The sequence below is a fragment of the Carassius auratus genome, chromosome 40, assembly GCF_003368295.1.
Source record: "Carassius auratus strain Wakin chromosome 40, ASM336829v1, whole genome shotgun sequence".
Taxonomy (NCBI): Eukaryota; Metazoa; Chordata; class Actinopteri; order Cypriniformes; family Cyprinidae; genus Carassius; species Carassius auratus.
In genome coordinates this window covers 6,971,927-7,200,200 of record NC_039282.1, presented here as the reverse complement: position 1 = coordinate 7,200,200, position 228,274 = coordinate 6,971,927, and the positions used below count along the sequence as shown (strand labels likewise).

The 228,274-nt window shown below is 37.4% G+C and overlaps 7 protein-coding genes, 1 long non-coding RNA gene and 3 pseudogenes across 15 annotated transcripts; 7 read left to right on the top strand and 4 right to left on the bottom strand.

Moving 5' to 3' along the window:
* Positions 1–19,080: 19,080 nt before the first annotated feature.
* LOC113058430 (sodium channel subunit beta-3-like) lies at positions 19,081–33,205 on the top strand. 3 transcript variants are annotated; one of them, XM_026226328.1, is made up of 7 exons: positions 19,083–19,400; positions 19,701–19,808; positions 21,231–21,394; positions 21,477–21,711; positions 23,513–23,651; positions 25,348–25,431; positions 26,458–26,900. In XM_026226328.1, the coding sequence occupies exons 2-6, from the start codon at positions 19,754–19,756 to the stop codon at positions 25,409–25,411; spliced, it is 657 nt and encodes a 218-aa protein (XP_026082113.1). In that variant the 5' UTR covers positions 19,083–19,400; positions 19,701–19,753; the 3' UTR covers positions 25,412–25,431; positions 26,458–26,900. The 3 variants fall into 3 exon arrangements, with proteins under 3 accessions (XP_026082114.1, XP_026082113.1, XP_026082112.1); XM_026226327.1 differs by lacking the exon at positions 26,458–26,900 and adding an exon at positions 32,056–33,205 and having other exon boundaries at positions 19,084–19,400; XM_026226329.1 differs by lacking the exons at positions 25,348–25,431; positions 26,458–26,900 and adding an exon at positions 32,056–33,205 and having other exon boundaries at positions 19,081–19,400.
* A 15,000-nt stretch (positions 33,206–48,205) lies between these two features.
* On the top strand, positions 48,206–60,129 carry LOC113058429 (D(2)-like dopamine receptor). The gene is made up of 8 exons (XM_026226325.1): positions 48,206–48,570; positions 51,013–51,317; positions 53,302–53,411; positions 53,870–54,006; positions 56,161–56,360; positions 57,383–57,466; positions 57,724–58,072; positions 58,824–60,129. The coding sequence occupies exons 2-8, from the start codon at positions 51,039–51,041 to the stop codon at positions 59,009–59,011; spliced, it is 1,347 nt and encodes a 448-aa protein (XP_026082110.1). The 5' UTR covers positions 48,206–48,570; positions 51,013–51,038; the 3' UTR covers positions 59,012–60,129.
* Positions 60,130–68,215: 8,086 nt separating this feature from the next.
* Positions 68,216–69,948, bottom strand: LOC113058904 (ankyrin repeat and protein kinase domain-containing protein 1 pseudogene; annotated as a pseudogene).
* A 1,023-nt stretch (positions 69,949–70,971) lies between these two features.
* On the bottom strand, positions 70,972–83,323 carry LOC113058427 (uncharacterized). Of its 2 annotated transcripts, XR_003277967.1 has the most exons (4): positions 80,028–83,323; positions 77,258–77,493; positions 76,144–76,301; positions 70,972–71,286 (listed from the first exon to the last, which is right to left on the bottom strand). It is a non-coding gene; the product is annotated as an uncharacterized LOC113058427 (long non-coding RNA). The 2 variants fall into 2 exon arrangements; XR_003277966.1 differs by lacking the exon at positions 80,028–83,323 and having other exon boundaries at positions 77,258–77,741.
* A 2,225-nt stretch (positions 83,324–85,548) lies between these two features.
* Positions 85,549–98,529, bottom strand: ttc12 (tetratricopeptide repeat domain 12). Its single transcript, XM_026226323.1, has 21 exons — positions 98,314–98,529; positions 97,959–98,122; positions 97,722–97,752; positions 97,426–97,503; positions 97,201–97,322; positions 97,029–97,088; positions 96,367–96,438; positions 96,192–96,252; positions 95,627–95,815; positions 93,620–93,689; positions 93,056–93,144; positions 92,499–92,667; positions 91,824–91,913; positions 91,150–91,213; positions 89,890–90,024; positions 89,561–89,653; positions 89,300–89,368; positions 88,561–88,662; positions 87,176–87,275; positions 86,834–87,059; positions 85,549–86,096 (listed from the first exon to the last, which is right to left on the bottom strand). The coding sequence occupies exons 1-21, from the start codon at positions 98,369–98,371 to the stop codon at positions 86,027–86,029; spliced, it is 2,112 nt and encodes a 703-aa protein (XP_026082108.1). The 5' UTR covers positions 98,372–98,529; the 3' UTR covers positions 85,549–86,026.
* A 926-nt stretch (positions 98,530–99,455) lies between these two features.
* Positions 99,456–119,694, bottom strand: LOC113058425 (uncharacterized). 5 transcript variants are annotated; one of them, XM_026226319.1, is made up of 32 exons: positions 118,983–119,693; positions 117,988–118,211; positions 117,602–117,757; positions 117,095–117,283; positions 115,235–115,352; positions 115,036–115,146; positions 114,786–114,957; positions 114,532–114,694; positions 113,328–113,516; positions 113,073–113,247; positions 111,437–111,576; positions 110,846–111,147; positions 109,644–109,801; positions 109,134–109,373; positions 107,648–107,983; positions 107,201–107,575; positions 105,644–105,814; positions 105,406–105,563; positions 105,176–105,313; positions 104,884–105,031; positions 104,175–104,308; positions 103,796–103,921; positions 103,468–103,657; positions 103,323–103,388; positions 103,087–103,230; positions 102,947–103,006; positions 101,973–102,089; positions 101,525–101,676; positions 100,873–100,959; positions 100,475–100,621; positions 100,212–100,370; positions 99,456–100,048 (listed from the first exon to the last, which is right to left on the bottom strand). In XM_026226319.1, exons 1-32 carry the CDS (start codon positions 119,188–119,190, stop codon positions 99,893–99,895), a joined length of 5,409 nt encoding a protein of 1,802 aa, XP_026082104.1. In that variant the 5' UTR covers positions 119,191–119,693; the 3' UTR covers positions 99,456–99,892. The 5 variants fall into 5 exon arrangements, with proteins under 5 accessions (XP_026082104.1, XP_026082103.1, XP_026082105.1 ...); XM_026226318.1 differs by having other exon boundaries at positions 99,456–100,051; positions 118,983–119,692; XM_026226320.1 differs by having other exon boundaries at positions 99,456–100,051; positions 109,146–109,373; positions 118,983–119,692.
* A 1,798-nt stretch (positions 119,695–121,492) lies between these two features.
* Positions 121,493–123,862, top strand: LOC113058424 (apolipoprotein A-IV-like; annotated as a pseudogene).
* Positions 123,863–131,947: 8,085 nt separating this feature from the next.
* LOC113058902 (layilin-like) lies at positions 131,948–135,763 on the top strand (annotated as a pseudogene).
* A 491-nt stretch (positions 135,764–136,254) lies between these two features.
* Positions 136,255–174,287, top strand: LOC113058423 (serine/threonine-protein kinase SIK2-like). The gene is made up of 15 exons (XM_026226316.1): positions 136,255–136,697; positions 139,473–139,589; positions 143,633–143,696; positions 150,194–150,355; positions 154,213–154,337; positions 154,809–154,932; positions 161,029–161,249; positions 161,352–161,504; positions 161,606–161,764; positions 167,853–168,084; positions 168,206–168,481; positions 169,465–169,625; positions 170,601–170,711; positions 171,193–171,284; positions 171,371–174,287. Exons 1-15 carry the CDS (start codon positions 136,560–136,562, stop codon positions 171,918–171,920), a joined length of 2,685 nt encoding a protein of 894 aa, XP_026082101.1. The 5' UTR covers positions 136,255–136,559; the 3' UTR covers positions 171,921–174,287.
* Positions 174,288–210,427: 36,140 nt separating this feature from the next.
* LOC113058421 (L-amino-acid oxidase-like) lies at positions 210,428–215,894 on the top strand. The gene is made up of 8 exons (XM_026226314.1): positions 210,428–210,792; positions 211,378–211,477; positions 212,395–212,606; positions 213,290–213,399; positions 213,630–213,831; positions 214,062–214,130; positions 214,250–214,386; positions 214,625–215,894. Exons 2-8 carry the CDS (start codon positions 211,447–211,449, stop codon positions 215,388–215,390), a joined length of 1,527 nt encoding a protein of 508 aa, XP_026082099.1. The 5' UTR covers positions 210,428–210,792; positions 211,378–211,446; the 3' UTR covers positions 215,391–215,894.
* Positions 215,895–216,298: 404 nt separating this feature from the next.
* On the top strand, positions 216,299–221,271 carry LOC113058422 (succinate dehydrogenase [ubiquinone] cytochrome b small subunit B, mitochondrial). Its single transcript, XM_026226315.1, has 4 exons — positions 216,299–216,428; positions 216,912–217,022; positions 217,735–217,885; positions 220,387–221,271. The coding sequence occupies exons 1-4, from the start codon at positions 216,323–216,325 to the stop codon at positions 220,550–220,552; spliced, it is 534 nt and encodes a 177-aa protein (XP_026082100.1). The 5' UTR covers positions 216,299–216,322; the 3' UTR covers positions 220,553–221,271.
* Positions 221,272–228,274: the final 7,003 nt, after the last annotated feature.

Here is a 228,274-nt window from a genome sequence, read left to right as displayed (position 1 = left end):
TGGATATTTTTTGTGCCGGTTCAGGCACAGTAACGCAGTCTATGCTGCTCAGTGTTCCTGTATACTACACTGAGCAGCACAGAGCGCCCTCTCGCGGCTGTAGACGGTTATGTTTTCTCTTGGTGTTTGGTTCTAAATAAATGCGACTTATAGTCCAGTGCGACTTATATATGTTTTTTTCCTTATCATGGTGTATTTTTGGACTGATGCGACTTATACTAAGGTGCGACTAATAGTCCGAAAAATACGGTATCCCTTGCCCCCCTGGTAAATACTGCAGCTCCTCTGGGCTGGACACCCCAATGGGCAACTCTTCTCCAGGGTGAGCAAGCAGATTAGCCAGCTCATTTCCTGCAAAGTCTACTCAAATGTCCATTTGAATAATATTTGCCTGTTTCTCATGCTAATCTCTCGGATTTTGCAGTTACAGTACGTGTGCAGCCAAGATGCTTCACTCTCCGAGCCAATTGGAGATGCCACGGGAGGCAGATGCACAGCTGGTTTCTAGTGCCCAGCGGGTGCCAGCCATATGAAGCCCTGTCCTCTGGGCACATTGGGCTCATTAGAAGGTCTTGTTCCAACATATGTAGCAGAGTCGCACTGTTAAATACAGATGAATGAAACTAATATTGTGGGTGTTTGAATAGGAGCAACATCTGTAGAGATGAGTCATTCGTGCACACCAGGACAATACTGTGCAGAACCTGGGATGAGTTCATGCTCTGGACACTGAGGTACAGGATACTATTGTATTCAAGGATCACACACCCCTTCGCCTCAGTATTACAACAGCACAGGTCATTTTCTCCACCTACTGTGGTTCCTGAACATGGCAATTAGTACAAGCAGTGTAACGTTAATTTATTGTTTTTTTTTTTTGATTGTGAAGAACCTGGGACTCAGTCAATTGGGGATGTCTGTCTGCCAGGCATAGTTTGAATCAAGTATTTACCCCAAAATGAAAATTCTGACATTACTTACTAACCCTCATGTCATTTTAAACCTGCATTGTTATCTTTCTTTGATAAGACAATAAAGGAGATGTGTAGCAGAGTGATCACACTGCTCTTTTCCAAACAATACTGCATTATTATAAAGTTGACGATGGGTTTTCAAACTCCAAAATATAACTTAAAGACTTTCAGTGAATAATTGATTTTGGTCTGCTCTTCACACAAATCTATCACATGACTTCAGAGGATTTGGAATATAACACACAAGTAGTACAGTATGTACTAGTTTTATTATTCTTTTTGGAGCTTGAACATACTCTACTGTTCTAAATTTTGAGATCAGTAAGATTTATTTATTTTATTTATTGAATCTCAGTTACAACAAATAATCAGCACAACTGTTTTCAACATTGATGATAATAGGAAATGTTTATTGAGCACTAAATCAGCATAAAATGCTTTCTGAAAGATCATGTGACAATGAAGACTGGAGTAATGGCTGCTTAAATTCAGCTTTGCCATCACAGGAATAAATGACATTTTAAAATGTATTCAAATAGCTACAGTCTGAAAACCGTTTCAACAAACCCAGATTTATTCGAAACATCTCCTTTTGTTAACGCTAAAAAAAGAAACTCATACAGGTTTGAAAGCCATGAGGGTGAATAAAAGAAGACATTATTTAACCATTTCACTTTTCCTTGGGCTTTGTAGCAAATCTTGTAATGTTTTGAAAAAATATTACTGTGTCACCTCCAGTTCGATTTACATAAGTATAACTAGCGTTCAGCCTCACAGTATTTTGTTAATGTATAAAGATAATCTTGTGTCTGTTTCTCATTGCTGTTTACCCAAATAATCTCTGATTGCTCTGTATTACAGGCTCTTTCCTGAGCCACCGTTGTGCTGTTTCTGAGACAGACTGTCATCTATGTACCTCTGGATTCTACTGTCCAGACTGGGGTCAGAGCTCTGCAGAGCTCCGCTGTCCTGGGGCAGTTTCTGTCTGGCAGGTTCTGTGGCAGGACATCAATCCGGTAGGATGTTATGGTGATGAGGCAGAAATCCATATTGTCCGCTGGGCATCAGTTAAACTGGGGAACTGGATGTACAGAGCACTGAGCGGGTTTCATAAATAGAGCGAGACGGTGTCTACTTCCTCTTGTCATTTATCTTCGTGACTAACCATGGCATCTCTACAGGGTTGCCCTAGTGCTGTCTGAATTATTTAGTACTGTTGCCATGAGATGTCTAGACATCTTCTATTTATATACTGCCAGTCTCTTACCTTTATGATCTGTCTGTTTAGACCGTCAGTGTCCGTCTGGTCACTTGTGTCCTGCCATCTGTCTGCCTGGTACTTATCAGCCTCTGCCATCCCAGTCTTTCCTGTCCACCTTGCCCAGCAGGAAAATAGTACATGGATACTTGTGAGTCTCTCAAAGCCGGTTAAGGAATGTCGGGGTCATATTTCGCTGCAAAATCATGAAGAAAAATAAAATAAAATTAATTTATAAATTTAATTGTCAAAAGTTTGCATTATTTTTTGGACAAATACACATTTCACCATACTTTTTCTAGCTGTCCTGACTATCTTGACATTTAACTTCTACTATTCCTATTGTTTTCAGTAATTACTCTCATTGCTGTGAAGCAGAATATTTTTTTTATTTTTTATTACAGTAAAACAATTCTGGATTGCAATGATTTATTTATCTTTATATGCGTCCAAAAAAAAAAATTCCTTTCCTAAAAAAAAAAACTATTTCCTTTGATTTTGGAGTGAAATATAACCCAGAAATTTTCTTGACAGATTCCCTCTGAAATATGTCTGGATCATATTTCTTTCCAAATACACCATAAAGGCATATATATTTCAGAAAATTAAGCTTACATCTACATTTGACTATTCACATGGCAAATTATGGTTTTCATTGCCATAATAAAACATTTTCTAACACCATTTTCCTTTAAGATTTTTTGGCTTAAAATCAGTATATTTATTTATTTATTTTTAAATCTTAACGTTCCCAAAATAATAATAATACTAGTAATAATATGCTTTTTCTTTTAATTTTGGAGTGTTATATAACCTAAACATTTTTTTGACAGTTAAAAAACATCTGGGTCATATTTGTCCCCAAATTCAAATGCATTTCATAAAGTAAATTAAATTCACTTATGTTTTGCATTGACGTTATTTTAAGGACCACTATGTCATTGATTTTCAATGATTTCTTTTCACTTTAAAGTAATACAGTGATGGTTTTGAAAATTAATGGTTTTAATTATTAAACAAGGGGATTGTATTACTTATGTTTTTTCTTCTACTAGGTTTCTATTGTTTGGAGGAGTTGCACCACCCCACTTCCCTGTGCTTCAGTCACTGTGAGTATAATTGAGGGGTTGCAATCTCAGCTGGATTGCTCTCCATGTCCTCCCAGATTCTACTGTAACACCAGCGCACTAATCAGCCCCACCGGACCCTGCTCTGCAGGTCAATGCCAACAAAATTCCCATTAGAGCCGGTTCTGCTAATGTGTATCTTAACATCTCGTTCTCCCTCCATAAAAGGTCATTTCTGTTCAACTGGAGCCACAGAGTCTGCCCCAGTCTCCGAGACATATGGAGATATACAGTACTGTGCAAAAGTCTTAGGCCACTAGTATTTTCACCAACAAAAAATGGTTTTAAGTCAGTTATTTCTATCTTTTGCTGTAGTGTGTCAGTGGTAAATATCAGTTTACATTTCCAAACATTATTTTTCCCATTAATTGTTATAATCCAGTGAGATTTTTGTTTGCGCAAGGAGTCTGAAAGCAGCCAGTGCTCCTCACAGAGATCTGATCTCACCCTCATCCAGTCTGTCTGGAATAACATGAAGAAACAGAACAAACTGAGACAGACTAAATCCAGAAGAACGGTGGCAATGTCTCCAAAATGCTTCAAGAAACCTACCTGCAAAGCTACCTGAAAAACAATGCGCAAGTACATCTAGGACAAATGCTTTTGAATAGTGTGGTCACATCAAATGTTGATTTATTTTAGTTAAGTTAATAGAAGTTAATTCATAAAATCTATTTATGACATTATTTTCACAGCATCCTCACTTTACAGCATTTTTATACAAGTGCCTAAATCTTTGCACAGTACTGTAGCTATCCAGGTTTAGATTTACATATCCTGGTGTGGATGTCTTGCAGAGAGGGGAGAGATATTCCAGATATACTGTATCTATATTGATCACATTAATTTATCATATAATACAATTTTGTCATTGTCTTAGCACCCTGATCTGATTTTTATCCTTTTTACAGACCCCTGGTTGAAAACCATAACAATACCACTAAAGCACTGATATTATGGCAGAGTTTGGAGTGGGATGATGCAACCATGAGTCATATTCTATTATTGTCTAATTCAATTGTCCCATGCAGGGGAGTGTTCTGCAGGCTACTACTGTGGCTGAGGCTCCTGCAGTCCGGAGCAGAGTCTCTGTCCTGCAGGTTTCTATTGCCTTGCAGGCACACACAGGCCCCTGGCCTGCACTGCAGACACTTACAGTTCCGTCATGGACAACGGTAACTGAGAAAATTGTTAGCCATCCCCATTAAGCTTCTACTGTCAGGCTGCGTTATTTATTCTTTCTACAATAATTTGTTTTTCTCTCAACTGTCTAGTGCTCTTATAAGTCCATTACAATAGATCATATTGCATTACAATGCAGGAGAAGCAGTAGCAGAGCCTCTTCCATGTCCCCACAGGCACATCACAGGGCACTCAGTTCCCCTGTCCTCCAGGAACAGTGCAGCCACAGTCTGGGACAGCCAGTATAGATGAATGTCTACAATGTCCTGCAGGTCAGACTGAAAACAGTACACCCACACCCACTTGAGTTGAACCAGCCAGGTGCACTCATGCATTGCTAATAGCTGGATTTCAGAAGTTAAAGACTTATTTTCCATTATTAGTGTGTAGAAACTGTTACTGATATTCTCTGTTACTGAAATGTAATGTAAAGTGCAGAAAATGGTTTCAAAAGATAACTTATTTAAATGAGACTGTGGATCCAGTTTCTATCCGATTGTGGTTGGGTTGAAAACAGATACAGTGGAGAGGCAGTTAAGTGCTTAAGTGCAATTGGCTTGTCGAGAAGGGTCATTCATCAGGCATCTATATCCTGGTGTACACAAGAAAAAATATGACTGCCTCATTTCTCCCTCACAGATATGTGTGTATCAACAGCAGTCGTAGTGCTCGACCAGTAGATGGACTGCAGGGTTATATTTGTCTGAGTGGACACATTGGTACTCCATTGGAATTGCCTTGTGAGCCTGGCACATACAGCAGTACTCCTGGCGCCGCCCACTGTCTCCCATGCCCAGCTGGCACTGCTGTATGTGGCACACAGGAGCAGTCTCCATGTCCCATGGGTGAGTCATGTGCTGAGATTATAGTGATGGCTGAATTACGTTTTTCTATTCTACAAATCTTTTTTTTCCAACATACACTGCCATTCAAAATTTGCAGTCAGTAAGAATTTTTTTATGTTTTTTTTTTTTTTTTTTTTTTTGGAGGGTCTCCAAATCCTGCTGATTGCAGCTGACTACCTCAGGAATGCCTCTGCCTTGCCCAGCTGGCAGCATTCGTAACCTCACTGGTGTGTACAGAGCCTTATGTTTATTTGAATATAATCTATAAAACATTTAGAGCCTCTAAGGAAAACATATTAAAGCAGTTCAAAAGGGCAGTTATAGTACACGCATTGAAAAACCACAAGAGGAGCATTATCTGAATAATTTACTAGGGATAGCACATTAAAATAAATTAGCTATCAAAAACAATAGGCTGTGTGGCTTAAAAGCACCGATGCGTAAATAATATTGCACAGATTCAACTTTAGTTCCTGTTATAAATTCACTCTAGCAGTATACTTTTAAATAATTCATATGCTTCTAAATGTTGCCCTTTTGTATATTCTCTGGATCCTTTTGCACATTAATATTTTATTTACCTTTGTTTACTAACATACATTGTTTTGTGTTCAAAATATTGATCGGCCCACAGGGGGTTACTCCACAGAAAGCGGTCTTCCCTGCCCAGCTGGGCATTATTGTGCCAGCGAGGGCCTGGATGCTCCAGCTGAACCCTGTGCTGCAGGCTTCTGCTGCCCCATAGATTTCTCCTCCACCATCCCGCATGCCTTCCTCTGCCCTAAAGTTTTTTTGGCCTCCTTCATACCCTTCTATCTCTTTTTAATCTGAGCTCAGCTGCCTGACTTGCAGATTTTGCTCTCTCAGGGTCATTACTGACAATTAAGCTCACCCCTGGCCTTGCCCTGCCCCACAGGACAGTAACAGCAAAATCCAGGTTCAGATAACTGCATCCCCTGCTTTCCAGGCTATTACTGTGAAGAGGCAATTATCTGAGACCCCCGGCCTTGCCCGCTACACTCCTATTGCCCTGCAGGTAACCCTGCTGCTGTAACTCTCTATATTATATCTGTAGTATCATCAGTACTTGCACATTGTCAGATTTTGCTTGTAATTGCAGCCACAACAGTTCCTTGGCCCTGTCCCAATGGCACATACACCCCACCTGAGGGTCTGCAAGAAGAGAGAGAGTGTTTGCCGTGTCCACCAGGAAAGTTCTGCAAGTATGTTCACAGATCATATAAGGGTGCTTCTTCAACCATGGGCACTTATGACCTTGTGGGCCTTCAGGAAATAAACTTAAAACGAACTTTGCTCGCTCTCTTATTTTATTATTTACTATTCAGAAATGTGAGGTCGGTGGGGACGATTTTTTTATGTGTTTGAAAGAGATCTCTTATTCTTACCATGTCTGCTTTTATTTAATAAAAATACAGTGAAACAGTAATAGTATGAAATATTAACTGTTTTTGTCACGAACGCACACACAAACAGAGAGATCCAGATGCAGTGTTTTAGGGGAATCCAAAAATCTAAATCCAGTTAGGCAAAAAGTCAATATCCAGAAGGGCAGTCCAAAACAAGAAACACGATAAACACTAGGGAACACGAAAAAGCAGGGTGACATAAACCAAGGACTCAATGAAAATGATAGAAACAAACAGGGTATATATGGACGGGTTAAAACGATGAAAGTGGGAACAGCTGAGTGAAATTAACAGGTGTGCAATTAACAGTGATGAAACCAGACAAAGGCTTGTGGGAAATGTAGTACCTGCAGTGGGGTGACTATATGGGGAAGTGAGAACACTAGTGGACACCCAGGGATACACAGACCAGACACTGTGACAGTTTTAATATGCTTAAAAAATCTATTCCTGTGATGTCAGTGTTTAATTTTCAGCAGTCATTACTCCAGTCATCATTCTAATTTGGTGATTTGATGCTCAGAAAACATTTCTTATTACAATGAATGTTGAAAAAAAAGTTAATTTTTGTGTTTAAAATGTGATCGATTCTTTCTTTGATACATACAGACAGTGCTATGTGCTCAATCCATTTTGCTGTTCTTTAAACTGTTTTTTTCGCTTGGAAATTGCTGATCACAGATTTGCAATGCTTTTTGGATGAAGAAAAAGCATGCCACAAGTGTAAGCTCACAAAAAATGGAATTCGTTAGCATGAAGCTTCAGTTTCACAATACATGACTTACACGTATAAAAAACATGCTGCAAATGCTTTTTTTTAATTGCGCTTGAAATGCATTTTACACCATTACAAATCATCTGTTGAACTTGCACATATACACTTCCACAAATCTTGCCCTGTGCATGCAAATCTTTTATGCATAATTTTAAATTTTATTATAAAAACGGATTATGTACTTCTCACTCGCATCAAAAAGGACTTTTCGAACTCTGCTCCACTGTGCTTCACTGAAACCTGGCTGAGGGAAGCCATTCTGGATGTCACGCTTTATCTGCTGGGCTTCCAGCTGTTCAGAGCGGATCGTATTGCAGAGGTAACAGGGAAAACAAGAGGTGTTTTGTGTTTCTTCTCCAATAAAAGCTTGTTGTGCCAAAGAGGATGCTTACAGAAGTGGGGATAAAATCTTGTATATCCTGCCTTTTTAAAAGTCTGCACTGACCAATTGGGCTTCATCTTTGCACAGATCTTCAGCTGAAGCTGTGTGAAGTTTCCTGCTGCTTCAAATGCTCCATTATCATTCCGGTCCACAAAAAAAGCGCAAAAACTCTGGATTTAAGGACTACAGACATGTTGCTCTCATATCTGTGGTCTTTAAGTAGTTTGAGAGGCTGGTGTTGGCCCATTTGAAAGAAATCACTGGACATTTGCTGGATCATCTTTAGCACAGAGCAAACAGTTCTGTGGATGATGCAGTCAGCATGGGACTGCATTATATTCTGCAACATCTACTGTACTCTCTCTTTCAGCAGTTGCCCTCTGGTCAGCCCTCCAAAAGAACTGACCACCAGAACAGCCAGACCATTTTTCCCCCACAGGCTATATACAGCCTTTTAAAAAAATATATTAACTATGTATTGTCCATTATAACTGACACACATAGAATTTGAAAAATAATACACATAACATAAATAACATATCTGTACATTCACTAAAAAAATATTATTCTTAACAATATATTTTATTGGTGTCATATTTTATCTCTATATTTAATATCTTATTTCATCTCTATTGTGTAATGTCTATGTATGTCTCTACTATCATGCATATTTGTACTATATCTGAATTTTTTTCTGCACTGGAAGCTGTGTGTGTAAACTTCTCTAACTTCTGATTTCCTTTTATTTCTAATGCATCCTTGCTGAATTAAACTATTAATTCCCTTAAAAATCCTGCTGCACCCAAACATTTAAACATCAGTGTAGACGCACCACATTTTTTTCTGAAGATGAAATTATTGGGGTTTAGTGTCTGATTATTTCTCAGGGCTGGCCAGGTGAAAGACCTGTGTGCTGCTGGATTCCTGTGCATCTCTGGCAGTTGAGAGGTCAGCCCCCAGGATGCTTTTCTGCTCAACAGAGACCAGTGTGAGTGGGGAGCACAGTGTGCTGGGCCGTGTCCTGTACATTATTCATCTTCCTATAAACACTATAAATAAAGTGATCAAGGATCTGTTTTATATTATCTGAATTTCAAAAGATGTTGAAGATGGTGTACATTGTAGCTGTCCAGAGTGTGTATTTACCCCTGGTCCTATTTTTGGACAGGCTTTTATTGCCCTGAAGGTACAGATGAAACTTTATCTTGTCCTGCCAAGACTATAAGAGAAACCACTAGAGCAAGTATTATACATGACTGTCTGCCTTGTACTCCAAGACACGAATGCCAAGAGGGTACGTCAGTTTGAAATACTGGAATATTCTTGTGCAGTTGTACTTTAAATCTAACAGTTAATTCCTGACAGATGTCCCTATATTAGTGTATACTTAGTACTGTACAGTAGCTTGCTTCATCTACATGAATGAAAAACTAAGCTTTCTGTCTTCTGACATGTATTCCCATGCCATGCATGTGTCCATCAGGCTGCTACTGTGATGGCATAGTTGATTATGAGTCTGAGGGGTGGCTGGAGCCTAGAGAATGTCCCCTGTTTACATACAGGCCCACATCTGGTGCAGGAGGCAAAGTAAACTGTCACACCTGCCCTCCTGGCACTTTTTGTAACCCCACAGGTCTGACATGCCATGTATAACATACTATAGTATATACAATCAATACAATATATACTATAATCATATAATCATTTATGTAAAGTGCTAAAAGTTCTGGTCAGTAAGATTTTTTTTTAAATTTAGCATTAAATATAGTTATATTTTGCAGTGAAATAAATCAGGCAGTTGACATTTGCAATATAGTATAAATCACTGTACGTGAGTGTTCTGTATGGATAAGGAGCAATTATATCCTACTTTATATGCCTTTGTGTGAGTATACTGTATGTGAACAAAGTAGGATTAACTATATATTTAACTTTTAATATATAGTGCTATAATAAATTGCATATATTGGAACTTTTAATATGGGGATAATAAAATTAATATTTTTCGGTGACATAATAAAATATTTGAGACTAGTATAGTACATGCCACTTAGTGTGAGTGTACTAGATGTATCTGGGTGAGGTTGGACATATTTATAGTATAGTTGTATAATTTCATATGAATTATTATGTTATGAATAATTTAAATAGAAATAGGATTAAGACAGAATTGTTTATCTCTTTTTGCAGATGTACTATTCCACATTACCACCCAGCTGACAGCTCTGTCGTGCTGTCCTGTTCAGGTGGCTGGAAGCCACCGAACACCAGTGGGTTGAGGAAGTCTCAGGAGAGCACCTGTGTGCTGTGTGGGGCCGGCACTTATCGGCCCATTGGCTCCCCACAACTCTAGTGACATCACTGGCCTCCGGGTCAGTACTGAAGAGCTCCCGTAGTACAAACAGTTGAAGCACTTATTGATAATGTTTACTAATTAAAAAATCTGATTACTAGGTCCACACCATTAGTGATCAACCCTGTCCAGTAGGGTACTTTTGTCCTCAAGGCAGCTCTGATCCTGCTCCCTGTCCACCTGACACATAGAAACCGCACAGGTGCTGAATCATTTGAGGAATGCCACAAATGCCGGCCAGGCACCTGCAATCGCTTGCATGCCCAGAGAGCCTGTTTTCCCTGTGGAAGTTCATCCACCTCAAATGCAGGTCAAAGCATGTTGTAGAAATTTAAAGGACACTTTCTCAAAATCACAAGCTCTCGAGACAAGTTTTTTAAAATAGTTTAACATATTTTAACTAAAGAACTGCATTTTAAGAATAGCGTTTCATGTGTAAGACGCTGCAAAATATGTAAGATGCTTTGCAAAGGTCAAACACATCTGTCTTTATTTTCTTGTTTTGTTTACATAGAAAACAATGGAAAAGCAGTGCAGTGGAATGCAAAAACACATTCTGTCAATGGTCCTTTACAACTGCAAAATGTAGTGTGCATGTGCAGTCATAAGAGGGAGTCTCAGGTTTATATGGGAACCAGAGCTTCTAACGGAGTGAACTGTCTTTGTATATTTATAGTCTTTGATCTAATATGGATGCATCAGCTTACAGGTGAGTACATTATGACAGATTTATTAATTTTCTTTGGTGAACTATCCTATTAAGTATTTCTTTAATGTTTTACAATTTTCCCCTGCAGACATGTCAGATATAGAGGCAGCTTCCTCAGATCCAGGTTCGACCTTGTTAAAATCCAGTTTGTATTCTTTGACCCAAGGCTCCTGCTGTGCTAACAGTACATGCTCTCATCTGTCAGGTCAACAGTGGAGCACTATCCCTGGCGTCAGTGAAGATGAACCGGCCAAGTTTATGTCTCTGACACCTCTGTCCAAAACACTGCAGGAGATAAAGGAATCACTCCAGATTCTCGCCCACACACCCAAGACAGAGGACGGTCAATACACAATTGTGCATTTGGATTCAGTGAGCTTAAGTAGAAATGCACTTTTAAGTTCATACATAACAATTACAAATATAATATACAATATTATTTATATTTTTCTATTTTATCATTTTGTGTGCCATGTAATGTCTTCTGATTGTATCCGAGTTTTGTAATGACCCACATCCACTTTTCTTCTCCTTCAGTAATTATCAGCCCAGCAGAGAGTGAACAGTTGCACCCGAACCCTGTTGCCCTTAACCTTTCGTTCCACAGGATTTTGCTGTCTTCCTGTTTGGCTGCCATGTTGTGTGTTTACTGAACAGAGCTTGTTCCTTCCCCCCGTCATGCTGCTATTGGCCAGGACGGTGCATGTCTCTCACTGTGATAACCTGCTGGCCTACTGCCATAATGACTTTTATTATGACACAGCCAATCAAATTCTGTACATCCTAGAGAAGAAGCTTTACAACACTGGCCAGTTCATCTCCATTCTCTTACACTCAATGGCCTGTGTAACCTCAAGCAAGAGAGATTGCTCTAGCCTTCCACAAATAGTTGTTTACTGTAGTCAACTTTTCATCATATAACAGGGCAAGTCACTTAAGGACTCTCTTAAAGTCTCTTACGCTCACATGGCTGCTTTTATTTGATAAAAATACAATAAAAAGGAAAAAACACCTGAAGCCTTTAGTAGAGGGCTTCTTCAGTGTAAAAATACCTACTGAAACTCATTTTGCTGAGCACCTGCTGGCAGAGAGGTTAGAATCTAATCTAAGGTGTTTTTGACATTAAGAATATATTAAAAGAACAATTAACTTCCATTGATTTTAGACTTCAAGTGTATAAAACAGCTCCTCCAGGAATTAAAACCAACTCTGAAAGACATACATGGAGATGGTAAGAGATTTTAGAGCAGTTTTTAACAGAAAATATTCTTAGCCTAGCAAGCAACTGAGCACTGTTACCATTTTGGGGTATTTTGTGTATATTGTTGCAGGACAAGGGCAAACTGGCCTAAAGACTCAAGTCCCAGTGAGTGAAAGTTGTGTGTTGCTTTTTGTGTTGTGTTTTATTTATTCTGAAGAGTGTACACCTATGGAAATATCACCTCTTTTTTTCGTCTACCTGTGCTTCAGGTGATGTGTGTGGATAGAGAAATAAACAAACTTGAAGTTTACCAGCAGCTCTCCTCTGAACTCCACAGGGCAACAGAGATACACAGCGTCCACCAGAGAAGAAAGAGTCTAGGTCTGACAGACCGCTCCAGGTAACAGCCAGTCAGACTCACCTTATGCAGGTGTACATGAGACCCCATACAGCCCCCACAATATTTACGGGAGGGCCCAATGCATCAATTGTAAAATGTATTTCTCATTCTTTCTGTCTTCGTCTCTCATGCTCCCCATGCTTGCAGGAACAGCAGATGATGCTGGAGCTGCAGAAGTGTACGGTAGATAAGAGACTGAAGGAGATGAGAGACAGACTTTCTAAACTGAGCTCAAGCCAGCGAGCGGGTCCTAATGAAGTCAGACCAGCTCACGGCACAGTCCTGGCTCAGGAAGACAGCCAGACACCCAGCAAACGCAAACCAGACAGCGGAGAACAAGAGAAACAGACACCTGCTGCAGGACAATTTTCAAGAATGCTTATATTTATACTTCTGTTTAAACATTTAGGGTTGATAAGATTCTTATGAAATGAATAGTTCAAGAGAACATTCATTAATTGAAATAGAAGTCTATTGTAGTATCCTCCAGTGCTTTTTCCTTCAATAATCTAACAGTTCATGCATGCTCATGCTCAGAGCTGAGCTAAACTCTGTTCCTCCTGGGGGAACAGACTGTGAATAGATCGGGAGGGAGGGTGAGCGATGGCTGTCATCACCCGCTATCAGTGTTACAACTCCATGTCTTTGAGCTGATATGCTCAAGAAAGTTCCACTGACTGTGTGCCGTCTGCCTTTATTGCTTTAGATTAAACAGTGTATCCAGGCAGCATCCAGGGACCAGGGTGGACTTTCCACTTAACATACCTGTCAGCCTCAGTGTACTGCTGCTGAAGTAGATGCAGTGTTTGCAAGGCCCTCATACAGAATAATACTCTCACATTCAGACTTTGTTTTGTTGATGTTTCGATTTTTTTCCCTAAATGTGCCATCCATTTTTAATGCATATGTACTTTATGCTTTTGAGAAAGGTAGCATTTATAGTTTTAAAATCCTCTACTGACACTGATGTAATATCATTTCCATTTTTGACTAATAATAATAATAATAATAATTAATTAACTATTATTTTTATCACTACAACTAATATAAACAACAAAATCATAAAAATAACAATTATTGTTGTTGTTGGTGGTGGTGTTGTAGTGATAACTTGTTTTTAATAAAAAAAAAATGTGTTATTATTATTGTAGTGACTGAAGCTTTCTTGATATAGTCACTCTGTTGAAAAAAAAAAGTTTTGAACTTAAAGGCAATCTTTGTGTCTATTTTGCATTTTCTATGTAATTTAATTTAGTTTTTACATTACAAATTACATTATCATAATAGTTTGAGTTTGCATTTGAAAGTACAGTTACAAAGGAATAACAATATTATACGATTTTGTCTGAAGATTTAAAATTTTAAGATTCGGAAATGTGCTTATTTAATAGTGACCTAAAATGTATAGTTTATAAGTTTTTATTTGTCATTATTTAATGAAATTATTATTATATTAATAATAATTTATTAGTATTATTATCTTTACAACTAATAGCTACAACAACAATAGTAAATAAACAATGAAATAATAATAATTACAATAACTATTATTGTTATTATTATTATTATTATTATTATTATAGTGACAATAGCAATAATGGTAATTGTTGATGTTATTATTATGTTATTATTATCCATGCAACTAATATAACACAATGCACATTATTTTCATTGTTTTTAGTAAAAAATAATAGTAATTATTATTGTTTTAGTGACGACAGCAACAATAATAATTTGTTTTTGCTTTTGTTCTGAATGATTGTTTAATATACATTTTTTATGAACAGTTTGTCATGCTGTATTTCTGGAGGAGGTAGATATGATCATGCCTATTTCTGTCCTGGCTCTCTTCATTGCAAATGGACAGCTGCAATACCTGAGAGGACTCCACTTGAGTAATGAACTCATAGTCAGAGCTCTGGTCCACAGTCCAGTGTCACTTATTACAGAAGCCACTGTTTTCAGAAATATTGCCCTCTATTATAGGGCTGAAGATCCATTGATACAGGTATGTCTATAATGGGAGCATCCTGTGTTGTCATTTATTATTTATGGCATATAAATGATTTAAATAGAAAGTCTGTCCATTTGTAGATCTTCTTCAAAGATCTGTTGATAATGCCTTTTAGTAAAGAGCAGGTATGACATCTGTCTACATTTAAGCTGGCAGAGAAAAAAAATAACTATATGTTATAGTTTATGTACATTTCTCAAGTGTATTTCTTAAGCGTATTTCGTAGAATCACCATTGGATAACATTTCTACTGAAACGCATTAGACAAAGTTGGATTGGTAAAATGAAACTCCATTTTCAGAGGAAAACTAAAAAACTAAAATTAATGCATAGAACAGGGTGCCATATTTCACTTGCCTGTAGTTTAATAGACTAAACAAAAAATCATGCAGTAAATTTAAATTGCTCTTGAAATTTTCCTCATTTTATGTTAAAACCAGTACATGTATATAAAGGCCAAAAATCCTTCAGAGCAAAGGGATTTCATCTGAAAGTTGACTTCCTTTAGTGCTTGACATGCATTTCTGTTTTCAAGTCCAGTGATGTGTGAGAATTGCTTGTGCATTCTCACTCCTGGTTGTTATTTAGTGATAACAAATGTGAACTCATGCAGTATGTATAAATTATCTTAAAACATGATTATTTATTTTGTGTGCATCATTATATAAATTGCCATGAAATGGGAAACACTGTCACACACACAACAGAGCATAAATAAGACTAGTTGGTCACCAAAAGTGTGTCTACTAAAACTTTGTTGTGATAATTTCATCAACATTATTTGATAACAAGACTAGTTGGGTGAATTGCAACTACAAATAGATTTGAAAAAATGTTTGGTTGTCTGTTGTCTGTAGGGTGGTTTTCAAATCTGATGCAGCAGAGCCACTGGTCAAGAACTGATTTATGAGGTGAGATTGATGGGAGAAGGTCAGAAGAGATATTCTGGAGGTTTGTATTGAGAGGTGGTGTAAAAAGCTGGGGTGTTTCCCTCGTAGGAGATGATTTCAAACAGAGATGGAGGATGTGGATGTATGATGTGGCACATGTTCCCTGGAAACAATTTACAAGATGAATGTTCCAGGTTTAGACTGTGATTTCATTTAAACTTGAAAGCGTAAGCCTGGTGGAGATGTAATATCCTCAGTAGAAAGTTAAAGAGAATTTATTTTATTTATTTATTTATCTTTATCTGGTGTCTCTAAAGAACATGTATCTCATTTCAATATTAAGAGGCCTGGATTGGCACTGTCAGAAAACCTGTTCTAAAAAACTTGAAAATAATTCTTTCACTGGTAAATACTTAAGCAGCGCACAAAGAGACCGCTGTGCCTGCTCAGTTTCAGCAGACTCACGTAATAGCCTCAGTGTTTCTTGATCTACTCAATATGCAGAGCGTTTCAGACGGGTCTTTTTCTGAGAATCATGCAGGTCATGACTCTGAAGTGGAGAAACTGAGATCATCACACTATGATCTTTGCAAAAGAGGTTTTGGGCTTGAAGGCAGTCTTTGTATGAATCAAATTGACAGCTAGTGAAAACGTGTCTATTTTACATGCTGTTATTTAAATGTATTTAATTAAATTTATGAAAAAATAATAATTTAAGTTTATTTATTTCAAATGACATTCTCATTTGGGTGAAAGTTCAATTACACAATAGTAACACAATAGTTCAAGAGGACATTGGATGCCCATTTTCCACAAGGTGGTATGACTCTTAGGGTCTTCATACAATGCCAGCAACAAACTTTGGTTAAAATTCCTGAAATTGATCATGCAAAACATCCTTTTTCAAAAACAGCAGACTCAGACAGACCATAATGAACGGGCTGCACATTTTCTTTTCAGCACAGCTGGCAGACACGGCAGAAACCTAACTAAATGCAAATATACATTTGCATTTAGTTTCATCCAATGTCCCCTTTTAAAAGTGTAAGATTCAGAAATTAGCCTATGTGATTGGTGACCTAGAATTTATTTATTCTTCATTTTATGATATACCATTTTGTCAATTACTGTATATTAGATTAGATAAAAAACTATGTACTGAAACTAATAAATATACTAACAGGGTTTCATCCTCCATGGCTGGATGAAAGCATTACACTGGCCTGCTCTTTCCACACTGTCCTTTTGCATTGCTGTTGCCATGGTTTCCCTGCATCATGGGTATAGTTACAAGCAGACCTGCCATTTTTAGTCTGTGCTGATACCAAGCCTGCTGGCAACATCTCCACCGATAAGCACTTCTGCTATTGTATTACAGCTCTTATAATTGTTTCATTGAGAGTCAGAATAGAAAGCACTGGAAAGCATCTGGCACGACTGCACTAGTGGAAACAAATGGTCTCTGTGCTGTGTAGAGATAATTTCTAGGTCTGTGAGCCATGTGTTCTTCTCTTCCTGTGCGGTCGTCATAATAAAGCAGCCATAATCCCAATGATGAAATCTGTAATCCTTAACTCTGAGCTTCACTGGGTTTCCATACTATTTTAGCAAGATTAAATCATCGACTTTCTCATTGCAAGATTAGACACAAATCTTACATTTGTTTTAACAAATCATTCCTCTCAGTGGTACCATATGGAAGAAGAATCCATTTGATCTGTATAGAAAAGCAAGATGGGTGTACATGCACACTGTTGCATATGGCTAAACCATTGTGAGCATAAGCATCTACTGTAGCATTTGAATATGCATTTCAAACCAGATCGATTACTGGAGTGTTGTAAAAATGTTTATTTTAATTCTCAGATGTTTTCCATTAGGTGTTTGTCCTTATGTGCACTATTTAGATATGCTGCTAGTTATGTGACTGAAAGCATTTTAACTTAAAAGAATAGTTCACCTGAAAATGAAAATTTGCTGCAAATGTATTCTCTCGGGCCATCCAAGATCTAGATGAGTTTGTTTCTTTTGGAGAAATTTAGCATTTGCTCACCAATTGATCCTGAGCAGTGAATGGGTCGATATGCAATATCTGTGTATATTTCTCCCATGATTTAGACGAGAATTCTTTTTCACTTTAAGCAATATTATAGATATAGGACTTTACTGAAAGCAATGATTTGAAGTAAAGAATGTCTAAATGATGGATTTGTTTCTTAAAAACACGCAGCTTTTTTTGTGGATTGTTTTGATGTTTTTATAAGCTGTTTGGACTCATTCTGACTCATTCACTGCAGAGCATGCATTTGTGAGCATGTGATGTAATCCTAAGGAAACAAACTCATCTCCATCCTGGATGTCCTGAGGGTGAGTACATTTTCATTTTTGGTTGAACTATTCTTTTAAAACCCATGCAATATACATATGTTTTGCATAATTTTTTGGTCTTATTTGAACATATGCCACAATTTTGTTTTTATTTTAGTTCAAAATGCTATTTTGCAGTTGTCAGGTTCTTCAACAGTTATCATCCATGTGGTGACTGCAAACTGGAAAGGTTGGATTCAGTGTGACTCATGTAATAATTGCAGTAATTGCGATGAAGCTGCTTCCCTTACCACACATATGTTAAGGTGGACCAATGTGTGGGTTTGAATGATGAAATGCAGTTCTCGAGCGGAGACAATTGAAGCATACAGATGCACACAGCACATGATGTACAGCTCGCTGGGGTTGATGGATGTTGTTTATGAGGGAAGAAGAGACAATAACTGATGACTGAAGGATGGATGATAGTGTACATCTCTGATCTGTGTTAAATATGTGGGCTCCGATGAAACTTTGGTTTCATATTTGTCTCGTTCTATTGCGTAAGTTGCCAGGACATAAGGACTCCACTGCCACCTATAATCAAATCACTTATTAGGCATCTGCCTTGAATTGAACTATTTAGTATAGGGGAGATTGGGCTAATCACACTTTTTAGATCAGTTAATACTTTTTATGGTGGGTTTTAAAATTTTACATTTTTTGTGTAGACCAAATAATTGACTACAGTACTTAACATTTCAACAGACTAGTCCAGAGAAAAAAATTACAGTTCAATGTAAAATCTTTTTTTTTTTTTTTTTTTTTTTTTCATAGCTGGGGAATGTTGTAATACTGTCTGGGCAAAGTTGTCACCATGAAAACTGCTATTAAACATCCTATATTAACATCCTTTTTAGCAACATCCTCTCTTTTTAAGCAGAAAAACTATTAAATGATACACAAAAAGTTAACATGCAAAAACATGTAATCATGTTTTTGGCCATCAAATATTGTAATTAATAAGTTGAATAAAACTGTAATATAAAATTATTAAAACATTTTAAACACGTGACAATTTCAACCTAACGTTTATGAAAAGCATCCTTAAAATATCGCCTTTTTGTCAATGTTTTAATTCACAGTGATTATTTTTTAGTTGTTTTAAGACTCGCTTATTCAGTGAAGAAATTCACTTCTAAGCACCGTTTGTAGAAGTAATGGTTGAAAGTAGACCAAGCAGCGCATGCGCACTGATCAATGTCTATCATGAGTAAGTGGCTATTAGGAAGAAAACAAAGGCAGGCGTCTCTTATTCTACAGCGGCAGAGGTTTGACGATGGAGCATCCTTACTGCTTATGTGGATGTAAAAGGAAACAAAAGGAAACGGTAATCCTTCTCTGTCACTGACATCTTCTCTATCAGCTCGTTGTGAAAGCGCTGGATTTCTTCGTTCCGCGCGAATTTTCTACAGGAATCATTAAAAACCACAGGTCTTCAGATTCAAGTATCGAAATGGAACAGCGGCGTCCACTTCTAGTTTAAAACGTTCACGGTAAGAAAGCTCAAACTTTCTCTTGAAAAACACGACAACGTTCAACGTTCATTCAGTCCCGTAGCCCTGCATGAAACGTCAGCTCCAAGTTGTTTCATAAAAGTATCAAATGTAAGAAATTAAGATTGGGCGCTGTCCGTGGTGCTGAACTATTTTTCTATACGAGTTATATATGTGTGTGTGTGTGTGTGTGTGTGTATATATATATATATATATGTGTGTGTGTGTGTGTGTGTGTGTGTGTAACCTCTTTAACCTCTGCGAAATCAAGTCAGTGTCGACTTTTCTTTTTTCTTGAAGCACTTAGAGGAACACTCTACCTGAGAAGCCACTCTGTTGTTAGATCTCCCAGCATGGCATCTCACATGAGGCTTGTGCTGCATTTTCTATTGCTGTTCATATTTGCTGGTAAGTATTTTGACATTTTAAAAGTAGCATTAGAACAATAAAAAAAATTTGTGCAAGACACCATTTTGTTATGTACAAAGTATGGAAAGAAAATGCTAGAACAATAATAGTAATATTAATAGTGGGTAGTGTAAAATCTTGTCTTCATTTTTCAGAAATGCAATTGCATTTAAATGTGTTAAACTGACCATATGACTTTTTTGTAATTAAAAGTAATTTCTAAATTATTTGTGGTTGTGATATTTGCAGTACATGAAATTAGCATATCAGAACCTAAATAATATATAATAGATAATTTTATGAAAACCCTGTTTACTATTTTTTTTTCTCAAAATTATTTTCACTAACTCCCTCCCACAGCTTCTTAAATGTCTGTATATCCTAGTAGATAAATCAGTAAATTATACATCAGAACATTAGTACAGACAGTACATCTCACATCTGTAAAAAAGAAAAAAAAAATATATATATATATATATATATATATATATATATACAATCCCAGACAAAGATGGCATTGATTCAGCTCTAAACAGTACCATAAGTGTCAAGGACTCACACTGCTTCACTGACTGTGGCAGTCTGGTGTCATCAGAACAGATTTAAAATAGAATTTAATCTACCTTTAAGATTGCATTCTTTGACTCGTAGTGAAATATGTCACAACTGTCATCTTTATACATTGTCCGTATTTTTGGAATGGACAGCTACATTTGGCATTTCCATTGGCCCATATGACCCTTCAAACAGAAAAGGCACGTTCAGTGTTGGCAGCTTGGGCTGGAGGCTATGAGTTATGTAAGATGGCCTCAATTTCAACAATGGCAGAGAGGTTATGTTCACAGTCGAGTGAACGCTCCAGAAAAATCTTCACATGACTGAGGCCTCATCCCGGCCCGGCCCCTGCTTAATGAGGCATTCTGTGCCGCCAATACTGAACATATGTCTGCAGAAATCATTGTGCTATAAGGTATGTTTTTGTCTGAGCAGAAGTGATCTGGCTGTGAGCTCTTTCTGGAATTGGAGCTTGTAATGAATAATGATCTCTCTCTCTGTCTCTCTTTCTTATTCTCTGGTGCTCCCTTGAGAAATCTCTGCCTTAGATTTAATTGACCTCCTTAAGTATATGCAGACTGAAGCTATGCTTTTAGGAAAGTGTTAACTTTTCACGCCAAAGGGCATGACTGTATGTCCTACATGTTGATGAAAGGTGCAGAGATGGATGGATAGACTGACAGATGGAATAGACAGACAGATAGACAGATAGATAGATAGATAGATAGATAGATAGATAGATAGATAGATAGATAGATAGATAGATAGATAGATAGATAGATAGATAGATAGACAGACAGACAGATGGATAGACAGATAGCTAGATTTACACAGTGTGTGTGTGGTAATACTCTGTATTTTCTGCAGTGCAGGAGGTCAGGCTGGTGTGTGTGGAAGTAGCATCAGACACAGAGGCCATCATAGGCCGTGTTATGAAGTTAACCTGCAGCTACTGCATGAAACGAGAGGAGATCCCTGCCGAGACCAAAGTGGACTGGTTCTTCACTGGAGAAGATAAAAGAAAAGTGCTTGTGAGATCATCTCTTAGTTTTTTTTTTTACGTATTAAAAAAATAATAATAATATCTGACACAAAATAATTTCCCCTGTACAGATCTATCAGTATGATCGTGAGCCACAGGAGCCAAAGGATGTAGAAATGTACTGGAAGGGCCGTCTGACATGGAACGGCAGCAAGGACCTGCAGGACGTCTCAATTAGCATCCTAAACGTTACCCTAAAAGACTCTGGCACATACGAATGTGAGGTGTCACGCTTCTTTGAGTTCGATTCATACAAGCATTCCACCACCAAGAAAACCACAATCAATCTTAGGGTAAAAATGAAAGGTAAGTGAGAGAACACACCACTAGACTGGTGGTGGACATACAGTACTTGTCTAGATATATCCAATCTGATTACCTCATCTCTGCAGTGTGATTTGGATGGTTGTGCTGCAGGCAGTTTCCAAACATGCTGTACCCGAAAACCAGATATTATTGACCTCAGCAGTGTCCTTCCTTTAGTGTGGTTGAACTGTATCCTGATGTGTTGTGTTGTTCTAGTAATCCTGTGCTCTGTTGTGTTTTTATTGTAATTTAAGCCTACTTATTGGAAGGCAGGAAGTTGTTTTCAGGGCTTTATCTAAGCAGCCACTTACCTCTCTATCTGTTGTAATGGGTAATGTAAAGATTCTGGTTTGTATGCTATTCTCTGGATGCCTAAGATGCCTGCTGAATGCAGAGTACTTCCTCTCACTTCAATCGAATATACTTTACCTAATGTATATTTGTCTGTATTTAATCATGCAACCGCAATGCATCATCTCTATCTGCGACTGTGTCTCAGTTCACAGATAGACATTGACCGTGTTGTATTTAAGTGGTGGCTTTCGAAGATATTTTGAATATTGCAAGCAGCCTCCCAGAACCACAAACTTACAGTACAACTCTGGTTTTACATTCCATGCCATTTTAGATCTATTCACTGCAGTGCATGAGACATAAATACTATTTATAATGTGATCACAGGTCCTTTTTGACAACTGTAAGAGATTTTGTAGAATTGTACAAACGTTTTTTTTTTTCTTTCTATTAAATGTCACATGCTCTGCACTCTTGTTGATGTATACAGTCTTTCAGTCAGTCATATGACCTTTGAGTCTCATCGTCCTCCAAAGGAAAGTTAAAATGAAGTAGTTTCAGAGCATGTTTGTTTCATTGTGTGGTTTTGTGTTTGCATGCTAATGATTTGCCATAATTTGTTTTCTAAGGTTCAGACAGAAAAAAATATTAATCCATTTCGACCCAATGAACACCTAAATGAATTAACTTAAAATGATAGTTCACCCAAAAATGTAGTCATCATCAACTTATCCTCATGTCTTTCCAGACATGTCTTCCTTCTTAAGAAAACAAAAGAAGATATTTTGATGAATGTTGGTAACCAAACAGTTCTGGTTCCCATTTACTTCCATTGCATGACTACAGCTAAAGTAAAAAAGTAACTGAAAATTGTTTGGTTACCAACATTCTTATTTATTTATTTTTTTAATGTTCCAAAAAAAGAAAGTCATACAGATTCAGAAAGACAAGAGGGTGAGTAAATGATGACTAATATTTCATTCTAGGGCAAACTATCCCTTTAATGAAAATCAGCTTAAATAAAAATGATTCATATGATAAAAATGATTCATATGAATTCTTGCCAGCATTTGATTCATTCTGATTATCACAGAACTTCCATGCATACCTTGTTTTTATACATATAACAATAAAAAAGAAAAAAAAATCCTCAAAAAAGGGGTTGAATTTTTTTTACAGTATATGAAGCCACTCACTCACAAATGTACCACCTGGATGCAAAGCATGACATCTCTGAGGCGACTTATAGTTGCACTTGGTTATAGTTCCTGATGACCTGAAATAGCTTTATTAACTCTCCTAGTGCATTACATCAGTGCAGCTATATTTTGACTTGTCCACTCATGCATTCTGCACTTTTGTCCTCATTTTCACTTGAGTTACTTTCTGGATGAATTCATCACAACAACATCCTAAGTGGCACAGTATATCAGTCTTAACAGACTTCCATTGATTGCTTAATTAGTTGTATAAAATTCCATCTGATCGCATATTTTCATTTTCTCAGCGAGTGAAGACACCGCAGCGCTGTACTCAGAGATCATGATGTATGTGCTGCTGGTGTTCCTCACATTCTGGTTGCTGATGGAGATGATCTACTGCTACAGGAAGATCTCCAAATCTGAGGAGCAAATGCAGGACACTGCGTGAGTATTAAATTATCATGTGTCTCCAGTTACAGTCTTTAAGTGACTTTAAGTGACACTTACAAGTTTAAGTGGTCCAATTAAAGGAATAGTTGACCCAAAAATTTAAATTTGCTAAAAATATACTCACTCTCAGGCCATCTTCTTTTGTCCTCTCACATTAAAATCCAGTGAGATATTAGTTTTCACTTGAACATATTTCTCTCCTGATTCAAACGCGAATTGACTTTTTCACTGGAGAAATCAATATTATGGATAAAGGATGATATATTTTAGGTAGAAACAATGGTTTTAAGTTAAAACATCTTGATGTTTGTTGCTCACAAACACACAGCTTTTCCTGTCACAAGATGTTAATTGATGGGCTAATCGAAGTTTCAATCATTAGTGATGATTTTAACGCTGTATTCTGGAGACTACTGATTGTTTGGAGGCACAATAGACTACCATGACACACAAACGCAGCCATACACACATACATATGAGTAATGTGTGTGTAAGTGCTTTAAAAGCATGCATTAGTGCGACTCAGTCCCATCAGTCATGCAGAGTGTATGGAAAATAAAGTGGTGGCCCGTCAGCCTTACCTGTTGTAATCAGGCAGGGAATCCACCAAAGCTCCGCGGGATGAGTCAGTTAATATATATGTGTATGTATTGGCACGATTGTTCAATTAATTTCATTCATCATTATAAGTAGTAATAGGCTGAACTGCAAATAGGTAGCCTAATTCTAATACATGCAATGACTATCCATCATTACATTTTTATATTTATGTATACAAAATAATATTGTTTTAAACTGTAATCCTTTTGTTTAAATATTTGGCATGTTTGTGTGATGCATAACTGTGTGTAATAAGCAAAGTCAACGTGCACTGTGGACCCACCCAGAGGCGCATTTTCTACCAAGGCAATCTGTAAAAACTAAAAAATATTGCGACCAGGTTTGACCAGGTTTGAGTTGGTCTCTGGCGCAGTCTATTTTCAGCTCCTTAAAATAGCAATGCGCCAGCACTGCGCCTGAACACATCTCTTTTTTTAGACCAGCATGCCCATAGGTGCACAAACGGGCGCAAATGCATTTGCTAATTAAAAAGACGTGACACTGGACGGGAAAATGAAACGAACTGAAACTCGCAAACACACTTGCATCACATTGCGCCAGAGTCACTGAGTATTATAGAAATAAGCCAGCCAAAAAAATAAAATAAAATGTCATTGTTACTTAACATCATGATTCCATACCTCTATGGAAAAAAAAGAAAAGAAACCAAAAAACCTTGTAGGATTCATTACACAGCTTGACATTCAATGACCACTAGTGAGTATTAGGTAATACATTTGGACTTAAACTGTAGTTTTTGTTGTTGTTTTAATCATTGTTAACGGTCTATTTGTTTATTTTTGAGCCCTTGGTCACTATGAACTGCTGTTATATGACACTGAAAAAAAGAATGACACACACACACACACCACTGAAAAAAGAATGATGTGATGATAAGTAACAGACACACACACACACACACACACACACACACACACACACACACACACACACACACACACACATATATATATATACAATTTATTGTTTATTATTTTTTTCAGGTATGCTATTCCTGACTAAGTTGGTGCAGCAGTGCACCCTCAACTCTTAGTTTTTGCGTTTTTCTTTTGTACCCATGTGTCTACAGGACAGACTACTTAGCCATTCCCTCTGAAAATAAAGAAAACCCAGACCCTGCTGTAACGGAATAAAAGTCTCACACCATATAACGGTATTTTTTAATGTACCTCTCAGTTAGAAACATCAACATTTCTCCGCTCATCCCAAGTAGCTGACTAGAACCCTTCCACCATCGCTGTCTGTTTCTCTCATTTCTTGTCCACATCCTCTCTTAACATTACCGGATCTTCATTCCTATCCACTCCTCTGTTCATTGCCATATATGTCCAGTAATTACTAACATCAGCTGATCTCTCACGATAATTTAATAAGAGGTAAAGTACAGCAGCGGTAATGCTAAGGTCAGGGCTTGTTCTCTTTGTAAACTTCTTGATCAATGATTTTGCATTGTTTAAAGTCATTTGAAATATGAGAATTGTGATTGGATACATTTATTCTTAATTACCCTGCTTGTTTTTTTTATGTATTTCTTTTATTATTATTATTTTATTTCTATACAGCTTCCTGCGGTGACATCTGATATGTTTTACCAGAACTGAAGTGATTTGTAATTTGAGGAGGACTTTTTGTTGTTGGTGGGGGTTATGTAACTTCTGATGGAAAATAGTGTTGAAAGTTCTAGAAACACAACATTATTTGTGGAAGTGCAGATGTTTATTAATTACTAAAAACGCGTTCTACTACTAATTGTAATTATTATATATATATATATATATATATATATATATATATATATATATATATATATATATATATATATATATATATATAATCAAATAAGTTAACATTATTCCACATGATTAACTTTCCACATTATTCATTAACATGGAACATGACTGCAATTTTTATTCCAACATTTTATTTTTATATTGATATTTATTTTTAAATGTATTCATTTGGCATATTTCTTAATAGATTCATGTATAATTAGATATGTATAACTTAAATGCATACATGTGTGCACTGTACATATATATGTATTTGTGTTTTTTTTTTTATGAAAACCGAAACATTCAATCTCTCTCTCTCTCTCTCTCTCTCTCTCTCTCTCTCTCTCTCTCTCTCTCTCTCTCTCTCTCTATATATATATATATATGTCACGGTGGACTGGCACAAGGTGCCTGAGGTGGGTCTCGAACCCGGGTCTCCCAGTCAGGGTAAGTTAGTTCTCTACCTCTGGTCTACTGGGAAAAACAGTTTCTTAGAAGACCCATGTGCAGAAGGAAGGGCAAACTCAGAGGCTCAGGTAACCCAAAGGCAGGCAGTCTTTACTTGATCTCAGTAGTAAAATATAAACAGAATATCAGTTACAGCTTTACAGCACCAAACAGAAGGTAATCCAATAAGCAACTGGAAAATGAAACTTAACAGGTCTACAACACAGGTAGTACATACTGGGTAGGCTCAAGACTGAACACAGCACAATGAAACTGCCAAACTTAAATAGGTCAAAGAACAGGTGGAAAACATTAACTTAATGAGCAGTCTTAATTAAAGAGTTCACGGCCGTTAGTGCCACCTAGTGGCCTGGAAGGTTCTCATTAAGGTGCAGGGGGGTGCCCACCAATGGTTGGGAGAGTAATTACATGTGGTAGCAGACAGCGCTCCCTAGTGGCTTGGAGAGTAATTACAAGAGGAGTCTTACAGGAGCCCCTCTCTCAGGAACGGCTCCTGACGTTCCGTTGGCTCTGGTTGGAGTCATGGCGGTGGAACTCTCTGATCAGGTTTGGATCTAGGATGTCTTTAGCTGGCACCCAGGACCGCTCTTCTGGGCCATAACCCTCCCAGTCCACTAGGTATTGCACACTCCCACGGACTCGACGTGAATCTAGCAGTCGACGGACTGTATACACTGGCTGCCCACCCACGACTTGGGGTAATGGAGGGGGCTTCTTGGCTGTGGACAGAGGAGAACAGACAACCGGTTTCAAACGTGAAATGTGAAAAGTGGGGTGGATGCGCATAGACCTTGGTAAGAGTAGCTGGTAGGACACAGGGTTGATCTTCCTAAGGATCTTAAAAGGACCAATGAATCGGGGTGCCAGTTTCCGAGACTCTAGATGAAGTGGAAGATCTTTAGTTGACAACCACACCCTCTGACCTTGACGTAGTGATGGCCCAATTCTACGGTGCTTGTTGGCCTGTTTCTGCTGCTGTTGTGATGCTCTCAGTAAGGCTGTACGTGCTCTCCGCCAGGCCTGACGACACCGCTTGACTAGTTGAGTTGCAGCAGGTACCTGGACCTCCAGTTCCTGCTCAGAAAACAAAACTGGGGGAAACCCAAATTGACATTCGAATGGAGTCATGCCCAAGGATGAATGGTGTAGGGTGTTATGAGCAAATTCAGCCCAGATCAGACGGGAGCTCCAGGTGCTTTGATTATTGGACACCAGGCACCTGAGGGTCTTCTCAATCTCTTGGTTGACCCGTTCTGTCTGCCCATTAGACTGAGGGTGGAAACCAGAAGACAGACTGATGGATGCTCCAATTAGACGGCCAAAAGCTTTCCAAAATCGAGAAGTAAATTGTGACCCCCGATCAGAGACCATGTCTTGAGGAAACCCGTGGATCCTGAAGACGTGCTGCATCATGAGGTCTGCGGTCTGACAAGCTGTGGGGATCTTAGGCAGAGGTATCAGGTGACATGCTTTTGAGAATCTGTCTACTACCACCAAGATGACTGTGTTACCTTGTGATTTAGGAAGTCCAGTAACAAAGTCCAGGGAGATATGGGACCATGGACGTCTTGGGATGGGTAAAGGATGGAGTAGCCCTTGAGGGTGGGTCTTAGACTCTTTATTCTGGGCGCATACAGAACAGCCAGACACAAATCTTCGGACATCCACCTGCATACTGGGCCACCAAAACCGTGTCTGGATGCGCTTCAAAGTTCTTGCAACTCCAGGGTGACCCGAAAGAAGAGATGCATGTCCCCACTGCAACACATCAGAGCGTACAACATTAGGAACAAAAAGGCGGCCTGGGGGGCCATTACCTGGGTCAGGCTGTTGTCGTTGAGCCTTCTTTACTGCCACTTCTATTCCCCACTGAACCCCTGCCACCACCTTGGAGCTGGGAATGATGGGCTCAGGTCTGTCCTCCACATCTGGCATGTCGAACTGTCGCGAAAGGGCATCAGGTTTTGAGTTCTTTGAGCCAGGTCGATAAGAGAGAATGAACTCAAAGCGGTTAAAAAAGAGAGCCCATCGGGCCTGGCGTGGATTCAGCCTCTTAGCCTCCCGGATGTATGTGAGGTTCCGGTGATCGGTCCAAATGACAAATGGGTGTTTGGCCCCCTCTAGCCAGTGTCTCCATTCCTGTAGTGCCAGCTTCACCGCCAGTAACTCTCGGTTACCTATATCATAGTTCTTTTCTGCTTGGGTGAGTCGACGTGAAAAAAAGGCACAAGGATGAAGCTTATTGTCCCTCTTGGCCCGTTGAGACAAAACAGCTCCCACGCCGACATCTGATGCATCCACTTCTACTACAAAAGGCAAATCTGGATCAGGGAGGGTCAGGATGGGTGCAGAGGTGAAGCGGTGCTTGAGCAGCTCAAATGCCTGATTAGCCCCTTCAGTCCACTGAAATGGCTTTGAGGTCTTCTTGGTAAGGGCTGTAAGGGGTTCTGCAATAGAGCTGAAATTTCTTATAAACCTCCTATAAAAATTTGCAAACCCAAGGAAGCGCTGTACCTGTTTGACAGAGCAAGGCTGAGGCCAGTTCAGAACTGCTTGGGTTTTGCTAGGATCCATCTGAATGCTGCCGTTGGAGACAATGAACCCAAGGAAGGAGACAGTTGATACATGGAACTCACTTTTCTCAATCTTCACAAAGAGCTTGTTTCTTAACAGTTGAGACAAAACCTGCCGGACATGCTGGACATGATCTTGGTAACAGCGGGAGAAGATTAAGATGTCATCCAGATAAACAAATACAAATTTGTTTAGCATCTCTCGTAGAACATCATTAATGAATGCCTGGAAGATGGCTGGGGCATTGACTAGACCAAAGGGCATTACCTGATACTCATAATGGCCAGTTGGGGTGTTGAACGCCGTCTTCCACTCATCCCCGGCACGGATCCTGACCAGGTGGTAGGCGTTCCTAAGATCCAGTTTGGTGAATATTGTGGCACCTTGTAGAAGTTCAAAGGCGGAGGTCATCAATGGCAGTGGGTAACGATTCTTTACAGTGATACGATTTAAACCCCGGTAGTCAATACATGGACGGAGACTGCCATCCTTCTTTCCCACAAAGAAAAACCCAGCACCTGCTGGTGAGGTTGAAGGGCGGATGAATCCACTGTCAACAGCCTTGTTGATATATTCCTCCATAGCAGCTCTTTCTGGGGCAGACAGAGAGAATAGCCTCCCTCGAGGTGGACAGGTGCCAGGATGCAGTTCAATGGCACAATCATAAGGTCTATGGGGAGGAAGAGAGGCAGCACGTTCCTTGCTGAACACTTCACAGAGGTCTGCATACTCTTGGGGGACACGGGATAACTCGGGAGAGGTAGAGAGATCTGTGGAAGCCACTTGTCTCATTCCAGATATAGCCAGGCTCTCCTTGGATGGGAAGGTTGCCTGTGGCTCAAGAGAATGACAGAGAGACAAACCAGACACACAGCAATTAGGCCCCCACCCACTTATCTGGTTGGAAGACCAGTCAATTCTTGGATTATGCAGAGCTAGCCAAGGGTACCCAAGGATCAAAGGGAACTCGGGAGAATTAATTAAAAAAAACTGTATCTCTTCTCTATGAGAACCTACTTGAAAATGGAGCAATGTGGTGCACTGGCTTACCTGGCCAGAACCTAGGGGCCTTCCATCCAATGCGGTAACAGTTAAGGGATCATGGAGAATGATGGGCTGGATCTTTAACTGTGTTGCCAATGCGGAATCCATGAAGTTTCCGGCAGCACCAGAGTCTATGAAAGCCATGAGCTCGTGACGTTCATTGCCCCAGGAAATTGAAACATCAATCAAAAGGCCCGAAGCTGCTGGTCGGGGGTAAGTAATTACTCTCGTCCCAGGCCCCCTCGTCTTGGGCGAGAGCTGCCTTTTCCCGCCAGTTCAGGACAATTGGACCGAAAGTGACCGGACTCACCACAGTACAGGCAACACTTATCTCTCATTCGTCTCTCCCTCTCAGCCTGTGATAACCGGGTTCTTCCCAGTTGCATTGGCTCCTCAGGACACCCAATCAGTGAGGAAGGTTCCACAAAACCAGTGGGGGTGTGGATCGCGGGTAGTCGAGTCTCATGACAACGTTCACTTTGACGATCTCGAATGCGGTTGTCCAGTCTGATGGCAACATCAATTAGAGACTCCAAATCAGGGGCTGGGTCTCTGTAGGCCAGCTCATCCTTTAACTCACGTGATAGAGCACGATGGAATGCAGCTTTCAGGGCTCGTTGATCCCACTCACTTTCGGTAGCCAGGGTGCGGAACTCGATAGCAAACTCTGCAACACTGCGGGTTCCTTGTGCAAGTTGAAGAAGTCGATGATCAACCTCTGCTCCACTAACAGGGTGGTGGAAGACCTTCCTCATCTCAGCTATGAAGAGATCACTGTTGGACGTGAGAGGAGACCTCTTCTCCCAGAGAGCTGTAGCCCAATCCAGTGCTTTTCCCACAAGAAGGGTTGTCATATAAGCCACTCTGCTGCTCTCTGTAGGGAAACTGTTAGGCTGCAGTTGGAAAGCAAGGGTACACTGGGTAATGAATCCTCGACACCTCTCTGGGTTCCCATCATACCTCTCAGGGGCTGGAAGTCTAGGCTCAAGCAGGAGACCAGGTGGTGGAGCAGTACCTTGGGACAGGACTGGCAGAACTGGAGTAAGTTGAGGTATGGACTGGGTTTGTTGGTCTGTAGAGGCTTGAGATACAGATTGAAGTCTCAGACGCTGCAGAATCTCAGTCAGGATTTGTTCATGTTTATGAATGGCCGCAGCTTGACTAGAGAGCTCAGATAGTATCCGTTCCACATTGGAGGGAGGAGTCTGTTCCTCTGCTGGGTCTACTTCCATGGTTCAGTCTTGCTGTCACGGTGGACTGGCACAAGGTGCCTGAGGTGGGTCTCGAACCCGGGTCTCCCAGTCAGGGTAAGTTAGTTCTCTACCTCTGGTCTACTGGGAAAAACAGTTTCTTAGAAGACCCATGTGCAGAAGGAAGGGCAAACTCAGAGGCTCAGGTAACCCAAAGGCAGGCAGTCTTTACTTGATCTCAGTAGTAAAATATAAACAGAATATCAGTTACAGCTTTACAGCACCAAACAGAAGGTAATCCAATAAGCAACTGGAAAATGAAACTTAACAGGTCTACAACACAGGTAGTACATACTGGGTAGGCTCAAGACTGAACACAGCACAATGAAACTGCCAAACTTAAATAGGTCAAAGAACAGGTGGAAAACATTAACTTAATGAGCAGTCTTAATTAAAGAGTTCACGGCCGTTAGTGCCACCTAGTGGCCTGGAAGGTTCTCATTAAGGTGCAGGGGGGTGCCCACCAATGGTTGGGAGAGTAATTACATGTGGTAGCAGACAGCGCTCCCTAGTGGCTTGGAGAGTAATTACAAGAGGAGTCTTACAATATATATATATATATATATATATATACATACACACACACACACACACACACACACGCACACATACATATACAAATACAATATATCTAAACTAGGCAAATCTGCACATTGCTTTCTGTTTCAGGTACTGATGATTCTGAATAGCAACCGGTTTAAAATGGAGGACTGGCAGTGATCTTGTTCTGACACTCCTGGAGCTGCTCCGAGAAACCAGGAAACCTGCTAAATCAAATCCCTCTTGTCTTGATAATGTGATGTGTGGAAGAAACTCTCAGCTGGTTCATTATCTCCCACTGTCTCAATGGAGGTCAGCAGTAACAAACGTCTAATGTCAGACTGATGAGGATCTCTATGTGTCTGTCCTCGACTTTTGCCTTAGTAGAGACACAAATACAGTAGCTCGGAGCTGAAGAGTGATCATACTCCCTATACATGCACTTTTCTAATCCAAACGTCAGTCATTATTGTCAGAATACATGTCAGCCTTTCCCTCTTTGGCATATGCTGTTACTCTTTTGATAGAAATTGTTGAAGATAAGCCTAGATTCCAATTAGACTTGGTTTTTATCATCATATTTTCTATACAATGAATCATATGATAATTTATTTATTTATTTATTGCTTTTAATTTTAAAAGAAACTTTCAAGTCACTAAGCTTTGCCACTTTGTAATGAATAATCAGAGCAACGGTGGCAGGTAAACATCTGTAATGAGGAAATGTTGCGTACAGCAGCTTAATTGAACACATGTTGCCATTTGTGTTTACACTGGTCATTGCATTCAGTTCTGAATGATCTTGCAGCATTAAAGCAAGTTCTTGGGATTAATACTAGCACTAGATTGAAGTACATACATTATTCCAACAATGGTAGTTTGAACTGAGGCAACATTGCAACATGATGTTAATGTTCAGTGATGTTTAGCAGCATCTGTATACTTTAAACATTTGCAGATTGACTGTCCATAGTTGGTTGGAAGTAGTAACAATTTCTTCAGCTGTGATATAAAACTCAACTTTGTATGCATTTCCTTTTTTCACTTTTGGTGTTATGAATTTATACATACAATTTATCTATTTTTTTTTTATTTTTTTTTATTGGTGCCGGCTTGTCTCTGTTAACTTTTGCATTGTTTTATATATGTCATTGTTACCACCGCAGAAATATTCCGCTTGCTCTGCCATGTTATAATGGAGCTGCTCATCACATGTCAAAACTTGTCATGTATATTAAAACAGGTCATGCATTTCAAAAAATGTCTGACTGCTTAGTGCTCATTACAAAAGCCCCCACCACCAGAGATTTTTAACGCATGTATGTAATTATATAGTGTGCACATAGTATAGGATGTACTTTACAAGATTGCATTAGGATAATGTATTAGCCTACATGCAAATATTAATTGTCCTTAAAACAATAATCGTGTTTCCTAAAAAATTTAGATGGTATGCATGATCACATAGACTGTGAACAAATATTCTAGAGTTACATAATGAACGTAATTCTGTTAATGAACAAAGGGGCGTGTTGTATTGTCAACAACGGTCTTTGTCTCCCTCTGTAGTTCATACAGTATTACTGCAGTTGACTCAAGTAGTACGGTAGACGTTTTTCATTGGCAAGGCATACTTATTAAAATAATCAACGTTTTGGGATATTTCAAAACACATACAGTAACACCACAGACAAATCTAGACTTTCTTCAAGTAGGAGCTGCCATCATGATAGTTCAAGATGCAACACATTGTTTTTTGTTACACGAAAAATTCAATTTTAGTTACAGTTTTTATTTTATTTTTTAGTTATTTTAGTAGGCTACATTAAGTTAAAATAAATAAGAAATGTTTAATAAGTTAGTCTTAAGTATATATATAATTTTAGTTAACATTTAATTTAAAGTAATACATTTCTTTATATGGTTTCAGTTATAACTATAACCCTGTGTCGACATACTCATGGCATTTTATGACTCCCAGAAAAGAAAAAAAAACATCCAATAGACTCATTCCACACATACAAAGACCAAGTCCTGTCATATGTTTTGGCCTCAGGGCTGACATTTGTAAAGTGGTCCCTGGAAGCAACATCTGAAAACAAAGGTGCTACGGGTGTCTCTTACCTCGCTCAGTGTTGTAGCCTACATTTGATCCTGCCTGTGTCAACATCCTTAGATGTGTGCTTCTGGGGCTCCTTATGACAATATGTGCAGGAGAGTTGTGCTTCTCAGTATGCTCTACTTAAATTAAAAAGGACTGTTTGTTTTGTCTGGTAATTGCCTCTCAAAGTTGAGAGATTAGGGACAGAAGAAAGGCAAATAGAGTCCTGCTGATAAAAGTGCTCTCAGAGAATTCCTTAAAAAGCATGAATCCCTACTGAACTTATTTTAAGACACGGTACAGTGCAATGTATTTTCAACTCGGAGATCTGTAAGATTGAATAATGGCAGAGAATAAGAAAGAGGCAGAAATCTATTTCTTAGAAATTGAGAAAATCTATCACGACCGAAATCCAGAGGGGGTGTAGATTATCTTTGGCACTGCAGACCAGGGGAAAAAAACAATGCACCACAGTGTCTGATTTGACATGGAGTCTCAATAAGGTTTTTTCTTCTTTTTCTCTCTCTCACAGCAGAAGCACTAGGCCTACAGTATAAAAGGACATCATTAGGTTTTTGGAGGGGAAAATACCTTCTCACCACTTTAATTATTTTCTCACCTATTTCCTAACTTTCTCCGTTGACTTCATGGAAACACTGTCCACTCTTCACTGTAAATGAAACCAGCGCTACTTTCATAATTCGCATCACTCCATGTCCTCCTTTCATACAAACACAACTGCCCCATTTTAGGATCTTAAATATCAATTAAAGTGAAAATTCAGAGCACTTTAACATTATTAATTTGTAATTTAATTGCATATTTTCTTGTTGTTAACACAATTGTTTTTTTACATTGCAGTGGACTATATATATATATATATATATATATATATATATATATATATATATATATATATATATATATATATATATATATATATATATATATATATATATATATATATATATATATGCAAAAAAAATACACATATTTTATATATTTATACACATATATATATTATATTTGAGTCTTTAACAATTAAACAGTTGTAGGGCAAAACAAAAACATTTCTCTAAATATCTTCTTTTATATTCCAAAGAAAAAAGGAATTCATACAGGCTAGTAACTACACAATGATGAGTTATAATATGAAAGAAGTGAACAGTTCCATTTACTTATGAATAATAAATAAAAATCCCATAAAATAAAGTTTCTGAAAGGTTTCAACAGCGATGCCATAGAAGAGTTTTTTTTTTGTTTTTTTTTTTTCAGACTGAAGATTTCATAAGGCTATAAAAATGTATTTGTGCAAAAGTTTCTTCATGGAACCATAACGCAAAAAAAGAACCTTTTTATTTTTTATTTTTTTCTTCATTTTTTAAGTGCTGTCACAACACATTATCCTGTGATAGGAAAAATTGTATAATTTTTTTTTTTTTTGACGGTGGAAGCCTGCATGAAAGAAAGAGTTTGTCTACAAGAATAACAATTTATTGTCAGGCTTAAAAATATGCAATACACACTGACACTTGCACAGGTTCTTTAAAATCAAATGTAAAAATTATAATTAATTAACTGCAAAGGGAATTTCATCCAGTACCTTACCCTATCAATTTATAATTTCAATAAAAAATGAATTACATACTGCCCGAGGTCAATGTCAGGTTTTCAGCAAACGAAGCAATGGGCTTCAAGTCTTCGAGTAATTGGAGCTCAACGTCATGGTGATTGCCCTTGGGCCCCAGTTTCACATAAACATAAACAGTTTTACATGCAGTCATCGCAAACCATAAAACATAAAATGAGACATTCATCTAAAACACGCCTCCGCTTCTCACGCGAACAGACTCTTCAGAGAGTGCGCTGAATTAAGTTTACAGCCTCAGCGTTGAATTAATCTCATTTGAATCTACGCTAATAAGAATATTGCAGTGAGAGACAACAGAGTTCTTGCTTTATTTAATTAGGACAAGAAATGAATCCATAAGAGGACTTTTCCCAGTTCTCTGAGAAGCGTTATCATTTTAAAAACCACCTTCCACAGAATCGCATTGTTAATATGGAATCACGTCAGATCCTTTTAGAAAAATGCTTTTCACTCAAACGCTCGTCTAAGATGTTGCTTTAGTTCTCTGTTCCACACTCTATCGATTTCACAGAAAGTTAGTAACGGTCTCTCATACTGTCCTCCGCTTGTACACAAAGATTATTTTCAAGCTTTGTTGTGTCACTCTGTTTTTGAATAATGACTGTCAATGTGTCACCACGGACAGGGGTCATCGTGAGCAGCTTGCTTAAGCCCGCCACAGTGGTGTATTTTTCTATTTGTATTTACTTTCACCTGCTTTCACCTCTATATGAGCGTGTTCTACATACTAATATCTCAGAGTGGGAAAACAACAATGGTCTGGGCAATCTGTTATGTTGCTCTGTTTCTGTGGACGCCTCAAGGAGATTGTGACTCTGGAATACTTTTGGAATTTGTTGGTCTGCACAGTGTGTTGTGTATGTAAATTGTTTTGTTGCAAGGTAATAGTGAGTCAGAAAGCATGGATCCTCCGAACACACACATACAAATCAGCCTTTGCCTTTCTCTAATTTATTTAATCTGTATTTAAAATCCAGCCCAGCATTGCCTTAAACAAAAAGAGCATTAACAACCCAGGCTGCCTTGGTAATGAGTGTCACAGATGCAGCGTGGACTACAGCACACGGTGACGTATCTGCTCTATTGTTAGTGTAATGAACACCTGGACATCAGTGTAGTGCTAAATCACTTACGGGGAAGCAGCCACTCTTCACATCTGTAGCACTGAAACGCAAGACGTTTCGCTTTTAAAAAGAAATCCTTGTAGTTAGGAAAGCTGTGAGACATCAGCAATACTGATAATGTATTTTATGCTAACTGTGTAGCTCACACTGTACACTATAAGTAGCTATGGAATCATTTTAATTAGTCACTTATGTTCAACAAGGCTGGATTTATTTGATGAAAACATTTTATGGAGCATATCATTACAATTTAAAACAGTTTTCTATTTCAATATATTTTAAATGCAATTTGCTCCTGTGATGGAAAATCAGAATTTTCAGCATCATTACTCCAGTCTTCAGTGTCACATGATCCTTCAGAAATCATTTTAATATGCTGTAATATATCTAATATGCAAGTATATGCAGCTTTGATGAGCACATACAAAATTCTGTATTATTTTAAGCTTTTGACTGGTAATGTAGTGTACACCATATACACAACAGGAAGATGTCTGAACCGTAAAACATGCAGTGCATCTTTATCATAATACAATCACTATGAGCAAGCTGTAGGTTTACTTATGAGTACAAATGCAGTTTCAAAATGTTAGCAGTTGTTGGAAAAGTAATTATCTTTGTAGTTTTGTTTGGTGTCACCAGAATCACAGTAATTATATAGACCATCTTTGTGTGGACATATGACAGGCAGTTTGTGGACAAACAAGACTGAGACTTCTCCATCATTAGAGACTTACTTACACCAACAAAGAACAAAATGGTTAGAAATTTCATCAGTCACATTCAAAATCAAGAATACCCCTCTCTTACTAAACTACACAGCAAAGGAGAGCGTATGCATAACTTATCATACCAGGATTTCATGATGCCATGATTAAAAATAACAAGCCTTCCTTGAGGGAAACTGATTTTTCTCTCAATAACAAATTTTCATTCATTGCCGCTAAGGTATTCAGATAAAGCAGTGGTCAGTATGTGGTCCATTCCAGCGCACTGGGTAAAGGTTTTTACTATTTGAGTGTAACTAAAGCCAACTAAAGCCAAGAGACCAATTAAATTCTATAAAAGAATATGAGACTTTCAGACAGTTACACCTTCACTTTCTCAGAAAACCATGATATCACAGCAGGAGTGAAAGCAGGAAAGGTTCCTTCTTTGATGATTATTTTATTATACTTATTATAGTAGAGCCTAGCAGTGGTCTTCAGTATCCCCCAAATCTGGCTCATGATATTTTTATATTATATTTTTATATGCCAAAGGTGATACAATACATATTATATACTATACAGTGTGTTTTTTGTGTTGTATTTTTTTTTTCTTATGCTCACCAAGGCTGCATTTACTGAATCAAAAACACAGTTAAAAGCCTTTAAAAACTCCTCTTTTCTATTTAACAATTTTTTGTAGATAATATATATATATTTATTATGTATATAATATATATATATTATTTCACAGTATTGTTCACGGTATTATTTGATGAAAAGAACATTCAACATTCAACAGAACAGCATTAAATCTCTCTCTCTCTATCTCTCTACAGATTACATAAAACATGTATTATTATTATTATTATTATTATTATTATTATTAAGCAATTTATATTGTATTCTTTAATATTCTGTAGCTTTTCAAATCTGCAGTGGGATTGAAGCAGTGGCTTTTACATGTGTATATGAAAACTTCTGAATATGTTAGCCAACAGCTTTAATGAGGAAGAAATGAGTTAATAATGATCACATCTGTCAGACAACACTAGCTAGCTTTAGGGGTGCCTTTGAAGTGCTGTTCTGTGTAGTGCTCTCTTTTAATGGGGTTGTCATCCAAATAGCATGCAAAATTGTGAAAAATGGGATTTGAGAGGACAAGATGTTCAAACCAAGAGCTTGCATTATCACTTCTCAGCTTATCTTAAGCATATTAGATCAGTTTGTGAATGGGCCACTAACCCGGTGAACATCAGCTCTTTTTTTGGGCTGTGATGGTTTGAGATGTCTTTACTTCAACAGTTTGATGCAGATGAAAGTATTATTATTATTATTTTATATTTTTTTGTATTGAAAGTAATATTTGCTTTTGTAAATCACCTGTTGAGTGTGTTTATGACTATTGCACTGATGACTTGGTTTTTCTTTTAGAACATGTTTTTGTAGCATATGCTTCTAGAATCATAATGCGTCGCTATCCAAAAGCCAAACAAATGACTATAGAAGAATACAAATATGCAAATGAGTTCATTTATTAGCATTTCAAAAAAAGCATTTCTCTCCACTGAGACATTGCGATTTCACCAAATTCCCACTACAAAAACCAATCCTTTCAGAGAAAAAAAGAAAAACATTACATAGATTATAAGTGGCTCACTAATACATCAACCAAAATGAGTTGGTAAAAAAATAAAAATAATTCCCGCACTGTGACCAGTGATTGTGAAACCAGTTTGAAACGATCAGTGTTGAGAGATTAAATCTGGCTAACATAAAAATGCTGGATTTCAATCCATTCAAAGGAATACAAGCAATTTAAACACTTGGCATGCATGCTTTGCTTCGCCTCTGATTCCCCTGTGGTGCTAAACTATAGTTTTGAATATTGGCAGGGAGGAAACTTGCTGTTCACTTGTTGACTAAATCTGTCAACATCTTGAATGAGTTTCATATTATAGATCAAGAGTGTCCAATATGCTTATTAAGTGAGTTATTGAATTTCTATTGGATTTTTACAAATATTTATAAAAACTGAACAAGGATCAAGCCCTCTCTGAGGAAAGGTTATCCCTGTTTCAGAGCTGAAGTCCTGTAATTGTAGTATACAGTAAGGTATTATAAGATAAGATTCCATCAGAGGATGTGACCTTTAGCTCCATTAAACATTCAGTCAGTCACCCTGTGTTCAGATACCTCTAATTAGACCAAAGTGCTCTAAAAATCATCACACTGGATATCCTAGCCCAGAATGTACAATCAATTTGTTGCTAACCTGTGCACTTGGAGGATTTACGGAAATCCCTTGTGTATATGAGTTACAGTCATGAGGACATAAAATTATACAGTTTAGGGGGTCAAATGGATTGGTTTGCATAATTGCCTCTTGCTGGTAGATGTTGTAACTATGGAAACCTGTTTCCATCATGGAATAAAGAAATAAAAAGGGTAACTGCAAGTTTTTTTTTTCCCTCACAATTTAGACTTTGTTTTTCACAATTCAGAAATGCAAGATATAAAATCAGAATTGTCAGATATAAGATCAGAATATTGACTTTTATTCTCTGAATTCTGAATTTTATCTTGCAATAGCCAATTTTATATTTTACATTTAATTTATTCACCTTGGAAATAGGCTTACATATGTAAAAAAAAAAAAGTGAATCTTTCTTTATAGTATAGTGGATATTTCACCAGGGCCAATTTCTCATTGCATAATTCTGGATGGTGCTACTGCAGATTAACTGAATGCTACAGATAGCATTTTTTTTTACCTACTTTAAGCATTCAGGAAGGAACTGAAACTTTTACATCATGCAACACAAACCCTAATCTCACCACAGAACTGATTTCCAGACCTCACAGTCTGCTTTCCTGAAAAATATATTCAAGTACATCTCCAAGCCCAATATGTTTAACACGATCTTAACTGCCCAGCATTTCTCAGACAGAGCTGAGTCAATGCTTTCTGCCCTGCTCCTTACAGCAGTTCATTTCACTATTCATTAATTACTGGGTTCAATGAACTATGAAAAGTGTGATTCAACTCAAACAGCAGTAGATGAACACATCACATCATAGAGCGCCTTCATCTGGCTCCCAATTACACAGAGGCGTTAAGTGTTGAGCACAACCAGCATTCACGACGTTGAAGGTCATGGAGTCCCCAAACTCTGCCCTCTAACTCCCATCTGCCAGCATCCCACTGATAGATTCTAAATGTGCAACACACCTGCCAGACATCGCCCACGCGTGTGGAAACTCATGGAGCATCAATATCATCAGCTGGACCACAGGCTGTTATGTTTTTAGTTTCACCTTCAACCATTCACCTTCAACCAAAGTTCAACCAGACTTATGTAAACAATATAATAAATACATTTACCTGAGAAACAAAATTAGAAAAAATTGATAACTAGTTTTTTGTCTTTTTAAATCATAAATCTCACTACATTTTGTTACACACATACATAAATAATTGTTTATAAATTCAAGGTTCAAGGTTTTAAGGTTTACTTTATCAAAACAAGTCTTTATAGACTACCTTTTGCAATCTTGATTTAAAATGTATCTCCAGATGGCAATAGAAGAGAAAGTGCCTGAGCCTGAATCCTTTTATGAATTCCGCCCCACTTCAGAGCCCCCTAAAAAAATAAAAATGAGACTGGAGGAAAATATATATATTTCAATGCGCTTGCATTCAAATATTGCGTTCTCTTGCAAAATGATTTTGCTCCTCAGAGAAACTTTGTGTTTTGTAAAACCATTACATTTTGCAAGCAAACACAAATATTGTCTGGGGAATGCAAAACTTTTGCATGCAAATACAAAAGCATTGAATATTGCATAAAAGCAATATAATTTTTGAATATAATGTTTTTACCCCCATCTCATTTTACCATCACCATGACAGTGAGTGTATGTGTGTGTGTGTGTGTGTATGTCCAAAAGAAATAACTAACCGTAATCAGAACTAAATCAGTGTGTTAAATTTTACCATGGTATACATTGTACATGGTATATTTTTGCAAACAGTAAATGCTGAAAAGCTGTTTTTAACTGAAGAGGAATTCTTGAAGTACAATGTAGTAGAGTGACTTCTTATAAATTAAAATATAAAAGAAGATTTTATTCTTTAAGATATATAAGGAACTTCTTTACTGGAGTGCATGATTAATCTCACATTAGTAATATTCCGCTGTTGTAGTTGTTTTACTAAAGAAACAACTACAAAAAAAAGTTTTCTCCTCTTCTGTCAAAACTAAAGATTTATGTCATCAGTTCTCCTGCTGACACACAAACCATTAAATGCTCTGCGGGACGCTGAGAAAGATGAAATAAGTTAATGTATGGGAAGAGTTATTCAACAGAGCAGTCTGTCTGATTTGTTATAAAAATGGATGACAACACTTGTCAGTCACCCATAGCCATCCGGTGGAGGGGAATAGTGAGTCAGTCAATTGTGAATTTTATAATGACATTCTAGGAGGAGGTTGGATTTTACATTGTGGCAGAGAGAGAGTTTTCAGACTTATAGAAACAAGTAAATTGTCAGTGCAGATACATCACTTTGGGCCTGGTTTATCACACTCACCCTGTTTGCATGCATTAATGTTCCTCTATCAACAGAAAATAGACATTCAGGTTGATCTAGATCAGTGGTTACCAAACTTTTTCTGCGGGGGGCCCCCGTTTTGTAGAGAAAAATATTATCAAGCCCCCTCTTCCTCTTTTCTCTCTTTTTCAAAATTAAAAAAAAAAAAAAAACAATTTTTAATGTCTCTTATGCTAACTAAAGCTACATTTATTTATTAAAAATACATTAAACACTGTAATATTGTGAAATATTATACAACTAGAATATCTATTTGAATGGTTTTAGCATATTCAAAAGATTTGAAATGCTGTTCTTCTGAACTTTCTATTTATCAAAGAAACCTGAAAAAAAAAACTATATTAATAATAATATATTACTTTAGGAGAAGCAAATCAGATTTCTCCTATTTCTAGCTTTTAATTTGCTAAAAAAAATCTGAAATCACTGCTGGATAATAACCAATAATAATGATTTGTTAATATTCTACAAACACTTTTTTTTTTTTTATCACACAATAAGGCAGAATAGTTTTTATACTGTAATTATGCTAATTAGCACTACATTGTTCATATACTGTACTTTGTTTATTAAAACTCCTTGAAAACACAAATAAAACATATTATCGCAGTCGTATGTTTAATGTCTTGATGTTTCCAAACGTTTCTGTTTTTTATTTAATTTATACAGCCATAGCTGGATGCTTTTTTCCATATTAGGGATTTCCTAGTATAAGCTTTTCTGTGCAAAAGCACCTTCCGGCTTCTAGTATGAATAAAACACACTGCATGGAGTGTTTAGCGCTTTTTTGCATATCACATCATTCTGGCTACAAAATCACATGCACAGACTGTCTTGTCTGTGTGAAACTAAATCTATAAGCTATTTATTTACACCAGTTCTTGAAAACCTCTATGTGAACACACAGCTGAAAAAGTGCGGGGGGACAAATTTACGTGGTATTAAAAGTAGGAGGGACACATGATATACGCCCATGAATATGCTGACTGTACACTCAGCCTTATTGCACCTCCCAGTTTGGGAACCACTGATCTAGATAAAAAAATTAAAAAAGCCCATCCTCCATCTTCACTTTTTAAAGAACTGTGCTGTCTTCGATTCATTCTTGCATATAAGAGAAAATAAGACGTGTAAGTGTTTCCTCGGTTCAGTTTTATCTAACTCTTACTTATCGTTTAGCAGCAGCAGGCTCACAGCCTTGACAACACAGCACAGCTTAACAGGCTTAAAAAGGCAGATGCACGGTCAGAGCCAGATCACCACGTTCTGGGTCAAAGACCTGGATGCAATGAGGCCTGGCAGATGTTCTCTTATCAAAAACTCAGCCATGATCTCCCTTTGAAAGCCATCCTAGCAAATTAATGCTGTTTAGTGTTGGATGAGAGACCATTAGGAATATGGCTGTTTAGTTAATGAATAATTTAGTATTGATTGATTGATTGATTGATTGAGTGTTTGATGGATGGATTGATGTCTCTTGCTTAAAAAAAAAAAAAAAGATGGAAGTCTTTGACCACTGCACATGTATGCATTTTCACATGCACACTCGCTTTAACCCCGTTTCGAACAAGATATGGCATTTTAAAAATTGTGCCACCCTTCTTGAATTGGGACCTTGCATTTTTCATACAGAATGCATTTAATGTTTCAAAACATGAAGCGTAGGACAGTGGAATAAAACACACAAACAGAAGTCTAAAGTGTCACGTTTTGTGTTCAGAGACTCTTACTTTAAAATGTATTTAGTTCCATTCTTCCTGCTTTCCCTTTTCCTGTGTTTAGTTCCTGTTTTGTTGGTTCCTAGGTTTCTAAGTATGTTTTCATTTGTCGTTATTGTTACCAATTTAGTTCACCTGTATATTGTTTAGTTGCTTGTTTATTCCTGTACACTTACAGTATAGTCCTCAGTGTCATTTGTTAATATTTTGTTTTTGTTCATGTGAGAGTTTGTTTGCTAATCTCCTACATTTTTTTGGTGCTCCTCAGTACTTTGGTTTGGATTAATAAGGGTATCACATGTATGTCGATTTTTATCAATTTACTCCAATGTATGTGAGTGGGGAACTCTTTTAAATCCAGGTATGCCAAAATCATTGAAAAAAAAATCAAGAGGCTAATAAGGATATCACATGGATGTAGATTTTCACCTCACCTGTTTTCCCTCTGGCAGACAACCCATGACATAATGATGCATTTAAATATTTTTTGACACCACCTACTTGCATTAGAATGTAATCTGCAGCTAGAGTCAAATCATTACCATGTTATACGTATGTATAACCTTGTTATATAGATATTTCCAATCTATATTTTTCATTGTAACACTAAAGGTTCAGCCTTGGGTACATTAGCAGATTTTTTTCTAATACAAAGTGTATATTGGTTTACTGTATATTTAATAAATAACCAGTCACAGCACAATGCAGTGCAAGCTTGACCTTTTGAAGGATAAAACTTGATGTTTCTCTGTTGCTATTGAGATGTAAAATTCTCAAGGTAAAAGTCATCTTTAATGCATTTTTGTAATCTTCATTTATTTTTAATGGCTTACTCAATTTGCATTAAATGATCAAATATATTCCCCCAGCTATCAACCAGTCCATCAAAAGCTAAATCTGTGGATGTGAAAAAGCAAGAAGAAAACAAAGAAATCAATATTCTCTTAAATCATATCCTCTTAATTCTGCTTCTAATCTCATCCTATATCAGTACTTCAATTTTATTCTCTTCTGTCAGCACAATGATTTATTGACAGGAACAGTATTTACATTATATCAGCCTATGCCTTCCTCAGGTGTCTTCTTATAACCTCTTTGTTTTCATTATGAAATATGAGCATTTATAATGATAAATCATTTCCTGCAAGAAGATAGCAATATTCATGTTCAGCTAAATACTGAAGGTCACCATAGCCCTGTCACACCTCAACCTTTTGTAGTGACCAGTTTCTTTATGAAGATGAGTAATGTTGGCTCAAACATTCATTTAAGTCCATTTGGATCCAAACACTGGAATTATTCTAATTTACAGAATGTCATTCATCTCTATTACACTATCAAGGGCCAATTATTCCAGAAAAACAGGCTAAATGTGTTTTCATTTATATTTGTATTATCACAAAAAGTTTGATAGAGTGAAATATGCATGATTTATTGCCATATCAGTTTATAAAGGGTTGAAAACAACATGGTGCAAATCGATGTCAATCAAACAACGCTTGTTCAGCATTGTTGGCTAAATATGCTCAAAATATTTAATACTTTTGATGAATGAAATTGATGGATTTGCATTTTCTGTGCATCTTGTTTTGGTTTTAAAGGGACAGCTAAAAAAAAGTAAAGTAAATACATATTTTAACAGGATAAAGACTCTTGTATTTCTATAACTAAAAGGCTTGGAAAGACTGTTTGGTTTAAGCATGATGATCACCTGTGTTATGTTTGATTTTATATAGATGTATGTATAGACTAATGTATTATCTGTTTATTTGTAAAGGTATACGTTTATGTTATATTTCATTTATTATGTGCATTTGTATGATTAGGATTTAATTATTATTATTATAAATATTTGTGTAATTTAATCATTAATTCTGGTGCAAAGGGTTGATGTGGAGGAAAAACATTTAATTGCTTTTGCAGGTTTGGCACAGAGTTGACTGAACCACATAATGGTGCTTTAAAGTTCCATTCACAGATAAACTAGAAGTAGAGTTAGCTCAAAGACAGGTGGGGAAAGCATTTACGCTTCAGTGCACCTTTTCCAAAGACGTCTTGGCCGAAAAGCTCATTGCATCAACTCGCCAGACAGACAGCTCTCAAGTTCTGCATGTGCCATTGTCAAGTCTTCACATCCACTGAGTCAGAAAAAGAACATTTTTTTTCTACCATCTGTTCTGAGAACTTCAGCCTAATGCAGCCAGACTCCCTTCTCATAGTTTTTCACCATCATGAACAAACAGCATCAACACAAGTCTGCGTATTAAAGAAGTCTTTTCATAGTGCTCACTGGCTGTCAATAGTTCAACATAGAGTTTAAAGTCACATTACATAGTGGCTGCTAGTGAAGTCGGTGTGATTTGTTTTGGATTCTACATAAGGCTAGTCATCAGCAGGAGTTAATAGAGGCCATTCAGTGTGAGCTGGGTTATAATGGTAGCCCTGTGGCTCTCTCTCTTTCCCACTTGCTAGAACCCAGGGTCAGCTATTTAAATAGAGAAGTTTCATTGTTATGATACAGCCCCTTAAAGTGGAGGAAATGTTCCTGATCAGACTGTACTGTATTCTCCTGAGGGATGGCAGCCAATAATTTGGCTTTGTGTTGTGCATGGTGATTTATCATCATTGTGGGATAGCATTTTCAGATTTGAGTCCCCAAAACAATCCATTGGAAAGTTTTTAAACAAGCTGACCTTTAAAAATGACCCCAGAATACACTGATGCGTTTGTGATGGAGCTCTGCATATCCAGTTGAATTTCTTTACATATATCAGCATAAAAAAAGCTATATTTTCATGACCAGTGTTTAAGTTCTAAACTCTTCTGTAGAAAGCACAAAAGAAGATATTTAGAAAAATGCCTGAGCTGATCTTTTGCATAAAATAATTGTTGATTGGGGCAAGGGAATGTCTAACTTTAATAAACACACACACACACAAGACACACAAAGGTATCATAAAATAACCAAGAAAGTAATTTGTATTCGTATAACTTGCATTAAAAATGACAGGGTGAGTACTGTAAATGTTGGCATCAGGTGAATGTTGTGACATTTTGGCCTTACAAGAAACGTCCTTTCATTTACAACGTAAATTTATGCATTGAGTTCCAAGTAAGCAAATCAAAAAGGAGGATTTTCCTTCACACCTGCTCCATATACTTGAATAAGTGACAGATTTATAGTCTGAATCACCTTGTTGGAAGGAAAGAGCGCGCCGACGGCAGAGAACAGAAGTCACTTTCACATTTGACTTTCAGAGCCAAATTAATGCTGACTCCTATATTTTCCACCGGAATATTTGAGCGCTGAACTTTTCAACTTGAAAGCTGTAAGCTGCTTCTGAATAGTTTACGATGTAGGGCTTTGGTATAAACAAACTGTAACCAGAGTGCTAGTTGAACTGCTTTTTTTTCTTTCACTGTGTAAAGGGAAACTTCACCCCAAAAAAAAGACCATCCTGTCAGTGTCATCATTTAATCACCTTTGTGTCATTCCAAACCTTCATGAGCTTATTCCTTCTGCAGAACCAAAAAATAGTTAACAATTATTTTTGAGAAAGAATGTTTTTTATTTGTCCATACACTGAAAGTCAGTGGGGTCCACAAGAAAGTAAGTAAGGTTTGGAACATATATATATCATATATATATATATATATATATATATATATATATATATATATATATATATATATATATATATATATATATATATATGAAATTGTCTATGTTGTCAAATCAGTCTCAGGTTTTGAACTTAGAACCTCTCCAGGGTTTCATTGCATTGGCCTTATAATCTCACAGCCCTAGTACGACGCCTGGCACCAAATCCATTTTTCTGTCTAACACGTCTAAAGTCCATGCACTCAGATCCAGTCCTCAAAGCTGCTTTCTGTTGCTGTAGGGGAAGTGGGGGCTTGTTTTCTGTGTCCAAAGTCACGAAGACCATTTGAAAGCACCTAAATCAATCCTCGCCCCCGAGACAAGACGCACAACTAATCTGTGGGTATCAGTAATGTTTGTTTAGCTTTAATGTGCCATGTAATGCAGTTTTAGAAAAATGATCACCCAACAGCTGTTAAGAATCAGGAGACATATTTTATTATCTATTGTGACGTATATCTCAGCAAAATGGGAAATAATTGTAGTGTGGAATCGAATTTGTACATCATTTCTTAAAAAAGGGGGTGGGGGATCAATACTATCAATTACGGGGTTTTGAAAAGAAACAAATTGTGATTAGAAAGGCAGCACTTGTACTTTATTCGTACTGATGTTTATGTAAGAGCACCGCCTTGTTTCCAACCTTCTCAACCTCTGTTGGAGCAAGGGACTGAGATTGTCCCTCAGTGGATGCTGAAGGTTACCGCGTGCGTAAAGCGCGCGCTCAGATGCTGCGTTCACACGCGCGCGTTGCTCACACGCCACTTGGATTCAAACGGATATGGGTTGCTCCTGCTAAGTGCAGTTTAACACGTCCACAAAACCAGGAAAAGCATATTTACATCATGATCACATTCTTTTAATCCACAAAATGTAATTTCCTCGTGGAAGTTGCCGCGTTTGCCGGTTTACAGTGGTTGTATCCACCCGAGGAGCTGTAATTGAGACAGAAGAGGAATACAGTTACAGTCGCTCGGATGGACAAGTGCATACGGCGAAAAGTGGATTTAAATTCTAAGAAACGGGATACTTCTTCCGCTCCTTGGACGAAAGTTGCGGTTTTGAAGGTACAGCACTGCATTTTCTCTCGTTTGTGAACTAGTTATTTCTGCTCGTGAATAATTAGGAAGATAATTAGATATTCGCTTATGCTGACACTTTCAGAGAAACTTTATTCTACTACGTGAAGAAAACAAGCATTTGTTTTACACGACAATATTTGTGTACTGCACAACCGCTGGTTGTAATCTTTTCCAGTTAATTCAGCCGCTTTTCAAAGTGACAAATTGTTGTATAAATTGCGTACGATGTTGTGTGAGCGTGTTTGACATAGAGCGAACGAGAGAGAAAGAGAGAGAGAGAGAGAGAGAGAGACGGGGGGGGGGGTGTAACCAATGTCTTTTGTTTATATTTTGTCAATAAGCTGAATTTAGAAAAAGTTCAATTTGGTGGATAATATCAGTGTACTGTTTATTTGGAGTCCCACAGTGATCCAAACCATAATGTTAACCCTCAACTTTGCAGCAGATGCAAATCTCAAAGAGTTTCACATAACAGCATGTATGTACACAATAATTACATTATCAAATGCTTTTACATGTTAATATAAACAGGACACCTAACATTATGTGAAGTGTGACCTGTGTTTCTTCCTGTAGACAGTTTTGTTTCTTCTGATGAACAAAAACAAAACTGGTGCATGGATCGAAGCTTACAGGAATGACTGAGAGACTTTCTCCTAGGCTTGATTCCATTGTTAATGTACACATATCTACAGACGTGTACAGATTCGGAATTGTTCTGATTCAAAATCCCATTACAAAGTTAATACACAAATGCAATCACAAGTTATTGATATGAGAAACAATGAAAAAAAGCATTTTGTTGAGCTGTGCTGCATATTTATTCCTCTGCAGGGAGTGTCATCTTTGAGACAGCCTTTACGATCAAAACTGACACTGAGAAGGCTAAAGAGGCAATTACGTGGAAATATACAACAATAAGTGCATTCCCTTTACACAGTGGGTTATATCTGTGGTGATGGTGCTTTGTATGGGTTCTTCTGCCGACAGAATGCATTTTTACTATCATATAGAACGGTTTAAGTGATGACATATTGCCATCACACATTTGTTCGTTTACATTGCACATCTGCCGACACGGCGCTGCTCAGACCCTGAGTGATGTTACATTCGAGGTGTGGCAAGGTTCAAGTGTTATTTCCCCTTACATATCTTTTCTGATTTACATAACATAAGTCAAGGCAGTGAGCAATGTGATGTGTTCAAATGGAATTTGCAACATGGTATAATTTTATATATAGCCAGGCATTTATAAAACTTTGACGGTATATATAGTCTTACGCCAAAATGAAAAATCTGTCATCTCTAAGATGTCATTCCAAACCCCTATGACTTTTTCATAAGTGGAAGACAAAATAAGTTATTTCAGAAAAAAATAAAAATAATAATAATCTCAGTGCTTTTTTCCTTGCAGTGAAAGTCAGTGGGGTCCAGTGTTGTTTTGGAACCGATTTACATCTATAGCATGGGGGAACAAAATAGAAATGCTTTGAACTTGAAGAGATAGAGATAAGAGAAAGAGATACTGTAGTTAGAGATAGAGATAGTTAAGTTCAATATGATTAACTATTTCTTTAAATATGTTTTGTGTGTGTGTTCACAGTGTGTGTGTGTTCACTGCTGTGTTTGTGCACTTTGGATGGGTTAAATGTAGAGCACGAATTCCGAGTATGGGCTGTATGTATGTCACGTCACTTTAAGATTTACCTTGTCCCTTCCAACTCAACACCATAAGAAATGATCTAGTCATGAAATATGACACACAAACTTGAGAAGACAAGTAGACCTTTATTCTGAGTTTGATACCATTTCATTTTGCCACGAAATATAAATTAATCTAATCAATTTCCACATTAGAGATATAATAAATTTAGTCCTGAGCTCGCAAAAACTTTGCAAAATCGGCCAAATATGGAATGAAAAAAACAACTGCTCACTGTGCAATTTCCTTTTTTTCTAAATTTGCATACACAGTATATATACAGTACAAGCCTGTTTGTTGTAATATTTCTACCTCCCCGTGTCCACTTATTATTTAGCTGATACTGCTTATCTTTCTGTCTGTTTTCTTGGACATCGTACAAGGGAAACAGTAGGGAGGGAGGAGACTTCTGTCCTTGTTAGTCACATCCAGAGTTCAAACACAGGCTTTTCAGCACAGCTATGCGAATGATCACCCATAAACAAAGAATAGACTTTATACAGTGTACCACGCAGCACAAGGCCATAGCTATGTGCTTTTTAGTGAAAGCTTCTGCTCAGGTATTCCAATAAGAAATTGATTTTTTTAATGCCAAAACTTAGTGGCACATGCTGTGCGATCTAGATGATATGATAAGACACACACTGGGGTACAAAACTTGTGACTTGAAAAAAAAAGTACATTCTGGATTTCTTTCATAAAAAGTCTCTTTTCTTTGGTTCTAGGGTCTCGGTTTGGCTTCAACCATCTGATGGAAGTCTTCACAGAGTATGCCTATAATGAAAGCTTCTTTGAAAATGGGTCCCGGGGCTTCAATGGCACGGAACAAGGGGGGCGGCACCAGTACAACTATTACGCCATGCTTCTCACACTGCTTATTTTCGTCATTGTCTTCGGCAACGTGCTGGTGTGTATGGCCGTCTCGAGAGAGAAAGCCCTGCAGACCACTACCAACTACCTGATAGTCAGCCTGGCTGTGGCTGATCTGCTAGTTGCTACACTTGTAATGCCATGGGTGGTTTACCTTGAGGTAGGTCTCAAAACGTGATATTGTTAGGGATGCTAAAATGATTTAACAGTAAAACATCTGTGGTTTACATTAATGCAAGGACAGTTTATTAAATTACTCTCACATGATTAGATTGTGATTTCTTGTGCCATCTTTTTCATAACTCATTAGAGTCCATCTGGGCAAGAATTAATTAAGAAGAGCCACAGGCACCATTTTAAACCTTATTCTAGCCAATCAAATTGCAGTAGCCACCAGCATGTCTAATTCTAGAAAATCTGATCCTAGCCATGGGTTAGTAGTTATTTTCAACCGAGAGAAGGCTCCTTGGTGTAAGTCACTGAGACATACATATTAGCATAGATATCAGATAGCAAGCAAAATCCATAGGTTCGAATGTACATGCAGACCATTATTCTTGACTCCTGTTCATAAGTGAATAATGCAAGCAGGTTGATTGTGTGATTTTAAACTGAGCTCTGAACAATGGGTCAAAAGTGACAGTTCTTATGCAGCGCATCCAATTTACAGCATTATTATAGTGATAACTTTTGATGTGTTGTTTTTCTCCTAAAGGGCATCACTGAGTAACTGCATTGTAAGTCAATCATTTATGATTTATTTAAGTCAATGATGAGTCAAGTGCGTTTGAATCATTTAGACACATGAACAGAACATTAAGGAGAGCTATTGTGAGATGGTTGAAATGTGTATTGGCCAAGTAAAAATAGCTGGTTTTGCACTGCACTATGAAAGTCCTCAATATTATTATTAGGGCCGATGGGATCATCATTCCAAAAGACGATTTCCATAAACAACTTCAGAACACAAATGAAAATGAGTCATGAAAATAGTCTAATTATACTTGCAAGAAATACCAATAAAATCAAATGCTTTAGCTTAGCTGCAGGCTTGGGCCAATTCAAATTCAATTAAAACATTTTGTCACATGCACAGAATACTATACTACTTGCAGTGAAACATAGTTCCTTCATACAGCAGAGAATACATTTCCATCCATCCATTCTTCACATCGCTTGTCCTCTGAATACATTTCATTCTATTTAAATGTTTTCCTTCATTCAGGAATCATATTAAATTAATTCTCAATTCAGTTCTGAATGTCACACAGCTCTGATTTATGGTAGCCTTTTTCTGTAAAAAAAAAAAAGTGAGTTAATGTCTCACAATTCTGACTTTTCTTCTCTGAATTGTGAAAAACAGATATAAACTGCGAGAAAAAGGTCAGAATTGTGAAAAAAAGTTGTATTATTTTATCCACGGTGAAAAGAAGCTTCCATACTGATTAGCTTTTCCATGCGCAGCAATTGAAAAAGTTTCTATTTCTCTTCACACTACATGCTTGTTCTACGGACCTTTCTCTCCTTCTCATTCTCTCCTTCTATTACTGCAAAGGCATGTTTTGATCACTAGTGACACCTGAGAATGATAGGGGTGAGGCTCATTTCATTTGAGTTTAGAGATATGGTGATGCACTGATTCCGGCGGCTCACGGCCACTTTCATTAGAGGTGTCAAATAATTCTTTAATCAATGACAGCGATGTAAACTCCAGAGGAAGGGACCTAAGATCATCAAGAGGTTTCTGAGTCCCTCGGCTTGCCTGAGGACACACATTAATCAGAGGCAGCTCAGAAATCTCTACCAGCCAACTCAGAAGATGCGAACTGTGAATGAGGCTGACCTGTGCTATATTGCTTATTTTCTGCCGGTTTTATCACATAAACCACAGAAAATGCCAGTATCTTATTGGTTTAAACATTATTATAGTGGCTAAAGCTGGTGCAAATCGACTCCCACAGACTTGCCGATGAGAAAAACTCATATTTAGAATCTGGAGATATTAGTAATATGCAATACTTGCCAGAGTGCTTCTGGAAATTAACTAACTATTGCACATTTGCAAGTAATAAATGTAGGGTTGCATTCAGACGTATTGTTCTACAATTAGCAGAGTGTTTAGTTGTTCATGTCTGTCCTCCCAGGTGGTGGGAGAGTGGCGGTTCAGCACAATCCATTGTGACATCTTTGTCACCCTGGACGTGATGATGTGTACAGCGAGTATACTCAATCTATGTGCCATCAGTATCGACAGGTAGGTGTTTCTGCACTGCCATTATACAAACAGTCTAATGCTGACCCAGACATAATTTGGTTGCTTAGCTCAAAAGAGGGACCAGCTCAGCTTCTGCACACCTGAAAATAAACCACATATGGTGCTGAGGTTGTTGTTATATATAGACGACAATAACTTCATTGTACATTGTCACCTGTAATGTCACATGAGCTCAGAATAATAAGAAATACTTGTGAGATCAGTAGCAGTTCATACTAAACATCTCCTCTATTTATATATTATGTAATCAGATACTAGAAGAAAAGACTTAGAAATGATTACAGAGGTCATGGGAAGCACTGATATGTGGTTCTATACAACACAGGTCACATGATTACAAGTATATTTGTAAAGTTGTGTGCAGAGCAATAAGGGGATATGATACGGATAATATGTAAGTTAACAACATATCCATTTTTGTCTTGTATCTCCCACAGGTACACAGCTGTAGCCATGCCTATGTTGTACAACACACGCTACAGCTCCAAGAGGAGAGTCACAGTCATGATTTCTGTCGTCTGGATTCTGTCTTTTGCTATATCATGTCCACTGCTGTTTGGACTCAATAATACTGGTACATATGTGGGTGGGGGGGATCACTAACTAGACTGCCAGTCCATCACCATTCAAGAGTTCAGACTTAGTATGAATTTTATTTATTTTATTTTAAAGGAATGGCTACTTCTGTTCAGCAAACATGTATTAAATTGTTCAAAAGTGACAGTAAAGATTTCTATTTCAAATGAATGCTATTCTTTTAAACTTTAAAAAAGTGTAATTGTTTCTACAAATATTTTAAACATTTTCAAACATTTTCAACATTGATTAAAAAAAATTAGCAAATTAGCATATTAGAACGTTTTCTGTGACTATAAAGACTGGAGTAATTTTGCTTTGCCGTCACAGGAATAAACTACATTTTAAAACATTTTCAAATAGAAAATCATTATATTAAATTGTACAAATATTTTAGAATATTACCGTTTTACTGAAGCCTTGCTGAGCATAAGAGACTCCTTTCAAAAAATAAAATAAAAATAAAAATAAAAAAATCTTACAGACCCCAAACATTTAACCGTCAGTGTACATGTTTTTATTAGGGTTGTCAATTTATAAAATATTTTCATCTAATAATATTCTGATTAATCAATCAAATCAAATTAAATACAATTCATTGCATGCATTTGTGGAGAAATTATTTTAAATAAAAATAAATGACAGACATAGACATGTAAAGAAGCTTTGAAATCCAATACACTGTTTTATATCTGTAAGCTTGTCTCTGACCTACTGTCCACTTTGGCTCATTTAAATGCATTATTCTGCATGTGAATTAATAACCATAAGGAATATAATAGCTAGACTCTGTGTTAGTGGATCTCCTTGTCCTACAAGCTTCTGCTTAGAAAAATTATTATGGAACAAAAGCTTGCACTTAAGAGCTGAATTTACAGAGTATTAGTGTCATTATCTTGTGTGCACACTGGTGTTAGGGGCAGCTAAATTTAAGTTAGGTCACCATAGTTATAATAGAGGAAGTCATTTAATCAGCATTCTTCTGCTTGAATTCTCATGCTGGGAGGATGGGAGTCAGGGACTTGTGGGCATGAACAAAACAAATCATAATGTAAGAGACTGGGAAGTTTCTGTCACACTTGCCTACTGTGAAGGAACGAGGAGCGAAGGAACGAGGAGGCGTAGGAGTTTTCACACAGAACAATCTTTAATCACTGGAAGGAAGACGCACACATTGCACAAGGAGTTGACGTTTAATACCAGAGAGCGAAACATAGGGCAGATAACTATAAATACACAACTAACAAGGGAGGAAACCAGACCTGGAAGCAATAAACACAATTACCAGGAGGGAGAACCTATAGGACCTAGGTCATGGAGCACGTGGGGGATGAAATAAAACACAAAACAGTCAATGGGCCTGCCATGAGCATTATACTCTGCAGGATTAAATACAAGTATTATGTCTGTTGCTGATTTGATAACTTTATGCTTTCTCTCTGTTATTTCTTTTTATATATTGGTATGTATTTAATAGAGGTTTATATTTCATTATTGAAAAACTAATTAAAAATGCACATATACAGTGACTTAAATACACTTCTATGATGAGCATGTTTTTCATTTATGGATTAATTTAGATTTATTTATTTTTTCAAAATTTTCAAAATTCAAAAATGTAGAAATCATAGGAAACCTTATTAAAAATATATTAACTGCTAATTAAATTTTGAATACTTTTGTCCCCTGGGTCATGTGGTATGACCAATATTCAATAAATAAAACAAACAAACATAAATCAGTAAATGATATCAGAACGAGGACCCCTGCATAATTTATTTATTTATTGAAAAATAATACTTTTTGCTTGGGTATATGACTTGACATTCTATTTATTTATTTTTTATTTTCTTTCTTAAAAAAAAAGAAAAAAAAATAAATAAATAAAAAAAAATAAAAAAAAAAAAAAAATAAAAAAAAAAAAATATATATATATATATATATATATATATATATATATATATATATATATATATATATATAATCCAAAACCATATAAAACCCAACATCAATACAAAATATATTTTTAAGAATTTGGAATACAATTTAAAGTAGATTTCCCCCCTTCTTTCTCGTAGTTAGTAAAATCTTTTTATTTAGATCATGCATAATGCATCACTTCATCTAATTTTTACACTGTGTTCTATTGCAGTCACCCATGATGATGCTCTGTGCGTGATCGCAAACCCTGCCTTTGTAGTGTACTCCTCCATTGTGTCCTTCTACGTTCCCTTCATCATAACACTACTAGTATATGTGCAGATCTACGTGGTACTGCGAAAGAGACGGAAACGTGTCAACACCAAACGCACATTCCCAGTTACAGACATGGATTTGAGCTCAACTTTAAAGGTGAGAACAGCTGCTTGATGACGAGTTGTTAAAGTTTCTACTTTGGCACTCCACTAGAGTTTAGTGAATTGGGATTGTTAAGAAATTGCAGTGTCAATGAATTTCCAACTAATTCATCACCACTGCAATTCCCATTAGCAGTATATGAGTAATGACCAGTTGGATAGTAGGGAATAGCAGTACATGCTTTAGATCAGTGATCATAGCGTAGAATGACTTCCTCTTTTTTTGCTTGTATTGATTCTACTGACACAGCAAATAAATGTGTGCCATGCAGGAAATGGCCACTGCTTCATTTCATTATTATAATACACAGCTAGTCTTTGCATTGTTTTACACAGAGCAACATCACCCAGGCTTCTCTATGGAGATCATAGTGCAGCAGAATAAATTCAATATAGCATTATCAAAGAAACTGATAGCTTATCTACCCATCCTAAGCTTCTGCAAGGGCATCGGTGCATTATTGAGAGCCGTTTGTGGTTAGGGAGTTCTCATACTGTGTCCTGACGGCATAAGTAAACATAGCATCTGCTATCAGTGGTTTCTGTCAATGCTGTGTCTCCTCCAAAATATTCTGAGTGTGAAAACCGGCTTGGATCAACATCATGTTTATTTCAGGAGCACTTTCATTTTGAAGTGCAAAACTCATCCTTATCCTTCTATATAGCAAGTGACTTGTTTTCAAAATGCTGAACTTTTTGATTTAGTTCTGAAATGATCTGTAGATTGACCACATCTGCATCCAAAATGTATGCTTTGTAGATTGAGAATGCAAAGGTTCAGCAATCATCATGCCGTGCAGCTAATTTAAAATGATTTGGAAACTTTTCCTAGCGCATAACCTATAAACACAATCTATAAGCTGACATTTACAAAAAATAGCACAGTGACTGAACGAATTACCAACCTTCCAGTTGCATGTTTCAATAATTGCAAACAAATTTAAACTGAAACAACTAATTCCTTTTTGGTCTAAATCTGTCAAAACACTCTGGTGTTTTCTCCCATGTGTGTTTCAGAAATGCACCCACCCTGCTGATGTGAAACTGTGCACTGTGATCGTCAAGTCCAGAGGGAATTTTGCTGTAAACAGCAAAAACGTGGTACAGCCAATTTCACATTTCCTTTCCAAATATCACTCTTGACAAGATTTTTGCTTCTAAGTGTTTGTCAATTGCAGCAGATGTAATAACGACAGATGACATTTGACAAATGACACTGTTTATATTGGCTGAAACAATACACTGTTGTTATGAAATGAGCTGTTTGATAGCGTAAACCAATTTTTGTAGTGAATTGATTTATTATCAAGTATTGAGCACTTCAGCACTACTTCTTTTTATCTTTTTTTTTTTGGTAGATCTTCATAAAGGAGGTGGTAAACCATGGTGATGACATCCAAATGGAGGAAATCACAAACTTAAACCCTCCGAGACAGAGGAAGCAGGATCAGTCTGGTGCAAGTCAACAACACAGCAGGCTGGTTAACTCTAATCTAAGAGAGACTGACATGTCACCCCCATCGCCTGAAGCTGGTGTCAAACCTGAAAGAAATGGTAACACCAGCAATATCACAAAAGTGGCAAAAGCATTTGAGATCCAGGTCTCCCCCACCGGCAAAATACAGACATCGGTCAAGACTCTTAACAAACGTAAAATCTCCCAGCAGAAGGAGAAGAAGGCCACTCAAATGCTAGCTATTGTTCTTGGTAAGTTTGGTTTTACAGTACCTTTAGGTGAAGTGTGTGATTTTTTCGATGTTAAAATACTTTAAGTAAAACATTTTCTGGTTGATTTGTTTATAAAGTGTAAACAATGTGGAAATTTCAAAGTCACACCCAAACTCCCGCAGACCCAATCGCAAGCACACAATCATGACACCATACTCCATCTTAATGGCATCACAAAACTAACTAAAAGCAAAGTTATTAGAAACAAACACATGAACATACAAGTTCAAGTTGCAAACAAGAGCAGTTTGACCAATAACATGCAGCTATTGTACGTAATCGACCAATCGTGGGGCTGTGTGAGAAGGTGAGATCTAGAGGAAACGATGAAAGTAATACAAATATGCGCATGTGTTTGTTCGTTCGTTTGACTTGAAACGTCGCTACCTACAAATAAAAAAACAAAGTGCGCCACAATACTTCATGTCAAACGAACGAACATACATGTGAAAGCGATTCGAAAGCATAAGGAGCCGTCTGCTCTGCTCTTTATAGCTCTCATGAATGTTACACAACTATCAACCTAAAACAGTTCAAATAGCCAAAACCTGGATATTTTAGGCATTATTAAAATCCTGGCTGGGACGTGTCCCATATGAACATTGCATATGGCCACCCTAGTATGTACCCATAAATAAAATATTTTATATAGGTTTTCAACTCTAGAGTACAGTTTTCTAACACTGCCAACCCAAACCTGATTTATTACCTCTGCGTGCTTTATTTTCAGGTGTATTTATCATCTGCTGGCTGCCGTTCTTCATCACGCACATTGTGAACACTTACTGCCAAGTCCCTCCTGAACTCTACACTGCCTTTACGTGGCTGGGCTATGTGAACAGTGCTGTAAATCCCATCATATACACCACTTTCAACATTGAGTTTCGCAAAGCTTTCATTAAGATTTTACACTGTTGAGAGAGAACTAACTTCCCGGAGCTGAAGGGATAGAAATGATAACTCATCTGCAGTGGACTACTGTAAGACTTTATATAAAGAATCTAAATGGGATACCATGTGGACTATGGCCTAGGGGCTACATCTCTTGCATTTCACCGAGATTAAAGCTTAAGGAATGTATATAAATTGTCTCTATTATAAAAATGATTTTGTTCCAAGATCATATCGCCCAAAAAAGAAAAGAAAATCCTGGGGGAGATTGGGCTTAAAGAAGTATCATCAACATACAAAAACGCTTGTATGGACTAATATTTCATGCAATGCCTTTGCTTATCTGTTTGTCAGTATTATTTTTTTCTTGATTTTGATTCCCGGTATTTGCTCAAAACCTAAATGTAACAGCATTTTAAATCATAGTAGTACATACTGTGATATAATCAGATGCTTCGTAGTAAGCAATAGGTCATGCATTGCATGGAAGCTGGAATTATTATTTTTAATATTATTATTATTTTTTTGGAAAAGCTTATTTATGCCATTCAAGTCTGAAATGTTGTGTCCCACGTTTATAATGTCTGTTAGATGTTCTCAGCAACTAACAGCAGGACGAAACCTTAAATAATACATTCAGCAAAATCAAACTGTAATCACCTGTCATTTCTGTAAGAAGATCAAAACATTTGTGCCTCGTTTAAAGCAGAGTGGATTTAACATTTAAAAAAGCAAAGAAAATAAATACTATTTCAGTAAATTGCTGGGATTTTCAAGCAAAATAACCTTGACCTTCTTTTGTCAGCCTTCCCGATGGAAGCATTAACCATTTCAGCATCTTGTTTAGGCCTTGTGGAGGTGGAGATAATACTGATGGAGTGTAAGGGGATGATACGGATAAACTACATGCAGTCCCTGAGGAGTGGATTGTGGATTGACAAAAGCATCAGTCAAGGGTGCAAAAACGTTTTATGAAATGAGTGTACATTTAATTTAAGGTTACTTTTTACTGTCTATTGTTGATATACATAGCTTTCATGCTTTATATGACACACTTTGAATGTGATGGGCCTGTTTTTGCATTGTAATGCATGTTCTCATGAGATGTATATTGCACAATGGTATAAGCTTATGAATAAAGTAATTGTGCACTGGTGGTTTGCTGACAGATGTGTTTAATGATACAGAGCTAAAATATCCGAAATCTACACCGTAAACCAGGGGTCTCCAAACTCTGTCCTGGAGGGCCGGTATCAAACAGAGTTAAGCTCCAACCCTAATTAAATACATCTGAATCAGCTAATTATTATCTTAGTAGGCAATCTAGGAAATTCCAAGCAGGTGTTTTGAGGAAACTTGGAGTTAAACTCTGCTACTCAGGACTGAGTTTGGAGATCCCTGCTGCAATCCTTGTAAGAACTCTAGGGACAGACTTTCCTGCAAACTTTATGGAGTAAAAGAACATTGCAGCCACAAAAAGAAGTTCCTCTCCAGCCTGAGGGTTAACTTAACTGATGTGGCGCAGAATGTTTGATATGAATGCATGTTCTGTGGACGCCACAAACTACTGCAGACACCACCACACTGCTGAACTCTTGGCTACACAAACTTTGTGTAGTTTAAATGTACATTTTCTTCTCAGAATCCATAGAAAAATTCAAAATGCCTGGAAACCATCTATAAGGATAGTTCACACAAAAATAATTTACTCACATTCATGCTGTCCCAGACACAATGATATTTTTCTTCAGATGAAAAAAATTTTTTTTTGGAAAATAATCCATCTCTGTGAATCCTTATGATACAAGTGTATGGGACTAAAAAGTGGAAGCTTCAAAAACCACACAGAGTGAACATGACAGCAAATCAATGTCCTCTAATGTTAAATGATAGGTGTGTGATAAAAACTACTAATGATTTACACCTTTTAAAGTATCACTGGTTTTTAGTTTAAAAAGTTTGAAATATTAGTATTTTTATATTCTTGACTCATCAGCTGTTGTCATAAGGATTACCGTTGTGTTTGTTCTTTGGAGATATTTTTTGTAGGCTTTTTGTTTTGTTTATGTTCATCTGAGTAAAGAAAGTCATATATATAGGATGGCATAAATGATGATAAATTATAATAATAATAATAATTTTTGTGTGGAGTATCCCTTTAAGATTCCATGCTTTTAACTGGCCCACAACTATTCTGAGTCATAACATTAAAAGACAGCAGAAAAGCGGAAAATATCCAAAATGTTCTCTCATCAGAATACACTGCTCCTTATGAATGGTTGTTAATAGAGAAATATTATGGTGCAGTTACAGTATCTACTAGCAGGGCCTTATATATATATATATATGCATTTGCATGTGTAAGCTACAGTGACACATTTTAAATAAAACACAAGCATTGATTGTAAAGCACAGATCACTGTCAGAACTGTCAGAGGGCCATCCACACAGACATGCATTGATGTTCTTAAAATGAGATTAAACCTGTGGTGTTTGACCCTAGACACCAGGGACATGTAAAGCCATAGTCATTAAAATCACATTTGTAAATAAAACCTGACAAGAACATTCTTTCACAACTTGTCTGCATTGCAGTCACAAATGATATGAATAATGATTTTGCTCTAACAGAATTAGAAACATTTGAGCAAAGTAAACTCTGCACTTGGCTTTCCAACAGAAACAGATTAAGAACTTAAAATTCTTCAAGCTTCCTTAGCTGACTAAATCACCTGTTAAAAATAACTGAGCAGCTTGGTAATTTGCACTAAATATTCCCGGAATGGAAATACAACATTCCAGGTAAAAAAAAAACATCATGAATTTGGACAGTTTGTAATTAAATCAATTGTTCATTTGATACCCAGCAATCAGGGCTGTTGTCTTGTAAGTCGATGAAAGGAGAAATGCGATGGCAGGTTTTATTGTCAGCAACCCTTGAATGCTGTCGCCACTTAACAGTATTTTAAAGGGGTCACTTGGGTGGGATATTGAGTCATTTTGGAGATGTGACATGGCAGAATGTATTAGAGAGGAAGGGTAATATTAACAAAACATTTAAGGCTTTTCGTGTTTAAAACAGCAGAAATGTCACCTTTAGTCGTTCACTTATTCAAGCATTAGCTTGTTTTGGACTGTTTTTTTCTCTGAGAATGAACTGTGCAGGCAAGAAGAGAGAGAGAGAGAGGAAGGGAGGAAGGGAGGGTGTGAGGACTCCCACAGCACTAAAGCTATAATCACTTGCTTGGCACGTTTACCCCCCTCCTATGAGCCCAACTAAAGAGAATTAAGCTGGGCCAGCTGAGCCACAGGCAGGTGCTGTGTTTGTTTTTCTGATGTGTTAATAAGAGCACTCCTGCTGCCCACTGGACCATCCTCCACACACCCCACTCAGTCAAATCACACAGAACTGATTCATTTAACAGGGCAGTGCTGTCAGCAATTGCAAATAGAAGACATTTGTCTACACAATCATGTAATTATTTGAGGAAATAGCATTGAACTGTGGCTCTCCTATCCCTTCGGCTCAAAACTTAAGCCGTGTTTTGATTTGAAATGAATTTTGATTTACTAGGTCTGCCACTTATACATTTATTTTCAAAGTAAACACTTCTGCTTAAGCAGGAATATCCAATTCTTAAGAACAATGTGCATAATGTACCATATTTAGATATACGTTTAGCATGGAAAGGGTGATGATGCATCAGCCAATGAGTTAATAATGGAAATAAATAGAAACATTTGCTAACTTAGTTGTCATAAAATAAAATGTAAAATGATCCCACTACTGGCTTCATACCTTGTGCAAGAAGAGCAATCTGCTAAAGTTTTGCAGAATGTATGAATTACGTGTGTTATCATTATCATTTATCTTTTTTGTGTGTGTCATTCTATTAAAATACTTAAACAACTATCCTATTGAATAATCAGTAAGAGAAGAATCCCTTTTAAAATAAATTTATCTGAAAGGTAAGTTTATCAATTACTTATATATAGCCCTATGAATATTTTCAGATTCAGTTGCTATTTCATTGAAGGTATGTCTTTAGAGCAACACTATGCATTCAAATTGAATTATTTTACTAAATGAATAGTGAAGATATGTGAAATGTATATATATAACTCGTGGAATTACTGAATAATAACACCATGAATTATATTAAGTATGAAATAAAATGTAGTTACACCAGCAACAACGTGTGAGTCAAGGCCTTCTGTGCCAATTTTTATTGTCCATAAATCCCCCATTAACAAACAGATACAAAATCCTTAAATATTCGGCATAATACAATGTCACAGTCACTATTTTACAGACACTAAACCTTGCAAATCTTAATATTCAGATGAAATGACAAAATTAAGAAAATTATAGCCATTTATTAAATGTGCTGATATATATATATATATATAATTTAGTCATTCACCTTACTAAACTTGAATTTGAGCTATGTTGTGTTTTGTTATTTTTAATAAAAGTAAGGTTCAGCTTTTATATTTTATTAATGAAATATTTTATTTATGAAATTCCAAAACAATGTAAAAATTATACGTATCATACACCCAGACAGATGTGAGTAAACCAGTTCAAAGTGAACTACAGAATTTATTGAATCAATATTAGACGTGATATTTAAAAATTGAGTGAATGAAAATCTAATTTCCATTTTGTGCAGCATGTGACCAGATCAGTGGATACCAGTTGTTTGGGGAAACTGCTTAATGTTTTATACCTCAGGAAGTGACAACTGTGTGACGTTCAACCAAGATAAAAAGAGGCTTAGTGATGAAAGTCTCGTACTGACGACCCGTCAAGGTTCAGTTTGAGGAGGCATGTACAGTTTGCTGATGTCACAATGACACACTGAGAATTTTCTGATTTCAGGTGAAAATAGAGTGAGAGCTCTAGAGAGGTAAGAATGATGTTATCAAGAAGCTTGATGAAGACGAATATCACTGGCTAGAATGCAGACGCCTGTAAACCATTTAAAAAAAGAAAAAAAGAAATGTGCCTTATTCTATCATATTTCAGTGTTACTTCAATGGCATAAAATTACTATTTTTGACTATCTCTAAGGAATCCTTAATCATATCCAACAGTTTCTGCATTATTCTTGCCCAAGGCCCTTCACAAAGCCAGTTTTAATCAACATGATGAATGATCTATAAAACATTATTTCAAATGACCACAACATTTGAGACTGCATCCCACATCAGCACCTTTTGTTGCCAATATGCTCCTATAAAGGTGATTCCAAGGTTTTTTGGATGGCAGTCTTAGGTAGAAACAAAAGACTACTTAAATGTTCTTTGAAGCATCTAGATTCTAGGCAACAAAAAGGATCATTAATAAAACATGAAACAAGATCAATTTTCCTTTGGCACTGAATTTAATTATGTGTTTATAAAATAATAAATAATTTCATGCCTATATTACACTGTGAGATTATTCCTTTCAACAAAGTCTTGAGAAAGCTTATAATTTTTATTGGTATTGGTTTTCCTTAGGTAAGTACATTTTCAACACGCCAGCGGGAGCTCACTGGGATATGCTAATCAGTCAAACCATGACACTTTATTTGCATGAGGTATTCCAGGGATTCTCATTCTAGAAAGCGTTTGATTGGACAAAAATCTGTGTAGTGCAGGATGAGTCATCAGTATTGTTGGTCGGTTTGTCTGGAGGAGAAAGAGTGTATATTTGAAATATATGATATCTAAATGCTATTTTGCCAACTTTTAGTAGGATGTCAGAATATAGATGACCAAAATTCAGGAAAATTGCACTCTTGGTGACATTAAACAGTGGTGTCCTCTCGCTATAGCAATTATGTAAACAAAATAATTGTAATGGTCTATTTTAGCAACCGCTAATGTGTTGACAGTGAAATCAGGGTGTCATTCTCTGGAAGAGGGTTTGGTGCATGCTGGGTAAAACTTAATCAAGCACTCATTAGTCGGGCTTTCCATGTGCTTGCCTAAAGGACCCAAAAGTAATGAAATGAAATACTGACAGAGCAATAATTGGTCATGCTTCACTAGCAGTCTTCTTTCGGAGATGGTACTGTATTCTTTAGCACATTTCTTTGGATGTGCAGTCTTGTGTATAAATGCATTTTTATCAAATTTGCCATGGAGATTTAAACTTAATCCGCATATATGATGCTCTTTGGTGCGTTAACAAGTCCACAGGGAATATTTTGGGCTGTGGTATTATGAATGTTTTGAAGCTTTGAAGAAAAATGTTCCGTCGCAAATTCAACTCCGGATCTAAACACTATCAATTATTTAATTATATAAAAATGAGGATATCCGACAAGTGTAAATCACGCAGAAGAAAGCCTTCTCTTAATCTGCCTTTGTTTTATTGTGTAAACATGAACACACAAGCACACACTGAGCAGAATTATTCTTCTTTTCCTTACTTGGAATTAGACATATGACAGGAAATGATCTGATCCATGCATTTTCTAAACTTTCTAATCTCACATAAGGTCCCTCTGCATGGGAAAAACACCTAAGGAGCATGCTGTTACATAAAACTTCATTTAATTTCATATCAATACATATGAATGAGGATTGCATCTATTTGTGCTGTAGACGGTTTTGTTATTATGCAGACTTGAGATATTTAAAGTGTCATGCACATTACAGTAGAGAAGCTCAGAGCAGAGCAGTCTGTGATTATGGGCTGCATGTGTTCAGATTCTTTCACAAGGCATTGATGTTTTATTAACATATTCACGCCAGAACCTTGCAAAAAAAAGTGATTCTGATATTCTGACATTTGTTTCAGAAGCTCTGAATCCTCATTACAGCTTTCTAAAACACTGAAATAAACATTGTACTTATACATTGAATGAAAACACCCTGAAACGAAAGATTGACTCGTTCTCGAGTCAAGAACCGGTTTGCAGTGCTTTTGACCGTTTGCTGTTGTGGCCACAACTTCTTATGTTGAGGGAACTACATGTTTTTCTAGTGGCCATGAATCTAATGCGTAAACAAACCTGTGTGACCATAGCAACCCTGGATAATCAGAGATGTATTAATTTATATTTTATTTTGAATTAATGAAATATTATATTATTTATTATAGAAAATATTTTATTATAAAATTATTATTATATTAACCATATGCCTTGGTTACCGGACTTTATTACATGCCAGTGGTATAGCCCCATCAGAAATTGATTAGCCCTGGCACAAAATGTAGTTTCATTTGTAAAAACACAACAGGCTCATTTATCATTTATCTGACAATTATGTGCTGATTGTGCTGTTGAGCACTCCGCTCATAACTTTAGCACAGAATCAGTTCAAAATCAATCACCAAAAGAACCAGGGCCGGGTTTCCCAATAACAATTGATCTTAGAGCTTAAAAGCGTTTTCTACGAGTAATTTTGCAATTGTTTGTTATTGTTTCACGTGAACAATGCACTTAACACTTTCTGCCCTTTTTAATTATTTCATTTATAAATTAATGAAACAAAAATAAGAAAACGAGTCATAAAGTGTACAATGAAGCACAATCAAATCCTTATATTATAATCACATTGCGCTTGAATAAAGTTAAAGGTGTAATCTGCCGATTGTCCTGCAGGTGACCATATAAACCTGTTTTCTTACGATGCACTTAGGGCTTAACTAATACTCCAGAGGGTTGCTGTGATTTTTCCAAGTAAGACATGTTCCTGTCATGATCCTGCCCTCGTGTCCTTGATTTTTCCTAGTCTTGAGGCAGGATCATGACAGACCCATGTTTTGTGTACAAGCGCATGGCCTTGTCTTTGGGCCATGTGCTTGTGTTGTCTCGTTCCCTTGCCCCGCCCCCCTTGTTAACCTAGTCGTGTCTTGATTGTCCCATCTGTAACACCTGTCGTGTCTTGATTAGTACCCCTATTTAGATCTCCTAGTGTGCTCTGTCTTGCGTCGGTTCATTGTCATTGTGATTGTACCTGTGATTGTGATTGTTCCACTCTGTGATTGTTCCTTAAAGAAGTGTTTGTATTACCGTGAGTGTTTGTTTATAGTTAGTATTTAGAGTCCTTGTTTATCTTGTTAGTCCAGTCCTGTTTTAGTTATTTAGTCTTTACCTTGCTCCGTGTTTTCCCCCTCGTGGGTTTTGTTTTCCCCTTTTTGTAATAAACCCTTTGTTTGAGAATCCCTGTCTGCACCTGAGTTCCTCCCTTACCAATACCTGACAGTTCCTGGATCAACATCTTCTGATGATCCTGGATCAACATTATTGTCCAAAAATATAGACTTAACCCAATCCCTACCCCTAAACCTAACCTTAATTTATTATAAAATCAGTGGGAAATAATAGCTGATTAAAAAGGGTGTAGAAGCACCTAAATCTGATTGTAAGCCTAAAACAGATATTTTCTGAAAAGTTATATCTCAGTTCTGATTGGTTGATTGGAATGTTGATCCAGGAACATGTTGTACTTGGTGAAATCACGCTCGCCTACTCCAGAGCACTCGTAGATCTACGATGATTTTCAAGTGAAACAGACTGTAATATTAAGATCAGTCATATGATAATTTGAACGAACTTCTTAGGCTTACGAAGTTTTTGGGAAATTCAGCCCAGTTCGGTTCAGATGCGCGGTGTGTCAGTCTGGTTCTCGGTTCAGTGTACTGCTGATCCGAATACCGATGCAACCGGCTCTTGACTCGAGAACGAATCAGTCTGTTGTTCGTTATATGGCTTGGCTCAGTGTTCATCTTCAGTTCTCTCTTCACAGCAGTTCAGTCAGTGTACTGTTTAAGTAAATGAATTACTCCAGGATATTGGTTTATTCTGACTCAGAGGGAGTGTCAGCCACATTAAAAAAGTTAACAGCTTAAGTCATTTGTGGATTAATGCGTAATGGAGACACGAACCGTTTCAAACAATTCAGTTCGATTTAGTGAACTGGTTCAAGAATAAGTTGTAACTTTTGTTATTTTGAACCAAAATGTATTTTCGATGCTTCAACAAATTCTAACCAACCCTCTGATGTCACATGGACTACTTTGATGATATTTTTATTACCTTTCTGGACATGGACAGTATACCGTACACACAGTTTCAATGGAGGGACAGAAAGCTCTCGGACTAAATCTAAAATATCTGTGTTCCGAAGATGAACAGATGAACGGAGGTCTTACGGGTTTGGAATGACATGAGGGTGAGTTATTAATGACATAATTTACATTTTTGGGTGAACTTACCCTTTAATGTTCCACAGAAGAAATAAAGTCATACAGGTTTGGAACAACATGAGTATGAATAAATGATGACAGAATTTTTTAATTTATGGATAAATTATCCCTTTAACATTATTCCATAGCTTGTGCAACCTAAGTGTCTAAACAGATATAGAAAGATATTTCAGTGTTGGAGCACATTTTGATTAAATATTGCAAAAACAAACAATTGTCTTTTTAGGAATAAAATGCCCTGATGAATCATTCAAAATAAATAAACAGACTGAATTTAGATTTTATGTTTAGTTCCACTACACAATGCTAATTGTTAAATCCTTCATTCATATCTCTTCCATTCAGAGAACACACCTGAGCTCTTAACCAAACCCAGACAACGGTGTTAAATTCTAGGAATCTAAAACAACAACAGCAAGACTGTTTATAAGAACAGGCTTTGCAGGAGAGAGGAAATCGATGGCAGAAATCAATGCTGCACTCCCTCTAATGGTGGAGTTGTCTGTCACCAAACACGGCTCGCTTTCTGCCAAGATCTCAACCAGTGTGCTAACTGTTTAGTAGCTCCACAGTTTCTGTATAGTTGCAACTTTGAGCTATGGTTAAAGTGGTACATCCTTTCTAGTCCTGAATATCCTGCTGTGCATTATTCATCAGCAGGGCTTTGATGATTGGGATGTTGCTGAGCTGGTCAGTTAAATGCAGTGGTGTTGACTAGCTGTTGTTCTGGGCATTCACACTGAAATTATGAGATATCAGCTGCAGAACGCTAGGGAAGCAGCTACTATTACAGGCTAAATTGAGTGGTGTCCAGCCATTATCTTCAGCCAGGTTAGGGTTGGCAACTGCTGTTAGCAGCACCATCACCACCTCCGCCTGCCCATGATGGCAGGCAAGGTGCAGAGGAGTCCAGTCGTGGTGTTCCTCCAACATGAGGACAGTCTCCGGATGGCCTTTCAGGGCTGCCATGTGTATGGGTGTCCAATTCTGATAAGTTCTGATGTTGGGGTCAACTCCTTTACTCAAAAGGAGTCTGCAGATACCTGTGTAACCCTTCAGAGCGGCAAAATGTAGGGGACTGTAGCTTTGCTCATTCATATCAGCCCCATTATTAACCAGAAAATGGACCACCCTGAAGTGCCCCTCATCTGCCGCCAAGTGTAGAGAAGTGGATTGAAGATTATCTGGTTTATTAACGTCAGCTCCATTTTTGAGCAAGAGTTTGACTATGTTCACATAACCATAAATGCAAGCCACGTGAAGACTGCTGCTCCACGGCATCCAGACATCGGAGCAAGATTCTCACAATGTGCTTGTGGCCGTTCTGAGCAGCTAGATGCAAATTGATCCACCTGTCCTTCTCCTTAGCATCCGCTTTCATCTTAATGTCTAACAAAAGGCGAAGGGATCTGTCGTCGCCAGCCTTTACGGCAAAATGCAGCGCGATCCACTGGTCGCCATCGTTGAGGTTGACGTCAGCTCCACAGTCTGCCAGCAAGCTGCAGATCTCGTAACATTTGTGCAGAACCGCGACGATGAGTGGGGTGTAGCCTTTTACACTCTGGCAGTTCACTGAGGCTTTCAGATTCAAGACCATCTGCACTCTTTTCCCGCTTGCCACGGCATGATGACGGAGAGAGTTGTTGTCTTGGAAGTGCATAAACACATGCTCTTTTCGCAAAACTTTTTTAAAATTCTCAGTGTCTTTCTTTACAAGGAGAGAGTTAATGCTAGAATCATCTGTAGGATTTTGTTTTTATATACTGTAGTAATAGTATGAACGAAGAGAGTTTCTACAGACAAATTTGGTCAAAATACTTGCCTAAGGAGTCAGCTGTTTTCTTTGGATAATGGAAAGAAAACAAAATTGAATGAATGTTATTTCTATTATGTGACTTCAGAAAGTGGTAAAAAATGAAGGTGTTATTGTTATGAATTTTAAAATGTTTGTGTGCCTTTTTTGTTTATGTTGTGCTGGTCAATATGGCAGTTACCTTATAGTATGTTTACATAATTTACAGCATTTTGCATAGACACGCTAAACTGTAACTCTAAAACCACTATACATGTCATCACTGATTTTTGGTGCAAGTGGACAAAAACAATTACATTTTACACATCAACAAAGTACAGATGACAACATTGTCAAACAGTTCCCTCTTCATACGAAGCCACAAAAATTAATATATTATTCATGCAAGGCCAGTCGTCAGTCACTTTGTAAGGAATCACTACGTGTCTGCGGACATAGCTATAGATTGAACACGTAGAGACACATTTGCATGATTTTGATGTTTTCACAAATTTGCATTTTTGCAGATTAAACGGAGACAATAACCGTATCATTTTCCAAAACTGGCACTTTGAAATCTGTTATCCCAACGTTTTTGCATTTTCAGGCCTCCGAAATGCTGTTGTCATGTAAATGAAAGAACAAAACACATGAAAAGATTTCAATTTTTACTTGAAAACTGTCATGTAAATGCCCCCTGAGGCTAAATGAATTCTGATTAATGTATGAATGTTGGATGGAGCTAAACTGCAATCACATTATCTAGGTCTGTTAGTTCGACTTTGCAGAAAGTGGACTGGTCCAACTTTTAAGTGCTTATAATCAAGCACTATTGTAGTCTTCATTGAACAGAAACATGAACCAAAATGAGGTTTGTTAATCTTCTTGTCTAAAATCACATTGCACATTATCAATGACCAAGAACGCAATACTGATACCAATTTTAGTTTGATTACAAGTCTAAATACTGGACAAAGCTAGGCTCCAATGGATTTTAAACCAAATGGTTCAATTACAAGTGTTTATGACATTCAAAAATGATGAATTATCTCGTTTAAATCATTCCTTAACATTCTGCAAGGTTTCCTTCCCAAAGTTAGATAAGAAAATGTGTTCACAGATCCCTAAGTATTACTCAAACTAACACCTTATGTGATGACTATATGACGTGGTCTAAAGATGCACTAGAAGAGTCACTTACATTCCATACCTGTTCAGGCAGACACTTTCTTATCTCACCCTTTGCATTCATGTCTGGGATTTTTAGGACTTCGCTAAGGACTCCAGTCAACCGAGCAGTCTCTGCAGAGAAATGGAGATGATACAGTTGAATGTCACTTTGGGAGCAATTTTGCTCTAGCTCTTTTTCAGTCCTTCTTACACAAGAGTGAACATTTGAGTAAAAAAAATGTGCAAACGGCCAGCCAATGATTGACAGCCTTTTAACGGCCTAATTGGGCAGTGTATCATGTGAGATAAAATCGTAATGCAGGGGATATAACGGTGCTAATCACACTGCATTTTTAGTAATCTGTTGTACAAGATTAATTGTATTCAACTCATTATACAATATGACACTGCAACAGAATGATCAGAAGCTTATTAAACTACTTTAATGCTTTTAACACAAACACTGAATAATAAAATTAATTATTGCAGTCCCTAAATCAAATAATTTAATTACTAAACGTGACCTGAGGAAGAAACAGTCACAGAAGAACTGGGAGGCTCATAAAAGATGCAACAATGTTGGTTGTTTGCTCATTGTTATTTCAGAAGAGTAAGACAACTCAGTAAACGTCTGCTGGGACATTTGGAATGCATTTTGTCTGTATATAATCAAGCACTTATTATAGTCTTCATTAAACATAAACCAGAACAAAAATCAGGTTTGTTACTAGAGAAGGCTGGTCGTCTGGTGCAATCTTGGTGACAGCATTTCTGAATGACACCAATCATGTTCTTGCACTTAGGGGATTTTTATTTCAGGGATCTTCTCTACAAGCAGGCCTTTTGCTAGATGACACTCTGATAAATATTTCTGTCATATTCAGACCTGTGACAAGGAGAATAGAACAAATAGCTTGGAGTGTTTTCTATTTTGTTCTATACAATCTCCAAATAATGCACTTTTAAACAAACACTTGATCCCCCTTCAGAAACTCAAACTGCATCAAAACGCTATGGGAATGCCTTCAGCGTGACCACGCTCTGAATCTTGTGTGTATTCAGACTGATGGATGGGAAAGACGTCACGGGTGGGTGACGTAGAGACCAGGAAGCTATAAAAGCACATGCGGTGGAACCCGTGTCAGCTTTCTGTAATTCAGCAAGCACTCTGTGTGTGTGTCAGTCAACTCTTTGTTGTGAGTCATATTTTGTGTTGTTAGTCCCAATCATTTAGCTCCATTATGTCAAAACCCGAGGCTAAGACAAAGCATTTGAAGAGCTAGAGCACACCGTGTCATAGGCTTTGTTCCTCCCTGTCCACATTATTTTACGGATTGGGATAGACACTGTCTGTGCTTTGTCTTCTTGGAAGCAAAGCACGTAGAGTCTGCTCTCAAAGGAGTGTCTAAAAGAAGTAGACACTCTCTTGAGGAAGGAGGCCATTGAGGTGATCCCTCCTCACGAAAGAGAGTCAGTATTCTACAGTTGGTACTACATCATTCTCAAAAGGGTTGGAAACATTTCCTATTTTAGATCTGCGTCAGTTGATCTACTCAGTCATGCGACTGAAGTCAAGATGCTCATCAAGCAAGCTGTGTCTCAGATCACATCCAAGGATTGGTTTGTCCCGATTGATCTGAAAGATGCATACCTCCATATCTCAATCCTTCCTCATCACAGGAAGGTCCTGAGGTGTGCTTTTTTTTTGGGGGGGGGGGGGGGGGGGGGGTTAACAGCAAAATAGTTTTAGTCTTCCATTCTCATGTGTACCTGTAATCATTGGTCGTTGCCTTTAGGGCTCATTTCCAGCCAGACTTTAACCTTCTCCTTATAGACTTGATGAAACTTGGGCCAAGCCAGTTTCTCCCAGTGACTTTCAAACTCATCTGTTTTCAAATGATTAAATCTCTCCAGGCTACCATCTCTGAAAGAATCCTGCACACTGGAATTAGCTGCTGGCATTTTGCTTTCCAGGCTCAGGAAATTAAGACGTTGCTCTTCAACATTTCTTCTTGGCACACAGAAACCAGGTCAAAGAAACACATAATAAACAAAAGCTCTGCTGGTTTTGGTAGGAGGAGTCACACTCCTGATTATTAGAATAGAAATTTAACACAGCCAGTTTTTAATGAGTTCCACAGGTGAGGCTTTGAGATTTGTACGGGACACCTGATAATATAGCAGCTTCATGTAATCAAATAATAGCATTGCTGTACGTTTGTGGTTTGTTGCTAAGGAAGACGTTTCATTTTATGATTAATTGTCTTACAGTTCAAAACGTAAATAAAGTACATGTCACATTTTCAATATAATTACTATTGTTCTCTAGAAGTTCTCCCGTTGTTCATTAATCACTCAAGCACTACATCTTGAATTTCTTGGCACATGAGCAAAAACCTGTGGAGTGAATGTTATTCTAAGTCAAAGTGTGTTGTAAATTACTGTAACCTTCGATGACAGGCTTTCAAAAAATTAAGTATTAATACTAACAACAGTAATTAACAACCAAGCTGGGAGCAGCACTCTTATACTCTTCAGCGCTCTTGCAACACTTTGAAGGAGAGACTTGGCATTCAGCTGCTGCGACTAAGTCTTTGTCGGCCATCCAAAGAGACACTTCATCCTATAAGAAGTGCACAAAGAGCCAGCCACTGCATTTCAACATGAATACAGGATCTGCTGACTTTCTACTTGGGCATATATTGATGCAAGGACCAGACTCAAAGTCAAAACATGTCACAATGTTCTGCTTTGTAATGATGCAGCAAAGGTGACTATAATTTTCAGTGTGAATGAATAAGCTAATTACCTTAATTACTGAGGAAGTACTTATGCAACAAGCTTCCACAACTGTTTCGAATGGTCTATTTCTCTACTTTCAAAGATTTAACATCAAAGTTTGTTTCTTTTCATTTCTGTAACATATTCGCATCATTTTCCATGGGGTCTATATTGGTTGTACTTTCAATTACAATAAGTCATTATGTTTTTTATTAAGTGATCTTACATTTACATTTAGTCATTTAGCAGACGATTTTATCCAAAGGGGCTTACAAATGAGGACAATAAAAGCAGTCAAAACTAACAAAAGAGCAACAATATTCAAGCCAGTAAGTCTGCTGTGCCCCTAGGTTGTCCCAACCTGGCAGAGGGATTTACATAGAGATGCATCTCAAAGGCAATCTCTACTTGTTACTACTTAATTGCTTTTCTTTTTTTTCCTCCAGTGGCAATTATTTGAAAGGGAAACACATAACGTGAATCCTAATACACAGCTGAAGAACATGACTAATTTTTGAGAACGCTGGGGTAATGATACATACAGAGAAGCATTCATGTATATCTTTGACATCAGTATGTCCTACATTGAAGACTGGTAAATCTTAAAGCGGCAAAGAAACTAGGCAGTGTTAGGATGAGCAACCCAACAGCGGCTTCAAGTAAACCCAAAATGGAAAATTCTGTCATAATTTATTAACTGTCATGTTATTCTAAACCTGGATTACTTTAAAAAAAAAAAAAGAAGATATTTTTTTCTTTTTTGTCCATACATGAATCTTGTTTTGGATAACATTAACCTTCACAAATATTCTTCAAAATATCTTTGGTCTTAAATTGTGTCACACAGTAAATTGTCAATATTGTAGCAATCTATGAAGGAGGTAATTTTCACACCAATCAGCTATTTGTTGGACAGTCTGAGAAATCTGCATGGGGGAAAATCATGTGGATTCCTACAGAAATTATTGAATATTTTAGTAATAATTTAGTAGAAACAGAAGATTCAAGGTAAATCTGACTGCACTTTTATGAAGAGAAAAAATAAAAAAGGTTTTGGAACAACTATATGACCTATCACTTTAAATAGCTGTCTGTTTACATTATTTTTATTTTATTTTATTAGTTTATTTGACAGGGGCCGTGCACAGTTCAAGACCTGTACCAGAGTTAGCTGTAAAGCTAATTTACATCTGTGGTCCCTGGGCAATTCTCTTGGTATTCACTCATTTACTTAGCATGTATAAGTGTTCACAACGAAATGGTTGACTGGCTTGCAATTTTTACATCTATATTGTAATATTAAAAAGCATGGCACTATGAAACAGAATAAGCGTGTTTCCAAGAGCAATTTGGGCCTCTTTTAACAGTGTTAATAGTTTCATCAATCTCCTAGTGCAGCAACTAAACATAATGATGAGCAATTCAAAAACTGTCAGATAATGATTGAATTCTCAATGCAGATTTTAGTCTGGTTGGCTGGTTTGCAGTGAGCTCTGTTCTGTTAGCATTCACAGAAGGCCCTTGACCAGCAGTAGGCAGACCTTTGCAGACAACATCTGTTTGCCACCCAGACAAGAAAGAGAGCCAAACACACCAGGAAACAGCTGGTCACTGAGCTGATTATCACTACCACGATTTCAGTGTCATCTACACAGCATTAACAGACCAAATCAGACCGGCAGTTTGGCTATGAATGTTTTATTATTCCACCAGAAAAAAAACTTGGTAATAAGTCACCTGCTGTTTCAGGGAATGATGAATTGTCTGCTTTTTTCAAAACAAGGCTGAAAGTAATGCAGTTATCCGTGCTGCTAAGATGACCCCTGCTTCCTCTCTGAAATGTGCATTTTGACACTTTGACATGCACTGCTGAGATGAGAAATGGATAACCAATAATGTCATCATCCTGAAATCAAGCCATTACACGGAGCTAAAATAAATCCCCTAAACTTCTGCATACTTGAAACTTGTTTTCAGCCTCAATTAGTTATTCTGTTAGCCTACAAACTGCCGACCACTTCACTTTCTGTCTTGCAGTGACAGACTAATAAGCTCAGGGAAGATCATTTGTTTAGAAACTGCAGATGCTGTCATCAAAACAGGGAGAGTAATGAAAAGGAGAAAATCTTTCAACAGAAATATTGAGACCTCTTCAACAGTGATAAATGATCGGCAAGTTTTCATCTGTGAGGCCGGGTTCAGTCTCACCTTCTCGCACTGTGAATGGTTCCTCAAACACACGCTCAGGTCACAGTGCAGGTAAGCCGTGGCGTAATTGATCATCTGGAAAAAGACTGATGGCGAAGCTGGCCCTCTTTGACAGGATGCTAGGAAGTAGTCTAATGTCATGAGGGTCTATAGGCAGCCTGAGGGAGTTCACATCAAAGAGACGCGTTAGCTCTGGGAGCAAACAAAACTAAAATAATGAACTTGCCGGGTGATGCAATAAGAGGTGAAATGTCTGGCGCTAAAAAGCATGACAATTAAATCCTGTGGATGGATGTGGATGCTATATGCAAATATCTGGTGTTTTTGTAATAACAATGGTAGAAGTAGTTCAATTTAGTCCAATGTGAGATGGTAATTTAACATCATTTAACAATTATTTTAACATAATCTATCTAACACTGTCAATGGCATACACAATTTAGTATATTTTGTAAATTGCTATATATCAGTGTCATCATAACTCTTATTTTCTAAATAAATCGTATTGATGTTTTTGTGAACGATTCGGCCATGCATGCATTTCATTTAAAATAAAAGTGTAAAAAATTGAGCTTAAAATATCTCAAATGACAGAAATTTCTGTGGTGATGACATATGGTGGATTATTACTGCACAAAAAAGGAAAACACTTTCACACAGCTTAAGTAACTACAATAATACATGAAAGAACATTAGTACATTTAGTACATAAATCTACTGAGTGTAGTAAGCTGTCTCTGGATATTTGTGGCAATGTGCTATTGGCAACAGAGCTGAGAAAGTGAATACTTCACATACCAGCAGGGACACAGAAATCAGCAGTTTACTGTACTGCTCTAGCAACAAAACTTTCAGCTAAATATAGGGACATGCTTTGCCCAGGATAGCTTTCTCATGTTAAACAGTTTGAGGGAATGTAATCATATAATCATATAAACAGGAACGAATGCTTATGTATTAAACTTTCACCTAAAAACGAGGGAGAATGAATCCCTATAATCCAGCCATGCTCGGAACATGTAGTTGATCTGGCAACATAATGTGAAATGTGGCCTGGTTCAAGGACACCATGTGATTTCAGTTAATCTAAAATAACTTGAGAGGTGCACATTACCTGCAAAAAATGCAGCAGGTGGTGTTAAATTCATCAAGTCTGGCGGTGGGAGAGAGGCAGCAGGATTTTATCTCTAGGTTCACCTGGCTGTTATTTGTTTTCAGGCTGATGACGACACGTAGATTTCCGAGGGCAGGGATGAGATCTCCAGGCATGATATCTCTCTCCAAGTTCAGAGACTCATCTCTGTTGTGTACTTGCCAGTGCCGCAGATATCATCTGAGATTTGCGCCGGACTGGAAGAAGACAATCAGACGGTCAAAATCCAATACAGTGCAGTGAAAATTAATCAAGTAGACTACAGTTCATCCCCCCGCTGGCATCTCTATAGATCGTATCTGTACTTGTGAAGTTAAAGTTTATTCAGTAACATGAAGTAAATATTGGGTTATTTTGCCCTGAAAAACCATTTGTTTGGAGCTCACTCATAGCTGTGGGCATACATTGGACTTGATTTTATTTTTTGGTTTTCCTAAAGCTCCCTTTTTTATTCAAAATATTATAGAAGGCTGTTAATCATCATCTTGTCATACTACGCTGCCGGAAGGAACACAGAGCCGAGGATAATCGAAATAGTCTTTATTTATTCCAACAGGGAGACCAGGAGGAAGACGCACGTATGGAACTGGTAGACCCAACAAAACTGAACAGAAAGGATACTGGCTTATAAAGGCTGGATAACGAGGAACAGACATGTGCAGGGAATCAGTTATGATCAAACTAAACAAGGACAGGAAACTGACCAAATAAGGAAAAACAGGAACTGACACACATGACAACAGGTCAAATCCTGACATTTTGGCCCCCTCCCGGAAGTTTCGTCCTTGCACCGTAGGCAACAACAGGATGAGGCATAGGTGGGAGCTTGGGAGGATGCTCCGGTGGAGGACGGACCCCCAGGAGGGGGCCGGCAGACAGATACGATGGAGGGAGGAACCAGGGAGGAGACAGGAGGAGCTTGGAGCAGTGGGAGTCCCCAACTACAGGGGGCCAACCAATGGCGATGGAGCAGGAGCTTGAGATGGAGGCGGAGATCCAGAGATCCACGGCGTAGCCAGAGTGACTGAGGACCAAGGTAGAGCTGGCGGGAAGAGGGAGCCCAATGGAGCTGGTGGAACGGAGTGACTAGCCACAGCCAGTGGAGAGGAGTCCAGAGATGATGGCGGGTAAATGCCTGACCAAGGCGGAGCCGGAGAGATGAGGGAGCCCAGTACAGCTGATGGATCAATGGTTGACGGTGGAGGCTAAGGAGCTAGGAGCCGAGGTGGAGCGACTGGGACTACAGGCAGAGGCGGAGTCCGGGCCTCAAAGGCTGGAGGCAGAGGTGAGGGAGACTCTGACCACACATGACAACAGGTCCAATCCTGACATAACTCATCTCATTCTTAAATTAATATTCAGTTCTGGATCAATTTCAGTCTGGTTTTAAATCAAAACATAGTACAAAGACCGCCCTTTAAAAAGTACACAATGTCTTGATGCTTGATCTTGATGAACGAGTCAGTCTGTTGTTCGTTATCTGACTCGGCTCGGTGTTCATCTTCGTACTGTTTGAGTAAATGAATTACTCCGGGATATTGGTTTGTTTGAACTCAGAAGGAGTGTCAGCCACATTAAAAAAGTTAACAGCTTAAGTCATTTGTGGATTAATGCATATTGGAGACGTGAACCATTTCAAACGATTCAGTTCGATTTGGTGAACTGGTTCAAGAAGATCCGGTTACATCGAATGGTTCGTTCGCAAACCGGACGGGATATGACAAACTGCTTTGTTTTGAACTCTCTCTCACAACAGACACAGAAGAGAAGGCAATGCTGAATAAAGTCATCGTTTTTGCTATTTTTGGACCAAAATGTATTTTCGATGCTTCAGAAAAATTCTAACTGACCCTCTGATGTCACATGGACAACTTCGAAGATATTTTTCTTACCTTTCGGGACATGGACAGTAGACCGTACACACAGCTTCAATGGAGGGACTGAGAGCTCTCGGACTAAATCTAAAATATCTTAAACTGTGTTTCAAAAATAAATGGAGGTCTCACAGGTTTGGAAGAAGATGAGGGTGAGTTATTAATGACATAATTTTGCTATTTGGGTGAACTATCCCTTTAAGGTTTTACTTTTTTTTTAAAGACATGCATGTTCTAGCACCTGCATGTATTTCGGACATAATCCAGTTTTACTCTCCGAGATGGCTATGAGGTAATCTAAAAAAAAATCTATTAAAGGTCCCTATAAAATCCAAAGGAGACCATACCTTTTTGATTGCAGCACCTTGTCTCTGGAATGACCTGCCACTGGAAATTAGATGTTGTACATCCTTACAAAACACTTTTAAGAGGGGACTTTTTTGCCTGTGCATTTGATGTGAGATAACTGGTGTATATCTGATGGTCTTGTTTGCTGATGTCATGTTGTTTTATTGGAAAGCACTTTGGCCAACATGAGTTGCTTTTAAATGTAGTATACAAATAATAAACAAACAAACAAAGTAACTTAAAGCTAAAGTATCATTCCATCCACAACAGCAGCAGATATAGCCTATTTCTTTTTTTATATATCACTAAAATGAAATATCTATCTATCTATCTATCTATCTATCTATCTATCTATCTATCTATCTATCTATCTATCTATCTATCTATCTATCTATCTATCTATCTATCTATCTATCTATCCCATGCTGCTGACTGATGTAGCACTACACACATGCTAATAAAATAGCTTGTTTTCCACATAAAAAATGATTTAAGTTCTGTGTCATTACCCGCTGGGAGAATCGGGTGATATAAGCCTCCTCTTCTTGTTTATCTCTGGCAGGTCTGACACAAACCCAGCAGATACCCCTGAGTCACTTTCAACAAATGGAGTGGTACCATGAGAAATATCTTCACTCCCTTCCCTGGACTGTAATGAACCTTTGGGGAGCGATTGTGTCTCTGTACTTCAGAAACTCAAATCTGTGTGGACAACAGGAGAGAACTTTTTCCCAGTAACAGCAGGCTGCGCAGTCCGCCCAAGGTGTTTTTGTACATCTTCTGCTGCGCCTGGGCTGGACATTTCATCAGAAGGAAAGTTTGATTGTGTCGTTCGTGAATGCTCATTTAGAGTTGAGAAAAATTCAGTCTAGTTTTCAGTTAAGGTCACATGCTCTTTATGCAACACATTCTGCATTTGAATAAGATGCTAAATGAAAGTTGCTGAAGTTGTTCCAGTGAATGACTTGGTCCCTTCTGGTCGTGCTGCAGCTGTTGTGTGCCTACTGATGCCAGAAATTGGGCTGGATCTCATGTTCCAAGGATGCAATTTAACATCTGATACATTAACAAACATATGCAGTGAATCTTTGTGGATGTCAAGTCCAATTTTCTGTGTCAGTGTTCACTCAATAGATAATGACAGGTCAAATGTATTTTAAACTCTGTATTTAAGAGAGCAACAGGGGAAACAGTAGTGTGATTTGGGATTGAAACAAATCTTTTTTTAAATTGACATGAACGAGGTATGATTCATGCCTACAACTGAATGACTTCTCTGATCATGGTGTTTCAGAGATGTTGGTTTAACTGTGCCATCTCTCTTCTTTAAGTATGACTCAATCTGAAGTCCAGATGTTGATTGTGGTGTTTCTGTGAGGAATTCCTGATCTTCAACGAGCTGCTGGACTGATGGGATACTGCTAACTGTATAGCTGCAAAAAAATAAAAAATAAATCTCAGTCCCTCTCGAGTTTATAAGAAATTGTTGTTTGTTGTCTAATGGCAAACCAATCTTTCCAGTTGTCGTCAAGTGATTTAATAAGGCGTTCTCACTAATACTTTTCTTAGAAATAGACAAAAGTTTTTTAAGAACTCTGCCATCTGTTGTCACTGTATTTTGTGACTTACAGAAAGTTGTTGGCAGCAGCAAGGACTTCTTTTGTTGAACTGCATGAGAGAACAAGGAGATATTGGCAAAAGGCACCTGGGATTTTTATTTGTTGTAATGAAGGTCTTTATTGTGGATATGTAGCTGTTAGAAGTTTGATGTGTTGGGGAATGCTAAATTGTGACATGCTTTAGTTGACTGTGGCTGTATTTACTATTTTGTGTCTTGTTAATCTGCTTGAGTTCATGTTTGGCCTCTTGGATATGATGGATGGTGCTTTTTGTGATGCACCGTGCTCTTGGTTATGGTTTGTAGAGTCAAATTTAGAAAAGTCTTCTATATTTGTGAATCTCTTCACATTTGTATATGTAAACAAAGTGGGAATCGATTCAGGAGCTTGAACTGATACAAAGGCTTTTATCTCTCTGAGGGAAAATTATTTAGAGGCTGCCGAGGCTGATGAACGTTCACTTTGAAGACATAAAACACATTCTTTGTCAGAGGCAGAAGAGGCGCCGCTGTAGATAATTCGTCAAACTGATTGAGGTGTTTTGAAGTATCTCCTTGACGTAAAATGGTCCAGGGAGCCGCAAGTAAACTTTGAGTCTGTTTTATGAACACTGGTTTATTACTTGCTGTAGTTGATTTCTTAGCATTGGTTAACGAGGCAGTACTAAAGGCCATCAATTCACTTAGCCAAACTGGAAAATGATCCATTCTGTTACGTTTCTTCATCACAGAAATATTAGATGTTTTGGCTTCCTTTGGTATACGAAGATGGGAAGGTTTTAGAAAAGATTCAAATGTTTGAACAGCCAAAGAAAAGTCACTTTTATTCTGACGATGAAGGAAGTTTGTTGGTGAGGTTTGGAGTGTTGGTTAAATTTGACGCTCTTTACTTGATTTGGTGTGAAAAATCGATTTGCTTTTTAGCCTGTCCCTTGCTGAGACAATTCTTTGCACGGAGTCAGATATCAACCAGGAGGCCACAAATTGTTTTGTCACGTGTATTTTGCCAGCAGCAGTTACCATGTTTGAAAAATAATTCAGCGTGGTTGCGTCTGGAATCTTAGCAGGGATCACTCTGAAGAGGAGAATAAAACATTGAGTCTTGGTGCTTTAGTGACACCCTGAATGATGTTGGTTCATTGGTCCTAGGGTTTTGCTGCTTTCTGCCATTTTATTAACTATTACTTGGCTGGTTGATTTCACTTGTAATGGAGTATTAAGGATCAGTGAACTTTGTGAAAGCTGATTCTTCTGGTCTTTTGGCTAATGCTCAGATCCATTTCTTGGATTTTTACCAAGATCACTGGTTAAAAGCCCTGTACCCCGCAAAACTGTAAAATGCATAATGGTTGAATGGTTCTTCTTCAAAGAAACCTCTTCAGTACGATTCAGAGGGTCATCAGCTCCAAACGACTCTAGAGTCCAATTTACAGTCTTGTTTTCGCCCCTTCTTTCCACGCTCTCGCTTGACTCCCCAAGGTTATCAATTACTGCTGGATCAGAGGCCGATGCCATGGGAATGCCATTTGCGGGTGACGGAGTAATAGACTCCAAGACTCTTTGATTCTTGCTTTCAAGCAAAGCGTGAAAAAACGCAGAGATCTTTTGCCTGCCTCTGGACAGACGAGAGGCAGGCATCATGATGTCATTCATCATCATCTCAAATTCAGCCTCAACAGATGGATGAAGTCTCTCCTCATCATTGGAGATCAATGAGAGGTCTCCATCAGAATGAAACAGTTTTGCAGCAATGCTATCCTCACCTGTTGAACGTGAACCTGTACCATAAGCTAAGATAAATCTCAGCACATTTGAGGTAATTGCATCTTAATGGGTGGTTGTGGTTGCATTTACTGTACTTGAGTGCTGCATCTGATGTGGCGTATGGAACAAATCTGTCCCTGGAGAACTGATTACAGCTATAGCCAGGAGAGTAGGGCTTTCAGTGGAAATTTTTTCACCGTTGTCACTGGAGCTGTTTAGCTCTTCTAATGGCATAATTGTTATGAAGGTTGCTCTCTCGGTTTGCAGGGACTGTAAGACTTGCAGATTCTCCTCCTTAGCGCTCACTGAAAAAAGCAGAGTTGCAATTTGGCTTGGGAGATGCCTCATAAAACACACATAAATGTCTCTAGTATATAATTCGAGAGCCATTAAAACAAAACAAAAAATAGATGGTTGCAGTAAAAATTATTGGATGCATAACGATTGTTCCATATCATAATACAGCTAAGCGAGTTGCAACATTTGCCATAATTAATAATTTAGTCCTTTTTACAAACACAAATGTGTAATATGTTGCACCCTCTCAGAGAAAAAATAAATAAATAAAGTTGCTAACACTGAACAGAACATTTCTACAGAACTGCACCCATAAGGACAGGCCTATAACACCTAATTACTAATTACCAATTACTTATCAATAGTGCTCTTATATCACAATTAAATACATTAGTATGATGTATTTAATATATTATTATAATATAAATATATTCTTTTATTTTTTGAAAGATTGTATGTTGGTGGGTGACATGTCTCAAAATTAAACGATGATATATTTTTGAAATATCAAAAACAAAAAAATATATATAAAATTATAAATTGCATAATGTATAATTATATACAGAATTAACTATATTATATAACTTTTAAATTCTAATTTAATTAATTTAAAATGTATATTATAATTTGGATAATGCTTTCATTACTTAAAATGAATTATGAAATAATTAAGTTATAATTTTGTAATATATATTTGTGGTACTACATGTATTATATATTTAATTAATACGCTAATTTAATAATAATAATAATAATAAGCACATTAAATATTTAATTAACAATACTTAATACAAAACTTAGTGTACATACCTTGAGTCCAAAAATGAAAAATATTAAACCAATCCACATAATTAATCTTCTCTCTTGGTTTCTTATAAGCTACACATACATAAAAAACCATAATGAATTTCTACTGAGATGCACTACACAGGATACGATCCAACAGAGCTCACACTACACTCTCTGCAGGAGCCTTCTGTGAGCTTTACCTTGCTCTCTAGTCATTTATAAGTAGATTAGATTACTGACACGTGAACAAAAGCAAGCTAAGAAAAATAAAACAGATTTCTGTGTCAGTAGAATCCCTCATCACCCTCATCATGTTTGACTGCGTACAATTTTTCATGCTCACCTCGGCATGCGTGAGCTGCTATGAGAAGGTAGTATTCAAGTCATCCATTATTAAACAGATTCAGATAAGACTTAAATACAGCATAGAAAGTAGAAAGAGTTTGTACTTTTTTTTTTTCCCATGTCAATTCATCTTCAGGTGAGTTACACAATTTCTCTCACAGAAAGATTAAAGCTTAGACTAATCCACTCATGGTCAATAACGTATATGTGTGCCAAGAACAACGTTGGGTAGAAATTGTATTTATCTGCACCACTGTACAATTGCTGGAAAGTTCAAAGGCAAATGTCTTTGGGGGGATGGTTCTGTCTTTACTATAAGAATATATGAAAGTTATTTATGTGCCTAAAAACAGATTTCTTCTGTGAGCACTTGACCATATCCTGCTTACTCTTTAAAAAAAAAGTATGGTTTCACTATTTCTTAAAACCCTGCCTGTTCTACAAACTACTACTCTAGACAATGTTTGAAGCTTTGTATTGTTAGCACTGCTCGTGTTTTTGCTCCTTATGATGAATTGATTTGATGTCTTACTTAGTAAGTTGCTTTGGATAAAAGAGTCTGCTAAATGAATACATTTTAAATGTACCGTAAAAAGGCACTGTAAGCGATTCTTTACATTTTTCCTACTACATGGCAGATATCACTGAAAAAAGGTCTCTTGAGAAATCACTTGGCTCTATAAACAGCAGTTTATAATACCATCTATGCACATGGTCACTTGGGTCTCAATTCAATTGTTTTTGAACCAGTCAACAGTCTTAAATGCCATGTGACTAATTAGTCTGAAATCACATGGAAATGTAATGCAAGATCTTATTCCCTAGAATAATGTCATCTCGCACAGAGCAGTTTGGGATATATTTAATCAACATATTTTGCTCTAATCTAATCAAAAGAGCCTTTCTTAACCAGTTATCATGATGCTAAGGTAGTAGGCTATGCTGCTAGCTTGCTAACAAAAAGCTACAACGTGATGTGTCATTTATATGATATGAATTTACATTCTCTAGCCATTTCTAATATATATATATATATATATATATATATATATATATAACACCAAACAGAGTGACCAATGGAACAATAGTTTTAGGCAATGGAATCACTTCAAAGACACACTTCTAAAATAAAATATTTGTGAAATTCTGTCCCAAACCCTGGGTTACACTGTTAGACTCACATCTGCTAAACTCTTTTGAATTGTAATAATATTTATGTTTCTTATTACATCATAAAATATTTTGTAAAGCTCTCAAGTCTGCAAAGATGAGCGGGCTTTAACTATAATTATTTTCAAATGCAGTTTTATTAATCTTTTTTTATTTAACACATGAAAGCTAATATTAATCCATCAAACAGAAAGCAAAATTTAATCAAGACAACACACTCCCAATGAGTGGGATGAAAGGAAATTTAAATGTTTCGAATATCGTCCCAGGGCAACATGTTCTCAAAAACAGCAGATAACACAGTCACATGTCAGTGTGAATTCTCTCTAATGAAAACGAACACAGGAAACAGCTGCCTAATCAAGATAGGCCTTAAGGCATGACAGTAATTTGTGACCTCACTTAAGAGCGTCTTTTGCTGTAACGCAAAGGACAGTATTCATCTGTGCGTGTGTGTGTGTGTATATGTGTGCGGGTTCTGAGTTATGATTTCATTTACTGAGGAACTGAATGACTGGTAGCGGCTCACGTGATCAATCTTACACAGGAGTGAAGGATTTCTAAACCATGGAGCTCCCTGAGTTTCTCCATGTGCCTGAAAAAAAATCAAAACAGAGATCTATCAAACCAATAGAATTAGGTTCTTTTTCACTTCGACTGTGTCGAATAAAGTGTCTGTTTTCTGTCTAAAATGTATTTTTAAGGCTGTACTCTGAAAACTAAGGTTTGAAATCTCACTGTGAAGACTCGTGCTCTGAGCAGCGTTACCTCTAAAAAGTTGAAAGCTCATCAAAGATGAATGACGTAAGATTTTGACTTTTTGTTGGAGTGTCTTTTTTAGATGCTGACTTGGAGAACAAGACACTTCAAGAACACACAACTTACAGAGCTGCTACTTTTCTCAGACCTGAGCTTGTGGGCACTTTATAAATTAAAGATGAAGGGGTAAAAAACTCAAGAGTTCTTTAGGTCATTAAAAGGATAAAGGCCCTATTGGTAAATATTTAAAGAGACTCTTACATCTCTAAAAGTGCTCATTAACAGTCCAAAAACGACACAAGAATATAAAATAATTTCAGATTCAACTAACAAAAATGTTTATATCTGAATCAGTTCATTGACGATGCCTTGTTTATGTCCTTAAATTGTCGATCTGAGGTGTTTTAATTCATTATGCATTCAAGAAGTTCATCATCTTGTTATGGTCAATTATAGGGAGACATTATCTTTTCACCTTCGTGTTTCCCGAAGTATCACTGCTGTGTACATCAGCATGAATGTTAATGAGTATAATACAGGGGACTGCAAAAGGCAAGTCAAACCTAATTTTACCTGGGCTCTATTTTGCACAGCTTCCCAAGAGTAATGGCTGCATTCTGCTGAATGGCTGCTCGTTTGGCATCTCTGGCAGCGTGGTGTAGCAGCAACTGCACGCAGTCTGTGCCTAGGAGGCTAACGGCAGCTCCATCCACTTCTAAGCAATGGCCCATACACAACGCTGCGTTCCCCACCACCAACTCGTCAATACTGCCCAGGAGTTTTCTCAAAGTGTGCAGCCCTGAATGAATAAATGTGCGTAGCGCCCAGAAACTTTCACAAAGTCACCTAAAAGCCACAGAACTTAAGAAACGTTATTAAATCCAATCCTCTACCTCCCTAACTCTCAGAACTCACGTTTGTCAAGCTTTACCAGCTCTTCACAGGCCTGTGGGATTGAGGCAGTACAGAATGTCAGGGCTTTAATGGAGTATCTGGAGCTCATCTCTCCTCCTACCTGGCAGGACAGAAGGACAGACACAGGCAAATTTCAATTAAACTTCTACGATTGCACATGTAATACTCTCCTGAGAAATAAAACAATATACCTGGTCACCAAAATACAATAATTTGTAATGGTGTTAAACTTCTTCTCCTATAAAGCCTGAAATTTTTAACAATATTTAGAAATAAATAATGAATATTAAAATATGTATCGCAATTACGTTTTATGAACTATATTTGATACAGGATTTGGTTGGATATGATCAGGGTATTAATTTACGGATCACATAAAAATGCATTTTAAAAAAGTAAACATATCTATTGATCTAATTTCATAAAGGCTTTTTGTTTTGATTTGTGGTTTTGAAATACAGAGTTTCAATGGCACCAAATGATAGACAGATACATTATTTTTCTAAATATTATTTAATATGCCAGGCTCTACAGGGTTAAAGCATTTAACTTTGGTGGCGCCACCATTACACATTGTCTGTTTGTTCACCAGAATACAGCAGACAAACAGCCAGCCAGACAGGTAGATAATAATAAATACAGTAAATAAATAATGGTAGCAAACAATCCAAAAAAAAAAAAAAGAGATAATCTAGGTAGTTTATTAATAATTAAGACAGGTTAAGGAAGGTCTAACACACAGGATAACATCAACATAAAACAAAAAAATTAACATCCGACAACCGAAGGAACTCGAAGGAGGAAACTTAAATACACAGACAAGAAAGGAACTAAATGACTTCATTAACAGGACACAGGTGAGCAGAATAAACTAATCAAGGAAACTAAGGAAAACTGGGTAAAGGAACAACACTATACAGTCTATGTAAAAAGAACATATGTGACAGAAGTAAAATTATATATATGGTTTTAAATGGCTTTAATTGGCAACAAAAGATGAAAAATAATAATAATAAACAAACAAACATGGCATTCAGGTCCAGCAAAGGATAAAACAAGGTCATAAATAAATATTTAAATGAATAAACACAAATAAATAAAGGTAGTTTTACACCACTTTCAATGGAAATTGAAATATGGGTTCTGGGCTAATTTAAGACTGTAAAAAATTATAATACCCTGGTTATGAAATATACAGTAGTAAAAGTGTAATGTGTCAACAAGGTTGAACTTTCAACTAGGCTAAGACGGTCTTTTCAGTAGTGACTTTTCACCATTTTAAAGGTCATAATCCCTACCATTTAAAATATATTTTGTCTAATTTAATTTGACTTTATTTCCTTAAAGACACTATACTGAATTCTAAAACCTTACAGAGGCTCTACCTTCAGAATCTTCAGCAACTTCTTCACTATTCCATTTCGCACAACTTCTTGCGTGGCATCAGGAGACATCGGGAAGAGAACGCTCAGCAAACCTGCAGCTCTCTGAAGCCAAAACAAAACAAGATAACATGTTTGATACCATAACACGATGGATAGGTCATTTAAAAAAGATTGGGCGTTACTCCAGTGTATTTTGTGGCGGCTTGTCAAAATTGCAGTTCAAGCAGTATCACAGCACTAAAAGTCCACCACGAGGTAGAAGGAATCAGTTCCATTATACTGTATATAAAGGGAGACAAAGACAAAGTTCCTTCACCTTAATAGTACTGACTGAAGAGATATGAAGTGCCAAGGCAGCAAAACCAAGCAAGCAACCTACAGTAGAACCAACCTAGATTTACATAGACTCCAGGCTAGGGCCTGCGGCTGCCATGGTAATCATTATGTAAATACTTCTGTGCATGAAAAATCCTTCTCTTGGGGATGTTAGCCATCTAAGGACATCCATATATTTATACTCTGAACTTCCATTTTTGATCCTGTAGAAGGCATGTGTAAATGTTTTGTAGAGATGCTCTAGAGATGCTAATATGTGGGCGCCACAACAACCCACATCCAGTAGGATGAACATTTCAATAATTAATGTGCAGAAATCTCCAGTTCAAACATTCCGCCGGCTCCATTCATCAGAGGTTGGGTTAAAGCTTGCTTTGGCCTTGCTTAAACGAATTCAACTCACTGTGATGACGCCTCCAGAGGAATCGCTCAGCAGGTCCAAGCACCTGCTGCTGACCAGAACAGCGTGCTCCTGTATGTTAAAAGAGAGCCAAAAAAAACATTCTCTCCAATTTTCCTTTGGTGTTTCAGACATGATTTCAACATATGGAGAGGAAAGTGCTAACAGAACTTTCTGCCTATCCAGGGCCTTTTGGCTACAAAGGTGCTTGATGTTTCCGATGAGGGCTGGCCTAGAGCCTGCTATATTAAACTCCTGCTTTACCTGGACAACCTGAGAGGGATCTGAGGCTAAGTTGATCATCAAGCCCAAGAGGGGGTAGAGGACACTTTTACATTCACGGCCGATGCACTGCTTCTGCAACCAAAACAAAGCTTTATCTTGACAGTGCCGGAAATTTAATTAATGTCCTTTTGCAGTTTTAGCATCTGTGGGAAATGGCTCTTTCACAGTTAATGCAACAAGATAGGAAAAATGGAGCTTAGAAACAAACCCTCAGAATCAAAATTCAGAGTGCAAGACATCATACATAATTCAACAATGTTCAAGGACAGAGTATTTGGGAGCTTGGTTGTTATTGTCTACAAGCCTACCATAGTTTGGAGAGAGCATTTCCAAAATCCGCTATGTCCTGCCAGCTTTTTACTGATGACATCATCTCGAGCCATGGTCCCGACCACAGAAATCACAGAAGCCAGTGTCTTGTGGTCGGTTGTCATGATATTTGACTACAAGTGCATTGGAAAAACAGCATTAGTTGAAAGGTGGACGATTTTAATTATATACACTACTATTGAAAAGTTTGGGGTCAATTTATCAAAAGTGGCAAGACTTTTATAACGATACAAAAATTTATATTTCAAATTAATGCTTTATATTCATCAAAGGACCCTGGAAAATGCTTCATCGTTTACACAAAAATATTAAGCAGCACAATCGTTTTGACATTGATAATAATAAAAAAAAAAGTTGTTATTTTCAGCACCAAATCAGCGTAATAGAATGAATTTTGAAGGATCGTTTGACACTGAAGACTGGAATAAAAAAAAAAAGCTTTGTCATCCCAGCCATAAATTACACTTGAAAGTATATTATAATAGAAAAGTTATTGAAATTTTAATGATATTACATACTATTGCTTTTTTACTTTATTTTTGATCAAATAAATGCAGTCTTGGAGAGCGACTTCATTCAGAAACATTTTTTTATTTGACCAACCCCAATCTTTTAAATGGTAGTGCAAGTTAATTATGTAAAGCTAATTATGTCATTTTAATAATTATGAATTCTAATTATAACTACATGTGTACACCCTCCTCTTACTATTCATAATAAGACATAATAAGCTCTCATCATACTAGTAACAATATGATAGGTACAATTACTAATCTTTTGATTTAAATGGATTTCTACATAGACTGTAATCTATGTTGCACTGAAATGCAACAACATATTTGCTTTCTCTGAAGACTGGGATCTTTTGCTGCCAGAAGACTAAATTGTTATTATTTTATCATGCAGTATAGAAAAATAATAAAATCTAAATTAAACACTCCTTAGCATGCAGGGTCTCAGTCCTAACGATCACAATGACAGTATACATGTGCCACACTGTGAGTACTGAAATAGGATGCTGAAATACAGAATGACAAAATTCAGATGCTAAAATGCATTAAGGATCTTGAATCAACAAGAAAAGGTTTATTTTATAATATATTTATAATTGTTTTGCTGATAATATCTGAGACATCATACAATAAAGTATTATTGTTTTGAATATTACACACTATAATGCTTTAAATTATTATAATTATTAAAAGGAGGACTATGAATGATGTTTCATAATACATCACCAGCAGATGTTCAAGAGGAAAGGCAAACACTGCTGTGAAGTTCTCCCTTGACTGAATCTTAAATCTGAAAAAGACAAACAGCAACAACAAATTATTAAATAAAGAAACTAACCACTAACTTAAAAAAACTCAGCAGACTTAAATCCTCAGATAACCCTCTCACAGTAATGCACAAACAGCTAGAGGGGCAAAAGATAAAAAGGCGTTATAATGCAGTGGTCGCTGATCCAAACAGAACTATAAGGTTTCAAATCACATGTAGCTGACACCCAGCGTACAACTCTAGACAAGACCAATATGCCTATACCCATCCTTATCTAGAAACAAGACAGCGGCTTGAATTCACTGAACACTTGTCATTGACTATCTATCAAACTGTTACGCCATCCTCATTTCTTTCTGTGCATGAAGTGGCTGTTTAATTCCATCTCCTGGTCAACGAGAGCACCTTATTCTATCTGTAAGGTGTTGAATGACTAGAAACGACGAGAGGCTGATCTCTTTCACAGAGATAAATGGAGGGATTTGTGAATGTGATGGATAGTTTTTTTCTTAAATGTGTTGACTTTGCGTTCTCAAGGGACCTGGGCTGTTGAGTTGAATGAATTTGAATGTGTCTTACATGAAAACAGGGCATGGTTTATGGTAAGGGCAAATATATTGATTGTGCATACTTATTTTCTGCAGCCAGGTTCTCCAGAACTGTAAGCGCCAATGCAGGGCTCATATCGCGGCAAACACAGCTCATCAGGTTCTCTGCCATTCTACAGTGGACAGATCGCATTCATTATAGGCTCGTTAAAAGGACTTTAATAAAACATGCTATAACAGCAGGAGGTGTCTGCATGCTAGATCTAATGAGATGAATCACAGATATCATAGGAACACCACATTTAAATCTATCTCCTGCTCAGCTTTGGAAAAAGCATAGAAGGTTAATATAAAATTGACATCAAAGTGGGTTTAAATAAATATACGTAAATATTTAAAAAATAATTAAGCAATGCAAACAATTACTTTTCATACAAAACACATTACATTTTAAGAGATTTGTCAATATAGGCATGGATCATCTTTAAAGTGTCTAAATGCTGAGCAATTAATGAAATGTAGATTTATTAGTATTATTAGTTATGCTTTAAGCATATACTTTTATCTTTAATCTTGATCCAAAAATGATCAAATTAACATGACAGTATGTCTTAGCATAAGTGGCATGACCATCTATTTTGTTTCACATAATTAGTCATGTCTAAATGACTCCTCGTGTGTTATGTTGTAAATTATCAATTCACATCATTTTGTAAACTACGATGCAATGCATTCAACATGACACAAAAATTACATACTGGTTTGAATTCAGGTTGTCGATGAGCACGTCTCGTCCGTGCTGAGTTTGTGAGTACATGCTGAGCAATTCCAGGCTTTCCCTCTGTATTTCACATACCGGTGAAGCCAACAGCTGGACCATGTGTTCTCTAGTACCGGGACTCTCCATCAACAGCTGTTGGTTATGCTCTGGAAGGAACACAATTATGGAGAAGGTTTAATAAAGACAAATGCAGATTTAGTTGACCAGTTAATACGATTATAACTGAAGGGCACAAACTACTTACTAAAGAGACTTTTAATGTGGGAGGCAATAACAATTTTACTGCTAGCAGGCAAGAACAGGATAAATTGATATCGACTTGGACTTTTTTACGAATGCTCATTACTTTAAAATAAATCTAGGAAAGCAGAGCCATATTAAATGGTGTCAATACATTTAAAGTTTTCCAAAGAGAGACTTTTTAAGAGTATAAAAAAAGGAATGTGCAAATGGGATTAGTATGTTTTCCTCAGTAATAGCATCTTTTATTTTCAAGGTCTTTGAATAAGATTCACATGCTGCATTTCATCTTACCATTTCCACTGCAAACTGTCCTCCACAGTTTGACGATGGCCAAGCATAAATCAACCGCATATGGATCTTTTGAATTCTGTGAGAGACAGCTAAATACAGAAGAGGAAAAAAACTGAGATACAGTAAATACATTTCAGTCATGCATAGATAAAATGTTAAAGTGATAGTTCACCCAAAAACAGAACAATCTTTTGGATCCTTTTTGAAGCTTGAAAGCTCCATTCCTCATTCAGCATAAATGCATTAAAAAAAGAGCAACCAGCACATTCTTAAATCCCAACATATGACATGATTATACAGCATGATTATTTACATGCATTCACATTAGTCAATTCATTTTTAATAGCATATTTGCTTGGAGAAAGACAAACGATAAGAGACGAGAGAAAGTTAAGATGCAAATAATCATACGTGGATTATGCATGCACACTTTATGATACTACAGTAAGATCTTCCCAAAATTAAACACATCTTCTAGAGACCTTTACACCACATCAGCCATTTTAAATGTGAAAAGTACATTCTGACCACAAACTGTCCGGTTGTCTTCTTTAGCAACCTTACCTTCTTAAAGTGTTATTGCCATTAATGATACTGAAGCCATTGTTTAATCTGAAAAATGTCTGCCCAGTACCTGTGAGGGACAACAGATAAGGTCAGTGTTAGTAGGTGTGTAGTGAGAGCAATATATCAACACTACATCACAGTAGCCAGACTCAGACACACAATACACTCCGTTCAAGGACAAAAGAGAGTACAGGGAGAATAAACAAAACCTCATCAAGAATAAGAGAGTGCTGCCTTATCTATACAAAGGCAGTGTTTATTCTGTGGAAATAATAGAAATTAGTTTACAAAGAGCTATCCAGGTATCTTACCTGCACAAACATTTGGCAAAAAGCTTTCTGTCTTGGAGTGCTTTCAAGTTTATGTTGCACAATGTGCAGACCCATATTTTACCTTTGTAGAATACTTCTGATACTTTAAACTGTTTTTTATAGAAGATATCTTCTGGAAAGGACTGCAGTACAGTACATAAAGTAGGAAGTCAAATTCAAAGTTAAAAGTTTGATTTAGCATGTAGTTTTTTATCAAGTTACCTTGATATGAATGTATATTTATATCAATATGAAGTACAGTATAAACAAAAACATGGTGCCTATATATTATATCTCAGTATAGCTGTAAGGAATCGAGTCAAAACTCATTAAATAAATGGGTTTTCTCTAGCAATAGTTTTTTGGTTTCTAGTTTGAAATAAAGTAAAAGAAAAGTGAAATATCAAAATGATTTTTTTAATATCTTTTGTGTAAACAAGTGAACGCAATATCATCACATTCATATAAATAACAAATCAAATGTTTTGAGCCGATAAAAGGATGAATTCAGTTGATCAAAAATGCCAGTAAAAATGTATAATCTTACAAAAGATTATTTTTTTATTATTTTTTATAGTTGCTGTTCTTTGGGCATTTCTATTTATTAAAGAATCCTGAAAAATATGTATCAAGGATTTTACAAAAATATAAAGCAACAACGTTTTTCAACATTGATAAGAAAAAGAATGTTTCTTGCTCCCAATCTGCATAGAATGGTTTCTGAAGGATTGTGTGACACTGAAGACTGTAATTCAGCTTTGCCATCACAGAAATACATTTTAAAATATATTAAAATAGAAACAGAACATCAAATTCTGTTTTTAGAAGAGGCTTCTTTCATAAACAGTAAAAAGTCTTACAGACCCAAACTTTTGAATACTGGTGTACATTCAGAAAAGAGTCAATTACTGTATATAATAAGGGTAGAATTTAATAGAAATTGAATAGAATTAATTTAATAATAATTAGTGTGTGTGTGTGTCACATAAGGGCAAGTGGACGTGTTTTATAAATGTATAAATAAATGTATTACTAAACAACAGTTAAATACTTTGAGCAACCTTTTAAATTTTATTTCATTCTAAATATATCGTTAAAATTTTCCTGTAGGCAGTACTTTTAAGGTTTGTGTTCATATGAAATTGAGTTTCAAACATAAACTCACCCCCCTGAGAAATATTCACCAGAGTAAAGGGAATTTTGTGATTTATGGCAACAAGCTCAGGTTGTCCCTTATATATATTATATTTTATCAATTTATATTGACACAGGATCATATTTATGCAAAAACAAAATAAAAGGTAATGCACGCATTCACTAACAAAGTGAAAAAGCCTTGAGCTTGTGCTTGCTATAGGACTGTCTGTCCTCTGTGGCTGATCATGAGGATTAGTTTCCTCATCATGAACTGCAAATGAGCCACAGAGCAGAATCAATGAGCCCTCAGCACAAAATTCCTCACTTCTCTCCTCTCTGCATCGATCCCTAGTGCAAGAAATATCGCCTTGGTTTCTGGAACAACACTGGGTAAACCGAAGGCATATTTCACACTGATCTGAGGGTTAAGGATGGCATAAACATTTGTTCATCCTACCAAAACCGGCTGGAGTTCAGTGACAATTAATAAATGTATAAGTATTTATATATATGATTCAAATAAACAAAGGACTCTGAATTAATCATGTGAACTTACAGTCTTTTATAGCCTGTGAGAGCAGCTCCAATCCACCACAGTAGTAAAGACTGATCTCATTGGGTCTGTCAAGCTTCTTCAGCAGATCTGGTACTGTCCTGGCCTGCTCTGTTCCCTCCTGTAGCTCTTCCCAAGCTGCCTTTTCCTGGAGAGATGCCTTCTCTTCCATATCCACTTGTCTCAGATAAGCTAGTGTAATGCAAGGTAATGTGATCGCTTCATGAACATATTTCTTTTTTGCAAATTCATGTGGAAATATTCTATTAAAATGCATAGAATGGAAATGCACAATGCCATTATTCCGCGTGAAAAGTTTAAAATCAATTTAAATGAGCGACAAATGTTATAAAAATGCATGTGACGAGAAAGAAGGAATGTGTGAGAGAGACTCATGTAAAACTACAAGCAAATTCAGTTTATTCTGAGAGATGCTTGACTAGAAAGCAGATATACAGCCAGAGTGGATGCTGAAATAAAAACAATGCTAATCCTACTCCGGTGCTAAAGCGTGGATCTAAAGTATATTGACCCCGCTTCAGATCCTCACAGCATTTCTGGATCATACCTTTGACCATGGTCTCACGCTGCGGCTCTATCTCCAAAATTTTTTGATAGCAAATCTTGGACTGAAAAGTGAAGCAAAAGTAACAGGTCAGAGAGGTCAGATAAAGTGAGAAATATAAATGTAATCCAGCTTTAGACGTAAAAAGACAGAAGGACTTCTCCAGAATGATACTTACCTGTTTGAAATCCTTGAGTGCTAGGTGAGATTTTCCCATGTGTACATACGCTTTAATACACTTCTCATTGCACTGTGAATAAAAGTTTTACATATTCACTGGCCACTTGAAAACAACAGAGAACTGCATTAAAGTAATAAACTAGAACCAGTAATGTGATTTATTTGGTCCCAATCTAGAATAAATTATTATTTTACCCAATATATTACAACTTTTCTATAATGAAACATTTATCATCTAAATTAAAGCTCATTTTGATATATTTTGGAGGGCATAACAATTATTTATTTGTACTTATTTGTTGTACTTATTGTACAGACTGGCATTTTAACAGATTTTTCCTTTTCTTTATCCTTATTTCTCACTGGCCCAATAGACAATATATTGGATTTTCCATTAGACCATATGGATATATTTATTTATAAATAAATAACTCTTATTTAACTTTCTAAATGCTTTCCAAAAGTAAAGACTATTTGGAACAGCTCAGAAGGAACTTCAACCCAATTTTCCAATGCTGCACAACTATCCAGTTCAATAGACACTGTACTATGCAGTCTGCTGTTCTCACCAAAAAAAGTTCGGATGAGAAACTTTTGCTTCGGCTGACACTGAAAAATGAGAGAGCAATTCTCTGACCTCTTTCACAGTGTTTTACTCACCCTCAGAGCCCACTCACAGTCACTTATGGCCTCCTTATATCTCTTCAACTTGATAAAGGCCTACATAATACATGAACGTAAGAGACCATAAAATCACAAGAGGAGTAGTCTCACAGGAATAGCAGTTATGATACGGACTTTTCAGATTATTGTACAAGAAACGCGGACGTACCTGTGCTCTGTTTGTGTAGAGAGCCTGCATGTCACGCAGCTGCTCCAAGCCTTCAGTATAAAACCTGACAGCCGTTTCGTAGTCACCTTGAGTGAAAGCCTCATTCCCCTTCTCCCTTAACGCTGCGGGTCAAACGAGGACAAAGCAAATCTAGACGTCACAAACTGACAAAGCACACAGAAAACAGAAACTGCCCATTTCGCTCTCAGGCTTCAGCGTACCCACCATTGGCTTTTTCTTCCTTCATCTTTCTTCTCAGTCTTCTCTCCTCTGCATCTTTTTCTAATATCCTCAAGAAATTCTCTGACGAATCGAAGGGTACAACAAACCGTTGCAAGATTTATAATAAAAAGACAAGAAGTGAAGATGAAGGTAAGCTAGTTTGTATTGATTTATAAATCGTTTGCAAGACTTCAAGGGCAGACATCCAAGTTTTTTGCTTGAAAGCAAATTATTCAACAGACAGAAGTCTTGTCAACTCCTGAACCAAGAACAAATAAGAGACTCCAACACAAACCTACCTGGATTTTGACCAGATTCATACTGGATGTTCTAAAAAGAGGAAAACAACTGTAGTTGTAACAACTTATTCAGATTTGAAAAAAAAGCATGCTTTTTTAAATATTAGGTATTAACATAAAGCATGTAACTAATTTTCATTTATTACAGATATAATCGTGAACTCTAACATTTAATTTAAAATTTACTCATTCATTCATATTTTATTTCCAGTACAGACTACAAATACTGTAAGTTACCGCTGGACAATTTTCAGATGAAGGACTTTTGTTTATAACAGTTTTATTGATTTTGGTTTGACACGGTTCCTTCTGCTCCAGGGAAGAGATGAATTGATCTGCCTTCGCAATTGCTTTCTCCTGGCGAGACACATCGCTGCAATTGAACTCTTTTACTAACTCATCTGCAATCAGAAAGCAAAAAATATTTATATTTTTTAACTCCCAAATTACATTTACCTCATGATTCAAAGAAACGTGTGATCTGTTCATTCCAGTAACGTTACATTACACTGAAAGAGTCCCGTCTGTCCGCACTGACGTCAGACGACGTTTTATTATCAAGAAACATAAGTTGTAAACAAACGGCACTTACTCATTTGGTCAACATTCCTCAAAAACCTTTCGAGGTCGTCGTTATCTTGCAAATTCATGCTTAAAAAAAAACGAGTTTACAAAGCCCACCGAAAGAGAAGTTCAACCGGAGAGAAGCGAGGCAGTTTTGTTTGCGGAAGCGTACCTGTAACCATAGCAACAGCGGCCACGTGCAAGAAGATTTGTTTCTCCTGCTGGTAGATACTTGCAACTACGTCATTACACGGTCAAAAAAAAAAAAAAAAAACTGTTTTATTTTTATCGTATTTATATCCGTTTTCTTCTCTACAGCAAGCTGCAAGGACACAGCCACACTCATTCTTTCAGAAAACATAACTTTGAATTACTGTTGAAATGTACTAGATAAAGCCAGAGCTCTTGGGTGTACGCGATGATGAAGGTGCTCCAATGTATTCATAAATATGAACAACGACTGAGATGTAATCCAAAAGCAGATACACTTAAACAGATAAAAGTGTTTTATTGTTTTAGATAAACAAACTATTGATCCCTAGAGGGACATTCAGGCACAAACTAGCAGCTGTATCAAATGTGAATAGCAGAAAAACACCACTATACATAAATAAAATGCAATCAAACAAGACAGTGCAAGACAAAACAATGAGTTATGCCTATAAGTATTTGGTAAACAAGACTGTTAAAGTTCCATTCTGAGACACGAGAAGTGTAAATGGACTATCATAGTAAACAGATCAAGAAGACAGAGATAGTTTATACATTGCTACTTTAAAATGTAATCTTTATAATTTTGCCCTGAGCATTCTGCTTTGTTAAATCTATTTTAAACTCAACGCTCAGACCATTATTTTGCTATATTTTTTCTGCAAATGCTTGTCTTTTTCTTTTTCTTTTAGTCATAATCTAATACAATGAGTCTTAACTACTGTGTCATGAACATACAATTGGTTGTTGGTCTGTTTTAATGGTTTTGATACAAACGTTGACAACAGAAAATGATGGTTCTAAACAAATAAATTAAATGAGTCATATAATCATATTGCCCCATTACACAGAAATATAGCAAGGCTTTATATGTGTGTGTGTGTGTGTGTATATATATATATATATATATATATATATATATATATATATATATATATATATATATATATATATAAAATGTAATATATGTGTGTGCATGTTAAATTTTGTTTAAGTCCAAACAAACTGTATGATATTTTGGTACAAATTTGTGTCATTTGGTAGAAGCTAGTCAGAATAGGTAGAAACCAACATGATCAAATTCTGTAACATGGCTTTATTCTCGAAATCGACATAAAAAATGGATTCAATAAAGTTTCGCTTGTTGGGTCTATGCAGATGAAAATATTGCTCATTTTCAGGTTTTTTTTCTTAGGGCCATTTTTTCAACTTCTGTACAAGAAAGTAGCTGTGCTAGGTCACCACTAGAAGCAAAACTAGATGATCTAACCTGGTCCAGGGGCCTTTACCACCCAAGACGATAAGGCCATCAGCTGCCTCACAGCACATAACATGCCTTTGAAAGCTGGATTCATCACTGTCGGGAAGGCAGCGCTGTTCAAAGTTAAAATATCAGTTCATGCAGGAGCAGCATCTTGGTTTTCTGGGTCGTCATTGAGTGATGGGTCAGTGTTGAGGCGGTTGATCTCCAGGCTCTTAGGAGACTCTTTTAGAAGACTCTCGACCTGGCGTAACACTGAAGCCTCTCTGTATTTGCGCAGACGTTCCAAAACCTCCTGCCCAGAAAACAGCACACATCCGAAATCTCACACTACGACGAGTATTGCTTCTGCCACATCTGTCTGATCCTACGGCATCTGCTACATCCCTGTGAATTACTTGGCAACAGCTACTGAAAACACGAGGGGCGAATATGTCTAAATAAATCAAACTTACATGCTCTGAAAAAACTCCAGGACTTGGCTTCTGGACTCTTTCCAGCAGAAGACCATCGAGAGCTGCATCAGATGCCAAATCTTTCGTCCTCTCGTCGTCTGGACTATCAGTTTGTCCCAGTCTGGCATGGAACAGCTCGCTTAGGCCCACCTGTAAAACCTGGAAATGGGGACAGGACATTATGTCAATAAGAAAGACTCTATAGCACATTCCATTCTTGGTTTGTTCAAGCTGTGCTGGAGTGGAGTGGTTACTTATAGCACCTTGAAGAAGGCTCTTTGAAAGGCAGGAATGGTGTCGGTCCTCATCTGGCCGGTGGAAATGTGTGCAGCACAGTGCATTAGCAGCAGAGAGAGACCACCCACCGAATGCAATCTCTGACTGCGAACAAACAGAGTCTTCTGTTCCTCCTGAAAACATAAGAACTGCTAAGTGCACATGGGTTTGTATGACAGAGCACTAAGTAGGAATTAATTATCACTTATCCAGTGACTGACAATCAAGGGCATTTAACCTTAGTGCAACCGAAATAGCCATGAGACCGATTTTATCACAGAGAAAGTGGTGCTAATTATCACTTCTCAAAGTCTGGTAAATTATTAATAACTTTTCTTTCTTTTTATAGCTGGTTCAGTACATACATGCCTAAGCGCCTAGATACCTGATAATAGAAAGAGTTGCGGAAAGCATTGTTATGGTAGTCGTTGAAAGGAAGAGTAGAAGCCAGTCGAAGGGTTATTGCTGGTATCTAGAATGAAGAAATCAAAGCTGTCAATAAACTTAAGGCTGTTTGCATGTAAGTTTGGAGTATGTAAGATTGTTAAGAAATTCATACTTTTGTTCAGCAAGCACACATTACACTGATCAAAAATAACAATAAAGACAAGTGACATATTTATATTGACACTGACATTTATTATTTATTAAATACAAAAAAAAAAACACACCCTAATTTATATAAATTATATAAATAAATAATTTGATCAACATTAATTAACTAAATATTAGATTGTTTTGTATAACAGTTGTAAAAAAAATGCTTTAGATAATATTATTTTGTATATCCCTTTAGAAAAATAAATTGTAAAATGTCAGAACTATAAATGCGGGTACTCATAAGATTTTTTTTTTCAACTGGTACATTTAAATTATCTAACCAATTAAAACTAAGCTGCATATGCAACCCATCACCTTGTTAAAATATCTTTTTTTTATCATGCTACTTTGTAGTTGTAGTTACATTTCATTAGTTACTCCCAACACTGTCTATGAGAACATAATAACAAGGGAGAAAATGACAGACGGATCCGGACCATTTTATGTAAGTGAAGGTGCTGGAGCAGAAACTGTCCATGCTGGTAGAGCAGAAGCTGTCGTGGGTTGAGGGTTTCAGAGCTCACTTGAATCAGCTCTCCCTCACACTCCCACTGGGCATCCATGAAATCCATGAATGACTGGCCTGCACCTGAATGCATGTACAAACTCACACCATTTAATGAGTCAGACTTTGATCACTCAGCATCTTTGCGAACTTTAACAAAAAATAAAGCTGTTAATTAATTACATCATCACATGAGTAATAAGTTATAACACAGCCCCTTAACCTTATGAAGCTGCTAAATATAAAGCTCAAGTTATATTCACACAGTGACATGTACATGATGTTTTTCATGGCTTTAAGTCATCTTTTGCTATACTAATGACTTTGCAGCTCTGATGAGTTCAGATTGCACGTTTCAGTGGTGATAATTAGAGCCTTACCCGGAGGCTGGATCTTGAGAAGGCCTCTATCTCTGGCACTATCCCGGAGCTGTTGCTCCACTTCCTTCATCAGCTGGAATAGAGGAGATAGTGCTACTAGTCTGGACCAGTCTTCCTCTGCAACACCATAAAACAAATACAGAACACCAGTACAGGAAAATAACATAAATGCATGTTTCTTAGCATTTACTTGTACTTAGATTTTAGGTTCTTTCCAGCTCAAAATATGTCATCACAATGCTAAATTACTAAAATGTGGTTCCTAAAACGTTCGGAGTGGTTTTTAGTATGTTGCCCATACTCTAATACTAATACTCTGGTCCTAAAATTACTCATTTTTTCAATGTTTGTTTTGGAGGTCATTTTTCTGCACTCAAAAATTGGAATTCACAGCAAAAGGTAAATTGTCTATTGTCAATAGTGCAGTTTATATACAAACAGAGTTTAACCAGAAACCAGCTTTCTTTTGGTCAACATGGTGAATCAGTGTGAATAACCTGAACACACGAAATCTGCATGGGGAAAACTTTCACCCTGGATTACTACTGAAATTATTGGATTTTACATCTTAATACTGGCCGAAGAACAGAACATATGACCACACCTTAGGTCTGAATGCTTTGAAAAAGTAAGAACGCACTGCTCCCCAATGAACAGCATGGTTTAAGGTATAATTCATGACTGTTAAAAGAAATGGAAGCATTGCAGTATTACAACACTGACAAATGTTGCAATAACTGAAGTTTAATACCTAGTATTAGGGATGTGAACATACTCTAAGTGTAAGCAAGTATAGGAAACAACACCCCAATAATAGCCATAATAGTCATAGTAGTAATAGTCATGTGCAATGTAACAATGTTTTTGCATCAGTGTTCTCTTGTGGTTCAAATGTGACCTTCAAAGTTAAAATAACCTATGAGTCTTTAAGATATACTGGTTCAGCTCAAAGCTCTCAAGTAAAACGCTCTGACCTGCTAGCTGTGGGATACTGATGTGTGCAGACAGACCAGGCTCCTGGAGAGATTGGACATCTGAATGGAACAAGAGAGAACATCATGTTGTGATCTGAAATGAGGATGCTGGTAAGATCTCTGACTTAAGACACCCTCACCCTGGCTGTGGTTCAGCTGTGTTTTTTCCTGGCTTTTCTGAGTGTAAGATGGGTTTGACAGAGGAAGAGAGGGCACCAAGAGGGCATTCTGTTCACCTGCAGGTTGAGCCTTCATTTGATCTTTAAAGGACTGAGTTGAGACACCTGGAGCAGCAGGAGACACAAACACAGCTGTGAAATTCTACAGGCTGACAACCAGAATCTCACTATTTATTGTTTTGTGCATTGAAAAATACCTTTCACAACCGGCACAGATTCGGTCCACGCTCTAGAAGCGCTGTCTCGGCCGAACGCCTGCTTCCCTTTTGAGAAACATTTTGCAACTGAAACAAAAAGCATGATTAACTTTCAAGTAATAAGGCATAAATTAGGTTATTGTACCAGAGCTTTGCCGCCGCTGTGCTCTGGTCGACTGGCCAAGTGCTTTGGTTTCCTCCAGCAGCTGAATAAGTCGTTCAAGCCGAGGGAGGATTTTCTGCTGAGTCATAGCTATTACTTTCAAAGGGTTCCTCACACCCTTGGGCTGCAGCATGCCAAAATCCTTATACCAGAATGTGCCAGAAACCAATGACTAGAGGAAAAGAATCAATTCAGTAGACTGTCAGAGGTAAAGGTGGAATAAAGTCTGCTAAAGCGTTCCTAATTGTCCCAAACAGATACCAAACAGCTCTAAGATAAACCTGCACAATTGGCCTCCGGCACGTGTTACCTGCGCAATGTCAGCACGCAGCTGGCAGACCTGCCGAGCACAGTGGAGAGAGGAAAGCGCAGCATCCAGCTCTGCTTGTCTCTGCATTAATTGCTCCCACAGATCCTGCTCCCTCAGTTTTCCATTCTGTCATAATCAAAAAGACACTGTGTTATTCATCCCAGACCACACTCCATCAAACAAATGGACAGTACAAAGCCAGAATATTGTCGATCGCACCAATAGTCATGTGAAGGATATCAAGCTTCCAGTGTATTGATCTGCTCATTCATCTTTTCAACGAAGTAGTAATGAGCTCAACAGACCGTTGTCAGCATTGTATCTTTCTCTCTGAGGGTGAGAGTGTGTTTTTATGTTTTAATGTAAAAAACAAGCTGACCAGATGCTGTGTTTCCTGTGCCGACAGCTGATCCCGGTCCTTCTGCAGTCTCTCCATGGACACACTCACTCGGTTCAGCACGGCCTTGAGCTCAGTGTGCCAGTGACACTGCTGCTCCCACTCCTCCTCGTCTCCTTAAAGGAAGAATTCACACATAGATCAAAACTTTGCCATTACTTATTCATAATCTTGTAATTCCAAACCCTAAACCTGTTATCTGAAACAAAATTGAGGACAAAACATTTTTCCAAACAATGATAGTTAATAGTCACCTTTGTTAAGCCAACAAACTTGCAATGCAATATGTAACTATGTTATATTTTGGAAATCTGATGGCTAATTCATATGAATGTGTACGATCTCATTAGTACGTTTTCTTAAGTTCTAATTAGGAACTAGTGATAGATAGGTTTAGAGGTTCATGTTTTTTTTTTTTTTTTTGTAACAATTGTACATACGAATTGCATCCTAACATAGTTACGTTTTCCAATGAGATTGGGCTGGTTAAGCTCCAAACATTTGCTCCAAATGAAATTGGCCCATGTGACTCACATGCAATATTATCAAGTCTTTGTGAGCATCAGAGACTTCATTCTTTCTAAAACTTAACAAAAAAATCATACCAACCTCAAATCATGAGTTTTATGTATTGAATCTTTAAAGCATAGTGGTTTGTGCTCTCAGTGGGAGTATGAATGTGAGGACTGACCTCCTGTGAGAGCGTGTAACACATGGGCTTGTAGGAGCAGCGATAACTCTGAGTTCTGGAGAGCTTTTCTCTGGGCCTCACACTGAGCGCTTTCCTGAATCTCAGCGGCGGTCTCCCTGAGCTGCCTGTCTGTGTCCATCCAGTCTATCTGTTTCACGCACACACATGAACATGCAGAAATCACATTCAGGATGCAGGTATGGTAGAAACGCCTCCCATCACACTGACACTCACAAAAATAAAAACAGACACTTGGTCCAAAGACTTGCATTTTAAATAGGCCACAACTCACACAGTCAGACTCCTGTATGGATGTGGACAGATAGTGTTTAATGGCTCTGTCAAAGTCTCCCACCATCTCCTCTTCCTTCAGTGTCTGCTCACGCCAGTAAGTGCCCTGTACACTGCTCTCCTTCTGGAGGGCTTCCACCTGAGGCGAACAAACACACATTTGCACATATATAAACACCCTCAAGCCAAATGAGCTTTTATGCTGCTGTGATTTCGTTCAACTTCGCTCACCGTGAGACTGTCTGGGTTATCTCCTAACAGGAGAATCTGGGACACAGTTACAGGAACCACAGTCCGTTTCCAAACATCCAGACTGGCTCCCACAACTGGAGCCAACACCCCTGTCACTGGGTCCACCGTCTGCGCTCCAAAATGCATGGGAACTAGCCCTGAGAGTCAAAATATACTCTAGGTTAACATTTAGAGATTAATGTAACTGGATTTGAACATTACTTGTAACTTCCATTACCTTTACCATCTGCATCCTCCATGGTTCCTGCCAGGGGCACAATAGATCCTGACACCCAGTCCAACTGAGCTCCCAGAACTGGGACATGCAAACCCGAGCCTCCAGGGTCAGGATACTCCAACCCGGGGAGAGCTGGCAAGGAGAGCTCAATCCCAGGAAGCTTGATTTCCCCTAAAGGAAGGGAAGAAAGCAAGGAGGCAAAATGAGCTTTAGCAAAAAATTCAACTTTAATAAAATGACGGTAAATGTTAAACTTAAAAAATAAAACCTACATTTGATACAAATAAAAACATTTTATAAATATGCAAAATGCAAAAAAGAAAAAGTTAAAATAAATATTTAACAAATGTATAATTAAAATAAAAATAAATATTAAAAAATGTGCACTGCCTATCAAATGTTTGGGATCAGTATGTTGCTGTTTTTTTCCAGCAAGGATGCATTTAATAGATCAAAAGTGACTATTTCAATACTATTTCAAATAAATCCTGTTCTTTTGAACCATTTTTCATCAAAGAAAAAAAAATAGTATCATGGTTTGCATAAAAATATTAAGCACCATTTTTAAAGGATCATGATTTTAAAGGATCATGTTGACACTAAGTTCTGCAGTAATAGCCTGCTGAAAATTTAGCTTACCGTCATCGGAATAAATTATATTGAAAAATATATTAAAATGATAAATGATATTTAACATTTTAATAGCTTTTCACAATAGTGCTGTTATCACTGCATTTTTGATCAAATAAATGCAGCCTTAGTGAGAATCTGAGACTTTTGAATTGTACCAAATAGCATATACTTACATTAATCTCACTTACCTACATAACCTACTGTTAGTGATATCACTACAAAGCTTTTATTTGGTATTAAACACCACTGTTATCATAAAGGAAAAATAATCAAACTGATAAACACTGTCTGAATCCCGTATTAAATGACCCTTCACTACGCTCCACTCACCATTGGCTACTGTTGCCAACTCACTCAGACAAGCCTTATAGAACATCACATAAGAATGAACTGGAAATGTCTATGAACAGTATGGTTTTTAGAAAAATCTGCTCATAAAATGGTAAAAAAGTGATTTGATATTAATATTACATGGACTGGAATGAATTGTGACACTGCAAAGTATTTTTCTTAAAAGAAATTGTTAAATTATGCAGTGGGTTGATCAAAACCTGCAGAGACAGTCAATCAGAAAGGAGGGAAATATTTCAACACATTCACAGCCAACAGAAAATGAAAAAGCCTCATTTGAATGGGATTAATAAGTGAACTTTTTAGTTACTATCCACATGAATTTTTTTATAATTTCCAAAAAACTATCCAAGCACACAAATTCTCCATAAACTTTAGAAAAGAAAATGGTAGACAACAGTTGGCAATCTACATCTGGCAACTTTTATAGCTATTAAGGCAGAATTGTACCAAAGTATCAATAACTGTGATAGCAATTTTGTTAGAATGGTATATTTTTGCAATAACCTAACTTATATTAATGTGCAGCTCATGCGATGTATAGATGTTTTGTACCAAGGAGCTCCTACCCACCCACACTACCGCCATTCTCCGCCACACCCCTGGCCTGTTCCTGCACAGCTTCCAGGCGAATCAGCAGCTGTAACATGCAGTGTTGGCTGCTTTTCCAGGCCTTCCCCAGCTCAGATGTTGCTGCCGAGAGTCTGTCCAGGTCACCTTGTGGATCTGCAGCTGCTGAGCTCCACTCCTCACTGAATCCTTGCAGGAGCTCTGCCACTCGCAAGCAAGCACCCAGAGCCTGGCTGTCCAGCAGAGCCTGGAAACCCCCAGCATGAGGCACCACCTTTCCTCCTCGCACGCTGCCTCCACCAACCCGCACCATCCGTCCGCTCAAGGGCTCGATGAAGGACTCGCCTAGGTGAAGCCCCCCAACTGGAAGTACAGCCCCTGAACAGAGACACTCATCAATCGGGCTGTTTGAACATGCGGAGACATTTTTTCAACAATCAAAAAACGGACCTGTATGGGGATCAAGACTGATGCCTGTGATGAGCACTAGGTCACCTGTACGTGGGTCCAGCATGGGACAGCCTATTTGAATAGGCTGCTTCAGGCGCAAGATGGGACATGTGTACACTCCTCCCAAAGGATAAACCAAACCAGTGTGTGGATGGATGGTGACTGCCAGAATAGGCACCAAAACACCAGTGTCACAGTCACACATGGGTCCTCCGAGCACCAGCCTTTGGCCTGAACGAAGCCCCCGGAGTTTGGAAGTAGCATGGATTTCAGCGTGGCGGGATGGAGGGTACGGAATGAAAGGAAGCAGGGGTGATTCCCATTTTCCCACCTCACCTAAGAAAGAAAATGCTGGGTTCAATAACATTTCAATCAGCATTAATACATTTAAAATAAACATGGATGGGGCCAATAATGTTAACATATATGTTAAAAATGATAATGAATGTTTTTTGTTTGTTTGCTTTTTTACAGTATAGGCACAAGATGTGAACAGTGTGTGTGTGTTAACATGATTTGAATATAAAAAAATAATTAGCATTTTTAGCATCAGTGTGACCATTAAAATGGCTAGTACTTTTCAGCTTATATAATACACATATAATAATCATAATAATAATAATAATGTACTTAAGAAAATTTTAAAGTTTCACATTTTCACTTTTAAGCACTCCAAAAATGACTTCTATTGAAAGTACTGTACACTTGATGAATTGGCAAAAATCTATACAAAAAGTTTTACGTTTTTAAATTATACAAACAAATATTTCATAAATGAAAATAAAAAAATAAAAATAAACAAAATATTTTAAACATATATCATTATAATATTTATAACACTTGTGACGAGTGGGGCAGGGCCGAGAACAATAACCTTTTACTTACCTTTTATTAATAATACAATAAATCTGATAATTGGTATTAATCACCATTGTGATTGTATAAGAAAAATGTATCTAAATGATGAATGTTCTGAAAGCTCTTACACTGTTGCAGTGAGATCCCATATTAAATGACCCTTGGTTGCTGATGCTAACTGATTCAGGTAAGTTTTACAGACCATCAAATAGGGAAAAACTGGAGACTGGGAATTTCATTAAAAGACATTTGTGGCACAATGTTGATTACCACTTATCCCTCCTTTACCTCTTCTACTTTTAAAAAGCAAAAATCTGGGTTACAGCTTCACTGCAATGACAATTTAAAATCTAAAACGCCAATAAAAATGACAGAAATAACTCTACAGTTCAGACTTTAAAAAAAAGTACTTTTTTTTTTAATAAAAAGCTGCACATCCTTCAAAAATTGGCCCCTTAGACTTACTTCCTAAGCACCTCACTGTAACTTCAGATTTTTATTTATTTATTTACTTATTTTTAATGATCGAGTCTGAATTATTTTTGCTGTAATCAACATTAAGCGCTGCTGACTGATCTTAATTTAAACTGAACTCAGAATATTCTTTTAAATGTACAAACGAGCATACCTAATGACTCACCCACACAAGCATCAGCTGTACAGACAAGGCTGGAGGAAGCAGGATCAAAGCCCACGTTTCCAGCCACAGGCAGTAGTTTGCCAGTCTGGGAGTGCAGGAAGAAGTCCGGGGGAACTGGCATGCTGTGTCCACTGGCCAGTAACATATGGGCGTTAGAGTTGGGCTGAATGAGGCCTGTGAGGGGGTTTACATGAACAGCATCACAAGCTCTAAGAGATCCATCAGGAGCTGAGGAGGGAAAAAAGAGTGAAATCTTTCTGTGTTCCTACACACTTTAATCAATCAGTCATGCAACAGACATGCCAAGTTGAGCCTCAGAAACTATTTGTCAGGATTTGACCAGCAATACGTGGGCAATGTTGTAAAATACCTCCACCTAGTGGTGTAGCCAGGCTTTTCGAGTATGGCTATTTTCTATAACTGTTCGCAAAGCCACTGACTGAAAACAATGACAACATTAGGTCTGAATTACATGGTTAATATCTGAAAAGGTCTCACAGATGATGTCTTCCCTACTGAGGACTGATCCAGTAGCAGGGCATAATAGCTGTGCTCCAGTGCCCTCTTTAAGCACAACCCAGGCCCCCAGCCTCTGGCTCTCCACTGATATCTTCTCAGTCATCTCATCAGCCAGCACAGCCAACAGCTCCAGAACACTGCAATGCACAACATATACAGTAAGTTATGACTCATGGATTAACAGAACATTTAAATAACAGTGCCAACAAAACTATTTATATAAATTAAAGTTTTGAGTTTTTTTAATGAAATAGTTATTTATTATGAGTTTACTATGGTATTGACAAAAAACTAAGGTTAAGGAATGCCAACACATTGGGATGAGTGGATGATTTGGGCTTTGAAGTGTCAAATCAGAAAGAGGTTCTGAGGGAGGTGAAGGGCAGGCTGTGCAGAGGCTGGGTAGATCCAGAGGCATGAAGTCAGGCAGACATTGGTTTTACAGTGGACTGTCTGTGTCGTGCCCTTCCTGGGCGCCAAGGGCACCTTGCTGATGCCTCTGATGCTTATTTTATCAGATGTGGTGTGCGTTGAGCAATGACATCATAGATATGAGGAGAAGCAAAATGTCTAGTTTTTCACAATGAAACCTACTTTCATCATATTATGCTAAGGCTTAAATTATACTGCATCCGGGCAGACACATCGGATAAAAACAGCACTTTCTAAACAAATATGAATAATTTGTGGGTTCCCCGGTAAAAAAAAAAAAAAAAAATCCTCTGGTAAAATTCACATTCCAGGTTCCAAATATCATGTTATTGGGGTTACTTCAACCCGCGAACATGAAAAACAACGTTAAAAACACTGTTAAACCAGCCTTTAAAACTTTTTGAATGTGGTCTCCTAGAAATCTCTCACCAATGTTATTACAAATTTAGGTGAATACTGTATTTAAGAATACAGTAAAAATTGTAATGCTGTGAAAAGTTATTATAATGTAAATGACCTGTTTTCTATTTGAATATATAATTAAAAATGTAATTTAATTCTGTGATGGTGAATTTTCAGCACATTGTCACATGATCCTTCAGAAGCCATTCTGATTAATTCGATTATTTTAATAGTATTAATTTGATAATATATGTTTAATCAGCTTTTTGTAGTTGAGGATTTGAAGTTTCGAACACACATCTAAACATGAATAAACAAGCAGAGATAAAACAGACTCCATGACATACTGGTGCTTGATGTGTGTATCCCAGAGCGAGGTCTGACCCTCAGCCAGCAGTCTCAGAAGCCTCGTGCTCTCTCTCAGTCGCGCTCTGAAGGTCTTCTGCATGGCCTGCTGTGCTCTCATCTCCACCCGCAGGATCTGGAGCTGGCTGTCCAGTAGCTGTGTCAGCTGATTGCCCAGTGCTCTTCGTCTCACCATCTCCTGCTCCACCTGCCTCTCCAGACCTTCGGTTTTCCCTCCAAACATCCTCCAGCCAGGGTGAAGCTCTCTCAACTTCCCCAGCACCCCCTGATAAAGCTGCTTCACCTAGACAGGGCACATGTTTCCATCAATGAAACAAGCCGACAAAAGAATGCTATGCTTACAACTCATTTTACAAGTTGATCCACACACTTCGCCCCAGTGAAGTAAGAATTCACTGCTGTATCCCACATGGTCTCATAGTAAACCGTGACAAAGGAGAGACTGTTAATTACAACTGAGCATCTCAGTGATGTTATTTAATAAGGGTAAATATATATGAACTTTACGACGGTGATATTTGAAGCTCATAGGGGCAGGAAATGCCTATGTTGTTCTTCATAAAGAGTCTCACCTCTCCTCTGAGCTGCCCGAGACGTATTGTGACAGACACGCTGTGCTTGAGTAGGATGTCGTAGAAGGTGCTGGAGCTGAATGCTTCGAGATCCACTTGCTCTTCATAGTCCCAGAATTCACTTGACACCAGAGCCACCGCTGCAGACAATGTGAGAACAGTCTGTGGGAATACTAGTTCTGGATAGAGGCAATGCAATAACATAGAACTGCCAAAAGTGTAACACACAATACACCTCCTGACAATTGTTGCATTGAAAGCGAAGAGTAATCTTTGGTAACTGTGTATGATACTGTCTAGGACTCTATGTGTTTGTCAAACAGAGATATGGTTCTGCCAAAACGTCAGGGCTATCCTAAAAACTTGTACTTAAAATAAATCCGTTTTCTACAGCCATGATGAATGAGGCCTGATATCACGGTTATCTTAAGCAGACAAGGAATCTTGGCAATGGATGTTCAAATGCTATTGGAGAAAATAATAAAAACAAGCTTTCGAGATCTTGGGGAAACTGTTCTCTCTTTCATTGTGAAGTTCAGAGGGATTCCTTGTAATTTGATAATGTCTAAAATCATGTTTGCTCATTTCAAAGCATCTATAGATATTTTTCTATCTTTAGGAAAAAAGTAGCTTTAATTGATCAATGTTTTCCTTTTTTTCAGCCATTAGATATTTTATAAATGTATACATAATGTATATACTAAATATAATCATATTTGGATAACGTTTTACAGTATGGTTACAGTACATTAATGTTTAACAATTTTTTGGTCTAAGTTTGAACTATCACCGTTTCCACAAAATATTAAGCAGCACAACTGTTATCAGTACTGATAATAATAAGGAATATTTACTCAGCAGCCAATCAGCATATTGTCAGCAGATTTCTGAAGGATCATGCGATACTGAAGACTGAAGTAATGCTGCTGAAAATTCAGCTTTTCCATCACAGAAGAAAGTTATATTTAAGAATATATTAAAATAGTTGTTTTTAATTACCGTATTTTCCGGACTATAAGTCACACTTTTTTTCATATTTTGGCTGGTCCTGCGACTTATAGTCAGGTGCGACTTATTCCTCAAAATTAATTTTACATGAACCAAGAGAAATGAACTAAGACAAATTAACCAAGAGAAAACATTACCATCTACAGCCACGAGAGGGCGCTCTATGCTGCTCAGTGCTCCTGTCTACCACTGAGCAGCATTGAGCGCCCTCTCGTGGCTGTAGACGGTAATGTTTTCTCTTGGATCTTGGGTCTAAATAAATGCGCCTTATAGTCCAGTGCACCTTATATATGTTTTTTTCCTCATCATGACGTATTTTTTGACTGATGCGACTTATACTCAGGTGCGACTTATAGTCTGGAAAATACAGTAATTTAATAAAATAAATATTACAGTTTTATTAAAATGTGTAATTTTACTGTAATTTTAAATATGTAATCTCATACTGAATACATACATACAAACTCATGTTGAATTTGGCTGTACATAAGCATTATGGTCAAGGGGATGAACCAGGGACACGCAGGGATCTTGTGTAAGGTAGGGCTAACTGTGTAAGAAGGTAGCATATGTAGCCCCTGTTAGTACAAAAAAGGTTGTGTCTGTGGTTTTTGACGTTAGTAGTTACCTCTCTGCGTTGAATCCTCAGTCAACCCCACCTGCAGGTTTCTATGTGTTTTTTTCACAGCCACCACCCTGGAGCCCTTCGATGAATAGTCGTCCATGTTGTACCTTAGCTGCAGATCACGGTACCTGACCTGAGCTGCCAGTTTCTCAGGCCAGCCGTACTCCCTGAACAAGATCTGTGAGGACACAGTGTTCACTCACTTCAATAAGCCAAGTTAACCCCAAGGTTTTTGTTAAAGCCTTCCTTATCACTTACCAATATAATGACACACAAGCACAGGATTACCACAGCTCCTACTAAAAGCCCACCGATCATCAGCCAGTCAGGGCGGAGCAGCAGTTGGCGTCTCTGTGCGATGCCCATGCGAGTCAAATGATGTGGGTCAGAAGGGAAGAAGGGTCCAGAGTCATAGCACTCTCCACCTGCAGGCACTACCCTCACATACTGAAGGGACCAAACAATTACATCAAAGAATAACAATGGACATAGTGCTTGATTTTTTTACTACAACTAACAGTTTTACATTTTTTTCATTTTTTATATGTGAAAGCCTTGAAAACTGTTTATCATATCTTGATTTTTTATTTTTATTTTTTATTTTTATGTTTAATTATGTTTAATGTTTTTTGGTTTAGTTTTTTCCTTGTCTCAGACCATTCATTTCAATCTTCAAATATGAATAATTCTTAACTATTTAAAATTAAAATGAATGCATCTCGTTTCCTTCTGGAGCATCAGTGAATGTTTGAATCTTTTTAAATAGTTGTGTTTGAGTCCCTCAAATGTCCTCAGTCTGAAAAGATGTATCTCAAAATCATGCAGTCACTGCTGGAAAGGGTTCAAATATGCAAAAATGCTGGAAAACTGAAGAATCTGCAGGACCTTAAAGATTTTTCTGAAGAACGCTGCTCAGTTTAACTGTTCAGAACAAAAAAGGTGCTCATGCACAACCATCACAAAACAGAAAGACAGTCGAGGATCATCAGGTAACAGAACACAGTATTAAGAACCAAGGGTTCACAAACTTTTGAGGGGGTTATTTTAATAATTTCAGCAATTCTTTTGTCTTGTGGACTAAATGTTAATATTATGTACAATATCTTACTCAGGACAGTACTAAATAAAAAATAACATGCATTTAGTATGATCTCTCTTATTTTTTGAAAACTACTCATATTTTCACAGATTCTGCAAGGGGTATATATATATATATATATATATATATATATATATATATATATATATATATATATATATATATATATATATATATATATATATATATATATATATATATATATATATATAATATTACTGTTTTTAATGTATTAATATATGTAAAGCACAATTTATTAACATTTTTAGTATTTTAGTTTTTAATTTATTTAGTATTTAGTAATACAGAATTGTAATAACTTTTAACAGTTATACGCCATAACGTGAAAATGGATCATAATACCATGTGCCTATGCTGGTGGCTGCTGAGTTTGAAGGCGTACACCCCAGGCTCATGGAGACTTATGGAAAAAAGGGAGTGGGTAGTTCGTGCCAGCTCTTGGTCCTTTGCCAGTAATCTGAAGGGTCCCCAGTCAAACCCATTATTAGTGTTGTACAAGCTGTCTCTGTGAAAAAAGCAGGATTCCCTCTGTGACACTCTGGGACAGTAAAAAAGTGAATGGGCTGCAGATGAATCACATATCAGCATGTACTTACACATCATACTGAGGATAGTGCTGTTGGGTCACAGTAAAGAGAAGAATGTCTCCCGGATGTAAGCATGCTGTTGGGTTCAAGACTCCTCTAGGCCTCATGTCAGACGTACCGAACGCTGATGATTTACTGGACCAGTGAGAGTTCCAATATTCCTCTTTGTCTTTGATGTTTCCTAACAAAACATATCTCATTAAACATGTCTAATACACTGGTTGTGTGTATATATAAGACATGTTGGTGTATAAGATACCTCTGTCTTTATCTAGGGGGTCAAAGTGGCTGTTGGTTTGCTGGCTGTGGGCCAGAATCAACCTCCTGACCTCCACAGAGACGGCATTAAGCAGACCAAAGAAGCCCGTTTCTGCACAATGGCAAACAGAGAGCAGGCTGCTGATAAACCGTGGACATGAAACCCTCTGTTCTTCCTGCCCTTGTCTCTGTCAACTCACCCCCTGTTTCAACTGTGTACACAGGCCTGGAGAAGTTGAGCTGCACATTGCATTCTAAGCTCCCACGGGAGTCCCAGTGTTTGAGGACGCTCTCCAGCATGCTTCCAGACATGCTCACCTTTTAAGAAAAACACAAGGGTAGTTTAATAACACATAGGGCAGAGTGTAATCCTATTGCTGTTTGTGCTAAGCTCTCACTTGTGTGTAAACAGGGCTGTATTACACTCTCAATGTCTTGTGCAAGTCCCTCACATTGTGTACTTTGTTGTAATGCTATCCAGTCATACTGTGTTTCCTTTATTTTTTGCAGTTAATAAATGCAGGAATAAAAAACTGAAAGTTTTTGCTTGTTGTTAGAGTATCTTTAAACAAGCATATCAAAACTATGACACTACTTACATTTCCATTGAGTTACTCATTACCAAAGAAAAACAAATCATTCTACACTTTAATTAATTTTTGTTATTTAAAGTACCCCATTATGCCATTTCGAATATTGCCTTTCATGCAGTGTGTAATACTAAAAAGCTGAAAGTGCACGATAAATAAAATGATTGAAGAATAGACTCTGAACAGCCAAATGAATCATCAGTAACTTGATCCACACTCAAGCACTTTATCTTATTCATGTGGAGAGGAAAAGTAAATTTGTTTTATTTTCACATCACAAAGATGAGGTTGCAAAGAATCAGCAGGTAAAAAAAAAAAAAAATTGTTGTACCACAGCCTAACCACCATGGGAACACAGCAAGGCCGGTGGAGTGAAAGATAATGAGAGACCCTTGCCCACTCACCGGTCTCGAGTCCCACGGAGGAGCTCCAGAAGGATAAAAGGAGGAGTAATGACAGTGAAGGACAAGAGAGGACAGGCCTGGACTATTTATATCGTTTTGTTTCTGTTTGTGCACGCCAGTCGTCCGTGAGGGGCTGTCACACTATTTTCAGTTTTGTGTTTATTTTGTTATTAAAATTATGTTTAAATTACTTTTAAATAACAGTTTCTTTCCCCAGGCAATCTACTGTACCTCATGAACAGTTAAATGTTCCCCACTTATTATTGCAAAATATTACAACAAAAATGTGCAATATCCTTATATTTATTTGTTAAAACCTCCATCCTATTACAATTTTTATTTTTATTTTATTTTTACATTTATTTTTAGATTTATTTTGCAATATTTGTCTTATATTTACATTTTATTTATCACCTGTGTGTTGTTGTTGTATCTGTGTACTGGAAGCTTATGTCACTAAAACAAATTCCTTGTATGCGCAAGCATATTTAGCAATAAAGCTCTTTCTGATTCTAATTCTTCTCAAATGTTCGCCGGTTCCCATCTCCTTCTTCCTGTTGCTCTCAGCTCTGCCCCACTCGTCACAAAATCTAAGGCATTATTAAGGTTCATCATTATTGAATGCTAAAAATGTCCTGTTTCAACCCCTGGCTCTTAATGCATCGTGTTTTCTTCTGGAGCATCAGTGAATGTTTGAAGCTTTCTGAATAGTTGTTTTTGAGTCCCTCAATTGTCCTCAGTGTGAAAAGAAGGGTATGTGTAGTGGTGTATTTTTTTTTTTATCAAGACTTTGAAAGGCTACAATGTTTAAATGCATGCATTTAAATATACCCCTGTTACTCCTATCAAAGCGAGAGGTAATAAATTGAAAAGTTAGGCATGTAGTTTTATGAGGATGTTATGAAATCAATTACATGCATTTTTACTTTCTGGGGGAAACATTCATTTGGCACATTGCTTGTAATGTGTTACCCCAAAACTAGACTACTATATGAGGTATCATAGTCATTATGTTTTGTGTCTCCTTCCTAACACCATATTATGATGTGAATGCACTAGGCCTGACCTGTTGATTAGACTCAGTGTAGAGCAGGTAAATGCTTCCAGTGCAAACCAGCTGCAGAATTGGACTCAGGATATTCCGGCACCAGCCCACACACTCAGCCCTGTCTGGCTCAGGCCTGGACAGCCCTCTGCAAGCACACAGGCCCAGGGAACCATCATAGCCCTCATACAGCTCAGGAGATGGACACACCTGGTTGGTAAAACATTTGACATATTGCTCAATGAGAAAACTGCGTCACTGGGTCATAGGGTTCAGCATGTGGCCCCTTTATGTGTGCACTAAAAGTTCATGGAGAAATGTATTTTACTTTACAGGTCACTGACTTGCAGGTCAACCATTCACAAAAAAACTTTGAAGATTGGATGTCTTTCATGAGCAAAACAAGCAAGTTATGACGCACCATTCATAAAAGTTTGAATGGTGAGTATGTCATCATCACTGTACAAACAGCACAACTGTAATGCAGGTTCCTATTACCCCGGTTTCCTCTTCCCTTTGGGTGCTCACCTGCTGGGAGCAATGCTGCTTCCATTGCTTGTGGTCCAGACATTCTCCATGCTGGTTTCGTGCTCTTCCATCCTTGCAGATCTCATAGACCTTCAACACACAGGCTTCTCCTTTCTGTGTGTATCCCAATGTACATGGACACTGTCCGTCACTGGCCTACATTCAGGATTGGGAAGACAGTAGCCATTAGAGACAATAAATCCAGACTGTTTTCCCTAGTGACTAGTAACTGATGAAAAGAGCATTCAGCAGTCAGTGAGAGTGGTAACCAGACTCCCACTGGGCTGAAACATGAGCATCTGTCTGAGCAGAGGTCTGCAGATTGCTTCTCTACAATAAACTACAAATACACAAGAAATGATGTAAACAATGCAATAAGTTGTAACCTGGAAGACTTGACCCTCTCGCAGACATGTACAGCTGTCCTGTCCAAGCAGAGGCTGCTGTGACCAAGGCCCACAGGGCAGGCAATTGCTCATGCCTTCTCTAGGTCCATAGTGATGTGGCGGGCAGCTGATGCAGTCATTTACAGACTGGGCCCAAAAACTTGGTCCATATGTTCCTCTTGGACACGGAACTGGACCCTCACCTCCCTCTGGGCAGTAAAAACCTTCAGAGTGCACAAAATTAGAAGGTTAATCTTGCTCCAATAATCAAACTCAATTTTATTCTAGGAACAGTTCACCCAAAAATGTGCAGAAAATTTACATACAAGATGCAGATAAGTTAGTTTCTTTATCAGAACACTTTTTGAGAAATTTTGCATTACATCACTTGTTCACCAATGGATTCTCTGCAGTGAATGGGAATGAGAAGAGAAACCAAACAGCTGATGAAAACATCACAATTATCCACACAACTCCAGTTCATAAATTAATGTCTCTTGAGTTAAAAAGCTGCATGTTTGTCTGTCATCAAATCTATAAAACAAATCAAAACTTTTAATAAAGCAATTTAACTATAAATTACCAGAAATATTGGTCTTAAATATGACTTTAATGATGAAAAATCTTGATGAATATACAAACACGCAACCTTACACTTTGCAAGACTTTAACTGATGGAGCTATTTGGACTCTCATTTTGATGGCACCCATTCACTGCTTGCAATTTAGTTATCACAATTGACAATACTTTTAACAATATCAAAAACGATTAATGCGCTTTTTAGATCATTGCAATCTAAAATAATGAGTATAATGCATTTTCAGAGTTTTATAGAACAGGTGTAAAATAAAATTATTTTTATTATACATATAAAAACACACATAAAAGTAGACATAAAAATATGATCAATGCATGGTAAAGAGTTTAAGACAGTTGTCTTGTTCACATTGTAATAAAAATTAACCCCTGAGACTAATAAACACCCACCAGTTACCTTGTTTGCAGGAAGATCTCTCAGGAAGTCTTAGTGTTATGTTTGATCCAACAGCAGTGCTCAGTCTTGGGGCAAAGAACCAGCAAAGTAGGGTAAGCCAGCAGAGGCAACGCCAGAACGAGCACATCATGTCAGTTTGCAGCCCAGGGCTCAGAGGAAGCTCAAAGGCATACAAGAAGTGCTTTCCCTGCCATACTGAATGATTCATGAACAGTCTAGAGATAAAGTATCACACATGCCAATAGGTAGAAAGTTGCAACCCGATGCTCTCAGTTTAGATTACAGGCCACAGTCAAACCATGAAACTGATTAATAATTTTAGCCGTGCTTTAAATGTCTTTCAGCACATCTGAAAAACTTCAAATCAGTCACAAGTTGCCATTTTATGAGAAAAAGTCCAGACAGATCAGAAATGTCACACTTGTGTACGCTTTCTCAAACACTTTGGCAGGAGAAGAGAACATTCCAGGCACTCTCTATTCAAACAAGCAATGGGATGCTGAAACAACAAACCCTGTTTTTCACATCCCTTGGCTTCATTCGTTTTGATGCACCCAGTAAGCGACAAGGTCATGGTCAGCCTAGTAAACTGATTGCAATATCTGGGTTAAAGTTGAATCTGGATCCAGAGCTATAGCAGTATAAACAAGTTCGAATTATCATCAAACACTTACATAAGCAAAAATCGTTACACTCTTTAAACTTAGCAAGGGACTCTAGTATTGACAATGCAAATCAGACATGTAATACGTAGAGTTAAAAACATTGTTTAAAAATTGTATGTATCTGTATGCCAGTTAAACACTATGCTGCTTACTGCTTATTATGACTATATCATTTTTGATGTAATGTGATTAAAATCATTGTACTTGGACCCTGAATTAATTTAGCTGAGTTTGTGTGGACTATGACCTAATGGGGACTTCAATTACGCAATACATTTTCACATTTCACACACTTTTAGCCCTACATAAGAATGAACTCATCTGACAAGGTAGCTTTACTGCTGAAGTTATAACTTATCTGATAAAACTGATAATATATGTTATAGTTAGCCTATTTATAAATTGATATCCATTCCCACAAAACAACTTGTTGCACAATTTGTTATTGCGAAGTTAAACTCAGTTCATGGAGAGTCCTCCTGCAGTCTCCTCCTAGATAACAACTGTGTCCGTATTTAAAGATCTCACTAGTGACGCATTTGTAAATGTGACCCTGGACTACATCCTAAGTCTTAAGTCGTTGGGATATATTTGTAGCAATAGCCAAAAATACATTGTATGGATCAGAATTATTGATTTTGCTTTTATGCCAAAAATCATTAGGATATTGAGCAAACATCATGTTCCATGAAGATATTTTGTAACTTTCCTACTGTAAATACATTAAAACACAATTTTTGATTAGTAATATGCATGGCTAAGAACTTCATTCGGACAACTTTAAAGACAATTTTCTCAATATTTCGATTTTTTACACCCTCAGATTCCAGATTTTCAAATAGTTGTATCTCGGTCAAATATTGTCCTATCCATACATCGATGGAAAGTTTATTTATTCAGCTTTCAGATGATGTTTGAATCAGGAACAGAATCCTTTAGGATTCAGTAGTAGTAGTAGTAGTAGGAAAAGAAGAAGGATATGAATATTTACCTGAAACAAACCCTGCAAAATGAATATTAACGCTTGGCAGCGATTAAGAATTTTTAATAAATTTTAAGTGTGTCACGTACCTGAATTAGTATTTCATAGGCCAAAGAATGTTACAGTACATTTGTGAATGAATATAGTGGGATTGATCCAGTTCTGCTGAAGTGTATACAGTCTGTTAAGTTTCCATTCGTTTTTTGGGGTCAGTGATAAGATATATGGCTTAACATCCAACCTTTTTTTTTTCTTCAGAAATTTAACCAGTGATACACTGATAATATTTAGGAAAAGGTAAAAGTGATGCTCACATTGTCACCATAATTGAACGATTGTATAAATATATGATTGGAGATAAACATGTCATTGCCTGGACAGCAAAATAAATGGAGCAAATTACAATTACGTAATGCTTTAGATTTACACAACACACTACCCTGGACAAACAGTATGTTTGATAACTAAAACTATGGCAGATAATGCAGCAAGCACAGGCCTCGTTGGTTCATTCTCTGTGACTTATTTCTGTGTCATTGCTGTGGGAAAGCTAAGTAGGACTCAACGTGACTGATAAAACTAAGCCAAATTTCATGCAGTTGAGTTCACATCCAACATAAGCCCTGCAGGACAGAGCACCGTGAAGCCCATGTCGTAAATGTTATGTACTCAAACCTGTTCACTATAAGAGCCAAACACCTAGTAGTAAACATTCCAATAACAATGACCTCGCATTAATTGGAATTGCGTCAATATTGGCCTTGATGTGACATCACTGGGGCTACTCTGAATCTGTGTTGTTGGAAGAGAGCAGCTTTGAAGAGGTCACTCTGCAAAATATCTTTAGGTTCCGCCTATCGTTATCAGACTGCCCCTCTACGTGGTTTGTGTTGACACAGATGAAGAGCAGGACAACCTCTGATAAGGGAATGCTTTAAATGTGGACCCCGAGAAGAAATTCTCATCTTCACATCAACAGGTAAGGGCCAAATATCCACTTGTAGACTAATTGATTCATGATATTTGAATGCTTCTCTTTAATATATTGGCAGTCAATAACATTTAAATAAATGAATCTAATTACATAAATCTTGTTTCTTTCTTTCTTTCTTTCTTTTAGAATAACCTGCAACACTACAAAAATATGAACATGCAGTTTGTTGCATTGGCTTTGGCTTTAACTGCTACAACAGGTGTGTTGCTTCTTCAGTTTTGTATATTATCAATTTCCATTCCCTCTAAAATGGAGATTTTTACATTCCTTATTTATTTTTTGTCTTTTCACCTGCCCATTGCCTGTATGGTGACTGCAAGATCTGTCTTTTTTTTCTTATCTTATGCAACCATACTCCCTTTCAGCATTTCCACTCAATGATGAGATCAGTCGAGACACATGGAGTTTACAGAGAGACAATCAGGCCATTGACAAGAAACATTTAGCAAAAGACTTAAAGTAAGTTTACTCTCATATTAGAAGAATTGACAGTACAGTACAATGACATAATGCTTATTTATTTTGTCTATTTTCATGCTGTTTTTAATTTCTTAAATAAGATGTATTTTGATATTTTTTGAGGGACAGGAAGTGAAAATGTCAATTTGCAATACATCTGTAGTGATATCATAATGAACAAAATGGCTCATAAAAAATAATTAAATTCTCGAATGGAAGACCTTATTATTAGTTATAATATTGTATTATTATTTCATAATCAAAAAATCAAAAAATCTGTTTACAATTAATATTTGTAAAACTTTCGTAACACCATGAGGTGCAACCAACCAATAGAGTAAAGATATTAATGAATTGATGATTCATATAAAAAAATAAAAATAAACATTTAAAAATGTTTTTGAAAATAATGAGGAGAGTGTTAAATGTTTTCAAGGTGTATGGAAAATGTTATTAGTTTTTACTCTTTTTATTGTATAAGAGTTTCTTAAACCATATGAACCGACAAGAATACAAAAAGTACATTTTGGACAGCTAGTTAGATTTTTTCCTTCTCTTTATCATGGACATTCTTGTCCACATACAAGTCATTGTCCAAATCACTGACCCCTGATCCTATTTTGCAGTGGTGTGTGGAAGAACCATGTTGTGAGCAGTGACCTTTACTCCCAAGACTCTTACAACCCCATGGCAGCTGAACTGAGTCGCAAACTGAGTATGGAGTCTGAGCGCCTGAGGGCTCGTCTCAAGCAGGAGCTTGCTGAACTGAGGCAGAGACTCTCTCCTTACCCCAGCCACCCGAAACACACTATGGCCAATGTCAAGGAGTTCCTTTCCCCCTTCACTAAGCAGCTCCAGACAGCTCTCCAATCCAACACTCAGGACCTCTGTGAGAATCTCAATCTGAACCTCCAGGACCTGAACCCAGAGGAAGCCACACTCTACCAGGAGGCAGTGCAGAGGATAATGCTAGCTTTAGAGGTAAGCCACCAGAAGAGGACAGCAGCCTTTGAGGACTTTAAAACAAAAGCATTTGAGGCTGTAGAGGAGGAACGAGACAGTAGTGGAAAGGATCTTTGGGAGGAAGTTACCGCCAGGCTGGGACAGGAAGTGTGTACCTTCAGTTTAGAGGTACAAGGTCAGGTCGCGGCACTCAAGATAGCTTTGGCAGGCCATCTGGCCTCGACACAGCCTCCAAGGGATGTGATGGCTTCAAAAGTGGAACAGTTCTGCCAGAATTCCTCAGCTCGGAATCAACAGTTTATTTCCAACTTAGACCAACAGATGACTGCCCTGCAAGAAAACCAGAGTCATGGTGAGTCAGCTGGTTTCCATCAGACAAACATAGAGTCTATACAGGAGGATTTCTCGACTCACAGCCCTATTACAAGACATCGTTCACACTCTAAATTAAACAACACACCTCCATTCCTATCAGAAATGCAACTGTGATGTACTGTAAATAACAGCTCTTATGTTTGGATTGCACATTGTGACTTGTCACTTTTGTAGAACAATGTTGTTGTTTGTACAGTTTTCAGAAAGATCCTTATGTAAAGTCCAGCGAAATCCATTGAATTGAAAGACAACAGAAAACCTTTCTTCCGTTTGCTGTGATAGATATTCTGTGTAATGTGTGGGTATACTGTTTCATAAACATGTAAATAAAGACAGGTTCAATTTGTACATTTTTTAAAATGAATATATGTTGTCCAGTGAATATTGTCTCAACCACAGTATATGAATAAAAGTTATTTCTAAATAAATCACATCTAAACAATTGTGATGTCATATTAATAGCAAATCATTGGCTCATACAGAGGTTTTCAAACAGGTCCATGGAAAAATTATTTTTATACTAAATTCATATTCACCTAATAGTTGGCAGAAAACTTTCCAGATATTATTTGAATAATTTACTTTGCTTTTGGTACAGTTAAACTAAAAGCCAATTATTTAATATAGAAATGTTACGTTTGGGAACCCAAGGAAACACAGGAGACAAGAGATCCAAATGCAGTGTGGGTTTTAATGGGAAATCCAAATCAGAATCCAACAAGCAGGGGTCAAAACCAAAAATAAATCCAAACAAACAAAGAAACAGGGAATGGAACAGGAACAGGAATAGGAACAAGAAACTCAGGAAACTGGGTAATGGAAAGAAAGGACTCCATGAAAATAAACAGAAAAAGACTGGTTAATATAGGCAGGGTAATGACTATCAAGTGAAGACACCTGAGTGCAATTAACAGGAGTGCAATCCGAGTCCACCCGAACCCAAGAAGAGACCAAGAACACAGAGACCAGGAGGGAGGTGGAGCGGTGGAGGACCAGGTAATATAGGGAAACAGAGACAAGAAGTCGAAGGACCAGGGGAGGGACGGAGGGCCAGGTAATAGGGTAAACAGAGACAAGAAATGCAAAAAAAACAACAAACAAACAAGGAGCCCAGGAGGGAGGTGGACCGGCGGAGGATCAAGGGGAGGGACATCCGTGCGGTCGAGACAGAAGCCCACCAGGGCGGCGCAGAACACCACCACATTCGTGCGGTCAAGACAGAAGCCCACCAGGGCGGCGGAGAAGACCACCACAGTGGGATCGATGACACAGGAGAGCAATTCTGGTTAGGCAAGTCTGAAACAGAGAACATGAACAAGTTAAGGGTGGCCTCCATGGGCACGACAGGATCAGTCGAGTGCTCAGAGATTTCGGCTGAGACGTGACGAGACTCTGGAAGTTCCACAGAGACGTGGAGAGGCTCTGGTAGTTCAGCCGAGACGTGGAGAAGCTCTGGTAGTGCAGCAGAGATGTGGAGAGACTCTGGTAGTCCAGCAGAGACGTGGAGAGGCTCTGGTAGTTCAGCCAAGACGTGGAGAAGCTCTGGTAGTGCAGCAGAGATGTGGAGAGACTCTGGTAGTTCAACAGAGACGTGGAGAGGCTCTGGTAGTTCAACAGAGACGTGGAGAGGCTCTGGTAGTTCAGCCGAGACGTGGAGAGGCTCTGGTAGTGCAACAGAGATGTGGAGAGACTCTGGTAGTTCAACAGAGACATGGAGAGGCTCTGGTATTTCAGCCGAGACATGGAGAGGCTCTGGTAGTGCAGCAGAGATGTGGAGAGGCTCTGGTAGTTCAGCCGAGACGTGGAGAGGCTCTGGTAGTTCAACAGAGATGTGGAGAGGCTCTGGTAGTGCAATAGAGATGTGGAGAGACTCTGGTAGTTCAACAGAGACGTGGAGAGGCTCTGGTATTTCAGCCGAGACATGGAGAGGCTCTGGTAGTGCAGCAGAGATGTGGAGAGGCTCTGGTAGTTCAGCCGAGATGTGGAGAGGCTCTGGTAGTTCAACAGAGACGTGGAGAGGCTCTGGTAGTGCAATAGAGATGTGGAGAGACTCTGGTAGTTCAACAGAGACGTGGAGAGGCTCTGGTATTTCAGCCGAGACATGGAGAGGCTCTGGTAGTGCAGCAGAGATGTGGAGAGGCTCTGGTAGTTCAGCCGAGATGTGGAGAGGCTCTGGTAGTTCAACAGAGACGTGGAGAGGCTCTGGTAGTGCAATAGAGATGTGGAGAGACTCTGGTAGTTCAACAGAGACGTGGAGAGGCTCTGGTAGTTCAGCCGAGACGTGGAGAGGCTCTGGTAATTCAGCAGAGACGTGGAGAGGCTCTGGTAGTTCAACAGAGATGTGGAGAGACTCTGGTAATTCTGCGGTGTTTAGACTGGATTCAGGAAGATCAATGGTGACTTGACTCTGCTCATGAAGATCATTGGTGACTTGACTCTGCTCATGAAGATCAATGGTGACTTGCATTTGTTCATGAAGAACACTGGTGACTTGAATTTGCCCATGAAGATCAATGGTGACTTGCATTTCCCCATGAAGAAAACTGGTGACTTGACTTTGCCAATGAAGATCACCTAGGCACCTGACTCAACTCCAGAGGGTCAACGGGAACCTGACTTGACTCCAGAGGGTCAATGGGAACCTGACTCGACTCCAGAGGGTCAATGGGAACCTGACTCGACTCCAGAGGGTCAACTGTGGCTTTCATCTTGTGAAGAGGCGCTGGACAAGCGGCCATCTTGTGCCATGACTCTGGACCAGCGGCCAACTGTGGCCCTGGGCTTGCAACCACCTTGTGCTGTGGCGCTGGTCTGGCGACCATACTGTGCAGTGGTGCTGGGCTGGCGGTCCTCCTGTTAGTAGACCCCGGTCTAGAATCGGCCATCCCACCGGGAGAGACAGGTGTGGTTGGGGAATCCCACGGAGATGGATGTTGTAGGTAAAACACAAATTCCCAGAAATCAAAAGCCCCAACTGATCCATCTCCATTCTTGGCATCCAGACCGGTGTTGAAAATGTCCTTTAGGGCCGCATCATTATATCCCATACCATCCGCCAGGGTCCAGAACACTTGAGCCATACCACCCACCTCATTGCCCTCTTGGTGGAGGGTGGTTAATTTTATGAATCTTGCCCTTCGCTCCACCATACTGGCTGGAGAACGGGTGTGAAGTCCCACACCGCTGGATCTCGACATGATGGAGTCCTTCTGGTTTGGGAACCCATGGAAACACAGGAGACAAGAGATCCAAACGCAGTGTGAGTTTTAATGGGTAATCCAAATCAGAATCCAACAAGCAGGGGTCAAAACCGAAAATCAATCCAAACAAACAAAGAAACAAACAGGGAATGGAACAGGAACAGGAATAGGAACAAGAAACTCAAAAGGCGAGGAAACTGGGTGATGGAAAGAAAGGACTCCATGAAAACAAACAGAAAAAGACTGGTTAATATAGGCAGGGTAATGACTATCAAGAGAAGACACCTGAGTGCAATTAACAGGAGTGCAATTACTGTGATGAAGGGACAAGGCTTTGTGGGAATAGTAGTGCCTGCGGTGAGGTGCTTATGGGGAAGTGAGACCACTAGTGGAGGCCCAGGGAAACAGAGACCAGACAGCATAACAAGAAAACAACATATTGTCTTTATAATAGCATATGATATTTTAAAAGATTTGTTGCACAGTTTGTTGCTCTCAATAATGCAGCTAGGCCTGCATCCATCTTACACGTCTTATTCAGATAACAAACATCTAAAAGATATCGAACAATGCCAATAGCAGTATTTGCATTTACTGTACATTAGAGAATGAAGCATTTGGTTTTTCTTCCAAGCGCATGGTGACTGGACTACACAGTGCTGTCTAGATAGATTAAAATATGCTAAATAGGCATTATGCAAACCGGTTCTTTGCTGGTTTGTGCAGATGCTGTGATGTGATCGGAGGTCTTATCGGCATATCAAATTAAGCTTCATTCAACACAAAACAGATGGCAAGTTGATGGATTTCTTAGTGGAAAGCCCGGGGAAGAGCAGCAGCCGCAGCAAAACTTTTTCAACACAAACCATCCAGCCATAACCAGCAACACAGCACCGCCAGTTGCAAAAATGACCCGCACCACCACTCCTTCCATGTACATATTGTCCCTGTTTAATGGTTCACTGCCTCCTGATTCACAAGACAAACAATCAGCTGCTGTCAACACATGGCACTGTGCTCTTAGTGTCTACAGTACAATAGTAGAACAGTACTAGAACAATACTACCACCTGCTGGTTCAATACATTACAAATTGCATCACCAAAAGTATTGCCAGTGAATTAGCAATGACATCTTAATACAACAACAGTAGCCTGAATCCCTCACAGCCTAGTGTTCATTCCCATCAAAATGAATTGGCACTTCCCTGACCAAATCTATTATCTAGTTTATTGCTATTATTTTACAAATCCAGTAGTTCAATCCGTTCAATATCTGTCTATGATGTCACTGAAAGCAGTGGCAGTGGATCTGGTGTCTTCTCAAACTCCTCTCTTAGTCGTTACAAGAGTCAGCCTGTACTTTTTAAGTACTCATATCTGGCTGCTGCAATATTATACCTTCCTGCATCCAGGTAATAGTAAATTCACAGCATTCAGTGAGATAAACTTTAATGTCCATTCTATATGCATGTGCAATAAATATGCAAGCTGCAGCATCCGCACAAACTGAACACACCTAAACAAACTGTACAAGCTGCATGTTACTGTAGATTATTTGAAATAAGCACAACCTAAAATGCCAGGAAGGCATTCTCTGAAAATAGTAATTTTATGCAGGTACACACAACAGCTAGTTCCTGTCCCCGAGTCAGAATGGTTTTAGGAGCGCTGACATACAGGAAGCATTGTTACGCAAGTCTTTATGAACGAGGCATTCAATCATTCATTCAAAAACGCTGATTCTGGAATAACATACTTTTTATTTCTCTAATATCTTTATATGACAGAAATAGTGAGAGCAGTATCAGCCTCTGCTAATGAGTAAGTCATTGAATTATTCACTCAAACAAATAATTAAAAGTTTTATCTAGGAAGGAAATGCCACTAATGTGTATCGCTTGGAGACATGCTGGTGTATAATGCGAATTCTGCAATATTAACGTAATAGATAGAATAATAGAACAATGTAAATAATGTAAACGCCTAATGATGTAAACAGAATAAAGGAAAAACACTCACAATAGTGCTGTTTTTCAAAAGATTTCAATACTAACGTCAAGGACACATTCAGAAGTCAGTGCTCCTCAAAAGAAGTGACTTGAGTCTAATAAAAGGGACGTGACAGACTACATTCAGTTAGGAGGGGCAATGAGTCTGGGCGCCTGCCAGAGATCAGTACAAACAAACTACACATGCCATGCCACTGGCCTGATGGCCTCACCCTTATTTCTCCAAAAGCCCATGACATCTGCAGGATCAATTCATAATACACTACAAAGATTTCACTGCATATGATTACACAGTAACACTGTAGGAGGTTGCCTCTACCGAGAATTTAACTAGGCCTCTTGTAACTGTCATGCACATCAGTTTTTATTCCCAGCTTAAGTTGTTTAATGAATTTATTTTCTTTTTTGGGTAAAGGAGGAAATGAAAAAGGACCAAAAAAAAAAAAAAACACACACACACACAAAAAACACAAAGATGAAGAGGAAACAGACTGTTGAAAAACTGTGTGCTTCCTATTCCGGAGGATAGTGTGTGGCTGACTGTGAGCTGCAGGTTAATATCAGTGACTGAGCTCCTTTGACTTGCTCAGACCAGTCAACTTCATAGAAAATAATCGTATTTCCTCTGTTTACCAGTGAGCCAAACAAAATTGGTCCCTTTGCACTCATGTGTCTGAACAGATTTTATATGAACAGTAGAAACCACATGATTGCACAGTTATTGATGTTTAGTAATGTGTTAGTGATACAGGAAAAGCACAAAACATTGCTAAAACTTGATGCACATAGTTACTTATAACTTATAATATCCTGCAAAACATTTAACATACAAAAATCTAAGCGCTACAAAATTAAAATAAAACAACAATTTGGCAATTCAACAACTTAAAGATTTTGCTGAAAAAAACATGTATTCACCCTCAGGCCATACAAAACGTGGATGAGTTTGTTTCTTCGTCAGAACAGATTTGGAGAAATGAAGCATTGCATCACTTGCTCACCAGTGGATCCTCTTCAGTGAATGGGTGCCGTCAGAATGAGATTTCAAACAGTTAATAAAAACATCACATTAATCCACATGTAGCATGCTCCATGACTCCAGTTCATCAATTAACGTATTGTGAAGCAAAAAGATGCATGTTTGTAATAAACAAATCATAAAAACTTTTTTTCTTTCACTTCAAACCGTTGCTAAAATCGTGATATTGCTATGAAGTGAAAGTGTCGTTTCCTCTGAATCAGGAGAGAATACTGTAGCCTGTAGATCAAGCACTGTTCATATGCCAAAACAGTTATAAACAAATATTTGGTCAGTTTTTGGTAAATTTTGATGTAAGAGGACAACAGGGTGGACTTTTTCCCCAGATTAAACGTTATTATGGATTATGGACTCTAAACTTTGTCCAGAATCAATAGTCTGACGTTAAAACACCTTAATGATCGATTTGTTTTACACACAAGAAGCTTTTCACTTCACAATAGTCATGGATTATATTTGTGGACAACTGTGATGCTTTTATCAGCTGTTTGTTCTCTCATTCTGACGGCACCCATTCACTACATAGTGAGTGATGCTAAACCTCCAAAGAGAGGTAAATAAAAAAGCAGAGGTTGTAAAAAAAAATGTAAAAAAAAAAACGCACATAACCTACGTCTGTGTAATCTTTTAAAAATATGTTAGCTAAGTTATTATTAGATTGTTTATTTAAAAATAGCCTACCGAACAAAACAAAAAAAAACATGCATTGTAGAAAGAAAAAAACTACTATTTCAGGACACTTGTAAAATTCACACACGTGAGTGGGAGCACAAAAACATCGCTAGCAGACACTTTCATTCGGAGACTCGAGCAAACTTTGTGGAGCCTGAGCGAAAACTAGCCTAAGTTGGTTTCGTCTGCAGCGGGACGTTTTGCCAGCATCTAGAAACAGTCGTGTGGTGTGAAACTATAGAGATGGAGTTCATGAAACTGATCGGAACTAGAGTTGTGACGTTCGCGAACGAACCGATTCTTTTGAACGGCTCATAAACATGAACGATGGGAGCCGAGTCGCGACTGGAGAGGAGCCGTTCTTTCTATCGTTCTTTTTTCCTATGCGTGTTTCACACAGATTCATACAAATGAGCTCCGCCAGGAGACAGAACAGTTATAGGGGGTGGGGCGCACCCAGCGCAGGCCAACCCTTTATAGCGTGATGATATTAGTTATTAGTTGTGCATGCATTTACATTGCATTTTGTGTTCATTTAAAACTTATTTTAAAATCATTAAAAATGTTCTTTTGTGATACTCTACTTGTATAGAAATGTTTCACTAAAAGCTGTTTTCCACAGACATTCATTGCAGCCCACTTTGTTATTGTTCATTGACTTGAAGGGGCTGATGTCCTATTTGCAAAGTTTGCAGTAGTAATAGTATGTAGTATGTAGACATTTCCATTTTATTTATTCTAATTTTATCTACTTAAAAAAAAATTAGTTTTCTATCAAAATGTTCTTGTGTGATAACAATGTTCTTGTGTGGAAGTGTTTGTAGTAAAAGCTGTTTTGCACAGAAATTCATTGCAGCCGGCTTTGTTTTTTATGTTTATTTGTGAGTAGGTATTGTATGAATAACATAAGTCAATGTAGTTTTACACACACACACACACACACACACACACACACACACTTTGTACTAAAGGTAAATCAAAATAATGATGTCACTGTCTAAGCAGAGGGATTTGTGCAACCCTATGGAATATAGTCCACACATGAGAAATGAGGTAATAATCAATATTTCAGAATAATTCAAACTCAGATATTGGTGTGTGATATCTGAGCTTTAATTATTTGACTACAAATCTCACCTCATAATACCTCCCAGTGATTATTTCCAGGATAAACTGAGATGCTCCCAAGCTGGCTTCTTAAAACTGACTAAATATTTAAAAAGAGCCAAAAGAGCCATTCTTTTGAACGGCTCTTTGAAAGGAACGGATCGCGAAGATCCGGATCCCCTCAAAGAGCCATAAATCCCATCACTAATCGGAACTGTTTTGGCAGTTTGTTTTTAGTCAGGGGGATATGGCTGTTCCGGCTGACAGTTTGTGGAAGTTCTGGTTTCTTCCTCTCTTTGCTCGCAGATGTCCCTGTGCCAGCTTTCCTATAACGTGTCCTGCAATATTTAGTACTTCAGGTTCAACACTAACATCAGTGTTTTTTGGTGATGTGGTTTGCAGATCACAGCAGGATATGCCGGAGAGGGACAGAGAAGCCCTGCTATAAAATCACAAGCTTCCAGGACACTGGGCTCAGAGCAAGCTTCGAGGAGGGAGGATGATGGAGAACTTCAGTGTTGAGATCGAGAATGAGCAGCGTCTGGTGAAGAAAATTTAAGTTGTAGTATTAAAATTTATAAAATGGGGGGGGGGGGATTAAAGCTATATAGAAATCTTTTTAAAAATTACGAAAGCACATAACAAAAATTAAAATGAAAACTCTACATGTAAAAATCAAAGCTATTTGAAAATAAAAAAATAAACACTATAATAGTATATAAATATAATTCTGTGTTCTTTTAATGTATTCTATATTTTAAGTCTTCTGAATCATAATGGTGAGTAAATGATGACAATTGTAATTTTTGGTGATCTATTCTTTTCAGTGAAAGCAAAATACTAAAATGTGATATAGAATAGAAATATTTGAACATTTTCAAAAGCACATAACTAAATTACTAAAACTTCAACTAAAATTAAAATGAAAACTGACAGTGTGAAATAAAAGCTAATTGAAGATAAAAAAAAATGCTAAATAATATAGTGTATAAAATAAGATTTTTTTTTTCAATTAATATATCCTATATTCTAAATTAGGAAATAAAGTAAGTAAATGATGACAGAATTTTATTTTTTTTGGTGAACTGTTCCTTTAATTGAAAGCAGAATTGTAATCTGATATAGAATTTTCATTGAGTCTGGGATTTTCCAGGAACTGGCTGGTGACAGAGCCCTAGTGTGGCCTTGAACAGTGTGTGGCGTTATTCTACAGGCCTTCATCTTCTTCTGGCCAGAAGGAGCACAACCTTTTCAAGTGGACTGATGACAACTGCAATTCCAAGAATAATTTCATCTGCAAGTACTCAAATGGTAGGCTTTTGCTTATGTTAAAGTTAGCTGTCACATTAACATATTTAACAGGCAACAAATCTGAGACAAGCATCTTTAGTGTTAACATATTATGTAAGAGGACTTCAGAAGTAAACTCTGCTGCCTCCTGTATGTGTTTAGAGAAGCATCCTGTCCCGACTCCAGCAGGAAATATCACAACACTCACAGGTAAACAATTCCTGAACTTTTCTCTGGTGCATTTGACTTTTTTCTGACACAATAATGATTTCTAATAATATTCGGTTTTACTTTACTGTACTTCCTTTTACTACCTTTAGGTTTTAATTTATTTATTGATAGTACCTTAAATTTCAGATTTAACTAAATTATATCCAACATAACTTGAAGATTAAAGAGATAGTTCCCAAAATTGTCTGATCATTTACCAGTGTTATAATCATCAAATAAATATTAGATAAAAATTGAAATGCTTCCTTGCTAAATTGAGATACATAAGTGCAAGCTGAAATACTAAAATTACTGCTATAAAACAAAATTAAAGCTAAATAGAAATGTTAAAATAAAAATCAATAGAAAACAAAAGCATACAACAAAATTGCTGAAACTTAAAATTACAACTGAATATATTAAAATAAAAGATCATGCAATATATTAATATGTAATATAATAGTATATAAATTCTAACTCAAAAAATAAAATAATAATTTACTCTCCTGTTCACATTTAATCAGACGGAAAAGCAATAACAAAGTGTTTGAGTAAAAACAATTCTATAGGTTTAAAAGGACAGGAGGATGTGTAAACGAGGACATAATAAAAGGACAGAATTTTTAATATTGAGGTGAAATATTACTTTGAAAAAATAATAATGCTTATGATGACCTCTAGTGGTGGAAGTGGAATTTTACTTTGGCTTACAGTAGTCAGGCTCGAAATCCATAGTAGGTCATTCATCAAGACCAAACACTTTTCTGGATATATATATATTTTTTAATATAATGATGGACTTTCTCTTAGTTTCTATTTCAGATGACACTAATATGTACTACTTCCTCCTCACCACACTGCCTGTAATGCTGCTGTTGATATTGGATGTGTCGGGGGTGTTCTGCTTCAGAGTCATGTCAAGGAGGTACAGTATGTAAAGGACTATTAACATTTTTATCATTTCTTCGTTTGTCATTTTCTATGAACTAATTTGCCTGTCACCCTGCTATATAATATACTCCCTAACTGTGTCTTTGCAGGAGAAAAGAACAGAATGAAATCTATGCTGTGCCAGGACAGTGGGTGCGTCCCGTAGCTCCAAAATGTCAGAAGGATTATAACGCACTGACAAATTCAACCAGTCTGGAGCTCATCTGGAGTACATGAGCTCTGAAATTAACAGTATGACGTCTGCAAAGAGTCAGTTTGAGGACTATGAGAGCAACCAGAGCCGGCCCACACAGTGCGGTTTTGTCACAAATTACCTCTACGAGAGCTGCCGGGGGTCCTCGGCAGTGGAGTTCGGATGGGTGGACAATGACATCTATGGATACTAAAACATTATACAGTGTATACTGACTGGTCACGTCTCCGTCATTAGTGTGTCTGGCTCTTCCACCATGTCTGTATGTCTGCTCTTTGTTGAAAGAGCAGACGGAAGTCATTGGGGGTCTAATGCAGGGGTGTATAGGTTCCCATAACTGACTATACAAAGAAGCATAAAGGTGTCATCGGCTTGTGAGAGCTTCCTCTGTGGAAGCTGGCGTCCTGGAACAGGACCTTCCATTTGGAAATTCACAAAACAGTGCGCTGACCTCTCAGCCCATCTCAACAACATCCTTCTGTGTCTCTGAGAACGGCCTCTCTGAAGGATACCTACTGCTGTTCCCTTGTTTCTGAAGACCGTCTAGTTGCTTCGTAAGCTATTTAGTGTAAAAACTGAATGAAAGGATTTGTTTATATAAAACATTATTGTAAAATATTAAATATGTATTTAAAAAGATAAATAATGAGTTTTTTTTTTGCTGTATTTGGATTGTAAATGATATATTGTTTGTCCTAATAATAATAATAATAATAATAATATCTTTGTCAAATGTTTGTGTTTAATCAACATTGTTCCCACACTCCTGGAAAACCTGGAAATGTTAGGGAATTTTAAAAACAGGCTTGGAAAGGAAGACTGTATATTTTTATAGTGAATATACATTTTTCTCGTTAGTTATACTTGGTAAGAAGTTGAGTGCAGTTTATGTAAAATCTTTTTGACCGCAAAAGTTGTGGGAATGGTCTGACCTAACCCTAATGAATTATTTAATTTTATTATATTAGATTAAAAGAAAAACTTTTTTGAAAATCTAAACAGATGTTTTTGTTATGAATGCTAAGAATAAATCTCTACCTTTTCCATATCATCAAATGTCACTGCTGCATGTTTAGCTATAACTTCACATCGGGTTCAGATGACTCGGTTTCCAAACCACTCTGTTATTTAACATTTTGTACCCTTTTTATCGACTGCGTCACTCTCAATTTATTGCAAATATTCAAACGTTGTTTTTTGGAAATGCATTATTATTCAGATGAATTCCCTGACGTCATCAGAGCTGTAAGAGCAGTGAAGTATTTTATAAGGCCTGAGTGACTGCAGTACATCATGTGACCGTGAGGTGTCATCATATGATAGTCCATCTAAAACTGAATTACGTGCAGCTTTTGAGGACATATTTGTTTGCACTTGTGTCACGGAGGTGTTTAAATTACATTTTCCAATACAAAACATGCACTGTCTGTCTGTAATGCGTTTCTACGCTTACATACTCTTAATATGAATGACTTGTTTATTAAACAGTTCAGTAGCTACTCTCCAGTAAAACTCGCGCTCAGGTTGATTATTCAGATATATTTCATGTTTGTGACAAAATGCTGCTTTATATGATTGTGATTATGTAATTGAGCAAATATGTGCCACGCCTGCTTTGATGTCTACAGGGTTGGGTTGCAAACATTTGTCTTAGTGCCATAGATGTCAAAATGTTACATTACTTAAGGCAATTAGTGAGATTCCGGGGACCTCCAGGAGGCAGCAAATAGGGTTAATGGAAATGTTTATATGTATATTTAACACGATTTAAATAATAAATAAAATGCAAATAAGTCAAATATACTAATGCATCTAACAGACCAGTACAGTTTAAGTGGGGTCTTTACACAGAAAACTATCAAGAGTCTCCGTGGAATCTAAAAGATCGAAAACCTCAGACTTAAGATATACATAAGTGTCGATAAAGCCGGAAAACCACCGCGTAAAGCCTTCAAACACCGAGCACGGTGCCTTCGGTTCTCATTCCTCGACTGAAGCGCACGAGAGACTGTCAAAGTCGATGTCGGGTTTCGCAGCCAGCGCGCGACGCTCCGGCCGTTGACGTAAGAGGTGGGTCTGGTCGTCTTGGAAACGAATTGGCACTGGAGTGTGGAAGCGCTTCGAAGCCCCGCCCCTTGCACAAATACCCCCACAGGCTCTGACGTCAATGCACGTCAGCCAGAGAACATGATGCCTCCTGAAAGTCAGCTCGTGTAGTCTCGCAAACACAGCTGAAATATTAGAGCTCTATTGTATTGGAGGAGGTAGCGTGATACATCGGCGCGCTCCCAAACGCTCTTCTGGTGAGACTGGAGCGGACCGCCGGCGAGCACACTGGGGCTGGCACGCTGGCACGCTGGCACGCTGGCATTTCGACACGGCTTAGCTTGTGCTAGACGTGTTATCTTGAGGCTCAAGTGGCAGGTCTCTATCTTCTCGCCACAAACCCTAGTGTTACACTAACAGCATGGTCATGGCTGACTGTCACCAAAAGCCAGTGCTCAGGGGTCCCGTCCGAGTGGGCTTCTACGATATCGAGCGGACTCTTGGAAAGGGCAATTTCGCTGTTGTAAAACTGGCAAGACATCGTATAACCAAGACAGAGGTGAGTTGAGCAGATATCAGCTGCAGAGTCCTCTAACTAACCCCTGTGCACTGCACAGAGAACTACGAGATACAAGTTACAGTTTTACTCACACAGCTTTGTATACTATTGTTGATAATAGTTATGTGAAAACTTATCTTTGTCTAATAAACAACCTGTTTTTTAAAGTAGTCACATTTTTTTAGGAGGCACCTGGATTTGATTTTACGGAACTTTTATAACTTTTTAATGTTATGTTTTTAAAATGTGGTAAAAAATTTTTTTTTACATTTTTTATTAAAATCAGTGAATACAATTATCATCAAGCCCATATCTAGATGGGACGATATAAAATACTAATAACATAAAAAAACAAAAATGTACTTATAATATCAGAGGCATTTTTATGCTTCTGTTGAATTTTTGTTCGTTTCTGACCATGGTCTAGCCATGTTGGCTTTTTCTAATATTTTTTGGTTGATAACAATTTGCTTTCAAGATGAATGTAAACTATTAAAATTAAAACAAGTGTTTTATGTTCGTAACCTAACATAAAAATAAAAATGTTTCATATATGAGTCATTTTTGTCACTTTCAGTTACATTTAATTTTTATTTCAAACCCTGGTCCGAAGTATGTTGACTACATTTAACTGAAGCCTTTGTGCAGCTTTGCATGCCCTGATAAACACACACATCCAGCAGCCTAACGCCTCAATGGAAATATGCAGAGTATTCAAAAAGTGCAAGGTGTCCAAAACTAGTTGTCAGAGAAAGACAAAGGCTGTGTACAATGGCAAGAAATGATGCTGGTTTGGTGCCCTTTAAATGTGGGCCATGCTGTTGTGCATTTGTGCAGTGGTTGCATAAGCAAAGGGTGATTTTGTGATAATGGATGTCGTCTTGTCACTAAAAACAAGCTGATGTTTGTCTCACATTCCTTGCAAAGAAACCCTGCTGAGCACTGTTTGCATGACACACGGTTACCGCAGTCACAGAAAATGTCATGTATTATGAAAAAAAAATAATAATTTCACATTATTCTGGTAACACTCCGATCTAAAATGTTTGTGCTTTGTAAGTGTGGTCTGCAATAAATCATTTTTTAAAATCCAATGCGATGACCTTTGTTGACATTGTGCCATTGTGATCATGTCGCTTTGTAGTAAAGTTTTGGTTCAGGGTGTTTTACAGAAGGTGCGAGCTGTAATTTATGCCTTGGTCAGAGAGCTTCTGCGGTTTTCAGACTGTCTGCAGATGTAGAGTTTATTAGAGCAGTATGTGAGGGAATTATGATATTGAACAGGATTATGTTGTACACCGTTGATGCATCTCTGCAATGGCTGCCTTGAGGATGCTTCACTTCTGAGGATACGACACTTTATCAGCTTTACTCGAGTCTCTTGTGTTATGTGATTTCTCCACTCTTCCTCTGAGCTGTCTTCAGAATACAAATAATCTGATCTGTACATTGCTTTTATTGTTCATGGTTTCAACGGACAGTTGGATCACTGTTGCTGCCAGTGAGAATGACTAACCACATTCACATATGACGGCTGATTCATAGAGATGTGCTCTAATGTTTTCAGTCAGTTATGGTTATGATTTTCAGGGGTCAACAACAAGAATGGCCTGGGGTCAGTGTGAGAGTTTCAGGCCAATAGACAGAACTGACACTTGTCAAGTACATTTTGTCTTACTTGCGTTGATCATGCAAATGATCATGTTTATATGCCTTTCAAATGTAAACATTTGGATTTATGTAAAAAAAAAAAAAAAGGTTTTTGCAAATTCTGCTAATTTTGATGTCACCAAGATCCTACCCTTGCAAACATAGATGATGTTTGGTGAAATTGCATGAAAAAAAAAAAATCTTTACAGCATAAACCAATCAGTATTTATATATTTTTTAATCACCCTTTTAAGTCTTTGTGAGCCTTAGAGTAATTTTGTATATATTTTATTTCAGATTTACTTTATATATATTTATATAATACTCTAGGTATTGTACTACAGTAGGTATTTTATACTAGGTTTGGATTTTTACAGGCTTTACCAAAATTTTCACTGTGCTCGCCAGTTTATTTTTCAGAACATTCTTTTTAATGTTTTGTAATGCAACAATGTTGGAAAATATTTATAAATTGTGGTAGGACTGGTGAACATGTTTGCAGGGTAAAAATCCAATACGACCTGGCTAGCAGGAAAAAATCCTTTCTTTGGCATATTTGTGGTCAAGTTTGACTGATATTTTTTTTTTTTTTTAGATGTTGTTATACTAAGATTCCTCATACTAAAAGTAGGAAGCAAGCTGAAGCACCACAGTGTCAGAAATCTTCATAACATAAAAAGTTTTATAACACTGTAATGATATAAAACATAGGTCAGAGTCTTTAACTCTGCAATCAGTTTTTTTTTTTTTTTTTTGCTTCTGTGTACTTACCTGAACATTATTATTATACAGTCAAAAGGGTGATTGAAGTATGAGTGGTTATGAAATGGTAAATTACTCCATTTACTGTTCTTCCAATTCTCTGGCAAATGATGAAAAGCCTGTGGGAAAATGCTAAAATAATTCGGATCATTAGCCTACTTCAGTAGTCAAGCCGTTAACCAGACGCTCAGGTGTGTGTTAGCTTTGCTCACATGTATTCTGCCTTTAAACCCCGCGTAGGCTTGTGAAGACTGGATCGACTTGCACTGCAGACAGCAACAAGACTAATGAATTTCACTGAGTAGCTCGAGGCATTAAGTTTTGTGCCAATGAAAGTGTGTTTCTGTGCCCTTCGTTCAACAGGTGGCTATAAAGATCATCGACAAGACCCAGCTGGATGCTGTGAACCTGGAGAAGATCTATCGTGAAGTACAGATCATGAAAATGCTGCACCATCCACACATCATTAAACTGTACCAGGTAAAAGCCATTTGCTGCTGGTACTGTTGACTTTAATATGATTAATTGCTTGTGGTGCTTTTTGGTTTTAAGTTTATTTGGATAAAAGCATCTGGTAAATGACGAAATGTAAAAATAAAAGAATAATAATAAATTATTAAAAAGAAACGTTTTTTTTTTTAATGGTAGGGTTTTATGAGGGATCTAACGATGTAGAATTTCTGGGCTGATAACAGACAATCAGAGCCTGTTGTGGCTGGTACAGTAACTGATGATTTTGAATTTACTATTTTAAAGAGCAGGTCAAGTGGTATTTTAAAGTGTCCTAATATTGTGTTGGAGGACCCTACAACAGGTTTAAATGCATCTAAGGTCAGACTTTTTTTTTTTTCAGGATATATATTCAATATTAGAGTCATTTGCCAATGATAAGGAAATTATTTGTTCCAAGCAAGTTCGGAGCTAACCCCTCCCTTTCATAAGCCTACTCTGCTCTGATTGGTCAGCTGGCCAAGCCTGTTGTGATTGGCACAGAGAGGTCTCCAATGGTAGCCAGCGCTACCATTGACAAAGCACATGTATATAAAACAAGAATAGAGTGTGCCAATCCGTCTTTATAATGACATAAAATATTAAAACTCTTACAGTATGCAAGCAAAATGTGCCCACAGCTAAAGTTTAGCTGCTAAACTGTGAACACTTAAAACAATAATGGTGCTGCACTAGGTATAGATAGGCCTACATAACATAGCAAAAAAAAAAACTGATGTTTTGAGCACGATTGAAAACGTACACATAATTTATCAATCGTACATACAGCTTTTGGTTTGAAGACCTTGTTAGTCCAAATTAAGAAGACAAGAAAGCCAACAAAGATAAAAGCCAAGATTAAAGAAGCAGTCCTTGATAAAATGACATGCACACAACAGTAGGTTGGAGTATTTCTGTGATATCCTCAACATCATGTAAACACACTACTAGCGGAAGTGTTTGTGGGCAGGTCAAACTCTGTTTGCATTTTTGCAGGCAGGAGGGGATTACGCAAATGTTTCCAGGGACGTATACCGGTAATAGGCAAAAGATTTGAAAATATAACGACTCGTTAAGGTGTCTCGGAGTCGTCTTTATTTATCATGGATTGTAAAGCTGGGAAAAGCCTATTTTTTAAAATAGTGATCATTCACACTTTGGAGTCAAAGTCACACAAACACTTAGAAGATGAGATAACTTCTCCCCCAGTGTGACTTCACTGCAGCATTATGTAAGAGTCAAGACTTTAGGTCACTTTGGTTTTTGGGAATGGGAATAGCGCTTCCTTATTATACAACATAGCGGCACCGGTCCAAGCCTTTGCCGTGTAATCATAGTGCATCATTATTTCCAATGGTTACTCCATTTAAACGGCATGGGTCAATTAGTCATTTCCTTTCAGGCTTCATAAACAGAGGGCAGCTCTGCAGGCCCTGCCATATCATCACTAACCCCCGGTTTCCCTCTGCCCCATCTGCTACGGCTCAGGGTCCTAACACCAAGCAGCTGCTCTGCACACCCACCCTCATGTACACGTAATGCAGCAGCAAATGGTCCATATTTACTGTGGTGATCTGCCTCTAGTCACACGTCATACGTCATCAGCATTACGTGTCAGCTTTTCCATTGGTCATTTCAGATGTGTTCACATATGTACATAAGTAGCACACATGCATGTCAAGCACATTATAATAACAATAAAAATTATGAAGCATGAATATATTAATATAAAAACACCATATACAATTAATTAAAAAAAAAAAAAAAAAAAATATATATATATATATATATATGCTTTTATTTGGATGGTGAGCTGTATTGGATTTCCGCCAGACCTATCGTTTGATGTTGAGTCCAAATATTAAAATTTTAGTCTCATCTGCCTCAGAATCTTTCTGTTGCGTTTTGGCAAAATTCAGTCATGACTGCATGTGGCCTTTCTTGAGGAGTGGCGCTTTTCTTGCATCCTCCCATACGAGCCACATTTGTGGAGAATTTGTGATATTGTTGTCACATGCACCTCTCTTTTGTCATAAACTACTGCAGCAGCTTCAGAATTGCTGTAAGGCCTCTTAGTCGCCTCTCTGACCAGTTTCTTCCTGCTCTTTCATCCAATTTGGAGCGAGCTCCTGATCCAGGGACAGTCTGTGTTGTACTAAACACCTTCCACTTGATAACAGACTTCACTGTGCTTCTAGGTATTGATAAAGCCTTTAAAAAAATAAATGTATCCACCTCCTGACTTGTGCCTGTCCACAACTTTATCCCTGAGATCTTTCGACAGTGCCTTGCCACCCATAGTTGATTGTTTGCTTCTGTTGCACTACCAAGGACTGAAATGATCCAGAACAGCTCTTGTCATGCTGAGCTGATCAAAATGACCACAGCTGATCACAGATGAAAGTCAAATGTCTTTGTGTGCCATTGAGAAGGTGATTAGCTACAACTGATTGAGTTTACAAGTAATTTTTAGGAGAGGGGTGATGTTTTTCCAACTCAGTTTTTATTTTTTATCTGACATATTGGTGTTCTATCTTTCACTTGGATGTTATAAGTTGCACTGAGAAATACAACTGGATAAAACAAAAATGTCAAAACGACAAAATGTGTTGATTTTAAAGGGGGTGATTCTTTTCTATGCTCACTATACAAACTTGCAAACAGTTCTGGGGGTAATGCGAGTTACGTAATCAATTTAAATTAACAACGAAATATCTTCCAAGTTAATTCTTGAGTTTTACAATTTATTCACTTAAACTGTGTATTAAGAGAAGATGGGAGTGAGGTGCAGAGACAATTCCTTTAGCCTGAGGATTATTAATTTCACTTTTGGTGTGAAAGGCCAAAAATATAACTTTAAAAAAAAAAAAAAAAAAAAATGAGCTAACCTATCCCAGGTGTGAAACAGTAATGCAAAAGTAACAATGCATCACATTCCATAAAAATTAACTTAAGTAATGCAATTAGTTACTTTGTATGGAGTAACACAATACTGTTATACATTACTATTAAAATTAACTTTGTCCAACACACACACAAACACACACAAACATTTTGTAGGTTTTAAATAAAAATGATTATTGGAGTATGGTTTCCAAGAAAATACTATTTCTAAATAAAAATTTCATGTTTAATTCAAAATGTTACTTGTGTACAAAGTGCTCATTTTTTGCAATTGTTTACCAAAAATCTACTAGGAATTGTTTCTACTGCAAATTATTTTCAGTGTACTTGAATAGGCGTGTTATGTAATTTCCTACTGATTGATAGTCCTATTTTGTTGTCAGTTATCATTGGCAACAGCGTGACACATCCCTTGGTGTAATGTAACAGACAGCCAACTAGTGTAGAATCAACTATTCACATGAGATAATTTGAGTTATTTCCAGTTATTTGCTTATTTGGCAGCTGATATGGATAAAAAGTGCTTTGTGATCAATGTGTTCTGAACAGCTCTGAGATCACAGCTTCCATCAAAACATGTTTCTGGAAAGGAGAATTAGTTTAGGAGTTTAAAAGATGATTCATATTCTGGCCTAGGTGCTGATTTTATTAGTCAACCCTGTAATGCCTTTAAATGGCAAGAGCAGAAAAACCCCTACATGTTGAGCCCAGAGAAGGGCCCAAACCAACAGACTGTATAAATGGCCGACAGTAGTGTTTATGTGGGACTCTGTGAATGTTTCTGAATTATAACATGCCGCTTCTCTACACTACATTTAGGTCTATTCATCTTTTTGTTTTCTTTGGCTAATTCTGGAGTCCTCCCACACATTGCTGGCTCTGACACTGCACTGTGAATCGAGCTTACGAGTAAACCAGCATCCCACTCTGATTCATGTGTGTTTCATTATAATACTGTGAGCTCAATGGGATACTTCAGATTTCAGTTGAATGTAGCAGTCATCTTATCACTCAGCCCACTATTTGCACTCGCTTTGTGATTCATGTATATTTTGGAATCTATGCTGGCCATCTATTGTAGTGTCAGAGGATTTTTCCTGTAATGCATTCTTTTTTTCATCCTCACGCAGGTCATGGAGACCAAGAATATGCTGTACCTTGTGACAGAATACGCCAAGAATGGAGAAATCTTTGGTAAGTGGTATCAAACAATTACAATGGTGAGATGCAGATTTTGGTACCTGATATGAAATGTATTGCATAATGAATAATTGTTGTTATTATAATAGCAACCAGTAATACTCACAGGGCCTAGATATCTATACATTAGTGGATGAATGTTGTATTCAGGATGGTTAGCAAATAATTACATGAGATTAATTGCAGAGATCACAGGGTTTTTATTTTTTTATTTTATTATTATTATTTTTTTTTGCAAAAAGCTGACTACCATATATGGAAGTTGTTGTTCCTGCTCTTTTTGTTGATTCATGATGATATGATGCTTTGCTTATGCTGTCTGACAGCCAGATGTACCTCTTATCAATTTCACTATACGTTTATTCTTATTCTACATCACTGACATGGAGAAAGTGTGTATTCAAACTAGCATCTTGGTTTCAGATGGTGGTGACAAAGGTCAGGCTGAAATTAGCTCAGGCTACACAAACACAGTCTGTGTGAATAACCATCATAGTCACAAGCAACAAATGTGTCAGTGATGATGATCATACTCTGACGGCTCCGCTGTCTGTCTTCCTGTTGCTTTAGAGTTCTGTTCTGTCTGACACACAAGCTCGAAGCTAAGAGCAGAACTGAAGGTTAAAGATAATTAAAGGAAAAGTTCATGCAAAATTTTTATTCTGTCATTGTTTACTCCTACTCTCATTATTCAAAGCCTGAGTGACTGACTTTCTTTTTGTAGAATACAAAAGGGATAATTTTTGAATAAACTACCAGTACTGTCACCTGTTTCAGTTATCAATAAGCATCCAAAAGCCCCACATTAACAGTCCTATGTCTTATGAAAGTCATATGATCACTTCATGAGACAAATGTCATTCACTTTCCCCTAAATTAGGCTACTAATACAGTTCACTTGAAGGAGTAAATGAAAACATGTAAGTGAATTTGGAGTGCAAAAGGACTGCCGATTTTGTATAGTTTTTTGCTTGCTGTTTAATAATCATTTGAAACTGGCAGCTCCAATAGTAAGATGAAAAGATCTTTAACTCTGTCATGGAAATTATGTGTAAAACCTAATTAAACAATTTAATAATCAGTTCACAATTTTTTTTTACCTGTATTATATTACGCTTTACGCTGTGGACAAGTGCTGTATAAAATGGATGAATCCCCTGCGAGCGCTATCTTCTGGCGATGTGCGGCAATTCATTCGCCTGGCGTCTCTCGCAGTGCATTATGGGTTGAGTTGTACATTCGTTGCATTATGAGTTGTACATTCGTTGTTGCTGTGCATTGTGGGATTGAATAAGTGAAATGGGTAATGTCCATTAAGGTTACGGTCGGACACCATGGCTGTCCGCTCAAAGAGTGTCCCATTTTAGGGTATAGGGGGCGATTTCAGACTCAGGGTTTGATTTTGTAGCAGCAGCTGCTGTGCACCACCTGTGAAAACTCACATAATCATCACACATTATTCTTGCATAACAGTGTGTCTGTTTCACGGTACACGGCAATGTGATATGCTACCAAGAATGTGTTATACCTTGGGAAGTTTTTTTTTTTTTTTTTTTATGTGTGTGTGTTTTTAAGTTTTGATGCGTTTTAAGGGAAATAGCTGTAATATGAAGCCTATAGATATTAGCCCCGCCCACAGTGAAATCCTATTGGCCCAAAACTGTATGTTCAACATCAAATACATTCTAATTGTCTGTTGTTGTTCTGTATTGTGTAACATTTCTGCATTCATTGCGGACAGACAAATGACTTAACGCTCTTTTGTTTCGGATTTATTTGTTGTATTTTTGTAAATCTATTTGTCACGCATATTCTGTTTGGCCAGCCACCAATCAGCACGCTCATACTGGTAAAGTGTTTTATTGCTGGACAATAAACAGACATTTAGCATGATTCTTTTACAATCTCGTGGTTGTGGTGTACTTTGTGCGGACACCATGACCCTCGTGACAACAGCCTCTCTGTTTTGAAAGAGATATAAAGAGGGATGTCGTGGCTGGGGCAAACCAAATAACTTGTTCCCGCCCAATTGTGCAAAGGGTTAGATAACCAGCCAAATGTGTCCCATAGAGAATTGAAATGAGGTTTCCAAGGTCAAATAGATAAAATGATCTGTCGACATGGCATTACTAATACTTGCACAACAGTTTTTTGTCAAGATTACCATATAATTACTGTCTTGTAGTACTGAGAGGCCATGCTGTCCAGCTATTGTGATTCTCTGTTGCACAATATGATTATGCAACTTACTTACAGCATATGCCATCTCTATCAAGACTAAAAGTCTCCAGTCAATCACAAATTATGAAAGATGCGTTTTGGAATCATTAAGACCAAGTTGTGTGTGCTTGCATCACACTGAATCTAAGCAATCCTAACATTAAACCAGGCACTCACTTTCATCAGATAATCTTCACAGGGATAAAAGAGAGAGGAGAGAGAGAGACTGAGCAGCATTTGGTGCTGTGAAGTGCTGGGTTCGGTCCCCCGTGGTAGAGCTTAGCAGCACAGAAGCCCACTACTAGAGCCTGTCTGCTCCACCAGCACCACAGAGAAGAGCCCAAGCATTACAGAGACCTGGAAACTGGGTCAACTTCGAATAAGTAGGAGCTGCAGAACACACAGGCAAAGCAGGAGAGAGAGGGAAAGCTAAGGGACATTGATTTGAATTTTGGAAGTGGAGGGGAGAAATGTAGGCCATGCATATTTTAGAAAAATCCAGAGCTGGAGAAGAGGTTCTTTTTGAACATGTCAGCTGATCAGTCTTGACACCCGTGTCTGCCCTCAGCGTCTCGATTCCTGTCTTTTAACCTCAGGCTCTATTTCTAGTCTGTCAATTTTAGGTTTTCGAATGGTAGTATAGGAAAATTCATAATTCCTAGATCAATTATGACTCTCTGGAAAGAGCGTACATGTGTTTGGAGACCAGAAGAAATGTATTCAGTATGTTGGAAATAGTTTCACTTAGTTGTAAAAAAATAACCAAAATAAAAATAATCAAATTTATCTTATTATTATTATTACCATGTTTTTGCATATTTACTATGGAAGCATTATAGTTTTTATTTGGATATTTAGTACCATGGTTTTATTCTTTAATTGAACTAATTTTGAACTGATCTTTAATTAGTATATTTAGAGTTTATGATCTCATAAATTAGGAGACTGATTGAAAAAAAAAGATGGTCCCACAGCAAGAAAATACAGAATACTGGTGAAGAGCATAATTATGTGAAAAGATTAAAATAAATCGAATTAATGAAAAATCTAATTAAAGAATTAGAAAATGCCCTGGCATTGTTTGAATATTTGAATATTGAATATTTTTCTAATTATTTTAGAACGATTTTATATCAAGAATGACCTTATGAACTATGTAATATTATTTTTTTTTATAAATATTTTATTTATTAAGGAGGCACGCGAGAGGACAAAGAGCATTTCCTCTGCTCAGCAAGGTGCATTTTACTGTCGGGCTTGTCTATTAGGAGTTTTAAAGCATGAACTAACTGAACCTTTTCCTGGCAGTATTGTCACATACAAAAAAAACTTTACTTCACTGAAATAAAATAGATAAATATTTTGCAATAAAAAAGCTATCTAAGGCAGTTAACAAGTCCATGTGACTGTGGTGTGACTTCTGCTCTGGTTTGTAAGGGTCAGTTGAGAGTAACTCCAGTTGTACTACTTGTAAAGTAGAAGCCACTTTTTTTAGGCCAGCAGAACAGCTCAGGCTCTTTTAGGTCCATCTTGTTCATGCTCACATGGCTAAGAGAAGAAGAAAAAAATCATGCATGACTAGATAATTTTAGAGGCCTGATGTCCCTGGTGTGCTGGCACCAGAATGATATGTTGTTGTGCTGACCAAAGTCCACAGTCTGTAATTTAGTGAGGGTGATAACAGCCAGTTGAGTGGTGTAAAGCGGAGTGAACATGGACACCTTATCTTAAAGTAGATTCCTGCTGGTCATTTATAACAAATATGAGACATTCCTATGTCAGGTGTGTTTTCTGATTAGCAGCATAGTCCTAAAAAAAAGTTTAAAATGGGGCACAATTTTAGAATGTTACATTTGGTATCTAATTAGTTAGCTCAGTGAATTTTACATGTGGCATTCCTATAAAATTATTATTGTTACTACTGTATTATATGTATATAAGTATGTTTAAAAAAAAAAAAAAAAAAATATATATATATATATATATTAGGGGTGTAACGGTTCACAAAATTCACGGTTCGGTTCGATACGATACACTGATGTCACGGTTCGGTTCGGTTCGATACGTTTTAGATACAGCAAAATGTAAAAACATCTCAACTTTTCAGAATGCCGCAAGCGCACCGCGGGTCATGTGACAAGAACTAACCAATCAGCTTCATCCTTTCCCGTAACAACGTTGAGAGCTCAGCCAAGATGAAGGATCAGCTGATCATAGTTGTATATGGATTGCAATTTTGAAATAAATTTAGTAGCAGAGCTACTGCAAGCGATTTTTAGAGCTGCAAATCCATTTATCCTTCGCTGAAATTTCCGCGTCTCATGGAGAGAGCACGTCATTGTTGCTTAGCAAAGACAGACGCCTCATGAGCGCTTCTGCCCAAGCGCTTTGGAAAGGAGGAGAAAGACGCGCTTAGCGTTTTCCATGCGTTTTTAGGAGCGATATGTGAACGGCCCCTAAGGCGCTCGCTCACTCAGCACGCGCTGAAGGCTCGTTGCAAAATGTCTAATGCCTTTAACAGACCAGAAATATAAGATCCTAAAATAACCAACAGGTCTGGTGTTTGGGTTGGATTCCCTGTAAGCTATAGTTTCTAAATGCTGCAGGGATAGTTTGCTGCGTGCATGTTTCTCCTTTTTTTCGTCTTTTCCCAGATAGTACTGACGCATATATCCCAGATATTCCCGCTGGTGTTTTTTTTTTTTTTTTTTTTTTATTCCCGCTGGTGTACCCTGTCATGTTGCAGATGCGACATACCGTTGTTTTTTTATCCACCACTCTCTTGCCATCACCATTATAGCTTAAAGGGAATCCAAAGTGCACCCAAACACCAGACCTGTTGGTTATTGGAGGATCTTCTCATTTCTAGTCTGTTAAACGCATTGGCTATTTTGCAACGAGCCTTCAGCGTGTACTGAGTGAGCGAGCGCCTGCTGAGTAGCCTAACATAAACATATAAGATGGTTTTTTTCTTCTTCGGGAGTGTCAGGGGCGTTGCCTGTTACGTTGTTTGGGTTATTGGGCTACCTTGTTGAACACATATTATATTTCTCTCTCTCTCTCTTTTTTTTTTTTTTCAAATATAATTAATTACTCCAACGAACCGTTCGGTATACATAATGCGTACCGCGTACCGAACCGAAAGCGTCGTACCGAACGGTTCAATACGAATACGCGTATCGTTACACCCCTAATATATATATATATATATATATATATATATATATATATATATATATATATATATATATATATATATTAGTAAGGTATGAAGATTTTGCACATTTTCAAATAACGTGAAGGTGTATTAAAAAAGGAAAAATCACTTTGCTTGAATGTGACTTCTGTCTCAGCTGTGCTTCAAACATTTCTACAGTATTGGCAATTTAACAATGCCTTTTGCCTGTAAATTTTTGCTCAATTTTGACTTCACCTTCAAACGATAGTTCACCCAAAAATGAAAACATTCTGTCATTAATTACTCCCCCTCATGTTGTTCCCACATGCGTGTGGTTGAACCACTGATGTCACATGGACTGTTTTAACAATGTCCTCACTACCTTTCTGGGCCTTGAATGTGGTAGTTGTATTGCAGTGTAAGGAGGGTCAGAAAGCTCTCGGATTTCATCAAAAATAAAATCCGATTAATTTGTGTTCTGAATATGAACAAAGGTCTTACAGGTTTGGAATGACATGAAGGGGAGTAATTAATGATAACTTTTTATTTTATGGGTGAACTATCCCTTTAAGGCTAGGTTATCCAAGGTAATTCTGTGATCACAAATTGCTGTCTGTTTTTGAAAATTGATTTTGATCTTTGAAAAACAGCTCATGCAGAGAATGACGTCTTAAACACCCTGCCATGTACCCACAGTCACCTTGCCAGCCCACCTCAATGTAATCCCAAGACGAGTTAGGAATGGAATGTGTGAGGCCTGTAGGTTTGGCCACAGGCCGAGGGCCAGGGACTGACCCAGTACTCTAGGGTGTGGTGACCACATGATTACACCATCCGGGGGGATGTTTACCCTACTCACACACCACAGAGCCTCCTTATTGTGGCTCATCAATCTCCGCCACTAGGCACACCACACCGCCGGAGCCGTTCCCGGTACAACGTGTGTTGTGGTCATGGTTTTCAACTGTTTTTTTTTTTAATTTTTATTGTGACCCATATTACACTACATTACCCATTCAAAATGTTTCATTGATTTAGGTCTGTGTTTTGTGTATTTGTAATGTTTAGCTAACCTCACTTCATCTTTATTTAGACTATCTGGCCCAGCATGGACGGCTGAGTGAACCAGAGGCACGACGCAAGTTCTGGCAAATTCTGTCTGCTGTTGAGTACTGCCACAATCGAAACATCGTTCACCGGGACTTGAAGGCGGAGAATCTGCTGCTTGATGGACACATGAACATCAAGATTGCTGGTATAGGCGTTCACCATTCCATTATCTAATTTTTTTATAGATTTCTAGTCTTTCTAGCCTTTATTTATTTTATATATTACATATAATATGTACACATTTACCCAGTTTGATATTATATAATATATAATCTATGGCTATAATGAATTATGTGTGCGTGTGTGTTTGTGTGTGTGTTTTCTTTCATCAACACTGAAGTGGAGAGTCTAGATTGTAGTGTAAAAAATAATTTGTTTGTACAATGGTTTGGTACTTTTGGTTTGGAATTTCCCTTGCTTTAGAAGATTTTTGCCTACATTTTTGTGATTTCACCATGGTTAATTATAGGGTGTGATAGACAATTTATTAATCAAAGCTGTACTGCTTAGGATGATGACTCAAGTATTGCTCAGTTGGTGGAGCCATGACTTACGTCAAGAGCACACAGGTGCATTCTGTGTTGAGCTATATATTCGAGGTTCACTTGCAGTTTCATTTGAATTTGAGCAATCAAGAGGTTAATGACTATATATGAGCCAGGCTTTGAGCATTCATGCAAGGCTCTCAGCTAAAGGAGAGCTTCCCGCACACATACAGTACAGACCAAAAGTTTGGACACACCTTCTCATTCAAAGAGTTTTCTTTATTTTCATGACTATGAAAATTGTAGAGTCACACTGAAGGCATCAAAGGCTATTTGAGCAAGAAGGAGAGTGATGGGGTGCTGCGCCAGATGACCTGGCCTCCACAGTCACCGGACCTGAACCCAATCGAGATGGTTTAGGGGTAAGCTGTACCTTAGACAGAAGGCAAAAGGGCCAACAAGTGCTAAGCATCTCTCGGGGAACTCCTTCAAGACTGTTGAAGACCATTTCAGGTGACTACCTCTTGAAGCTCATCAAGAGAATGCCAAGAGTGTGCAAAGCAGTAATCAAAGCAAAAGGTGGCTACTTTGAAGAACCTAGAATATGACATATTTTCAGTTGTTCGATATATAATTCAACATGTGTTAATTCATAGTTTTGATGCCTTCAGTATGAATCTACAAATTTCATAGTCATGAAAATAAAGAAAACTCTTTGAACTCTTTTTTTTTTTTCCCTGACACATCAACCTGCTCTCTGCCCAACCTCCACTATTATGTTGGTAGATTATGAGGTTTCTCGCAGCAAGTCATGCAGTGGCCAGTTTCAGAGGAGTGTCCCACAAGGCTTTGTTAAAGGTCCTTTTTTTTTTTTTTGCCCCACACTGATGCACAGTCAGCCTCTTAGATGGCTGGCTGGAGCTGGGTCATTCAAAGAAAGGTCATTTTGCAATATTCTTTTATGTTCCACTTCAAACATTTATGTGTTTGCATCATGACTGAAAGAAAAAGACAGTGAAACTTTAATCTATTAACCATGAATCCATTTTTCCATATTGTACTGGTTTTGCTTTTTGATTACATGACATTAAAATGTCAAAGCATGAAGCAAGAGAAGAGTGTACACTACAACTGTTTTTCCCATAAATCATATTGAATGAGCAAACCTGTGGGAGGGAGAGACTTCCTGGGGATGGGCAATGATTGGGAAACCGTATGAAAATAGTTAGGATTTGATCCCCAGAGATCTTTGCACAATCAACCTCCCGCACTAGTCCAATGCAGAGCTTGTTATGTGTGTTCACTACATGGCCAAATTATGAGATCCAGTGCGACTGACCTTAATAAAAGCTTTTATTTAAAGTAACAAAAAGATCAGTTCTGCCTGCTTTTAAATATGGCATTAGCCACTGTTTTCCAAGCTGCAGGAGTTAAGCTCTGGGGCCGGATGTGATTCCTGTATTGAATGCTGAGGCTCACTCCTGCAATGTCTGCCGCTGGACTGCCTAGAGCATTGACGTCAATTGCTCCTGCTCAGCATTCAACTCATGAAGTGGGTCAGCTCAACTGATATGGATTCATCATACTGGCTTCTTACATCACAGTCACAATGTAAAGTGAACATGGCTGCTTTTTATCTCTCCCTTAAGGTTCACATTTTCATTTTATGAGGCCCCTGAAGCTCAGATTCTAGACAAACTCTTAATACTCACTGAAATTTAAATAAAATCAGAGGATTTGACATTCCAGTGATAATTTTATCCTAGATGACTGAATTCCAAACAGAATACACTGTACAATAATGTGTGTATATGTGTATATTATACAGACAAAATCTAATACTTATACAGATTGCCAATTTCTTTTTTTTTTTAAGCATAAATCTTACAAAATTTTGTGAGGTTTATGCATAAAACAAGAAAACACAAATGTAAGAAAAAATAAACCTGAATCAAGACGTATTGTTTTGGAGCAGGCCCTAATATCTTTGCTTTTCAAGTAAATTGGTCTTTTTATTTTTTGCAGCTGCACACAGTTATGAACAAATACAGGCTTGTAGACTTTGCTTTTAAGGAAGGTCGACCGTTATACACATTGGACTGAGAGCCATATTTGGCCAAGACGCCACTGTCTTAGACTTCTGGCAGTGGTGGCCATTGTATCTAATCTCTGAGCACTTTGTAAAGTTCATCCAACCCATTAAAGCCAGAGTGAGGTGGTGATGACTGTTTCCATCAGGGTTTGCACGGCATGATCCACTAAACCCTATTACAGATGCTGCTCAGCTTGTGTGTTGGCTTAGCGACCCTCTGTTCTTTCAGTGGCTGTTGTCAGCATACCACATTATACAACATTTGCCAGTAGACGTAGTGTGGTACTGTATAATGCCAATTACTGTAGGTCTCATAGGAATTTTAAGTGACCTTGTGTAGTCTGATCTTGTCTCATAATTTACTCAGTGTTACAGCTTGTTAGTCAAAGTATAAATCACTTTTTTATAAGTGTATATAAAGTATAAATTCGGACAGACTCGTATATTATTTCACTCAAATTTTGATTTCATGGGATCTGAAAGATTTTAAAAATGGTATTTATATAAAAGTTGCCTGTCTACAGGCAAAATTTTACACTAATGGCAAAGTTTGTGTGGAAATTATTTTTTTTTTCTCAATGAGTACAGCACTAATATTAGTCATCAAAGTAGAAAGAAGTGGGTTGTAAAAGCCTTGTTCTGTGAGCTTTGAGGATGTGTGGAGAAAATGTGTTTTTGGCTTAGGTTATTAGAGAAGGATGTTTTTGCAGTGTCTGTACTTTCAGAGTCATGGGTAATCATGTAAAGCAAGCTTTACATCTCTGGTTCATCAGTAAACTCATTTTGCACAGAAAGTACGGTATGCAAGTGAAGGGATATCATATTTCCCAAGTCTTGACAAATGATACACACACTTACAGGATCCTTTATTTTTTGCCACACGTGCCAAAAGAGGGTAAATTGAGAATGTAAAACCATCAATATCCCTCACCAGTCATGAACCCGTGTTTGGCATTATTTTTTATGAATATAAGCATCTGGAATTTCAAAGTTCATACTTCTAGACCTGGAAAAGTCATGGAAATTTAATGAAGACTGGAGTAATGGTTGCTGAAAATTCATCACGGGAGTAAATCAACATTTTCAAAATATATTAGAGTAGATAGCAGTTATTTTAACTATTTCAGAATATTGCTGGTTGTATTGTATTTGTGAGAATAAAAGACTTAAACAACCATAAACTTTTAAACGGTAGTATAATTCATTAAATCGGTTGACAGCAGTTACAAACGACTGGAAGAGTTCAACGGTCACTAGGTGTGGGAACCTTTATAGTACAGTCAATATTGTAATGAAACCTTCCTGTTTGTTGTCCCCTAAAGCTGAAATGTGATCCATGTCCCTGAACTCAGACGTAGCAAACCCTGTCAGTTTCCTTCTTATATCACCGTTCTCATTTTTGTTTTTGTTTTTTCATCCTTGCAGATTTTGGCTTTGGAAATTTCTTCCAGTCGGGAAAGCCCCTGGCCACATGGTGTGGGAGTCCTCCATATGCAGCCCCGGAGGTGTTTGAGGGACAGCAGTATGAGGGCCCCCAGCTGGACATCTGGGTAATACTGCTCTGCACTGATCTGCCAAGCCAGCGTTATCCGTGCAGGTTCACCCTGTAAATGATTAGTGAGTCAGCTGACAGTTGTTTGTGTTACCACCTATTCAACCTTTGAGAACTCGGCTGACGTCAAACTATAAACCAAACACCCTGTGGTCCGTGTGAGAGAGATAGAGATCAGATCATGTGAAAGCTCTCTTGCTCTCTATTTACTGCCAATAAAGAAAGAGTTTGCCCAAAAGTGAAAATAATTTACTCTCAAGTCGCTTTCAAACACACATGACTTTATTAAGTGGGATGCTCATATACAGTGCAAAAGAGCGGCATTAACATTCTGCTAAGATACAAATGTAGAAAGGGTGAATAAATATACATTTTTAGGGTGATCTATCCCTTTAATTGTGTGCACCTGTACATTTGCACAATGTAATTGTGTTATTCACCAATGAGCTGCCGCTGTGTGTTCCTGCAGAGCATGGGGGTGGTTCTGTACGTGCTGGTGTGTGGCGCCCTGCCCTTCGATGGCCCCTCTCTCCCCATTCTACGGCAGCGTGTTCTGGAAGGCCGTTTCCGTATTCCTTACTTCATGACAGAAGGTGAGACTAGGAGAGGTTTTCTGGCAGCAGTTGCTGTTTTTTAATGAAATTCAAGCCTGGTCAATTAAAACATTCCATAAGTGCTTTGCTACAGTTTGTGTGTGTGTCTGGACTGTATAAAGAGGAACGGCTCTAACTGCTCGGAGATGTTTAGCAGTGGAACATGAGTCATGATGATCCACCAGCAAACTAGTCATTCTGTAACAGACTCTTCTGTTAGTGAGGTTGACTGGTAGGGATGCTCTGATATAACAATTCTGTTCGATATCAATACAATTATCATTTATTTTTATTCTGTTGATGATAAGCCAATTAAGTGCTTTATTAGGTATATACTATTTATTTTTAATGCTACATGTGAATTTAAGAATCATAGCATTATATGTAAATACGAAAATGGATGTTCCTTTTGAGATTTGCTTAATTACATTTAACTGTGTTATGAAATTATTCAAAGACTAACTTAACATGGAATGTTAGATGACGCCAAAGATAATCTACACTTACTGTTCAGAAGTTTGGGCTGGGTAAGATATTTTGTATTTATTTGCATTTATTTTAAAAGATTGGAATTTAAGATAACTATTTTCTATATTTTACAACTATTTAAATATATATTAAAAATGTAATTTATTCCTGTGATGTAAAGCTCAGTTTTTAGCAGTCATTACCCCAGTCTTCAATGTCACATGATCCTTCAGAAATCATTCTTACATGCTTATTTTTCTACTCAAGAAACATTTCTTATGTTTAATTTCAATGTTGAAAACAGTAACAGTACTGCTTAATATTTTTGTGGAATCTGTGATACTTTTTTGAATATTCTTTGATGAATAGAACAGTATTTAATCGGAAAAAAAAATATTTTACTGACAATTTTGATCAATTAAATACTTCATTAATAAAATAATTACTTAAAGAAATAAAATACATTTGTTTGATAGTTTAAAAATAAAAACCAGGGCAATTAAACGTCTAATATCGACCAATGGAATACATGAAAGTCACTTACTGATTGTACTGCTGTGTCATTAATCTCTATTGACTAGTGTAACTAAATTTTTTTTCTTTCTCCCTGTTTTAGTTTAGATTTTTTGCATGGATTCCACCGTTGTGTATTTTATAGTTTCATGTTACAGATAGTGTTTTGAAAGCAAGCCTCAAGATCTCGCTAGATGAATTAACCCACTATGTAATTGCCCCCAAAGAAACGCATCCAAGCAGGGTCAGGTGAACCAGAACGCCAATCTAATTATACAGGGCTTCCTTAAAACTGATAAGTCTACTAGTTGTTAACCCACCCACTTTAAAGTGGTTGACCCATGCTCAGTAAAATCACAGCAGTTAACATTTACTCCACTCATTTTACAGGCAGAATAAAACGAGCTGCAAAGGGCCAGATTGTGATAGAGATAGAAAGGAGGGCAAGAGAGATAAAGTGAGAGGGCAACGGGTGAGAGCAAGAGAGTTCAGACTCTCCTCGCTGGCAGTGAGCCAGTTCACGGCAGAGAGAGAGAGGGAGCGCGGTGGGCCACTCTTTACGTAAGAGTCAGAATGTCACACTCGTTCATTTTACACAAGCTTTGCTCACTGTGATTAAACCTGGATCAAATAACCTGAGGAAGAGCCAACATGTTAACCCACTGGTCCTGACAGGATGGCCCATGATTGGGGGGAGGGGGGCTGGTAGTAGGGGTCAGATGACTTTGTTCAAGACATTTAAACAATTAAGCTACGTTGAGACCCTTACAGGTCTTGGAGTGTAGCTGAGCATACTTCCCAAATGAAAAGAACAGCGTGTGCTTTTCCTTTACATTTCCTTTTCAAATGCTCTCATCACACAGGATTTCACCCCTACAGAGTATCGACCCCTCCTCAGCGTGCTCTTAGCCAGAGGAGTGCTTGTGCACACCACACACTACATGCTACACACTACGTTACACAGTGAATACAGCACACATACAGTTGGGAAAGATTATGAGCACCTGGTGTGTTATACGGGGAGTTTTGGCTTCTGCATGAGTGTTTTTCTGAAAACTTTCCTGTCTTAATAATGTGAGGTGAAATAAAATTATGGAGAGGGAAGGTACTTTTACTTAGAAATTGGAAATTTTCTACAGATTAGGGTAATTTTAGTACACCGTATAAAAAATTTAAGAGTACAATTTTGCATAACTTAAACTTGAAACTGGTTAAAATTATTTAAATGAGTTAAAATAATGGGAAAAAAACCCTTTGTTGCTATGACTTACTAATCATATCATTTTTTATACATGGGTCTCACCAGAAAAAAATTAAAAAAGAATTATCACTAGTATATTTGAAAAAAATCTATAAAAAACATACAAATAAAAATTGTGATGGATATTTTATTTTTCTATTTTATTTTTCTCATTCTTGCCATGAAAATAGTATTTGCTGCTGAAGTTTCATTAACATTCATTTTAATTCTTAGTTTTGACATCCCTGAATTCACACAGGAAAAAAAAAGTTCAATTTAAATTGTTCCCAAAATGGGATCTGAAGACAAAAGAAGTCTTACATTGTCTTTAGACGGCAAAAGCCCTGTAAAAGCTGCATCTTAATCTGCATATATTCCACAAAAGGTGCATTGAAGCTGTTGCATGCTGCATAGAGGCAGCGGAATTACACAGAAGTTTTACAGCTGTACATTTTTGTTTAAATCATTTGCACTTAACCAAAGCAGCATCTGATCCTCCTCTGATACTGGGGTCTTTGTTAAAGTCAACAATACTACTGGAACAAATTTCTGTGGGCTAAACTTTAAACTTTTTGGGTAAATATAAAATCTTGATGTCCAGGGAAAACAAAGCACTGCATACCAAAACCAAAACATCATCCTTACATTGATTGAAGAGGTGAAATAGTGTTGAGCTGCTTTGAACAGCCGAGATCAATGAACTCCAAGAGGAAACAAGACTCTACAGCAGCTGTGTAAGATCTAAAGCTCAAAGACCTTGGGCCATGTTCCATGATTCAAAACATAAGTCAGTTACAAAATGACTCAGACAGTCTGTGTTTTAGGATTTCAAAATTTCTAGTCTTGGACTTGAAAAGATAGTTTACTCAAATTAAAATTCAGTTATCATTTCTTCCTTTATGCATTTCTTTTTTTCTTTTTTTTTTCTGTGGAAAGATATTTAAGAATGTTAGCAACCAAATAGCTTTTGTTCTCATTTACTTCCATTGTATGTTTTTGTTCATTTACAGGTGCATCTCAATAAATTACAATGTCGTGGAAAAGTTTATTTCAGTAATTCGTCTCAAATTGTGAAACTCGTGTATTAAATAAATTCAGTGCACCAAGACTGAAGTAGTTTAAGTCTTTGGTTCTTTTGATTGTGATGATTTTGGCTCACATTTAACAAAAACCCAGAAATTCACTCTCAACAAATTAGAATATGGTGAAATGCCAATCAGCTAATCAACTCAAAACACCTGCAAAGGTTTCCTGAGCCTTCAAACTGGCCTCTCAGTTTGGTTCAGTAGGCTACACAATCATGAGGAAGACTGCTGATCTGACAGTTTTCCACAAGACAATCATTGACACCCTTCACAAGGAGGGTAAGCCACAAACATTGATTGCCAAAGAAGCTGGCTGTTCACAGAGTGCTTTATCCAAGCATGTTAACCGGAAGTTGAGTGGAAGGAAAAAGTGTGGAAGAAAAAGATGCACAACCAAACGAGAGAACCACAGCCTTATGAGGATTGTCGAGCAAGACCGATTCAAGAAGGCTTCAAGAGCCACCACAAAACTGGCTACAGTTGTCGTATTCCCCTTGTTAAGGCACTCCCAAACCACAGACAACGTCAGAGACATCTTACCTGGGCTAAGGAGAAGAAGAACTGTACTGCTGCCCAGTGGTCCAAAGTCCTCTTTTCAGATGAGAGAAAGTTTTGTATTTCATTTGGAAACCAAGGTCCTAGAGTCTGGAGGAAGGGTGGAGAAGCTCATAGCCCCAAGCGCCTGAAGTCCAGTGTTAAGTTTCCACAGTTTGTGATGATTTGGGGTGAAATGTCATCTTCTGGTGTTGGTCCATTATGTTTTTTGAAATTTTTTTTTTTTTTTTGTGTCACTGCACCCGTTTACCAAGAAATTGTGGACCACTTCATGCTTCCTTCTGATGATCAGCTTTTTGAAGCTGATTTCATTTTCCAGCAGGATTTGGCACCTACCCACACTGCCAAAAGCACCAAAGGTTGGTTAAAAGACCATGGTGTTGGTGTGCTTGACTGGCCAGCAAACTCACCAGACCTGAACCCCAGAGAGAATCTATGGGCTATTGTCAATGGGAAAATGAGAAACAAGAGACCAAACAATGCAGATGAACTGAAGGCCACTGTCAAAGAAACCTGGGCTTCCAGACCACCTCAGCAGTGCCACAAACAGATCACCTCCATCCCACGCTGAATTGTGGCAGTAATTAAAGTAAAAAGAGCCCCTACCAAATATTGATACAGTCCAGGTCAGAAATTCAGATTTTTTTTTTTTATTGGTCTTATGAAGTATTTTAATTTGTTGAGATTGTGAATTGCCAAAATCATCACAATTTAGTTTAAAGACTTAAACTACCTCAGTCTGTGTGCATTACATTTAATTCACGAGTTTCACAATTTGAGTTGAATTACTGAAAGAAATTAACTTTTCCAAGCAATAATAATTTTAAAAATGAATTTATTGAGATGCACCTGTAATGGAAGTTAAAGGAACGAAACTGGATACCAACATTATTCTAAATATTTTATGTTCCACCTAATTAAGAAAGAAAATCATACAGGTTGTGATTGACATAACGATTAAATGATGACCGATTTTTTTTTTTTTTTTTTTAAATTCATAAATATAGTCTTCAAGCACATAGTGATTAAAAAATCTATAAATATCAGTGTTACAGCCAGTTTGCATCTGAAGAACAATTAATCCTAAATTCAAGGTATTTCCAGAGGGTTCACAATCTGTTCCTCACAGCTGAATTTAAACATATGATTTTAAAATGAATATGGTAATAAGATTCTGTGATTCCCGCTGCTGAAGTGAGGGAGCCGTTGAGACGAGGATGTTTCCAGTAGGACATCCCACTGTGTTCCAGCACAAGGAGTATTACTGTAGCTGTGCGACTCCCTCTGTTTGCTCAAGTGTCTCACAGGCTCTCCAGAAACCGTAAATGCTGCAGATTAACAGGAAGAGCCAGTCTTGAATAAAATGATCAGCAACTAGACGCACAGAAGCATTAAGAACGCCCACATCACCGCCAGTCCTATGCAGTCTCATTCAGTTTCATTCAGCCCAGCTGAGTCAGACATGGTCATTAATCAAGGGCTCAGGGACAGACAAAAGGCCTTGTGCATTCTCAAAAGCATAATGAGTTTTGGGTTTGTTTTAGACCTACAGTGCAACGTTTGTTGTCCGGTTTTTTCATTTGTAGACAGACTGTTCCACAAATCTTGACCCAAGCATTGGACTGTACACGCTGTCACCACTTCTGAGTATACAGTATGCCTCAGACGCAGCCGTGTTTACTGTGAAGCAAACACAATGTGACCCTTTCAGGATGAGATTGTACAGAGCTGCTGTTCTCACTGCTAAGACAAGCACAGAACTTTCTTAATGCTCTGACAATTATGATAATACTTGACTAATAATAATAATATTTTACTGGCAATTGCTATCAAAAGAAACATTTCCTCTGCCAAGTAAACATTGATAAAAAAGAAATTCAGGAGTCTTTGATGAATAGTAAGTTGAGCATTTATTTGAAATGGAAATATTTTGTTACATTATGTCTTTACTGTCACTTTACTCAACTAATGACCACAAGATAGAGTCATTATAAAAAAAGATATGGTTTAAAAATATTACCCATTTGCTTCTTGGCCAGCTTGTAAGAGTTGTGCATGTAAACCTAACTCCACTGCAGTCTTTAGTGTCCTTGTTAGCGCGCCTGTCTCCTTCCCGGAAACACTCTTAGAGAGGCTCGAGTAGAACCTGAGGGGTTACATTGGCAAGTGTTATTTGTTTCCTGGGTACAGGACGTGTCATGTTTATCTTTTCCTTCTTTTCTCTTTTATGTGCAGACTGTGAGCATCTGATCAGGCGAATGTTGGTGTTAGACCCCTCCAAGCGTCTGTCTATAGGACAAATAAAGGAACACAAGTGGATGGTGATGGAGGTGCCTGTGCAGAGGCCGATGTTATATCAGCAGACTGTAGAGGGGGAGGCTGGTGTGGGAGAATACAGTGAACAGGTGCTCCGGTTGATGCACAGTCTGGGCGTTGACCAGCACAAGACAGTAGAGGTGAGAAATGTATACAAATTTCAAGAAATGTAATTGCATCTGTAATATTCACACAGACTTGACTAATGTGGCTCTTTTTCGTTCTTTTTCTCTGTTTTGCAGTCTCTTCAGAATAAGAGTTACAATCATTTTGCTGCTATCTACTACTTGCTGGTTGAGAGGCTAAAGGCCCACCGCTGCAGTTTCCCAGTGGAGCCCCGACTCGATGCCCGCCAGAGACGTCCCAGTACGATTGCAGAGCAGACTGTCGTCAAGGTACCACTCTTCAAATTACCTCTTAAAATGAAAATATTAACAGTAGAGTAAGTATGTTTGCCAACTAGTTGACTTTCCGTATCTCTTTCTCTGCACCACAGGCGAGCAGCGCTGCTCCTCAGGTGAGCCTCCTGCCTCAGAACATACGTCTCCTGAGATCCCCAGCTGTGCCTCAAGCCCCTGCAGACTCCTTCACGTTCCCTCAGTCCTCCTGTGCTACTGAACACAGCCTCATGGAGGAGGAGGTTGGGACTCCCAAAGTGAGTGAGAAATGGATTAGAGGTTGAATTAGGGGCCTAAAACGCGTGGAAAACACTAGGCGCACCGCTTTCTCCTTCTTTCCAAAGCGCTCGGGCAGAAGCGTTTCTGAGGCGTCTGCCTTTGCTAAGCAACCATGACCTGCTCTCTCCATGAAGACGCGGAAATTTCAGCAAAGGATAAATGGATTTGCAGCACTAAAAATCGCTCGCAGTAGCTCTGCTACTAAATTTATTTCAAAAAGGCAATCCATATACAGCTATGATCAGTTGTTCCTTCATCTTGGCTGAGTTTTCAACGTTGTTACGGGAAAGGATGAAGCTGATTGGTTAGTTCTTGTCACATGACCTGCGGTGCGCTTGCGGCATTCTGAAAAGTTGAGATGTTTTTAACTCGATGCGGCGTGCGACAAACTTGCGTGCGCAAAAGACGCGATATGTGAACGGCCCCTTATGGAGGAAGGAAGCTTGTGTTTCTCTTTGTAGTCTGTTTAAACCTTAAAGGGGGGGTGAAATGCTATTTCATGCATACTGAGTTTTTTACACTGTTAAAGAGTTGGATTCCCATGCTAAACCTGTACAAAGTTTCAAAAATTAATTTGTATGTTTGAAGGAGTATTTTTGTTCCAAAGTTTCGGAAAGTTTTTTCCGAGAATGGCTCTGTGTGACGTTAGATGGAGCGGAATTTCCTTATTGGGTCCTAAGGCACTTCTGCCGGAAGAGAGCGCGCTCCCGTATAGCAGAGCACTGAGAGGCTGAGCACAGACATTCACTGATCAGAGCGAGAGCGTTGCGAAATGTCACAGAAGTGTGTTTTTGGTTGCCAGGGCAAGACAACCCTGCACAGATTACCAAAAAAAAAAAAACAGCATTAAGGGACCAGTGGATGGAGTTTATTTTTACAGAGCATCAACGGAGTTGTGCAAGTGTTTGTGTTTGTTCCCTGTATTTCGAAGATGCTTTGAGGCCGTTTGACGCCGGGTTTGCACATCGTTTATTTCTTAAGGATAATGCAGTCCCAACGAAAAAGGGTCACGATCGTGTGTTGGAACCGCATGCGGTGAGTAAAACTGCTTCAAATATCTCTTTGTTGTTAACTTAGCTATCGGCGCTTAAGCACATCAAGTAAACAACATGCGTTGTTGTCATCAAACTGCACTTTCCACATGTACAGCTTAAAAAAAAACAAAAAAAAAAACATTTTCCAAAACCGCTAAGCAAATATATACAGTTTTAGTACATACCACATAGAGACGTCGTTTGCTGATGCTGCTCTTGTTAAATTTCAGCCTCTGGATCTGTGTCACAGTCTCCAAACGCTCTCAACGCAAAAGCCTACTCGCGCTCGTGATTCTTTAGCTCCGCCCACACGTCACGCCTCTAGGCGCTCGTGTTTTTCCGGGAAAAATTGGTACAGACTATCTTTCTCTTATGAATATAATAAAACTAAAGACTTTTTGGAGTTATGAAGGATGCAGTACTACTCTATAGGTACTCAAGATTAACAGGATATTGAGTGAAAACGAGCATTTCACCCCCCCCCCCACCCTTTAAGTTTTTACTGTAGCATAGCAAATGTTTAAGATCTTCTAAATTTTGAGTGTCAAAGCTGTCATTAGATAAAATGGAAGCCAAGAACAATAATTTTTTGCAAAGAGGCAATATTTTCCACTTTTATTTAATGGGATTGATTGATGGGTTTGTTGATTGATTGATAGATTGATGGGCAGGGGGACGGACGGATGGATGGATGGATGGATGGATGGATGGATGAATGGATGGTAGATGGATAGATATTTATTGAGTGATTGATTGATGAAAGACTGACGGATGGATGGATGCGTGAATGGGCAGATAGATTGGATTTAAATAAATTAAGTTTTTATTTAAATAAAGGCTAAAGGAATTCTGAGGAATTTTGTTCCCACATATTAGATTTTTTATTTTCTTTCAATGTCTTGCCCAGTGTCTGCCATATATGCATTTTAGCAAAATCCCACATAATCCCGTTCTTGGGGGGTGTTGTTTAGCTGTTACAAACATCTGTTGATACAGCTTTGAATCTGACTGCTGTCCATTGAGTGCTCTTACACTACTTCCCAAAATTGCTGTTAAGCAATTCAGTCCTTCCAAGGTCAGGCAGTGGGCCTGGCTGTTTGCTCGGGCCTCCTCATCACGCCTGCTCCCTGAGGAGCCTTTTGTTCAGAACCATTCTGACAGACGGCCAGAACGGCTGCCAACTTGGCATACAGAACAGGAATAACAGCACAGGAGCCGGCCAGCTCTGCCACTCTATCTCCTCACTAGAGTCCTATTTACACTGTCTTCATTTTTATCTGTCTGTCTCTCTCTGCTGTCACTCTGAGACAGTAATCAGCTCTCTCCAAGATTCTTCTTTCATGCACATACTTTGTTTTAATGCCTTTTGCGTCGATGGGGGAGAAGCTGTTTACTTTGGTGGTTTCTAGCCTTAGTCATTTTGTCTCTGTGCATGATGGTGAGGTGAGACGTACACTGTGAGTGTGTTTCCCCTTGAGGCCGTCCACAGCTGTTTGGCTTACATAAGCGGGTCAGACTGCAGTGACACACATTAGATGTGACAGCTGTCCATTCGCTCCGGCTTAGTCGTTCCACTCTTTCTTCTCTCTCTCATTCACTCTCACATACTTGCACACACAGACTTTGTGTGTGCTGGTATTTTACCCTCTTCGGAAATGTGGAGTTAGTGAGCATTCATGGCTAAAACATTGCATTAGCCAGTTCCTCTCTTGAACAATGTCTTCAATAAACAATGTACAAAATTCCTCTTATTGTAAAACTTTTAATCTGTAAATGTCACCTGCATACATATATGGATATGTTTACATTGTTTCTTGAATACATATTTTAGGAGAGGAAGTAATTGATGCAAAACTCAGTAAGATGTTTTTCTGGTTGGTATTTATTTAAGTGACATTTTCGACATTTGACTAGGATATTTAATGCCAAAAAATAGTCCAGTGTTATTTAAGTATCATTAATGTTATTATAATTTTTGTTCATATTTAGAATTAGATTATATTTTTAATATTTTCTGGTTTCATTTTAATTTTAGTTAAAGGTTTAGTAATTTTGTAGGATTTTTTTGTCATTTTAGTAGTTTTTCCTCTTTTTTTAATATATGCATATAATTTTAATACATTTGTATTCATCGGTTTTAGTTAATTTAGTTTATTTAGAACTTCAAGTTTAATTGAAATTGAAAAATGTTGCCTTGGCAAGGTTACATTTTCTTACATATTTTATTTCAGTTTTTTTTTTTTTTTATGGTTTTAGATTTAATTAACAAATAACAATGTTTTTTTTTTTTTGTTCTTTTTTTTCAACAAAAGGCTATGTATGGTTGGAGTGTGGACAGGAGGACTTGGTGACATTAGCTAAAAAACAAATGTTGATTCTGAAGTGGGGCAAGTTATATCTTGGATTGCACAAAATAGTGTCTGTTTTCAGACAGGTTTCCCCAAACAAGCCGCCATGTGAACAAACAGATAGCCTTGCCCCAAACTCACACCATTGGTCGAGGCAGTGTTGCTGTTGTCTAGCTAGTTTGCTCTGTTTGTTCAAACTAGCTGAGCAATATTTTGAAAGCTCCATAGAGATGATGTTTAAATTTTGAGGGAAATAAATGACTGCAAACATCTTATTTATAGTTGTCTCTGCATATTAAGATGAGACATTTTTGCACTGAAAAATGACATACTTCCCTTTTAAGATCAGAGGAGGAATAGTGACACTCTCCAGTGTGAGATGTTTAAAATATGAATCTTGGTCTCAGAGTACGACACAGCCCCTGGTTGGGAGGGGATGGCAGGGATTACATAATTTGTTCAGAGTCTGTATAATCACACTGTTTGTGTGTGAAAGGGCCGGGCAAAATAATGGGCTGAAATGAAAAAAAAAGGAGAGACTGAAAGAGATAGAAGGAAGGAAGAAAAATAGAGAATCTGTGGCCGTTCTTTAAACGGGGGGTGAAATGCTATTTCATGCATACTGAGTTTTTTACACTGTTAAAGAGTTGGATTCCCAGGCTAAACATGGACAAAGTTTCAAAAATTAAGTTGCACGTTTGAAGGAGTATTTCTGTTCCAAAAATACTCCTTCCGGTTTGTCACAAGTTTCGGAAATTTTTTTTCGAGTATGGCTCTGTGTGACGTTAGATGGAGCGGAATTTCCTTATATGGGTCCTAAGGCACTTCTGCCGGAAGAGCGCGCACTCTCGTAGAGCAGAGCACTGAGAGGCTGAGCACAGACATTCACTGATCAGAGCGAGAGCGTCGCGAAATGTCACAAAACAAGTGTGTTTTTGGTTGCCAGGGCAAGACAACCCTGCACAGATTACCAAAAAAAAACAGCATTAAGGGACCAGTGGATGGAGTTTATTTTTACAGAGCATCAACGGAGTTGTGCAAGTGTTTTTGTTTGTTCCCTGCATTTCGAAGATGCTTGTTTTACAAACAAGGCCCAGTTTGACGCCAGATTTGCACATAGTTTATTTCTTAAGGATAATGCAGTCCCAACGAAAAAGGGTCACGATCGTGTGTTGGAACCGCATGCGGTGAGTAAAACTGTTTCAAATATCTCTGTGTTGTTAACTTAGCTATCGGCGCGTAAGCACTTCAAGTAAACAACCATGCGATGTTGTCATCAAACTGCACTTTCCACATGTACAGCTTAAAAAAACAAAACAAAAAAAAACAGATGACATAAAGTGGAACTTAGTCATTTTCCAAAACCGCTAAGCAAATATATACAGTTTCAGTACATACCACATAGAGACTGATTGCTGATGCTGCTCTTGTTAAATTTCAGCCTCTGGATCTGATTCTGGATCATAAATATACACTGAATCTGACTGTTAGCCATGGTTTGTTTTGGATTATGGTTTTTTCCTCACGTTAATGTCACAGCTTCCAAACGCTCTCAACGCAAAAGCTTACTCGTGCTCGTGATTCGTTAGCTCCGCCCACACGTCACACCTCCAGCCGGTCGTGTTTTTCTGGGAAAAATCGGTACAGACTATCTTTCTCTTATGAATATAATAAAACTATAGACTTTTTGGAGTTATGAAGGACGCAGTACTACCCTATAGGTACTCAAGATTAACAGGATATTGAGTGAAAACGAGCATTTCACCCCCCCTTTAACCGTGTGCTGGGATAAGAGAATTCCTGGCCCAGCATGCTACAGGAAACTCAACTCATCCAGATGATCCATGTTGGTTGAGTGTGTGTTTGATGGCATGTCTCCTTGTACTCTGTCTGCATGAGGCTCTGACAGCCCTCTCAGCCAAAACACACTTCCCGTCCCTGCATTCCAGAATTCCACCCCCTCTTCTCCAGCTCACTCATTCGTTTGAGAGAAAAGCAAGAGTGAAAGAGAGGGAGCAATAAAAAAAAAAAGGCGAAAATGGAGAGACTGCAGTGCTTTTGTTTACACTCAGTATGTCCCCAAATCATTAGGGAATGTATTCATGAAGTTCAGCTTGTCATCACAAAGCACGTTAAAGTTTGTGTGTTTGGTGCTGACTGAGTGGAAATTTGCCTCAAGAGTAATTTATGAGGGCTGATGGGAGATTAGAACTTGTACTTGGGAAATACAATGCTTGAAGGCAAATGTCTTATCTACAAAACTGGTTAAGTCAGAGTCAGTTTCTTCATCCGAAAAAAAAGAAACATGCATGTCATCTCCAAAACCTTTTAAAGGAAATGCATAAATTGCATATATAAAACGTATTTCTTGTAAATGCAACCTTTTATCTTTAAATTATACCTTTTATAGACTTTTTATCTCAACATGTGACACATTTTTAGATTAGTCTTTATCGTAATTGCACAGTTGCAACCATTTCTCATAAATGTGACTAATTCATACAGTTTTACAGTAACTATGGAACTTAAAATATGATTTATTATCTTGCATTATGATTAAATCTCAGATTTGCGACTTTGAATTAACATCTCCCACTTGCAATTTCTGGTCCTCTAGAAAAGCTTTCCAAATATTTTTCACTACAAAAAACATTATATTTAGAGATCTTTACATTGTTTTGCAGGTCACCGGCTGCATGCTGGACCCCTTGCCCCCTGTGGCTGTTCGCAAATCCAGCGCCTCGTCCCCCAGCAACATGATGGAGACATCTATAGATGAGGGCATTGAGACGGAGGAGCTGGACACCGAGGATGATCATACCCACGTCTTCAATGCCTATCAGACAGCCCGCTTTGGACAGCGCAGACACACACTCTCTGAGGTCACCAATCAGCCAGGAATCATGACCAGTGGAGGTGGGTGTGGCTTAAGGGTAACCGCAAGGTTATAGGTTCAAACCCCACTTCATTATCCCTGTATTAATAGTATCAGTTTAGATGAAAATGAAAACTTATCGTCACCTCTCTGTTTACCCAGGTAAACTGTTCAGCGTGGGTCATAACCCCTCACTGGGTAGCGTGGACTCAGAGTATGATATGGGCTCCATGCACAGTGACCTCAGTCTACTGGAGGATGCACCCTCTCTTAATGAGGTGGTCCTGGGCAACACACCCATGACTCCGCCTTTCATCAGCGCTCGGCCCGCTAACCCCACCATGCAAGCGCTGAGCGCCCAGAGGAGAGAGACACACAACCGCTCTCCCATTAGCTTCCGCGAGGGCCGCAGAGCATCAGACACCTCACTCACACAAGGTGAGAAGCATCCTGGGATTACAGAGAGATAGATATATATATATATATATATATATATATATAGTATCATTCCAAACTTTAGAGTTGACAAGATGTTTTAAAATAAATTAATTTTACATTTTTTTATAAAATTTACTTTTATATTGCATAACTGCATTTATCAAAATGACATTTACAAAAGCTGTTTCAGATAAATGCTGTTCTTTTGAACTTTCTTTTCATTGAAAAATCCTGAAAAAGAATGATTCTGCATAAATATTAAGCAGCACAACAGTAATACACTGTTGTTATACTGATAATAATATTAAAACGGCTTGAAATTAAAATAAAAATGTGTTAAAATATTAAATCATTAAAAAATATGCAGAAGTTTCCATGTTTACTAGTGGTCTCAAGACGATTGGATCCCGCTGTGGTATGTGCGTTGGATTCGATTTCTCTTCATTCTCTCAAACCTGTTATTTACACAAACTATCTCTCCATTTCTCTCTTGTTTTCCTCTAAATGCACCACCCCCTGTCAGGTGAATCATTATGTTGAATCAGAGAGCGCTTTGAAGATTAGGCCAACTCGGTCCTATTGAGTTCTCTCATCCCGTGGCCTGAATAATTACCCTTAATCACTTGAAGCCCTAAAATAACCTGAGAATCCTTTTTTTCAACCCTCTTCCATTCAGCAGCAGAGGAGTCAAAAACCACTAAATGGCATTTTAATATGCACTTAAGCATTTTCAGCCTGCCGGGACATACCTTCTCCTGAAATAGATTGATTAGCCACGTTAAGTTTGATCGCATGGTAGAACCGTACCAGAGCAGTGGGCCTGAGGGAATGAGTCACTTCCTCTTTTCTGACACTCCCATGTGAAAATGCATGATCACTGGATGTGGACACAGGGGGTGGAACATCATCTGCTGATCTGTAAGTCATTCGGAAATAACTCAGTCAGTGCTATTATTCATAATCTTATTTCTCTCTTTATGTAGGCTTGGTGGCCTTTAGACAGCACCTACAGAATCTGGCACGGACCAAAGGTATCCTGGAGCTAAATAAGGTGTATGAGCAGATGGGCTCTGGAGAAACTCCTTCCCTTGGGCTGCTGAGCCCTCAGGCCCATCCACATGACTTGTTGGACCCTGCACTACAGGTCAGTCCACCAGGGAAGCTAACCTTAGATCGGTTTTGTAGTATCGCTCACAATCGGGAATTACTAATTCAGAGGTTTCAAACTGAAAAAAGAAGGCTAAAAAGAGGTTAACCTAGTAACTAATTATGTTATGTGTTTTTTATGGTTCCTCTCTTTATATAAGCCAAATACATTAAACTGCAGAACTGTTTTCTTGAGCATCAAATCAGCTTATTAGAATGATTTCTGAAGGATCATGTGACACTCAAGTTTATTATACTGATATACATATGTGCATAAAATTAAATTAATTGGAGTCATGGGAAAGGGCCTTAATCCTGGGATGTTGATGCAATGGTGGCGTCATTGCAAGGTTGAGGTGATCCAGGTTACCAAAACCTTCTCCATCTCCATTTTTGTGAAATGCATTACTCCAAGAAGCACTGTGTGCATTCATTTGTTTGGAAACTGTCAGAATGCCCTTACTTGAACTCTTCTACCCTTATAACCTCCTTACTGACACACAGACAGCCCCGCTTATGTAATTACGGGAGAAGAAGCAGCCAATTGTCAGTTGTTTACTGTCCATCCGGTAAGACCCCTGAATGAGCCCATTGTTGAGTAACAGGCTGGTGACTGGTGCCCAATGCTCCAATGCAGACTCACCAAAGACCAAATAAATACTTATGGGAATAACACATAGGGATACCACGCTGAGCAGGCGCCAGTGTCTCGATGAAGTCCAAGAAAAAAAATCAGCTCTAAATCGAGTTCATTTTGCTGGGCTAATATACAAGTGAAATGATCTTCCATTAGAGGCATGTGTCATTGTGAGGATTAGCTACTAGAGAAGACTAGCATGTTTTTACCAGAATCCCTCTGGGTCAGCGGACAGCTATTCGGCCTTTTCATAACCAAGTAATGAATTCATGCATTTGAGTGCACAGCCGTCAATGTGGCTGCATAGCGAGGCACTGACATGTTTTCTGTGTGCAGGAGGAAAGAGGGCACCAGCACGACATGGCTCTGTGCTCAGGTGGAACACACCCTGCGCTGTTGTCAAGGAGACAGAGTCTGGAGCCGCAGTACCTCTCTCACAGAATACAGGTGACGCACCTTTATTTCTGCCAACGTCATCTAAATAACACACATTTTAGCTCATCTGAGATGTGTGTACATTTATAAAGCACATTGCCTCATGGTCTATAGGAGTTGGTTATTAATAATAGTTTAAGACAGACATAACATGGCAAGATCCTCCAAACCAACAAGGGTACCTTAGAAATTACATAGCACCATGTCAGCAGCCACACACAATACCTTTCGTCAGTGAGTTTTGTAGTAGAGCTTCTAGACATTTGCAAATCATTTATTATTTAATACTCTAGTGATTAGTGAATGGGATCGAATCTGACTTGCAACATTCCCCGTTTGCACACCCCCCTCCCCTTTTTCTGCTATTGCTACCAATAAAAGTGATAAAACGGCAAAAGTTCACTGCAGTATTTCACTAGATGTCCATGGCAGTGCGGGACTATTTCTACTGCTTTGCATTTCACAATCCTCACCGTTGTGTATCTTTGTACAGAAAGCCACACTGATGGCCAACAGCCCCAGCAGCTGCCAGATGTTCTGCAAAGAAACTCCTCGCAGTCTTGAGCAGCAGCTGCAGGAGCACAGGTATTTCAGGAACTACAGATTACTCTGCATTCCCTTAATGTCAAACCGGTGATCTATCTGTGAAACCCCTTCTGTTTGATCCGCAGGCTGCAACAGAAACGTCTGTATCTTCAGAAACAATCCCAAATGCAGGCTTACTTTAACCAGATGCACATTGTGGAGGACCCTTACGCTCCCTGTGCAACCATGGGCCACCAGGACTCTGGAGCCCCACCTCAGCCCCAGGGTTCGATAGCACCAGCACATCAGCAGAGTTCACAGGCCTCACCTCAGTTTGCACATACACAGCCTCTCGGCCACCTAATGGAGCCCAACCCAGAATCCCTGCCGTATGAGCCCTACCTGGGCCATTATGCTCAGATGCAGCCTCTACCACAAAGCTTCTCTGCTCAGCTGCAGCCCCAACACCCCGAACCCCTCAACTACACCTACCCAGCCTGCGATCCAAGCCACTCCGCCTCAGGAGAGACACTGTACCCCGAGCAATATGACTATCCTCTTGATCCCGGGCAGCTGCCTCCACCTGCAGAGGGCGGCCCGGCTGGGTACGAAGGGCTGACATTGGCCGACCCATTTCTGGACAGCGAAATGATGGAGACGGTTGACCCCCAGCATGGTTTTGTGCTGGTGAAATAAGCCGAGACTCGATTAACCAGTATTAATTACCTTGATCTCTGACTCACTACGGATGAATTGACGGATGAGATGTCACAGGGACGGATTGAGTTTTGTACGTTCAACGTTTAAGTTGCAGCAAATGTGAGCTGTAATCTTTATACTTCATGAAACTCCTCCCTACCTCCCTCCTCGTTCTCCAGTGGTCCCACCTGCTGCTCTCTCACAATAGAGTACCGGATGGCGTGGCGTACAGGCCAACTGCAATGGGGGCTCCGAACTGACCGCAGGATAGGAGCTGCTCGCTACGCGCCGTATGTTGCACAAAGACTAGATCTGCAATACGGAGCCCGCTCGGTGGCACAATCAAATATTGACACATTTAGTACTGAACAAAATCACTCAAAGCGTCTGACTTTGATTATGAAAGACTAGTCATGCGCACTCAATAAGTGCAGTGTTAGTTAAAAACTCATGGCAATATAGAAGCAATATACTGATTCATCTAGAACTGAAAAAAACGAAGCCATAAGTCAGAACTGCACCACCCAAAACTGCTATCACCAGATGTTTCTCAACTTTTAAACGGCCAGAACCACAGATACTTGTGGACGAAGCTGTGATTTTCACTGGATTCCCTCCTCACGCTCATAAAATAACAATCTGTTCTCCTTGAACCACAACAGTGTTATTTTGTCTGTTAATATTCCTCCAAATTTGCGCACCATGAACGATGAGTCATGACTCTATTTACACAGAGATGATTAATAAGGAGCGGTTTTTAAGTCAGGTGATATCATCACATCCATGGGCAGTGTTGGTATGCGTTTAAATGATTTAGAGGATTATTATATTGCTGATATGTACACTAAAGAATACATCAGCATTCAAGTCACAAGACACTGGATAGTTCTGCTAATTCATTGCATTTACGACAGACAAAACGGAGATTGTTTTTGTTCGCAGCACTTAGTAAATCTGTTCTACTTGAAATGACAAGTCTGTGACTAAACCCAGATATCAGATACTCTACAGAGAACGATCATCACGCAAACTGATCGCAAGGTTCAGAGCTTTGTAACAGAACACGTATTAAGGCAGATAATATACTGGAGCACTTTGTCAAAGAAGCTAAAGGAAATGTAGCTGAGGAGACGGCAGATGGGTGAGGTGAACCTGCTCTGCTAGTTTCGTCAAACAAGAGACATAAAAGTCATCTCTTTCCAATAACGTGCTCCCCGCGAGCCAGCGCTCTCTCAAAGAAGGATGCCGAGAGAGCGCGGCTGGGCGATTGTTTTGTGTAACGTAGAGGTTAGAAACTTTGAAAGTGCTTTCAAAATGCAACATATTTTGTATTCAATGTGATCGTGTTCGGTGTGCCTTTTTCTTCTTTCTTTTAAGTTAAGATCTTAGAAGGATAGTTCACCTAACATTCAGTCTTCATTTACTCTCCCTCTTGTCGAGACAGACTTGTATGGCAGACTTTCGTCTGTGAAACACGTTCACGCATCAAAAAGAACTTTGAGAGTATCATGAAAAGGGCCCAAACAGGTTAAGAATGACATGAGGGCGAGTAAATGATTTTTGGGTGAATAGTTCAATAACCTTGTTTTTCGGTTTGATTCTGTTGGTATTGTAACAGCACATGTGTAGACCCGGGTTTTACAAAGGTACAAAACCAAAGTCCCCTCAGAAGTGTTCCTGTATAACCCCACCGTGTGGAGTTTGGAGCTTCTTGGTCAGCATTGTAACTGTGCTGTTTTATTTGTTTTTGTTTTGTCAATCAGTATATGCCGGTGAAAAGTATTAATAGCAATATTTCTTCTGAATAGTTCAGAATGAACAGATTAGTGAATGTGTTGCCATATCATAATCACACCTGCTGGCGAACACCATTCTTTGGACATCCTACAATTCTGCATTTACCTTCATGGTTGTTGACCACACATAAGCTAATGTGCTGTTAAGATTTCAAAAAAGATCTATTGAGCAAAGTGTTTTGTGTGTTTATTTTCTCTGGCAGGATTTTCAACATAACTCAAATTCACTTTGACTGAACTGTGTTTTTCAACTGTTTTATGGTCACTTTTACACAGCAGTAGAACACTGGTACGTTCACACGTACTTCAGTTAACCACAACATTTTTAGAACTCACAACCACATTGTCGTCAAAGTTCTGAAGTGTGATACTAACCGGATTGGTAGACTAGTTGTTTTTTCACGTCATACAGTGTGGAAAGGGTGCTTTGTATTGTGGTACACAAACGTCTCGTGTTTCTGTTTTTAATGTGTGTATTCGGTAACTTACTATGTCGCAGATATTTGTTGTCTGTTACATGAAGGTTTTACAGGTGCATCTCAATAAATTAGAATGTCGTGGAAAAGTCCATTTATTTCAGTAATTCAACTCCAATTGTGGTTGCAGTGACTTTGGTTTTCAAAAAAAACAAACAATGGAGCAACACCAGCAGATGACATTGTACCCCAAATCATCAAAGACTGTGGAAACTTAACACTGGACTTCAGGCGCTTGGGCTATGAGCTTCTCCACCCTTCCTCCAGACTCTAGGACCTTGGTTTCCAAATGAAATATGAAACTTGCTCATCTGAAAAGAGGACTCCGGACCACTGGGCAACAGTCCAGATCTTCTCCTTAGCCCAGGTAAGACGCCACTGGCGTTGTCTGTGGTTCAGCAAATTCCTTGACAAGTCTGTGTGTGGTGGTTCTTGAAGCTTTTGACCCCAGTCTCACTGCATTGTTTGTGAAGTTCACTCAAATTCTTGAATCAGTTTTGCTCGACAACCTCATAAGGCCGCGGTTCTCTTGGTTGGTTGTGCATATTTTCCCTCCACACTTTTTCCTTCCACTCAACTTCCTGTTAACATGCTTGGATAAAGCACTCTGTGAACAGCCAGCTTCTTTGGCAATCAATGTTTGTGGCTTACCCTCCTTGTGAAGGATGTCAATGAATATCTTCTGGAAAACTGTCTGATCAGCAGTCTTCCCCATGATTGTGTAGCCTAGTAAACCAAACTGAGAGACGATTTTGAAGTCTTTGGAAACCTTTGCAGGTGTTTAGAATTGATTAACTGATTGGCATGTCACCATATTCTAATTTGAATTGTTGGGTTTTTGATAAATGTGAGCCAAAGTCATCAAAATTAAAATAATTAAATAATTAAACTACTTCAGTCTGTGTGCATTGAATTTATTTAATAGACAAGTTTCACAATTCAAGTTGAATTACTAAAATAAATGAACTTTTCCACAACATTCTAATTTATTGAGATGCACCTGTAGATGCTTTTGGCCAAATACTTTTAACTAACTAAACTTTTTTTAGCATAATAAACTTTCCCTTTTACTTGAGTATTACAAAAGTACAAAGTATTCCAAATAAATAAATAAATACTTGAATAAATAAAATAAATACAGGACATCCAAATGTAATGCCTGAAAAACTGAACAATTACACAGTGAAGACGACAGCAACCCAAACAGCACCTATTGATGAATCAATGTCTTCTTTAGTTGTGTGTAAGAAAAAAATACAAATACTAATATTTTCAACTTCACTGTCATGTTCACTTTGTGTGGTTTCTTAAGTGGTCCTGTTTACTTGCATTATGTGCACACACTTACCATTCAGCGTATTTAGATTAACAATTGAAAAGCAGTGTAATGCCCCTGACAAACCCTCATAGAAATCATAGAAAGTACTTCACGCTACATCAGTCAGTTAAACAATACAGTTTTGGTGTGTAAGGGGGTTTGTGGGTTTAATTATGAGCAACAAACTAATGATTCCCTATTAGAAAATTTCAATTCATTTGTTCAGCAGAGCATTTAGAGTTCATTCTCAAAGGAAGCTTCCTCTTCTGCTGTGATTTTCACATGACCCTGAGCTCACTTGTTCTCATTCACACACCCATGTACGTTGTCGCCCTTTCTTTCTCACTCTCATTCACTCATTCTGACCACATATGAGGCAAGAGCCCAATTTCCAGACAGCTCACCACACAAGAATGCTCACAAATTACACAAATGGAGAAACTGTTGTTTTTTTCCACTGTTCTCGAAATCAACCACCACTAAATATTTTTCTTACCCAACTCAAATCAGATCGTATTGTGGCCAACTGGTCTTTTCAACAGTTTGAAAAATGTCCATTTCATACATACTGTCTGCTCAGTGCAGATCTATTTAATTTGTTTCATTTAATTATTACCTGGAACAAGAGAAAGTGTAAAACTATGGTACAAAATCGATTTTAGGTTCCTGCTCTACTTGCATAAAGCATAAGCACAAGTCATTGGCAGCAATGTTGACAGTGGAATGGTGTTACTCTTGATACACCTGACACAAATGTGTTTAATGCAATAGTTCCATTGCTGTAGAATCCTATTACTACTCATAATTATGTGGTTATCAGACATTATCCTCAGAGGAGCATAATGATTGGCACATATTAATTTGGCCTGGTAAACTGGACAGAAACAACAGATCCAATGAGGTCAGTGATGGCTGACCTTTATATAAACCTCTGGCACACAGTGTAGTATCCTAATGTGGGGATTAATAATGGGATTTTAAACCTCTCTCTCTCTCTCTCTCTCTCTCTCTCTCTCTCTCTCTCTCTCTCTCTCTCTCTCTCTCTCTCTCTCTCTCTCTCTCTCTCTCTCTCTCTCTCTCTCTCTCTCTATATATATATATATATATATATATATATATATATATATATATATATATATACCCCCATGATTAAATTGCAATGAATAATGCAACATAAAAACAACCTGCCCTTATTGAGTAAGAATAGTTTCTATATATATTTAATCCACTCATATTATCAAATCCTCATTTTCTTGGAATCCTGGTTTCCAACTGGTGTTTCTCTCATTAGGCATAACATTTTGAATTTGGCATCAGTCTATAGCAGTTTTTTCCTCACATTTGGACAAATCTCATGCATCATTTAGTAATAACTTTTATCTGTCTCAATTAATTGTTTATCACTTGCTAAAATATTGACACCATGTGTTACAACACTATGAAATCAGAAGGCATGGCCACTCCACAATCATTTGCCTTTTTAACAAATATTAAAGTTGATAAAGAAGAATGAAAGAGTTAAGAATTTTCCTTAGTCTATAAAGAGTTTATAAAATAACATTTCATCCATAAGAGGCACAACATCACAAAGGACTGGATTGGAATTATTCAGGGCTGTTCATTAGCCTCATGAAAGACCATCACAACATAAGACAAAGCATGAAATATCAACGGTGAAATCTAAGGAAACTGAATCGCTAGAGCGATATAGCACGCAACAATTAGAACATTTGCATATTCTCAAAATATTCCGATATGATTAAATATGTAGTATTAGAAATAGCAGTTGAGGAGGCATGGTCAGAGCCAGGGGAACTAAAATAGATCCCAAGATTCGAACCCACAACCCAAGGGTTAGGAGTCAAACTCTCTAACCACTAGGCCACGACTTCCCCTATACTAGAATGTTCTAGTAATGTTCAAGGCCTTGATTAGCTTGTTTAGGCGTGTTCAATCTGGCCTCTGTCGTGGTAAATTTGGGACAATAACAATGGTACATATATAAAAATAAAGTCTTAAAAACAATTGCCATATTAAAAAGAGGGATGAGTTAAATTATGCCTATATTACAGTTTTTAGAGAGCTTTAATGTTGTCTCACAAATCAAGCTTTGTTTTTGTCTAATTAACATCACTAGATTTCATGTCAAGTTTCAGGAAGTGACAGCACATCCAGCACTTGATGCCACAGAGAGATGCAGCAAGAAATATTAGAAGTGGTGTTTCAGAGCTGTTGCTGAAATCTGAATGTCATGTTAGTAGTGAAAGCTGAGACCATATTGATAGATTATATTAGCTCAGAGAAACAAAAGTGAAGAAAAGAGAATGTGCCAAGTACTTAACCTTGGGGAACACCTTGTGTAAGAGTGAAGAAAGAGTAGATTTGTGATTCCATTAAATAACCATTTGAATGATGTAATAATATTAGAAACTAAACACAAATTACAGCATTTTGGAAGTAGATGACCACATCTCAGTTCCATCAGTCTTTTAATTTCAGCATGATGTTTAAACAAAATGATTATTAGCCATCTTCAGCACAGCTGCTGTTGCATAATCCTGCTTAAACACAAGCAGGAACATCCGAAAACAATTGGCCACAATGATCCATCTCAGCTACAAATGAATTACATGGACTTAACACTGATGAGAGCACAGCTCAAAAAGTTGACATGAGCAGATCACAGAGGTCCATATCACATTTTGTTCTCTAGTAATCTCACATTTCACTGCTGGTTATATATGCTATATATAATTTTGTATGTGACAAATAAAAATCTTGAATCTTGAATCTTGAATCTACATGCTATCATATACTGCATGGCCATTTTTAAGAGTAAAATGTTGTTTAGACAGCTCACTAAGGGTCCATTGTCTCCACATTTAGGTTCAGGTAATGAGATGGTATTAAATTCCCATGCAAACCATTGATCTTAAGTCAGCCTGATCAATGACTAAATGCCTCCGAACCGCAGGGGTCCAAATTCAAGTGATGCAAGAGAGTTTGCTGCCCTCTGTAATAACTTAAGGATGTGAGCTGTTCAGATTTGTTCCAAATAAACCTAGACACAAATCCATCCTAAGAGAATTTACAGAAATGATAATAAATAATTCTGCTTGAATAAGACATCTGATACTCCAGAGAAGTGCCAGAGCAGTACCACCAATTCCTGCCAAATTCGGTGACGAAAACACGCAATCCAACACTGCCGATAAGATCACTAGCCAGGTAACTATAGAAAACGGTTCATCAGGAGACCAAAAACCTGATTCCACATTAATCTTTAAAAATCATATAGGATGACAAACTCTTGGAGACGCTATCTAAAAGGTGTGATGCAAACCCTGTTCCAGTTAGAATTATGCAACAATTAGTCTGAAAGTACATCAAAGAACAACTGCAAGATACATAGTTCAAATTATTTTATTTGCTCCCAAAAGTACACAAATTTCCCAAAAGAGTAAAAAAAAAATACAAAAAAAAACTATTAAGTTCTCATGATGTTGACCATAAATCAAGGGCTTCTTGAAACAATGAATATATGCTGATTTAAGTTCCACACAAGACACCATTCCTTCATACAAGCCCAATGATTTCATGACATGACCACTTAACATGCCCTTTACTTGAAAAACAATGTATATTGAAAAACTTACAAAATAATAAATTGTATTAAACCTAGATATTTTATTGGCAAAAAAGTTAAAATCTACAAGTTTATAAAGGGGGCTTCTTAAGACATCCAAGAGTGCAAAAAATGCAGTTAAAACTGCATGCATTGATGTGGTTTCATACGTGTATCCCATGTTACAGCACAACTGATTACATTATATGGTCCCTACATGGAAAAACGCATGATAAAGGTGTGACTTTAGAGTGTGATAAGGAGTGATTTCTAGAGAGACCGCAATCTAACCATGCACTCAGAACACTATCTGCCCTGTGCACATGGAGGACTCTGCGGTTAAACCATGTAAGCTAAGCACATGAGATTTTGTATTCCTTCTACAGAGGAAGCACATGTAAACAATGCGCTGTGCACTAGCAAATCTACTAAAGCAAATAAACAGGCATTTCGTACCATCTGCTAGTGGCAGGATAAGCTCCAATCTATGAAATGCAAACGGCATGCTGAAGCAGGCATGTACCGATTATGATATGATCACATTGGAACTCATGGGTGGATGTTTCCAAAGAGCTAGTGTTTGAGGTAAAATTGATAGAAAGTTCATCCTTTGATCATTAAATATCTTTTAGAATAAACAAGAACACACTGACGATACTTATTCATTCAAAAGGAACAATAAATAGAATGCAACAGGTCTTGTGTTGTCAGTTTTTCACTGGATGTGGTGAGGAGGTCATTCAGGCCATGGCAAGAACTACGGAGAAAGCAAAAAAAGAAACCTTTAAAGGAGAATGAATATTTTTCAGAGAAGATTTATGATGGAAGATTAAAGAGATAAAGGGATACATACCAGCTTCTAGAGAAAAGGGCTTCACATCCATATCTTTGTCTGGAGCTCGTTTCTCCTGGACCGGTTTAACTTCGGCCTGCAAAGCACTGTTGAATATATCATTCTATTGCTGGTTTGTTTGCTTATACCATCGTGAACAACAGGGTGTAGGCAGCTATTATTTAAAAACCTGCTGAATTCCTGTCCACATACAGTATTGTTCAAAATAATAGCAGTACAATGTGACTAACCAGAATAATCAAGGTTTTTCGTATATTTTTTTATTGCTACGTGGCAAACAAGTTACCGGTAGGTTCAGTAGATTCTCAGAAAACAAATGAGACCCAGCATTCATGATATGCACGCTCTTAAGGCTGTGCAATTGGGCAATTAGTTGAATTAGTTGAAAGGGGTGTGTTCAAAAAAATAGCAGTGTGGCATTCAATCACTGAGGTCATCAATTTTGTGAAGAAACAGGTGTGAATCAGGTGGCCCCTATTTAAGGATGAAGCCAACACTTGTTGAACATGCATTTGAAAGCTGAGGAAAATGGGTCGTTCAAGACATTGTTCAGAAGAACAGCGTACTTTGATTAAAAAGTTGATTAGAGAGGGGAAAACCTATAAAGAGGTGCAAAAAATGATAGGCTGTTCAGCTAAAATGATCTCCAATGCCTTAAAATGGAGAGCAAAACCAGAGAGACGTGGAATAAAACGGAAGACAACCATCAAAATGGATAGAAGAATAACCAGAATGGCAAAGGCTCAGCCAATGATCACCTCCAGGATGATCAAAGACAGTCTGGAGTTACCTGTAAGTACTGTGACAGTTAGAAGACGTCTGTGTGAAGCTAATCTATTTGCAAGAATCCCCCGCAAAGTCCCTCTGTTAAAAAAAAGGCATGTGCAGAAGAGGTTACAATTTGCCAAAGAACACATCAACTGGCCTAAAGAGAAATGGAGGAACATTTTGTGGACTGATGAGAGTAAAATTGTTCTTTTTGGGTCCAAGGGCCACAGGCAGTTTGTGAGACGACCCCCAAACTCTGAATTCAAGCCACAGTACACAGTGAAGACAGTGAAGCATGGAGGTGCAAGCATCATGATATGGGCATGTTTCTCCTACTATGGTGTTGGGCCTATTTATCGCATACCAGGGATCATGGATCAGTTTGCATATGTTAAAATACTTGAAGAGGTCATGTTGCCCTATGCTGAAGAGGACATGCCCTTGAAATGGTTGTTTCAACAAGACAATGACCCAAAACACACTAGTAAACGGGCAAAGTCTTGGTTCCAAACCAACAAAATTAATGTTATGGAGTGGCCAGCCCAATCTCCAGACCTTAATCCAATTGAGAACTTGTGGGGTGATATCAAAAATGCTGTTTCTGAAGCAAAACCAAGAAATGTGAATGAATTGTGGAATGTTGTTAAAGAATCATGGAGTGGAATAACAGCTGAGAGGTGCCACAAGTTGGTTGACTCCATGCCACACAGATGTCAAGCAGTTGTAAAAAACTGTGGTCATTCAACTAAATATTAGTTTAGTGATTCACAGGATTGCTAAATCCCAGAAAAAAAAAAATGTTTGTACAAAATAGTTTTGAGTTTGTACAGTCAAAGGTAGACACTGCTATTTTTTTGAACACACCCCTTTCAACTAATTGCCCAATTGCACAGCCTTAAGAGCGTGCATATCATGAATGCTGGGTCTTGTTTGTTTTCTGACAATCTACTGAACCTACTGGTAACTTTTTTGCCACGTAGCAATAAAAAATATACTAAAAACCTTGATTATTCTGGTTAGTCACATTGTACTGCTATTATTTTGAACAATACTGTACTTCAGACAGAGCCTGGCTGATATATATATATATATATATATATATATATATATATATATATAATAAAATTAGAGAACAATCTATAAATATTTTATTCAAAATTTGAAGGGATGTCAGATATAGGTATACCACAGTTCTAACATGTTTGAAAAAATATCCAAGGCATTTCAACCAAAACAAAATTGTGAGGCCCTTGCTTTGAATGACTACACTTCTTTTGTAATATTTACTTTGCTAGTTTCAGCTTTTGGTTTGTTTGAACAGATTTCAGGCAAGAGAGGTGGACCCAAGCTGGGTTAGTCAACATTGTTTTGGTGCTCCGCTTTACCTCCACAGATTACCTTCCTTACCTTACCTTAGACTTCACAATAACTCGAGCAGAGGTCACAATCAAGCCCTTTAACTTTCATTCCGGGAAGAGTAAATATCTACAATCATCCTGTGAAATTGTGCATCACAAATCTGCTAAACAACAGACAGGCAGCTCTTTTTAAATCAGTCTGACGATGACATAACCCCCTTTATCAAAAGGCTGGGAATTTGCCTGAGACAATCCGATTTGGAGTTTAAAATTCAAGACAAACCCTACCCATAGTCCTCAAAGAGCTTACAATTTTTTTTTTTTTTATGCTGCACTAAATTGATGAGCAGTTTCATGAAGGAAGTCGAGCTTTAAATGGAGATTATAAAATCTAAAAAACAATCCATCTGACAGAGTGTACCTCTTGCAGATGTGCCCATGTGTATTTGTCAGAAAGATGAGTTCACATTTTCACATGACAGACAGCCGAGCACAGCGCCACTCCGGCTCTGAGCTCTTATGTAAGAGGACAGCATTGGCCCAGCAGCACAGAATATACAAGAACATTCCAGTGATGTAACCCATCTGGCCCTTTGTCTACAACTGTGTCAGAGTGTAATTGTGCATCTGTGTGTTGAAAATCAGTGCAAAACACCTCAACAGCTGGATCCACTCAGCACACGGCTCAAAATGAGATCATAACTGTTCTGACAACCATTAAATTGAAGATTTAGTAAGAGGCTCATCAATCCGAAACAGTCATTACCACTGACACGCCAATCAAAGCAAGATCAGCATGCAATTTAAAAGTTGTATCTGTTCTACAAAAGAGCTGCCTGTACGAAGCTGGATATTAGATATTGTGATGGCAAAACTGACTTTTCAGCAGCCATAACTCCAGTCTTGAATGATCCTGAAGAAATCATTAAAATATACCAACATTGGGCTATTCTTCAGGATTCTTTGATGGATAGAAAGTTCAAAAGAACAGCATTTATTTGATATAAAAAGAAAGAGTAATTAATACAAATAATAATAAAAAAAATCTTACTGACCCCAATCTTTAGAACAGCAGTTTCCATGTAATATTATTTTACTTACTGCATAAAAAATATAATCTTAATCATTTGCTGTACTTACAGACTGCACTTATTTAGACTTCTGGGGAAGGAGTAGGACAGGACTGAGAGAGTGTCTTGGCTATGCTATCTTCAAATGTAAGCAAAAGCATCTGCTTGAACTTATACAGTTTAAAGGTTCTGGTTCATTGTTGTCAATAACTCAATACATCTTTTTTTCTTATGACGCTCTCGAGAGAGTCGTCAGACTCAGAAAACCCACCATGATCAATGAGCCAAGCCATGCACATGGAATTCAACTTCTCATCGAAGAACTCCACTCCCTAGAAACAAGAGTTTATGGGAATAATTCACCCCTTTCTCATTCTCATTTTTCCAAATCAGTCCAACCTTTATGGAGCGTAGCAGGACAGTTCACCCAAAAATGGAAATTCTATCAACATTTACTCAGCCCTCAAGTTATTCTAAACCTGTAAGAGTTTCTTTTTTTATACTGATCACACAAGATGTTTTGGAAGGATGTTGGGCGTCAGCTGACAGCGACCAATGACTTGTAGTCAATGGCTACCGTCAACTGCTCAGTTACCAACATTCTTCTAAAATAGCTTGTGTGTTCAACAGAAGAAATACATTTTTAGGGGGTTTGGAACAACATGAGGCTGATGAAACTTCCAGAAAATGTCCAGCATATTAACTGTCATGTTCATTGTTTTTATACTTTTAAAGCCCCAAAACTATTTTACTGAAAACAAAAGGTCTCCATCTTTACATTTCCCTGAAATGGCTCCAGAAGGACGCCACACTCATGTGATATTGTTACAGCGCACGCATACATGCTGCCAAATATTTGATGACTTGCTTGAGCAAGTGCACTTTGGTGATGACTGACTAAAATCCAAACAACAAAGTTTGTTAGTCAAACAGAGCTGGACGGATAAGCAGCCAATGGAAATACACTCCAGGACAGGATTCACAGAATCAAACTCTTGACATTTTCTGATCTTGTGTTTGACAATTGAGAGGAGTCCAATAAAACAGAAGGGAACACAAACACTGGAGGAAAGAGTTTGGATGGACTTTGGTTTTGGCATGGTCTTGCTGAAATCTGAGGCCAAAGTTCAACTTCATTTAAAAACTCTCTAAGAGTTTATTACTACAATCTAAAAGCTAATACGTTTCAGAGAGTAGTCGTGGACAGGAGCCCAATCAAAGGAACATCCATCAAGGACTTCAATCAAGGATAATTTAGCAAACAGCCATTAAGCCCAACACAAGGTGACCTATCAGACCTGGAAAATGAACAGCTGTGTCTCTGCTCTTGTACAGTCAGAAGGATCTTTGACCACAAGAGAGCGAGAGACTGGGCCGAGCTCCAGGTGGGTTACCTCGTCCTTCAGCTGGACCAGGAAAAGAGGCAGCAGATGTTCTACGCTGCCCAAGATGGTAGACAGACCCATGATGACAGAAGCCAGGACAGACTTCACATGCTGGTTTGTGTCAGCTCCTGTTAAGGGAAGTGAAGGAGGCTTGAGGCCTTTGAAATCAAACAATTCTTCTACAAGTAGCTGTAATCAGAGACAAGGTGATTGTAGGACAGAGGAGGAAAACTAATTAATATACTACAACAACAACCGAAAACATACAGTATTGTTCAAAATAATAGCAGTACAATGTGACTAACCAGAATAATCAAGGTTTTTCGTATATTTTTGTATTGCTACGTGGCAAACAAGTTACCAGTAGATTCTCAGAAAACAAATGAGACCCAGCATTCATGATATGCACGCTCTTAAGGCTGTGCAATTGGGCAATTAGTTGAATTAGTTGAAAGGGGTGTGTTCAAAAAAATAGCAGTGTGGCATTCAATCACTGAGGTCATCAATTTTGTGAAGAAACAGGTGTGAATCAGGTGGCCCCTATTTAAGGATGAAGCCAACACTTGTTGAACATGCATTTGAAAGCTGAGGAAAATGGGTCGTTCAAGACATTGTTCAGAAGAACAGCGTACTTTGATTAAAAAGTTGATTAGAGAGGGGAAAACCTATAAAGAGGTGCAAAAAATTATAGGCTGTTCAGCTAAAATGATCTCCAATGCCTTAAAATGGAGAGCAAAACCAGAGAGATGTGGAAGAAAACGGAAGACAACCCTCAAAATGAATAGAAGAATAACCAGAATGGCAAAGGCTCAGCCAATGATCACCTCCAGGATGATCAAAGACAGTCTGGAGTTACCTGTAAGTACTGTGACAGTTAGAAGACGTCTGTGTGAAGCTAATCTATTTTCAAGAATCCCCCGCAAAGTCCCTCTGTTAAAAAAAAGGCATGTGCAGAAGAGGTTACAATTTGCCAAAGAACACATCAACTGGCCTAAAGAGAAATGGAGGAACATTTTGTGGACTGATGAGAGTAAAATTGTTCTTTTTGGGTCCAAGGGCCACAGGCAGTTTGTGAGACGACCCCCAAACTCTGAATTCAAGCCACAGTACACAGTGAAGACAGTGAAGCATGGAGGTGCAAGCATCATGATATAGGCATGTTTCTCCTACTATGGTGTTGGGCCTATTTATCGCATCCCAGGGATCATGGATCAGTTTGCATATGTTAAAATACTTGAAGAGGTCATGTTGCCCTATGCTGAAGAGGACATGCCCTTGAAATGGTTGTTTCAACAAGACAATGACCCAAAACACACTAGTAAACGGGCAAAGTCTTGGTTCCAAACCAACAAAATGAATGTTATGGAGTGGCCAGCCCAATCTCCAGACCTTAATCCAATTGAGAACTTGTGGGGTGATATCAAAAATGCTGTTTCTGAAGCAAAACCAAGAAATGTGAATGAATTGTGGAATGTTGTTAAAGAATCATGGAGTGGAATAACAGCTGAGAGGTGCCACAAGTTGGTTGACTCCATGCCACACAGATGTCAAGCAGTTTTAAAAAACTGTGGTCATACAACTAAATATTAGTTTAGTGATTCACAGGATTGCTAAATCCCAGAAAAAAAAAATGTTTGTACAAAATAGTTTTGAGTTTGTACAGTCAAAGGTAGACACTGCTATTTTTTTGAACACACCCCTTTCAACTAATTGCCCAATTGCACAGCCTTAAGAGCGTGCATATCATGAATGCTGGGTCTCATTTGTTTTCTGAGAATCTACTGAACCTACTGGTAACTTGTTTGCCACGTAGCAATACAAAATATACTAAAAACCTTGATTATTCTGGTTAGTCACATTGTACTGCTATTATTTTGAACAATACTGTATATATACTGTATAAATAAAAGCTTATTGTTACAGTCGTTACTATTATTATTCTTCATTGTGATTCATAGCAGCAATTAAAACAACAGTTACAGGACAATATTTATTCTCAGTATCATCATTATTAAATTACATTGTATTATTATTACTAGCAACATCCATACAATATTATTAACAGCAGCAAAAAACATTTTAGAACTAATTAGTACTAATACTCATTGTTTTAATAACAATTATTATTTTAATTGTTGTGAATATTATCAGAAACAAGATGTTTATTTTACTATTGCTTATTTTACTATTAATAGAAACTTTAATGACATTATTTATTATATAGCATATATAATTATTATATAGCAATTATTATTATTGTCATCATCATCCTTATCATGTTAATTAGATCATAATTATTACTACCATCATGACTGTTATTTATATACTAATATATATATATATATATATATATATATATATATATATATATATATATATACTGTATATATACATACATACATACATATTATACATAGTCAAACCAAAAATTATTTAGACACCAGTTCATTCGTGTTAGTGAGGATAGCAAAATAAAGCAAACTGTGACATATTATACCACAAAATTCTTCATACAGTTGACTACCAGTAAAATGTATACAAATTTGGGACCAAATTTTTGACCTGACACTTTGACCTGACCATGTTTTGCTTAAAGGGATACTCAATCCTAAAATGAAAATTTGATTATTAATCACTTACACTCATGTTTTTCCAAACCCGCTCTTTCTACGTGTATTCATGCTTTAATTTGAAAGAAAACAGCACATCCTTGTAGTACGGCAGACAGATGGTCTATTCTGACGATGCTTTTCATACTTTTCTGGACCTTGACAGTGTTATTTACTTGGCAGTAAATAACCAAAATATCTTAAATTGTGTTCCAAAGACAAACAATGCTTTTATGGGTTTGGAACAACATGGGTATGAGTATGTTATCTGACGTTATCAAGATGAATTTAAACTCTTGAGTTCTTGTCATATTTTATTACCATTTTCTAAACTATAGCAAATAAACTGTGATAATGTGTGGAATGTTGAAGGAGTCTTAATAACTTTTGGTTTGACTGCGTAAATGTAGTAAATAAGTAATAATGTCTACTTTATAAACAATAAAGCAACAAGCCACTCTAACAGCTCACCTACACGATTACTGAAAAAACTAAAATGTACTTTATCTAGAATTGTATTGGAATCAGATCATGACTCTCTGAAACATTTCATCAGATGTCTAAACATTCTCACCCCCCTTACTGGAGTCTTTGAAGAAAGGGAAGGCGAGATCCATTTGAGCCTGAACACCTGGGCATTTATTTGCTTGTAAAATGCTGCAGAGGGTCTGAATTATCTTTGATCTGATGTTTCAGTGAACGCATGTATGTATAGGCTAATTGCCGATCACATCTGCTGACAAAGTAAGCAGAAGGCTGTTTTTATCTGTGAGGAATGATCCGCTTACATAAGCTTATTAACAGATATCAAACATCAAGTCATGAGACTCTCAGGCCACTCATGAGCAGAGAACGTCTTATGAAGCTCAAGCGGGCCCACCGAAGGGCTCAGCAAAAGAGAGGCTTGTCTCGAAAAGTCCTCTCGTCTCAAATGCCATTTCCATAAGACAATTACTATAAATAGAAGTTAAAAAGGCCAAGTTAAAGACCAATCGTTATATTACACCATATGTTAAGTAGGTAACGTCAAAATTCTTTTGTAGAGACTAACTCCATTCACAAATCACCTGAACTACAGACTTATAAAACATACCACAGCAATCAACTAAATCACAATAGTAAACGCATCTTAATAAATTCATATGGGGAAGTCCTTTAAACCCTGCAAAAAAGTTTTTGTTGTTTTATTTTTATTTATTTATATTTCTGACTAATATTATATATATAATATATATATAATTTACAACATTTTAAGTGTCACATATTTTTGTCAAATTTCTTACAGCAGTATTGGCACACAAACATGCCTAATGGGAACTTCTGGGAAACGATATTCATATATGATGCTGGTGGTGAATATTTCTGAAACCAATTCAGTATTACAAAAGGCATTTTAAAAAATTGTGTGTTTCATTTTAATCAGCTGAAAGAGATTAAGCTAATTTGTTTAAAGAAAACAAACAAGAAAAAGCAATTCTTAGATTCATTTGCACACCCATACAAACTTTCTTAAACATATTTGACTATTTAATAGTCAAATATTTTTAGTAATGCACATCTTTTAGACTTTGCATGGTTAATATGATGGCAACCTGAGGCTATATACTGGACTGAACTCTATTAACATAAAATGCCATTTCACTTCCTCTAAAACTATGATTCAGTCAGTCACAGCCATACACCAGGAAATAAAAATAATAGAAGTCTATTCCAAGGCTGATGCTACCCACAGAAGACAGCTGACATGGGATCACTTATGGGTGTAAGAGATAACAACAGTGACCCCTGCTGCTCATCACCTCAGAAAGGACAGACAGTTCAACAACAAGCCGAATTAACTCACCTGCTGATGATGTCCTATAAATATCAGTAAACTCTGTCTGCATATATTTATGCATGCTTAATGTATTGGCCAGATTACTGCATGTGTATATGAAAGAATGATTCTGTCATAAAGCTACCACTTGTTTATGAAAACAACCAGACCTACTGCAAGAACTCTTGCAGAGACAACCTGGATACCTTCCCAGATATGATATCACATTATCAAAAACCAGCTCGAGTTTTCTAAGTACCCCCTCCTGAGAACTTGGCTGACACCGTGCGGCGTAACTGTTCAGTCACACACAATTTCAGAAACAAGTGGGCGAGATTAAAATGTGTACCTTGACGCATGGCAGAATATGAGTCATGGTGATGGTCTCCCTGCTGTCTTCAGGCAAACTTTCACAGAATACTGCAGAGATAAACAGGCTACGGTTCAGGGTGTTGTTGTGTGGCTGTTTTCATAGAGACATCAGACTTTGGGAAGCTGGCAGTGGGACACCTGACCTTTCACCTTGTTGGCAGCAGCAGCCCGGACCTCTGCCTCGAGGTCTTTCATCAAGTTCTGGAACGCCGGGACCAGATCGCTCTTGGTGATCTCTGGGCCAACTGCTTTTTGCAACTTTACACAAACAGAAAAACAACCAGAGTTCTTTCAGAGTCTCAGAGGCGACATGGATATCAGCCAAATATGCGTTTCATAAGTAGCCACTTCTGAGAATTTGTCTGCCACCATGTAGCGCACCCTCCAGGACATGTCATTGGTGGCCTGGCGTAAAGTGGGCATGACCAGAGCCTCCAAGTGAAGTAGCAATGCTGACACCAGCTTCTGCCGCCAAGAGATGCACAGAGAAAAGTAAATGTCTGGATCAAATGACAAATAATTCTTAATATTTATAAATATATATATATATATATATATATATATATATATATATATATATATATTTATATTCATGATGGATAAAAAAAAAAAAATGCATATCATTTTCAAGAAAAGCTCAAAATTAATGACTCTAAAACATGTATTTTTGTGTGTGTATATATATATATATATATATATATATATATATATATATATATATATATATATATATATATATATATATATATATATATATTTTTTTTTTTTTTTTTTTTTTAATCATTATCATCATTATTTTGAGTACAAGGATAATTTAATATCAAATCATTTTTTTAAACGTTAGACAATTCACCAGCCATAAATATATATATATATATATATATTTTTTTTTTTTACCAGAAACTGTATGTGCATGGTTTCATTAAAGCAGAAATAAATGGGGCAATATCTAACAGCAGTCATTATTATGAATAGCATTATCTTTCTGACTCTGATGACATATGCAGGACTTCTCCAATCATTTTGACCACTTAAACCCCATAGTTCTTACAAATGATGGCAAGATTGCATTTACATACAAAAGCTTCAATACAATTGACAAAAAGGGAACTAAACCAAGTTCCGCCCTACATTTTTTTTTTTCAATAATCAGTTTCTAAATCATCATTAATTTTAAGTACAAAGATCATTAAATATCAAATCATTTTTTTAAACGTTAGACAATTCACCAGCCATAAATAAATAAATAAATAAATAAATAAATATATATATATATATATATATATATATATATATATATATATATATATATATATATATATATATATATATATATATATATATATATATTTTTTTTTTTTTTTTTTTTTTTACCAGAAACTGTATGTGCATGGTTTCATTAAAGCAGAAATAAATGGGGCAATATCTAACAGCAGTCAATTATTATGAATTACATTATCTCTCTGACTCTGATGACATATGCAGGACTTCTCCAATCATTTTGACCACTTAAACCCCATAGTTCTTACAAACGATGGCAAGCTTGCATTTACATACAAAAGCTTCAATACAATTGACAAAAAGTGAACTAAACCAAGTTCCGCCCTACATTTTTTTTTTCAATAATCAGTTTCATTCAGATGGACATCACAATACGGGAAAACAAATTCTGTCACTAATTTCATTTCATCGTGACTTTAGCCATTATTGCAAATTAAACCTGTCCTGGGTGTGTCAACTAAGAAGACATCAAAATGTGCAGCGACGGGTGCCATTCATTGATGGTCCACTACTGCTCCACACGCGGGCTGATGGGAAAACACGCGACACATTTATAGTCTGGTTACTAATCATAACAATGCATGTAAAATTAAATAGCATAAAATAGCATAAATAGCATAACATTTAACTACCAGTAATCAGTTATAGATTTTGGGGAATTTTAGAATAGAAGTTTTGGATTTATTGCTAAAATACACACATTCAGACATGAAGTTTATATAAAGTCATACCTCAAACGTACACTGAAATCAGTGTACATAAACTCAAATTCATGTGGTAGTTGTAGTCATATAGAAACAGGTAGAAAATACACAGCAGCTTTGAAACCCACGTTTAAGGAATAAAAAATGAACAGGTCACTGGCGGGAAAGATTCAGAACACTTGGAATGTAACACATGAGTCATAATCTAGTATATTTTTTGTGTGTGTGTGTGTGCTTTTGCATATTTTTGAGGTTTGAAGGCACTCCAGTTCCAGTTCCCATTCATTCAAGCGACCACTAAAAAATGTTGTTGCCGCGGGTTTGGAATGAAATGATGGTGAGTAAATGATGACAGAAAATTATAAATGATTTTCATTTTTTGAGTGAAAAATCCTTTAAAAGTTCTTAAGCAATTGATTGAAAGGTCTAAATATATTCTTCAGTACTGCTGTATTATAATTTTCTCAAACAAACATTTTAAGAGTTATTCATTTATATAAAATGAATATCATGAATTCTTTATTTTATCTAGTTTTATTATTTCCGTTCATTCCAGTGATAACAAAAGATAAATAATATTACATATCCACATTCTGTTTAGTTCGGTATATGGCCCTAAAGAGCATGCAGAGGGTGGCTGTCATCTGTTAATAATCAAGTAGCTGGAGGCCACTCTGAATGACGTCAAGCATTCCTCCCTCACATCAGCCTCTCTCTCATCCAGCCTTGCTCCAGATCGCCTGTATACTCTCTCCTCAGATGCCTCCCTCATATTTTCCCCTTTGAGGTTATTAATGTTAGAACATGATTCCTGTACTCTCTCCTTAAAGGTCCAGGCCCCTCCAGGTGTGTGCAGACCACCCTTGGCCCTTGTTGTTTAAATAGCATCAAGCTAAGCTCTTTCATCTGCACCACACTTTTAGAAACCACTGAGAAGGAAAAGATTCAGCCTGCGCCCCCTACGCCCTCATCTCAAGGATAAACATGATCCTGAAGTACATGCATCCTCTGTGCATAGTGATGGTGTCTGGTTCACATATGGGAAAACAGTAACACTTCATGCTACAGGAGTGCATGGGTAATGTGACATTTCTTGGATTAGGATATTTTCTTGGTTTTTGAAAATATTTAGACTAAAAATTTAACTTTTTGCCTCAAGCGTCCTCGGCGTGTCAGTTAAATTAAAGCAGGGGTGCCCAACCCTGCTCCTGGCGATCACTGTCCTGCAAAGTTTAGCTCCAATCCTAATCAAACACACCTGAGGCAACTAATTAAGGCCTTCAGGCTCACTTAAAAATTAAAGGCAGGTGTGTTTGATTAGGGTTGGAGCCAAACTTTGCAGGACAGCCAATCGCCAGGAACAGGGCTTGGCACCCCTGAGTTAAAGGAATAATTCACTCAAAAATGAACATTTGCTGAAGTTTAGAATTATATCACTTAATCACCAACGGATCCTCTGGAGTGAATGGGTGCCATCATAATGAGAGTTTATAAAAACACTGATAGAAAGACAATAATCCACAATATTTGTAATAAACAAGCCCATCGTGAAGATGTCCTTAATAAAGCTTACTCCAGTGAAAAAGGCCATACCCTATTGTCCTCTCACATCAAAATCCACAAATATTTTTGTTTAGAATTGTTTTGGATTGTTTTCACTTGTAAATGAAGCTTGGTCTGTGCATATTTCTCCCCTGATTCAGGCGAGGTGACTTTTTTACTGGAGACAGAAATAATGATAGAGGACTTGCATTGTAGCCAGAAAGAACAGTTTGAAGTTAAAACATCTTAATGTGATGTTTTTATCTGCTGTTTGGACTCTCATTCTGACGGCACCCATTCACAACAGAGAATATTGGTGAGCTAGAGATGTATTGCTAAATTTCTCCAAATCTGTTCCGATGATGAAACAAACTCATCTACAGTACATCTTGAATGGCCTGAGGGTAAGTTTTATGCAATTATTTTCATTTTTGGGGTGTACTATTCCTTTAAGAATGCAAAAAAATTATCCTGGGCCATGTGAATTTTAGCAAAGGCCCTGTATTATTCAATTTTTTGTACTGATGTTACATTTACACCTACAAGACAATGTGTTATATTCCATTTTTATTTCTCTCTGGGTATACGAGGACACCAGTGTTTTGGATAATTCATTTGCATAATACACCATGTCTGATTAGATGTTGTGCTTGAACTGTTGCTTATAAGTACAGTCATTATCTGGAAAAGAACATTGTTCTTTGAATTAATCACCTTGTGCTTTCTTGTTTCCTGATGTACTGCTTGAAATATACATGGGAGAATTCTGATATGCAATTTTACATATCAATTTTCACAGCTAAGATTTCATTTAGTGTATGTACAATTACCACATATATACCGATGACCTTGGAAATTAACAGGACATATTGTTAAAATGACAGTACTTTTGCCAAAACTGACATAAACACATTAACTTCAAACAGATGAACCTATCCTGGTGGTTATGATGTCAGCAGTTTATTGGATGAATGTTCATCCAGTGGAAATACATTTAGCCTCACATCTCAACCACAGACATCACTGTTCGTTCGACTTCTAGACCACAGACCACCAATTTATGACTCATGCCTGAAGATGTGGGCTCATGACAGGTTACAATTTAGACTGAGCGGTGCTGGTGATCACCATTCAAACAGCACACGGCTGTCAGGGTCAGAGTTACAGATGAGTATTGGAAATTGTCTGTGTACAATGAGCATGATGTTGGTGAGTAATTTTTCAAAAATATAGTGTGCGCTAATAAGCAAGTATAGGCACTGTGAGGAAAAACAATGTAAAGGAAGAATGGTGGCTCAGGGTCACAGGAAAAGGAGGACAGATCTAGGTAAAGGGTTGCTTGACGTCATAATATGGTCAGTATTTCAACTGAATGAAACATTTATTGGTACATTGTCATTTGGAGTTATTATAGTGGAAACACCAAGAAACTATTCATGTGCTGGCCTCATTCTGAATAACATTTGCTGTTAACACTTCTTCATTGTGGACCAAATCCTGACATTCAGATGCAATATGAAATAAACTGTTACTTTTAAATGACACACAGTTTTACAGTAGCCCACTTTACAAATTCTGGTTACAAGAATGTTCTGAAAACATTAGTTTTGGTTCTCAGAATGTTTTTATTTTTATTTTTTATAACTGAAATGAAGAACATTCCACTTACATTGTACACATTTTGCAACTTTACAATAATAATTATATATATATATATATATATATATATATATATATATATATATATATATATATATATATATATATATATATATATATATATTGTAAAAGCAATCAACTAGTGTCTTGTAAAAAATATATATATATATATATATATATATATATATATATATATATATTTTTTTTTTTTTTTCTTTTTTTTTTTACAAAACACTAGTTGATTGCTTTTACACAAAAATAACAATGTTCAAATAGGCAACATCTAGTTGCAACATGTCGATATGAATTTAAGGTCAACAAATATTATTTTATTATATTATATTATTTTATTTTTATATTATAAACTAAATCAACAGCACTTAAGAAACATGTTTGATATGGTCTGTTTTTTTTTGGGGGGGGAATCGTCATGCAATTCCACATTAATTTAAGCCCAACGTACCGTTTTTGGTTAACAGAACATTCTGTGAATGTTTATTTTTGGTTGATGAATTTAAGATCAACAGCAACACCATATTCATGCACTTCTCCACACTGAAATGCTAACACATTGAAGAACCTTCCAGAGCAGTGCACTTTAGTACTTTTCAATCATCTGTCAGATGATGCATGTCCAACCTCCCCCTACAATTTGCAAAGCTTATAAATGTGCATCGCTCTGTTTGCTTGACATGAACTGGGAGACGATGTGAGGAGAGACCTGAAACAGAACAGCTGCTGCCACAGACCAATTAGCTGGAGGCTTGCTATGCTCTTCTGAATCAATTACCGCAGCCATTTAGCAGCAGAGGCAGACTATGGGCTGAGCTGATACTCGCTGACGTCAAACCTGTCGTCCCATAAGGCTCTGCAGGCGGAGGTGTGATAGCAGGGCTGTGAAAGTGAGGGAGAGCAGGGGGTTGACGGCTCAAATCAAAGCCTCTTGAAAGCACCGAAAGCTGTTTTTCTCCCTGGATCATTCATCCGTTTCCTCCTCCTTTTTCTGAGTATGGCAAAGACATGCAATGACATCACGCCGTAAGGCCTATGAGTGTTTAACAGAGGTGATGAAGAGGCTAAGTGCTGCTGATGGGTGTTTTTGGGCCAGAATGTGCCCTGGATTATTTTGAACTGAACACAAGGGACTGGTTGCTCAAACACCTTTCATATTATGGAACAACGCAGCAGAGTGTGATGTTTGAGGCAAAGGTCAGGCAAGTCCTATTATGAAACCCAGGCTGTAATAAGGTTATATGTCTGGTCCAATTTTTACAGTAGATTTTTATTACATAATGTAAAACGTTTATATCAGTCATAGCCTTAAGCAACCAGAATACCCTAGAAACTGCCTAACAACATGATAAATGTTTACCATTATGCTAAAAACTATTGAGAACTCCTATTCTGCATCTGAAACCGAATTCTTATAAAAAACATGCGAAAAACAGTATGCTTAAAGAGCAGCATTTCAAAATTCATTGTATTCGAAAAATAGTAGGCAAAAACTACCTGGATACTTCTTTATAATTGGATCTGCACAATTTTTACATTTTCTTTGGAATTAGAAGAAATTATATCAAGCAGCTCATAACTATGATGATGTCTGGGTCAAGTTTTCATGGTTTTTCCATTCAACGTGTATTTATTCACATCAAATGAAGACGAATGTTTGAGGATACTTAAAGCTGCAGTAGGTAACTTTTGTAAAAATATATTTTTTACATATTTGTAAAACCTATCATTATGTCCTGACAGTAGAATATGAGACAGATAATCTGTGAAAAAAATCCAGCTCCTCTGGCTCCTCCCAGTGCTCCTATTGCCATTTGCAGAAATCCATCGCTCCCGTTAAGAAACAACCAATCAGAGCTGCGGTCCGTAACTTTGTTTGTGTTCAAAATGTAGAAAAATTTATATAATAAGCGAGTACACCATGAATCCATTTTCCAAACCGTGTTTTTAGCTTGTCCTGAATCACTAGGGTGAACCTATAATCAGTGTTTATATTCGGACTATTTTAGTTTTAGTTCTGTTTATTAACCGCTAGAGCGTCAAAAGTTACCCATCGCAGCTTTCTTTTTCTAGTTCTGCTAGATAAATGCCCCATTTTTTGAGAGTTTTTTAAACTGGCAATCGAGAATGCTTAATTTGAACACATCCCCATGTGATAGCATGCAAATTCTAGGCTGTGATGTTGGTGAAATCTCCAGTAGTGTCAAGAGAATCCAATTCCTTTACGTCAGGTTGCCGTGGCTAATTGAAGCAAAGTGTGTGAGATGGTCAGCCTTGATGCATAACTGATTTGAAGAGCAATCCAGTAAAACAGCACGTGTTCAGTGCACTGCAGGAGCTGTCCATTAACCTTGAAAGATTCTCAGCAGAGGGCATGCTACTGAGTGTCATGGGGTCCACCACGCTTAAACCACATGCCATTTGATTTCACCTTAGAAATTTGTGATTTTTCTTTTTTGAGACAGTATTAATAGAATCTGACCAGCTTTTCTATGTTAAACTGTAGTTGAGAAGGTCATGATGAAGAGGCTATCTTGACATTAATAGTATTAATCAGTATTAAAGTGTGGCCACATTTATCACTCCAATGCTCATGACATAGTTCTTTTTCATTCATCATTTAGGGGTAAAAGAAGTTGGAAATATATTTGCAATGGTATACTGGTAGTGAATATCCCTGTTGGTGGGAAAATAAATTAAATACACAAAATAAATACACAACTAAAAAGAATGACAGCAGTGAGAAAACAGGAGTTAAGAAAGTATCCAATCATACCTATAAGAAAACATAATCTTCTAAGTATTCATCTTCATAGTGATGTGGATATGTTTGCAATTCAGCACTTCTTCAAGTCACCATGTTTATTTTTGTAGCACTTTATACTGCTGTAAGTAGCTAGTGTGTTTATGTTTTAACTCTTAAAGAAATTAACCTGAGAAAATGTCCATGTCAAATAAGGCGGAGCCCCTAGAGCCACACCTACCTAATCATCACCATGAACCAGTGGTAATTCAAAAGTGTTCACCTAATGAAGTAAAAATTTTCTGGAAAGTTTGCTTTTCGCAAGCTGTTTCGAACTCCCGAAACAAATTCCAATCTAACTTGATTTTTGTATGATTTTGTTCGAAATTACATCATCAGTTCGCTCTTTGATTTTGATTTAAGTAGGGCCTTCACTATGGAGGACTACAAGTAGAATAAAAAAAGTACAATTACTGTTGTTCTGTGAATTTTTGTAGGTGAAATTCAATAATTAAAGGTGCAGCAGCAAAATTTAGTGGGCAAAACAGGTTTATTGTATATTTTCAACAGTGCAGTGATATATAAAGCACATTACCCACACACAGAAGTCTTAAACTAAGCAACTGTACCTGTTGCGAAATCTGCGTGGGAAGATATTTGCCCTCTGACAAATTGCATGGATTCCTATTGAAATTACTTGATTTTGCCCATGTAAATTTGTCAAACATTGTTTATGGTACAAATGGTTCCACAACATGAATTTAGGCAATTGGGAATTTCACAACAGGTTTACGTTGGTCATGCAAATTTATGTTGACCAACATAAATCTGCTTAATTTGAAATTGACTTCTGTGTGAGTGGAGCTTGCCACACTATTGACAATGGAAACTTTTTCATTCAAAAATTTGACGAATTATAGCAAATGTGACCACACCTTTAATAGTGTCCTTTAGATTACTTTGGATATAAAAGAATGATTTAATATACTAAAAAAGCCTGCCATCTTTTAATGTTGGCATGAGAAACTATTATTAATGCAGAATGAATGACTGATGACATAGCCAAAGTAGGTGATTCATAATGAAACTGACTGGAAGGAATCGCCACACTTCAGTAACTAACTATGAGGATGTATCATACTTCCTCTCTTTGGCCCATTTGTATTCCTCTTCAGGATATGTTCTTTTTCTAGCTCTGATAAGTGATAGCCTACTTATCAGCCGCCTCCAAGAACCAACCTGAATGGGATTTTATCAAACTCATGACTGGTGACTCACAGATATGATGTCAATGAAAAGCTAAAAGCATACAAACTTTGGTTTAATCTCTAACTATATGCAATTTACACAGTGATGCACACATCTAATCTTCTGTAAACCATACCTACGTCATTTACATTATTACTTCCAGACCAACAATTCATACAGATTACATTTAACTCAAACTATAGCTCTTTCGGAGCCATGTGTTTTACTATTGTGAGGAATAGCCTGAAATAATTCAACCCACTTTCTGGTCCCTCTATCTTATGCTAGAGACAAGCAGTACTACACGTCACAGTATGACGTAAATATGAAGTGCTCTGCAGGCAGAACTCAATAAAGAAGGATTATTAGATTGACCTGCGTGGCTAGTTCTGACATGGTTAACTTAAAAAAGGCACATACCCCACACAGTAATGTTGAACTTATTAAAGATCAGACAACATGAGTTCATTGTTCTTCCTTCTAGGCAAAATCGGAGGTTATATAAATACATTATTAAGACGTGCAGAGGACATTTTTGGCCTATCAAATATCTCAAACTAACATGAAAATGAACGAAAAGCAATATATTTCTCAAAATGCTTTAATTTACAGTAGTTTGCATCATTTATTTGTGTAGCCTATATGTCATTCTGGTATTATAATGATAAATGCTGAAAGAAACTGGTTTGGTGTCAATAAAAGGGCGCCAAACTGGACAAAAATATAATAGTATGAAATCAGAGCAATCCCAAAGATTCCAAAAGGTTACAAACTATAACGGATCAGCCCGTGATTTCCCACAGCGAAACAAAGTCTGCTGAACAACATGTTCCTCTGAGCTGCGTGTTAAAAACCGTGTTTTACCGAGGACGCAGAACAGCTCGATCTCAACTGATGGAAGCATAATTTCATTATGACGCTTGGCAACTTTATAGTGTTTGATGATTTTCAGAGTTGTTTTGAAATGGTCGTGCCAGGCTGTTAGGAAAGAGCAGCGTTCATTAGCACAGAGACGCAATTTTCCTCACGCCGACTGCTCCATGTTTACAGCGGAAGACGGCAGCCGGTGAACAGGTCCACGAGAGATGGTCATCCCACACCGATACTACCGCTCGAACAACACACGTGGTCTCCGTGGAAGTGAGCAAAAACGGTCAACACTGACAAACAAGTCAACTCCTCTGAGTGGACTTTAGCTACTAAAAAACTGTTCTTCCAAAGTCAGTTTTAATGAAATTACATTCATATGACATCAGTGTTTAAACTTTAGCAGTTTAGTGCAGATGAATGATCAGTTAAAACAGGCTCCTCGACACATTAGCAAGGGAAAGTAGCCGTCAGTGTCGGAAGTAAACAGTAGCGAAATACCATTTAGTGTAGTTTACAAGCAAACGTTCAGAAGTCATTAAAAGAGAATCAGGCAGCCTCGATGTGAGATAGTGCTACAGGGCCCCCTTCCGGACATCTGCAAGATGACATATTCAGTTCACTTAAACTGAACACACAAAAGATTATAATATATATATATATATATATATATATACATATATATATATATATATATATATATATATATATATATATATATATATATATATATATATATATATATATATATATATGTATGTATACACATATACACACACACACAAAATTGTATTGTCAAAGCTGGCAGGTTCAAGTGTACAAGTATATATATATATATACTTGTACAAGTGTACAAGTATATATATATATATACTTATACTGCCACGTGCCATGTATATATATATATATATATATATACATGGCACGTGGCAGAAGAATACCTGAGTTTTTTATAAGACACAAAGTTTTTCAGTCTGATAAAAAAAAAAAAAAGTTCAAAGATAAGAATGCTTAGAAAACATACATCCTCATAAAAATTCTCTGGGGTGCAAGGGTGGTGGAAAAGCCATCAAGTGTCTGTTTGGTGAGGTATAAGAAAATGATCAGGGTCTCCCAAATATCAAAGATATGCACAGTTAAAAATATGTCTATAGTTAGCCGAGTCAAGCAGTCAAGCACACTGAAAAGTCAAGCATCAGAGCTCTCCTCTGATCCCTCCTCATTTGCCACTTTCCAGTTTTTCTGCTTTTTCCTTTGAGGTTGGGGCAGCGTGTCCATTTCAGGGCAGTCTCTCTTCCTGTGCGTTCTCGTCCTTGTGTCTGAACGGCTGTCGTCTGTGTGGCTGTCCTTGGTTCTGTCTTTGTTTTTCCTCCGCTCTCTCTTACTTCCCTTCCTCCTCTGTTTCCTCCTGCCGGTGTCCTCCTCATCGCTGCAGGTCTCAGAGCCCGAGGCAGCTGTCAAAAAAAAAAATAAAAAAAAATAACCCATATTCTACTTAATTCTAATTAGTCCAAAGAATTATCTTACTTGGGAGAAAAGTTTCCAAGCAAGTAAAGCAATTTAAATGGGGTAAAACTGCAACAACAAAAAAAAAAAAAAAAAAAAAAAAAAAAAAAAAGAGAGAGAGAGAGACCAACCAATCTGTGAAATATAGCACCAAACGGAGTCATTACAACGAAGATATTTAACCAACTATTTCTAAATCTTTGAAATCTAAAACTTCCTGTCCACTATCGGAACGCCTGTTAGACTAAACAGATTTCCTAATTGTATGGGACTTATTAATCCAAATAAAATTCAGTAACACTATTTTCGCATCATCAGCATTTTTTCACTAACAAATGAAGATAAAGCAGGATGAACACAATGGTGCGACCCCCGTTAAATTTAGACATCGGAACTCTGCCAAAGAGGGACAGATCTCGTGGAGACTATTCTAGTTTCTGTGATTTTAGGTGAAAAAATGAGTTGATCTATATTTAGCACGGAAAATCCCCAGGTAAGTTACTTGACACAGTCTTTAACGGGTATGAAGTATTGATGACTGTTTGGTATCATGAATATAAAAGTTCACAAACAGCTCTACTGACATTAGTTCACTCTTATGTTTTCCTATTAACATTAGCTTACACAACCGTTCAATTAAATTAACGGTTTATTTAGTTAAAGTACATAAAGTCATAAAAACGAAAAAAAAAAAGAGTCAAGATCAAGCAACATTTTCTGTTTTAAGAAAAACAGAGTAAAGGATGAACTGACTTTTCTATTATTCAATAAATTTGTAATTTTATGAGCAACGTGAACACAGCATCAAAATAAGTAGATTTTGTTAATTTCCTGCTTACGCACTTCTTTATTTCAAAATAAAAGTAGTGAATAAACTTTAATTTCAAAATAAAAGTTAAAATTATTACAGTTTTTCTGAATTGCTAAACGTATTTCTTGAAACCATCACTCAATTTCTCACAAATCTAAACCTTCAAACTAAATTCACTGAACCCCTGACTCCTCTGGCAAACAAAACAATAGCTTCAAATCACACACACATTAGTCAAAATACACACTAAATATCATTAATTAGAAACTACGTAAACAAATTGAGATCACAGTGTCCTGGGCATTATGTTACAAAATAATAATAATAATAATAATAATAATAATAATAATAATAATAATAATAAATCAAATAAAACAATAAAAACTTGTTATTGTAGCCTATTTAGGCTAGTAAATATTTTGAAATAAACACACAAAAGAAATCACATCTAAATTTGGTGAATATATAGGCTAGTTTTTCCACCCTAACATGGTACTCTTTCAATTCTACACAAGATTCTCTTTCACTTTTATTTTGCTGTTCTTTTGAACTTTCCAAATTATTATAACTCTTTGTCCTAATTCTGTCATTCCACACACAAGAACATGGTCAATCACAGTAGCTCTGGTTGCATCTGAAATGACTGTTCTTGGTCTTGCTCGTCCTCGTCCTCGTCCTGATTTATTTGACATTTGGTTCAGAGAATGGGATTTAGTGTTTTAGCAAATGTGAAAAACTCTAATTAAGTGCTTCTAAATATGAAAAGTGCTATTTGAAAATCATCTGAAACATACCTGAAAATAATTACTTTTTTAAGTTAAAAAATGATTAGAATATGCATATTTTGAGACTGTTTTGAAAATAAATTTATTTTCCATCTCTAAACAATACATAGTTTTATTTTCATCTATTATGAACACACAGAAGCAGAACATTATATACATTTTGTATTTAATTAATTTGATTTGTTGGTTATCCTACATATCTTGGGCTCTGTTGTGTAACAATGGCATCAACCATATGATGCAATATATCCCTCCACATCCCCATACATCAAAATTCAACTTTCGAAGCCCATGAAACACACAGAGAGAGATACAAATTGAAATTGAAAGGGGTTAGGAGGGGTTAGGATTTTAATTACACTGGAATTCCCCAAAAATGTATGAGATGTTGTTTTGTGGTACTTTTTCTTTACATGCTACTTCCTTGTGAATAAAGAGAGACAATTTAACGTCTTATAATTTTCACTACAATTAAAAACGCATGATTTAATGAAAGGATTTTTTTTTTATCTTATCTTATCTTTTTATTAATTAATTGTTATATCTATGAAATTGATCATAAGTATCATGATTCTTGATTTTATATGATAATTTTTTTATATATATATTTAGTTTAAAGGGGTCATATGATGTTGCTAAAAAAAAACATTATTTTGTGTATTTGGTGCTGCGATGCAAACCATGTCTGCATTTGTGACTGGAAGGAAAACAAACAACAAGCGCTACTCTACACTGCTCAAAACTCCCGTTTGAATCATCAGTGGCAAATTCTTTAAATATGAAAATGTACTTACAGGTGGACGAGTCGTAACTTTTATAAAGAATATCTCTTTGGGTTTGAGTCTTTAGTCTTTGCAACTTTAGGGATCTTATCTATTCATGAACAGATTGTAACACTCCAAATAGAAAGGAAAACTTTAATCATATTCTAGAAAAGGAAGTAAAAATCTTGACAAGACATACAATTACATACAGTAGGCAGTCATGGCCAAATGGTTAGAGAGTCTGACTTGTAGCCTGAAGGTTGCAGGTTTGAGTCTCATGTCCGAAAGGATTGTCCAGTGCTCTCTCCACCCTCAATACCAGGACTGAGGTGAGACCTTTCAGCAAGGCACCGAACCCCCAGGTGCAGTAACAATATGGGTGCCCACTGCTCCGTGTGTGTGTTCACTGTGTGTGTGCACTGCACTTGGATGGAAAATTCCAATAGGACACCGTTCTTGGCCACATGTAATTTCACTTTCACTTTCAAATAAATCTTGAACTATAGGAGAAACACATTTGCAGTTTTAAAAAATGGTTTGGTAATGGAAACACATTAAATGAAAAAGAAAAGTTGCAGTTTGTGGGACTTTGGTTGGTCTGGTGACAGGATCCTGATGACGCTCATGTGGTGAACTGTCTTGTCTCTGTTTGAATGTGCAGTGGTTCTCTGGCTGTTTCTTGTGTGGCTGCAACTGCAAACAGCATCTATTATTTTAATGAACTTATTTTCACAATGATGCAAGAAACAGCAGCCAATAAGACAATATAAATAATAATGGAATTAATTAAAATTATAATTATGATGAAAAAGATTATTTGATGACGAACTTGCAAAAAGCAGAACCAAAATCAAAAAGATAAGCTGTAAACATTTCTACAGCCAAGGTGAACTATCATCCAATAAAAATACCTGCATTATCAGCATATGACCTCAAGAGCTTATAGAAATACTTAGCATTTGTTAAAGTTAAAGACATAAGCAGAATGTTTAAATGCAAGTATGGTGCAGATGTGGTTATGTCCGCTGCAGGATATGTGGTTGTAACACTTATGCTTCATGGGTAAGTGTCTGCTAGACATTCCTTCTTTCATGAGAAAAAATGTATATGACCACAAATGCACTTTCAATGGCAGGGTGTTTATTGAGTGCTCAGTGAAATAATATATGATGACTGATAGCAAAGTGATTATGCACCTGACACAGCCAAAGTCCTTTCTAGACAATGGCCAACTACAAGTGCTTTAGGATGGCATCAGCAGAACAAACAAAAAATGTTTGATGGGAGGAGACAGATAAACACATATACAGAGACACATAAACACATATACAGAGACACAACAAGTCTCAGTCTTGCTGATGAAAACTTGTAACTTGTAACAGTAAACAACACATTTAAACATGTGAAGATATTATAACGGATCTAGTTGTTTTTCTAGAATGAGTCATCTTTAAAGACGTATGCAGATAACAAATGCTACAGATAAACAAGCATTCAGCCATCTTTACAATGTTGTCTTTGAACGTCTGTTTTTGCAGTAGCTCGGTACATTTCTATGGCATTGCTGTCAAATTAGCTGGTGAAGTGGATTTACTTATTGTTGAGTTAGCAAAAGTTATCTTGAGTATTGCAATGTTTGAAGAGGATATCATAACAAATGTCTGTAGACAGGGAAGATTTTAAGTTAATGTGCAGAATTCATTCATGAATCCGTAAGGTATACCCTCATGCTGAGAAAATGCAAACCGGAAGTCAAAGGACAGTGATTGGAGGAAACGACAATGACAAGGAGTGTGGTAAGGTCTATAGCTCTTGTGCCTAGATGGTGTCAAGTTATATGAAACATGTTGAGATCACTGATCTATTGAAGAATTATTTATACATTTAGCATATACAGTAGGTTATATCAGTGGTTGAGATGCATCTCTCACAAACACCCCCAACACACTTTATCCAAATATCTAATTTTATTAAACACTAAAGTTTTCATATATAGCCTCTACAAAAAGGAGAAATAATGTCAGTATACATTTTTGATTTATTGTCTTATAATTATATAACAGGAAGTGAGTGGTTATGGTTACTTCTGTTGATTACCAGTATTGTAATTTTAACCCATGTGACTCTTCCATTTGACTTATCTTTGTGAGTGTACCGCTTTCAATTGTTGTTGGTCCGTGTGGCTGTCTTGCCCTGCCATGTCTTGGCCTGCCTCAAATTCCTTGCCTTTCCATGCTTTTCCCCTATGAAGTAGCTTCCCAGCACACGTATGATTGCAAGATGTCTGTTAAAGATAGCTTCATCTGGAAAGTATGCTGTGTACAAACATCATATAGACATCAGTTTTACATACATTCTAAATCATAAACATCTTTAAGACTTCTTCTAAATGTCTATCTGACATCTAACATGAAACATCCTATTGCAGATGAGCAAACACTAAATGCAGACATCAAATATATGTCTCCGTGTGCTATCAGGGTTTGTTTAACTGTTTTGTTTTCTCTTTGTTAATAAAAATTGACAACACATTGTGCTGTCTGTATATATATATATATATATATATATATATATATATATATATATATATATATATATTATATAGTATATAATGTTTATCATGGGACGCCTGTCTTTGCATTCGTAAAAAAAACACAAAATGACCCCCAAACCCTTTACCTGTTCTTTCAGAGCAGTTCACTCAACAAACATCAAATAGTAGAGTTAGTGTTACAATAAAAAAAATAAGAAAATTACGCACAATAAAACAAACACAATAGAAAAAAGATAAATAACATAAACAATTTAGCCAATAAAGCCTATACAGAAATGTAATAAAGTAACCAAATGTAATCAAAGATGTAATCAAATAAAAAAGTCTTCACCGTATGAATTAGCCTATATATAAATGTATTCATAACAAAGCAAAATGTTATTCAGTGAAGAGCAGTGACTGTTTCCCTTCTTTTGTTTTTTGATTAACATTAATAACAAAGACAGCAGCAGGTTTATACAGTAGGGCGCTGTCATGGAAAGCAGATTTAATAAGCTACTGTAGCATTCAATTATTTCTCCAACCTTTTATGTTCACTTAAGATGTAAATGTTAGTATCCAAACAGTTGATGGGCACTATTGACTGCCATAGTAGAAAAAACATATATATATATTACTATGGAATTCAGTGGTGCCCATCAACTGTTCGGATACTAACATTTTTCAAAATAGCTTATTTTGTGTTCAACAGAGGAAATAAACTCATACAGGTTTGGAACAATTGGAGGGTGAGTAAATGATGACAGATTTTTCATTCTGAAAGTGAACTACTCCTTTAAATAATCTCTATATGTATCATCTTATTATTTTCCTTTCCATGCATCATGCAGGAACAATAGTGCTTTATGACAGATGTATCACTTTCATTTAGTGTTTACACTGTTTTAATACAGCCCTGGTTGTAAATACAACTTAACCACTGATTTCTAGTTGTGTCCTATTTTGGAAGGCCAAACAAAGTAGTTTTGCTTTCACAATAAAACACAGCATCACACAGCGGCCTTGAGAAAGGAACATGCCTACTTTCTGTATAAGGAGGTCCAGGCCTGCAATATGAGTCTGAACCAGCACACTCTAAGGTAATGCTAAGTAGCCTATTGTCATTGTAATCTATTAACTGGGCATAAATCTGTCAGAACATTGGACTTGTCTATGTGTGTTTTTTCCCTGTGACCCATTTTCTGTCTCCTTGATTGCTGATTAGTTCTCAGGTGTGTCTCCTTAGTTCCCTCATTAAACTGTATGTATGTATTAAAACATACATTTAATAAAATATTGTAAGAAACTAATTCTAGCTTCCTCGGTTAGCAGCGAAAAGAACCTTATCAATGACTTACATTTATAGGGTGAACCTAAGGACTCTCTCTCTCTCAAAAAACAAAACAAAACAACCGACAACAAAAAACACCACTTTAGTTATAATCAGTGAAATTGTCCGCACTGTGAAATTACTCACTTACATCATACCTACATCTGCAACACTGATGATTCAGCGATGACTAATCTAACGCCTCTGACTGGCCACTGCATTCAAGCTCAATAGAATCGTTACTTGTGCAACATTCTAAAAAGAAATATGAGTCATCGCTTTAAATTTTATTTACGTTTTCACTTTATTCGTGACAGCCATAAGATTTAGTTTAAGTATGCAGAGGGGTGCATTATGCACGGGCTTTAAAGGGCTGAAGCCAGAGGCCTACACTTATTGGGAGGGGTCTACTGGCTGCAAGTAAATTATATTTTTCGAATAATTATCTGTATATATGGAGTTTGCAGCAGTGACAACAGCATTCTGTAAACAAAATCACACACTCATTTTCAACGACCCTCTGCTTGTAGTAATATGTAGTGAATGGTTCAGTTTAGGATACCCCACACAGATTGTTTAGTTGATATGTTCCACCGATACACTGAATAAGAAATGCATAATGTGCTAGTAAAGAAGCCTAGTATGATGAGCGCTATTTTGTGTGCATTTAAGATTAACAAGAAACAAAACACTGTGAAAGGAACTGGCGTGCATTTGCCGTACAACGACGTAACTCACTTATTAACCACCATAGTATGATGCATTGTTGTGGAAACTAACTACATTAGTTCAACAATTTTGGGCTGTTGTTAAAGGGTTAGTTCACCCAAAAATGAAAATTAGCCCATAAATTCATCCTAGGTGTATTAAGCCTGGACCTAGGCTCAGCCTCATACGTCACGCTCACGGACCGTTGGCTAAACGTCTGATGCATTGGACACAAAAGTGGAAACACTTCAGGAATGTCTAAGTCGTTATCAGATTGGTTGAATTCTAAAGGATTTCGACGAGATGTGAGTGTTGTGTTCTTTGTCGTTCCATCTGAAAACAAAGATACCGTGGCACCAAACCCCTCACGAACGAAAAAGGTTTGTGACAACGAGCGCTTCTCAGGATCAACTAAACATTGGATTTTCAAAAGTATGTGAAATATAAAAAATTTGCGGCACAGAATCTTTAAAATACATCCAAGTATTACACACCGGTCTGTTATTGCGGCAACATTTCCATGCCTTGAAAGATGACGATGAATGATAAAAAATGTTATTGGTTGTTGGACTTGTTGGTCAAACTGCTTCATGGGCGGGCCTTGACCAATGAACACTGCCATGAATTTCAGACCTTCAGCCTGAAGGTCTGGCTATGTGAGACTAACCTGGGTCAAACTGTTCTTTTTGCTTTTGTGGAACACATAAAAATTTATATGTTTTACAAATTTTATGTTTAGTTAATTTATATTTTGTCGGAGTCATTTTATTCTCCTGCATCCCTCACACACACAAGTTTCTTCTCGCCTGCACTCGTACTCGCCCATCAAGAGTTGGCCCGTGCGGCACCCTGTTGTGTTGGGTCCCGTGGTACTCCCGTGGGAGTGCAGGCCAGGTTTAACTATTTTTGCTGCATTCAAGTCCTTTTGAACACAGTTGACAAGTCGTAATTACGACGTCAGGTGCATTCAAGTCAGTTTAGTCAGCACAAAATAGTGGTGTACCTTCTTTTGATAAATTACAAGAAAATACAACAGGGTTTGTTTACTCTCCTTAAAGAAAATCAAGAGCAAAGAATTTGCATCAGGTGTGTTTTGCGTTTTTTTTTTTTTTTTTTTTTTATAATTATAAAGCCACTTTAATCTGTATCACAAAAAAAATTATTAATTGTTATATTACAATCCTGTCTATCAATTTCAACTAAAAAAATACCATCAACAACAGATGTTGCATCCATCAATCAATCGATTGTGTCATGTTTCTCATTGACAGGTCCCCAACTCTGAAACTCAGAGCTTAAAACAATTCAGAGTTTCTCGTAATTATGACTTTGTGGTGGCGTTCATGTGCATTTAACTCATAAATACAATGTATACGACATGACTTGAATGCACCAATATGGTTTTGGGAAACACCGAATCGTTGAACTATGTTGGTAACGATGGGACTTGTGACCATAGTTGGCTAACGATGCATTTGGGAAATGCACCCCTGGACCAGACAAATTTCTGTAACTTCATACAATGCAAGTTCAGTATTTACCAAATGTGTGGAATTTGTGTGTCAGCTGAAGGTATTAGATTCAGTCAACTGTGTTCCACTAGAAGTGCTGCTTCAAAGTCTCAGTTTTAAATCCAGGGAAAGAAAAACAGGAATCGTATTGCTTAAATGTGACTGATAAACTTTAATCGGCTATGATTTAATCAAACGCGATAATGGCATGTTTCAAAATAAAAACGCAGTGAGCAGTCAACAAATAGCTCACATTTATGGCAACTTCTGAACTACTGATGATGAATAATGAATATTTTGTGTAATTTATGGTGTTTAAATCATATCTGTAAACTCACATTTTGGCCAGGAAAGTTCTGATAGCATTATCTTTTTGTATTGTTTACTTTATGTAGCGTCTACAATTCTGCTGTTCCACAAGCGCCACCTTCTGGCAGAGCAAATTTGCTAATTAGCCAATTTGCAATTTGGCAAATTTGCCAATTATTTGCTAATAGCACATCAATAAAAAAAAAAAAAATTAAATTTGAGGCATATAATTGTCGGGAAGCAAAAAAAAAGAAAAAAAGGAGCCTATATGCCCTTTCTTTCGAGTTAAAGCAGTCTGTCGATTGTCCTGCAGGTGACCGCATAAATCTGTCTTCTTACGATGCACTTAGGGCTTTACGATTACTCCAGAGCACTCGTAGACGTAGCTGATTCTTTTGGCAAACAGACCGTAACATTCTTAGGCTTCTGAAGCTTTTGGGAAACGCAGCCCTGTCTAATTCCTGTGGTGGCAAAGCTGAATCTACATCACCCATTAATTGTGCTATTTAATGTTTTTTGGAACCTGTGATGGTCTTCTTTTATTTTTTTCTCCAGGATTCACTGATGAATAAAAATAAAAAGAACAGCATTCAAAATATAAATAATTTATGTTGTTTATATTTTGTTAACTCTAATATCACTTTTTATCAAATAAACATTGCTTAAAGTAACTTTAATTATTTTCAAATAAATAAATAATAAAACTCTATTGACCCCAAGCCTTTAAACGGCATGCTGGTGTCGCTGATGCAGACTTGTCTTGACATGTTTATATAGGCTCCAGCCTCGGTACTAAAGTCCTGTGATAAGAGGGAAGATGAGGATTGTGGCCAACCTTTTGATCTTACTCAAGATACAGAACTTTGAGGTTAAAAGGAATAAATGTGCTGTGATCAGGAGTAAAAAAGTCCATATCCTCCTGTCTTTCCATTAAATAGGCCTATGAAGATAATGATGTTGGTTTTTTACTTAACCTGCATCATGAGTGACAGGACAGCATCGGAAACTTTGTGGGTAAAAGCATCACCATCATATTCTTTCGGTTTCTACATGGTGAGCTATAAAAAAAGAAAAGAAAAAGGGCTGAGTGAGTGAGTAACAGGATATCTGGTAAGTGATGTATGATTTATTTACCTATACAATAATATCTTATAGTGGCAGAAACAAGTAAATTTGATAGAAATGTATCAATATTTAGCCTACCTAAATTTTCTTGCCAACTTGTCATAATTACAAACTCATAAACCATTGGATAGAAATGATTGATTCTGGCGGTATGTTAATGAATACTAAAGCTCACTAATCTAATTTGTTCAGTGTGGTTCAATCTTGAGTCTGTGTGGGAAAATATTTCTTGTAGAATAGATGAGCCCACAGATGATTATAACCAGAAAGGTACAAATAGACACATTTATAGATGGAATAGCCTGTCCAGACACTTTATCCATCTTTTTGTCTCTTCAGTCAATTAAACTGTAGCAATTGCACTCTTAGATATAAGAGCAGTTAAATAATGCCCTGGACCACTTTTAACCATTTTTCATTTTGAAGGTGAGCATTGGACAGTGCCCGAGTAGCCTATCATTTTTATAGCTTGAATAAGTCTGTGATTTATAATGTTATAGCGTTTAAACAGTTTTATTCTGCTGACAAAATTTCTCCATAGTTTTGCACATTGCTTCTGTTCTTTCATAGGTTTCGCTTTCCACTTAACGCAAGAGAAAGTGCGTTAATCGCTCCGGCTTCTGGCTCGCTCAGGTCAAAATGTTGAAAAACTTTAGCCTGTGCAAATACTGTGAGTATAAGAGGGTCATGTCCTTTTGATTAATAAAAATGCTTTGTCTGAATCAGTTAAAGAGGCATACGTGTTTAAATTAGTGTTTAAAGTTTAAATTAGGGACTCCAAAAGAGGTGGAGTAGGTCAAGTGTCTTTTTCATTAATAAAAAGAAAGGTAAACCGAAACCACTTTTATGTGAGGGAAAATCTTCCTGTATTGAGTGAATGAAAAAAAAAGGATCGTTTTGCTGGAAAACAGAACTAGTCCACTGGATATAGGTCTATATATCTATATATCTATATATCTATATATATATATATCTATATCTATATCTATATATATATATCTATATATCTATATCTATATATATCTATATATATATATATATATATATATATATATATATATATATATATATATATATATATATATATATATATATATATATATATATACCTTGAATTACACTTGAATTAGCTTAGGCAGCAGTTATCCAAAACAAAGAACAAAGTAGGCTATGGTCAATGATGACACCTTTTTGCTTCTACACAAAACTTTTGAGAGACATCACTTATATTAAGTAGCCTAATGGCAAATAATTTTTATGTCAAAACTACACATACCGTCGTAGAAAAACCTCACCAAATTTTTACTTAACTGGATTATGTCCCTGCGGGAAATGATCCGTCGCATTAGCTAAATTTATGTAACGTTTAAATTTATTTTCAGTTTATCTTAATTTTTTTGTACGATTAAATATTTTGAAATTGGACTGCAATTCCTAGTTCAACCACTCGGTGTCAGTCCTACATACAGCACCTTTAAAAGGTTTTGAGTGTAGGCTATTAATAAAAAAAAACACATTTCAAACATAACTTCAAATAACTGATTTATTTTTTACATTTTACACATCTGTTTTCAACCGTATCTGCAGTGCTGGCACTGATGGTTTTCGCCTATCATGCTGGAGGAAATTTGGAAGAAGATCCCCTTTTCAAATGCTTACAAGACTCTGATTATAATTACCTTCTGAAGCTAACAGAACAAGGTCTACCTCCAGCGAAGAACCCTCAGCATGTGATAATCATCGGAGCAGGTGCTGCTGGACTCACTGCTGCCAAGTTCCTGGAGGATGCGGGACACAAGGTCTCATAACACTATCTATAACACAAAGCAACATTTAACACTAACACCATAACAGACTCATGAAAACAGGATATACAGATAGGAGGAGCTTTCTAAACACATCTAAACTAAAGGAAACAATGGATGGTGCAAATCATGTCTCTTTTAATTACAAGAGACTATTAGAGATAATTGGTTAGAGCACAAGCAATATGTTTTCCCCATTTCTTCACATATGAAAAGACTGAAAGAAGTTAGTTTCAGTTATTTATTAGTTATCTATATTGCCTGTTTAAGCATTTTAGGCACTAGACAGTACAGTCACATCATAGACTTGGTCACACTTGTTTAAACCACTTCCATATAAGATTCATGATGTGGCCTAACACAATAACTTTCTGCTAGTTCCAAATGGACGCTTCCAATCTCATGACCTGGCTTTCCCCAATTTATTAAGAAATCAGCCATTTTTTAGGAAAAGAAAATGACAGTAATCAAGATTATATACAATGGATGAAGCAGAGAAAATCCCTAAAATATGTTTCCTGGAGCTCTGCATGATTCAATTTTATTTAAGGTCCTTTCCGCAGAATCGCGTCTACTTTTTGTTTAATGTCTGTATTATAAGTCATTGTGATAATATTTCATATAATGTAGCTCTGTTGTCATCTGCTTTTGCCCGTTCTTTTTTCTCTGCTCTTAAGGTGACGATTATTGAGGCAAGTGACCGCATAGGTGGAAGAATTCTAACCCACAGGGACGAAGAGGGCTGGTATGCAGAACTTGGTGCCATGAGGATCCCACATTTCCACAAGTAAATTCTTTTTAATCTCTATTCATGAGAGTCAACTTCTATTTCATGTTCACCTCATGTAACTTTCTGAGGGTAGACAGTACAGTAATATGTGTGGAACTGTATTACAGCTAGATAAACATGCAGCAATTTACTTGATAGAGTCTTGACTTTCACAATGAATAACATTAGTCAGAGAAGAGGAAAGGCCACAACTTAATCAACTTGTTGTCCATGATATCACTTTCAAGGATTCTCACGACTTTTGCAACAAAGCTGGGCCTGACGTTTAGACCCTTTATACAGGAAGACGACAACACTTATTATTTTATAAACGGATTTCGCTATAAAACCTACACTGTAAAGCAGAATCCAGATGTTCTGAAGTACCCTGTGTGTGACTGGGAGAAGGGCAAAAGTGCCAGAGAACTGTTTGACAAGGCTTTGGGCAAGGTGAGTGGAAAACATTCTGTGTATTCAAAAGCACATGTATCTGGCCAGCCAAATTGTTATTTAAAGGGAGAATGAATGAGGTTTATTAATAATTTTTCTGGTAAAATCAATTAAGTCTTTTCAGAATAATTAAATATTGTAAAACAATGGATAATTTCCCACTCATCTTGCTTTTATTGCTTATTTGCTAATATATTTTATCGTTCCTTTCTTTCTTGGATCTTTATTAGTTAAAAGATGATCTGCAGAGAATGGGCTGTGAGAAGATGTTAAATAAATATGATTCATACTCAGTTAAGGTAAAACATCTGTAATAACTCATCGGATTTAATTAGCATTTACAATAGCTTTAAATATATGGGTTAGTTTAAATATGAGTACCAATGGCAGGATGTCTCTAAATCCAATCTGTTAACAGGAGTATTTAGTGAATGTGGGAAATTTGAGCAGAGGGGCTTTGCGGATGATTGGCGATATTCTGAATGAGAACAGCTTCTTCTACACGGCCCTCACTGAGATGCTCTACATCCAGTGTGATATAAGTGACAATGAAACGTAAGTTATTACGGTTAACTAAAATTAATGTCCTCATATAGACTACCATTCAAATGTTTGGGATTTTTGTTTTTTCTCGTACACTCACCAAGTCTGCATTTATTTGATCAAAATACAAAGTATTAATTTCTTTAAAGCAAACATCAGACTCCAGACTGGTAGTACATGTATATATCAGCTAGAAAATCTAAATGGTTTCAAACATATTAAAAATGTCTACATCAATAATCTTTTTCAGGTATCATGAATTTAAAGGTGGCTTTGAATTATTCCCTAAAGCGTTCTACACTGTGCTAAATAGCACAATTCTTAAGAACTCAAAAGTCCAGGCCATCAGTCAAATGCAGGACAACGTGACAGTTTTGTACGAAGACAGGCGTAACCACGGCACCCTGACAAGCATTACTGCTGATTATGTGTTGGTGACGGCCACAGCCAAAGCAACGCTCCTCATTGACTTTAAACCTCCTCTGTCGGTTGAAAAGATGGAAGCACTGCGAGCGCTGCACTATTCCAGCTCCACAAAAGTAGTGCTGAGTTTCAGCAAAAAGTTCTGGGAGGATGATGGCATTCACGGAGGGAAAAGCATCACAGATCTGCCATCACGTTTCATTCACTACCCCAGTCATAATTCCTCTGGTATATCAGGCGGGGCTGTGTTGGCTTCTTACACCTCCTCTGATGATGCTGCATTTCTACAGACTATCAATGAAGAGGACTTGAAGGATCTGGTGTTGAGTGACCTGGTGAAGATCCATGGAGAACACATCCGCCAGCTCTACACCGGGGGTGTTGTGAAAAAGTGGGGAATGGATCCTTACAGCCACGGCGCCTTTGCCATCTTCACTCCATTCCAGATGAGAGACTATAGTATGTCTATAGTCCAGAATGAGGGGAGGATTTACTTTGCAGGAGAGCACACGGCCAGACCTCATGGCTGGATTGAAACCGCTATGAAATCTGCTCTGAGAGCTTCAGATAAAATAAATAACAATGCAATGTAGGAAACAAATCATGATTAACCATCACCTTTGCCAGACTTTATTAAAAAAAAAAAAAAAAAAGGGATGTGGTTGGCATTTTGGAGGTGTTTGATATTTTATTAAATAGTATGTGAATATACTATCAGTGATCTTCTAAGCACTTTTGCAAGAATATTGATGTTCAATACAATGTAGCCTATTATTATTCATTACTCTGAATTGCTAACTGTCAACATATTATTTAACAATGCACCTAAACTACAAAAAGGACAAGTTTTTTTTTTTATTTGATTAAATTTAATTATTTTAGATTACTGAAATTGTATTACATTATTGATTATTCTGGTACTGTATTAGCACTTATTTTTTATACAGTCTATGATTTACACAGCCAATTGTATTATTAACAGCATTAATAATATCTATTTTCTTCAACTTAAATGAAATTGTATTTACATACCTTCTGTTATACATTTACAAGTTAAGTAAATTGTAAGAAATGTTAAAATGTTACATAGATTAATAAAATTCGGTATTTGTTAAAAAATATTTTGTCTTTTTATTATATGCTAAACGATTTATAAAACAACAATTAAGAAAAAAATAATTATAAATCATCCTCTGTTTATATAAAATAAGTCTGAATAAACAAAACTATGGGTTTTTTATTCTTCTTCAGTTTCGCCATAAGCTTGGTGAAATTAAAGGGACATCTCCGTGTCTGTGACCGGGTTATTACTGAGCTTTAATTACGGATTTTTCGAAAATAAGTTGAATAAATTAAAAGAACATCTATACACTGAAGAACATTGTTTAAATTGGTACTGCCTTGAGTTATTGTTTTGGAATAAATGTAAAGATGCTGAACAACTAGATGAGATGTGCTTTATTACAATTATTTAAGTATTCTGGTATATGTAAATAATTAAATCGATTGTATTAGTATATTTTGCATGGCAGCATTAGTACATCCGGGTGATTCCAGTGCCCTTGGGTTGATGGTGAGAATCATGGCGGCTCTCATCAGGATAAGTTCTGTTTGCTGCAGAGGTGTCAGTCGTAAGTTAGAGTGTTTTTCCTGCTTTTGTGTCAGCTCCTCGTTCTGCATCACACTTGTTTAGCTTCAAGGTCATATGTAAATATATATGTAATAATTCTGAATTGACGTTTAATGTTAATCGCAGCACGCGTAACTTACTCGGGCAGATTGCTAGCATGCTAACTTAACCCTGTCAAACATTTCTCAGCTCTGTCTCTTTTCTTTCTCTAAATTATCCAGCTCTTTATATTTACGTAAAATTGTTGGTTAACGCAATAGCGTACACAGTAAAAACTGAGTCTAGAAGATGACAGAATTTTTATTAGTGTGTAAAAAGTCTGTTAATTGTTATTATGTTGGGTGGTTTTAAACGATTTGTCATTTCTAAGCAGAGTATGAACATTATCACTGACCTCATTTGTTACAGATGAACGTCAAATTAGGACCTATACTTGAAATGTTTTTTCTGAATAATTCTGTATTGTTCTTGTCACCTTCCACAGCTCTGTTGTTTCGCTCTTCCTCCCTCATCAGACCTTTGGCTGTACAGAAGAAGGATCGAGATTGTCCATACCTGATATCAGCTAAGATACATGCTACTCCATCCAGTCATGGTTCGTGATTTACATTGTGTGCTTTTTATGTAACATTGTAAATTAAAGCCCTATTCGGACGGGACTAGTTTTCTAAACTACGTTTGGGTTTTGATTCTTACCACCTGACGTCTGCGATTTTCATGTCACGGACGGGACTAGTATCTCCGTGTTTATTACAGAGGTGGGAGGGTCTGATTTGTGCATCTGGGCGTCACAGAGATCACGCGCTCTGTATGCATGCATTGCATTCATTCAAAATGATTGCCATTAGTATTATTACACAATAAATGCTAAATGGTAGTATAGCAAAACCATGTTAATGTGTGGTTCCTTTAGTTTAACTTGTTTTCCTTTTTTTGTGTGTGTTTAATTTTCATAAAGGTACATATGTAATTAAAACATTATCTGAGTGCATAAATGAACGTGAGTCATCCTACCTGATGCTGATATTACAATAGCTGGTATTAACAGTATACGCGATATTGCTCTTGTTTTTATTATTTTTTTATTATTATTTCTTTGCCGGTAAGCAAATATATCAAACATGGTAATGAGCATCAAGCTTGGTAAGAGCATCTAGGTAATTCATGTTGGCCAAAACACACAAGGAAATATTATATTAATTCATTACACAGAGACTGATATATTTTAAATGTTTATTTCTTTTAATTTTGATGATTATAACTGACAACTATATTTTTCATGTATATTTATATATATGTATATATAGCGGGCTCTGGGTCCAAAGCTGCTTCCCTGCACTGGACAGGAGAGCGCATCCTGAGCATAGCTCTTCTGGGCTTGGCACCTGTTGCATACTATTACCCTGGCCCTGCTGTTGACTACTCTTTAGCAGCAGCACTTACTCTACATGGTCACTGGTAAGGCAGTGTTGTATAATTGATGCTTGAAATTGAAATTTTCCTTTGCTGTTCATTTTTTTTTTCTCTTGTGAGTAAATGTTCCTGCTAGGGGTATGCTATATATGTTGTCTGCAATATCGGATTGTTTTTAACAATGTGCGATTTGACATTATAGAGTATATTAAAAAATAATCAAACAAAACACACCTACAGAGTGCACGCGTATGTGACGTGATGAAGTCTAGTAGGTTAGACTAGTGTGCGTGTGCATTTAGAGTGTGTTCTTTCGATCCATGATTCCGTTTATTAAATGCATTTTGAATGAACACAAAATTGAATATATGGGGGCAGAAAATGTGTCTCTGTGTGTGTGTGTATACCGTATACCCTATGTTTTTTTTTCCCTCATCATGACGTAACGATACATGTATTCGTACCAAACAGTCACAGTACGGGCATCTCGGTACAGTGCATGAGACCTTACAACGAATACAGGGATTTCACCCCCAATCCAGAAGTGGGTGCCCGCTGTTTGATAACCAGACGCCAGCAGAAGAACATCGAATCTCTTAAATTGCGCACTTGAAAACAAATTCCACTAAACAGTGACCATGTGCATGCGTCTGAATGCATTTTTCAGACTGGCCAAAGAGTGTACTTTAAACAGGGTATCTGCGGGGTCACATGGTTTTACATGTTTTACATTAAATCTGATCTAGTGGATTGATAAGAAGACAATACATTATAAAAATCTAAACATAGGGGTTTGCAATATGTATGGTCTGCGATATTATAATCATTAGGTGATGAAGTTAACTAGGCTAGACTAGTGCACGTTCACAGATTTAGAGCGAGTTCTTTCATTGCATGCATCAATCAGTCTATTAAAATGCATTTAGAATTATTACATAATTTAAAGATAGGGGGCAGAAAATTTATATTTATATAATTTCATATAGTTAATATCACAAGAAGAGTGATGTTTCTTTCTCCAAAAGCCAGAATGATTACAAATGTGATATTGATTTATACAACAGTAAAATAAAAATAAAGTAGTAAATATTAAGATTACATTTTAGACCCCATATTTCCTGTTTTTGCTCTCTTTCTCTAACAGAAAAATCATTTCAATCACAGCCACAGCACTGTTTTGCATCTCTGAGCAACAGGATGCAGTTTTGTTCCCGAATGAATCAACCATTTAAATAATTCGGTTTAATCGTAATGACTCGCTTATTAACAGTGACTTACTGCCGCTTATTAACAGTGACTTACTTGTGGTTTTAATTTCACATTTAAGGTATCTTGACACTTCTAATGCAGCTTCTGTGTTTCCTCTGCACTGTCAAGATAAATTCTGTTGATGCTGATTTAATTTGTTTGGTAACAACCCAAATGCAAGAATCTGACTTAAAAGATGGTACACACTTTTAGAAAAAATTACTTAAAGGTAAAACTGCCCATAAAACTTGATGGAAATTATTAATTTATATTACTGCTGTGAACTGACCTCATTCAGGAGTCAGCTGTCCACGATAGTCCTTCAGATATCAGTACAATACCACACTCGGCAAAATATCATTGAATTATTGTTATCGATAAAATCCCAGAATATTTTGGAGAGATCTTTTTTTTTTATTTAATATCGCATACCCCTAGTTTATTTAATTTATAATAATTTATTGATAATAATTGTTTAAATTAATATATTAATACCTTTGACTTTTTATAGGCTGAAATGTAAATTAAGATGAGTTAGTTTTTTTTTTTTTTTCATCGGAACAGATTTGAAGAAATTTAGCATTGCATCGATTGCTCACCAATGGATCCTCTGCAGTGAATGGGTGCCGTCAGAATGAGTTCAAACAGCTTAATAAAAATATCCCAATAATCCACATATAGACTCCAGTCTTTCAATTAACATCTTGTGAAGTGACAAAACTGCTTGTTTATATTTAACAAATCCATTGTTAAGACATTTTAACTTTAAACTGTCGTCTCTGGCCACAATACGCCAGTGAAAAAGTACAACCCCTTTTTGTCCTCTCACATCAAAACCATTTACATATTTGTTTAAAATGGTTTTCTCTTTTAAATAGTTTTTGATCTGTGCATATTTTTATCCTGATTCAGGCGAGACTGCTTTTTCACTAGATGAAACAATATTATGAATAGACTTATTTTGGCCAGAAGCAACCGTTAAAATATTCTTATTAATGAATTCATTACAAACAAACCTTTTACTTCACAAGACATGAATTAATGGTCTGGAGTCATGGATCTCATTCTGTCGGCACCCATTCACTGCAGAGGATCAATCAATGAACAAGTAATTTAATTCTACATTTCTCCAAAACGGTTGCTATATACAAGATACAAGCTCATCTTATAACTTTGATGACACAAGAGTGAGTAAACTTTAAACAAATGTTCACTTTTGGTTGAACTATTTCCTGTAACATTAGTATCCATAACAGTCATTACTTAAAAATGGCATTGCATTTTATTGTGTTTTCCAGGGGTCTTGGGCAAGTTCTAACAGATTATGTTCACGGAGACTTTAAAATCAAGATGGCTAATGCTGGCCTCTTCCTTCTGTCCACCGTCACCTTCGCTGGCCTGTGCTACTTCAACTACCATGACGTGGGGATTTGCAAAGCTGTGGCCCTCTTGTGGAGTAAATGACTGGAATGAGATGAGGGTGCTGTGGGATCCGCTTTCGGCATCGGAGTTCCAGTTTATTCTATACAAAAGTGACATTGTGTAAATTCTATAAATATATAATTTTTGGCAACATTGTGTTGATTTGCAGGTGTTTTTAATTGTTAATGTTGTCAGTTTTTTTCAGAACATGCTCCGCTTTTGCTTAAGATAGAAATCTCTGCATGTGGTCCACTCTCTTGTCTGTCAAATCAGTGTTCTTGATGCAGCAAACACAACAAATTATTGTGGCTACAATATGCTGGGCACTGTATTTGAAAATCATTACACCAGCAATATTACATTTTTGCATGAAAATGATCAGGAAATAAATGTTTTGGTCATATTTATTGCATAATATATTTTTGTCAGGCAGTATCTGATGTGTTACAAAATAATATCTCGAGTTGGTTGTGTCATCACAGCATATGCAGACTTAACTTTACACAGGTATTGTAACATGCACCTTCATATTCCTTCATCAATGACTACAACATCTGGAGAACTGTCACATTGACTGGGAATACATTTTGGACAAAGGTTTTGCAAGTCCTGTTATGTTCTTGCACACATGTGAAAACAACATCGAGTCTGTCTGTTTAAAGTGCTATGGAGATTTGTGTAATAAATCTGTATCACTATATTTCAATGCAGATCGAAACTAGGTAAAACTGTGCACATAAGAATAAAGTCAGTTTTTTGGATTATATGGTTTCTTTGGAGTGAGCAGGATTTTCCTCTGTACTGTTACAGTGGGCAAAGTTCAAAGATTAAATACCTGAATGAGCATCGTACAATTCTCCAGTTTTACCTAGTATTGAGTTTAATCTCATTTCACGAGTTCACACTTACATACAATTGGGAGGGTAAGATTTAATGCGTATTTGGCGTGCTGTCCGGAGGGAGGGCTCCGAGCTCGGAGTTCGGCCCGAACCCAGAGTACTCCCCCCTACCCTATGTAAGTGGTTTAGGATTAGAAGTGTGGAGAAGGGGTGGTGGGGGGATGCTGCGAGACTGTCAAATGAATTGAGGTGAGACTGCTGTATATATACACCTCTTACCATTGATTGCTGAGTGCTCTCCACCTGTGTTAATTATCTGCTCGTGCTTCTCCCGAACTTTGTTAATAAAACATCATTTCAAGGGTTTCAGTGGTCATAAGTAGCCACAGTCATTTCAACTTTAAAGAAAAACTAAACTATGTTCTATAAAAAATGTGTTTAGCTGATAACCACAGTATTCAGATTAAATAACAGTTTTGTTTTGATATATTTTTTATTAACACTAGATGGAGTCCAAGATTGCTCAAACAATATTATGCAACAAAATTTAACTTTGCAGGTAAAGCACATGATATTACAACCACAAATAGGTATAACCTATAAAGATGCATTTATAAAAAAATAAATGAGATCAAGTCCAGTGCAAACAGTCATAGAGTGCAGATTTGGTAATCATTGATGAGCTCACAAGAGCATGACGATTCTCACGATTGAAAAACAGTATCTGTTAGTAATCCTGTCAATGCTGTTTGATTATTGTTTGACATTTCAGATATTAGCTAAATAAAATTATCCATGATCAGTATTTGTGGTTTAAAAATCCTGTGGGTAACTTTTTTTTTTAATCAAAATGATTAATCTATTTTGTGGTGAGGTGATTTAAGAGAAAACTAAGTTAAGCTTTACAGTTTTATGCCTGATCTGAATGTGCTACTTACATGGTGCATGTATAAGAGTCAGTAAACAGTTACATTCTTTACTGTCTTTAAAAGCCATGGATATGTCCTCAGGGGAGATATATTTTATGCCAGCTGCTGTGCTTTTATGAACTTAAAGAGCTTGTGTATGCAGTTATAGCACCAAATGCCTCATGGGGAAATGATTATTATTTTGGATAACTTCAATGGAAACTCCCACACGGAGAATTAAATACACGCTGCTTTTGTTCAGGAGGTCAATACATTTTTTTATAGTTTAATACTCTTCCATTTATTCAAGAATCTACTGTTTTTCTGCAATAGTTACAGAGTTGCTGGTAAAGACGTCAAATGCCCTTTTGGAGACATGCTCTGCACTCAGCGGTATATTGCTGGACTGATTGAAGGTTGGAAGTGAATGTTAGCAGCTCAGATTGGGATGGATATGCTCTCAGTAACCTCCACGTTACAATGTTCTGTTTGGACAATATCACAAAATCAGTAGCTGATATAACGTAATAACCATATAGCTTCACTCAAAAAAATGCTGGGTTTTTTCAACTCAACTTTGGGTCAAAAACCCAACTTTTGGGTTACATTACAAGTCAAACCTTGGGTTATTCCATATTTGACCCAAAGACAAGTTGAAAAATTTTTTAGAGCGTTACAAAGCAGATGCACTGATTACTGATATTTGGAACAAACTTGGTGCTGGATCAGATGGATCATACAATAAATTAATAAAACACTAAAGCTGCGAACAGACAAGCCGTTCAACCTCAAACAATCAAACCTCTTCTAAATTGGATAGCCTGCGAATTGTTGAACCACTGTTTTCTATGAGACCAAGAGATCAGCCTGGTTTTTCACAATTAATGTGTTTTTAAGGGAAATTCACAGAAAGAATATTCTCTCTCTCTTTTTTTTTTACAATTAACTTTGAATAAAGGATTTGATCAAGCTCAAAAGGGAAACATATTCTGCATAAACCGAAAGTCTCTTTTAGGACCATTAAGCTTTCTTGCATAGATTTTTGCATTCATTACAAATTAGCATATTGTTCACATTATATAAACTGGAGGAAATACATGTATTACTACATGAAGTACTACATAGTTCATTTGCTTTATGGTTTTGAGATGGAATTTGACCCAAATATTCCTCATCAGGCACATGCATAATGCATTTTATTGACTTATCTCAACACGCGCCTGAACAGCACCGCGACAGCCATTAAGACAGACAAGAATAAGGTTGGTTTATGTGGATACATTTTTGTCTAATTTATCTACATGCTTTAATATCATATATTATAAATGATTGTCCATGTGTATTTGTACAGGTGTTTTGCAAGCAAGAAGATCTCCAAGGTGATGATCACCATGAATATGGAGGTCTGGAATTCCCACACATCAACTACAGTATGTGCGATTCCCACACCCATTGTTACTCATACGAATGTGGCTTCAGACACCTAATTGGAGACTCCCTCATTAAAATGACCCTACAAGGCAAACAAATAAAGGTTATTTAGAAGTATTAAGTTAATGCATGCTGAAATTGTGTCAGTGACTTTTAATGTTTAGTCATTTAAAATAATATTTCAAACTTGTGACAAGTGTGGAAACATGCGGGCATGTGTCCCTCAGAACTGATCTTTGTCTCCTCACCTGGTGCTCTAGAAGAGGAAGATGGAGTCATCCGGTCCATGGTCATCACCTAATGAGTATTAATGACTAATGAGCAACTGTCCCTCCAGGACAAGAGCACCTTCATTCTGGTGCTGGATGCAAAAAGATTTGAAGAATTGGCCAGGGCTGAGGTACCTATCAGCATTCCATATGGATTCCATGGGACTTTCCAAAATATACACTGAGAAACTCATTTAAAAAGTGTCACTGAATAACCTACTCTTCCTATTGTACTTGTGTTGGTTTCGCCCTTGAATTAATAACTTGTATTATATAATTTAAATAAGTTTAATGTCTGCTAAAAGAATAAGAATTTATTCAAATAACAAATGCTTGTATATTTATACAGTTGTTCACTAAAGATTGTTGCTGTCGCCACATATCAGCTTTATTTCAGCATAACACCTATTTTTCTCTTATTGTATAATTATATAACTTGTAAAGAGCAATATGAACATGTATAATCAACATTTTAACAATATCTTATGAACTAATGCTGTAGAGCAAGTGAGATGCATTAGGTGAACCAGTTAACACCACTGAAAAGAACTGAACCTATCCTTGTAGTTTGTCAGAGATCAGAGCCAAAGATCGTCTCAGGTGTTCCTTCTTCTCTTTAAGATGAGATTCCAAGCTCCTGGCTTCAGTGAGTATATCCTCCAGTTCTCCGAGTTGTGAAGCATCCACAGCAGCTCTTTCCCTTAGAAGATAACGTGTGAAATGAATTTTTGAGTGTAAACCTTATTGACCTATTACTGACGAGACACAGTGTAGCATGCAAATCCATCCAGTTACCTCAAGACCTCTGAGTACTTGGAAAAGAGGACACTGACCTCTCGATTAGCCTCTAAAATGAAAAGACATACAGAAAAAGTAAGTAAGTAATGCTAAAATAGCTGTTGTGAAATATTATGCAACACAACCTCACAATTGTTAAATAACGTGGCATAATATGGTTTGTGTGCATTGTCCTATTTGCCAAGTTCAAGGGTCTATAAAAAAGACTGGTACTGTAAAACAGTGTTCAAAATGTGGCTTTCTTTAAGGCAGTATGTCATATTTCAAGGCCTTAAGTCTACTTTAACGCATACTCTGTGGTGCCCAAATAACCACACCGCAAAATGGGCTGATGGCACAAAGGCTCAGTGTGCATTGTCCTACTAAATTTGGTTTCTCGTGTGCACACAAAAGTCTGTATATTTTTATTTTTTTTGCAAATATCTTTATAAAGGCTCTGCAATACAGTAAACCCCATACACTTATAACCTGCATTTTTGCATAATGTAAAAAGTGCACTTTGAATTAATTCAGCCGTGTTCGACAATCACTAAAGAATCACTAAACAGCTGCCATGAAAACACACTTCTTGTATGATACATTTATTTTCATTAAATTCTTACATTTTGCACCTACTAAATAGAAGGTACAAATCTGAAAATGCCAAGATTTTCCATACTCTGCTTTCTTTTTTCCATATTCCAAACTGCATAGGAACCCACAGGATGAAAGAGAAAACCAGCACTTGCCTTCTAATGCTATTTCAAACCCATAAGACATGTCCCCAGCTGCTGATCTGAAATGCTGTGCCTTCATCATTTTAGCTGGCGATGTCTCAGAAAATGGTGCATTTTCAACCACCTATGTGTATTAGTGAGCATTAGTAAAAAAAAAATATATATATATATATATAGTCAGTTAGAAATTAAGTTACTTACAAGAAAACAGAATTTATCAGCGGGCTGTTAGATTTCTTTGACTAGATCAGATCAGTTGAGTTCATGAAGATCTAAACTCCTCACCTCACGTGTTTTAGCTTGAGACCGTTTCATCTCTGTTCCTCTGACCGTCTCTTTAGTGCTCTCCAGACTGCGTTGTGTCATTACTTCCCTGAGACCCAAGAAGAAAGTGAAGTATTCCTTTAAAAGATAATATTACTACTTTAAAGTCAACAAAGCCGTCTTAAACAACAATAAAGTTAGGAAAAACACCTGGGTATGTTTTAAACGTATTTCAATAACTGAATCTTTTGTCCATGGATCTCACTTTAGGATGAAGCGTATCGACACAAAATTATTACACAAGAGCTGACGCGTTTGACTTGAAATTTACATAAATCATAAGTTTCACTGTCAAAAAAATTTGTACGTTAATAATGAATACCATTTGCTTCATGAACTAAAATAAATACCTGAAAATCAGTAGCCTTCGATAAACTTATTCGCTCGGTCACCTCAGTTCTGTTCAGTTCAGTTGACCTCAATTACCAACCGGCGCTTTTCAACCGTCAATAATCGCGCGCTCACAGAAAACGCGCGCGCAACCGTAGCTATACTGCACTACAGCACTGAGGGTACAACTCTAACCTCTCCCAGAGAAAGAAGACACCACTTAATACTGATTACTCCGATGCAATTATTAGTTGTAAAAAATATAATGCCTTTACAAATTCTGACCAGCAGATGGGGGTTTTGGACAACTATGAGCTCAAAAACAGGTGATGAGCTCACTAGGTGATGAAAAGACCTGCAAAATATAATAACAGCAGGGTGTTGTGGAGGTATCTTATTTGATGTAAACCTTAAGTATTGGCCGAACTCGACTTTCTGAGCCCTTATATACATACATATATATATATATATATATATATATATATATATATATATATATATATATATATATATATATATATATATATATATATATATATATACATATGTATATATATATATATATATATATACACATACATATATATATATGTATATATACACACACACACACACACACACACACACACACACACACACACACACACACACACACACATATATATATATATATATATATATATATATATATATATATATATATATATATATATATCATACCTGTCAAATTTTGGTTTTGAAAATAAGGGAAATTTTCAAATCATCCCAACAAAGCTCCAGTATCCCTTACATTTTAAGACAGGTGTTATAGCCCAAATGAAAACACAAAAGGGTATATATGAAGAGCATTTATTTAAAGGCTTATTTGCATATTGTTTGTTAATTTAACATTGCTTGTCTTTACATTTTATTTTCATTCCACACATTCTTTTCATTTCATATTGGTTTTCTTTTACAGTTTTTCTTTTTATTTCACATAACTTTTCTTTTACTCTTTTAGTGAGTTGTTGTACAAATTTGTTGCAGACTTTGCATTCTTTAAAAAAGTAAAATAAATAAGTTCTTTGGCAGGTGTGCCTTCACTCTCTATCGTAGCATCCATCATCCGTCTCGGTTTTTTCTTTTGTTGTTGTTGTTTTTCCCGCGTTATAACTCATGTCATCTGACCTCACACACTCCTCGCGACAGGCTACTACAGGTGGCAGTTATCGCTAGACTAGTAACAGAGCTCAGATTGGGAATGGTTTTTTTTATTAATATTTTATTAATAACGCAGGTTAAAATAAAAAAAAAATTAAAATTAAAATACGAGAGATTTACGGGAAAATACTAATACGGGAGGACGACGTGAAAGAAGGGTAAAATATGTGACTTTCCCGGCCAAAACGGGATACTTGACAGGTATATCAAGATTTCTTTTTCTCTCTGTGTGTGTGCTGTCTTTATGTATCTGCTATAGCCTATAGTGTATTATATCAATCAAGTTATTAATTTCTCCTGATGTCTATAGCTTTTAACATGTTCAGAAGGAACTCTACAGTGTTGCAGTCTGTGGTTTTACTTTATTGTTTTTTTTTTTTACTTTATTTAAAAATATTTTATAGTTTGTTATAGAAAATAAAGTTATGCTCAGAGTTCAGAGCCTCCATCATACGATTATAACAGATGCCTTCCGAGTGGAGACCTGCACTATCGAGTGCGGTGTGGGACACTTGATGAGCGAGTAGAGACTTGTGTGTGCGGGATGCAGGAGAATAAGGGTGTATCTAGTGTGATCACTCCGTGCCGCGGTTCGTTTAGCTGGGCCCGGCTCGGTTGGAAGAGGTGGGCCAGAACACGGTTCAGTTCGATTCGGGTGTGGTGCACATGAAGTGTGAGCGGACCGCAGAATTTCTAACACATGCAGCGAGATTGTGTGAACATTTCTGAGCAGCAAATGTGATAGATCTGTAAAACAATATATTCAAGATTCAAGATTTTATTTTTCACATAAAAGTTATATAACATACAAAAAGTAGTGAATTGTAGGTCTGGCATACTCTTTATAGGCTGTGCCAAAAATAAGAAAATTAAATATACACAATATATTAAACTTCTACACAGATGATGTGCAGAGATGCTACACAGAAAACTGCTTCACGGATGATTT

Bases quoted from the DNA above. Each gene is read 5' to 3' on its own strand.
- LOC113058429 (XM_026226325.1), top strand. From the start codon at position 51,039: ATGGAAGTCTTCACAGAGTATGCCTATAATGAAAGCTTCTTTGAAAAT. The intron at 53,412-53,869 runs GTAGGTGTTTCT...TATCTCCCACAG, and splicing joins TGTGCCATCAGTATCGACAG to GTACACAGCTGTAGCCATGC. The intron at 54,007-56,160 runs GTACATATGTGG...GTTCTATTGCAG, and splicing joins GTTTGGACTCAATAATACTG to TCACCCATGATGATGCTCTG.
- ttc12 (XM_026226323.1), bottom strand. From the start codon at position 98,371: ATGAATTTGCAAGATAACGACGACCTCGAAAGGTTTTTGAGGAATGTT. The intron at 92,668-93,055 runs GTAAGATGAAAT...TGTTCCTTCCAG, and splicing joins GACAGTTTGCAGTGGAAATG to AGCATAACCAACAGCTGTTG. The intron at 91,214-91,823 runs GTATGCACAATC...TGTCTTTTTCAG, and splicing joins AACCTGGCTGCAGAAAATAA to ATTTAAGATTCAGTCAAGGG.
- LOC113058422 (XM_026226315.1), top strand. From the start codon at position 216,323: ATGGCAGCATTAGTACATCCGGGTGATTCCAGTGCCCTTGGGTTGATG. The intron at 217,023-217,734 runs GTTCGTGATTTA...ATGTATATATAG, and splicing joins TGCTACTCCATCCAGTCATG to CGGGCTCTGGGTCCAAAGCT. The intron at 217,886-220,386 runs GTAAGGCAGTGT...TGTGTTTTCCAG, and splicing joins CTTACTCTACATGGTCACTG to GGGTCTTGGGCAAGTTCTAA.
- LOC113058425 (XM_026226318.1), bottom strand. From the start codon at position 119,190: ATGAATCATTCAGTATGGCAGGGAAAGCACTTCTTGTATGCCTTTGAG. The intron at 113,248-113,327 runs GTAAGTGATAAG...GTGTCCTCACAG, and splicing joins GCTTGTGTGTCATTATATTG to ATCTTGTTCAGGGAGTACGG. The intron at 101,677-101,972 runs GTAAGGCTCTAA...ACATGCATTCAG, and splicing joins TCTCAAGATCCAGCCTCCGG to GTGCAGGCCAGTCATTCATG.
- LOC113058430 (XM_026226327.1), top strand. From the start codon at position 19,754: ATGGCATCTCACATGAGGCTTGTGCTGCATTTTCTATTGCTGTTCATA. The intron at 19,809-21,230 runs GTAAGTATTTTG...TATTTTCTGCAG, and splicing joins ATTGCTGTTCATATTTGCTG to TGCAGGAGGTCAGGCTGGTG. The intron at 21,712-23,512 runs GTAAGTGAGAGA...TCATTTTCTCAG, and splicing joins TCTTAGGGTAAAAATGAAAG to CGAGTGAAGACACCGCAGCG.
- LOC113058423 (XM_026226316.1), top strand. From the start codon at position 136,560: ATGGTCATGGCTGACTGTCACCAAAAGCCAGTGCTCAGGGGTCCCGTC. The intron at 150,356-154,212 runs GTATAGGCGTTC...TCATCCTTGCAG, and splicing joins CATGAACATCAAGATTGCTG to ATTTTGGCTTTGGAAATTTC. The intron at 168,482-169,464 runs GTGAGAAGCATC...CTCTTTATGTAG, and splicing joins AGACACCTCACTCACACAAG to GCTTGGTGGCCTTTAGACAG.
- LOC113058421 (XM_026226314.1), top strand. From the start codon at position 211,447: ATGTTGAAAAACTTTAGCCTGTGCAAATACT. The intron at 213,832-214,061 runs GTGAGTGGAAAA...GATCTTTATTAG, and splicing joins TTGACAAGGCTTTGGGCAAG to TTAAAAGATGATCTGCAGAG. The intron at 214,131-214,249 runs GTAAAACATCTG...ATCTGTTAACAG, and splicing joins ATGATTCATACTCAGTTAAG to GAGTATTTAGTGAATGTGGG.